The following is a 287829-nucleotide window of genomic DNA, read 5'->3' as shown; positions in this document are numbered from 1 at the left end:
AGTCTCAGCTACAACATACTTAAAAATCAACAAAAATCAAGCCGAAATAACGGCGATATTGCTCGCAAAAGACAAGAATGTAGAATCCAGATTTGAGAAAAAGTCATCTCCCATAAGGATTACACGCAAAAAGTAATGGATCTAGTGATAATAGGGTAATAATAAAGTAAATATGGTTGTTTATTACATTATTTGCGATTGTACGTGTTTTAATATTCAAAGGAGATGGTAGAGTGAATGGTTAAAAAGAAAAAAAAGTGAAGAAAAAAACGCCCGGAGACGCCCGGACTCGAACCAGGGACCTCGAGGTCGGAAGTCAAGTGCGTTATCGATATACCAAAACATTTCCCATAGAGATTACACGTAAACGGAAAATGGAATGCACAAATCCCACTTTGTAATTGAAATATGAGCATGATCCCGGCATCTGATTGAAAAATAAAGGGCACACTTGTGATAGCTTATTGTCTCAGCTACAACATACTCAAAGTTCAGCGTAAACAAAGCTAAAACGACGGAGATATTGCTCGCAAAAGACAGGATGTAGAATCCAGTTTTGAGAAAAAGTCATGTCCCATAGAGAATACACGCAAAATGTGAAAAATTGACATGCCTCCTTTAATCACAAAAATACGCCATGATGCCTTTGTCAAAATGAAATATCGTGTTGACTGCATTTGTAGAGAATTGTCTCAGCTAGATCATATCAAAATTTGAAAGAAAATTGATCAATATTGACAGAGATACAGTCTATTTTCCAGAAATCTGCTGACGTCATAATATGCAAATTGAAATTTTGAGTTGGGAGGCCATTATGATGACGTCATGAGTTAATTGAGGGTCAAATGAGACATGAAATCATATTTCCAATTCATACTCTATCAAAATATGGAGAAAAAAATTGGGTTCAACTTGCATCCTAAAGCGCTACAATGGATTTTGTATAGGCATGTTTTTGCCCATGTATGCTATGTATTACGAGAGCTCGCACGCACGGACATTATCTTAAACGGACGCTCATTCCGTTATTACTGGTCAGAAAAAGGTGAACAAGGTATCAAAATGCTTGGAAAAATGTGTCAAACATGATGACAGAAAAAATTCAGCGATTCTATGATGCAAAATATCAGAACGCGCGAAAACGCGCGCCCATCCGCGTGTGCGCGTTTTTTTGCAAAATGCCTGAAATGGCCTGAAACGTATGCAAAATTAATTTAAGACGATTTAGAGAATTTTTATTTTTTGCGCGCGCGCTGACGCGCGGACGTACGCATGCGCGCGCGTTTTTTGACCTGAAATTGACCGGACGGATATTGACCTTAATCATGATGAATATGAATGAGAAATGCCTTTCCGTTATGAAGATATGATCGTGAGTAAAAAGTACCCCAAAAAACACAAAATGGCGCCTGGATGACGTCATGAAAATTTGATGACCTTGAAAATGTTACTGTCACGTCTCATGACAATGGCCTATGACTGTGCCAAAATTGAAGGAAATTGATTGAACCGATCTTGAGTTATCCTGTGAACAAAAAAGTGTGAAGAAATAAATAAAAATAAAGAATAATAATAATAAATAAATAAATAAATAAATAAAGAAAGAAAATTCTGACGAAAACAATAGGTGATCTGTCGTTGACAGACCACCTAATTACCAATTATAAATAATTTTGTGTAGAGTTTTAAAGGGGAAGTCCGCTCTGATATTAATTTTCGAAGTTGCAATCAATCAAACACAAATTGGCAACTCTGTGGCGTATCTTGCACGCTCTCCTCCCATTTCCTCTATACAGACAATTTCATAAACTTTCACTTTTTTAATTATTGATGACGGAATAGATTTGTTTCATATAACAGGGGTTGTATAAAAACATATTTACAACAATTTTATTTAGGGTGCATGTATGACTGGAAATTTTCTTTAGGACAAAAAATTTAAAAAGTCTGATTTTTGAATACAGATCAATAAGGAAGGGAGCTTGCAAGACCCGTTACAGAGTTGCTAATTTATGTTTGATTGATCAGAACTTCAGAAATTCATCAATTTCATATCGTTATTCGATTTTGCTCAAAAATTCAGAACTATTCCTCTCTTTTGTTTGCATCTATTAAAATCATCTCAATTCAATATCAGGGTGGACTTCCCCTTTAAAGCAAAGATCCTATCAAATATTTATTATCATTCCCTTACATATTAAAAGCAATCTAAAGGCTTGTTAAACATTGACAAAGTACACTGCAACCGTTTATATAATGACAAAAGCGTAATTTTCTTTACATTCTTCATTCAGAAAGTCCTTTGTTGCCCACAGATACATTTTTTATCCCAACTAACCATTAATCTACACCTGAAAAAAGAACCACAAAGGTTTACCACTTACACTGTAAGAGCCTTACAAGTAGCAGTCATCAAAAAGGTTTCCTGCCATTTACACAGCAGTGGACTCTTTGATGTCGATTACAGATGTAAATAGCATTGTTGATTACATACAGATCAATACTACTTTGTAGCCAGGCATTTTCATTTCCAAGAACTACATAATCTACAATGTATGTTGGGTTGTTTTCCAAGTGTATCTATCATCAATGTAGCTCACCACATCACGATCGTATAAAGCATCTAAAGAAAGATTGATCCTCAAGGTTTAAGTCTGTGGTAAACTAATCAAAGTGAAAAACAATATTTTAATTCAAGGAAGATGATAATCTGTTTACAGTATTTATCAACAACATATTGTACATGTAGAATTATTTTGAAGAGAGCTGACAAAAAGAGGTGTTTTTAATCAGATGTGTAGGGCATGGTGCTTGTGACAGCAATGATAGTGGTGACAGCGATAGGATGAAAGTAATGATGAAGATGATGATGATGATGATGATGGGATGAGCAGGAAGTAGAACAGGAGGAAGAGGAAGATGGTAATGATGATGATAGTAATGTTGATGATGGTGATATGAGGGATGTGATGATGATGATAGTTATGATAATAATGAGGATGCATTGAGCAGGTGGATAAACATGAAGAAGAGGAAGAGGGGGAGGAGGAGGAGGAGGAGGAGGAGGAGGAGGAAGATGGTGATGATGGTGATAATGAAGAGAAGATGATGATGATGATAATAATCAGGAAAAGCAGGAAGAAACAATGGAGGAGGAGGAAGATGATGACGATGGTTAAATAAGGGATGGTATGATGATGATTATGATGTCTGTGATGCTGATGACAATAATGATGTTGATGATGATGATGATGAAGATGATAACTAGAAGATGATGACGATAACATGAGGATTAGCAGGAAGAAGAAGGAGAGGAGAAAGAGGAAAAGACGATAAAGAGAAGAATATGATGATGATGCTGAGGAGGATGATCGGTGATGATCAAGGTGCTTGTGGTGACAATAAGAAATGAAAGTATAATGATGAATAATGACTATGGTCATATGTTTTAAATTTAATAATTTACATGATTACATTTTTTTTTAAAGAAAAAGGTACACCTGAAAAAGCAATTGTGGCATTTCTTAGAATGGCTGTCAGCCAAGAACGAACAGTTGGTAGCTCATATATTTGCACCTGTTGTGGGGTGACATTAAACAGTGAACTTGGGATACAAGGGTTCAACCTTCAGCTGTTTGCTATGTTTCCTTAGAATGTCTTGATTTAAGATGCTCAAGAAGTTATTGCTTCCCTGTCTGGATATACACTCTGCCTACTACCCACGTTTGCAATCCATTAAATTAGCTTCTGCTTTTTAAGACATTTAACTTCTGTTGACTTTAACTTGGCATACAGTATTAGGTTCAGCCATCAGCTGTTTACAATGTTTTTCACACATTAATGTCATGATTTAGGGATTTTAAAGACATTATTGTATCCCTAATTCCCTATACGTTCATCTGCCAACTCCCGCAGCATAAGTTATGACTCTCTAAAGCCAAAATTAGGAACGCAGCGTATTGTGCATGTCTTTATACCAATGTTTTTTTCCAAAATCAAGAGAAACCTGGTGCTCACAACACTAGTTTGAAGACCCCAAAATAGGAATAATTATCTAAAATAAGAATGATTTGCAGTTATGTTCACCTACATGTACAGTAGTAGTGCTTATTTTCCTAGGTTAAGTTGATGTTTTTCTTGTTTTTGGACTTTGGACACAGCCCCAGTAAAGCAATTCCTTTAAACATGGGGGTTTCATAAAAGAAATTGCATCATTTCTATCCAAGGCTGACACCGCTCTCTCAGCCAAGTTTAGTAGGCACTTGTCTTACAATCTTTCCTGTTCAAAAGTTTATCTAACATCTCCAATGTACATTTCTGAGGGAAATAACAGGATTATGAATAAACTGTTGCTTTAGTTGGCATGGAAACAAATAGCAATGCAACGACAACACACACCAAAAGTGCAGTCACCCCGACATTGCTCATGCATGTACATTACACACACCTACACAAAACTTCATTAACTTTAACAAGGTTTGGTGGCTGGCAGGTTGAGGAGCCTGTTTTTATTCTTCAAGATTTACGTCCCTGGATTAAATTTGGAACTAAAATAGATTGACTCAATTTACTTGCTTCGGGATATATAGTCTGGGGTGAGTTGAGAATGACAAGCCTGAGAAAATGTTTTGAAACTTTGAAGAACTTCTGTCAGAAACTTTCAGGCTTTTTATGAGGTTGAAAGTACTACATCAATCAGCAGATATTTACAAACTAGATCAAAAATTGAAGGAGGAAAATAAAATGAAGTTTGATGGTTTTCCCTAACCAGACGATCCAGTGGGTAGAACAGAAATTAATCCGCAGAGTGCCAAAAGGTTGTTACTTGTTAGATTGGATCTTTGTTTTCTTTTTTTTTAATCTTTTAAATGATCGGATTATTTTACAAGAGCTGGTTGTATTGCACGTCACACTAATCACAGTTTTTACATCACACTGATTTAACTTGCTCAAACTTTGCAGGCGTATAAAATACATTTACATGACATTGTCAGAGGTTGTGATTTATAAACTACCTGGAGAAAAAAATTGTGGAAGAAAATTCAATCGAAACAAGTTTCCACCATGGTATATTTTTTCAATAAATATATAACTTGATACCTTTATTTTTTCAGTATAGAAACAAGGAAGGAACTTTAATGAATGTACATGTACCATATGCACACTGTACAAGTGGACATTTGAAAGAAAATCTCAATGCAACCCTTTCTATAGAAGCAGACGACCTGGCTTACTTACAAACCACACATAGACTTCTTACTCATATTTCCGCAACGTTACCCTAGCCTAGCGTTCATGGACAAACTTACTAATAGTGACCTTTATACTTCTATTTCCGAACTAGCAATGCTTGACCAATTTACTCAGTATTCCCAGTCCCAACTTCTGCTGGGTAGATTAAATCATACAGTACAAAATTGAAGTTAGTGAAGTATGAGGGCTAAAGTAGCTCATTTGTTTCGCATGCAGCTTATTAAACCTTGTACTTGTATATTAAAAATAACCTTGCATTCAAACCTTGGCCAATTTAGCTTGAATGTTTTATTACTGGCAAGGTCTAGTGGCAAAGGGGAAGACACCCCTATTGTGGATAATGGACTGATCCCAACAGGCTGCAGTTAACCTTGGTCTTGACCTTGGGCTAGTTCAAATTCCCCCAGGGGAAGGGGAGTCCAAGGCTCGCTGTCTCCATAGCTGATTAGACAATTCCCCTCAGGGAGAAGTCCTGCAAGACAAGCTGCTCCTGAGTCAGACTTCCAACTTCCACCGTATATGTTTCATAATCTGTCTCTCTGTCTTTATCTCTCTCTCTCTCTCCGCTTTCTTTCTTACTTCACTATCTTTTGTTTTTGTAAGCCCCATGTTCTTCATTTATCTAGTTTTCACTCTCTTCCCCCAATATCCTATTTTGTCTAGATCCATATTAGGAAATAATAATCTGTAGGCCTAAGCTATTTATGAATCTTACTCTTTTCCATTTTCTCTCTCATTTCCCTTCTCTCTCTGTATATCTCTCTTTCTATCTCTCTCTCTATCTTTCTCCCTCTCGATGTGGCTCCCCTTTTCTCTCTTTCTCACTCCCTTAACGCCCCCCTCTCTCTCTCTCTCTCTCTCTCCAACCCCCTCCTTCACCCTCTCTCCTCCCCCTCCTTCACCCTCTCTCCTCCCCCTCCTTATATCTCCCCTCTCACTTACCTCTTTATATCTTCTCAAAAGTTCCCTTTTCCATAAGAAAAACAATCAGTAAATTTCAATTTCAAATGTACAAAACCCTTCTTGCTGTTTTCCTTGAAACCTGTAAAATCTCAATTCTATCTTCCACTCACTTAAGCGAATGCTTCAATGACAGTTGAACCACTCATCCAGGTAGAAAGGTCTTGGTTCAAGCGTCCTTCACGAATTCCCTGGTAAGCAATTTCGGCGAAGGCCACTCTGTGTATCCCCCCATCGAAAACTGGTACCTTCAAGGGATAATTTCAAGAAGCCTGCAAATTCCCGAAAACCAAAACCAAACATCTTCTCAAAAGTTCCCTTTTCCATAAGAAAAACAATCAGTAGTTTTCAATTTCAAATGTACAAAACCCTTCCTGCAGTTTTCCTTGAAACCTGTAAAATCTCAATTCTATCTTCCACTCACTTTAGGGAACACTTCAATGACAGTCGAACCACTCAACAAGACAGAAAGATTTTGGTTCAAGCATCCTTCACAAATTCCCTGGTAAGCAATTTCCGCGAAGGCCATTCTTTGTATTCCCCCCTCCCCTTGACTAACCAGTACCTTTAAGGAATAATTCTAAGAAGCCTGCAATTTCCCGAAAACCAAAACCAAACATCTTCTCAAAAGTTCCCTTTTCCATAAGAAAAACAATCAGTAAATTTCAATTTCAAATGTACAAAACCCTTCCTGCAGTTTTCCTTGAAACCTGTAAAATCTCAATTCTATCTTCCACTCACTTTAGGGAACACTTCAATGACAGTCGAACCACTCAACAAGACAGAAAGATTTTGGTTCAAGCATCCTTCACAAATTCCCTGGTAAGCAATTTCCGCGAAGGCCATTCTTTGTATTCCCCCCTCCCCTTGACTAACCAGTACCTTTAAGGAATAATTCTAAGAAGCCTGCAACTTCCCGAAAACCAAAACCAAACATCTTCTCAAAAGTTCCCTTTTCCATAAGAAAAACAATCAGTAAATTTCACTTTGAAATGTATAAAAACCCTTCCTGCAGTTTCCTTGAAACCTGTAAAATCTCAATTCTATCTTCCACTCACTTTAGGGAATGCTTCAATGACAGTCGAACCACTCTTCCAGACAGAAGGGTCTCGGTTGAAGCATCCTTCACAAACCCCTGGTAAGCAATTTCCGCGAAGGCCTCTCTGTGTATACCCCCGATCGCTACCCGGTACAATTAGGGAATAATTTCAAGAAGCCTGCAACATCCCGAAAAACCGAAACCTAATATTTTCTCCAAAGTTTTCTTTTTCCATAACAAAACAAGAAAAAAGTAATGTTCACTTTCAAATGTACAAAACCATTCCTGCTGTTTTCCTTGAAACCTCTAAAATCTCAATTCTATCTTCCACTCACTTTAGCGAGTGCTTCAATGATCGTTGAACCACTCATTCTGCCAGAAGGGTCTTGGTTCAAACATTCTTCACAGATTCCCTGGTAAGCAATTTCCGTGAAGGCCACTTGGTAAAATTCCCTATCGCTATTACCAGTACCTTTAAGGAATAATTCTAAGAAGCCTGCGACTTCCTGAAAACCGAAACTGAATCTGCCCTGGGAATTAAGCACGAATAAAGGATGGATAAACTAGGCTAGACGCACATTAAAGTCATTAAAAACCCTACCCTCGAAATAATTGAACATGTGTAACTAATGAGGAGATACTTTAAGCTCAACATGTGTAGGAGGCATGACATAGATTAATAACTAAATATGTGATCACAGATGATTAATGACTTTGACACCTCCTACGATTGAGATCCTAATGATATAGGATTGAATGATAAATTTGTTAGAATGTTTTTAATCATTCAAATTTTGCAAGTTAACTACTTCTGCTGGAAAGTATAAGGAGTTTATGTTCAGAAGCACTGAACATGAGTTTCGGTGTAATGTACAATAAATTTGTTAGAATGTTTTTAATCATTCACATTTTGCAAGCTAATTACAACTTCTCCTGGGAAGTAAGGAGCTACTGTTCACAAGCACCGAACATGAGTTTCGGTGTAATGTACAATAAATTTGATAGAATGTACTTAATCATTCACATTTTGCAAGTTAATGACTTCTCCTGGAAAGTATTAGGAGCTACTGTTCAGAAGCACATGAAAATGAGTTTCAGTGTAATGTCTCGTTTATGTTTGCGACTCAGCTGCATGACGGCACACAGGCTGAGGATGATTACAATGACGAATTGATGATGATAATGATTATGAAGATGTTAATGATTATTAAAGATGATACTAATAATAATGATGACAACATGATGGGGTTGTTCGTTATGATAGTGGTGATGGTGGTGATGATGATGATGGTGATAATGACGATGATGATAATGCTGATTACACTGCTGATGACGATGATGATGATGATGATGATAATAATGATGACAACGATGATGAAGTGATAATATCTTTGTTTATCTTTCTGTTGGAAATGAAATAAATATGAATTGAATATGTGCTCAGTCATACAAGACATAATTCATGATTGTGAGGGCATCTCCGGACACCATAGCGTGTCCAGCTTAAGATTGATAACGATACATGTACCATCATTTCACCTTCGCCATCTGTTCACATATTAGATGGTACCTTTGACAAGCATATGAACATGTCAGATCAATAAAGATCATGTTTCATATGAATCCAAATCTGCTAACTTTCTCAGAAGAATAAGGAAGTTCAGTGATAAATCTCCTTCTCATCAATCTTAAGATCTCTTGTATTGTCTCGCCTAGATTATTGTAATTCACTACTCCGTGGTATATTGCGTAAAGATCGTAACTCCCTTTAACTCCTCCAAAATAAAGCAGCACTGCTCATATTCATTGTAAAATGACTCCCCTCTCATTAATGATCTTCGCTGGTTTCGTATTAATAATCATATCATACATCAGACCTGAACTTTCACTTACAAATGTGTCAATAATCAAGCACCAGCATACACTGTAGGGGATTGATTTCTCCATGCGAACACATCCATGTATAATCCATGCTTGGCCGCTGGCTATTCACTTACTTTCCCTCGATCCCAACCAGTAAAGAGGACAGGGATTTTTCCAGTTATTTCCCCCAAAAACCTGAAACTCCATGTTCCAAAGAATTGCCATACTCTCATTAGACTTCCAAGAAGTGTCTCAAGTGTCTGATTTCTAATTTGTTTTAATATTCCTATTTGTATGTAGTGAACGTAAGCTTTGGATGATAATGTTCTCTTTCTTTGTTTATTTGTAAGTATTTCTTGTTTAAATATACACTTTATAAAATAATATTATTATCATGATGATGATGATGATGAAATGGTAGCTGACCAGGCCTGAGGTATGGTAGAGAGAAAAATATAAATACAATTAAACCCAACACATCGGAGAACATCTAAACTAGAATCAGGCCTACATGTACATGTATATGATCAGAGAGGTAGAATATAGAGCAAGACTAAATTCATGAGACTAAGGTCATCAGGCTAGAAATATTGCCATAAGACTAAATTTATAAGCCCCTAAGACTAAATTTATAAGACTAAATTCATCAGGCTAAAAATATTGCCATAGACATTTTAATCTAGCACGGGACACTACATTGAAAGTGGGTCACGGATAGATGTCTGATTTAAGAGACTATATGACCTTGGCATTGCTCCCATGCCTTCTGCTCTACTGGACATGTTAGCAAACACAACCCCTAAGGCGTGTTTTCATCAGCTCGAGATTGCCAAAAAGTTGCTATTTTAACTATCCTGATCGCAAATTATCCACCAAATTTGCGTCATCATCAGCCCACAGTTGCAATTAGCAGGATATTTGGTCGAGATAATCATCCCAAGATATCTTGGGCTAGTTTGCAAAAAATCCTGCTATTCGTCCAGTGCGTCTTCACCAGTTTCAAGCTTGAATTTCGAGCTGATGAAGAGGCGATTTGTAACTTCGAGCTTATGTGCCAAATCAGATATACAGTGTAGCAGGTCTATTTGGCAATCTCGAGCTGATGAAGACATACCACTAGAGACTCTCCAGTGGGGTTCTTCTCAGATCTCAACTGCTACATTAGTCCATTGCCTAGAGGCTGGACTTTTTCTGTGTCGCGCGCCCAATCAGCTGAGAAAATAACACACCCTCAACGCTAAACCGAAGACAGTCTTTATCTTTCCAACGGTTGTTTTGGGGGATCGCACGATGAGTAGAGACACCGCACAGTGTGTGGGATGCGCGTAATTAGGGAGGACATAGATGACCGAAAAATGAAAAATATATAAAAACGGACAGAAGCTGGATTAGCCTATGGTTTAATTTCCTTATTTCTTCAGGCTTTCTACTCAGCTTTTGGACAGTTTCTACCAAAATCGTTTGGCAGATAACATTAATCTCTAGTCTTGATCTAGAACATCCAGTCTAAATTTGTTTCATTCTGTAAGAAAAAACGGAGAATGTATTTTCTGTCAATACAAGAATTTAAGACCGCCTTTAAAGATATCAAGCAACCCACATTGCCCTTATCAGTCCTGCACATCCGCGGCCAGACAGTGAAGATGGTTTAAACATCTTTAGAGGGAATCGAAAGCTGTCCCAATGCGATCAATCACAGTAGTCTAGACGCGCAGACTTAATTTGACACTTTACCACAATGTCCAAACGGCCAAAGCCTTGAGTCGAGCCATGAGCAGAGCCTAGCTCCATCGGTCTCTGGCCATGTCTGGAGCAACTGAAGTACAGAGCCTATGCAACATGCTGTCAGCCTAGTCTCACAATGCAGACAACGTTAGGCAAAGCGAGTGACAAGGGTTTGGGCTGGCAAACTACAATCACGGCACCCTGCCTGCCTGCCTACAGTCTCGACCCCATTCTTACTCAAGAAATAAAGGGTAGGCATGGTAGGAGGACACTTTGAAGGGGCATGGACCTGTCCCTCTCATACGTATATAGGTCCATGGCAGGTCTGATCCTAACCCTAACCCAAAGCCCTAACAAAACCTGACTCTGGCATCTCCAGTCAGCCTATATGACTATCGTGAACAGCTTATCAACAACTCTTTTAATACATACAAGTGAAAAGGCAAGCAAGTGTCCCACTGAAACGTTGATCACCTTTAGTACAAACGCTCCCCTTTGGAAGTGTGAACAAACTTGTCTGAGACCGTGACTCTGGGCGTCTACCAGCGACAGTTCAAGGAAATTACATTGTGACTTTTGGAAGAAGTTGCCTCTTTTATTTTCAAAGGGTTGTAGGAAGAAAATTGAGTTCATTGAATCAGGGTGCAAGAAGAAAATAACCAATTAGATAAAAAAATGTCTAGACAGCTTCAGTTTGGCATGCAACCACAAACTCTAACCTACATGTAAATGTATCTTGAAAGAAAAGATCAGTAGTACTAATGCTGAACACTTTCTAGTCCAGACTCTCTGCCCATTTTGTGTTTTTTTCCTTTGATGATTATTTTCCCCTCCCCGCACAGAGCACAAAGTCTCGATCTACTACCGGTAATCGCGCTTTCCCCAAAAATGCATCCGGCAAAAAAACTTGGAATTGCATCATGAATGTGATGAATGGTTGAAAAGACACTAACAGTTTGAGAAAGTGCTTCATACCATGGATCTATACACACGTACATGTACATGTACAGGTATCAGTTTAGGACCAAGATACAACAATTGTTATAAGCTACTGAAATTCTTTCATTTGATTGGCTATATAAAGCAGAGTTATCATAGATTTGTGGCAGTTGTTATTGATAACAAGTTTTATGCAACAGGGACCACATGCCTAATACGCTTTACGACCAACAAGAGTTTGTGCCAGCAAACCAATGCAATGCCCTACAGGAAATGCAAGTCTATGGACTTAAATGAAAGTCCAAATAGTCTTAAAGTTCAGACCTCTGTTTACACTTCACAAGTACCTGTCCTACTGTGTAAAGAACAGAGCTCACAGACAGACAGATGGCAATATGGGTCTGGAACTAAGACTTGGTCGGACGTGAGATCCTAAACCGACAGGACTGGAGCCATTTGTCGAAATAGTCTCAAGGTTCAGACCTCTGTTTACACTTCACAAGTATAACTGCCTCCAAAACTCCCGTCCTACTGTGTAAAGAACAGAGGTGATAGACAGATGGCAATCTGGGTCTGGGACCAAGACTTGGTCCGATGTCGGAGATCCTAAGCTGACAGGACTGGAGCCATATGTCTAGATTAGGCAACACATCAGGGGAGAAGAATCCAAATGAACAGCATCAAGTAAGATGGGGATAGAGAGGATGCGATCCGCCGTGTCTCATCGAGAAGGCTGGTATGAAAGACATGAGGGGATTTCGACAAATACTCCCATCTCGTCAAGCCCCCATAATGACATCGTCGTGTTGGTTAGTCGGGTGGAGGATTGAGAGCTAGCCCCACGTTCAGTCTGCCAGCATTCATCACATAGCTACAGATGTACAGTATATGAGAATCGTAAAGCTATACGATTTACCGGTAGTGTTTTTCTAGTCTGAACGCCATACATGCATAAAGATATGTTATGTAAAATAACAAAACACCACACAGTGAAACTCATAGATGTAGGGAAAAACTAGACAAGGGCACGGGCCCAATATGCCCTTGAAATGCCAGAAAAATCTCTGGAAAGTCATGAAAGAGCCCCCCCCCCCCCCCCCCCCCCCAAAAAAAAAAAAAAAAAAAAATTTGCATAGAGTTCAATGCAAAACTGTTTCCATGCAAGCAGGCTTACTGTGAGCTCATAGTGATGATTGGCTGGCTGTCATGTCAACTGAGTGCTGACCTCTTCAAAGTTAGTTTCTTCATACACGTACTACATCTCGCTCTATAGTGATTCTTTTTACATTTCTATAGTTTCATAACATTTCCATAAAGTCTGAACATCCAATAGGACTACAATTTTGTAATTATTTCTATTTGTAAACTCATCAATAGTATAAAAAAGCATAAAGTTCTAATAAATACAAACTCATACACTCACACTATACAATTCCACCATTTGTAAACTCATTACATATATTTATTAACTTATAAGTTACATGAATGTGCTACTTATAATGAAAACAAATATCCTAATGGACAATATGCACTTTAAAATGAAGACCAGCACTATTCAGATTTCTCTGATTAGAAAATAACAAACCTTGTGAAATGAACACACAAATGTACTGCATTGTACATGTATATTGCATAGTTTGGGATTGAAACTTGTCATGCTTAATTGGAAACCCAACTCTAGCGTACTGTCTGAAGATCCTTTGCCCATCTATCAAACCAATATCAAGGGAGCTATAGTCAAGCTTGCATCTTGAGACAAGCCAACAAACAAATGAATGAAAAGATGAACTGGAGAAAGAGATCAGAGTATAGAACTGATCTTTCTATCATACAAGCAGCCATCTTGAAAAAGAATCTACCCGTCTATAAATAAAGCCTCGGAGAACGATGGAGGAACAATAAGCCATTCATTCGAGTCTTGACTCATTTGTCGTCTAGCAATCTCAATGATGTCTTCTTCTTCTTCTTCGCTCACAGGATGTGCTTGTCTCGTCTCTTCTCGTTTGCGTAAGTCGGCGGAGTCAGCGACGATTGACAGGGGTCGAAGTCAAATTTCAAGCAAGATTTCAACTTTGGGAGCGACTGGTCTCGGCTTTTCGATCAGCAATACCTTGGTGCATCTCGGGGGGACTGGAGAACGATTTCAACATAGATTGAAGATGAGCATCTATGTTTCTTCCTTACATGCGCGTGATTGATTGAGCAGTGCTCGTCTTATTAAAAAAAGAGGATAGAAATTTACATTGTTTACAATGTCTCACGTTTTCTTCTCATACTGTACATATCCAGAGCTTCCTCACACATCAATCTAACCGAAGTTATTAAATTGCAAGAAAACAGGATGGAGAAAAGCACCTGATGTACATGTACATCTTGATTTAAGAAAAGTACAATATCAAGAACATAAAACTATTAATAATATTCTACCCTCACAATTTTGTGTTGATTTGTTAGACAAACTGTTGGGATGACAGCAAGAGAAGACATTATGAAAGATGGATGCAAAGGAGGATGCATAAAAGTTAATGAAGGCATACATATAAAAAGACTTAGAGGCATACATGTACTGCACATCATACTACTATCACTGTAAATGCAGTATAGTCTTGCAAAATTCAATGTTCATTTCCTTTTGTAAGCAAGTACATAAAGCTTGTTAACTTCAATATCGAAACCAACTTACTTTAAATTGCATTCAGAGAAGATACACAGATATAGGCCTATTGAAACACTGGAAGGAAAACATTTGATATGTGCATGTACAATGTACATGTATGCAGCACCCAAGTCAAATATACACAATGTACAAGCATGAATTGCAAAAACAAAATAGAATTTGTTAGGCCAATTCCTGCTTCCCAAGGCAAAATTCACAAACCACAACTCGTTATTATTTTCATAACGATTGGCACAGACACAAGAACAACTCATGTGTTGATATTGTCCATAGACTGTACGTATTTTACATCTTTGAGATAGGATATGAAATAGATCACTGCTTCCTGTCTCTTTCAAATAAATTCTCCAACCAAAACCAAAAGTTATAATTAAATCATAGATTTGTACAACATTCAAGTTTCCAGTAATATGAGAGACCACTCTTGGACCATGCATACATGTACATTGTAGGTCCCAAGTTTTTTGTTTAAAGGGAGGCTTTACTACTTCAGCCAGAAGGGATTAGACCACACAGCGAGCCAGCGAGGTCACTGTGACAGGTGGCTATCTCATTAACTCAGCTCTCACGTAACATAAGAAAAAGAGGATCATGGGGGACCAACAGGCACTGATGGGGGAAGTTTTGTATATAGAGGGAGCAAGTAGCTACAAGTAGGACAGTGTGCCTTTAAATATTAAAATACACCCTGTACATGTATGTAGATATTGAATAGAAGTAACAACAACAGCTTCTACTGCGATTGTAAATAGTTTAGTGTTGATTTTGTACCAAATGCTTTTCTTTTTTTATTAAAGAGAGCAAGGTAAAGGTCATTCTTTAGGAAACCCAACTTCCGATGTTCTGTACCAAATATATTGATAGACAATGAAACACAGATAGTGAAAGCATTTAAAGAAAAACAGTTGACTCACTGACTATACATGTTGATGATTTACTATTTGCTCTCCTATTTTCGAGAGAGACCAGGAAAAGGTCACTATTTAAAAAAAGCAATACAACATCAAACCTACATGTACAGGTGTATCAAATACATTGATCGATAGACATTAAAACCCAGATATTGAAGCAGCATTAAAATAAACTAAGACTGTACAAATGTAAGTGTTGGTGTTGTACCAAATGCTTTCTCATTTTTGAGAGACCTGCTGGCAAACTTCATCGTTTAGTAAACCCAACGTCCATCCTTATCGGAGGAAATGGCAGTCCCAGCATGCTCTATGGTCGCGCCACAATGGAATTACACATGGCCTGCACTTGACCTAGTTACGGCGCAAGAATTAGAGCAGGCAAGGACGACCAGCGACGAAACCAGCAATCTCTGCTGATGATAATCTATAGGAGCGAGGGGTAATGGGGGCACGGCTACAATTTGAAGCGAGGCCTGGCTTGTAATTGTATTTAGGTCGGATATTCAAAAAGAGTGATGAAAACTGGCCCAAGCGATAGAGGTGATTAATTGTCTGGATAAATATGGATATCATGTTGAATAGGCTACGGTATTGATTGGTCAAATACACCTTCTCTTGAGCCGTTGTCAGGGAGACGATAGCCTGCCTATATATTTAGTAGATTGTCGTAGTCGAGTGGTTTAAGCAATCAACTTGAAATGCAAAGGTCGTGGGTTCAATCCCCAACAAGGCACTAATGAATGAACATGCATGCGATAACCAACTTTGAAAATAAATGTTTAGTAAAAATGTATATAATTCTACTACTATAGAACAAGGAGCATGCTGAAACTATTTTCCAAACATGAACTTACAACATATTTAATAGTTAACATGGATGGAATAAACAGCATCAAATGATATCAGTATTTATTACCCACAATTATTGGATCTACCACCTGTATAGAAATTATCCATGAGCTTTTAATTGTCCGGGGAAGTAACTTTAAAATAAACCAACTTTGTGTACAATATCCTAGAATAACTGTAGCAGGCAGAGGAAATAAAACTATACGTGTACGATAACATAAATTCTACTCAACTAATCAGGTGGACGTTCCCTTAAAACTCGTCTGTACTAGTTTGGCCAGAAGGGATTAGACCACCCAGGGTGGTCACTGACAGGTGGCTATCTCATCAAATCAGCTCTCAATTGACTTAAGAAAAAGAGGATCATGGGGGACCAACAGGCACCAATTTGGGAAGTTTTCTATAGAGGGAGCAAGCTATAGTAGCTACAAGCAGTACTGTGGGGCTTTAAAGGATTACAAATGCATTCCTGGTAAGACGTCTTCCTGCATACGCCTACAATGCCACAAGTACTACTAACAAACCAAGTATGATTTTATTGTTTCGAACACGATGTGCGTTATCATCACTTCACAGTCTCAAGATCACCTACTGTACATGTCTGGCTAGGGAGGGAATTGAATCTTTCCCCTGGAATATCTTATTGTCTCCATATATATATATACATGTATATATCTCCATTGTTCACAGAAACATATTTCAGATCATTAATTAAGTATGGAACACAACGGAGAGTTGCTTTATACAAGCTAAATATGTAGTGATGCCGATTTTTGAAATATCCATTCACTACTCAAAACTTCATAAATTCACATTATCATTCGAATCTCAATACCCCTGTAATCTGTTTATCTCACCTTAAATTTAAAAAAAAAACTTTTATTACAACTAATTAACGCCAACATAGACTTTACATGTGTACATTGTCACAAGAAGATACCCAGCATTTTTGTAATTCCCTAATTCTTCCTTAATTTCACAATTTTTTTCTTCTCTCATTTTTGTGTACCACATGTAATACCAGCTACATTTAATCATCCCGGCATACGTGCATAAGTCGGACTTCCCTATGTGATATCGTGGTGTCAATAACGTGTCCTATTTTCTTTATCACCACTTCATTACAAAGTCAAGATCACCTTTAAGGGAAATGAATCTTCGCCCACAGATATCTCATTACATCTTCATCACGAAATATGGACCTTGAAGAATAAACTACCTGCAAGTGTCCTTGTTATACGTGCAGAAAGAATCATGCCAGTGTTGGGCTTGGTTACTTGAAAGTACAGATACCTGTCATTTGCTTGATGCTTAATATTATATTCCGCTTTTATATAGCGCTTTTATATAGCGCTTTTATATAGTGCTTAAAACATTGATGATGTCTCTTTAGCACTTAAAAGATATATTATTACCCCGGTCATTGGATTCAGGCGTGCCCACACACAATGTATGCACACTCTTCATTCCTTGGGGAGCATTCCAGCCAGGCGTCATTTAACAGACGCTCAAAATGCTGAGAAAACTACACTAACTTTTGCATATTACCTATTTTTACACCTGGGTGGAGAATGGCAAATGTACAGTACATGTAGATTAACATCTTGCCAAAGGACGTTAGTGCTGGGCTGGGATTCAGGGGGGAAAATACATGGGGGCGCTCAGGGCGAATTAGCCCCCAAAATGCCCAAAAGAGCCCCCCAACAGTTGCATAGAGTTCCATGCAAAACAAATTAAAGAGTGTTATTTTCATGCAAGCAAGCTTGAAAAGTAGCCCCCAAAATACAGGGTTGTAAGCATTTTTTTCCCTGCTGGGATTTGAACCCGTACCTTGTGAACTGCAGTTGGGTGACTTATCCACTAGACCACAACACCTCTACTGTTCTACACACGCTTAGTACATGTGTCTCATCTAAGGAGAGCCAGAATGGCATTATAACTTCTACATGTATGCTTTTACACAGGCTTAATGCCCTTCTCGCTATCAATGTTGGGCTGACTGAGTTTGGCATCGGGCCCATAATTAATTGATCATTGATCAGGTAGTGAGATACTTTTTCTCTGTCTTTTGTCAAATATATTGGGTTAGGAGCAGGGTTGCTATTGAGATAAGGTGAAGTTCAGGGTCGCATTTCAGCCTAAAGTTTACATTGTGGGTATGTATGTACATGTACAGGTGCTAGTATTACTGTTGGTTCTAGTGTTAAAGGTTATGAGATTGGCCATTTAAAGCCCCTCTTAAAGTGTTGGGAGCCCCTAAATTCATCAAAAATTTGATGGCAAAATTTCACTTAAATTGTATTATAATGCGAAAGTGGATGTCATTTAAGACACACTTCTGTAAAGAATTCCCCCCAAAAAAGTGTTTGAAGACAAATATTGCTAAAAGAATACATAATTTGGGTTTCCTGTTGAATGCAGAAAACCTAATTTTTGTATTCTTTCATCAATATTGGACTTCAAATGCATTTGTTTTTGAAATCCTTGCAGAAATATGTCTTAAATGACATAACCTTTTCACATTTTAAAACAATTTAAGCGAAATTTTGCCAGCAGATTATTGGGGCTCCCAACACTTTAGAGGGGCACACGTGTCAATAAAATAAAATTTACATTTCTTTTTATATTACAAGCTACACGTACATGTAAGTAGGAATATATTTACAATCTTAACTTGCTCTCCATTGCTTGAACTGCTATTAAAACATTTACAATTAGTTTCAAAGGCTGAATTGTGCCTTTAATTTGAAGTCAAGGAAGGGTCAAATCTTGAAAATGAGTATTCCTATTATTTAAATAATGTCAACAGTATTGTACGTTTGCTTGGCGTGCATTCGTTCGCCCCTTCTCCCAGGCAGACGAAAAAAATGTATGCTGAAAAATCTGATGACATTTCACTTACTTTACTTTTTCTATGCACTAACTCTCCCCCTCCCTCTTTCTCTCTCTCTCTTTCTCTCTCTCTCTCTTTATCCCTCTCTCTCTTTCTCTCGGCAGCTGCGGCAAAGATACAGAGTAAACTCGGGCCAGAAAGTGTACACAGCATCGAGTTTACTTTTTCGCCTGAAAGTATTGACACATATAATTTATGAGCTGCCCTTGGCCTGAACCCCTTACTATTTCCTTTCAACTGCAGTGCAAACTTGTACTAGGTACTGAATTCAGGTAAATTCTATTTGGTCCTCATGTTTCCCCCTTCCCTCATTAATACTATTTTATTTCATTTTCTCTTCGTTTGCATGAACAGCGTCCAAGGTACATGTATGCGATTCGTTCGTGTAAGTGAGAAACGAGATACAAGCACTTTAAATGTAGCTTATTTGCTCACATAAAACAAAAATTTGAAATACATATTACTTGTCTGTTTGGAGCCAGAAGGGTGTTAATTCATTTACTTTAACGCAGAATTAATGTCGCTTTGTCTTTCAACAGATTACTGTACATGTAGCTATGCTGTTTTCTTTCAATTTCAAACCATGGAAACAGAATTCTGACAAAAAGACAACATGCATGAATATTTCACTACTGCTTTAAATCTTGGCGTGGCAGAATGAATCAGGAGAATATGAGACAGCTACATGTATACATGTACATGTTGCAGATAACATGTGTATTCTCAGATAACATCATAGAAAGCAAAACAAATTTACATGTATAATGCTAATAGAGACTTTGGTGGAAAGCGATTTATAAGCACAGTTTTATTATTATTATAATTATTATTGTTATTATTATAGTATTAAAGTGAATAAAATTCACTTATCAAAAACAAAAATTAATCTGAGATGCATGACCCTTTGTGTTATCAGTGTCTGTGATATGGTTTAATATTGAAGCCCTAAAAGAATTGTGATTCAAAACAGTGAAAAAAATACACGAGGGCTCGGGGTGAATTAGCCCCCGAAATGCCTAAAAGAGCCCCTGTAAATTTGCGTAGAGTTCAATGCAAAACAAATTTTAGAATGTTATTTTCATGAAAAGTAGCCCCCCGATAAATAAATATTAATTTTTTCCCTGCTTCAAAATGATAATGAAGTGCCTCAAAAAAGTAAAATTCTTTGTGTGACCGGTTTTACCATACTCCTTTCCCCCAATAGACTGTAGTAATTTCACTTTTTGTTTTCCTAACGTTTTTTTTAACACTACAGTAGTGTTTAAAAAAACATTATGAAAAAAAAAATGAAATTTTGATTACCAATCATAAATATCTTGGTAATCAGCCTGGCGATCGGCTTGTAAAAGTCATGGGATTCCTGACTGACCTAAAGGTTTATAATTACGATTGCAGCATGAGCTAAATCCAGGATTTTGTTTCAGAATCTTAGGCAATGTTACGTAGTCACTTTAATACAAAAATTGAAATTTCTCGAGCAGGATTAACGTAAAAATGTACCTACCTTGGAAGTAGCTCTTGTTTCTCAGATAGCTCACACTGAGCCTGAGGATAGAGAGCTTGTCGAGCTTGGTGACGGTGTCCGAGTCGAAAGGCAACAGGCTAGCCAACCGATCGAGCTCTGTGTTGAGACGGTCACGATGCCGCTTACTAGGGTTGGTACGCACCGTTCCGTTGGCTGGGATCGTATTCCTGCGGGACAGATTTAATTAAGAAGGATAACAACTACATGAAAACTAATAAAATTAAAAATAGTAATGATAGTAATATAGTGACAATGATAACAATAGTAGAAATAATGATAGTAATGACAGTAGTAAATTAATAATAATAATAATAAAAATAGGAATAATAATAATATATTCATGATTATATTAATAATGATAGAAATACATGTGCATGTGTAGTAACAATTTTTAAAAATGATAATAGAAATAACAATAATAATAATAATAATTATTATTAGGGTATTTATGATAGTATAAATATTAATATTGATATCATTTTAATTTTATAAGTTTACCAAATGTACTTGAACATGTACATGTACATGTATGTACTGTATGGAGATTTCTTTTCAAATTGGTAATATCTTCCACTTTGTGATTTTATAACCCTTATCTGATTCATCAAAACAAGATGAGAGTAAAAGTTGTGTAGTTACACATGTTGCTGTGTAGCTCTAGTGAAAAAAAGAGCAGCTATAGAACAGAAGGGTGTTTTATGAATACATTTACGATCAGGTCGAGCACCCAACCAGAGGGACGGATAATCAGCCCCTGCTGCTTTGTCTCCAATTTCTCAGAATGTTTACTCAGGGAAGTACAAACTGTGTATTGAACCATGAAAACATATGATAGTCAGATCAACAAAAGAATTCAGGTGCGCTGTTTTTAACAGTTGAAAGTAATTGAATAACCACAAAGGTTTAAGTGTACGGTATGTTATATAATGTTTTGTCTCGTCAAAATCATTAGAAGTGCAACCTATGAAAGGTATATCATATGGAAAATAAGTCTTTTCCATCTGTATCATGCTGTTCTTGAGAGCATTTAGGTTTTGTTGAGTACTTTTTTATTTCTAATATTGTATTATTTCATACAGGTGTACATGTATGATTTTTTTTTTTTAAATAAAATTGTTGGTGATAATGGTCGAAATTAACTGAGTGCCATAAAAACACTAACCAACAACAATATAAAAATTCCAGTGCAATTTAATGGCACAGCACAATAAGCACATCTTCTTGGCACTTGGTTCGTAATCCTCTTAAATACTCTAAAAATGAAGTTGTAGCTGGAGGTGGTGGTGGGTGGATGATTAGTTAGAAGTGGAAACTTCTAAAAGGACAGCAGATTTGAAAGAGAGAGAGGACCGGTTTGGTTGATGGTAGACTGTTGAAGGCTGTTCCATTTTTTGGTGGTCCTTAGAAAGGACATATTTACTGAAGCCAAGTGAAGAAGTTCTACATGTACATGTATACAGTTCAAGTGTACTATTTCATTGAAGAAATATAGAGATTGTCATTGTTTTTTGTGCAAATATTCTGTACATCATGTTTAGAGACAATGAATTATACAAGTGACTATTAAATACATACATTTACACAATATATGTTATCAATGGTTTGTTGAGACTTTGCCTATACTTACAGATACATGTACATTGCATTAAGGCTAGACATTTCATTAGGAGAAATTCTTCACATAATAAACATTTGAGACAATTTCTATTCTTCTTTTAATATTGTACAAATCTTCCTTATAAAATAAAGCATTATTCTAGCACTTTTAAAGGAGGTCGTTATTGTCTTTAATTATTATATTGTTGATAACACATCACTAATTACATACATGTACATGTACAATACATTATTACATACAATACTTACATACAATACTAATTACATACAATACTAATTACATACAATACTAATTACATACAATACCAATTACATACAATACATTATTATTCTCACTATTATTAATGTTATTACTATTATTATTACTATTATTATCATTATCATTAATGATTATTGATTGATAACTAATATTAATATCATTATTATCATCTTTGTTGTGATTAACATAGCTGTATGTCTACTATTAATATTTATTATGATAATAATAATTATTATTATTATAAATATATTATCATCAATATTATTATCATTATTGTTATTAATATTATTATTATCATGATTATTATTATTATTATAAAAATGATGAATATTATTGGTAGACAATAATTACATATAATAATATCATCAATATTTTTTCTCAATGTTATTATCATTACTACATTACTTTTACATGTATATTCATGATCATTATTATCATTATTATCATTATCATTATCATTATCATTATCATTATGGATAACTTATTACTATTATTATTATTAGTATTATCTTTATTGTGACTATCATTACTACTGATACGTATACTGTACATGTACATGTACATACACATGTAGATACTAATAATTATTATTATTATTATATTATCAATATTATTATTATTATTGTAATTGATAGCCTATCGTTATCATTATTACATGTATTATTAATATACAAATTATCATTATTATTAGTAGTAGATAATAATAACATAATAATATCATTATTATTCTCAATATTATTATTATTGTTATAACTGTTATTATTACTATTATAAACACTATAATTATTATCATTACCATATTGGATATCATTATCATTCTTGATAACTTAATATTATTATCATCATTATCTTTATTGTGATTATCATTACGTCTAGATCTACTATTAATTATCATTATTATTGTAATAATAATAATTAAAATAATATTAATAATAATAATAATGATATAATATCAATAAATAATAATATTCATAATAATACAATTAAAGAGAAGGTTGAGTACTGGTAAAAAAAAGAAAATTATTTCTCACAGAATCAAACGAAACTTACACTGAATGTTCAAGATTACAAATAAATGACATGTGCCAAACAATTTTGGAAGAAAATGTATACTGGCTGAGTAATGAGCATAGAAAGACAAGGAATCAAGGTAGTACCAACCCCGACACCATGCGTGTTGTCCCATACATAGCTTTCTGTGTATGTGCTTGTTACTTTACCAAGACTCGGTCAAATTTATTATGATTTTGATGACTCCAGAACCTTGCAGTGCACACCAATACTTACATGCTACATGATCAACTGTTTCTGATCCTTTCCACACCTTTTCTTTCACAATGCAATCGCATTACCAGTACTAAAGTTTATCTTTAATGATAATTATTATTATTATTAACATAATAAAAACATACAATAATTAATCATAATCAACCAATAATTGCACATTAATAATAACAACAATGGTGTACCGTGTAGGGTCTAGATCTAGTCCATCATTATTCAAAATTTCAATCCAACTGATGGATCATGTGAAATCTCAGTTTTGTAAGATAGCGATTTCACACTTGATCATGATCAGTGCATGCATATACATGCACCTATCGAGTCTATATTCACAGACATTACAATACCCCCCTCGTGTCTTGGTGACTCCACGGAACTCCGAGCAAGCCACTCGCCTTCTGCGCTGGCGTGGCTAAGCTTCGATTTCCGGACTACCGCCCCAAAATAAATGTGCTAAATTCTCACGAAAACACACTTCTTACCGTTTGGCAGGACGACGACGCCTTTTGCCAGCATAAAGTTTAGATCCTATGGAATCCATGTCGCGGCTGAGCTAAATGTAACGTTCCTTCGAAATCCACAATTTTACCGATTTCACATGGTCATGTCAAAAAATCAGGTTCAAGTTCGAGTTATCGGCTTCTCTCTTCCTCATTCAATTCACGTCTGCTGTGGCTGTGCTTGCGCAAATTTTCCGATTGAGGCACATGCAGAGACCTATTCAGTGTCGGTGCACCAACATGGTAATAATCCTGATAGTTTTGATGGTCACATACACACTGACACAATTATGTGTTAAGTTCGCATGGATTTTGGAGTACAGATAAGTGCTCGAAATTGCGATTCCAACCTGAACACCACGACCAAGTTGCGAAAAATAGGCCTACGTCGCGGGCGCGCACGGGGCCATGGGCGATATGAAATGAAGAGTTCGGAAGTAAGTGTATGCAGATGGTGTATACATGTATGTACGTGTATTTTGTATATTGTTTACAATTGCAATGTGAACAGTCGTAGCAGTAGATGGCAGTATTGAACTTGTTACTCACAGCACATTATACTTTTATAATTCTACCTTTTTATAATTTTGTATCCGGAAGTCACCTTTTCTTTTTTATATTGAAAAATCTATTATTTTCTCTCAAATTGCAGAATTGTTTCCTAAAATTATCTATTGACTAATTATCTCTATTTTAGGGGCAAGATTTCACCAGGAGGCGGGGAGGAGAGGGAAGGAGGCGGGATGACATATTTTGCCCGAATATTTCAAATTTCTACATTTCGAAAGGGAAAAAGCAAGAAAGCACACCAGAAGAAAAAATAATCACTTCATGATCCTTTGGCCGTCGGTATCTGAATTTCAAAGGAAAATCAAATTTCTAAAAAGTTCATTATTTTTCTGCCCTCAATAAGTCTTTCGTCTTTTTTGTGCATGGCTGATTGTCAGTGAAACGGAGTTAAGTCTGTTTGACGATACGGCAGGCAGCCAGTAAAAACGAATTTGTTTAATCAAAGTATAGAAATGCAAGCATATACTTTAGACAAAGACAACTTTGTTATTCCTGGCTTATTTTTCCTGATTGAGGTGTCATAATTATGAAAGGGCAGAAAATGAATTTTCTACAAATGTGATTTTCAGATATAGCCCGCCAAATGACTTTTTGGTACCCTCTCTTCAAATTCATTTTAATCACCTATGCGTGAAATATGCATCATACGAGTTGCATCAAATGAAAGAAGAGGATCTAAGTTTTACAAATATGTGTCATTTATTAATTGTAATTGTGATTAAGTTTTGATAAAACATGGATAATTCTCAGTTTCTTTTTTTTCTGGAACGCACTGTATAATAGAGAATACCTTTCTTGCCGTGTGCGAGTTTTGATCTATGTGGTGTCTTGTCTCTGGATATACATCTTTGTACAAAAATTCAAATAAGAATAACATACATGTTGTAAAGTATTATAGGCGTGGTTAGTATGCAAGCACCGGTTCTCTTTCAATATATCAAAGGGCCACTCGTGCGAATTATCAACAGAATTACCCAACAACAACAAAACGACCCCGACGCCCCTGCCCCACCCCTCCCCCTAAAATCAAGGCCCCTGTCCTAGTTACCGATGGGTTAGGCCTATCCTGTTCAAGTTGACTTAAATTTTGATCTGTTATTCTCGTGTATTGTTGTATGTTGGAAGTTGGACGAATAAAAACCAATCAATCAATATCTGCATGTATTACAATTTTATACCCGACACTGCCAGGTCTAACCAGGAAGGTGATCACCTCCCTGGTCTAAGTTATCACTCTGACTCACCATGGTGGTGTACAACCAGATCTCTTCTTGCTTAAATTCCACTATACAGTAAAATGTATTCATCATGCAGGCCCCTGTGTTAAATGTGGCGAATTACAAGGGCTTTAAAAACAAAACGTAAGTGATGACATTGCTCGAGGACATACGAACTTGACCTTGGGAATTTAGTCTCCTCTGCCGGGGGCTCCTCTTTATTCAAAGCGTTGCAGTAAGACAAGTATTTCTATCCTGAAAATTTGATTAGTGGTCTGTTTCAAGGGCATTGGTTGCACATTATTGGGGTGCTGAGCGACAGCTGTTCGATGTGTATGTTCTGTAGCGCCCTTAGAGTATAGAGAGAGAAAGAGAGAGAGAGAGAGAGAGAGAGAGAGAGAGAGAGAGAGAGGGTGAAAAGACGGGAGGGAAAACAAGAACAAAGTGATAAACGACAGAAGAGAGAGAAAGAGAGAAGGAGAGAGAGAGAGGGAGAAAAAAAAGGAGAAGTAGAGAGACAGACATAGACAAAAAGAGAGACATGGATGAGAAAGAGAGAGACAGACAGAAAAACATGTAGACACGAAGACAAACTAACAGACGGGCGGACAGACAGACAGATAGATGCAGTGACAGAGACATAAGTACGAATTAATTGATATATTTCTGGCTCTTGATGATCCGCAAATCTCACACGTGGTATTACTCTTATATAGAATAGAACTATCAAAGTTCGTCTATAAAGCTTGCATGTTTGTTTATTTTATTTCAATACGGTCATCAAAAAATAGGTTGAGAGATAAAAGAGATAGATGGGAATATGTAAGAAGACAACAGGATTAATAAACAACAAGTTTTTAAAAAAAACTAATTAAATGTTGCCTACATTTTATAAAAGCCGGTAGTTTGGTTTGCGTTTGAGACTGGAATCAGATACGGAGCCAGAATATCAGAGCGGGATTCACAGGTTACAGATATCTGACGAGGGGATGGGGGGGGGGGGTATGTTTGAAAACATTTTGGGTGTTCCCCATGACTAGCTGATTACCTTTAGTGACAAACATCGAGAGACCGATACCAGTGTGTTTAACAACAACGTGCCAGGCAGGGACGGCGTATTGTATTTTCTTGGTGAGGAATTGTCAAAAGCCAAAGGGCACTTTTGGAAAATGGGCACCGTCCAAAAATGATGGGAACGGTTGAAACATTACAAATTGATCTACCATAACCACTTCTTATAATCAATTTCAAATGGATTGTCACCTTCCTTGACACGAAATGCAAACGTAAACAAGAAAGGAAAAGAGGAAGGGAGGAAAAGAGAGGAGAGAGAGGAAGAGAGAGTTCACAAAATGTCAATGTGGGAAATACGTAAATAGTCCAAGAGATCCCGCATGAAATTAATGTTCATGATGATGTCTACCTTTGACCTTTCAAAGTGAATCTAACATTTAAAAACATTTTTATGAAATGATAATAATGATCCCTTACTTTAAAATTATGTAGAATGTGACTTGATAGACATTTAAAGAATGTAAAGTGCATAATGAATGAAGGTTCAAAACGTTTAGGAGACCCAATACATCTCAGAATATGCATGCTGAATGCTTCAAAGATGCCATAACTAATATTAACAACGAGGATATCAATAGATTTATGATTACTATTCATAATTTACAGGTAATAACTAAATTGTTCATACCCTTACCACGTAAGTTCTGTGGAAAATGCTTTGTCCCGATTTATATTAGGCTACTTGAGAAAGTGACACATCAAAGCGTACAACAAATAATTCAACAAAAGCCCCAATCCTACCACTCCAGTCCACCTTTCATTATTGAGTTACAAAAAACACAAAAAACATCAAATTCACAAGGGATGTGAATATATCACTTTTTAATCGTATGTTGCCTGTTTAGTGAAGGTGATTGAGCCCTCTATCTTCTTCAAACTAAAGATTTCAGGACACTTGCATTTTAACATAATTGTGCACTAATTATTTAAAGGATGGGCAGGAATAAAAACGGGTCACGACATATCCTTTTATGGTATTTTAGCTGTACTGATAACATTATATTTGTAGCTAAATTGTGTTTTGTGATCAAAATTATAATACTTGTATGCTATGAGAGGCATCGCTGTTTATATAGGCTCAAGGGGGACGTTGCATCCTGATATGACCCCGAGGCGCGCCGGGGCGGGTGGCGACTCGAGGGGTCATGGCAGGATGCAACGTCCCCGAGAGCCAGTATAGAAACAGCTTTGCTTTAAATATTAAAGCAGTCGATATTATCTTTTATATACCGAATTAACACAAACATTCTACCAAGAATTCTTACCTTATCCTTTTATTGAGTAAAGATTGGTTAAAACATCACGGAAAAGCTGAGAAACTGTCTGTTTATCTTTGCTGGAAAAATGACTGAAGTTTTCGATCAGTTGGGAATCGCAGACAAAAAGCACTGTATGGTGTCCGCGCTCGCTCAAAGAACAGTTTAACACGTTAACCAATGGGTATCGCAGCAAAAATTAACTATTTGGATGGTAACCGGAATTTTGAGGGATCTCACTCTAGGAATATTAGGCCTAACCGGTTTTGCGATTTGTCGTTTCTTTACGGGAATGGCTAAATTCACGACTCCAATTTCGACCAATCAGATGGCTGGATTTCTTAATCGAAATATATATTATGTATTATAACAGTTTAATATTTATCAATTTGTTTTGTTTGTATTACATGTTATATATGCCTGATTGTGTTACGTATTACAAGGCTCTCGTGCAAAACACTTTCATTTACTGAAATATAACGTATAACGATGTATAACGAATTTAAGGAATATCACCGTTGGATTAATTCAAATCAGAGCTGAAAACACAATGTTCATGAATGGTTACTAATCATAAGTTTATGTGACATCAATACAGTGATGTTCTAACACGCATAGAGACCAGTCGGTATTATGCGTTTACTATGCAACGAACTATAATCATCATTATTGATTTTATAAAGAACACAAAATAAATATATAAATGAATGAATGAATAAATAAATAAATAAATAAACAAAATGGAAATAATAGTCATAAACATGTCTAACGTAGGTTGTGGGTGAAAAAACGGGAAGGGGAAACATTGTAGAATATGACGATTCAACCTCTTTCCACCCTTTATATACGGTGGCCTTGTGCCTTCGTGTTCAATGCACCTACGTATGATGTCACCGTCAGAAGTGGTTCTAGAGAGGGCCCCGATAATTGTCCTAATATGCATAACATTATGCGAGGAACATGACATAGTAGTAAATGAATGCGAAAACCCCTAAGCCCTTCCCCTCCCTCCCTCCTCCATCTTGCTCTTCTATATTAAATGTCCTTTGGCAAGGTATTAATCTAACGATTTGCCACTCCATACCCAGGAGGAGAAAAGGGGACCTGATAGGATGACAAAAGGCTTTGTGTTGATAATTGCCATATGCCCTCACGATGACCATAATTATGGTAATAATACTTCCCAGGGAGTGGAGAAGGAATATATTGTGCGTGAATGAATCCGATAACCGGGGTATTATGTACAGCGCTTAGAGACTGTATTTCGTATTAAAGATAATTATGACAGATTATCATATTGTCATATTATCCTTTCCTCCATTGTTATATAGCCCCCTCAATTATTAAACCCAAGCTACGCCTCTTGAATTTAAATTGCTTCCATAGTTCCTTCTGATCTGCACACTACGGTTAAGTTGGTATTGAGTAATAATAATACTAATACTAATACTAATAATAATAATATTCGGTTCTTGTATCGCGCATATCACATTTAAACGTCTCTGCATGCGCTTCCAAATGGTGATATTATTACCCCGGCTTTAGCCTATATAGCTGCCATTAAGGGCCCTAGCATTTCAAGGATTACTCTTTTAATCTCCATAAAGGTAACTCAAATAGAGAGTGGCAGATATCAGCTGCAGTAGTTTTAACAACTGGCTGATACTTTCATAGGAGCACTTTTATTTGTGTCATTTAAAATATTGTAATTGTATCCCTTGAATGTGTTTGCTATGCTCATCATTTACAAAATGTAGATTTCATTCATTAAAGCATAAACATATTGATTATACTTTAAAATCTGTGTTAATTTTATTTTGTATGTATTTTTTGTCTTTTAAGAAGATAAAAGGGGGGATGAATAGATGAGATTGTACGCTAGCGCATGGTGATAATAATTACATGATGATAAAGGGCAATGATGTGATTCAAGAATGGTGTGTTTGTATGCTGGTGAGTTATTGTTATAAGTTGGTGTTTATTTATTCATTTTTGTTCTTTATTTATTTTTTGTGTGGGGGAAGGGGGGGGGTGTTCATGAAGAAACAAAATTACGGCAAGCAAAGCGTTGTGATGGGAGTGTCGTTTTATGTTAATGAGAGAGAGAGAGAGTATGTGAACGAAATAAGGACACATAATTGTAAGCGCATATGGTAAAAAAAAAATATAGAAAAAGGGGCACATAACAAAATGGAAAAGGGTCACTTCTAAGAAGAAAACATAAAAAGTTATTAGAAATAACAAGAGGAACTTTAAAACAAAGTGAAACGGGACAAACTACATGAAGGAAAAGTGCACTTGTAATAAACAAAAAGAGATGTTAATCTGATGTAAAAGGGGCACTTAAACCCTATCTAACATGGGTTATTTTGAAACTTCATAGCCTGGGGGGTCCGGGCCCCCTCCCCTGGAGAAAAAAACGTTAAATGTACCTTTTTTTGGAGATGGGCCCCCTCTCCTGGCGCTCAAGGGGGGGGGGGGTGCGATTTTTCAAATTTTCGAGGGCCCCCCTCCCCCAATAATTTTTTTTGATTGTTCACTACCCCCCCCCCCCCCCTGAGCGAATTATCGGCCGGCTGTTTCGCTGCTAAATATAGTCTCACGAATTGGGCCCCCTCCCGTGCCGCCGGCTGGATAAGGCCCCCCCCCCCCCCCCAGGTTAGATAGGGTTAAGGGGAAAACGGGCCGCCCATGTATTTTTGAAGAAAAAATGGGCCATTGTGCTCCCCCCCCCCCTCCAGAGTGCCACAATTGGTATTGATAATGCCTGACTACGATGAGAATTAAAAAAAAAAATTGGTTATGAACAAAGATTTGTTCCCCCAAGAACAGAATTCTTCATTTTCAGATGTATGGTCAAATTGAAGCTAGCCAACACTTGCGCCTTTAAAACCAATGAATGCTGAACATAGCATATCAATAATGCAATGAATGAGGATAAAATTGATTTAAAATTGATATGGATCACACTCTAACTTAAAATCGATTTTAAGGCCAAAATCGATTTTATTTATTTAGTGAAACTGCTGCTAAAATTGAAGTCAATTTTAGGCCCTTAAAATCGATCAAATCGATTTTAGATCGATTTTAGGGCTTTAGTGAAACACCCCCCAGGTACCCATTTACCTCACCTGGGTCGAGTGTAGCAAATGTAGGTTAATGTCTTGCCAAAGGACATTAGAGCAACGCCGGGACTCAAACCGCGGACCTGGTGCAACAGTCCGGTGACATATCCACTCGACCACGACACCTCTACATCAAAATTAGAAAGATGGGAGGTGAAAAGCCGGAAAGCGCACTTTTCGTTGGAAGCGTCTCGAACGAAATGATAGAAACTAGTGGCTGAGATACCCTCATTTACAGGAATATTTTTTTATCATCAAATTACATGTATAAAAGAAATGTGGTGTTGAAAAGAAAATAGAGTAAATGGAAAAAATATAAGAAAGGTTATGAGTTGGAAGGTCATTTTAAAGTTTGAAGGTATAGACTAGTTTAGGTCATGCGATTGTATTGTGAAAGAAACGTTGTGGAAGTATTGGTGTGTACTGCAAGGTTCTGGAATCATCAAAATGATAAGAAATTTGGCCCAGTCTTGGTAAAGTTACAAGCACTGTACATAGAAAGATGTATTTGGGAGTACGCCATATGTATCCAGTCCGGATAGATATAATAATTTACCAAATATATCAATTAGTAGGCGGTTTCCTGGCAAAAATGTTATCATCACGTATTAGTCAAAACGTATTCTATCACATGATTTGTAATAAGAGCTTCCATTTCATTTTTTGAGAGGGGGCGTTTCCAAAACTGGTCTATACCTTTCAAAACGAGGAAATTAGATTTAAAGTTTGGTAAGACGATAGCAATCATGTAATAATGATAGAAAACAATATACCTATCTGTGCCATGAACAAAATAACGCCCAAAATAGATTATTCCACTTTGCCAACCTTGCAGAGCTAATAGAACCTATGATTTATGCATCTCAAAAGTATCGATTAATAATAATTGATTACACGCACTACAAGTTTTGAAGGCCACATTGTCAAATCGTAATTCAAAATAAATTCACTTACACACATGCCATTTATCATACAGCTATACAGTAATACCTTTATTTTATTAACAGCCCCTGATGTAAACAAGGTCATTACCTTACGATATTTTAACAAAGGGAATAATAAACAAGAATCAACAAAGCAGGAAATAAATGCCACAAAGTATTAACCTTTAGGATCAAGGCCTGAAGTTTCTGAAGTGGATTCACAAGTAAAACAGAAAGCCAAAAACAGATTTGTATTAGTTGCGGATTTAAGCATCCTGTTTATTTGCATCACAACAGCTAGGAAAATCATCAGTCATTATTCTCATTTAAACACTTTAGAAAGTAGATGTGAGCTTGGTTCTCTCCATGTAGGCCTCCAACATAATATTGCAAGGGATACAAAGGCAGCAGGGGGCTAGCGCAGCCGGACAAGAGTGACGGGAAGCTCATCATCGCTGTGCAGATGGGTACCTTTCATTATTTCGTTGACTGCGTTATTATATTGAACCGGCAAAAGTTGAGAATCTTCCATTTATGTTAATTGTTATTAACTCCCTTTCTCAGACTTCATAATTATAAAGTTGATGAGACAAGGAGGGGAGATATCAAGGAGGGGAGATATCTACACGACTATTGCTCATTGTGACCCTTCTCTATATTATGAAGACTTTTTCATGACTGTCGTCTTCTGCAGTTTGGACGTGGAATCCCCTTAGTACGTCGGACTTATTATCACCATTCTCGAACTAAAACAACTTTTCACTATTGTTCTGGTCGACATCATAGCCTACTCGTTGCAGAATATCGCCATGTACACGTGTGTACGCCTCCTGAAGGATAAGTACTCTAAACATGACTATGAGGAAGATTTCATGAACTCTTTATAAATCCTCAATAGTTCTGTTGAAATAATATAATAGGCCGTACATAATAAGTCAATTCTTAACCGAATGATTTAACATTTGCATGAGGCAGTTCGTTACTGGAAACTTCGTCTTCAATCGAGGCATCTAGGAAATCATCATGTTGGTGTCTCCTGTTATTCGTGGAACAGTCTCGAGGATGCCTGTCTTCCTGTGGATTGTGGGTGCCCTGTCTTTGCTTTCTGGATCACTACCTTTTGAGGATGTTCCAAGAAAATTGGAAGTTGTCTCACCAGGGCCCCATGGATGCCGCCTTAATACTTCAGGTCGTGGAACCAAAGTGTTCTGTACTTGCCTGGATCTCATATCTGTTCCTCAAGATCTTCCCAATAACACCATAATGCTTGATCTCGCATACAACAAGATTACAACGCTCTACAATGAATCTTTCGCCTATCTTCTAGACATAATCACCCTCGGGCTAAGAGAGAATGGTCTCCGACAGGTGGAAGGAGGAGCATTCCAGCCGTTGATTCATCTAAAAGAATTATCACTGCAAAGAAATCGGTTAGTTTCTCTTCCATCAGGCTTGTTTAGCTCAAACTATCGTCTCTCAAAACTCATCCTCTCTGGAAACCAACTTGGTTTAATTCCAAGTAGCTCGTTACCATTATTAAACAATATGACTTTACTTGATTTGAGTTCCAATAACATTTCCACCATCAATTCCCACGATTTTAGTCCTTTGGAGAATTGCTCGTTGACTAGACTCTATCTCAATTCGAATGCTTTACATGATCTGCCATCCAGAGTATTTTCATATTTGAGGAAAGTTGACAAATTGTTTCTTAAAATAAATGTCTTTTCTAAACTTCACATTTCCTCACTTTTAGGAAATACTAAAATTCAAAGGCTTTACTTGGAAGGCTGTAAAATAAATCGTATAGTTCCACTTAACCGCTCTTCTGTAACCTTAGATGACCTGCCTACAATCATTAATTTAAGCTTGGCATCAAACAGGATAAGTTCCATAGTAGACTTCACATTTTGGGGTTTAAATCATACAAATGTTATTAAACTTCAGGCTAACCGCATTTCTCTGATATCAAATAAACCTTTTTGTGGATTGGACCAGCTGATGGAGTTAGATCTATCCCATAATAAGTTAGCTTCCTTAACCTCTGGTATATTTTCCTGTAACAAAATGTTACAGAGAATAAAACTTGCCGGGAACAACATTGCTAGCTTTTCAACTGATATACTATCTGGTCTGCCTTCTCTCACCCACTTATACCTCGCACAAAATAGTCTCAGTGACGTTGTGAGCAATCATTCTCTGATAATTCCTTCTCTGGAATTTCTGGATATTTCTTTCAATAAAATCAAATTGATCAAAAAGTTTTTCCTTTGGGGTTTGATAAATCTCAAAATACTAATGGTGTCCCATAATGAAATTGAACACGTTTACTCTCCTCATACTTTCGCAAAGTTGGAATACCTGACACATCTTTATCTCAACAATGAAGTTTCCCAAGCCATAACAACGGTTTTTAGCTCCATGGGTCGTCTTTCTAAATTGGATTTATCGTTTTCAAAATTGCATTTTTTAAACCAAAGTCCATTCAAAAACACTTCGTCTCTTGTGACACTGGCTATGCGTGAAGACAAGTTAAAGAGTGCTGATTTGTTTAGTATGTATCAAAAATCACTTTTTGATGGACTGAAATCATTGCACACGCTAGAATTAACAGGAAATTTTCTAGAAAGCTTACAACCAGGTACTTTCAACCCACTTGTGAAACTCAGACAATTGTATTTGTCTAAGTGTTCTATCAAGGTATTAAATCCCAGAATCTTTAGCAGTCTCGCTTTCCTATCAAGCCTGTATCTTGACCAGAATGAAATCACGAAGATCCCCGAGGATCTGCTTCACAGGCAGCATCACCTGACTATCCTGTACATCAGCAACAACAAATTGGACTCGATTCCTATGACACTGTTCAACGAAACTCCTTTCCTGCACAGGCTTCATATGGATGGAAACCAGATTTCCACAATAACACCTTACACCATGTTTCCAAGAAATGGTACAATGACACTAGATGCGTCTCGAAACCCCTTTTCCTGCACATGTGACCTTAGTTGGTTTGTGCAATGGATCCGTTCTAGCAACGTTGATATCATTCATCCTAATGACACACTTTGTTCACTCGCTTCATTCGAAGAAGAAGTGCATTCACCTATCATGACATTCCATCCCGAGCAGTACTGTGGCATCAACATTTTGGCTGCCACATGTGTACCCTTGGCAGTTGTTCTGCTTGCAGTGATATGCTTCATGGCTTACCGATATAAATGGTGGCTCAACTACAAGATCTTCCTCTTAAAGCTAGCAATCCGTGGTTACGAGGAAATCAACCATGACTTTGATGCACAGGAATATGAGTACCAGCTAAACATTATGTACATTGAAGATGATGAGGGGTGGGTGAACGAGGTCATGAAGCCGGTCCTGCAGGAGAGGTTTCCACATCTGCAAAAAGTGGTTTGGGGTGACAACAACCTCAACATCTCGATGTTCTACATCAACGCTCTTCATTATGCAACTGACAACAGCTTCAAGACTGTCCTGTTGATTAGTTACAACTCGGTGGATGATGCCTGGTTCCTGACCAAGCTGCGCATAGCCCTAGAGCACCTCAATGACACCAGACTGGAAAAGGTCATACTTATTTTCCTTGAGGACATCGAGGATGATGACCTTCCGTACCTGGTACGGTTGTTCCTGAGTAAGAACAAACCTTACATGCTTTGGACCGAGGACAAAGATGGCCAGGAACTTTTCTGGGCCCAATTTGAAAAGAGCATGAGGACAAACAAGGCATTCAATAATGTTATTCCCATTTAACTTCAATTCAAATGGCAACAGCTCTTAAACAGATTTGTTCTTATATAAGAAAATAACAAAAAACTTTAGTTTGTTGCAACAGATTCATCATTAAAGCCCATCTTTATTAGCTTGGCTAAGAGGGATTAGACCACCCAGGAACGTCACTGACAGGTGGCTCTCTCATCAACTCAGCTCTCAATTAACATAAAACAAAGAGGATCATGGGAGACCAATGGTCACCAATTAGACATTGTTTTCTATATAGAGGGAGCAAGTAGCTACAAGTAGTACAGTTGGCCTTTAAAACATCGACCTGTAAAAAATAATATGATGTTTTTTGTAGTTTTAAAATAGAGTAAATTACGTGACCATTAATTATTATAATATTCTTCTATTTCACTAAACATGCTGAAAAGATTCTTTGCCTGTACAAGTTGGAAATACATGTCCAGTATTTCCAGAACAGAATTGTGAAAATCACTTAAACACGTAACATTGAGTGATGATTCTAGGACAATCACCCCTGAGGGCAATTACCCCCAGAAATTTACCCCCTAGGATAATTCCCCCACCCCCCCCCCCCCCGAGAAAAATTATCCCCTCCCCGAAAGGAAATTCTTCTAATTATTCAAACCAATTCGTTATAAGGGTGGACTTGCCCTTGATGAAAAGGGGGAGTTAATATTCGGGTGGGGATAGTTGTCCTTGGTTGTCCTGTGGTCATACCAAATAAAGGAAAACAATTAATATAGGCAAATATTTGTAATATTCTTTATAGTTCGTCGACCTTTCTTGAAATTTCTTGCTAATGTATAATTATTTTTACCCCAATTTATGGAATGATTTTGACAATGATTTATTCCTAATAGATCTAAATAATAATATATCTTCGGGCGGCCTATAAAACTCTAGTCCCCGCTGCGTACAGTAATGATTCAGTGGCTTGGGAATGGCCTCGTTACTGTGAGGCCCCAGAATCAAAACCGTATCGATCAGCTATATTAGTGCCATTTGTGAGGCTTTAATCCTCATTACTGTCAGTTATGACTTAAGGACGTAGGCCCCCTAGTTGTTTAATATAGTAGCACACACATGCTTTAGTAGTCATGCAAAACAAACACTCGCAAATTATTATACAATAAAATCTGCAAATTTATATTATTAGGAATAAATCATTGTCAAAATCATTCTATAAACTGGGGTAAAAATAATTGACCATTAGCCAGAAATTTGAAGAAAGGTCGACGAACTTCTTTGAACTAAGAATATTATAAATTTTTGCCTGTATTAATTGTTTTCCTTTATTTGGAATGACCACGGTTATTGTTTTAGCTATTGAGTGAATGAAAACAATAAATACTACAATCTATGATATTATGATCGGTAACGTATGGGAAAAGACTACATTGGACTTGGCATTTATGAGAACATTTAAAGCTCTGAGATATTATGTATTATAAGTATTCTAAGATCTTTGAGGCATGAAAATCATAACAAATTTACAAGTCTTGCAGAAGTATTAGGCACATTTAAATGCACTAAACCAATTATTCATTCAATGGCTGAGTTTACTTTAGTTTAGCTTAGTTTACTTTCCTTTACTCTACATTTCTTTTTATTATTTAGTTTAGTTTACTTTAGTTTACTTTAGTTTACTTTAGTTTACTTTAGTTTAGTTTAGTTTAGTTTAGTTTAGTTTAGTATAGTTTAGTTTAGTTTAGTTTAGTTTAGTTTAGTTTAGTTTAGTTTAGTTTAGTTTTGTTTAGATTAGTTTAGTTTAGTCTAGCAATTAAAATTCTCTCGCCGCTTCCATCAAATAATAAAAATGTCAAATAATCATGTATTGATATATAATCAAAGATGAGAATGACACGTTACAAATATATACATGTATACAAAATAAATAATTTAACATAATTATATTTTCTTTCAACCAAGTTATTGCGTCTGCATAAACCCAGGAGAGCGTAAAGGCATCGTCATGCGCTTAGTGATCATGATACTTTGCTGAATATAAATGTACAATCAATGTTCTTGTCTTTATCATGGGCGTATGATGATGAGATAAGTCATAAGTAATTATCACATAATTATGTATTTGTAACTTTGTATAATAACTTACAGCGTCAGTAGACAGACATAATATGTAGTGGAAAAATGAGTCATTAAAGGGATCCGGTAACTTTGTCTTGGATCCTTTAAAAAAATCCTTGATTTAGCTCATGCTGCAATGATAATTATAATTCTTTAGGTCAATGAGGAACCCCATGACTTTTACAAGCCGATCGCCTGTCTGATTATCAATAATAATATGATATTCTGTTGTTTATGTAGCGCTCAATACATCGATCCAACGATTTGCCTAAGCGCTTTACAGATATAGCTGAACAGATTCAAGCGCACACTTGCTCTGCCAACCACATGAACGTTCGCATCCTACCGGGTACCTTACACCAAGATATTTATGATTGAAAATCGAAATCAAACTTGGCGTTTGCCTAATACTACAGTCTATTGGGAAAAACGAGTATGGTGAAACCGGTCACTTAAAGGTTTTTACTTTTTGAGGCACTTTTTGATATTTTTGAAGCGCTTTTTTTTTGAGGGGGGGTGGGGGTTCATTATATAACACCATATCACCGACACTCAAGCGCGTACGCAGCGGAGGAAATTGTGCAAAAGGGTGACCAAAAAAAGTGACCTTACCCCCCCCCCCCCCCCCTTCACTGAACGAAATATCGATCGACGAAATTTTGAAATTTCCAGGCCCCCCCCCCTACCAAAAAAAATGTGCTCTTACCCCCCCCCCCCCCCCCCCCCCCCCACGACATCGTAATGAGAGTACGATTCGTTCCAACTAGGTCACGAAAGCGTCACGTGACCTCCCGATGGTATAAAACCTTCGAACGACGGAGGCCAACTGCTGATCGGAGATTAATGATGGTCAGAGCAGGGACGTCGGAGCGAATTCTAAAGTGGGGTACGGGACCAACAAAAAAGCGCACTTTCTTGAAAAAGGGTACCTACAAACGGAAATCTCAAAGACAATTTGTTAGACATTGGTGTATTCCCCTACATTGTGATTACATTAACTGGGATGCTTACAATATATGTTTCTCTTTAAACATCATACAAGATATTATTTAAGCAACATATAGTTTGCAGTTTGGTGTTTTAGTCTGAATATTTATATGTGGGCGAGGAAAATGTTAAAGATTTGTGAGGTTGCAGTGCGAAGAATTACATCTTATAATAAAAGAGAACAAATGCATGTTCGTGTCCTGTTAACTATTCAACAATAGAACTGCAGTCTACATACGTTTTAGGCAGAGGAGTCGTAAAGGCTTCCCAAGAAAAAAATAGGTTTAATCATTAATCATTAGTTTAATAATAATAATAATAGATTTATATAGCGCAGCTTTTATACAAAAAATATTCAGCTGCGCTGGTAAAGAGCTCCTTTTTACTAAATTCTACAAAATAAGATCACTCAGTTGAACAAATAAGTTTTTAAATTGGATTTAAAAACATTGAGAGATGGAGTGCTTCTTATTTCTATTGGCAAGCTATTCCATAAGTTGGGGGCGGCAATAGCAAAAGCACGGTCCCCAAGAGTTACTTTAGTTTTGCCATGGGGAATCTGAAACAGTAATTTATCTGTGGAACTGCGCAGGCTACGACTGTGTGATTGGACTTTGAGTTGAAGTAATTCTTTGATGTAATTAGGGGCTTGACCGCTCAATTATTTATAGACGATTAACAATATTTTGAATGAGATTCTTTGACGGACTGGCAACCAGTGGAGTTCTCTCAGAAGAGGTGCGGTTGAAGTGAATTCAGGGTTAGGTTAGGTTTAGGGTTAGGGTGTGGTGATATATCAGTTGTTATGATGTCCTGTTAATGTTTCATTTAGGGTTATATATATAGATGTCCTGTTAATACACCATGTAAATATTATACACACTGATGTTTTCACTTTAAAAAGTTGATGTTTGTAAAGGAAGTTTGAGTAGGTTTTGAGACAAAATCTTAACAAATATTGTCTAAGGAATGAAACCCGAGACATCTTGAAGGAGAGTTCAAAGTCTTAACAGTCAATAAACCTACATTAAAAAATGTTCATGTATTATGTAAAGGGGATTTCAAAAAATTGTATATATACAGGTTTAGAAATTATAAAAATTATTTGTTTTATTAATGATTGAATAAATTTTATACTCACTGATGTTTGCACATCAACAAAGTTGATCCTTGTAAGTTTGTATAGGAAGTTTGAGTAGGTTTTGAGACAAAATCTTAATATTACTCAAGTTTTTTAAGTTAAAAGTTCAAGCGATGAATTTTTGTTTAAAGTGGTGATATTTAGAGTATTCCAAAGAAGGTAACCCGAGAGATAGAGAGGCAGGCAGAGAGAGACACAGATAGAGAGAGAGAGGGGGAGAGATACAGAGAGAGAGAGAAGGAGAGAGGCGGAGACATACAGAGAGAGTGCATGTGGTGGATAAAGAAGGAAAGTCAATAAAAGACGATGTGACACACTCCCACATCTTCGCCCTCTCGAGGGCACTGTTTTCTCAGATTTTATCAAACTCGCCCCCCCCCCCCTCCTAATGAATCCAGTTCCCTATCAGTAGGTTCAACTTATAATACGCCATAACCAGAGGTAACCAGTGACACATGATTTGTATTGCTTCGAAATTCTTGAGCTTCCAGGGTCTCCACCCCTGGACCCCGCACTACGCTCTACTTGATCGTTAATACTTTAGCCCACCATATACATGATTAAAGTTTCAAAGATTCCTGGTGCCATAAGTAGTATTAACACAAGGATATCAATAAATTGATGATGACTATTCATAATTAACAGTTAATAATTCAATTATTTATACCCTTACCACGTCTTTCAATTTTTGAGTCATGTAAAAAAATTGGTTTGTCCCGATAAATATATTTCAAGAGAATGTGACATATCAAAGCTTACACCAAATAATTCAACAAAGGCCCTAATTTAACCAGTCCATCTTTCATTCTAATTGAGTTACAAAAATCAAATCAAATTCACAGGGGTGTAAATAATTCAGTTTTTAATTGTATGTTGCTTGCTTAGTGAAGGTGACTGAGCCCTCTATCTTCTTCAAACTAATGATTTTGACCTAATTAGAATGAATTTATAATCTTCAGGACACTTTACTTTTAGCGTAGCATAACTGTGCACTAATTATTTAAAAGAGAGGCAGGAATGAAACTGTTCACGAATTACAGACTACTTTGTGGTATTATATCTGTACTGATAAAAAGTATATTTTTAGCTAAATTGTGTATCGTGATCAAAAGTCTAATACTTGTTTTCAATATTGGTATCTATTTTTGGCTCTTGTTTTGTTTCATTATGTATTGTAACAGTTTACTATATATTAAATTGTTTATTGGTGAATGTTATTCTAATGATATTATGTAGTACAATGCTCTCTTGCAAAACTCTTTTGTGTACTGAGATGGCTACTCTGTGCAAAGAACTTAGGGAATATCACCGTTAGATTCATTAAAATCCGAGCTGTTAACAAAATGTTCTTGAATGGTGAATCACAAGTTTCTGTGAAATCAATACAGTGATGTTTTAACACGCATGAAGACCAAATTGGTATAATGCATTTAAAGGGATCCGGTAACTTTGTCTCAGATTCTGAAAACATATTCTGGATTAAGCTCATGATGTAATGATAATTATAAACCTTTAGGTCAGTCAGGAACCCCGTGACTTTTACAAGCCGATCGCCTGTCTGATTATCAAGATATTTATGATTGGAATTACAAATTTTGAAAACCGTTCGCCTGACGGTTTTCATAACACTACAGTCTATTGGGGAAAACGAGTATGGTAAAACCGGTCACTCAAAGATTTTTACTTTTTTGAGGCACTTCTTGATCATTTTGAAGCGCAATTTTTGTAGGGCTTCAATATTACATCATATCACAGACACTGATAACACGTAGGGCTGTGTATCTCAGATTTAACATTGTTAAACGATCCCTTTAATACTCAACGTACTATTATTACTTTTATTGTAAAGAACACAGAATAAACGAATAAACAAATAAATAAACAAAAACAAATGAAAATGATAGTTATGAACAAGCCTAAAGCTTGTTGTTTAAAAGACAAAAATGTAAGTTTGAACAATAAGTGTAATTAACACTGTAGTTTTCCTAGTCGCTTTAGTGTTACTTTTTATACATTTAAATTTAGAAAACTAATACTTTCGTTTACGTTTCCGTACCTCACTGCTTGAAATGTTTCTATGGAATGAGTGCACATTTTTTTCCGGTGACAGGATGGATTTGCTATAAATATTTCCAGAATACAATACTTCTCTACTTACACATTTTCTCAAGTTCAGCATCAAACCAGGATTTTTTTGTTTCTGTTTCATTTTTACTTCTCTAAAAGGAAAACAATCATTATACGTTTTCATAGAATATTCCATAAATGCATCAAATGCACTATTTACACAATCATGGTTAAAGATCTTATCCCAATCTGTCATTAGAAGTCTTTCACAGAACCTATAAATATTTGAGTAATTTATAGTACGCCTGTATATTGCACTAAAATCGTCATCAAAATGAATTTTTGGTTGACAAAAGATAAATAAATGGTCACTCCACAGTGAGGAGTATCCCAGCATTAACGATATTTTCAGGTCTGTGTGTTAAAATATTGTCTATAAGGCTGACAGATTGTGTAGTTATTCTAGTGGGTTATTTAATCATAGGTGCGTCAGATATGAATTTAAAAGATCAACAAATCTATCAACATTATTGCACATTGTAACCTTTGATGAATCTATATTAACATCTCCAACTAAAAAGCTTTCTTTCCCTTCTTTTGTTACCTGATGTAATGATAATTCTAGGGCATTTAGAAAATCAGGAATTGATTAAGCGGGTGGTTTATATTACATTGCAAGAAAATTGCAGAAAATAGTTTAAAGCAGTCCTCTTGACTTTCTCGAGTTGCAGGTCCTTTTGAGCCCTTTTTGAACAACTTCAGGGCCCATGTAGTCTTATGTTGGTCTGTATTGTGTATAGTTGGTTTTCTGGACTAAACGAACATTTTTAACCAAAATATTTGTTCTGAAATGTATAAAAACACCGGCGGTGGGGCCCCCATGAGACATAATAATTGGGCACTTTGGGCACCGATTTTCAAAAATCAGTCGGTGGTATCGTTTTAAAGGTAAAGACCAGTATTGGCAACGCCCCAATTTCAAAAAATGAAATGGAAGCTCTCATTACCAATCATGTGAAAGAATATGTTTTGACTAATACATGATGATAAAAAATTTGCCGGGAAACCGCCTACTAATTCATATATTTGGTAAACTTATTTCTCTCATGGTCTGGTGAGAGAGATAGGGTAGTCCCATATACATCTTTCTGTGTATAGTGCTTGTAACTTTACGAAGAATGGGCCAAATTTCTTATCATTTTGATGATTCCAGAACCTTGCAGATGCTAGATGCTAGATGATCAACCTTTTCTGATCGATTCCACAACGTTTCTTTCACAATGCAATCGCATGACCATTACTGGTCTTTACCTTTAAGCATTACATTTTACTACGGAATACGCAATAAAATTAAGGTGAACACCAATTCTCCGTTGGAGCCCTCTGTGTACTAAATTATAGTCCAGACATTCAATTTCCTATTCACGCTATTTCTTCACTTCGGCATGCTGTCACCTCATTCTTCAATAAAATTGATTAGATTACGAAAATGGCCAATAAAATACGTTATTTATCTCGATTTGGAGACATACATACACACACACACACACTCACACAAATAAATGTACATTTCTATGCATCTTCAAAGTGACACACATAAATAATGGTTCTCATCGATCTCCTTTTAAGAAATAAATGGTAATAAAATGTCTAGTTTGTTTGTTTATTTGTTTTTTGTTTTTTGTTTTTTTACCTGGCTGCTAAGAGAATGTATATCGAATCCTTTATCTAAATGAAATTGATTAATAATTCAGTTTTCTTAAGCGGATACACCAATGAAACAGGAAGCCAGAAAAATGGATTTATTAAAAAATAACAAAAACAGGAAGTAATACAGATTTGTTATGCGTACATGCAATATTAGTTGCGGATCTAAGCATCCTATGTTTGTATGTATTTATTTTCATTACAACAGTTAGGAAATTATCAGTCATTTTTCTCATAAACACTTTAGAAAGCAGATATGAGCTTGGTTCTCTCCGTATACAACATAATATTGTAATTGATACAAAGGCACTAGGGGACTAGCGCAGCCTGATAAGAGTTACAGTAAGCTCCTCATCGATGTGCATATGGACATCTTTCATTTGTTGATTGCGTTATTGTTTAATAGGCAAAGGTGGAGAATCTTCCATTTCTGTTAATCATTATTAACTCCCTTTCTCAGACTGCATAATTATATAGTTGGTAAGACCAAACAAAGAAGGGAGGTATCTACACAGCTTTTGCTCATTGTGAATCTTTTCTGTATTCTGAGAACTTTTTTATGATTGCTTCTACACTGTGGACAAGGAATCACCTCAGTACATCGGACGTGTCTTGAACTCTTTTCACATCCTCGACTCAAACAACTTTTTATATTGTTCTGGTCGACATCGTAGCCCAACTCGTTATAAAACATCGTCATGTACACGTATGTACATCTCCTGCAGTATTGGCTATAAGTACTATAACCATGAATTTTGAGAAAGATTTCGTGAACTCTTGATATATCCTTAATAGTACTGTTGACAAGAATAAAGTCAATTCTCAACCGACGGATTTAACCTTTGCATTAGGTAGCTCGTTACTGGAAGCTTCGTCTTCAATCTTACCAACTAGGAAATCACCATGTTGGTGTCTCCTGTTATTCGTGGAACAGTCTCGAGGATGCCTGTCTTCCTGTGGATTGTGGGTGCACTGTCTTTGGTTACTGGATCACTACCTTTTGAGGATGTTCCAAGACAATTGGGATTTGTCTCACCTGGGCCCCATGGATGCCGCCTTAAATTTTCTGACCTTGGAACCAACGCAACCTGTACTAGCCTGGATCTCAGATATGTTCCTCAAGATCTTCCAATGAACACCATAATGCTTGATCTCTCATACAACAAGATTACAACGCTCTACAATGAATCTTTCGTCTATCTCATAGACATAATCTCGCTCTGGGTAATAGAAAATCGTCTCCGACGGCTGGAGGAAGGAGTATTCCAGCCCTTGATTCATCTAAAAGAATTATCACTGCTAAGAAATCGGTTAGTTTCTCTTCCCTCGGGCTTGTTCAGCTCAAACCATCGTCTCTCAAAACTCATCCTCGCTGGAAACCAATTTGGTTTAATTCCAAGTAGCTCGTTACCATTATTAAACAATATGACTTTTCTTGATTTAGTTTCCAATAAAATTTCCACCATCAGTCCCCATGATTTTAGTCCTTTGGAGAATTGCTCGTTGACTAGACTCTCTCTGAGGGCGAATGCTTTACATGATCTGCCATCCAGAGTATTTTCATATTTGAGGAAAATTGACACATTGTCTCTTAACAAAAATGTCTTTTCTGAACTTCACATTTCTTCCCTTTTAGGAAATACTAATATTCAAAGGCTTTACTTGAAAAGCTGTAAAATAAATGGTATAGTTCCACTTAACCGCTCTTCTGTAACCTTGGATGGCCTGCCTACAATCATTAATTTAAGCTTGGTAGGAAACAGGATAAATTCCATAGTAGACTTCACATTTTGGGGTTTAAATCGTACAAATGTTCTTGAACTTCAGGCAAACCGCATTGCTCTGATATCAAATAAACCTTTTTGTGGATTGGACCAGCTGATAGAGTTAGATCTATCTCATAATAAGTTAGCTTCCTTAAGCTCCGGTATATTTTCCTGTAACAAAATGTTACAGAGAATAAAACTTGCTGGGAACAACATTGCTAGTTTTTCAACTGATATACTATCTGGTCTGCCTTTTTTAACCCACTTAAGCCTTTCACAAAATAGCATCGGTGACGTTGTGAGCAATCATTCTCTGATAATTCCTTCCCTGGAATATCTGGATCTTTCTTTCAATAAATTCAAATTGATCGAAAAGTTTTTCCTTTGGGGTATGACAAATCTCAAAATACTGAACGTGTCCCATAATGAAATTAAAAATGCTTACTCTTCCTATACCTTCGCAAAGTTGGAATATCTGAAAGAGCTTCATCTCACAAATGAACAGTACCAAGGCATAAGTACAGTATTTAGATCCATGGGTCGTCTTTCTAAATTGGATTTATCATTTTCAAAATTGCGGTTTATATCCCAAAGTCCATTCAAAAACACTTCGTCTCTTGTGACACTGGTTATGCGTGAAAACGAATTAAAGAGTACAGATTTGCTTAGTATGTCTAATAAATCACTTTTTGTTGGACTGAAATCATTGGACAAGCTAGACTTAAGAGGGAATCATCTAGATACCTTACAATCAGGTACTTTCAACCCTCTTGTGAAACTCCGAAGATTGTATTTGTCTATGTGTTCTATCAAGGCATTGAATCCGAGAATCTTTAGCAGTCTCGCTTACCTATCAAGCCTGTATCTTGACCAAAATGAAATCACGAAGATACCTGAGGATCTGCTTCAGAGGCAGCATCGCCTTACTGTCCTAGACATAAGCAACAATAATCTTGACTTGATTCCTAGGACACTGTTTAACAAAACTCCGTTTCTGCACAGCCTTTATATTGATGGAAACAAAATTTCCACAATTAAACCTAAGACCATGTTTCCAAGAAACAGTACACTGTTACTTGATGCGTCTCGAAACCCCTTTTCCTGCACATGTGACCTTAGTTGGTTTGTGCAGTGGATCCGTTCTAGCAAAGTTGATATCATTCATCCTGAAGACACACTTTGTTCACCCACTTCAATCGAAAAAGAAATACATTCACCTATCCTGTCATTCCATCCCGAGCAGTACTGTGGCATCAACATTCTGGCTGTCACATGTGCACCCTTTGCAGTTGTTCTGCTTGCAGTGATATGCTTCATGGCTTACTGGAATAGATGGTGGTTCAACTACAAGATCTTCCTCCTAAAGCTAGCAATCTGTGGTTACGAGGAAATCAATCATGACTTTGATGCTCAAGAATATGAGTACCAGCTTAATCTTATGTACATTGAAGATGACGAGGGGTGGGTGGACGAGATCATGAAGCCGGTCCTGCAGGAGAGGTTTCCACATCTGCAAAAAGTGGTTTGGGGCGACAACAACCTCAACATCTCGATGTTCTACATCAACGCTCTTCATTATGCAACAGACAACAGCTTCAAGACTGTCCTGTTGCTTAGTTACAACTCGGTGGATGATGCCTGGTTCCTGACAAAGCTGCGCATAGCCCTAGAGCATCTTAACGACACCAGGCTGGACAAGGTCATACTGATTTTCCTTGAGGACATCAAGGATGATGACCTTCCGTACCTGGTACGGTTGTTCCTGAGTAAGAACAAACCTTACATGCTTTGGACCGAGGATGAAGATGGCCAGAAACTTTTCTGGGCCCAATTTGAAAAAAGCATGAGGACAAACAGGGCATTCAATAATGTTATTCCTATTTAGTTTCAATTCAAAAGGCAACAGCTCTTAAACAGATTTGATCTTATATATATATATATATATATATATATATATATAAGAACATAACAAAAATAATTATATGATATTGTTGTAGTTTGAAAATAGAGTATAGTATGTGACCGATAAATATTGTAATATTCTTCTATATCACTAAACATGCTGAAATGATCATTTGCCTGTACAAGTTAGAAATACATGTCCAGTATTTCCAGAACACAATTGTGAAAATCACTTAAACACGTAACATTGAGTGAGGGTTCTAGGACAATCACAGACTGGGTACACAACTGACCAATTACCAGCGGGACAATTTACCCCCAAGAACAATTACCCCCGGAAAATTACCCCCTCCCCCCCCCCCCCCCCGAGGTCAACCTCCCCCCCCCCCCCCCTTCAGGAAAATTACCCCCTGTAAATTACCCACCGAAGACAGTTACCCCACCCCCTGATATCATCCCCTTAGACGATCACGTCCCTCCATCCCCGAGAACAATTACCCCCCGAAAAGGAATTCTTCTAATTATTAAAACTAACTCATTATAAGGGTGGACTTCCCCTTTAAAGAACAAAGGGGTAATATTCGGGCGGGATGATAATTGTCCTCGGATTAATTGTCCTTGGATGTTCTGGGAGAGGGGGGGTAATTGTTCAATGGGGTATTTTTCCGGAGGTTATTGTCCTGGGGTAGTTGTCCTTGGGGGTAATTTTCCGGGAGGTAATTTTCCGGGGGGTTATTGTCATTGGGTGGTAGTTTTCTGGGGGTAATTTATAGGGGTTGATTGTCCAAGGGGTAATTGTCCTGATACATTGAGTTATAATTATGTTGATCATAGGCAAATACAAATCTAACAGAATAATGTACTTGAAGACTTCATTTCTAACCATCAGCCAGAAATTTGAAGAAAGTTTGACAACTTATTTGTCATCATTTATAACGTATCGCTAGAAAAAGGACAATGAACTGTTTAATTTTGTGTACATAATATTGTATTTGATCTTTCTATGGCCTACCTGTTACCAAGTATTTTTGAACTAAGAATATTATAAACATTTGCAACTATGGTTTTCCTTCATTTTGAATGACCACGGTTGTTTTATTGGCTATTGAATGAATGCAAACAATTTATGAAAACATGTAAAGGTTTTAGATATATGGTATTATAAGTATTTAAAGGTTTTTGAGGCAGGAAAATCAAAACACATTTACAAAATCTTGCCGAAGTATTAAGCGCGTGTATATGCACTGAAAACAATTAGGCCTATTGATTCAATGACTGTGCGCGTGAACAGATAGTTTAGTTTAGCTGAGTTTACTTTACTTTAATCTACTTTTCTTTGTATTGGTTTACTTTAGTTTAGTTTACTTTACTTTAGATTACTTTACTATAGTTCAAGTTAGTTTACTTTGGATTACTTTAGGTTACTTTATTTTACTTTACTTTATTTTAGTTTAGCTTAGTTTAATTTAGTTTTATTTAGTTTAGCGATTAAAAAAAGTACAATTGCCATAACAATGATTCTCTCGCTGTTTCCATACAATAATAAGAATGTCAAATAATCATGTATTGATATAGAACCACAGATGAGAATGATAAATCACATGTATATACATATATAAAACCAATAAAAATTTAACATGATTATATTTTCTTCCAAGCAAGTAGTTGCATCTGCATGAAGCCAGAAGAGAGTTAACGCATCATCATTGCACTTAGTACTACTAATACCCTAATTATTACTCTCAGCCGGCTATAGAGTTAGACAGGACAAATGCCGATGATCATGATATTTTGCTGAATATGCATGTACAATCAATGTTCTTGTCTTTATCATGGGCGTATAATGATGAGATAAGTCATAAGTAATTTCCATATATATATATATTTGTACATTTGTATATATACCTTACAGCGTCATTAGACGGACATAATATGTGGTAAAAAAAATGAGTCATTAAGTAGACATGGTGATTGGCAGGAGATTTTCGTGTCCTGTGAACTAATTGCACAATAGAACTACTTCCCTCTAGCTCTATGTACGTTTTAGGCAGAGGAAACTTAAAGGCTTCCCGCAAAAAATACGTTTAATCATTAATCATTAGTTTAATTAGTTATATTGTTTTGAATTTAAGGTTAGGATTAGGGTCGGGGTGATATACCAGTTTTTATGATGTCCTGTTAATGTTTCATTTAGAGTTATATATAGATATCCTGATAATACACCATGTAGGGTTATATATATATGTGTATATATATATATATATATATATATATATATATGTATATATTATACACACTGATGATTTCACATTAAACAATTTGATGTTTGTAAAGGAAGTTCGAGTAGGTTTTGAGACAAAATCTGAACAAGCATTGTCTAAGGAATGAAACCCGAGACATCTTGAATGAGAGTCCAAACTCTTAACAGTCAATATACCTACATTTAAAACATTAACATGTATTATGTAAAGGGGACTTCAATTTGATAAAAATTGTATATATACAGATTTAGAAATTATAAAAATGATTTGTGTTATTAATGATTGATTAAATGTTATACTCACTGATGTTTGCACATCAAAAAAGTTGATTTTTGTAAGTTTATATAGGAAGTTTGCGTAGGTTTTGAGACAAAATCTTAATATTACACAAGTTTTTTAAGTTAAAAGTTCAAGCGATGAATTTTTGTTTAAAGTGGTGATATTTAGAGTATTCCAAAGAAGGTAACCCGAGAGAGAGAGAGGCAGGCAGAGAGAGACACAGATAGAGAGAGAGGGGAAGAGATACAGAGAGAGAGAGAGAGAAGGAGAGAGGCAGAGACATACAGAGAGAGTGCATGAGGTGGATAAAGAAGGAAAGTCAATAAAAGACGATGCAACCAACTCCCACATCTTCGCCCACTCGAGGGCACTGTTTTCTCAGATTTTATCAAACTCGCCCCCCCCCCTCCTAATGAATCCAGTTCCCTATCAGTAGGTTCAACTTTTAATACGCCATAACCAGAGGTAACCAGTGACACATGATTTGTATTGCTTCGAAATTCTTGAGCTTCCAGGGTCTCCACCCCTGGACCCCGCACTACGCTCTACTTGATTGTTAATACTTTAGCCCACCATATACATGATCAAAGTTTCAAAGATTCCTGGTGCCATAAGTAGTATTAACACAAGGATATCAATAAATTGATGATGACTGTTCATAATTAACAGTTAATAATTCAATTGTTTATACCCTTACCACGTCTTTCAATTTTTGAGTCATGTAAAAAAAATTGGTTTGTCCCGATAAATATATTTCAAGAGAATGTGACATATCAAAGCTTACACCAAATAATTCAAAAAAAGCCCAAATTCAACCAGTCTATATTTCATTCTAATTGAGTTACAAAAAACAACATCAATTTCACAGGGGTGTAAATAATCAGATTTTAATTGTATCTATCTCGCTTAGTGATGGTGACTGAGCCCTCTATCTTCTTCAAACTAAAGATTTCTGACCTAATTAGAATAAATTTATAATCTTCAGGACACTTTAATTTTAGCGTAGCATAACTGTGCACTAATTATTTAAAGGAGAGGCAGGAATGAAAACTGTTCACGAATTATTGACTACTTTGAGGTATTTTATCTATACTGATAAAAGTATATTTTTAGCTAAATTGTGTATCGTGATCAAAAGTCTAATACTTGTTTTTAATATTGGTATCTATTTTTGGCACTTGTTTTGTTTCATTATGTATTTTAACAGTTTACTATTTATTAAATTGTTTATTGGTGCATGTTATTCTAATGATATTATGTAGTACAATGCTCTCTTGCAAAACCCTTTGTGTACTGAGAAGACTACTGTGTGTAATGAACTTAGGGAATTTCACTGTTGGGTTCATTAATATCCGAGCTGTTAACAAAATGTTCTTGAATCGTTAATCACAAGTTTCTGTGACATCAATACAGTGATGTTTTAACACGCACGGAGACAAAATTGGTATCATGCATTTAATACGCAACGTACTATTATTACTTTTATCGTAAAGAACACAGAATAAACGAATAAACAAATAAATAAACAAAAACAAATAAAATTGATAGTTATGAACGAGCTTTAAGCTTTTTTTTTTTAAAAGACAAAACTGTAAGTTTTAATAATAAGTGTAATTAACACTGCAGTTTTCCAAGTCGCTTTAGTGTTACTTTTTATACATTTAAATTTAGAAAAATAATACTTTCGTTTACGTTTCCGTATCTCACTAGTTGATATGTTTCTATGGAATGAGTGCACATATTTTCCGGTGACAGGATGGATTTGCTATAAATATTTCCGAAATACAATACTGCTCCACTTACACATTTTCTTAAGTTCAGTATCGAACCAGGATTTTTTTGTTTCTGTTTCTTTTTTACTTCTCTAAAAGGAAAGCAATCATTATACGTTTTTATGAAATATTCCATAAGTGCATCGAATGCACTTTTTACACAATCATGGTTAAAGATCTTATCCCAATCTGTCATTAGAAGTCTTTCACAGAACCTGGAAATATTTGAATAATTTATAATACGCCTAATATTGCACTAGAATCGTCATCAAAATGAATTTATGGTTGATAAAAGATAAATAAATGGTCACTCATTTATCCCATGCAGCATCAACGATATTTTCAGGTCTGTTTGTGAAAATATTGTCTATAAAGCTGACATATTGTGTAGATATTCTAGTGGTTTTTACAATCATAGGTGCATAAGAATATGACTTTAGAAGATCAACAAATCTGTCAGCATTATTGCACATTGTATCTTTGATGAATCTCTATTAACATCTCCAACTAAAAGGCTTTCTTTCCCCTCTTTTGTTACATGATGTCATGACAATTCTAAGGCATTTAGAAAATCAGGAATTGATTTAGCGGGTGGTTTATATAAAATTGCAAGAAAATTGCAGAAAAAAGTGTAAAGCAGTCCTCTTGACTTTCTCGAGTTGCTGGTCCTTTTGAGCCCTTTTAGACCAACTACAGGGCCACTGTAGTCTGCTGTGGGTCTTAACTTGTACCATACTGTATTGTGTATAGTTGGTTTTCTGGACCAAACGAACATTTTTAACCAAAATATTTGTTCTGAAATGTATAAAAACACCGGCGGTGGGGCCCCCGTGAGACATAATAATTGGGCACTTTGGGCACCGATTTTCAGAAATCAGTCGGTGGATCGTTTTAAGCATTACATTTTACTACGGAATACGCAATAAAATTAAGGTGAACACCATTTCTCCGTTGGAGCCCTCTGTGTACTCAATTATAGTCCAGACATTCAATCTCCTATTCACGCTATTTCTTCACTTCGGCATGCTGTCACTTCATTCTTCAATAAAATTGATTAGATTACGAAAATGGCCAATAAAATACGTTATGTATCTCGATTTGGAGACATACACACACACACACACACACACACACCACCACCACACACACAAATAAATGTACATTTCTATGCATTTTCAAAGTGACACACATAAACAATGGTTCTCATCGATCTCCTTTTAAGAAATAAATGGTAATAAAATGTCTAGTTTGTTTGTTTATTTGTGTGTTGTTGTTTTTTTTATTTACCTGGCTGCTAAGAGAATGTATATCGAATCCTTTATCTAAATGAAATTGATTAATAATTCAGGTTTCTTAAGCGGATACGCCAATGAAACAGGAAGCCAGAAAAATGGATTTATTAAAAAATAACAAAAACAGGAAGTAATACAGATTTGTTATGCGTACATGCAGTATTAGTTGCGGATCTAAGCATCCTATGTTTGTATGTATTCATTTTCATTACAACAGTTAGGAAATTATCAGTCATTTTTCTCATAAACACTTTAGAAAGCAGACATGAGCTTGGTTCTCTCCGTGTACTACATAATATTGCAACTGATACAAAGGCACTAGGGGACTAGCGCAGCCTGATAAGAGTTACAGGAAGCTCCTCATCGATGTGCATATGGACATCTTTCATTTGTTGATTGCGTTATTGTTTAATAGGCAAAGGTGGAGAATCTTCCATTTCTGTTAATCATTATTAACTCCCTTTCTCAGACTGCATAATTATATAGTTGGTAAGACCAAAAAAGAAGGGAGGTATCTACACAGCTTTTGCTCATTGTGAATCTTTTCTGTATTCTGAAGACTTTTAATGATTGCTTCTGCACAGTGGACAAGGAATCACCTCAGTACATCGGACGTGTGTTGAACTCTTTTCACATCCTCGACTCAAACAACTGTTTAAATTGTTCTGGTCGACATCGTAGCCCAACTCGTTATAAAACATCGTCATGTACACGTATGTACACCTCCTGCAGTATTGGCTATAAGTACTATAAACATGAATTTTGAGAAAGATTTCGTGAACTCTTGATATATCCTTAATAGTACTGTTGACAAGAATAAAGTCAATTCTCAACCGACGGATTTAACCTTTGCATTAGGTAGCTCGTTACTGGAAGCTTCGTCTTCAATCTTACCAACTAGGAAATCACCATGTTGGTGTCTACAGTCTCCCGGATGCCTGTCTTCCTGTGGAGTGTGGGTGCCCTGTCTTTGCTTTCAGGATCACTACCTTTTGTGGATGTTCCAAGACAATTGGGATTTGTCTCACCTAGGCCCCATGGATGCTGCCTTAAATTTTCTGACCTTGGAACCAACGCGACCTGTACTAGCCTGGATCTCAGATATGTTCCTCAAGATCTTCCAATGAACACCATAATGCTTGATCTATCATACAACAAGATTACAACGCTCTACAATGAATCTTTCGTCTATCTCATAGACATAATCTCGCTCTGGGTAATAGAAAATCGTCTCCAACGGCTGGAGGAAGGAGTATTCCAGCCCTTGATTCATCTAAAAGAATTATCACTGCAAAGAAATCGGTTACTTTCTCTTCCCTCGGGCTTGTTAAGCTCAAACCGTCGTCTCTCAAAACTCTACCTCGCTGGAAACCAACTTAGTTTTATCCCAAGTAGCTCGTTACCGTTGTCAAACAGTATCACTTTGCTTGATTTAGATTCCAATAACATTTCCACCATCAGTCCCCATGATTTTAGTCCTTTGGAGAATTGCTCGTTGACTAGACTCTCTCTGATGTTGAATGCTTTACATGATCTGCCATCCAGAGTATTTTCATATTTGAAGAAAATTGACACATTGTCTCTTAAAGTAAATGTCCTTTCTGAACTTCACATTTCGTCACTTTTAGGAAACACCAACATTCAAAGACTGTCGTTGGGAGGCTGTAAAATAAATGGTATAGTTCCACTTAATCACTCTTCTGTAACCCTAGATGGCCTGCCTACAATCATTCATTTAAGTTTGGCACCAAACAAGATAAGTTCCATAGCCGACTTCACATTTTGGGGTTTAAATCGTACAAATGTTCTTGACCTTCGGTTTAACCGCATTTCTGTGATATCAAATAGATCTTTTTGTGGATTGGACCAGATGATGGAGTTAGATCTATCCCTTAATCGATTAGCTTCCTTAACCTCTGGTACGTTTTCCTGTAACAAAATGTTACAGAGAATAAAACTTGCCTTTAATAACATTGCTAGTTTTTCAACTGATATACTATCTGGTCTACCTTCTCTAAGCTACTTAGACCTCACACATAATAAGCTCGGTGATGTTGTGAGTAATGATTCTATGATAATTCCTTCTCTGGAATATCTGGATCTTTCTTACAATGAATTCAAATTGATCAACAAGTTTTTCCTTAGGGGTTTGACAAATCTCAAATTACTTAACGTGTCCCAAAATGAAATTCGTGATCAATACTCTGACTATACTTTTACAAAGTTGGAATACCTGACAGAGCTTTATCTCACAAATGAAGATTTTCAAGGCATAAATACAGTTTTTAGCTCCATGGTTCGTCTTTCTAAATTGGATTTATCATTTTCAAAATTGCATTTTTCACCCAAAAGTCCGTTCCAAAACACTACGTCTCTTGTGACACTGGTTATGCGTGAAAACCAATTAAAGAGTACACATTTGTTTAGTATGTCTAATAAATCAATTTTTATTGGACTGAAATCATTGAACAAGCTAGACTTAAGAGGGAATTATCTATCTTTCTTGCAAGCAGGTACTTTCAGCCCTCTTGTTAAACTCAGAATATTATGTTTGTCTGAATGTTCTATCAAGGTATTAAGTCCCAGAATATTTAGCAGTCTCGCTTTCCTATCAAGCCTGTATCTAGACCAGAATGAAATCACGATGATACCTGAGGATCTGCTTCAGAGGCAGCATCGCCTGACTGTCCTAGACATAAGCAACAATGAATTTGACTTGATTCCTAGGACATTGTTCAACGGAACTCCTTTTCTGCACAGCCTTTATATAGATGGAAACAAGATTTCCAAAATTGAACCTAAGACTATGTTTCCAAGTAACAGTACATTGTCACTAGATGCGTCTCGAAACCCCTTTTCCTGCACATGTGACCTTAGTTGGTTTGTGCAGTGGGTCCGTTCTAGCAACGTTGATATCATTCATCCTAATGACACACTTTGTTCACCCTCTTCATTCGAAGAAGAAGTGCATTCACCTATCATGACATTCCATCCCGAGCAGTACTGTGGCATCAACGTTCTGGCTGCCACATGTGCCCCCTTTGCAGTTGTCTTGCTTGCAGTGATATGCTTCATGGCCTACCGGAATAAATGGTGGCTCAACTACAAGATCTTTCTCTTAAAGCTAGCAATCTGTGGTTACGAAGAAATCAGCCATGACTTTGATTCACAGGAATATGAGTACCAGCTTAACATTATGTACATTGAAGATGACGAGGGATGGGTGAACGAGGTCATGAAGCCGGTCCTGCAGGAGAGGTTTCCACATCTGCAAAAAGTGGTTTGGGGTGACAACAACCTCATCATCTCGATGTTCTACATCAACGCTCTCCATTATGCAACTGACAACAGCTTCAAGACTGTCCTGTTGATTAGTTACAACTCGATCGATGATGCCTGGTTCTTGACAAAGCTGCGCATAGCCCTAGAGCATCTTAACGACACCAGGCTGGACAAGGTCATACTGATTTTCCTTGAGGACATCGAGGATGATGACCTTCCGTACCTGGTACGGTTGTTCCTGAGTAGGAACAAACCTTACATGCTTTGGACCAAGAACAAAGATGGCCAGGAACTCTTCTGGGCCCAATTTGAAAAAAGCATGAGCAAGAACAAGGCATTCAATAATGTTATTCCTGTTTAGCTTCGATTCAAATTGGCAACAGCTCTTTAACAGATTTTGCTTTACATTAAAGAAAATAACAACAAACTGTGGTTTGTTGCAAAAAATTTATCATGCAAAACTTGACCTGAAAATTAATTGTATGATAAATTTTTGTTTGAAAATAGATTGAAATACGTGATCAATGATTATTGTAATATTCTTTTATTTCACTAAACATTTTGAAATAATTTTGTGCCTACAGTATTTCAAGGACGGAAATGTGGAAATCACTTAAACACTTACCATTGAATAATTATTATGCTGATCACAGGCAAATAAAAATTAACAGGTGTAGAAATAATTTACTTGAATAATTTGTTTCTTACCATTAGCCAGAAATTTGAAGAAAGGTCGATGACTTCTTTTTCATCATTAATAACGTATCGCTAGAAAAATGATAATTAACCTTTGTACATAATATTGCGTAGAGTGGTGCAGTAGTTATGTTATATTTGTTTGTAAATGGTCCTTCTATGGCCCAATTACCAAGTATCGCTGAAAAAAAGAATATTAGAAAAATTTGAAACTATTGTTTTCCTTTATCTGGAATGACTACGGTTATTGTCTTGGCTATTGAGTGAATGTGAATGCAAACAATATATATACTACAATCTATGATATTACGATCGGTAAGGTATGTGACAAGACTACCCTGGACTTGACATTTATGAGAACATGTAAATCTTCTAGATTATGGGATTATAAGTATTATAAGGTCTTTGAGGCATGAAATTCATAACAAATTTACAAAATCCTGCTGAATTATTCATCCAATAACTGCACACGTGAAAAAGAAGAGTTTAGTTTAGTTTAATTTAGTTTAGGTTAGGTTAGGTTAGTTAAGTTTAATTTAGTTTAGTTTAGTTTAGTTTAGTTTATCTTAGTTTAATTAAGTTTAGCACATACAAAAGTACAATAGGCATAACAATTATTCTTTTGTGTTGTAAATGAAATAATATAAGTGTCAAATAAACATGTTTTAACGTAGAATCACAGATAAGAATGACAAATTACAAAATACATGTATAAAAAATATAAAAAAGTAGTAGGTTTCGAGACAAAATCTTAATATGACTCAAGGTTTTGAAAAGGGTATTCGATTTATTAACGATTTGATGGATAGTAATGGAAACTTATTGTATCACAAGAAATGTGAGGAGAAGTTTAATTTGAAGCTTAATCATTTGTCTTATTATTCAGTTTTTCAAGCAATAAAGTGCAGATATAGTGAATTTTATCAAACATGTCAAACACATTTGGAAGAACCTTCAATTAATTTCCATATTAAAACATGTATCCATGAAAACAAAAATAGGATGTAGATACATTCATAAGGTTCTTTTTGGAGAAACAAATTGTTTGTCTGGAATAAGTTTAAAGTGGGAAAGATATAGTGAATTACAATTTAGCAGCTTTATTAAAACAAACATATAACGTTATGATATTTCGTTTCACAACAGTTATTAGTATGAAATACTTTCAGTATAAGATTTTAAATAAAATTTTGTTTTTAAATAATCAACTATTTACGATGAAAATTGTAAACAATGAAGTATGTTCAGTTTGTAAAAAAGAAACAGAAAATATAGTACGTTTCTTTTAGGAATGTGAGATAGTAGAAAGATCTGGAATAAAACCTGAAACTGGATCTATGAAAGAACTCAAATAAGAATTTAGATCACTTAAAAACATATAATTTGGGGCTTTGAAGATAAGAGAAACGATGCTCTAAATTCCATTGTTATATTAATCAAACAAAAGCTGTTTATTTGTAAACTGAACAGTGTTGTTCCGCTTATTGATATGTCGAAAAAGAAAGTTTTACAATATTATAAAGATGAGAAATATATTGTACGTCTATCTGGATGACATTTTGTTGTTTGTATAGAAGGATTATTTTGAATGTGTGTAAAACATGCATATACATTTGATTTGTTTATTTGTGTGAAGATTGTTAATAAATAGCCTGTGGAGGGCTCGAAAATTGAAGAAGAAAAAAATGTTTGAAAGTTAAAGAATGTTAAAAATGGTGATATTAAGAGCATTTCAAAGAAAATAACCCGAGGGTTTCTAACCAGAGAAAGAAAGAGACAGAGACCAGAGACAGATGGAGACAGAGAGAGTCAGAGAGAGTGCATGGGGTGGATAAAAAAGGAAATTCAATAGAAGACGATGCGACCCGCTCCACAAAACTTCGCCCACTCGAGGGCACTGTTAGCTCAGTTTTCATCAAACTTGTGCCCCCCCCCCCTTTTGAATCCAGTTTCCTGTCAGTGGGCTCAACTTATAATACGCTATAGTCAGAGGTAACTAGTGACACATGATGTTTATCGGCTGAGAAATTAACGAAGATTTCTGATTTCATAAGCTTCATAAGGTTCACTGATTTATTGTCCATTTAGCGATGGAAATTTCTGGTATTTACATGGTACATGACATTAATGAACATATATATATATATATATTCGTTGAATGTATATCATATATGTATATAGTATATATATATATATATATATATTGTATAAATTCAATGAATGTCAATAGTACAAACTAATTCAATCAAACATATTTTGAGTTAACATATAAAATAACAAACAAACAAACAGACATAGGAATGTCATGCATCGAAAATAATAAACATGTTTACAAAAGTAAAGTGCAAAAACGATGAGTGTCATTCATGCATTGTATTGTATTATTATTTTTAATATTATTACTGTTATTTTTATAATTGTTATTTATATCTTTTAAAATTACCATTATCATTATCATCACCATCTTCTTCTTACTCTCCTCGGACCTTTTAGTGCATGATGACTTCGTTCGGAACTTAGATTTGGAGAGTGTGTTGCTTCAACATCGGGCTCCGATTTAGTCGCAACATATCTTGCAGTTTTCAACAAATCAGACATCTTCGTCTTTTCGTTAATTATATGATACAATGACCGTCTATATACAATAATTCAGATGTACTTATGATTTTGATGACAAAGTCATGAAACTGGCAGAATGAAAGTGATATTCATTGGAGTAAAATTTGTATAAATATAATATTCACATAATGGCCCCAGAAATGATTTTCAATACAGGAAACAAGCTGAATGAAAGTGAAATCGGAAAATACGACGCTGCTTTGATCGCAAGACTAATGATTAATCCCCCAGTCATGTAAAGAAGTCCACGTCACGGTCGAGAAGAAAAGCGGAGATGCTACATGACCTTAGTCTCAACGCATCGGATTGAATCATGCAAATTTAGCAGCTCGTGCGCAAAGGGGCGCAAAGCTTACAACTGACAGGCGTACGTAATACACCGCAGCATTGAGAGAGCTTGAGAGAGAGGGGAGGCGGAAGAGAGACAGGGAGTAAATGAGGGAGATGGAGAGAGAGAGAGAGAGAGAGAGAGAGAGAGAGAAAAAAAGAGAGAGAGAGAGCGGAAGAGATAGGGTGAGAGGCAATTAGGTAAGAAGGAAACATGAGATTGAACATGGAGGGAGAGAGAGAGAGGGGGAAAAAAGTGGGGAAAGGTGGGAAGCAATTTGGACGGCCGGAGATGAGTGAGTACTGAACAGAGCGAAACAAACAGAGACAGAGGGAAAAACAAAGAGAGATAAAAAGAGAGATCGAGGAGGGGGGGGGGAGGAAAATCTCAAGTAGAAAAATAAAACCTCATCAAAGAAACCAAATTGTGTTTATTTGCAAACCGCGGTCTCATTAAATATTCACGACAGCATGCACGAACAGATTCAAGTCGATAGAAATACGTTTTGGTCTTGCTAGACTAATCCTAGCCGACCACAAAACAAAGAAATAAAGATGGAAGGAAGAAGAAAGAAATAAAGAAGGACAAATAGGAGCAAGAAGAAGAAAAAAGAAGAAGGAGGAGGAAGAAGAACAAGAAGAAAAATTAGAAGAAGAGGGAGCTAGCCAGTAGAAGAAAAAAAAAAGTAGAAGAAGTAGAAGAAACAAAAAAGAAAGAAAGAAGAAATCTTCTACTACTGTAGTAGGCCCTATCATAATAGGCCCTACTTAATTTCTCGCCCTCGATTGTTTCAGATAATGATTCTCTATCGATATTGACGACCATAATGGAGTATTAATCTCGATCTCATTAAAGCAAAGTAATTCCAGATGATCATGCCCCCATATGTTTAGAGTGTGAGGAGGGAGAGGGGAGAGGAGCGGATCCTGACCTATATCCAGGGGCGGGTCCAGCCAGCGGCAAGCGAGGGGGAATATTCATGTTCGGCACAATCAGGCGCGTACACAGGGGGATGTTTGGGGGGTTAAACCCCCCTCTTTGGTAATTTTTTGTAAATTTATAAATGTTAAAACCCCCCCCCCTTGAAAAAATCCTGCGTACGCGCCTGGGCACAATAGATAAACACCTTTAAATATATACATGTAAAAAACTAGCAATATCAAAAATAAGACTTAGATTCTGTAACTAAAATCCATAAACACATTGCACAAGTTTCCAGAAATACAGCTGTAATTGTTTACAAATGTCCTATAAAAGTCAATACAAGCATGGTAAAATGATTTAAAAAGGTACTTTTTAAACAGCCTGCTGAGGGGAGGAGACAAGCACTTAGTATAGCTGCAATAACGATAAAAGTACAAAATAAAACAAGGTTTTTTTTTCTTTCTTTTCTTCAACTTTTATTGAGTATGTCAACTAGAAATGACAGTGGGCTATTTTTAAATATTTTTGTTTTGAATTGATATTATTGATAAATGGGAATACGGCGAAGAGTGATATTAGTGTTTTTTTTTCTTAGGTAACCAGGTCTGACAAATAGAGTGATTTGAAAGGGATTTTGCGAATTTTCTACAAAGTGCTAGTCTCCTCTCCTCAAGAGTTGGTAAATTTTATACTTGACATGCATTAGAATAGGTAATGTAACTAGGCCCTAAAATAATCTTAAATACTCTACGTTGTATTTTTTCAAGATTATTATTTTCATGGGTGTCGATCCCGGGGGGGATGGGGGGATATATCCCCCCCCCCCCAATATTTCAGGTGGGGGGATGGCCTGTACAATCATCCCCCCCCCCCCCCCAATAATTCACCATCAAAAAAAAAAAGAAATGAAGAGAAAAATTAAGGATGAGAGCCCGATGAGAGTAGTTAATGGTTATTACTCGCAAGATGACCATCAATATACACATTTTGCGATCTCATTTTCATAATACATACATATATACGAAGTAAATAAGACCGTATATGAGACAAGAATAGATTGAATTCTCGCTCATACGGCTTCATCAGGAGTTGATGAATTTATTCAATTTGTTCAATCAACAGCATCATAGAAATGCAGTGCGCCAAATGCAAAGACGCAGCGTCAAAAAGCAACGAGCTAAATGTTAAGCGCGAAGCGCAAAAATAGCAATCTGCAATGCACATCAGACAATCCTGGACAGTGTAAACATAGATGAACTCTGTGACGATTTCGTGATGAGATCGGAGACAAGGAGAAAGATTTTCGGACATAAGTATGACTTATAAAATAGTTCTCTAGTTGTTATGTTGTTTCCGTTCACCCTTTTTAAAATTCACGTCATTGTATCTTTATTTTTGTTTTTTTTAATCATTTTATTTCCTGATATTTCCTAAAAGATTTTTTATTTTTGGAGAAAGATTATTATGTCACAACTTATTGGTAACACAAATTATTTTCAGTGGGGAAACTGAATTCAGACAAGGATTAATATAGAGAACAGTACAACGAATCGTCTTCTTTCTCTAATAATTCAGTGAAAAGGGCAAAGCTGTTAGGGGGCAACTGAATTCAGACGTGGATTAAGCGTAATAATCAAATGAAACGTCAAAGTACACGATACAACGAAGTGTCTTCTTTTACGAATAATTTAATGAAACGTGAAAGCTTCCGCGCTAAGCGCGGAATGGGCGAAAATGAATACAGACAAGGATTAAGAGTAATAATTTATTGAAACGTTAAAGCTTCCGCGCTTCGCGCGGTAGGGGGGGGGAAACTGAGTTCATGAAGGACACGATACAACAAATCGTCTTCTTTCACTAATGTGAAAGCTTCCGCGCTTCGCGCAGGAATGGACGAAAATGAATTCAGACAAGGATTAAGAGTCAAGAATGGTACATAGGATCGTCTTCTTTCTTTAATCATCTAATGAAACATCAAAGCTTCCGCGCTACGCTACGCTCGGGGAAGGGGGAATTTGATTCATACATAAAGATTAAGAGTCGGGAATGGTACATCGAATCGTCTTCTTTCTTTAATAATCTGATGAAACGTCAGAGCTTCCGCGCAACGCGCGGAGGAAGGGGAACTTGATTCAAACAAGGATTAAGAGTCGAGAACGGTCCAACGAATCGTCTTCTTTCTCTTATAATTTAGTGAAACGTCAAAGCTTCCGCGCTTCGCGCGGTAGGGGAGAAACTGAATTCATGAAGGACACGATACAACAAATCGTCTTTTTTCTCTAATGTGAAAGCTTCCGCGCTTCGCGCAGGAATGGGCGAAAATGAATTCAGACAAGGATTGAGAGACGAGAATGGAACATAGGATCGTCTTCTTTCTTTAATAATCTAATGAAACGTCAGAAGGGGAAGGGGAACTTGATTCAAACATTAAGGATTAAGAGTCGAGAATGCTACATCGAATCGTCTTCTTTCTTTAATAGTCTGATGTAACGTCAGAGCTTCCGCGCTATGCGCGGAGGAAGGGGAACTTGATTCAAGCAAGGATTAAGAGTTGAGAATGGTACATCGAATCGTCTTCTGTCTTTAATAATCTAGTGAAACGTCAGAGCTTCCGCGCTACGCGTGGAGGAAGGGGAACTTGATTCAAACAAGGATTAAGAGTCGAGAACGGTCCAACGAATCGTCTTCTTTCTCTAATAATTTAGTGAAACGTCAAAGCTTCCGCGCTTCGCCGGGGGAGGGGGGAACTCCCCCTCCCTGCACGCAACCCTAGTGACCGCGCTTCGCGTGCTCACTACCGCCCCCTAAAATGAAATCCTGGCTACGCGCTTGGGAGGGGTGCAACTTGCCACACGCTTCTACCTCTTGATTGCTTGATCCATTGCCGAAAATATTTTGGCACCTATCATCCCCCCAACCACGGATACAAATCGACACCCTTGATTATTTTGTTCTACTGTAAGACTGCTATGGAACGCTGGAGCACAATATTCTAAAATTGGTCGTATATAACCTACGTATATTGTCACTAAATCCTTAAAAGGTAAATTGAATTTCTTAAGTTTCCTCAACATGTACAGTTTTCTATTGCACCTTTTGACTAAATCATTAACATGTAAATTCCATTTTAAATCAGATTGTATAATTACTCAAAGAATTTGAAGAGTTTGTACATTGCATAGAGTAGAGTCATTAATGGAAAGAACTTCAGGAGGAGCAGGATTTTTTATAAAAGTAACCTGCAGGGTAAAACACTTCAAAGGATTGAGTGACATATTGTTTGATTGAGACCAGTATTGCACAGAGTTAAGTATGGGTTGTAATTGTGAAACGTCTGTTGATTTACGACATTGTACTAAAGATAAATCATCACATATTTGAAGTAATGTTTAGGAATATTTTCAAATAAATCATTAACCATAATTGAGAACAGAATTGGGCCAAGGCGTGTCCCTGTACGCAGCGGGGGCTAGGGTACGTCGCCGCCCCCACAAATACAAAAAACATAGAAAATGCAATAAATTATCAATAATTCATTGCATTTTGCCCCGAACCCTAAGATTTAAATCCTCTATGTGGGCATGCCTTTACCTATAATGCATTGCCCTACAGAGGATTTTTTTTAATGTTGGAGACCGGGGGAAAATGTACTAAATTATTGATAATTTATTGCATTTTCTTTGTTTTTTGTACTTGTGGGGGCGGCGACGTACCGGCGTACTATATTTATACAGTCTGCACACAATTTATAGTCCCGCTTCTTGTGTTTACAGTCTTTTCCCCAGGACAACCTCCTATAAATCCAAGGCTTATCATAAATTTATTCTGGAAAAAGTCACAGATTTTAAATGATAGACTGGCAAAAGGTATAGGCTACACCAAATCTCACGAATTGAGTTTGTAAATTCGACTTTTCTTCAGCTTCAAAGGGGGGCATATCCCCCCTTAGACTCCCCCTATCCGCTAAGTTTCTCACGAATTGGGCCACCCTCCTCACTGCCAGCTGGATCTGCCCCTGTAAGGTGCATACGGTTGTCTCGACAGCACATACAAAATCAGAAGTTTTCTAACCTCTAAAATGTTGCCAGTAGACTTTCGTGGACAAAGATAGCATCCCAGTCCATTCTGAATGCCTCAATGACAAGGTATAATGCCTAGGTCACATATGAACCGGGCCCCGTACGATTTTCCCTACCCGGCGGCTCGCCGTGGATTTACAGACCGTACGGGAACCGTCCGATTTTCATTTCTACGGCATGTGTGGTCACATATTCTGCGGCACCCGGGAGGTGCCCGGAGAAAATTGGTCGAGTGAAATGCAAGGCGCCCGTAAGGGTGCCGGCCGAGTGCCGACCGGTATCCTTACGGGCTCCGTCCGATGAGTAGGTGTACCGATGGCTCCCGGAAGGTGCCCTGCCGGGGCCCGGCCGGGGTCCTCAGGGCGCCCGGCCGGGTGCCGTGCGGTGCACTGAACTAAAGAGTGAATCAGCAAAAATGTCCCACTTTTTAAGTATGAATATTTAATCATGGGTTTCATGATATATCTTGATAGAGTATCCTCCCAATACATTTAGGTACCATTTTCATTTGAATCTCTGCACGCATCACTGAATATCAAACAATCTTTACAAGACTGCCAGATCTCACTTGCGCCAAGTTACTGGGTGAGGAATAAAACAGTGCATTAAACAAAGACAGTCAGACACGCGCAAACTCACACACACGCACACGCCCACACACACACACACACACACACGCGCGCGCGCGCGCGCATTCCATTCCCGACAAGACCAACCCAAACTGTTACTTTTTGTCTGGAATTCTTCTTATCGTACGAAAAGTTGAGTGGCCACTGTCCTCTTGGTTCGTACATATGGAAAACTTTTAGCCCTAAACGCGCATAAAAGAATACAGCACTAAACAACCGCTTTAACGAAGAGAGCGCGCTCAAGTGCACTCTTGCGTGAAAGTACACTGATCGGACTAGTTCAATGCGACAAAGCAGGGGTGCGAGCGCTTGCTCTCGTTGACTACTTACTAACACTAACAAACTAGAATTAGAAATGAAACTCACCTATAGTTAAATAAATGCAAAATTACGGTAGACTACACCAGCAGAGGCTTGCCATTACACCGTAGACGAAATCGAACTCATTCCCTTTGCCAATGATTATACTGACTTCCCTCTAGTTGGAGTGCAATGACCCATTCGGGTGCCCATGTATAGACATGATGCGCGTAATGCGGTCTCCGATCCGAGATTTTGAGCGCAACGCACACACTCTGTACGCACTGCGTTAAATACACACACTGACCTCTACAGCGATTGCACGGAAGCTATAACTGTGCATTGTTTGTACGGTACGGGCGCACTCGTTGTGAGTAGCTATAGCGCTACACTATCCCAGTCACCTTGGTTTACTATGAAAAGCTACCTTTTATTTGTTGGAAAATTGCCACCGTTTCCCCTCCACAAATGAAAACAATCGTTATACCAACGTAAAGGTGGGATGTCAAGGTTTCTGAATCCGTCCGAAGATTTTTTATACGTCACTCGTGTAAGATTTGCCGACTGGTTGACTGAGCGAAACCCGACAAAAAAGGGGAAAAACAGTGCAATCTCCATAGGCAGGCTGAAAAAGTCAAAACTTTTAGGGGAAAAGTGCAACCGTTTCCCCTGAAAGAATAATCCCAAATTTAGTATCATTTTTAAGACGACATTTCAAATTATAAGAAACCGTCCGAAGATTTTTTTTTAAAAATTCCATTTTCCCGTAATACCAGCAATTATATCAAAACATGGCTTTTTTGGTGTACGTTCCCCGTGCTTAACAGGATAAGCGACGAGGCGCAGAGCAGATGCGCGTAAGTTTTCCATATGTGGCGTATTGTTGTGCTTCATGATAATGATGATGATGATGAAGATTAAGATGATGACAATGATGATGATGATGACAAGATGGTGGTAGTGAATGCGTACAAAAGGGAAAGATTTTTAAGGTTATGCCACTTAAACATTCAGCGATCTTGATAAAAATCAATGCTCAATGAGCTAGGGGTAATTATTTGTGTGTTGTGTGTGTTGTGTTGCGTGTGTGTGTATGTGTGCGTTTTTTGTGTTTTTGTGTGTCTTGCTAATTGGATAATTGAAAAAAAACTGGCTGTCTTTGTTCAAAACATTATTTTATTCCTCACCTAGCAACTTGGCGCAAGTGAGATCTGGGGGGTGTTTCATAAATAGTTCGTAAAGTTACGCATGACTTTACGAACGACTTGTATATGAAAAGCCAAATGGGATGCTCAATTATTATTGATTATTATTTATAAAGTTGAACTGTGCAGAGGTTATTGGAAATATCAGAAAAAACTTTGGGCATCCTATCTGGCACTTCATATACAAGTCGTTCGTAAAGTCATGCGTAACTTTACGAACAGCTTTATGAAACACCCCCCTGGCAGTCTTGTAAAGATTGTCTGATGTTCAGTCATGCATGCAGAGATTCAAATGAAAATGGTACCTAAATGTACTGGGAGGATAAGACAAATCATGATTAAATATTCATACTTCAAACAATACAACTTTTAAAAAGTGGGACATTTTTTCTGACTCACTCTGTATGTGTCCTTTGGTATCCGCACCTCCTGTATTTAAAACTGCGTTGTACATTTCAAGATGCCGCCGTGAGGGCCCCGCACGGGCAATGTTCATTTTAAATGGCCCCCAGATGGCAGACGCCTGTTGTTGTGCATATCACCCGGGGCTCTTGAGGGGCCATGAGGGCGCCGTAGGGTACACGTACGGAACCCTTGAGCACCGCAAATCGCCCGTAAAGATTTTTCATGAGAATTGACCCCCAAAATCGTGAGGGGCTGTCCGGGCACCGTCCGGAGCCCGCATGGGACCTGTAAGATGCCCTACGGGCCCTTTACGGGCTTTTATACGGCCTAACGGTCAGATAAAAACGCCGGGAGAATTAGGAGCAGCCAACTCAGCAGCACGGCACCCGTACGGCTCAAAAAACTGTCCCGGCGTCCGTAGGAACTTTACGGCAACCGTCCGGACACCGGCCGAAAATTCCCAAAATGTCTGTTTTTACTCGCCGTACGGGCCCCGGAGTGTATAAGCCCATTAACAAAGAATACGAAATAAGCCAAGATCGTGTCATCAGAACGACGAGAAAATCATAATTTCCTCTTGCAAATGAGTCTTTTTTTAGCCGAAATGGACATATTCACTTTTCCTACGCACTAATTGCACAAAATATTGGAAATAAGTTATCGGACTGAAATAACAGTTCGTAAAGGCCTTTCACCCACATTGAATGGTGCAGCCCGAACTTTTGGTACAAGGAGATGTTGACAATACTTTTTGAAAAGGCTGTTGCCCAATCATCCATAGCAGCAGCTTTATGAGGAATGCGAATCATAATTCAATGTCATACAGGTTCTCTCTTTTGATCAGGCTGGTGTGATTTAAGGCTACTCAAGTGCCTTCCACACACACACACACACTCGTATATACGTACACATATCGACATGCATGCACACCAATGTTATTTCAAACCCACAATCACGCTTCCCACACACATTTATTTTCTAATTCCATACATTTTCACCCTCTATATCTCTACCGGTTTCAAAATAGCATGTACAGTCCAGTTCATGCACAATGTACCAGCTATATTTCTCTCCCCTCTCTCCATTTCTCATTCACACCCAAACATAAGACCCCCCCCCCCCCCCCCCCCCCCCACACACACACACATTCTCTTTAAACCCAAATCCATATCATTAGGGACTTTTAGATTTGAGCGGACTGATACGTGTGACGTCCATTCAAGGCAGTGCATTAAAAGGACGTCGATCGTAGCATAGACCTATTGTCTTGGTGCGAATCTAAAATTCCCTATTCTCTCTCCCCTCATTCACTTTGAAACCAAACCCACATTATCTACACGCACAATACCCCTCCCCCTCCTCCTAGTTTAATCCCTAGCCCACACCTAGTCTGCAGGCACAGACCCTAATTTGACACTTAATCAAAACATCATTGTGCCTTGAGAGAAGTCTAGCCCAGCTACCTACTGGTTGTGTCAGGAGCAGCTACAGTACATGGCCTATGGTAGTCTTATAGTGCAGACTCACTTTTACGACTGACCAGGGTTTGTGCTTGCAGACTAGCCCACACCCACCATCAGATCAATTTAAGAGTCATAAGAGTGAATTTGTCAGGGGACGGGTTTCCCGTTTGCAATGGAAGCGTTATGCCAATTGTCTATGCGACGCGGGGGGTTCAAATTATCAATAGTAATATACCAGAATTCTTACATTCATATCGTGTTTGATGTGCACGCCTACACACGACCCAGGAAAGAGTCAAGTTCAGAAGGGCATGGCGCATTATATGCGGGATAGATCACGTTGACTTGAGAGTTACAATTTTGTATTTTACAGTAAATTGGCTGGTTTTCGGCATCAATATATCAGTTATACATGTACCATTGCCAATGATACATGCATACATTTGACATTGGCGTTGACGATGAGTGTTTCGTCTCTGTGTATTACAGCAAGTGGGAGAATGATAAGCAGAATTGGCTTCCCTTCTGAGTTTGATTTGGTATAACGGTTTACACCTACGTCAGAATATAAGGTAAGCGTATCAAATAGTATTCCTATTATACCAACAAGCTTTAATACCCTACGTCCTGGGGGATGTTTAAAAGTAAGGCTTCTCGATCTCATATATGTTTGATTTTTCAATTTTGGATTGTTCTAAAGATTTGATGTAAAAGGAAAGTTTCTTTTTCTTTTGCTTTATCGAGTTTTAATGCTTGGGCCACTTTGTTTACGTCAGTTGGTTTCTTTGTTGATTTTGTTCGGGAAGGGGAGGGATATTTGAATATGGATCCGTTCATTTCCGAGTTTTAAATTGAAACTCGTATAGATTTACTTTAAGGGCTAAAGTGCTGACTCGAGCTTGCTGGCCTACTATTTAAATAATATGTCTACCAGATACAATTATTAAGGTATTTAATTTTTATGTGCTATGTTTGTCATTTTAATATCATATATGTCTGTAATACTTACATTTTAATGTATATATATGTTAATTTACTTTCTGCCAAATGAATAAGGGTCGAAGAACAATGACCCCCCCCCCCCCCCCGCTTATTCAGCAGCTGGCTGAGTTGTTGCGATTTTTTTTGGGCCCCCCCCCCCCAAAAAAAAAGAAGTGTCCTCTTACCCCCCCCCCCCCGCTTATTCAGCGGCTGGCTGAATCGTTGCGATTTTGGGACCCACCCCCCCCCCCCCCCCATTAGAAAGTGTCCTTTTACCCCATCCCCAGCCCCCCCCCCCCCCCCCCACGCTTATTCAGCGCCTGGCTGAGTCGTTGCGAAATTTTCAGCCCGATTTAAAAATGTTAACCCTCCCCCCCCCCCCACCCTTGAAAAAATACTACTTCTACTACAACATCTACGTCAGCTACTACTACTACTGCTACTACTACTACAACTACTTTCCTATTACTACTACTTCTGCTGCTACTAATATTGCTACTTATACTACTGCTTCTACTAATAGTACTACAACTAATAACTAGCTACTATTACTACTACTGCTGTTGCTTTTACTACTACTATGACTACAACAACTACTACTACTACTACGACTACGTACTATTCAGACGCGTACGCAGGGGGGGGGTTGACCCCCCTCAATTTTTTTTTCGGGGCAAAACAAAAATGTGCTCTTACATCTCCGCCCCCCCCCCACCCTTATTCACCGGCTGAGTCGCTGCGGAATTTTTCCTAAAAAACGACCAAAAACTATATAACAAATATGTGCTCTTACATCTCCGTCCCCCCCCCCCCCCCACCATTCCCGCTTATTCACCGGCTGAGTCGCTGCAAGATTTTTCCTAAAAAAACGACCAAAAAATATATAAGAAATATGTGCTCTTACCCCAGCTACTACTAGTACAACTAAATATATTACTACTTCTACTCATACTACTTTTTCTACTTCTACTACTTATGTTGACTACTGCTACTACGATAAATATACTGCTAATAATAAGAATAAATTTACTTCTGCTACTTCTAACCAATATTTCTACATTTACTACTTCTAATATTACTGCTAATACTACTACTACTACTGCAACTGTTACACAAACTACTACATGTATTACGACTACGTACTTCTCATAAATGTGTTACTGTAAAAGTGTGGACATTACCAATGCTATGTTTCATTACTTAGCATTCTGACCTCTTATCTCATGATATCGGAGATCTCTCTGCTCACTTGTCCATTTCACCATTTTACATGCATGAGGTGGTCAAGGGGCATACGGTGTTTGAACTGTTTCGAAGGTACCGAGTGTGAGTAATTTTACTAATGCCCGAACAAAATGATGTGTATTATTTGTTTAATAAGATTTTGATTTATTTGTTTTTAAAAATGATGTTTTAAAAATGACCGGTGATTCGTAAAATTAGGTATTAGGCAAAATAAATGCCCGGATCTGCTTCATCATCTTATAAATCTTTATCACCCTTCTCTCTTCCTTCCCCTATCACCCTTCTCCCCCCCCCCCCATCCCCCTCTCCCCCTCCCCCCGCCCTCCCTTAATCTCTCTCAATCTCTTTTCTCCCCTCTCTCTCTCTCTCTCTCCTCCCTCCCTCTCTTTCTCTCTCTCTCTCTCTCCCCTCCCTCCCTCTCTCTTTACCTTTTTTTAAATTTTATTCTATACTTGCTGAGTGAAGGGGACTTGCTACTCCACCCTTTCCTCTTTAGATGCGCCCTTTGAACGTTTTCTTCATGTCTTGTTTACGTCAATGATAAGCTTTTTTAAGTATACGTCTTTTAACGGGATACGCGTTTGCTGACTGAAATTCATGCTCCACCCTATTACACAGTAAATGACAACCTATCACAGGAGAAAAATGAAATGGTGTAAAAGCTAACATCAATCTTCAAAGTATTCGACCAGCAAGAAATATGATAATCCCTTCGTAAAGGTCCGGCTAACAGGCTTGTTGGACATTGAGTGGCCATGACACTGTTTCATCGTAGGAAATTCAGTATGCATCAATACTTATTTTTCGTTATCTCACTGTTTATATTTCGCGTAGCAATAATAACTTGTACCATGTTTATACGAGTGGATAAGAAGAATAAGGGAAGCATGCATCATTTTGGACATGGATTTTCGGTAATGGTCATTGTTTGGATGTTTACAAGAACAACCTTCTGCCAAGAAACAAGTATGTCACAATAAATCTTTCTGTTTTTCTTTCATTTGTATCAATTTTATTTTAAAACATTATCGACACTGTTTGCTCATCATAGATCACTTATTGAACAGCGATGCCAAGTTTTTATTATTTTGTTAATACCCTCACATTCGAAATATGGGTCATAACATTCGACCTACAGCCCAAAAGACCTTGGAAACAAAGGCATACATCAAGGAAGATATTTTGAAAACATCTGACTCGTTTGCTGTCGGTCTTGGGGGCCGTCCGTCTACTGAAGCCTAAAAGTGTTAAGTGTAGTTATTATATCGTTTATCGCAGAACGTTATTATTTCTCTTTCTTTATCCCAGAGATGTTATGCAAGTGAAGGTACTAATTTTTAAAAAAAAGACAGGATTGAGGTTCTAAGTGATATAAGCAGTGGGAGAGTCTTTGACAAGAACTGTGATTGCTATCCACCTTTGCCATTTCACGTCGATAATGCTCTTTAGTCTTTGGTCAGTGAATTATTAATCTATCTATCTATCGTGATATTTTTTTTCGCAAAGATGTCAGGCTCGTGAATGGACTAAGTCTAAAAGAAGGCAGAGTTGAGGTTCAAAGTGATGGAACTTGGGGGACAGTCTGTGATGAGAACTGGGACTACAACGATGCCCTCGTGGTCTGCCGAAGCTTGGGCTTCACCGGCGCTCTTGGTACCACCTCCCTCTCAGAATTTGGACCTAGTGACGGAACGATGCACTCGTATGATTTCCGGTGCAATGGGACAGAATCTAACATCATGGAGTGTTTGAGGAACATTTCAGAATCCAACACACAGTGTGGCTCCAGCTTTCGTGAGGCTGGCGTAAGATGCTCAGGTATGATGATAATAATAGTAATAATAAGCATAATAATTATAATTAGGATTACGATTAATAATAATAATAATAATGAACATTTGTATAGCGCCTTTTCTACAAGTAGATACAAAGCGCTTAAATTACGATAATAATAAAAGAGTAATGATGATGATGATGATGATAATGATGAAAAAGATTTTGTTTACCAGGGAAGCTCCATCAGCATCAGTTCTGTTCCTCCTGTCATTAAAGCCTCGATTTATTTTTACCCCAGCAATTGCCAATTATTGATCTATCTCTGTGTCTCTCGAGATAGATAAGTACAGTTCTGAGAAAATATAAACTTTATCTATCAAGAAAGAATCATATTTTCAAAATCATTTCATGAAAAGAGTTGAAGAGAAATTATTCCAACCTCAAGGGCAACATTGCACTAATAAAAGGAGGAGGAGTAGTAGCAGTAGCAGTATGAATAGTAGTAGCAGTAGTAGCAGTAGTAGTAGTAGTAGTAGTAGTAGTAGTAGTATTAACAGTTTTAACAGTAGTTGTCGTAGTAGTAGTGGGAGTAGTAAGCCTATAATACTATAGTTATTATTATTATTATTATTATTATTATTATTATTATTATTATTATTATTATTATTATTATTATATTCTTTGAAATTACAGTTTTTTCATTCTATAGACGTTTCTTAAAATCTTTTAAATCGCTCTTCTTTTCCCAGATTGTAAGAATTTCTATCCATACTGTACATGGCGGGCTGGTGCTGGAGCCTGTGGATCATCCTCTGGAGAAGTAATTCCTGTTTGCCAGGCCAGCTGCCACCAGTGTAAAATAATCTCCATGAATGGTAGGTGGATTATAGCTGAAATTATATTGGGACGACTGAATAGTGGTAAAATAAACGATGTAACTCTGATAGTAGGGACTTTTAGATTCGCACGAAGACAATAAGTCTATGCTACGATCGACGTCCGTGTAATGCACTACCTTGAATGGACGTCACACGTATCAGTCCACGTAAATCTAAAAGTACCTAGTAGTAATGTGTTGTGGCCGAGTAGATACGTAAGCGGACTGTAGACCACATTTGAGTCCCGGCGCGGCACTAATGTCCATTGGGAAGACATAACATAATTGCCTCACTCCACCCAGGCGATGTAAACGGGCATTTGGCAGGATTCCTTAAAATGCTCGAGCGCTGTAATGGCAGCCGTACTATAAGGCCGGGGTAATTTATTTATTTATTTATTTATTGTGGTATAAAAAACATTGTACATGGCAGCCTTTCGGCTGAATTGAGTGCAATTTACATAAGTAATAACACAAGGATACTGCACAAAATACAATAGTATTACAAAGTCATTAAAAATAGTACATTCATAACAAACAATTATAGGTACACCTTAGATCAAAGAATATTGATGGTGGGATAACGGAAGTGGGTAATGGATGTGGAAAAATAAGTGTTTTATGATATGACTTGAGAAAATTCATAGAAAGAATATAATAGTTGAATAAATTATGATCAGTACAAAGAAAATTATCTGTTTTGCATGCTTCAAAGTAGGCCTATAATGTCATGTGAGCAAGGTACATGTATATGGAGAACAAAATGGACATATAATTCACCTAAGACGAATGGAGAAATTATAGTTTCACTTCCTATTATTGGCTAATAGAGAATATGGTTGGTAATGCAATATTGAAATTAATATAATCCGTATAAACAAAATTCAAGCACATCTATAAGATAACAATTTGATTTACGTAAATGCTTAGCATTAAGAAAAAGAGATCTGTCTTTACATTATTCCAGTTTTGAATTGAGTAACCTCACAATGAAGGGGAGTGCGCTCTTTCTGTAGCGCTCATTTTTGCATTTTATTTCCGAATAGTCTTTAGCGTTGCGCAGGTTGCGGGAAGTGCGGGAAGCCCGCGTAGGGGGGAGCCAGTGATAGAAGGGGGACGTTTCCTTTGTGAGGTTACTTGCAAATTTCTTTGTTAACCTTTCCCTCCTCTCCTCCAGTGTGGGAAGGTCAAGAACATTGAGGGCATCATCATAACTCGTGTATCTTTGGCCAAGCATGAGGCGACACGCTCGTTTCTGAATTCTCTCTATCAGTTTCTTGTCTGCCCGAGTCAGACCTGAATGCCCAACAGGTGCGCAGTATTCGACTTTCGGGCGCACGTACGAACAATACACAACTTTCAGATCTTCAACAGGTAGCCGAAAACCTTTCAAGATACGCATCATGTGTAGCCTCATGCTTGTGCCGCCTTGACCATTTCTGTGACATGATATGACCATTTTAAGCCCTTCTGTACAAACACACCCAAAAGTTTTACTAGTTGTACTTCACTTATTTCCAGGTCACCAATTTTTACCTTTGGGACGATTGCCTGGTTTCTCATGAACTGAATGTTTATGGCGACACATTTGTTAGGGTTCAGTTTCATGCTATTGTCTTTGGTCCATTTCTTAAGTTCATTTACCACTTCTTGGATTTTGGGTTCATCCGCTGCCTTCCTACATTCAAGCAGGGAGAGGTCGTCGACGTATTTCAAACACTGAACATCACTGTCCTTGAACACGTCGTAGATGATGCAGAGAAAGATAAGCGGCCCAAGTCGAGTGCCCTGTGGGGCACCTGCTGAGATCTCCATCCAGTCAGAGAGCTGTGACATGTAGCGCACACATTGTTCTCGATTGGAAAGGAAGCTGGAAATCCATGCCACCAAAGACGGGGATGCCCTCATTTCGAGTAGTTTCCTAACCGCTAGTCCATGATCTATCCTGTCGAAAGCTTTGCTGAAATCTGTAGCCACCAGTGTTGTGACCGTTTTCGGATTTTCGGCATTCCGATGGATGGTATTTAGTATATCTTTCAGATAATGTGCAGTCGAGTAGCCTTTCCTATTGCCGTACTGTGACTTGTCAATCGCAGATCCAATGTCACCCACCAGCCACTTTGAGATGAATTTCTCCAGGATCTTTGCGAAATGATATGTGAGCGATATCGGTCTCAAGTCTCCTATGGTGGGTTTGGAGGTCTTGGGGATAGGTACCACAACTGCACGTTTCCAGCGGTGTGGCACCACCGATTCTCTGATAGATTCATTGAAAATGGGCGTAAGAGGGCTACTCAGTTCTAAAGCAAATTCGGAAATGATCCGAGCTGGAATGCTATCTGGACCGGGAGCTTTTCGTCTGCTAAGATGTTGCAATTCCCAGTAGACATCCCAAGGTTTAATAACAGGCAGCGGCAGAGCAGGGAGATAGGTTGGGAGATCATTCAGATCGAGTCTACCGATGTCTTCAGCTATGCTGACGAAGAACCTGTTGATCGTGTTAGCAATACCAGCGAGGTCTGACTCGTCGATCCCTTCGACCTCAATGGCAGGTGGTCTGGGCTTATTTCCTGCCATTGATTTGATGTTCTTGTGCCACTGAGATGGATTACTCTCCTTCATCTTACGCACGCGTCCGACATAGAACTCAGATTTTGCTCCTTTGATTAGTTTGTTTACTTTGTTCCTCAGTCCTTTCCATTTGTTCGAACCTTCAGTGAAAGCCTGCTGACGTGCACCAATAAGGGCTTTGATCTAAAGGGGAAATCCATGGTTTGTCATTGTCGTGGCATTTGACAACAACTAAGGGGAAATACTCGTCAATCAATGTCAGAAGTGTGAAATAGAACTTATCGCACTTGTCGTTCGTGTTCTCGGCTTGATAAACTGGAGACCAATCATAGTTCTGGAGAATCTGTCCAAATTCCCGAATAGCACTGTCTTTGATTGGTCTTGCAATCCGAGTTCTTGTGCGATTGGGCTTCGGTGAGTATTGGGTAGGGATCCAGGAAACCGCAAGGTGGTCGCTGGAGCCCAATGGGGGTAGAGTGGTTGGGGAATTATAGTAGACTGACATATTGGTGACTATCTTGTCCAGAATCTGGTCACCTCTTGTTGGTACACTGACAACTTGTCGGAACCCCCTGTTTGCGGTTAGCGTCGAGATGTCTAACTCATTGTAGTCCCCCAACAAGATGAAACCCGTCTCTGGATGTGTAGATGCAATGGCGTCCATCGATTGTAGCAAATGGTCGATCAGGGTGTCAGCAGTCGCGGCATTAGGAGGATGATATATTGCCGCAACCACCACCATTTAAACAGAGCGGGGAAGTCTTTGTGGCTGGAGCTTGATCCACACCACCTCAAGGTCATCAGGGACGGCGACACTTGACATTGGCTCAGGTTTCAGGAACTGTCGTGCATATATAGCTACTCCGCCTCCTCTGCGATGAGACCTCGACTTCGCAAACGAGTCATAATCATTTATGGAGACATTGTCTTTTGATAAATTACCCGCAAACCAAGTTTCGGTTACTACGGCAACATCTTTATAGACGATACATAGGCCTCAAACTCATCAAATTTATTGTTCAAAGATCTTGCATTGCTCATGATAAACGTTGGGAATGATACTTTCGAACGATCTCTGTTCTGATGATGTTTGAAGGTTTGCATGGTGGTATGAATAATCACGGTAGAGGTTTACGGTACACCATGTGTTCTGTTTGGTTCTTCTTATTTCCACCAAATTTGTAATAATAATAAAGCACCAGGAATGACAATGTGCCAGATATTATACTATTACTACTACCACCACTACTACTCATGTTGCTGCTGCTTCTACTACCACCAGGGGCGTACGCAGGATCTTTTCAAGGGGGGGGGGGGTTTAGACAAAACAAAGGGGGGTTTTAGGGGGGTTTCTTAAAAATACACACATAAAAAATGCCAAAGGGGGGTTTAACCCCCAAAACACCCCCCCCCCCCTGCGTACGCGCCTGACTACCACTGTTACTACTACGTTTACTACCACTAACACTGTTACTACTGCAACCGCTATTACTTCTTCTACTTCTACTATTTCTATTTTTTCAATATATAATAATAAGAAGAAGACAATTAAAGTGGAAGAAGGTGGAGTAGATTTTTCGTAATACATGTAGGCAAGTTTCGCTAAAATCGTTAGACTGTAAATCGCAGATGTCAAATTTTACAATGAATTGTACTTTCTCATCGGACATATTAATAACTCGGTGTGATCAAGAAATTCCCTTATTTAATATCTATATTTGTACAGATTCAGCCTTATTTCTGCCGCAGAATGAAACGTGTGTAGCTGGACATTGCTATCTCGATTCAGACAATGGTAAGAAGTATATTGATTAATGGGCCTACTAAACACAACAAGTTAAAAATTAAATCTTAGATCGAGGCTCTATTCAAATTCATCTTTTATGTTCAATTTTAGAGACATATATTACCAATCACGTTTGTAAATAAGATATCTTCTTTTTTGTATATGACGGGCGTTAACTCTGTGGAAAATGGAACGCCCTTCTGGTTACAAACAGTCTATATTTACTTCGCTCTTGTACGAAATCTAATCATATGAAATTATTCATTTTAAATTTGATCTCGCTTTCTAATTGACTTGTTAGCGTAATTCATATAAGATGTAGAAAAGGGGAAAAAGTGACTTGTTAGCGTAATTCATATAAGATCTAGATGTATAAGATGTAGAAAAGGGAAAAAAGAAAAGTGAGAGTTGGGTGTGCCATTGCCTACCTCATTTTAAGATTTATGTTTATGGGTCTGTTCAGACTAAAAGATATTCATACGAATCTCTTCTAAAGAAACGTCGTATAAGAAAAGCCAAAGGAGGTACATACTACACTGTCGCTCATAAAGGTTGAATATTTTAGTTTTACCCCAATTTATGGAATTATTTTAAAAATTATTTAAAAATAATAGATATAGATAATAGTATACATTCTCAGATTTTATTGAATAATAACTTTCCAATGTGTGTTTTGCGGAACTGTTTATTATAAGCATGTGTATGCTACTATGCTTATTAACTAGGGGACCTACGCTCTCAAGTCATAAATGACAGTAGTGAGGATTAATGCCCCACAAAAGGGCACTAATATAGCACATCGACACGGTTTTGATCCTGGGGCCTCCCAGTTACGAGGCAATTGTTTTGTCACTGAACCAAGACTTTACGCAGCGGGGGCTAGGGTAGGGGGCAGTTTCCATAAATAAAAAAAACACACAGAAAATGCAATAAATTTTCAATAATTTGTTCCATTTTACCCCGGTCCCCAACATAAAAAAATCCTCTGGACGGCCATGCATTATGGCTCAAGGCATGGGCACACAGCAGAAGAAAACAATCCCCGCACCGAATTTACTTAATCAGGAATCACGTTGCACAGAATATGAAGTTATTTGTGCACCTCACTGCCTGAAATCATCATGTCACTAAATGTGAGAAAAAAAGACACTTTATTATCTTTAAAGTGTGTTTGTATGATTGTGCGCTAGTTACTTAGGCGGCTCAGCTGTAACTGAGGGAATGATGTCAGAGCACCATGACGGTCATTTCCTGATGAATACAAGCGCTATAAAAATGATATAAGTGGCCATTATTTCTAAAATTAGTAAGTTTCATGAATACCGACCTTTTACAAAATTGAATTCCATACAGTAAGCCGATGCATACCAGTTGTGGATATTTGTCTGGCGGTCGGATGGTACCATGGTGAGAATTTTTTCTTCTTCTCATACATATAATTTTTTCGAATAATTTCGATGGCTTTTTCTCATGAATATGTTTTATATTATACATGTGTTTATGACATTTTATCAACTTAATATTGTTTACATATTAAAAAAGAATTCAGCAAAGGCACTAATTCAACTAGTCCAACTTACATTATTGAGTTAAGAAGAAAAATTCAAAACAAATTCACAAGGAGAATGAACAGGTCAGCTGCTAACTGTGTATATATGTGTGTGAGTGTGCGTGTGCGTGTGTCTGTGTGTGTCTGTAAATGCATATGCATGTATATAACTTTAACTGAATATTTTTCCATTTTATCTAAAGGTATAATATGTATAACTACACCGATTCGACCCATCCCTTCATCAATACGATGCATGTAAGTTCATCTCACTTGTAAACATTTGTGACTATATACGACAACGATCATCTCGATCTACTAAAGCAGTACCGCACATCACGCCCGAATCATCACTGTATTTTGCAAAACAAATTGGATACCTTACCAAAGGGTACTAACACATTAATGAGCATCTTTCGAACCCAGGACCTTCCAGGCACGAGACCTCTGCCCTGTTGCTGTCCCATTATGTCCAAGTCCCGTCACGTTCTATCACGTAAAATCACATCCCATCACGTTCCATCACGTCCAATACAGTCCAATGACATCCCATCATTTCACATCCTGTGTTGTCACGCCCCATCACGTTCCATCACTTTCCATCACTTCCCATCATTTTTCTTCTCGTTCCATCACGTCACACCATGTCTGATAAAATCTTACCACGTCCTGTCACGTCCCATCACGTATGTTATTACGTCCCGTTATGTCATATCACTTCACAACAGACCACTTAAATAAAAATTTGTGGCATGAAACAAGAAATTAAAAAACATTAAAAAAAGAAATAGCCGAATAAAAATGGGGCTAAAAGACGAGCCTTGGAATGCAACGAGATCTATGAACTTACAGGAAACCGATGTCGCAGCAAAGCTATTTCTAGTGGTACTCGGTTTATACGCCAATTTTATTTAGTCCTTTATAATTAAAAATGATCTAAAGATCATGATTTCCTGGATATTTCCCCTCTAATTTAACATCTGCTTCAAAACTTTTTAGGGGCATAAGTTGCCTACCGTAGTATGGGTCCAATTCCTAAGAAGAACTTAAATTTAAATGATTTTCTTTTTCTTCAAAAATGATGTCGCAGCAAAACAATTTTCAGCAGTATTTACTTTAATTTTCCTTAAAGGCATCGTTAAACAATGTTAAATCTGAGATGCATGGCACTAAGTGTTATCAGTGTCTGTGATATGGTGTAATATTGAAGCCCTACAGAAATGCGCTTCAAAATAATCATCAAGTGCCTCAAAAAAGTAGAAATCTTTAAGTGACCAGTTTTACCTTACTCATTTTTCCCAATAGACTGTAGTGTTATGAAAACCGTTAGGAAAACGAAAAATGGAATTTAGATTTCCAATCATAAACATCTTGATAATCAGGCAGGCGATCGGCTTGTAAAAGTCATGGGATTCCTGACTGACCTAAAGGTTTATAATTATGATTGCATCATTAGCTAAATCCAGGATTTTGTTTCAGAAGCTGAGACAATGTTGCCGAATTAATAAGTGCCGCTGTAAATTTGTCGACATCTTTAGGTCATGATTTACAATTTATTAACTAATTTTCCTTTCTGTTGTTGGTTACTTTTTTCAATTTTCCCTTGCTTCGGATGAAGGACTTTTAATGAGAGGGCCCACACTAAAGTACCTATACCCGAAGTGATATCCGCTCTGAATGATACGATAAGTGGACTGCTGTTTACTACAGCTGCAGTAGACTTTGCTGTAGAGAAGCTCTACGGTCCTAGAGACCTACAGCTCCTGCCGCAGCATATCTACGATCGTCAAAGACAAGCTACAGCACTGTGAGTTGGTATTTCCCTCTCTGATTCGTGACTCTACATTTGCTTCCGCCACAATCGAACACTCTAATGGTGTCAAAATCCCCATGAGAACCCATTACTATGAGCCTTTGAAGAAAAAAAAGCGAAAAGAGTTTTCTGTCGTTTCGGCTTGATGACAGTGGTTAGACACGATTGCTATTCAGTCTTATCACCACGGGATTTATAACCTTTTTTTAAGTGTTTGTTCAAAATCGGGCTTAACAAAGATATTTAGTCCGAGGTTTAACGTTTCCTTTTGTAATTTTAGACCAAGAGTTTGGTTTAGCCGAATTAGTTGAATAGGGACCATTGTGTCAATGGTACTGGCAAAGCAAAATTAGGCTTATAATTATGTTTCCTTTCGTATTTCTCTACAGAGTTCTTTTAGGTAATGAATTACAACACATTGAAGATAATGCGTTCACCTTATTTACAAGCCTCCGTACACTGTAAGTACCTTATCCTATTTTCCGCAAATGATTTCAAATGATTTCCGCAAATGAGTGCCTACTTAAAAACAAGTACCCCACTCTCAAGATTTAACTTACTCTGTCTTAGATACTTTTTTCCAAACAACTTAAAAGCCACTCTAAAGTGTTGGGAGCCCCACAAATTTTATGGCGAAATTTCACTTAAGTTGTATCGTAATATGAAAGAGGATCTCATATAAGACACATTTTTGCAAGGTTTTTCAAAACAATTGTTGATGAATTTTGGGCTCCCAACACTTTGGAGGGGCTTTAAACTTTAAAAGATTTGTCTTTTAATTCTTCAATTTATTTCATCTTAAATGGTATCTAGCATGAATGTGTATGTGTTAGGTGGCGTGTTATGTGTAGGCATTGTACATACGTTTCTTCTTGATTGATGTTTTGTAGTCTTAAGGTTACACAACTGACAACCTGTGCTTTATGGGTCACTTTGTCTATTTTAACTCGGTAGAATCGTTAATTTTAAATCAATGAGAAACAAATAAAGCTTTGACCGTATCTGTAACTCTCGTTTTTTGTTTGACTAGAATACCAGAGATTAGAAGTTAAATAAAACATGGATTATGATTTTCAATATGTGCAATTATCCAAGGCTTTCCTATTGGGGTGCAAAAGATACAAAGAGCATATTCTTCAAAAGATAATCTGCGGATGAAAATAATGAATGGGTAAGTTTCCTATATTCTGACACGAGCGGGTTTAACTCCGATTCAAAATGCAATTAGACGCCAAACTAATCAACCTAGAACGCTTTACAGAGAAAGGATATAACGGTAGATTAACTTTTCGGTTGCTTTCTTCGCATTTTTGCACTGTCGCTCATTTGACACTCCTTTTATTTTGCACGATAGGCACCAATTGACCAAAGGATTGCTTTGTGCAAAACAATGGCTTAGCAGACAACCTTTTTAACACCAGCATCTTACACAGGAAACAGCTAAATTATCTTGAAATCTTTGGTATACACATTGCATGATAAATGTAATGTAGCACGAAGAGAACTTTTGTGTTGCATATAAAGAGTTAATAAAAAATTCTTCCACCAATATCATAAACATTGTTAAATCGGTACCATTGTGCTCTTGATGTAATTAATAGTTTTCTGTCAATATAATATCTCCTTAATTCAGAAAATTGAAGACAATTGGAAGATTTTATTTCCAAAATTTGATTTACATTAGGCGATGTCAGACAGAGGCCAACTATCTAGATCATAGCTTTCTAGATAAGTCGCTGTCTGTCATCAATTATCCCGCGAAAAATCCCACGAAAAATCGAACAATGAACCAAGATAATTCTCCATTATCATGAAATTTCACGGGATTTTTCGCAGGTAATTCATGTCTGTCACCTATCTGCCACGTACGTAGGCCTACGTGATTTATTTTGATAGCTGTCATCTAGGTAATTCAAGATGGATCGGTACAATAGTGTCTGACACCTCCAAATGATTCCTTTCGTTGCCAAAATGCTTACGCTTCTGATTTTTTAATCTGCTTCATTTTACAACAACAGGTGGTCATTAATTGATATATATGCCATTGGACTTCTTTAGAATGAAACACTCCTCGGGGGGGGGTGTAATTGTGCACCACTATGTGCGGATGAGCAATTAAATCCAATGACTGGGTTAGTAATAGTTATCATGTAGTGGGCTTAGAAAACTAGAAATGTGACTTTTCTTATCATTAATCTGCATGTTTTTCACCCATTTTCTCCATTTTTTTTTTGGGGGGGGGGATAGCATCAGGAAACTCAATGAAAATTCCTTTGTCCATCTACAGCGTGGTGTCTTTTCAGGTTTGATAAGTCAATAAGATTTCAGATTTAGAAAACGTGTACTAGATGCACTACAGCAAAATCCCCTCATACGCCATCTCAGGTCAGCTGTAGCAATATATATAATCCCTTATCTTGCTACTACCTTAGCTGAGCCGTTAGTTCTCGCATCGATTCCCCAGTCTGTGAAGTGGGAATTAGGTAATGTTTGCAAGTTGACAATGAGCAGGCGCCATGCAAGAAACAGTACGGCAGAAAGCTCATTAGTTCAGTATCGCTCTGAGTCCAGTCTTGAACGCCCCCCCCCCTCAAAAAAAACTTCACTACACACGTGTAAAATGTACGATGACCGTGTGTATATGCTACAGTCCCCACACAAACTATATCTAAGTTATCTGGGGTAAAATTCGAAATGATCTCTTACATATTTGTTTTGATACGAGGAAAAAAACTTGTCACAAGTAATCATCTCTCTCAAAATGCTATGGTCAATACAGGTAACGGCTAAAAAAGTTTTATGTGCTAAACAGATACAAGTTTTTTCTGAAGCTGAAGCGAGTTACAAATGTTTCACATTTCTTCCTTTTTTATCCGCATTACGCTTTAACAACGCATATTCTTGTGTGTTTTTTCCAGATATTTGTCATCGAATTCCATTCAGCATTTACAGCGTGGGGTATTTTCTGGACTCCGGTCTCTTCATAGTCTGTAAGTGCAAGACAATTTGGGGGCAAGTCTAAGCTATTGCCCCCGCCCCCACCCTTACGTCACAAACCACATCTAAGACTTGAGTATAAACTAATGATTGTGTTAAATTATTAGCAATACTTGAACTTTTATCTGGCCAAATATGAAATGAAAAGACACATTTGATGTCAAAATAATGTTGAGGACTCTAAAATACTGTGTAACGTACGGGACACCAAAGTACAAATTAACAAATTGATCAGTATTTCTTATTGGCCCTAAGCCTTCCTCAAGTAATACAGTTTGAAAAAGACAATTGTGTAGTTTATCGTTTGGCTGAAATCAGGGGGGTGGTTTGGGGGGTCGAACACCCCCCCCCCCTCAAACTGTGTGTGTGTTTGAGGAACCCCCCCCCCCCCATTTTTTCGTTAAGAAACAAAAAAGGTGTCTCATTAGGCTATTGAAAGTGATTGAATTTTGAAAATCTTAATGATTGTGTTTTATCTGATATCATTATCCCGATCAGGTTTCTTTCAGACAACAAGATTCGAGGCATTGAGGTTGGAGTTTTTGATGGTCTGCAGAATTTAATGTCTTTGTGAGTAAAATTTCCTTTTTGCTACTCTACATGCTAACCAAATGCTATGAATTACATGGTTCCTTTGATCACTTGACCACGCAAGAGACCTGTATATCAATTGAATGCATACTTCTTAAAACAAAAGTTTCTCTTGACTACAAAAAGACTTGCCATAGACCTATCCGACACAGCAACCACTAATATATGCAAAGATTATTCCATCTTTGAAACACATTTTGCAGGTTTATTTGCCAAGTTCTGGGTTTCAAAATTGCTCCGCTCTATTATAATTATGTTAATATTTAAAGAATCTAAGTGACTCTAGATTATGATAATATAAGCAATTTAACTTCCCCCCCCCCCACACACACACACTTACGTCACAAACCACATCTAAGATTTTAGTATAGACTAATGATTGTATTAAATTAATAGCAATACTTGAAATTGTATCTGTTCTGTCAAGTGCTGGGTTTCAAAATTGCTTCGCTCTATTATAATTATGTTAATATTTAAAGAATCATGACTTTATTCTAAGTTGAAGTGACTCTAGATTGTGATAATATAAGCAATTCAACTTGCCCCCCCCCCAAAAAAAAAAAAAAAAAAAACACACACACACACGCACCCTTACGTCACAAACCACATCTAAGATTTTAGTATAAACTAATGATTGTATTAAATTAATAGCAATACTGGAACTTTTATCTGACCAAATATGAAATGGAAAAACACATTTGATGTCAAAATAATGTTGATGACTCTAAAATACTGTGTAACGTACGGGACACCAAAGTACCAAATAAATAAATCTGGCTTACCATTTAACGATATAATCACCCACTAAACAGGAAACTAGTGGAAGTAGTAACTATATGCAGCGTGGATCAGCAACGTAGGACCTTGACAAGAAATCTGTGTCCTATTTTATACATCTAGTTCGGTTATCAATAAAAAGTAACAATAATTGTTATAAGTTGTAATACAATTGTGGCATTTGATTGGCTTAGAGTGATTTTGCATATAAATTGATCAGTATTTGTTATCGGCCCCGAGCCTTCCTCAGTTTATCGTTTGGCTGAAATGGCCAAAAACATCATGACAAATAACCACAGGTCGTTTGAAAAAGGAGAGACTGATATGAAGGCCATTGCACGCTATGCCTATGCGATCCTATCATGATCCGATTTTCAAAGAAATCTCAATAACATTAGATTCCAAAATTTAAACTGATATCATCTTACCTAATCAAATTCTGAATAATAATCTGTGTTTTTACGTAATCGTAGAAGAAAATCAGTGAAGAAATGCTCCAGAAAAGGATTTGAAATGTCAGGAGAAATTTCAATTTCAATTTCAATTTCATATTTATTGCCCAATGGAAATTTGTTTTTACTCACATTTTACATAGCTTTATAGAAATATATGCAGAAATCATAGAAAATGTGGATAACTGTAACTAATTCTTTCAATAATTTTCATAACAGGCTTTACAGACCTATAGATTATTCATGGATTTAGACAATGTGATATGCTTATCTCCGTCTATTATGATCAACTGCAGTGCAAGTAACTAATAACACGGTCGCCAAGACGTTCAGGAAATCAACTATGGACTTCCTAATTTGATATGCATTGCCTTTAGAAATCATGTTTCCATTATGTAATAGTAATTGTAATGTTTAAACAGGTGTCTCATTAGGCTATTGAAAGTGATTGAATTTTGAACGTCTTCGCGATTGTGTTATATCTGATACCATTATCCCGATCAGGTTTCTTTCAGACAACAAGATTCAAGGCATTGAGGTTGGAGCTTTTGAAGGTCTGCAGAATTTATTTACTTTGTGAGTAAAATTCCTTGTTGCGACTTTACATGTTAACCAAATGCTATGAATTACATGGCTCCTTTGATCATGTGACCGTGCAAGAGACTGGTATATCAGTTTAATGCATACTTTTTAAAACAAAAGTTTCTCTTGACAACTACAAAAAGACTTGCCAGAGGCCTACCCGACATAGCAATCAAATAAAATATATAGCATGTTTTTACAAAAGAAACAAAACAATACATCAAATACACATAAATAAATAACAATACATTGCACATACGAATCCAATGAAATGTAACATTAAACCAAATGGACAATAAGTAAGTTAGCTGAATCAATCTCTAGACCTAAGTAAGTAATAACTTGTACAAGGCCATCTGTCTTCTCGCTGGAAATTGGGGCACCAAATCGCTCACACATCGCCTTAAAACACCGCATGAGGTGAGTACACTCGCCAGCAGACTTACCCGCACAAAAAGAAATCATCGATAAATAAGATCTGGCTATTTGTGTCAGTAGACTTCAACAATGATCACGGTCTGTAAACAAATAAGATAAAAGAAAATACCCTTAATTAAGATCAAACTATAACATAATCCTCTATCTCCCCCAAGTCTTTGGTGCATAAAGAAACGAAAGGCTAACAGTGCGACAAAGACTTAAAGATAAACTTTAGTACTGGTAATGCGATTGCATTGTGAAAGAAAAGGTGTGGAAAGGATCAGAAACAGTTGATCATGTAGCATGTAAGTATTGGTATGCACTGCAAGGTTCTGGAGTCATCAAAATCATAATAAATTTGACCGAGTCTTGGTAAAGTAACAAGCACTCACATAGAAAGCTATATATGGGACAACACACATGATGTCGGGGCTAGTACTACCTTGATTTCCTTGTCTTTCTATGCTCATTACTCAGCTAGTATACATTTTCTTCCAAAATTGTTTGGCACGTGTCATTTATTTGTAATCTTGAACATTCAGTGTAAGTTTCGTTTGATTCTGCGAGAATTTTTTTTTTTTTACCAGTACTGGAGTTTATCTTTAAAATGAGACCCAATGATCAACGACAAATAAAATGTAAGAACAAAAAAAAATGAACGCGGACCAGGCTAAAACGAAACCTAACACATGGCGGAATGTCATCAAAAACTAGCAAAACGAGAACTGCAATAGCCAAATATCGAAAGAATTAAAGACATAAGGCAAACTGTTCGAGTGTCAATGTCACATGTCATAGTCTGAGTGCCAGACAGGTTTGGCTGGGCGAGGGGTAGATCGCCTAGGAGGAGGACTGGCGCGCCCGACGGATGTGAGCGACGGCAACTGCGTGTCGACAGACGAAGGGACAGGAACAATCACAGATGGGCGAAGAGGACGACGGGGCGGGCCATGGGACGTTCCAGAAGAAGCGGCATGGGTCGTTGGAGCTGGCCGGGCAGGAGGCATGACAGGTCCCGGCTAGCTGGTGGCAGGGGTGTCAGGGCATTTCAATGGTGGCACCTGGGGGTAGTGCTGTTTCAGGGCCTGAAGCGGGATCCCCAGTCTGTTCAGTAGGACGCGGTAGGGCCCCGAGGTCTGGCCGCAGGACGGGTTGACGAGTACTCGGCCGAGTTGTGTCAAAGTCACCGCCCATCACCAAAGGAGGGGGGCGTGGGTACACTGGAACATACTGTCTCGGGAACTTCCTGTTCCTTAGTGTAAGTGTAACTCTCCCGGAGCCGTCGGCGCGGATCACGTATTGGTCGAACTGGCGAACCTCGACCACGACCCCAGTCTTGTCCCATTTAAGGGGGTGGGGTCCCATCTGGTTCTGTACGCGGACATGGTCACCAACTATAAGGGACGGAAGTCGCTTGGTGTGCTCTGACCATCGTTCAGCACTTCTCATGTGGCGATTGCGCAGTGCATCTTCCCGAGCCGCGAAGGTCTCACGCCAAGTGCGGTGAGGCTCGTATTTGCCGGGCGCCACCGGAATGAAGTCCCGAATAGGATGGCCGAATACGCACATGGCAGGCGAGAGCTTGGTGTCCCTGCCAGGCGTGTTCCTGTACTGAGTGCCAAGGACATCGGTAGGGCTGGTGTTGTCCAGAAGGCGCTTGATGGTCTTTACACCCACTTCAGCGCGACAGTTGCTATGATGGTATGCCACGGAGGAAAGGCGATGATGGATACCCCAGTCCTGGAGGAATCGACGTGTGGCTGCTGCTGTAAATTCGGGGCCACCATCTGAGGCCAGCTCGTCAGGGATGCCGAATGTGACAAAGATGCATCGCAGGCAAGCGGTGAGGCCATCTGCGCCGTGGGTAAATCTCTCAACTATTGGCCATTTGGAGTATCGGTCGACGACAACCAAGTAATTGCAGCCTTTGTAATGAAAGAAGACAGCACAAATACATTGGAATTGGTAGACCGGGGAAGTCAGCGGAGTTGGCGGCGAACTAGGTTTGGACGGCGCAATCCGATTGCAATTCCGATCTAGCACGGAGGGTAGATGTGGCCTGGGTGATGCCGGGCCGGAAGACAGATGCCTCTGCCCTGGCGGTCACCAAGAGGTGACCCCTTGGTGGGCAGCATGGAGGTGGGTCAGCACTTCCTCCCTGAGAGAAGGAGAGATAACGATGCGGTCCTTGTAATGCACAACTCCATCAACTGTATAAAGATCGTCCCGAAACTGGAAGTAGTCACGGAGGGGACCCGGGAGTTCATGGCGGAAGGCTGGTAGGCCAGACTCAACTAAGCCAACGAGGGAATGCATGTCCTCGTCGCTGGTTTAGGCAGTACAAACCCTGTCCCACGTGACAGATTTGAGGTGAAGGGAGTCCAGGGAGGACACAAAAGACGAGAGGATTCCTGCTTCGATGGCGTCAGCATCTGTGTCAGCGCGAAAGCCAGCCATGAGTGTCAGGGGTTCTGTCAAGTTTATGGGGGGGGGAGGATTAATGATCGCGACATCGTCAGGCAGGTGTAACCTCAGAGGTGCACCAGTCGGGTGACGTGAGAGGCAGTCCATTTTTACTGTGTCGGACACCTGGGACATGGATGATCCGGAACCTGTATCCCAGGGTTTTCTCTTTCAAGTTCCTCAGACGAGGGTTGGGGATGTCTGCTAGGGAGCGGTCAGTGATGAAGATCTTCAGAAGGGGCTTGTGGTCGACAGCAAGGATGGGGTCCTCACATCCAAGTACGAATGAACTGGTCTTGTCTAGGACATCAGCCACGGCGAAGGCCTCACTTTCGATCGGAGCATAGCGTGATTCAGCGGCGTGCGCGAACCTGCTGCCTACAAGCGTGATATGCCATCCAGTGGGACAACAAAATGGTTCCGAGGAATTGCAGGTGCAGTGTTTCAGGAGAAGCCAGAAGCCAATGCCATGCTTTGACCAATCTGTAGCCAGGCAAGTGGGTTTGCTCGGGTCAAAGATCCTCACACCTTCCTCGATTTCATTGGCGATAATGACTTTGGATTCATCAAAGGCACGTCCCACGTGAAGGCTGTGGTAGGCTTCAGGAGCTGGCGGAACGGCAGCATCTTTGCAGTCATGCTGAAGGCATATAGGACACTTTATTGACAAGCCCAAAACAAGAGCGCACGTCGGTGATGTTCTTAGGTGTAGGGAAGTCCAGGATGGCCTGTAAGTTTTTCTTGCATGGACGGAAACTGTCGGGGGTGATCTCAAATCCAGCAAACTCGACAACATCTGTGCCCAGCACAAACTTGTCAGGGTTGAGGGTAACGCCATTCCGACCGCAGACATCCAGCCACTCGACAGCTTGGAAGTAGCTATCCGCCAATGTGTCCGCCCACAGCAGAGCGTCATCCACACATTTGGTTTTGTTGTGAATGTCCGACGCGATCTCATCACAATGAGGCGATGTATCCATGAGGGGCCGTCTTGTAGCGGTATCTGCCCCAGGGGGTAATGAAGGTGGTCAGTTGATAGTCCTCTCTGCGGAGTGACACGCTATGGTAACCATTCCATGCATCAAAGACAGTTGTCTTCTTCTTGTGTGGGACCGAAGGAGCCTGGTGGAATGGTGATGGTGTGTGGCGTGTCTCGCGTGTAGCGTGGGCGTTGAGCGCCTGGAAATCGACAGTTCGTCTCGGTGTGCCATTCTTCTTTGCGCAAACTATCATCCGATGACACCAGGTAACAGGCTCGCAATGGGGACCGGTTCCAGCACACTTAATTGCACGTCATGATCCAATCCTGGTTCACAGCATCCCGCCAGTGGAGTGGAACGGGTACTGGTGTGTGATGCGCAACTGGCTCAGCATCGGGGTCGACCATCAGTTTCAGGGGAGGGCTGGCCATGAGGGTCAAGCTTTGATGTTCACAAGTGTTGAATGTGCTCGATTGGTTGTACTTGAGGAGGTGCTGTTGTAGCTTCATACGGTTGTCATCAGTGGCAGCTTTGTCGGAGGTGGGGGAGGCCATTGACGCCTGGGGCAGTCACAAATTCCTCCAGAGCCATCTTGGAGGGCTGCTTGTGTTTCTATCTAGTGTGCCGGTTGAGTCGTACCCAACGTAGGGAAAGTATTAGGGATGATCCCTAGGGCGATGCATGCTTCTTTGCTGAGGAAGAGTTCGTCAGAGCAGTCAGTGACGTAGATCATCTGCCGAGTTTCAATAACCTGTCCTCGCTCGCAGCATCGCATCTGTCCTCGCTCGCCTCTGTCAGAGAAACGGATGATGGCGGCCCCAATGAGAAACGGATGATGGCGGCCCCAATGATCCGGATTCCGCCTTTCGTAGCGGTGCACATCTTCATGTCGACATCAGAGAAACGGATGATGGCGGCCCCAATGATCCGGATTCCGCCTTTCGTAGCGGTGCACATCTTCATGTCGACCGGTAGGAGATCCGATTGACGTAACCCAAGGCGGCAGATGACCTTGATACCAGCAAGGCAGCTCTGGCAACCTGTGTCTGCCATAGCAGAAACCGAGCAAGACACTGTAGGGGTAGATAGGTTGAAACCAAAGGCAGTGCAGTCATCGGGCGCGATCCTGATGGTCACGTCAATGAATTGCTGGGCCGATGACCGTTTCTTGAGCCACGTATTGGTGAAGTTGTCATATACGTGATGGTCCAGGGGGACGGCTGATCCACGATGAGGCGTTTCCGTAGTGTGGCAGGAGCAAAGGGCATCAAAGATAGCACCTTCATTATCATTTGGGACACCGGGTTACGAACGTTTAGGTTTGTCCTTGCTGCGGCATACGCTCTCCACGTGATTCGGCCTATCACAATGTGTGCACCTGTGGCCATGATGCTGGGCACCGAGTTTGTCGGACGCTTGCCGGGGCATTCTTCCCGTGTCCTCTCCTGCCACAGTAACCACAAAGGTCCTGTTTCTCCTTAATAGTTGTCACCTTGGCTTTCCTGTAGGTGCTGCTAGCCGCGTCGATCCACTGAGGAGTGGGAGTCCAGGAGCGAGGAGGCGGATCATTTGCCGGCTTCTTTGGCTTCGACGAACTGGAAGACCTCTTCCAGCATCATGTCCTGATTCTTGTTGACAAGGAGGTCAAGCTGGATTTCGGGGTTGCTGTTGCCCCGAGTGAGGACGTCCCGCATGATGGCGTCAGTGTAGTTGACGTTGGCGTCACAGCCGGGGCACTTAAAGATGTCTGCCTGGCCACGTAGGCACGCCCCGTAACTGCGTACTGTTTCATCTTGGTCCTAGCGCAAGTTATAAAGCACTACACGGGCCACCACAGAGTTCTCTTCACAGAATGCCAGCTTTTTGATGGCTGCCAGAACATCGTCCACGGGTTTGCCGGTCAGACTCCCACCAGCTGACCTTGTGAGCTCTCTACGTAGGGGTTCGTCGCAGCATTCGAGCAGCTGGATAACCTTGTCCCTGCCGGTGACCTTTGTGGCCGCGACATAATCAGTCCATCGAGACAAGAAGTACGCCCATTCTTCACTTGAGCCAACCGCAGCAACTGCAGGACGTTTAACCTTCTCCACCTTGGCAGCAGGTCCAGCGGTGTGGAAAGCGCTATGGGCAGTGGGCAGTCTGTAAACAAATAAGATAAAAGAGGATACCCTTTATTAAGACCAAACTATAATATAATCCTCTAATCGAGATAATGGAGGATGCACTGTGAGGACGCAATGCGCCTACAGCAATATAAGAAGGGACTGAATCTCTCAAATACTGCACAGGACACCAAACAACCCATCGGAATACAATAAATAGAATTGTCCTTCAATGCACATACCAAGAAGATCAAAATCGGCTGGATTCACAGGCAACAGTCGAAAAGTCGATTTAATATTAGATTTCCCATGAAGGCGTGCCGTCCGAGGGTCAAACTACACGACCGCACATTCTTCGCGATGGTGATGTAGGTCTTGGCCTTCTCGATGAACCCAAATATATGCTAAGCATCATCACATATTATTAATCCTAGATAATTGATAACATTTCAATAGATTATTTATTGTTGTGTTATCATTATAATCAGGCATCTTAAGTAAAGCAACATAAGCTGGATTCAAGTTAGAGCATTTTCACCTCTGGAGAACCTTTGTATATTGTAAATTGCAATTAATTTAAACATTTTAAACAATTTTACATCCTACTGTTTATCGTATGCATGCATGTTAAAACGGATAGGTCATGACATTCACAAAGTTCCATTAATACGTACATTATTCGATATTCCACTAAGGTAACTCGATGTGATTGATCCCAATAGCAGATTTATATGATTTTTCTAAGTATACTGAGACGAATGAATTCCTTGCCACTTCCTATAACTTAATTTAAATCCTGTCTGCACTACTTGTAGCTACTTGAGCCCTCTATATAGCCAACAATGCCTAATTGGTGGACGTTGATCCCAATATTGTCCCCTTTCTCTTATGCTAATTGAGAGCTGATTTGATGAGTTAACCACCTGCCAGTGACCAGCAGTGGAGTCATGGCCTTTGCTTTTGCATGGTGGGTAGGAGGTATGAAGCGAGCGGGGTTGGGTTGAACAGTGCCTTGACCTCCCCTCAATTAATGCTCCTCCCACATACAGGCTTTAAAGGACATGGGAGGTTTTCGGTAAACCCGTTTGAAGAAAAAACAAATCTTTGATGTTAGATGACGATTAATATGATACTAGCAATGCTAAGCTGCTGTGCAATTTTTCCAATCTCAAGTAAATTCTTAAACAAATGAGAGGTAGAAAACCATTAAGATACCATCCTGGGACGTAAATTAAACAAATTTAACAAAGGTAACCTTCACTACACATGTGTAAAACGTATGATGACTGTGTGTATATACATACTACTGTAGTCCACACACAAGCTGTATCTAGGTTAAAGGGATAGTTGAGAACTGTTGCAGAGGGCGCTACACAAAATATTTGTTTGTGAGATAATGAAAAACTGAGTGTCAAATTTGGAAAAACATACAATTTAAATGAGAAAATCATCTTTGTTTGATCAAAATCAGTTCATGGACGGCTGAAATATCCATAAATATAATCACAATCATTGGTATGTTGGCTCAGTAGAGCGTCCGCCTCACAACCGGAAGGTCGTGGGTTCGAACCCCGGCCGCGTCATTCCAAAAGACGTTAAAAGACGGGAGTAGCTGCTACCTTGTTTGGCGTTCAACAATAGGGGATAGAGCAACGTCGATCTGGCGCTGCTCATTGGCTGACGGGGTCACGATCAATTGGGCAATAAGAATTTCCATTTTCGGTTTAATAAAATTTGGAATGGACTTTAAAAGATTATTATTATCATTATTATTATTATTTATAATATTTGTGTACCACCAAGAGTATTAGATAGGCCTAATTTAAATCAGCCGTTGAAAAAAACGAAATAGCGCCTTATACGATGTTGGCATTTTCGTGTTGGTTATAATACGCACAGCCAGCCAGGCCCATGTATTGTTATGATTTGTCACCATATTTTTTTTGAAAGTAGAGATGAATTGGTATTATTGTATTGGCTAAATTTCACGCATTTAGGGGTCCAAAATTACCTTCATAGCAAATTCAGGTTCTAAAAGGGCACAAGAAATGTCATAACTAAGAATAAGATCAATAGCAATGTGATTTGAAGGCATTTGCGGTCTGAAACAAGAACTCAACTATCCATTTAAGTGATCAGTATTTGGGGTGGAAGGGTCCTAGCATAGGGTAGCGTATAGCAGCTTTCTAGCAATCCTTGCAGATATTTACACTTTAATTCACCGGGTAAAATACGAAATGATCTTTTACATATTCGTTTTGATACGAGGAAAAAAATATGTCATAAAAAAAAAATCATCTCTCTCACTATGCTATGGTCAATACGGCTAAAGGCAAGAAAAATTTCATGTGCTAAATAGATACAAGTTTTCTTGATATTAAAGCGAGTTACGAATGTTTCACATTTTTCGTTTTCAAACCGCATTACGCTTTAACAACGCATATTCTTTCTTTTTTCCCAGAAATTTGTCATCGAATTCCATTCAGCATTTAGAGCGTGGGGTATTTTCTGGACTCCAGTCTCTTTTCCATCTGTAAGTGCAAGATAATTTGGGGGCAAGTCTAAGCTTTTGCCCTCCCCCCCCCCCCTTACGTCACAAACCACATCTAAGATTTTAGTATATAACTAATGGTTGTATTAAAAGGGATAGGGTATTTTTGCCTCAGATTCTAAACAAAATCATGCTGCAATCATAATTAAAAACCCTTAGGTCAGTCAGGAATCCCATGACTTTTATAAGCTGATCGCCTTTCTGATTTTTAAGATATTTATGATGGGAATTTTAAATTGCAAAAATTGTTTTCCCAACGGTTTTTATTACACTACAGTCTATAGGGGAAAATGTGTATGGTCGAACCGGTCACTCAAAGATTTTTTAAGGCACTTAATGATCATTTTTTTAATGTTTATGGCTTCAATATTATATATCACAGACACTGATAACACGTAGGGCTATGCATCTCATATTTAACAGTGTTTAACGATGCCTTTAATAGCAATAATAGAACTTTTATATGACCAAATATGAAGACAAAAAGACATATTTGCTGTCAAAATAATGTTCAGAACTCTAAAATACTGTGTAACGTTCGGGCAACCAAAGTAAAAAAAAAAAAAAAAAAAAAAAAATCATTCGGACTTACTATTGAACTATGTATCACCCACAAAACAGGGGACTTGTGAACGTAGTAACTATATACAGTGTGGATCAGAAACGTATTAAGATCTAGACAAGAAAATCTGGGTCCTGTTTTGTAAAACTTGTGTTCAATAAAAAGCTACAATAATTTTTATAAGTAGTATTACAATAATTGTGGCATTTGATTGGGTAAGAGCGAATTTGTCATAGAAATTTATCATTATCTGTTATTGGCCCTGAGCCTTCCCCAAGTAATACAGTTTAAAAAAGACCATTTCTTTGTTTATCGTCTGGCTTAAATGGCCCAAAACATGAAAAATAACCACAGGTCGTTTGAAAATGGAGAGACTGATATGAAGGCCATTGCACGCTGTGCCTATGCGATCCTATCGTGATCCGATTTTCAAATATATCTTATCTCCGTCTATTGTGATTAATTGCAATGCCAGTAACTAATAAAATGGGCGCCAAGATGTTCAGGAAATCAACTAAGGTCCTTTCCGATTTAAATTGCATTGTCTTTACAAACCATGTTCACATTATGTAATATGTCATGGACCTTTACAAATCATGTTCACATTATGTAATACGTCATTGTAATGTTTGAACAGGTGTCTCATTAGGCTATTGAAAGTGATTGAATCGTGAAAGTCTTCATGATCGTGTTTTATCTGATACCATTATCCCGATCAGGATCCTTTATGACAACAAGATTCGAGGCATTGAGGTTGGAGCTTTTGATGGTCTGCACAATTTAATTAATTTGTGAGTAAAATTTCCTTTTTGCTACTCTACATGCTAACCAAATGCTATGAATTACATGGTTCCTTTGATGATCACGTGACCATGCAAGAGACCGGTATATCAGTTTAATGCATACTTTTTAAAATAAAAGGTTTCTCTTGAAATCTACAAATAGACTTGCCAGAGTCCTACCCGACACAGCAACAACTAATATATGCAAAGATTATTCCATCTTTGAAATACATTTTACAGGTTCACTTGTTAAGTTCTGGGTTTCAAAATTGCTCCGCTCTGTTATAATTATGTTAATATTTCAAGAATCATGACTTCGTTGAGTTGAAGTGACTCTAGATTGTGATATTATAAGCAATTCAACTTGACTTACAGTCCGTTTATTGTACTCTTACTGCGGTTTATCCTGCTTTACAGTTTTACGACCAATTAGATTTAAATCATATATTATACCTTAGTCACACCATCAAGAGCGACACCAGACTGACTAAGACCGAACCATATTATTACATTACCGCCAATGGCAAAATATTCGGTCGGTTTGGCTTTGGGTTGGAGTCGGTTTGGCGGTGTGACTTAGGTCTTAGATTTCTCGATCAACCAAAATATAGTTTACGCATCATCACATATTATTAATGCTAGTTAATTGATGGCCTTTCAATAAATCATTCATTGTTGTGTTATCATTATAATCAGGGTTCTTCAATCAAACAACATCAGCTGGATTCAAGTGGGAGCATTTTCACATCTGGAGAGTCTTCTAATATTGTAAATTGCAAATCATTTAAACATTTTAAACAATTTTACACCCTATTGTTTATCGTATACATGTATGTTAAAACTGATTAAGAGAGAAAGGTTATGATATTCACAAAGTTCCATTATTACGTACATTTCGATATTCCAATAAGGTAACGCTATTTGATTGATACCAATAGCGGATGTGTATGATTTTTTAAGTACACTAAGACGAATAAATTCCTTGCCACTTCCTATAACTTAATTTAAAGGGCATGTGAAGTTTGTTGTAAGCCCTTCAAAATAAGAAATATCTTTGATGTTAGATGATGAATAAAACGATACTAGCAATGCTAAACTGCTGTGCAATTTTTCCAATCTCAAGTTGAATATTAAACAATTAATGAGGAGTAGTAAACCATTGAGATGTTCACATTATGTAATATGTCATTGACCTTTACAAATCATGTTCACATTATGTTATACATCATTGTAATTTCTGAACAGGTGTCTCATTGTAGAAAGTAATTGATTTTTCGAAGGTTTTCGCGATTGTGATTTTATCCCGATCAGGACTCTTATAGACAACAAGATTCGAGACATTGAGGTTGGAGTTTTTGATGGCCTGCACAATTTACAAGTGTTGTGAGTAAAATTTATTTTTGCTACTATACGTAATTACCGAATGCAATTTATTACATGGTTCTTTTTGACCACTTAACTATGCAAGAGACCTGTATATCGATTTAATAAAGACTTTTTAAAACAAAAGTTTCTCTTGAAAACTGAAAAGGGGCTTTCCAGAGGCCTAATGTTATGATATTAACAATGTTTTATTAATACGTACATTTCGATATTCAAATAAGAAAACGCAAAGTTATCAATACCGGTGTGTTGGCTCAGTCAGTAGAGCGTCCGCCTCACAATCGGGAGGTCGTAGGTTCGTACCCCGGCGTCATACCAAAAGACGTTAAAAGACGGGAGTAAATTCCTGCTACCTTGTTTGGCGTTCAACAATACGGGATAGAGCTCAGCGGCTGCCGGGCTCACGATCAAAAGAGAATTTGGGCAAAAAGAATTTCCATTTTCGGTTTAACTTCATATAATTTGGAATGGACTTTTAAAGATTATTATTGTATTATTATTATATTATTATTATTATTAGCGGATTTATATGATATTTCTAACTCCACTAAGACGAATAAATTCCTTGCTACTATAAGTTAATTTAAATGACATGTGATTTCTTTTTAGTAAGCCCTTCCAACAACGAAACAAAACAACAACAAAATCATATTTCTTCGATGCTAGATGATGAATAATACGATACTAGCAATGCTAATCTGCTGTACAATTTTTCCAATCTCTAGTGAAATATTAAACAAATTAGAGGTAGAAAACTATTAAGGTACCATCTTTGGACGTAAATTTAACAAAGGTAACCTTCTCTACACACATGTAAAATGTACAATGACTGCTTGTATATGCTACAGTCCACACACAAGCTGTATCTAGGTTACTAAAGTAAGAGATGAGCATCTGGAATGGAAGGGTCCTAGCGTAGGAGGCGTATAGCAGCTTTCTACTGTGTATGATCGAATCTCTTTGTTTCTAGCAATCCTTGCAGATACTTACACTTTAATACACCAGTTTACAGTTGTATCAGTGCGCATGCGCAGACAGTTGACCTCGGGTCATTGGCCCCGGAACGGGGCCAATAACCTCTGACCTCTGGTATTTATGCGTAAATTAAGATTGCGCCCATGCAAATGATGATGTGCGCGCACAACGCAGCGCGTAGGGCAGTGATATCATCAAAATTTGCATGGGCGTAATCCTAATTTACGCATAAATACATGACCTCTAGGACATTGGCTTTGTTTAAAATGGCGCACACAACTGTAAACTGGTGTATTCACCGGATAGAATACGAAATGATCTCGTACATATTATTTTTGATACAATGAAAAAAACTTGTCACAATATTTATCTCAATATGCTATGGTCAATATGGCTAAATTCTAGGAAGTTTTAAATGCTAAATAGATACAAGTATTCCTGATACTGAAGCGAGTTACGAATGTTTCACATGTTCCGACTTTTAACCGCATTACGCCTTAACATCGCATATTCTTGTGTTTCCCAGAAATTTGTCATCGAATTCCATCCAACATTTAGAGCGTGGGGTATTTTCTGACCTCCGGTCTCTTCAGTATCTGTAAGTGCAACTCAATTTGGGGGGGGGGGGCAAGTCTAAGTTTTTTCCTCTATTTCACAACCCACATGTAATGTTTTAGTATATAACTAATTCAATTCAATTCAATTCAATTCAAGCTAAATCATATTGATTAAAATCCAATCAAATAGGGTCACTTTCAATTTTGTGTGTATAACATTGGATAACAATTTCAAAATTATAGTGTAAGATAGATAATTTGTTTGTTTTGCGATATTTCCATTTTTTCATATCAATACAAAGAAACATCATACAAATAAATATAATGAATAGCATGAAAGTTTGACAAAATATGTTTCTAGTTGAAATACAAGTTTCTTATATACAAAGGAAAAAAGCAGGAGACCACAGTCATGTCGTAAGCGTACATACCCGATTGGCCCCGAGTCAGGCCACGGGAAAGATACGTAGTCTCGTCAGGCTACACCCCTTTAAAGTAATTTTCTCAGACCTACTAAGCTCCACCCTAAAAAATGCTCCATATTTCATTCATCTTGTGACATCATCTGTCAATTAGTAGTGAGTTAACAAGAGACAGCGGTATGTAGCTTCACTAGAGCTGACCACTTGTTTACAATATACCATACAATACCAACATTATAGGAGTTGCTATGTCAGACGTGCTGTAGCATCACCAGGAAAAGAAAGGAAATGTGGAGGGATTGTATGAAAGAATAAAATTCTTTTGTTAGCATGTGCTGAGCTTGGGGAAGTTACATACCACTGTCTCTTGTTAGCTCGCTAATGATTTACAGATGATTTTACAAGACGAATGAGATATGGAGCATTTTTTTAGGGTGAAGCATAGCAGGTCTGAGAAAATTACTTTTAAGATTTTTTTTTTAATCCGTGAAAGATATTCAGATGTTTGAATTACAAAGTAAGAGTTGTATGCAGCCCTGCACATCAACAGGAATCAACTTATATTTGGGTGTCACGCGACTTTTAAGATATCCACTCCCTAAGGTGTTCGTTGTTCCTTCATTTTCTATAGGGATTTGATGAACAACAATATCCAGCGTATGGAAGGATTTACGTTTGAATCTCTGAAGTCTCTCCAGTATCTGTAAGTAATTTCAATATCATTTACTTTGCTTGATATTTACATCCGTGGACAAGGGATTTTTAGCGATGTTTGCCCCGTGATCTGTACCCAGGTGTATGAAACGGGCAACTTACTGACAGCATTGGGATAGTATTAAATTACGACACATCAAGATGAGCAGTATTAACTCATAGCCTGCCATAAGGATGCATGCACGCTATTTTTATAGTGCCATGTACACGTCAGCAAGCTACTGCTCCTCTGCTTTTTGCATGTCGGCACGCATGCCCATTGGACTGTGCCTAGTGTTTTGCACGCGCAAAAGTATAGTACCATCGCGTTAATCCGATTATCTCGTTATAAACTTGGCACTGCGGGGATTTGGGGCTTGGCACAATAGAATAACCCAGTGTAATACCGATGGCAACTATTAATAGGATCTACAACCACATAACAGTTGGATTTGTGGTGGTATAGTTACTCATTCACCTGACTCTCAATCCAGTGATTGAGGGTGCGAATCTCAGCCCACCACTAGCATCCATTGGCGAGACTTTAATCCACATTTGCCACACTCCATCCTGGTATAAATGGGTACCCTGCAATCGCTGGGGTTATAATGATTACAGCAGGCGCGGATCCAGGATTTCTTAGGGGGGGGCCAAATTTGAAATTATGCGAGCCAAATATTGGTTCGTAATGGTGACACCGGCAGTGGCGAAATGAGCAAAAAACGTTTGTTGACGGGGGGGGGTAGACAAAAAATTCTGCACCTACCCAATCTTACATGCAGGCCCCCCTGAACGTTTACCAAAGTAGGTGGGGGAGGGGTAGAGCGTTACGTAAATTGGCGTGGGGTCTAGAAGCGAAGCCCCTGCGGCGGTCAAGGTGTGGAGCCTCCAGAAGCTCAGGGGTATAGGCATTTAATTACGGTCAGATGAGCATATTTGAAACGTTATTTGTGATACTGGCAGGACACAAATTGGTGTTGGGTCCAGGGGGCAGAGCCCCCGGAAGCTCAGGGGTTTTGGGCAATAATTAAGGTCAGATGAACATATTGTTATACCTTATTTTGTGACACTGGCACGTCACGAATTGGCGTGGGGTCCAGGGGGCGGAACCCCCGAAAGCTCAAGGATTTTAAGCATTACATTATCGTGAGATTAGCATCCAGGGGTCCGCCTTAGGGCCCTAGGTGGAGTCCAGGGGGCAGAGCCATCGGAAGTCAAGGGGTTTTAGGCATTTAATTACGGTCAGATGAGCATACTTTGATACCTTATTTGTGACACTGTTAGGTCACTAATTGGTGTGGGGTCCAGGGAGCGGTGCCCCCAGGAGCTCAGGAGTTTTAGGCATTAAATTACCGTCAGATGAGCATCCAGGTGCCCGCCTTAGGGCCCTAGGTGGAATCCAGGGCCCACTGGAAGCTGAGGGGTTTTAGGCATTTAATCATGGTCAGATGAGCAAATTATAACACCTTATTATTTTGTGACAAAGGCAGGTCACTATTCTTTCTTTCTTTCTCTATGAATTTGCCATTTTCCAACAAACCAATAAAAAAAAGTATAATTTACTAAATATTGAGGAAATATCTAGGAAAATTATGTCATTTCAGCAACATTTGTTAATCACCGGTATCGAATTAAAAATAATCCACCTTTAAAAAAAAATGGGGGCATCTGTCACCCCCCCCCCCCCCCCCTCCCCCGATCTACACCTTGTTTGAGGGGAAAATCGTAACTGATCTTCCCTACCTTTCTTCTTTCTTTTTTTTCTTTCCCTTTCTCTCCTCTTTCCTTTCTTTCCCCTTCCTGCTCTCTGTTTTAGGTTTGCTGGGGGGAGGCAAGGGCCTTTCGCCCCCCCTCCCGATCCACACGTTGTTGGCGAGATTAATCGCAACTGTTCTCCCCTTCTTTTCACCCTTTTCTTTTCTTCTTCCTCTGTTTTGTTCCCTTTAAGCTCTCCTCTTTCCCTTTTCCTTCCTTCCCCCTTTTTGGGGTCGGGGTGGGGGGAGAGGCAAGGGCCTTTTGGCCCCCTCAACTACAACTTGTTGGCGGGAAAATTGCAACTGCTACCCCCCCCCCCCCTTCTTTTCTTTTCTTCTTCCTTTTTTCCTTCTCTTTATCTCCTCTTTTCCTTTTTTTCTCTCCCTTCTCTCTTACTTTTGATGCGGGGGGGGGGGGTAACAGGAGGGAGGTAAGGCCCTTTCGGCCCCCCCCCCCCCCAATCTTCTTCTTTTTCCCCCTTTTTTTTTCTTCTTCCTCTTCTTTCTCTCCTCTTTCTCTTCTTTTCCTTCTCTCTCTCTCTATCTCTCTCTCTCTCTCTCTCTTTTGCGGGGGGGGGGGGTAAGTCCCGCTCGCCCCCCCCCCCCCCCTGGATCTGCGCCTGGATTACAGGGCCTTTAGGGTGGACACTATTGTGCCTGATGATTCTCCCTTGGGCAAACACAATTATTCTTAGTAGAAGTAGTAGTATTAGTAGTACACTGTAGACAAAGTAGCTCTTGTTTACCAACATGTTTTTGTCCCAAAAATCCAAACAGATGCACTTACACATATATGTTTACGTGTTAGTATTCAAACACTTAAAACGCAGGTAAATTAACACTTATTGTTAAACAATCAGTTTATCCGCTTGTTATCGATCAGTTCTGTCTCTTACTGTTAGATAGTGAATGGTTTATCCGTGGTTGAAATTAGTTGAAACTCTAAAATGTAAAGTGTAGACACGTATAAATTATGCCCCATTACCAGTTCTTGTCATACTCTCTTTGGAAACAGGTTCTTCCATGATTCTAAATTAGGAGCAATCGATCGTAATGCACTTGCTGGACTCACATCAGTAAAGAAAATGTAAGAAAACTTCTTCATTTCAGTTCTTAGTTTTGTTATTTTCTTTCATTGTCCTTCTTTTCTAGAGCTGATGACTACAACCCGATGGCATTTGCATCGGGTTAAACGAAATGCACTAAGTCTAAATGTACAGATTAAAAGAAATGGTTTTCCTCACAATTCTAACTATCGTTGCTATCTTTCATGTGAATTTAAATGGTCTTTGTAGCGAGGGATCATCATTGATGTGAATTATGCATCAATTATATCTCTGAAACGCTAAGCATAGGCGACGTAGGACTTAAATCATTAGATTTCATTTCCAATCACAGAAAGGAATGAGGGACTTTTCGTTAGAAGTGTGCAACATTTAATAAAGACTAACCCAGGCGCGGTCTTAGCATATGAATGGGGGTGGGGGGTTAGTTGCGGTTCATGCATTCAAGTGCTTCGCTTAAATCCATTTATATTCTTCTGGGGAGGGGCTTGATCATTGGCCCCCAGACCCCTTATAGAATCGCTAATTCATTACCATTTTCTCTTATCATCCAGGTCTACATCTGATAATCGCCTGTGTTGTCTTCTACACGACAACGTGAACTTTACCTGCGCTAGGACAGCACAGACGAGTCAATTGGACACATGTAGCAGGCTCTATCCGAACTGGGCCTTGAGGATTGCAGGATGGGTCATGGGGTTGTTGGCTTTGGGTGGTAACGGGGTCGTTCTCTTTGTTCGGCTACGGGATAGAACGAAGCAAACATCTAAGGTTCAGAACACCATGATTGGTAGCTTAGCAATGGCTGATATTATGATGGGACTGTACATGATCATCATCACTTCTGCTGATGTTTACTACGGTGATGAGTTCTATCTCAGTGCTCCTCAATGGCGGGATTCCCACATGTGTCGATTTGCTGGATTCCTCGGGTTTCTCTCGAGTGAGGCATCGGTCCTTACCTTGACCTTGATCACTGTTGATAGGTTCATTAGCATCATGTTCCCCTTCGGGAAGCTTAAGATTCAACACAAGGGGTCCTTGATTCTCGTCGGGGCAGTCTGGTCATTTACCATAGTGTTAAGTCTGGGTCTTGTGATTGCTACATCTGACAGATCAGATGTACTATACGGACTTTCCGACGTGTGCCTTGGTCTCCCGCTCCATGTCGAGGCACAGAGCACAGGAATGCTGGTTGTTAGCGGAAGTGCATGGTTATCTGAGTTAAAAGTGAACTACGTGACCACCAACATAAGTTCTAAAGCCCCATGGTTATTCTCAATTATAATCTTCATTGGATTAAATTTGGTTTCCTTCGCTTTCATCTTGGTCTGTTACATCCTGATCTTCATCAAGGCCAGTCGGTCTTCGGCTAAAGTCCGTAACAACCAATCCAATAAGCAAGAGACCAAATTGGCCTTTCGTATGGCACTGCTCGTTGCTACCGATCTCGCCTGTTGGATGCCAGTTATCATAATGGGCATCCTTTCTCAAACTGGCGCCGTCAAACTCGATCCTTCTCTCTACGCCTGGACAGTGATCCTCATCGTCCCCATCAACTCATCCATTAATCCCTTCCTCTATACATTCATCATGTACATCGATGGCAGGAAAGAGAGAACAAGCAAAGACAGCCAAGTCAACTTACCACACTGTAAAAAAGAATTTGTTCATTGGTAATTTTTACGTATTTTTTCCATGTAGAATTTACTTGAAAACATTAGTTTTGCCACTTACGCACTAAATTTAAGTCTTGCTAACTCAAACTTTCAATTTAGTAGAACATACGTGGAATATTTAAGTAAAATCAAATACATAAGAACTCTACGTAATTTCAGCTTGTATTAATTTAGTAATTTTAACTCAAAATCAGAAATTATACGTATTACTCAAACAATTTATGTTGATTATTCTTATCTTTTTAAAGTAAGGACCGATGCAGTGCGTAATAGAAATATTTACATAATTTATGAATATTCATTAAGACCAAATTAAACTCTTTTTTAAATAAAACAATTCTTTTTTGTGGTTGAATGAAAATTTAAGGACTTTAAAACATTTACTTATTAATTTTACATGGCTAAGCAAAGACAAGACAATTTTTAATTGTTACCCAGTTCAAAACAAATCAAAACTTGATATTTCAGGAAATTGTCAACCAATTTTCCTTTTAAGATGCTACGATCAAGTATATATAAAATTTGGAGCCTTTCAATATGTGTCGAATTGAAGCGTATGTAATAGTTTGTGATGGTGGTAGATATATATATATATATACGGTTAAATCTTAAATAGAAGGTAGTTTTAGTGATTAGTGATTAATCTTAAATAGAAGTAGTGAATGATTAGTGGATGTTACTTGTTAGATTAGATGAGTACCAAATCGTGCAATATGTAATCCTATCATAGCTTTTTTTTTATTATCTAAAATGATTACAATACTTAAATTATTTACGTTAATGTAACTCGATTTAACTGAGTAAAAATTTATTCAGCAAAATAAGTAAATTCTACTTAAGATGCCGTAGGTAATATTTACTTAATAAGAATAAGGCAATTCTTTTCCTCAATTTCATTGAGTTATTTCGACTATTATTCTTTTACAGTGCAGGAGATCAAACTAACGCAGTGGAAACCAACCTCCTGTCAACAGTTACCGACAATAAGACCAAAGATCCAATCTCTCGCTTGCAAGGTAGAGGAGTTTAGCCATCGCTTGACAATTGTTATCATTATTATCTTCTCTTTCAAAATATTGTTATTAACATGATGCCCAATTATAGTATATTGATAAGTATTATGTTTCCTACAAGATGCTATATACATATATATTGTTTGTTTTCATTTTTATCAGCGCTCTGATCAGTAGTCTGTAAAAGCGCTTAATAAGAATCAATAATTGTTGTTAATAAAAATCATATATTGTTGACAGAACACGCTCTTCATACTAAAAAAAAACCTCTGCAGAAATATTTAGGATCTGTTGATGGAATCTACAGCCGACGGAGCTGGTCGTCTAATGGACCGTCAATATCACACTCGTGGGCCTCCTAACAAATCATTTTTTAGGGTTCACTCCCGCCCCAACCCCTCCCCCCCCCCCCCCCCCCAACCCCCCTCCCCCCACCCCACCCCCACTCCGGGATCGGAGGGACCGCATTCATGTTCCCCAAATCTCCGGTAAAGGGGTGCTTTTCACGCAACAAAGTCCAGCTCGTAATACACAAAACACCGGCCCGTAATAAAATTTGCACACCGGACATGGGGGGGGGGGGTTCAAAGGGAGGAAACATGCATACGTGTACTCTAAATACCACTGAGTTGGGGAGGGGGGTGTTCACTAGACCGACGCCTCACGAGACCGAAAGCAATAATAGCCGACATGTTTTTAAATATTTTCTTTGTACTTTTTTGTTGGGGGGGGGTGTCTCTCTCGTTGATGTCGGTCCCATGGATCTTCATGGATCTTTTAGCGTCCTTTTTCTCTTGCTTTATGTTTTCGCAATGTATTTTCTTGATTTGTCGGTCTCATTGGCTGTCATTCTGATGGGCTATGGGCCTCGTGAATCTTATGTCAATGTTGGTCTCGTGGGCTGTCGGTCTAATGGGCTATGGGTCTCGTGAATCTTGTGTCAGTCGATCTCGTTGGCTGTCGTTCTAATGTGCTATGGGTCTTGTGAATCTTGTGTCAGTCGATCTCGTTGGCTGTCGGTCTAATGGGATATGGGTATCGTGAATCTTTTGTCAGTGTTGGTCTCGTGGGCTGTCGGTCTAATGGGCTATGGGTCTCGTGAATCTTGTGTCAGTCGATCTCGTTGGCTGTCGGTCTAATGGGCTATGGGTCTCGTGAATCTTGTGTCAGTCGATCTCGTTGGCTGTCGTTCTAATGTGCTATGGGTCTAGTAAATCTTGTGTCAGTCGATCTCGTTGGCTGTCGGTCTAATGGGCTATGGGTCTCGTGAATCTTGTGTCAGTCGATCTCGTTGGCTGTCGGTCTAATAGGCTATGGGTCTCGGGAATCTTGTGTCAGTCGATCTCGTTGGCTGTCGGTCTAATGGGCTATGGGTCTCGTGAATCTTGTGTCAATGTTGGACTCGTAGGCTGTCGGTATATCTTCAGGTAAATAGTAACTGAAATGTGGGGTGAAGATTTTTATTCAAAGTCACAGATGTAAAAAAAAAAAAAAAATAACAGTACCATCACCCCATCCTGACTCCCTGAGTCTGCCAGGGAAAGTTACTATGCTACAATAAAAAAAAATGCAATTCCTGTTCACTCATGTATACAACGTTGGTTTAATAAACCATAAATTCCCTCAGCAAATCATGAATGTATCATATCACCCTCAATTTTGTAAGCTCCAAAGGATTTACCTCTCACAAATTGGAAGGCTAATTCCTGCGCAACCTAATTGTCATACCCTTTAGAAAAGTGAGCAGTGCTCACCCGAACATGAATTATTTTTGGACTTTTTGGTGTCATATGACAGTTGAGTTTATGGGTTTTCCATACAGTCATATAAAAAAAATTCCCCCGGAATCATATATTTTTTATTCGGCAGCCATTTCAAAAGTGTATAGTTTTTTGTGGGACGCACTGTATAGAGTAATTTTTTTTCCAGTTGAATAATGACAAATGTGAATTTTTATAAATTATTTATATAATAATCAATAATTATGAATATACAATATTCAGAAAATAGAATCAATTCTTCAAAGTTCATAAAAGATTTTGTGAAATGTCGTGCACGCAATATGATACAAATCATATAACCTGGGCAAAGGCATGGGGAAATCAAGTTTTGGGGGATAAAAAGGGAAATTAATGGGATTAAACTATATAAAGCAATTGATTAATAGTGACTACATGACGTCACAAACTGATAACCGTAATGAAAATTTGTGTTGTGACTCTCACTGTTCCATAGTTTTACATACTTTTTCAAAAATTCATAACTTTCTTATTAGTTATCCGATTTTGCTCAAACTTTTTTTGATTGGCTTGTCTGATTTTTCCGCTTCTATTGAAAGTAAGTTATTTTTGGAGTGGACTTGCTCTTTAAACACAATGTATCTCAATGTCCATAGCTTGTTTCATTAAATATGTATCTTATATGGAGGGAGATATATATATATATATATATATATCGTGTTCTGTTGTAAATACATTTACATCGTGATATATAATAAGTAATGATTATAAATGTTTCTAGATTTTGCTTGTCATGATGAAAAGGTCAAGACAAGCAAATTCTTCAGAAAAGCATTTATATTTTATAGATTGTTTTTTATACATATTATATGCATCATATTGTGTGGATAATATGACAATATGTCATCCAATTTTTATGAGCAGACTCGTGCAAATTATGTTAGTCCGAAATAAAATAAAAGAAAAAATCAAACCTCTGCTCTATCTTGCAAGAATCTAATTTAAGGGTATTTACGCTATTACTATCATTATGTTACTGTTGTTCTCAATTTTTTTTCGGTATTCTTAAACGAATGCTCTGTGGTGTATTATGGTGAACATGCTATGAAAATCAATATAAGATTTCGTTTTGATATTTTCTTATTTTCTCTCTCGATTCGCAATTATGTAGCATCCGTATTTATAAGATTGTGTAACATTTAACTATTGCAGAGGGGTACATCGCATACATCTTTTAAAATGGTGTTCTAAATATCTTAATATTATGTTTTTTATGAAACCACATTATATACATGTACATCGATAGATATAGATATAGAACGATATTCAATTGATTCAACTGTTAAGGCATGTGTATACGCAATTTGGAAATGTATTGTTTTTACTAGAGGAGTAGTTATATTATAATTCTAATCAAGAGTATAATCTTCTATTTGTTTCATTACAGACCGTGTTCATTGTTAAAGTCGACGTATAGCGGCTGACTGCACAAATAGACAGCAATCTTATTTATGAACACGGTCTGCTTTATGTTTGGCTTCGTGGCTGTACCGTAAATTGTAATGGTAATATTAATCATGAAGGGATTTTTTTATTTATTTTTATTAAGCGAATAAATAGAACTTAGATTCTTTAGTAATTACTTTATGTGTCAGGTTTATCTTTTGTTTAAGTTATCAACTTCGTCATGCAAAACAGTCACCAGTAACATGATGAAGGGTTGCGTCAATTTAGGCCAATTATTTGTAAGGTTCATAGTAGCATGGACCTACTAGCTATATGGGTTCTTATGGGGGTTTTGACACCGTTCCAGTGTTTATTGTCAATCACCAAGGGCGGCCATCACTTTACAACCTGCAGATCTTATGCAATGCACTGTGCCCTATATCTAGCTGAACCTGAAATATCAACGGAACTGCATTTCCCCTCACCCTCAAGGCAAATTCAACTATACAACTTTCAAAAGTAAAATTGCTTATATACCTTGACCATGAACATTCAAAATGGTTGCCGTTTCGGTGACAAACATTTAACAATTTCTTATCCATGGGTTGGGGGGGAAATTTCAAGGTTATGGCAACCACTTTTGATTTGAAAAGTTGCTTAGTTGAATTTGTTATGTCAGAAAACATATTATTAAACACTAAAATCATTAGAATCGGACGATGTTAACTGTGTTGGTGAAATTGACCACCAGTCTAAAGTGCATTGACCCTTTTTTACCATAGCTTCCTCATTTAAAGGTAAAGACCAGTTATGGTCATGCGATTGCATTGTGAAAGAAACGTTGTGGAATCGATCAGAAAAGGTTGATCATCTAGCATCTAGCATCTGCAAGGTTCTGGAATCATCAAAATGATAAGAAATTTGGCCCATTCTTCGTAAAGTTACAAGCACTATACACAGAATGATGTATATGGGACTACCCTATATCTCTCACAGACCATGAGAGAAACAAATTTACCAAATATATGAATTAGTAGGCGGTTTCCCGGCAAATTTTTTATCATCATGTATTAGTCAAAACATATTCTTTCACATGATTGGTAATGGGAGCTTCCATTTCATTTTTTGAAATTGGGGCGTTTCCAATACTGGTCTTTACCTTTAAAGTCGGAGGTATAACAAACTATACACTTTTAGAATCCTCATGACCAGGCGAGTAATTTGATATGCAATTTGATAAGGTTAACTATGTTGGTGAATTTGACCCCCAGTCAAAAAGTGCGTTGACCTTTCAACGTTTTTTTTTTTTACCATAGCGCCCTCATTTAAGGTCGGAGGTATAGCAAACTATACATTTTTGGAATGCTCATGACTAGATGAGTAATTTGATATGCATATCGACACGATTGGAATATATTAGAATTTCGACCCCTCTTTGACCTTTGTTGGCCCCTCACGAAAATGCCCGGGATTTTCAAGGGGGCAGTCCAAGTCAAAATTGTTCGGTATTCATCAGGGAACACAAAAACACTTTCTAACCTTTATTCCCAGAGATTGGTCACGGGACCTACAAGGCTGGTCTCCTACTAATAAACCAGTTGTGTGTAATTCGGTAATTTTGGTGCCGAGTTCGAGCATGAATGTTACCATACAAGTTGCAAATTTTAATGTTAATGAGGCTTAATTATACAAATTCATACAAATTTAACATATTGTTATTTTACATATAACAGTCGATTCACCCTCTCATTCCAACGTTAATTTAAACACAATGTGATGTCACATTACTAGTTGATAAACAGCATTAATCAATATTATTTTGGTTATATTATGCAAATCTATGCAAATTGCTGTGAAAATGAATGTCCTGAAGAATGGATGGTCCTGGATGGTCCTGGGCGGTCCGGGAGTCGACCCCGGATGTTTTTGACGGTCAAAAACTGCCGGGGTGGTCCGGGACGGTCCGGGACAATAGTTTGATCCGGGGTGATCCGTGTAGCCACCGTGCTGGGTCCGGGGTCATCCGTAGTGGCGCCGGGGCGGTCCGTGTTGATCCGTGGCAGTCCGGGAGTGAGTTATTGACCGCCCAGGACCATCCAGGACCATCCAGGACCATCCAGGACCACCCCGGTGCCAACACGGTGTCAACACGGACCGAATCCCGGATCACCCCGGATGGGGTCCGGGATGGTCCGGGACGATCCGGGACGTATATGGGACTGTAGCTTAAAAGCATCACACTTTTTTGAACAAAACATCCCGGACCATCCCGGATCACCCCAGACCATGGTCCGGGATGGTCCGGAGTGGTCCGTGCTCGTCCGTGCTGGTCCGGCTTTATATGGGACTGGGGCTTAAGAAGAAGAATGTTCAGCCAATGCATTCTAACGACTATGACATATAGATCAGAAACATGGTCATTGACAAAGGATCTAGAACAGAAGCTTGTGACTACTCAAAGAGCTATGGAGAGAAAGATGTCGCATTTATATATCTCTGCGAGACAAAATCAACCACAAAGTCATACGCCAGAAAACAAAGGTTAAAGACATCATGGAGAAAGTAAGAGAATCAAAGTGGAGATGGGCTGGGCATGTAGCAAGAATTCAGGACAATAGATGGACAAATCGTTTAACAGAATGGCAACCAAGGGTGGGAAAGAGAAGAAGAGGAAGGCAGAAGAGAAGATAGAGATGACATATGTGTTCGTTACTGTTTAAAACATTTCATGAGCTAGCACCTAAATATAATGACTGATAAATTTGTATTTAACGAAAAGTGTTACGGGCTAAGATATAATGACAATTTAATGCTTCCGAAACCAAGAACCAATCAGTGTAAACGTACATTCTTATATCGGGGATCCGTGTTATACAATGAACTACCTATTAAGCTCCGTCAGTTAGGTACACTAAATTTGTTTAATAAACATGTTCAAAAATACTTCAATTATTTTGATATTTAAATTTCGCAATCCCATTGGCTTTTGCCATAAACATAACCAATTTAATAACAGACTAAATTAGATAATGTGTAGAATATTCTAAAACTAATTAAGTTAATTGTTAGCAGGGTGGGTGATAAGGGTGGGGTCGTATTTTGTTACATTAGGGATGGTAGGGGATATTTGAATAGATTTTAATGCTTTTTGTTAGTGTTTTTTGTTTAATTTAATTTAATTGACTTAGTTAAGTTAAGTACAAGTACAATGTTGTTGTTTTTTTTAAATATTTTTTAATTACGACTTACTATTTTGTTATATCATTGCTTATTATAGTATCATTATATATATATATATTGGACTCCATGGAAGAACAGAGCCATTAGGTTAATGGCTCTGAAATGGACTATCCAACCGTTTTATCATTCTATCAATGTTATATAAGTCTTTGATTTTGTTATATTGTGTTATTGTTTTTTATGATGATTTTCGGAAATAAAACAAACAAACAAACAAATACATGGGAACAGCCGCTTGGACTAGGACAGCTAGAGACAGAAGAGAATGGAAATTTCATGAGGAGCGCTTTGTCCAACGTCTGGATGAACTATAGCCTGATAGATAGATAGATAGATAAAAATTAAAAAAAAGCATTTAGAAAGAGAGAGGAGGAGGAGAGAGAGAAAAGGGAGACGAAAGAGAGAGAAAGAGAGAGAGAGAGAGAAGGGGCGAAAGAGAGAGAGAGACATACACCCTTCATTTCTCTTAGCGCCATTTCCTTGTCTTTCCCCCTTTCTCACCCGACTTTTCTCCCTCCCTCCCTCCCTCCCTCTCATTGTATCTAGGGTACGCTCACGGTTCCCTCTCTTTGAAAGCACCCCTCTATCTCCGGTGTGTAAAGTCAGTACGGGCCGGATTTTTGTGTATTACGGGCCGGACTTTGTTGCGTGAAAAGTAACTCTTTATCGGAAATTTTGGGAACAAATTCGGTCCCTCCGACCCCGGAGTGGAAGGGAGGGGAGGGGGGGGGGGGGGCTTTCTTCTTTATCTTTTCTCTTCTCTTTTCTTCTTTTTTCCTTTCTCTTCTCCTCTCCTTTTCTCTTCTCCTTTCTTTTTTTCTCTTCTTTTCTTCCTCTTTTTTTTTCTTCATTTTTTTTTTAAAATTAAAAAAAAGCATTTAGAAAGAGAGAGGAGGAGGAGAGAGAGAAAAGGGAGACGAAAGAGAGAGAAAGAGAGAGAGAGAGAGAGAAGGGGGCGAAAGAGAGAGAGAGACATACACCCTTCATTTCTCTTAGCGCCATTTCCTTGTCTTTCCCCCTTTCTCACCCGACTTTTCTCCCTCCCTCCCTCCCTCCCTCTCATTGTATCTAGGGTACGCTCACGGTTCCCTCTCTTTGAAAGCACCCCTCTATCTCCGGTGTGTAAAGTCAGTACGGGCCGGATTTTTGTGTATTACGGGCCGGACTTTGTTGCGTGAAAAGTAACTCTTTATCGGAAATTTTGGGAACAAATTCGGTCCCTCCGACCCCGGAGTGGAAGGGAGGGGAGGGGGGGGGGGGGGCTTTCTTCTTTATCTTTTCTCTTCTCTTTTCTTCTTTTTTCCTTTCTCTTCTCCTCTCCTTTTCTCTTCTCCTTTCTTTTTTTCTCTTCTTTTCTTCCTCTTTTTTTTTCTTCATTTTTTTTAAAAATTAAAAAAAAGCATTTAGAAAGAGAGAGGAGGAGGAGAGAGAGAAAAGGGAGACGAAAGAGAGAGAAAGAGAGAGAGAGAGAGAAGGGGGCGAAAGAGAGAGAGAGACATACACCCTTCATTTCTCTTAGCGCCATTTCCTTGTCTTTCCCCCTTTCTCACCCGACTTTTCTCTTCTTTTCTTCCTCTTTTTTTTTCTTCATTTTTTTTGCGCCGCCAATAGGGAGGGCTCCCCCCTGGATCCGCCACTGCTATATACAATAATTCAGATGTACTTATGATTTTGATTACAAAGTCATGAAACTGGATGAACGGAAAGTGATATTCATTGGAGTAAAATTATTTGTATGAATATAATATTCACATAATGGCCCCAGAAATGATTTTCAATACAGGAAACAAGCTGAATGAAAGTGAAATCGGAAGATACGATGCTGCTTTGATCGCACGAGGCTAAGGATTAATCCACCAGTCATGTAAAGAAGTGTATGTTACGGTCGAGGAGAAAAAAGCGAAGATGCTGCGTGGCCTTGGTATATTATATGCATCGGTTTGAATCATGCAAATTTAGCAGCTCGTGCGCAAAGGGGCGCAAAGCTGACAAACTGACAGGCGTAGCTAGTGTCAACCGCAACATTGGGAGAGAAAGAGAGAGAGAGGGGGCGGACGCGAGACAGGAAGACAGAGAGGGGGAGAGAGAGTGGTAGAGAGAGGTGGAACGATTGATAAAAGGAAAAGGATGAAAGAGACATAAAAACTGAGGATTGGTGGATCTCGAAAGGAATAGGCTATAGGAAGACAGTTGAGAGAGAGGAAGAGAGAGGTACGGGAGAGGGTGAGAGGGAATTAGGTGTGAAATAAACATGAGATTGAACATGGAAGGAGATAGAAAGAGAGAGAGAGAGAGAGAGGGGGGGGAGAGAGAGAGAGGGGGAGAGAGAGAGAGGGGGGGGGGACACAGAGGAAAATTTCAAGTAGAAAAATAAAACCTCATCAAAGAAACCAAATTCTGTTCATTAGCAAACTGCGGTCTCATTATAAATATTCACGACAGCATGCACGAACAGATTCAAGTCGATGGAAATACGATTTGGTCTTGCTGGACCAGTCTTAGCCGACCACAAAACAAAGAAAGACGGATGCGGAAGGAAGATGATAATAAAGAAGGACAAAAAAGGAGGAAGAAGAAGAAGAAAAAGAAAAAAAAGGAGGAGGAGAAGGAGGAAGAACAAGAAGAAGAAGAAGCTAGCCAGTAGAAGGATAAGAAGTAGAAGGATATAAGAAGTAGAAACAATAAGGAAGAAGAAAGAAACTGAAGAAATCTTCCACTAGTATATAGGATAATTTCTTGCCCTCAATTCTCTCAGATCATCTTTATATCGACACGGATTACATTAATCTCATGAAAAGCATTCTTAATTTTAGATGATCATGCCCCCATATGTTTTCAAAAAAGACAATTTTAGAGCGCGAGGAGGAGGGGGGCGGGGGGGGGGCGGATCCTGACCTTCTAAAACACCTCCCTGCTTAGTGTGTGTATCTGTGGGGGAGGGGGGATTCGGGGCAACCCACTAGGCGCTACCTATGATGTGTTCCTCATTTTATTCAGGTGACAAATACAGTTGCAACAAATTCTACCCTTCCTTCTTTTTATGACTAACTCTAGACCTTCTAAATCATTTTCCAGCAAGAGGTGAATGACCAGAAAACATCGATCGCATATAAAACTGTTCATTGGTTAATTTTCTAACACGCTAAATATAAATGAATTTGAAGGCAAATATTACAGGAAAATTGCTTGAACAAAAGATTTATTCCTCAGATTATTGCTCAACTTCAATGTTCTTACGATTAAAACATAGGCGAACAAGCTCAATGAACAGTTGGGTTAAAATCGATAAGATCAATACAATTGTATTGCGAATTACGCACATTGCGCATTCAAAATAACGGTTGTAAATTGTCGTTCAAACTCAAAGATCGAAAGAATTCCTGTGCGAGAAAAGGGTGAGACTTGCAATTACGGTACAACCGTTGTTTTACTTTACTACTTTATTCATATGAATATTTTTATAGTCAATACGATATCATATAGATTCATGTAATTAACATTCTTGATTATAATTCTCATCTGAAAATGAAGCGGGTTAAACTATGTGTGGGGCGTTGTGCGGAGTAGGAAATTGAATGTGAGATCTGTCCCATATGTTCAAATTTGTGTAGGCTATCTCATATTCATGGATTAACTGTAGCTGCGCATGTGCTGCATGTTATTCTATTCTAACTGACAATCCAGAGCTGATGCTGTTGTTGCGCCTGACTGTTTGGTGTTTTGTTGTGCTTAAGATGTTTTGCTTTATGGATGTTGCATAAAATAAACCACAACTCATTGCATCGTCATTGATTGCATAATCAGTACAGTACTAGGGGTGCTGGTCTAGCTAGACCTAGAAGGATCGTCCTCATGAACAAGGATATCCTCATAAACGCGGAAAAAATGTGTCCTGAAAAATAAGGGTTGTCTGCATTTTCGAGGACATTTTTTTTCATCGGCGTTCTGGGGGTTTCATGTTACAGAACGGCCTGCTGGCGATGCCAAAAATGGATTCCCCGGGGGAAAATAACCCTTCACCGTCTACTTTTATGGGTTGTCCGTCTTCCCAAGGATTTACTGCTCGTAATGTGAAGGTCTCTGTACAAAGTCAATGTAAAATGCATCAAGAAAATCATTGCAGAGTCCGTTTTTTGCATCGCCAATGCACCGATCAAAAATATGAAACGTCTGCGAAAATGCAGACGGTCCTTATTTTTGAGGACGCATCAGTCCGTGTTTATGAAGACAATCCTCGTTTATGAAGACTATCCTTATTCTCAGACCAGCGCCCCTACTGATAATGAGATATTTTGTGTGAAGATCTGTTGCACTTTTTTCAGATCTGAATCAGTGAATGATCAATTATGCGTTCAATGACAACGAAGTAGCCTAAGTTTTTTGACTAGATTGATTGAAAGAGAAAGGTGAGAATAGATTTCAGCTGTTACTGTAAAAACACTTTGACACAGCAGTCACTTCTTCCTGGAATGAAAGAGTGGTGATTTATTTTCTGGACAATGTCAATGCTGATGTGGAAATGTTTATCTAGAAATTCAATTTCAAACTTGAACTGGTATGTTTTCTAATATCGATCTTGATCACTTTTTATTAAAAATATCAAATTATTAAAGTTCCAAGTACCATCTCCTTTTTTTTTTTTTACCAACTCTGTCGGGAACAAGCCAGGTCTGTGTGAAAAAGCGGGAAGGACTTTCATTTAACTGCGAGGTGCATTTGAAGGCGCCGACTTGTGCTTGTGACCTTGTTACAAATAATAGTAACACTGTCATTTTTAGAAGAATGTGTAAGATCATTAATGTAAATTAAAAACAGTAGAGGACCTAGGATAGAACTTTGTGGTACGCGGTGTGTAAAAGTTTGAATTATTATTATAAACTACATATTGAGATCTATTACAAAGATCACTTTCAAACCAAGATGACAGACAAATTGGAGTGGTGAGTCAACACACAGATTACTGAGCTGGGAGACATTGCCAGGCATAGTGCCAGATGGAGGGGTATAAATCGAAAGTTTAAAAAACTTTTAAAAAAATAAAACGGGAAAACAAAACTGTCCAATTCAAAATGGAATCCACCATGGGCGGTCGGATACCGGACGGTTAAACGTTTGACTACAGCACTAGACAGAATAGGATTTTTCCATAATTGGGTTGTGAAAAAACAAATTTGCAATAACTTTTTTTTTTTTTAAACATCACTTTATTGTTCAACTTGCACAACAAAGGAGAAGATACAATAGCCCAGGACAATTCCATTTTACTGGAAAATGCAGGGCATTAAAAGTACATACAGTGTATAATGTTATCATCGTCTTCATGGACAAAACAAAAATTAACTAATTTTACAACATAGTGAAGACTGAGGAGTTATGGATATTCCTTAGCTATAGATGAAATAAGAGGAGCTAAATATTGAAAATTCATTTGATATATCAACTTAATTATTACGAAGCATACATAATGAGTATTACAAGAGTTTCAGTTGAGTTAATGTTTAATACAAAGTGGATTCTGTCAGTGCTAGGGAATGAAAAGAGGTGAGCAATAGAAAGAAATATAAGACTGGTTACAAGATATATTAACCAATTTGTGTGTGTGTCTGTGTGAGTAATTAAATCCCTTACATACTTCAAATGCAAAGGGGAATTTTAGTTTCCCATTTATTGGCATTCTTTGAGTAGTAGATGACAAACAAAGAAACAATAGAGAGTTTGGATAGATTCTGTCGAACTTGTTTCAAGTTGACAGGTTTTCCAATTTCTTTCAACAGCTGCTTTAGTCTCGTCGCATTTTCTGGCGAAATATGACCTCTAGAGTCGATTTCCAAAGGAAGATACACCACAGAATATCCATTAGGCCATTCAAAAAAAGATACATGTTTAGCCGCGTCCCCGCCCGCTTTCTTTTTTTTTCTTCTTTAGGGGCCGCCTTCTATTTTTTATTTATTTATTTTTTATTTTTTTTTTTTTTTTTAAGAAGAAAAATAACATGAAAAACACTGCTAAAATGGATCTATTTCTGATTTAATAACAAAACAACAAAAATGTTGGCAGCCATCTTGAAAAATAGCCCGACTGTCAGGGAAAATGTACCGAGCGGCCATTTTGAAAGGAAAAAAAAAGGGCCTCCTCCTTCCGATTTTTAAAAAAAAAAGAGGACGCTAAACATGTTTTTTTCCTTTTATTTGGCCTTAGCCTGTATCTGTAACTAACGGGGCATATTTGTTCGATTTATATTCATGTGCCTTAACTACATTCATTTCAAAGGGAACTGAAAATTCAAGTATGAGGATTTTCTTTAAGTTCTTCAAAAAAACACAAATGTCTGAGATGAGGTTGGTTTGGGTACACCCTAGTGGAATTGTGGAGATGCCTTCTTTTGTCCATCGCTCTACTTTCAGGTCTGTGTACATAATAGTGTCGCTAAGAGAAGCGATGCCTTCTTGAATAATTTCAGCAAGGTACAAAAGTATGTTGTCATGGCGCCAAGTATAGCATCCCTCATCAAGTGACACAGGGCATGCGTTTAATACATTGTGTACTGTTGCTAGATAGTCTAGGTTGCATCTCTATGATTGAAAATTTTCTTGAGGAAAAATTAAATTTCAGATTTTTGATTTTTTTTTAGAAAAGAGCAAGTTGGAGTGTAGTCTGCAAGATATGTTACGGAGTTGCCAATTTGGTTTAATTGATCGCGACTTCAAAAATTCATAAATCTCTAAATTTTAATTGATTTGCTCGAGCTTTCACTGACATGTTCCATTCATTTTTCTGCTTTAAAAAATATTAATATCAGGGTGTATTTCCCCTTTAATTATAAGAATGTTAATATCTTACATGTAGCAAGTGTACCAAAGAAAGGTGTTACAAATAATTGCTGCTTGTGCTGTTTTCAGGCAACGACTGATCCAGAGTCTAACATCTCTGACAACAGTTTAACGATCGTTTTGATTCAACACCAGCTTCATTATGAGTGTCGATGAAATCTGCGAGAACACCAAGATGGGGAGGGAGTACGCTCTCCTGGGAAACTACGAGACATCGCTGGTCTACTACCAAGGGGTGCTCCAACAGATCCAGAAGCTCCTGACATCTGTCCATGAACCCCAACGCAAGCACCAATGGCAAACTGTAAGAACGCAATCAAGTTTTTCTCCTTGTGTAATGCTGTTTTAGGCTTTTGGCATCCAAAATTTACAGAAGGGAAGTAATAGTTCACATAAAATTGTTCATCAACATTTTTTTTAATTTTTTTTTAAAATTATTTTTATTATAATTTTTTTTTTTTTTTAATGAAACTTCTTCAATTTCATATTGTAAAAATGCTAGATTTCAAGGCAGAATTTTTTTTCTCCCTTTCTTTGTTTTCACTTGAGCTCTTTCAGAGCCTCGATTGTTAATTATTCACCACCGCTCTAAAGTTTACTTTTATTATTAATTAATTATTAATTATCAATTAATGCCTGTTTTATCGTAATGGCTGTTTACCATGTTTGCATCACTGTGATCAGTAATTGAAACAAATTATTAATCTTTTTAATTAATCACGTATTGCAATTCATATTGTTTTCTATAAAGAGTCAACTTTAAATTTACTCTTCTCGCTCTGCCTCTCTCTCTCTCTCTCTCTCTTTCTCTCTCTCTTTCTCTCTTTTTCTTTCTCTCTCTCTCTCTCTCTTTATTTCTCCTCACAGATAAGACAGGAACTGTCCCAAGAATACGAGCATGTGAAGAACATCACCAAGACCCTGAACGGTTTCAAGTCCGAGCCTGCTGCTCCGGAGCCAGCACCCAACCACAGGGCTGCCCCCTTCAGTCACCATCAGCATGCAGCCAAGCCAGCTGCTGCCGAGCCGGCAAGGGACCCAGATGTCTGGCCTCCACCAACCCCAGTGGACCACAGGTCAGTATTCAATTCAATAACTAACTAATAATAATAATAATAATACTCAGTTTTTATTTAGTGCTTATTACAATCACTATTAAAGCGCTTCCAAACTTGGAGATTTTTACCCTGGCTTTAGCTGTGCTGCCATTACAGTGCTCTAGCATTTCAAAGAATTAATTCCTGCCAGGTACATGTACCCAGATCAATGTCTTGCCAAATGACATTCGTGCCGCAGCGGGTCTCGAACCGTGGACCTTGTGATCGACAGTCCTGCAACTTAACCACTCGACCACGGCACCTCTATACCTCTATATTAATGCAACATTTCAAGCAGCATATAACTCTGCTATAAAGTACAATAGCTTATGTCACTTTTTTGATCACATCTAAATTTTGTACTCAACCAAGTTAATAAAAGACAAAATAGCAATGTGCTGTCACAACTCACATACATGTTTATGTAAATTTGTCACCATGTTTTCTCCGTTTCAGCTGCTTCCAAAATCATGTTATATTTTACATGTGAGTTTCACAGCTTTAATACTGTATTATGGGACCTGCACTGCAACATTTTAACTTGACATATAATTGATGTATGCCTGCAAGCTATATAGCTTTCTTTAACTTGGAGGGTGAAAATACTAGGCCCGAACTTTTTTTCTGCCATAAAGAAAAGGCTTTTCTTTGTGAAATCGAACACCAGAAATATTACTGTGAACTTGTATTGATATTAATGGTATTGATATTTACTATATTCATGATTTTTTTTAATAAGTTCAAATTAATTATTTATTTTACTTCCCACAGGCCATCCCCACCATACCAGAGGGCTGCACGCAAGGACCCGCCCCGTCGCAGTGAGCCTAGCAAACCAGCCAATCGTGCGCCTGGAAATGACCGTGGAGGGCGTGGCCCCTCAGATCGTCGTGGTGATGCTCGTTCCGGTGGTGGTGGACGAGGCGGAGCCAGGGGAAGTGATAAAGACAAGAATAGAGGTGGAAAATCAGATAAGGTACTAAAGCTTCTTTTCTTTTTTTTAAATTGTTATATTTAAGTGTTTCCTCAGATAAAAAGGAACCAAATTTTGTTCAATTTAAGCTGCAATATCAAAAGTGGTTAAAAAGTGAGTGGAATACACAAGGATACAGCTACACAAAATCTGTACGGCTATCTGTTGTAATCATGTTTCAACATTTTCTTGTCATTAATAAATGGACTTTCTAGGAGTAATTAAAATTGCATTTTTCTCAATTTTTCTTTTAAATCAAATTCTTTGGTCTACATTGTTCTGATCTGCTTTTTCACGTCCCTATCCTTCTCTCTTTATGTATATTTTCCATCTTCCTTTCTCTCTTTCTCTTTCTTCCTTTCTCTCTTTCTCTCTTCCTTTCTCTCTCTCTTCCTCTCTCTCTCTCTTTCTCTCTTCCTTTTTCTCTTTCTCTCTCTTGTTTTCTCTTTCTCTCTTCCTTTGTCCTTCTCTCTTTTCCTTTCTCTCTCTCTCTCTCTTCCTCTCTCTCTCTCTCTCCCTCTCTTTCCTTCCTCTAACTCTCTCTCTTCTTTTCTCTCCCATGTAGGACAAGAAGGCCCCATCAGGCGAAGAGGGTGACGAGAAGAAGTTTGACCCAGCTGGTTATGACAAAGATCTGGTGGAAAATCTAGAAAGAGACATTGTACAGAGGAACCCAAATGTTCACTGGTATGTGATTTTTGTTTTGAAACGCATTTACTACATGTATGTAATTTCTTGCAACAACAATAATAGCGAAACCTGTATATAAAGACCACCAGACGGAGACAAGAAACATGTCCTTTAGAAGCAGATGGTCTTCATGGACAGGTTCCTTAAATAAATGTTTCAATGTAATTCACAAATTAAGGAGATGAAAAATACGATCTTTATAGATTATAGATAGGTTGTCTTTCATTACAGGTGGTCACTAAAGCAGGTTCGACTTTACTGATTTCTGTTCGTTTAATGATGATTATTTGTCACAGGGCATATTATTGCCTAAAATATACAAATTAAATTAAAATATCAAGGTAGTTCCCAGACTAAATGAAATTTCATGAAATATTCATTTATCATGCTTTATTATAATGGAAAAAATAAAGGAAAGTTACAAATAACTCCAATGATTGAAAAATACTTAAACATAAAAAAAATACACTGCAATACAATACAGAAAAAATGCACATTCAAGTAACTATTGCACTATATCAACATTTACAAGACATCTTTCAAACTTTATTTTAAATGTTGACATTGTCCGGCAGAATTGTGTTTATGTGTGTATTCATGTTTATGATGATGTTTTTGTCTGTGTTTACTCCAGGGCTGATATCGCTGGCCTGACCGAAGTCAAACGTCTGCTAGAAGAAGCCGTGGTTCTTTAAATGTTGACACTGTCTGGGCAGAATTGTTTCTGTGTGTATTCATGTTCATGATAATGTTTGTGTCTGTGTTTACTCCAGGGCTGATATCGCTGGCCTGACCGAAGTCAAACGTCTGCTAGAAGAAGCCGTGGTTCTTTAAATGTTGACACTGTCGGGGCTGAATTGTTTCTGTGTGTATTCATGTTCATGATAATGTTTGTGTCTGTGTTTACTCCAGGGCTGATATCGCTGGCCTGACCGAAGTCAAACGTCTGCTAGAAGAAGCCGTGGTTCTTTAAATGTTGACACTGTCGGGGCAGAATTTTTTCTGTGTGTATTCATGTTTATGATGATGTTTATGTCTGTGTTTACTCCAGGGCTGACATTGCTGGCCTGACCGAAGTCAAACGTCTGCTAGAAGAAGCCATGGTTCTCTAAATGTTGACATTGTTGGGCAGAATTTTGAATGTGTGCAGTCATGTTTATGATCATGTTTTTGTCTGTGTTTACTCCAGGGCTGATATTGCTGGTCTGACTGAAGCCAAGCGTCTGCTAGAAGAAGCAGTGGTTCTCCCTCTGTGGATGCCTGATTACTTTAAAGGAATCAGAAGACCTTGGAAGGTACGGTTTGGGAGAAAGATTTGTATGTGACTGGTTATAAAATGTAGGCTTTATTACTTGTGAAAAGGGACAGAATTAAGTTCTTGAGAAACAGAAAACCCTTGTTTTACATTCTTCCAATTTATTGGCCATTGCCTGAAAACCTATACTATTTTTTCCTGGTTTTCTTATTTAATAGTCACACTTTTAAAAAATGTGTATGGAAGGTGGGTTTTTTTAAAAACCTGATGGGGGCAGATTCCACCCCTCCCTCCTTTTATTAATTGTGGTGGGGGGAGGAAGTGAATGATGGAAAATGTGCATGAAATGTTGCTATTATATGCATTCTGTGATTGCAAAAGAATGTTAGAATCGCTCACAATATTTCTTACAGTTCAATCATGGCATAATGTAATTACATGAAACATATTTTTCAAGGGCAAGACTATCAAATCAATAAAACAGCATATTATGTTTGTTTTATATACCAAGGAAAAAGGAAAGAGCCATATTCTAAGAGTTTTGAATAGTATGTGCCTGGCGTTAAGTGTGCTTGAAAGTAGCTCCTCACTCTTTGTGTGTTTTTGTCAATACAGGGTGTATTAATGGTTGGCCCGCCAGGCACAGGGAAAACTATGTTAGCCAAAGCCGTCGCCACAGAATGCGGTACCACCTTTTTCAACATCTCCTCCTCCACATTAAATTCCAAGTGGCGCGGCGAGTCGGAGAAACTAGTTCGCCTCCTCTTTGAAATGGTATGTCCCTACTTTAACCATGTGTAGTAATGTAAAGCTGGTTGTACCATTTTCCGTTATAGGGGGTTCTGATGGTGGGGCCGCCGGGGACAGGTAAAACCATGCTGGCCAAGGCAGTAGCCACCGAATGCGGGACGACGTTCTTTAACGTGAGCTCTGCTTCGCTGACTTCGAAATATCATGGAGAGTCGGAAAAGCTTGTGCGGCTCTTGTTCGAGATGGTAAGGATTTGCTGTGGCAGTGTTGGTTCTTAATCCAAGCTTTTAATATCTTCTTCCTAATCTACGATATGATTTTTTAGTACAGCTGCCTCTGTGAAGACAAACTCAAGAAATGTTTGTTATCCTAGAAGTTACCTGTAATTGTATTATTGTTCTTAAAGAGAAGGTTGAGTTCAGGGAAGAGGTTATAAATAATTGTGAGCGTTATCATTGTTATTATGCACTTGTGGAAGAACATCAGATTAAAAATGTTCCCTGAAAAGCATGACTCTTTAAATGTCTTATTATTCTAAATATGGCATGTACAGCATAAAAATCGGGACAGATTTTTATGCTACATGTTCATGTTGTCCCATATACATCTTTCTGTGTACAGTGCTTGTAACTTTACCAAGACTTGGCCAAATTTCTTATCATTTTGATGATTCCAGAACCTTGCAGTACACACCAATACTTATATGCTAGATGATCAACCTTTTCTGATTGACTACACACCGTTTCTTTCACAATGCAATCGCATGACCAGAAGTCAACTCTATCGTTAATACCTGTATTTGTATTATTGTTCCTATTCCTTTATGTTTACCACTAGGCACGATTCTACGCCCCTAGCACCATCTTTATCGATGAGATCGATTCCATATGCAGCAAGCGTGGAACAGGGTCTGAACACGAGGCTAGCAGGAGGGTCAAATCTGAACTCCTCATTCAAATGGATGGTGAGACAAATGCTTAATTTATCAAAATAAATGTAGCAAATTTAACTGGTTGCTTTGCTTACGGGAACCGCACGGGCCCTGTTCAAAATCTATGGTGGTTTACAGAATCTTGTAGCGAACGGGTTATGATAATGTAGTGGTGTAGGAATGATCATCTGTCTGCTCGAAAGGATGGCGAAACAAATACAAGTACAAGACAAGTTTTAAGAAACGGAGTCCTGGGCCCCGTCTTACAAAGAGTTGATATTGATCCGAATCAATATCAAGTCCCTAAATCAATCACAAGTCTGCAGTCTCCCATCTCTTATGTACATAGCTGTGATTGATATCAATCACAAATAAGTTGCGATTGATATCAACTCTTTGTAATACAGGGCCCAGGTTTAACTTAGTTGACTGATTTTTATTCTGCCAAATTTAAAGTAATGTTGAAACAAAATGAATAAATTGAAGTATCAAGTCATTAGAAGTGTCGTGATCTAGTACACAGGTCACCGGACTGTAAATTACATGGTTCACGGTTCGAGTCTCGCCGTGGTACTAATGACTTTTGGCAGTACATTAATCTACATTAGCCACAGTGAGGTAAAAGGGTACCCGGTAGGAAGAAATTACTTGATCGCTTGGCTAAAGCCGGACTAATAATATGATTGCAAGGCCCTCGGGGAGAACAATATTAATACTGATGAGGCCTCCCTGGGTAAACTAAACATTAGTATTATTATTAAATGAAAGACATGACTGGCTCTTGGCATATCCTACAATGGCAAGCAATTGCAGTTTGGAATTGTTGCAGAGGACACGTCAAAACAGAAATAGTGTCCGTTTGGTGCCACAAAGGTATGAACTGTGCGTTAAGGTACATGATTGGTTGCCTTTGTTGCTACAGAGGGGTGATATTCTTTTCCTATGCCACCTTGGTTCAAAAATAGACTGTAACCTCGACCTCTGACCTTCAACCTTTAGGTGTGTCTGGACCTAGCGCTGGTGAGGAGAGTAGCAAGATGGTCATGGTGCTCGCTGCCACCAACTTCCCCTGGGACATCGACGAAGCTCTCAGGAGACGTCTGGAGAAGCGAATCTACATTCCACTGCCAGAAAGTGAGTCAAAGATTTCTGTATCTGTACATGTTGTGGTAAAGCTTAGGCCAACCAAATGTTTATAGAATCGCAGAATATTGTCAAATTGGATAATTACACATGGGACAATGTTGGGACTAGATGAACCTACATGGACGTGGTCCCAACATTTGATAAAATTCCTTGTGTAGGTTCCCAAGGATAAATAATATGAATATTATTTTCATAACTCATTTTAAAGTATTTTGATAATCAGAAGAACAGAATGACAAGAGGGGACACAAAGGACAGGAAACTGATATAATAAGATAAGACAGGATATGACAAAACAAGACGTGGCAGGACATGACAAGACAAAACAAAACAAAGCTGCACACTACACAGGGTTCGTACGGGTCATGGAAAACCTGGAAAGTCATGGAATTTTACTTTATTGCTTTTAAGGCCTTGAAAGTCATGGAAAATTATTTTTTCCATTGGAAAGTCATGGAAAGTCATGGAATATCAAAATTATGGACAACTATAGTATTTTCTCACTATACAAGTGAATAAATGGAGATATTTCAACCATTTTCTTCTCGTATTTTCTTTCATTCGTAACATACCGACTGATTGTACTTGTGAATGTGTTCACTATGATCGATGGATAAGCGCTGTGTACGTGGGTGTGTACGTGTACGATACGAACTACGTGTGTATGGTCAGTGTATGGCGGTACGGTCCACATCGTGCGCACATGGCTAGCTTGCGAGCGAGCTCGCTAGCGCTAGCTCAGTTCAGCAAGCTAGCGCACGTGTACGTGTGCAGTGTGTGTGTGCATATGATGATGGTGCCAACGCGACATGTGACACTCCAAGAACGAATGTAATGCCTCGATTGCACTTTGGCTTTGCATTAAATTGCGACCACTTAGACTACTACAATTTTTACACTTCTCCAATAAATGAGGAAAAAGTAAATTAGTAATATTTGTTTTTTAATTTTCATTATTTAAATAAAAAAGGAACAATACTGACGTGTCAACAAGGCAAATTGGCAGCGCTAGCTCGTTGACGATCTATATATCGACGCGACGGCATGTGTTTTGAAACTTTTGTGCATGTGTTGATTCTTCATGAAACGGAGTTGTTTATTTTCACAGACCTTGGAACTCGTCACGTGGATATTTTCACCATTACAAATTTTGTGGAAGTGATATTCAAAATGCCTGGAAATTGTCATTTTAAGGATGCTTGGTTAGAACACCCGGATTACCGTGGCTGGATTTTGAAAGAAAGTTCCGATCTGGGGACTGCTAGATGTGCTGTTTGTATGTGTAAATTCAGTGTCCGTAATATGGGCGAAGCAGCCGTCAAGAGCCACAAGAAGAGTGAAAAACACACAGCAAACCTCCAACAGCAACAACGTCGTAAGTGAGCATTTTTAATGTGAATTTTACCGATCCTTTATTGAGCATGAATCCAAATAATGACTGATAATAATTATATAAAAATGAAAGATTTGAGATTATTTAGCGATGCGATGTCACCTCGCAGGCATTGGTTACTGCTTACTGCGACCAGCCCGTTCGGGAGCGTCCCCGGCCCCGGGCCGGGCCGGCTAGGTTACTGCATGCAACAGCCCGAACGCTAACCCAGGGGGCTCCGCACTCACACGCCAGTGTTGTACCGGGCACTGTATGTGGACTGCAGAAAAAAAAAATAATAATAATTTACCTTAAAATTGACCCCAAAAATCATAAAACTAAATTTTGTACTTACAATTGGGTCCAACAGTTTGCTTGCCTTGAGAAGTATTTCCTCCTTTCTATTTCTTTAAAATATGTTTTTAAGGAATGAGTCAAAAATTAGTCCACTTGTCTTAGTGACTTACATCAATTGGCCAAAAGTTGCCGTGAATTTTTTTTTTTTTTCCTTCCCCATACTGTCAAACGGTTGTCAAAATAGGAAAACGTTTATGCTTTTAATGGTCGTTTGAACGGCAGTTAAACGTTTTGACTCGGCCCTAAATCTTACCAAATGATGATATTTATATTTTATTTATTTTAATAGACATTTTTTTCTTTTCTCCTAGATTCTACTCTCTCACTCAAGAGCTTCTTCAAGGCAAAAGGTGCAGAAAGTTCATCAGTATCTATCACGTCTACAGATGCAACAACCAGTACTTGTGCGCCATCAACCTCTAAAGTGACAACTCCCATTCCTGTTGCTGCAAGAGAGGAAACTTTAAAAGCTGAAATACTCTGGTGTCTGAAAGTGGTGGAGGATCATTTATCATTTCATTCTTGCCAGCACAACAGTGAGCTCTTTCAAAGAATGTTTCCGGACTCAGCTATTGCTAAGGGTTTCACGTTGTCAGAAACAAAATGTCGGTATATGACGGTGTTTGGTTTGGGCCCATATGTGCAAGACCTCCTTTATGACAACATAAAACAATCAAACCACTATGTGATACTGTTTGATGAAAGCCTCAACAAGAAGCTCCAGAAAAAGCAGATGGACTTCCTCATAAGAACATGGCAACACAATGAAGTTTGCACTCGCTACTTGACGTCTGTGTTCATCGGACATGGTTCAGCTGTTCACCTCAAGGAAGAACTGAATAAAGTTCTGCACACAGTTGGCTTGGAAAAATTACTGCAAATATCAATGGATGGTCCCAACGTTAATTGGAAGATGTATGATGACTTTACGCGAGAGTACACTGCTGACCTGACCAAATCCATACTGAATATAGGCTCATGCGGGCTCCATATAGTTAATGGTGCTTTTCTGACAGGTGCCAAGGCTGCTGACTGGGAGGTGGAAAGCTTTCTATCATCCTTGTATTACCTGTTTTCTGATTCCCCTGCCAGAAGAGAGGATTATCAGAAGATAACTGGAGATCATACCATGCCACTTAAGTTTTGCAAGACCCGATGGCTGGAAAACCTTCCTGTTGCAGAGAGAGCAATCAGCATCTGGGAGAGTGTATGTGCGTATGTTAAAGCAGTAGAAGAGAAGAAAATCCCTCACCCAAAGAACAAGTCCTTTGAAACTGTTTCAAAATGTACTCATATAACTGATTTCTTAGCAAGACTGTACTTCTTCATATCTGTTGCAAAGCTGGTCAATCCTTTCCTAACAGACTATCAGACTGATGCACCAATGCTGCCCTTTTTAGCTGAAGACCTTACTAGAATGCTTGCATCCCTTATGCAGCGATTTTTAAAGCTGGACAGGAGTACCATTACTTCTCCTTACAAGATAATGCAGGTAGATGTTAGCAGTGAGGCCATTCAGCTGCCCTTGGCCAAGTTGGACATTGGATTCTACACTGAGAAGAAGCTGAAAGATCTGAAGGCGAAAAATATCATCAGTGAGCTGAAAGTTCTGGAATTTCGCACTCAAGCAAAGAAGTTTCTTGCTGCAATGACCCGGAAGCTCATTGAGCGATGTCCGCTTAAGTATGCACTTGTGAGAAATATAGGATGCTTGAGTCCAAAGAACATGGCAAAAGACAAAGAAAACTCCACTGCAAAGCTGAAGAGGGTGCTTAACACCCTTAGTGATGCCCACAGACTTAAGGATTCATGTGACGATATCCTAAGAGAATACTCAGAAGCATGTGATGAGGCATCAAGAAGTGCAGAGATGAGAGACTTTGATCCAAAGAAAGAGAGATTGGACTCTGTAATGTGCAAATTTCTGTCCGAGTCTCGCTATTCGACCCTCTTAAAGTTGGTCCGCATGTTGCTTGTCTTGTCCCATGGACAAGCCTCCATTGAGAGAGGTTTCTCAATCAACAACGAAGTTGAAGAGGACAATCTCCTGGGACACTCACTGATATCATTGAGGGCCATTTATGACCATATCAAGTATGTTGGAGGAATCAAGAATGTGACTATTGACAAATCAATCATGTTGGCTGCGTCTGCAGGCAGGCAGAAATACCACATCTATCTCGATGAACAGAGGCGTAAAAAGGAAAAGGAAAAGAAAGAAGGAAAGAGAAAAGGACTGATGGATGGTTTGGAAGAACTAAAGGCCAAACAAATGAGACTGCAAGCAGATGTGAAAAGTCTTCACACCTCAGCAGACAAGTATGCTGAGGAAGCAGAGTCACAAGGAAGATTGACTTGTATTTCCAAATCAAACAGCCTCCGACGTACAGCAAAGGAGAAGGCATCCCAGTTACAAGTAATTCAGAAACAGATTGATGAACAGCTGAATGCCATTAAGAATTATTAAAGAACTTGGACAGTTTGTTACCAATGCCACCAAATATTCAGACAGGTGCAATGTGTAGAGGGATTTCTTTCAAACAGCTACATGAAGATGTCTCAAGAAAAAACTCATTCAGAAATTATTGACCAGCTTAATGCTAGCGAAACAAGAATTCATCAGCTGATGTGAGTAGGCCTACTGTGTTTTGTTGGTGAAATCAAAATTGGTGATGGTATGTGTGTGAGTTTGTGTGTTGGTGTTGTTTTGTTTTCTTTTTTTTTGGGGGGGGGGTAGTTACCTTGTACATGCAAAGGAGAGCTATTGAAGGAATCATGGTGGTCCATGAAACCAGGAACAGGCAATTTGTATTCTTTAGAAGTGAAAATTGCCATTAAAAAATGGACAATTGTTGATATGAATACATGTATGTGTAATTGTAAGAATATTATATAGCAGTGCATATCGAATATGATGAAAAAATAACATGTAATTGTAACAGATGAAATAACTAGATAACAAAAGCTGCCTTTCTATTAGTAGACTTGAAACATGCACTTTGCTTCGCTTTGATTTGAGATCAAATTTTCAGTCTACCGTGTAAAAAAAATGTGTAAAAGTCATGGAAAGGTCATGGAATTCTGGCTAGAAAAGTCATGGAAAGTCATGGAATTAAATTTATGAGAAAGAGTATGAACCCTGCTACAGAAATTAGTAGAGAGAGAGGGCGAAACAGGGGGGATGTAGGAGGTCTTCCCATATCCTAGAAGTTTAACCCATACGCTACCCTGCGTGAAAAAGGCATATTATTATTATTACATTATTATTATTATTTTTGTGTTTATTTGTAGTCGACGGACGTGAGCAGCTCCTTAGAATCAACCTGAAGGAAGTGCCTCTGGCTGATGACATTGACCTCAAGAGCATCGCTGAGAAGATGGACGGCTACTCAGGAGCTGACATCACCAATGTTTGCAGGTACAGCACTTTGACCACAAACTAGTGGGGCATTGCAAGAAAGTTGCGATTGATTACAAGTTGCAAAATTTGCAACTGATATTTGCAATCGATCGCAAGTCAACTTTCTTGCAACGCTCCACTAGTCTCCTAGATTTCCTAGGATTTTGTTAGGTTTAAAGTTTTAACAATTAAATTAAGTTAACTAGATCTAGCTTTTATTCTCTCTCTCTTACTAATGGGGTGTTGCAAGAAAGTTGAGTTGCGATCAATTGATGATGATGATGATGAACAGCATTTGTATAGCGCCATTTATCTGCAAAAGCATTCAAAGGCGCCTGGCTCCCTCAATATGTCACATATTATTCGCAATGTTGCCGGAAAAGATAGGTTTTGAGTTCAGATTTAAAGGTATCAATGTTGTTACAATTTCGAAGTTGGACAGGTAGAGAGTTCCAAAGATGCGGAGCAGATGAAGAGAAGGCTCTATCCCCGTATGTTTTTAGACGGGTACTGGGCACTTGAAGAACGAGTCCCGCACAGCGTAGTCCTGGTCGTAGCTGACGTACACTGATGAGAGCAGATACATAGCCAGGGGACAAGTTATGTAGAGCCTTAAATGCAAGCAGCAAGATCTTATACTGCACTCTGCAGTGCACTGGCAGCCAATGAAGCTCATGGAGTGTAGGCGAGATGTGGTCAAACTTCCTGATTCCCAGCAGCAGCATTCTGGACCGCCTGGAGACGTTTGATGGCTGATGATGGTAAGCCGACAAGGAGAGAGTTGCAGAAATCCAGCCTTGAGGTTATTAGAGCATGAATGAGGTTTTCCGCGGCACTTCTGGTGAGACAGTGTCTGATCTCTGCAATCCTGCGGAGATGGTAGAATGCAGACTGACAGACACGCGAAATGTGATCCTTCATGCTCATAGTCCTGTCGAAGACTACTCCAAGATTTCTAGCCTTGTTGTTGGGAGATACAGCTTCCTCACCGACTAGAATAGGAGTACCAGTGATCTTATTTCCCATGTGTGGTGAAGACAAAAGGAGATACTCGGTTTGCAAGACTTACGCTTGATTTGGGGGATTTGCAATTGATTGCAACTTTCTTGCACCTCATAGGACTATTATAAAGAGGAAAAATATTTATTATCAAATTCCTTTGGATCATGCAATTTGCTTTGCTGCATCGAAACCTTGTTATATCGGCGCTAAACAGCAATATATATTACAATGACCATTACTGTTATAATAATAACAGTGTTCTTTGTCAAAATTTCCAATCACACATGTAAACATACTCTAAATATATATATTGCAAATATTTGTTTTTATAAACCCTGTATGGAAGAAGAAAAAAAATATATTCTGGCATCAATAACAAAGAAAATTAAATTTCATATACAGAGCAAAAAAGAGAGGAGCTCTCAAGATATCTCACAATTTTGCCAATTTGTCATCAGAATTTACTTAAACTTTCACTGACCTATTCCTCTCATTTTTCTGCTGCTATTAAACCAACTTAATATCAGGGTGCAATCCCCTTTAAAGCCCCTCTGCACTAGTTTGGCATGGAGGGATTAGACCTCCGAGCAAGGTCACTGGCAGCTGGTTATCTCATCAAATCAGCTCTCAATTAACATAAGAAAAAGGGCATCATGGGGGATCAATTGGTACCGCTTAGGCATTGTTGGCTGTATAGAGGGCGCAAGTAGATATAAGAAGTGCAGTAGGGCTTTAAGGAGGATTTATGAAAACTGTCATTTATTGTACCTTCTTCCTGCTATTAACTCCCATCACAGAGATGCATCTATGATGGCGATGCGCCGTCGCATCCAGGGGCTGCGGCCGGAGGAGATCCGCCACATCCCCAAGGAGGAGCTCAACCAGCCCAGCACGCCCGCAGACTTCCTGCTGGCGCTCCAGAAGGTCTCCAAGTCCGTCGGCAAGGAGGACCTGGTCAAATACATGGCGTGGATGGAGGAGTTTGGCTCCGTTTAGAGAGGGAGCCACCTGTGGGGGGGGGGGTACCGTTGATTTTACTGCCTTTACCTTACCTTCCTTAGCTTTTGATGTTAGTCAAGATAAGAAAGTGTTAATATAGTAAGGAAATGTTATTTCTTGGTGAATTTAGATTTCCCTTACCTTTTAATATTCTCTTTCTCTATCTCTCCTGTGATATACATCTATAGAAAATTGTGTATTTGGTACAGATTTATTGTTATCAATTGTAATGGTATATATTCCAGTTTTCTTTTGCATAAATGATGAACGAATAATTGATAAAAAATAACAGGCCATGGTTATAATTTGCCCAAATTTTGCAATAAGCAGAGGTGATTTTATTGAAAGGGGGATCAAAATGTTGATTGTGTGAAGATTATTATGTTTTGGAATTTAACGGCAATGATATGACGAGCATTTTATTATCGAATTGATTTCTTATTCCGTCCAAGTGTGGTGATATAGTTTGCAGTTAATAGAAAAGGACAAAAGTGTATATGTGTGGTTGCTGACATAATCTGAGTTGATGATGAATTCGTGAAAGCAGCAATAGACTGGTAGAGATATTTAGTTAAAGTGTGTGATATTATTATAGATGCTAGCCATTAGATACAAACAATATTTATACTCGGAGCATATTAACTGGGTCGGGTGAGGGGTAAAGGTTATTGTTGTTTTCTGTTTGTTTTTTTTTTGTTTTTTGGGGGGGAGGGTGCCATCGATTTGTTCCCAACTCCTGCGCCCCGTCCTATAAAGAGTCAATATTAATTGCAACTTATTTACAATTGATATCAATCGCAACTATGTGCATAAGATCTAGGGGATTGAAAACTTGCGATTGCTTAGAGGACTTACAATTGATTTGGATCATTCACAACTTTTTATAAGACGGCCCCTGACCCATGGAAAAATACTCTCAAAGTTACTCTGACTTGTGCAAGTACATGTACATGTATGCACATCTCTGTTTATGCTAGTTTATATAAAGGTAAAGAGTATGAATTTTTCTTCAACACTGTTTGCTTTCATTTCTGAGGTAATTCTTTCACCATTTGGTCTATTCAATCATGTTGAGTATGTTCCATGCAATGCAGGTGTAGGGAAAAAATACACGGGGCTCGGGGCGAATTTGCCCCGAAATGCAAAACAAATTAAAGAGTGTTATTTTCATGCAAGCAAGTTTGAAAAGTAGCCCCCAGAATTTTTTAATATTTTTTGCCCTGTGTGGGTGCATGTAAGGCATGTCAATGATAGTTGTGTGAAAGTCGGGAAATTGTGGAATGGTTGATTGTTTTGAAGGTAGAGAGTTTGCTCATCAGATAATTCTTGCCTTTTTTGTGCAAATAACCTTGAGTACATGAGTTCAGAAGGTTTTGATGCATAACTATCATTAAGATGGTTATCAAAGTTGGCTTGTAAGAGGATCCCCCGACACAACAGCGATGATGTGCATAAGCAACCTGACCTTCTGACTATCACAAAATCCTAACTTTTAATCAGTGTTTGTGTCAGAAATATTGTTTTGGGTGACTAACAATCCTTACATGTAGACCATCAACATATATTGATTAGTGCATTTGTGAACTTTATATTTGTATATTAGCAAATCAACTCTATCCTACATTGTACAAACACAGAGATACCTGTGCACCATTCTCAATTGTGTACTTAAGCAGAAAAAAACAAGGAAAATTCAAAGTTATAGGAAATTGACAACTCAAATTGCATATTCCATTATTTCACACTCATATCATTTTTAGGGTCCACATGTACATGGTATAGATTGTTTCAACTGTGGGCTAGAATTTATGATACCTTCTATATGCATTGCATTGGTAATGCAATACACCTACAGAGTTAGTGTATAAGATCTTATAACTGTAGGATGGATAGATAAAACCTGATTGATTTCAAGTGTCATTTCATGTTGTTTCTCAACCAAATGAACCAAACCCTTTCTGCTTTCTTTCTCCATATAAAGTACATGTTTAAGTTCAGTTTTGACATCTTTGATGTCATAGTTCATGTATTTGTAGCTGAATCAATAATCATATCATATACATTATACATGTTGGTGAAGTAATGTCAGTGAGAATACTACGCTATTTTCATTCTTTGTCAGTTCTGTAGACATACATCTTATGGAGCAGAACTTGTAAATACTCTTGAAAAATAATTAAAAAATATACTAGCCATGATAAGAACGAAAGCGTGTTTGCATTTGTATGAATGAATCCTAATGGTTAATGTATTGGAGTGTTGCTGTACTGTGATTTTGTGAGTTAAAATCTGCTAGCATCTTGTTTACATTTTAACAGGGTGTTTCACAAACCAGTTGAGGGACTATGTATACTAGCTGAATACAATGTGAGCACAACATTGAATTCAATACCGGGTATATACGTCTTTCAAGAAAAGGTTGAGTTCTGGGAATTAAGAGGTGAAAAATAATTTGTGAGTGTTGTATAATCATTGTATTATGCAAGCGTGGAAGAACATCAGATTAAAAAATGTTCCCTGAAAAACATGGCTCTTCAAATGCCTTGATATTCTAAATATGGCACATGTTTGTATAGTCCCATATCATCTTTCTGTGTACAGTGCTTGTCACTTTACCAAGACTGGGCAAAATTTCTTATCATTATGATAATTCCAGAACCTTGCAGCTGTACACTTAATGCTAGATGATCAGCCTTTGTGATTAATTCCACAACCTTTATTTCACAATGCAATCACATGACCAGAACTCAACTTTATCTTTAAATAAATATCACACAACATTTTTTTTTAAAGAGAAGTGGACAAAAAGTTGACCTCTGAAAAACATTTACATTATTAAACAAAATAGTTTGCTTTCACAGAAATAAGTCGACATGAAACTATCAAAAGTGCTTTTTATTGTACATTTTGCACTCAAGGTATCCAATTTTATTACATTCTTTGGTAATACATGTACATGTGTTTACATTTTCTTCATAATTTTCACATTATGTACATGAATATATACAATTCTTTGATGGCTTAAAAAAAAAAAAATACATGTATAATATTTCCGAGATGGGAATTCAATAAAAAAAAAAATCAAATAAAAATCATGATGTATTCTTTACAAAGGGTTCATAGAGTTTGAATTGCAAGATAAGGCTGGAATGATTTCCCAGTAAGTAGTTGAAAGAAAAAGAAAATAGGTACAGTTTATATGAAAATACATGTATACCAGTATATAATTTTTTTGTTCATAGTTTATCACTTCTAGTAATGTATACATGAGGTATTCCAGAAATCATATTCAAAATAAGCCCTCATGCATACTGTTATGGAAATTAATATGATATAAGATTTTACATAAACATACATATATTTTGCTAAACTATAATGCATAATAGACCCTTGTGTCATGTTCACTAGCTTAACAATTATTTTCTGTAACTATTCTTTGGCATGCAGTACACAGCAAAATACACTTACTGACAAATAAAACTCTAGTACTACATTATGTACATGTAATTCTATTACAATAAAAACTTTTCAAAGAAATGCACTAAAATTGTTCATTCTTGCATTGTATCATAACTATATATTCAGGTAGTTTCACACACTGACCATAAAAACATACATATAACCATTACATATTTACATCAGCACAACACAGATTGCCACTAGCGTTTATTTTGAACAACTAAATCACTCATACCCATACCAATTTTTGTTGTAGATAAAAAACGATTTGTCCTGATTAATATTCAACCAGTCCACCTTCCATTCTTGAGTTACAAAAAAACATCATATTTATGAGGGGATATGAAAAATTCAGTTGTTCACTGTATGTTGTTCAAATGTACTCCATATTAGTACAAAATCAAATAAATACATAAATATATCACTTTTTGGATGACTTTTATGATGAATATACACTGTCAAGTCCATTTTACATAATGCCTTTGCTAGTTTGGAGAGGTAGCCTAAACATTGCTAATAAATTATAGTAGAATTACTGTACAGTATAACTCATTACTATATATATAGTACAATCACAATCACATGATCAAGATATGAAATAAATCTGTTGCATCGTTATGCAAAAAGAATAAAAATACAAAATATTACTATCACACACGCCAGTTGTATATGATACATTTGTAAAATCCATGTTACCCAATGCCTTTGCTAGTTTAGAGAGGTAGCCTAAACATTGCTAATAAGTTATAGAAGAATTACTGTAGAGTATAATCCATTACTGTATCGTATAATCACAATGACACGATTAAGGTACAAAATAAATCTGTTGCCTCTTTTTACAAATAAGATAAAAATCACATTATTACTATCACGCCGACAGTTGTATATGATAAATGTTTATCAAATCCACATTACCTAATGCATTTGCTAGTTCAAAGAGGTAGCCTAACCATTGCTAATAAATTACTGTAGAATTATTGTATAGTTCAATCCATAAATACTTCACAATTACATGAATAAGATACAAAATAAATCTGTTGCATCTTTTTACAAATAAGATAAAAATCACATTATTACTATCACGCCGACAGTTGTATATGATAAATGTTTATCAAATCCACATTACCTAATGCCTTTGCTAGTTCAGAGGTAGTCTAAATGTTTCTAATAAATAACTGTAGAATTACTGTATAGTTCAATCCATAAATACTTCACGATCACATGGTTAAGATACAAAATACATCTGTTGCATCTTTATACAAATGGAATTAAGAGCACAATATTACTTTCACACACATCAATTGTATACCAGTCTGTGGTAACATGTTTGATTACATACATTTTGTAATGTAATCAAATTTAACGCACAAATCTTTGTTAACTTTCTTGTTCAAAATTCTGTCATTCACCTGTTTCAAATAAATGTATTTCAATAGTCAGAATCGAAATTGCATTCATTACGTGTTGTATGGTAGGACAAGCCATAATGTTTGTCCTACCTAGCAACAATTAATGTATGCAATTACCTTTCTGACTATTGAAAACATGTAAAATTATTCGTAACAGGTGAATAAAAATATGTGTAGGTATAGCCGCTTAGTGTGCGGTGGGCTAAAGAATATATATTTGTAAATGCACCAATACTCTTAGTGAACAATCAGGTTTCAATTTCATGTATCTTAAATTGAAAGACCACTTAGGGCACCATGATATGAAAGACCGCTTAACACACTATAATATGAAAGACATGATGGAAAATCTGATTTAGATGGAAAGAAAAGGCACCACATTCTTTATCATCTGCTGAAAGCAATAGGGGCATTAAATAAAATTACTTTCATGTCAAATTTATGTCATTTTTCTTAAAAGCAAGACAATACATCCATCCAAGAAAGACATATGTTCAGCATCAGCATATTTTCTTCACAGAAATGACATTTCAGGTAATATTCAGCCAATAAATAAAGTTTATCTCTGCATCTGAATACTCTATCTTAATATAAATTTGCATAATTGTTCAAGATCGATGCATATGAAAACATATCAGAATATTTTCTTCACAGAAATGACATTACAGCTAATATTCAGCCAATTAATATAGTTTATCTCTGTATCGGAATACTGTATATTAACATATATTTGCATAATTTTTCATGATCGATGCATATGAACACTGGAGTTTGAAATACATTTTACATATAAAATTACAGTTGAATTTCATAATACTTTTTGCTCAGTTTAAAGAAAACACAATTATACACATGACTCCATGACAATAATGTTGGACATTCCAAATACACGACTTAATAAGAATTCTTGTGACTTAATTGCATAAATCTGAATACACCATGCAAAAAGTAGTACTTATATATTGGACGACTGGTAATTTGTTACATAAAAGTAGTACTCAATATTGGATGACTGGTAATTTGTATCATAAAAGTAGTATAATATTTGTCCACTGGTCATTTGTTGCATAACATTTTGATAACTGACTTTACTGCTGAGAGAGAATTAGGGAAAATTTGACTTACGCAACTTTGAGTTATGCAGAGTTGACTGTATTCAATTTTGCGGAATTCAACATTATAAAATATTTGATCGCACAAATTCTGAATAAAAAGGTGAATATGCTACATAAAACCTCAACATGCATGAAATATTTGTGACAGAAAGGGAAGGGATTTGTAATTACATTCCTTGCTTCTACTTAACTCCCTATTCTCTGTTATACTACTTAGCCTCCAGTATCTAAAGTGAACAACTACAAGTAAGATAATTTGAAACAATGGGTCTGTGCTCTACACCATGAAAAAAATAAAGGTATAGTGCATGCTCATGATGTTGATAACGAGGATTGAAACAAATCCTTGAACATCACATATCACGTTTCAGTCCATATGTGTTTACAACTCCCTGACTTTATATCAATGGTTAGACACTTATCAGAAGACCAATTACTGTGGATATAAAATCCACTGCATTCTTCAATGGCACTCTCTCACCTTGAATCTCCTACGATGCGCAGGAGATGAACAGTCCCGTCATCGACACCCACCAACGTCCGACTGTTATCCGCCGAGAAGGCATAGGCGGTCACGTCATCGTCCTTCTGCCTGAACTTCCCCACGGGCTGGTTATCGCCGACACGCCTCGTGATCAGAATCCCATCCTTCACGCAGCTCAGGAATGTCCTCTGCGCGTTCTCCTTGGCGTTTCCTTTGGCGTTCATGAACTGTGCCCTTGGGACGCTCAGCTTGGTGTACGTGCCTGGGCGTTTGTCGGTGTAGAGGGGGTTACCGGAAGAGGTGTCTATGACGGTGACCATGATCTCACCTTGCTTGTGCTCCTGTTCCACAATACGTTTCGATCGGGCACTTCTTGATTGGGGTCTTCCTGTTAACAGAAATCATTTTACAAAATAAATATACTATCAAAACAAGTTATTCTAAACAATTTGAGTTCAATTTAAAGTAACTAAACTAACTATTTCTTCTCTTTTTTTATCAACTTTCCTCTTTGGTCTCTTCTTGATTTCAACCAAAAACCCCTTCCAACAAAGCCGTTCCCATTTTTACTGTACCTTCATGCTTTTTCCTTGCTGGCATACATCATGTCATCTATATTCGAAAATCTACATGATTTTACAGTGGTTTCTGTGCATTCCTTTTTTCTTGCATTTGAAGAACCCTTTGTGTCGTTTTTATCACAATCCTGTAACTATTACCAGATATTTTAAATAATGATTAACTAATTCTCAATGATTCTGGTGATTTCTTTTTCAAAAGTGGCCATCCATAATTTGATTTGATTTAAAAGAGCAACAACACAGACAAAACCTCACCGTTTCCATTCAACGCATCCCTCCACTTCATGTGCAAGAAGACGATGAGCTGGTCGCCTAGGTAACGGATCTTATGAAATCGGGTCATGGTGACCTTGAGGTCGACCTCCATCAGCGGAGTGCCTTTAGAGATGTGCCAGATTCGGACGATGGGTGGGTTGCTCAGGTAGTCTTCCTTCTCGGTGTCCTTGGCCATCGGCTTCAGAGAGGTGTCCGAGGTCCTCACCGCCACCGTGGCCAGAGACTTTTGGTCCTCGCTCAGAGCTGCTGCTGCAATCTGAAATAATTCAAAAACATCATCCAGTTTAACTATGGTAGGGGTATCAGAAACATGTCAGCAATTTCCAAGGATGACTGGTTTGTTCATGTACAGTGAAACCTGTCTATAAAGACCACCCAAGGGAGACAAGAAAAGTGGTCTTTATAGGCAGGTGGTCTTTACGTTCAGGTTCCTTTAGCACATGTTTCAATGAGTAACCGTTTTCAAGGGAATAAAAAATATGGTCTATGTAGACAGGTGGTCTTTCTATATAGGTGGTCACTAAAGCAGGTTTGACTGTATATATTGGATGGGAAGAAATGGGTTGACTTGACACAGAGAGAAGGTTGAGTATTTGAAATGGTATTACCAAAATTGTAACCTTGTGGTACCTCTTTACAGTCCAATGTGGAAAACCATTTTTGTACAACTAAAAATAACATTCTTGCATATTTATATTTTGAAACATAAAATTTAACCTATGCATTGGTCCAAGAAATTATGGCAACATTTATTTGCGCTTTGCTCTTCTCTCTTTTTGCTGTTTGGCAAAAAGATGTAATTTTTTTTATTTTTATCATTTTGAAATCATTAAACACACTTTTTCTTATTTTCTACTTGATCAGAATAACTTTCAAAAACAACAACAAATGACCCCAAAAAATTAACACAAGCTATAAAGTCATGATAGAAATAACACTGAAGTGTCCATACATGATTAACATGACTTGACTTTTATTGAATTCACTATACTAATTGCTTTATTAAACTGAAGAAATATTAAAAAGAGGCCGTGTTCACTACTTACATGAAAGTCAGGTCCATGGTGGAATTGTTTAACACAGAGAGTGTAGTTATCAAAGAGAGGTATCTCATCAGGGTACGCCATCCAGTCGCCGATGCACGCAGCCGACAAAAGGTCGTAGATGAAGATGTCGCCGGGTTTGTTTGGTGTCGTGAAGCAAGCGATGGCGTGGTTCTTACATTTTACAAAGAGGTAGCGCGGGCTGACGTAAGGGAGGAGTCTAAAAGAAAGAAGCAACAATTCCAATAAGCCATTGATGAATCAATATACAACTGTCAATTGATCAACACATCATACATGTCTCTCATTCATCCACCAAACAATTTATTCAGCAATAAATCAATCCATCAATCAATCACTTCACCTATTACAAACAATTCGTTAACCAATTATTTTGTCCATCTTCCAATCAATTGATGAATATATTAAGTGCACATTTAAATGCATTATTCAATCTATCCATGCATGCATTGACTAATCTATCTACTAATACATCCATCCATCTATTGATCCAATCAATAAATTAGCCCACCTACCCATTCATCCATCTATCAATTTAACCACCCTACCACCCACCCACTCACCTTCCCACCCATCCATCTATCCATCCACACACCCACCTACCAATCCATCCACCAACCCACCCGCCCACCCCCATCATCAATTAACCCATCCATCCATCCCTCCACCCACCCACCCACACACCCACCCATCTATTCACCCATTTATCCATCCATCCACCCACCCACCCACCCATCCACCCACACACCCACCCATCTATTCACCCATTTATCCATCCATCCACCCACCCACCCACCCATCCACCCACACACCCACCCATCTATTCACCCATTAATCCATCCATCCACCCACCCACCCACCCATCCACCCACACACCCACCCATCTATTCACCCATTTATCCATCCATCCACCCACCCACCCACCCATCCACCCACACACCCACCCATCTATTCACCCATTTATCCATCCATCCACCCACCCACCCACCCACCCACCCACCAACCCATATATTCACCCTTTAATCCATCCATCCATCCACTCACCCACCCATCCACCTCAACCCTCCATCCACCCATGCTTACCTGTGGCGTGCGATAATCGCTATCCTATCAGCTTTTCTTGGGGTAGACTTCAGGTTCCAGATATCAAAGTCTGATCCGTTGCATGTAGCAAACACAAAACACCCGTCCTCGGATACGCACCGAACCTTATCCATTACTGCATAAAAGTAAAACAAATTAAAATTAATTTCATATTTATGTTCATAGGCTTACTTTTCTTATACCATCTCAGCACCACCAAACTTTAGAATAACTTGCATTTTGGATATAAATGAATAGTTATAATATAAATAGGAATAGATAAACAAAACATAAAGTCTCTTTGAGGTTCTGAATACCGGTAGTCATCATAATATACAAATCAAAATTGCTGGTTACTACAATCTTTCGGGTCCATCTATTGACAAACTCAATTCAATCTGATATAATAGAAATACAAAATAGTAGTCCAGGGACTAATTGCACAATGTTTACAATGTAAAAATAGCCATAAAACAGAATATTTAATTGGAACAAAAAAGATAATTATAAAGAAGTAAATTATTGATACAAATCAAAATCACACTTTTATACGGGTAAAGAGTTTTGGAAACAAAGTTAATCATTAAAACAAAATATAAGTGAAGGATCACTTGAATAATTGGCTGAAAATTAGTTGAGGTATCATCATTATAATGAAATATAAAGTACAAATTATTTTAAATCAATTATTCCAAGATATGTAATCGTGTGTCAAAGAAATATATATTTTGTTACACTAACGAAGAGGTGACTTGTGATGTTTAAGTTAATGACCAATTGGTATTAAAACATATAAATGAAACATATTGAAATCAGGGAAAATACAAGGATTTCCAAAGTCCCTTTTGTGAAGTTCAAAAAAGCCATTTTACAGTGACATAGTGACATGAGCATATAAAGGCAAATTAGTCACAGAAATTCAGCATTGGTTATCGATAACAAGTTTGATGAAACAGAGCCCTGATCTTACCACAAACGGCCTCGGTCCCGAGGACCGCGTAGGCTTGGGGTACGCTCTGGTTCAGATCCCACAAGATGCAGTCCTCCCCCTTGCAAGACGTCACTGCCTTGGAGCCGTCAGGAAAGAAGATACAGGCACTCACTGGGCCACTGTGAACCTGCTTTACCTGAAGAAAAAAAGAAATAAAAGGCGGACATAATATTTGTCCGGGTTTTGTATATTTCAGCATAATTAATATTAAATTTTGTTTGGTATCCTATATTGATCGAGCAAAATGCTAAAGATGCTCCAACATGACCCCAGGGAGGTGTTCCACAAAGATTCTAAGTTGGACTTAACAACTATAGAAAGCTGTTAGCATCTATGAAAATATTTTGTAAAAGTTATTTTAAAAGGTATAAAATGTTGATTCAAATCCTTCATATTTTCTATTATCTAGGAGATTATATGTTCTTGATGTGGAATTTATAAAAAGTCTAAAATACTTGAATTTTCGCCTTTGTATATATTTTATTTTAAGGCTACAAATGGCTCTCCATAATGTTTAAGTCCAACTTAGAGTTAAGTTCAACTTTGGATCTTTGTGAAACACCCCCTGGTGCTATATGAGATATATGGAAGAAGCAAAAATGACATGAATGACAAGACAAACCAGTACCCTAGCCTAAAATAAGGCTTACAATTAAGAATACCGCTCTATATAACAGGGCTGTTAGCAAATCATTTACACAAAATCCCAAAATTTTCCCTGATGGAGTGTCAAATGCTAGGATAATTACTTTTAACCTATTTCCCATTTAAAAAATCTTTACTGAACAGTGCCTGCATGTACGTGTATTTAGACATGCATCCTACCGGTAATCATCAACTGTATATGCTGTTTGGACATAATAAAAATATAAGGGGGGCAATGAATTCCTCTGACTTGCCCTCATTTTAGTGAAATTTTTAGACAAATCCTTAAGTTTTTCCTGACTGGAAAAAGGGAATTCTTTTTCCAGGTTTCTCTTATTTCCAGAACAGCTGAGGGGTGTTTCACAAAGATCCTAAGTTGAACTTAACTCTAAGTTGGACTTAAAAATTATGGAGAGCCATTTGTAGCCTTAAAATAAAATGAATTCAAAAGTGACAAAGAATCAAGTATTTTAGACTTTTCATAAATTCCACATCAAGAACATGAAATCTACCTGATCATAGAAAATATGAATGATTTTTATCAACATTTTTTGCCTTTAAAAATAATGTTTACAAAATATTTTCATAGGTGCCAATGGCTTCCATAGTTGTTAAGTTCAAATTAGGATCTTTGTGAAACACGCCCCAGGGGGGTGTTTCACAAAGATCCCAAGTCCAACTTAACTCTAAGTTGGACTTAAATATTATGGAGAGCCATTTGTAGCCTTAAAATAAAATATATTCAAAAGAAAAAATTTAAGTATTTTAGACTTTTCAGAAATTTCACATCAAGAACATGTCATCTCCTTGATAATAGAACATATTAATGATTTGAATCAGCATTTTATGACTTTTAAAATAACTTTTACAAAATATTTACAAAGATGCTAATGGCTTTCCATAATTTTTAAGTCCAACTTAGAGATAAGTTCAACTTAGGATCTTTGTGAAACACCCCCCTGGTGTATTATAGAAGAGAATCTTACCTTTGGAGCACTCTGGGTGAACTTAGTGATGTGGTTGGTGTCCCATATCCTCACCGTGTGGTCATCACTGCCCGTTGCTAGGAGACCATACTGGGAGGTCGGCTGGCAGAAGTTGGCACACTTGACGGGAGCCTTGTGGCCGCTCAGTTTGCACCACTCTTTGGCTTTCATCTTTAGGATCTGCAACCAAAGAAAAGCGTTTTTGAATTATTTTATTATTTCATCATTTAATTAGGTCGTGGGTTCAAACCTCGACATGGCACTAATGTCCTTTGGCAAGGCATTCATCTTTTATTTATAGGGTTGGGGATTTAGGAGGCATTTGGGTCTATGGTTAATATCTAAGTTTAAGTGGTGTATATGTCGCCACAGCTATGGTCGCCAGAGCAAATGGCACACCAACAAATTTCTTTTGAGCAAAAATATCATAGGAGGGCATTTCACTAGAGCAAACTTTCACTGGGGCAAATTCTCTTGAGTTAAGGAGGCATTATGGCAAAGTGGTAAGGCAGTGGTCTAGTAACCGGGAGGTCTAGGGTTCGAAACCAAGTCCACTCACTAGTGCCTTTTGTTAAGGCATTGATCCTCTGGTCCCCTGGTTGCTCTCTTTAATAGCAGTCAGCTAAAACAAACAAAAACCAACCAAATGTCATCTGAGCAAAAGTCACCAGAGTGTATGATTGCGAAAGCAATATCACGTTGGATCACACGACAATTAATTACCTCCACGGTGTCCTTTTCGTCGAGAGACAGCCCAAAGTCCAGGTTCGGGGACACCACACCCCTCCCACCCAGGCAGTTCAGGTTGAGGACCCCCGTCGCAGTGGTCCCGGCCCCCTTCACGTTCCAGCAGTAGGTGCCGTTGTTCAGGACACCGCAGAGGATCTTGTTATCCTTGGAGAAGCTCAAAGAGCTCTCAGCACCCAACACGCCATCAGAAAATGTCTTCAGCACCTATTGTGAAGAAAAAGAATATTAAATGAATATAAAGCCCAGTAGTCATGTAGCACACTTTTTCATGGATATTTCAGGCAGTAATTTTTAAATAAAAGTTAATTAGGGATTCTCTCATCGAAATGTTTCACTCTCTCCGTAAAAAAAGAAGAAATGTTAATTGAAGCAGCATTTGATTCAGATAAAAAAAATTCACTACATTTACTCAAGATCAATGTATGTATGTTTCAATCAGACATTATGGCCCGACAAAGGAGGTGTCGCAGTTGTGTGGTTTAAGCACTCGACTCGAAATATGCAAAGGCCGTGGGTTCGATCCCCGACATTGCACTAATGTCCTTTGGCAAGACATTAATATACACTTGCCACTCCATACCCAGGACAGAAATGGGGACCTGATAGGATGATGATAGCCTTTGTGTTGTGGTGCCAATTTGAGGAGGCAGTGATTTACCTTCTGAGCGAATATATCCCAGATGAACACAGCCTTGCAGCCAACTCCCATAAGCTTCCCGTCAGGAGAGAATGCCACACACCTCGGCCGCGTCTAAACAAAAACAAATAAATCAAAAAATCAGTTTGATTATTACATTTCAAACAGCTTTGCTATTGATCAAAGCCCCACCACACTAGTTTGGCCAGGAGGGATTAGCCATCCCTGCATGGTCACTGACAGGTGGTTATCTCATCAAATGAGCTCTCAATTAACATAAGAAAAAGAGGAAGGGCGCAGGTTGCTATAAGTAGTGCAGTGGGGCTTTGAAGGGAAAATGAAATATTTGTACGGGGACAAAAGTTTTGTGGACCACAGTGCTGTGATAACAATTTCATTAATTCATCTTCATTGTAAAAACATTTTTTCAACTTACATGCCATGTTTTATAAGCATACCAAAAATATTGTTAGGATCCCAGCAGTAATGTGAAGTAATAGAAATATATGTATCATTGTAATTCATTAATTTTATCTAAAAAAATACAATTATGTACAGCCCACAGGCATTGAAAAATGTACTCTAATGGGAGGAATTCATTCCTTGAAATGCTAGTGCGCTGTAAATAATCAGGAGCGTCTTGAGTGTCAAGTCTGACAGATACGAGTTCTATATTCAAGAACCCAATATTATTAATGCCCATGATGGTTCACCTTAACGTCACTTTTCTGGATCTCTTTCCCGCTAACAGCATTGTAGATGGTGAGTTGGCCGTAGGAGTAGAAGTACAGGTGCTTGGAATTGGCAGGGACAAAGATGGTGCCGTTGACGGGCTCCATTTTGGACACGTTAATGCGCTTCAGAAGCTTCCCTGTGAAGATAACAAATACAGTAAAAGATGAATATGAAGGCAACTCAAAGGAAAAAGCTTCAGTAGATTCCCTGAGAAATTGAATGATACAAATAATCAATTAAGACTAATGCCATCATACACATCTGCCTGGCAAAAAGGTGTATACACATTTGTTGTAAGATTTTAGTTATAATAAGGAGATAGAGAAACTGACATACAAATGATGCATGTGAATGACTTTTAATTATTATTCGATCTGAGCTGAGGCTGTATGCAGCTATTGCACAAAGCCATCGGGCTGAGTACAAAGATAATATATTGCCTATTACTTTTCACACCTTCGAGGATGTAAAACTCATATCGTGTAGATGTAGTCCAACAAAATGTCCTTGTTGGAAGTGAACTGATCAATGACTTGCCTTTAGAGAGACTTGATTGTCCAATCCCATAGGTACAGATTGACTTGTTCCCCAAGATGGCTACCCAGCTGGCCGAGGGAGGAAAGGCAGCCTTCAATGCTGCTGTCTCTATGGTAGCCTCAAGGGCACCGCTTGCAACCTGACAAAGAAAAAAAAAAGAATAACAGTTACTGATCTCATTCAATCTGGTAAATGTAAGGCTTATAAACAGTTTAAAAAGTACCAGAAACCCTTTTTGTCAACATTTTCTGATTTCAGTTGGTAAATAGCAAGATACAAGCTATACAAGTTTGATAGGGCAAGGGTTGCACTTGCGAGATACTAGCAATACAAAGCTGATGTTAATATTTCTCCTAATCAAGTGAAGTGGTAAACAAATGAAAAGTAATAAAATACATATATCATTTCCCATATACTTCACAAATAGCTCTCTACAGGAAGGCCTCATTTTACATTCCTTTTAGATGTTACCGTAAATCTCCGTGTATAAGGCGCACCTGTGTATAAGGCGCACCCCTATTTTTGGAAGAAAAAAATAAATAAATAAAAAAAATTAAAAAAAAAAAAAAAAAAAAAAAAAAAAAATCGTTTTTTGTTCTGTTGTTGTTGTTGTTTTGTTGCCGAAAACCCACGCGGGGAAGGACCTTCATTTTACATCGAGGTGCAGTTGAAGTTGTGGACTTGTCACAATTAATAGTAACAACAGTCTAAGGCTTCATGGTACCAAGTGTCCCACACCAGCCTCCTCACATCACCTAGCAGAAGCAGTGTGTTCTATGCCAAACATCAATAGTCATGCATGATCTATTAGAAAGATTACTTTCAAACCAAGATGACAGACAAATTTGAGTGTTGTTGTAGTTTCCGAGTGGTGAGTCAACACACTGATTACTGATCTAGGAGACATTGCCAGGCATAGCGCAATAAATCGAAACTAAAAAAAAAAAAAAAAAAAAAGAAAAATTCTGTACCTGTGTATAAGACGCACCCCCAACTTTCAAATTTTTTCGGCGGCAAAAAAGTGCGCCTTATACACGGAGATTTACGGTAGATTCATTGTATATCCTGGGGGAAAAACATTAAAATATCTGGAAAATGTATATTCTGATGCAAGTAGAACATTATATTCAATATATTCTACTCTAATTTCCTTTCTGCTACCACTTAGTTATCTATTGGCATATGCTACTCAGCTATTACCAAAGGGGGTGTTTCACAAAATCTAAGATTGACTTTAAGTTGGACTTAACTATGGCAGGCAATTCATGCCACTGGTTGCTCTTGCTATTGGTTTCTCAATTATGATCTTTAGATAATATTTTTTTCTTCAATAATGAACTATCAAAAAATGTAAATTCTGTAGATTTGTGACCACGATTTAAATGTCCATTAAGAAACCAATGCCTGGAATAGTTAGGGGAACCAGTGGCATGAATGGCCTGCCATAGTTAAGTCAATCTTAAAGTCGATCTTAGTCTTTGTGAAACACCTCCCTTGTCACATACTAGGAAGAAGTTAAATCTGCACTCACTATCCATATTCTGACTGTGTTGTCCGTGCAGGCTGTCGCTAGGAGGTTGCCCTTAGGGGAGAACTGTACCAGTGATACAGGTGCAGTGTGGGTAAGGGTCATGACCTCTGCACTTTGGACTTGGCTCTTGGACAAGGCTTGCCAGCACAACTCTGTAAGGACAAAGAAAGAACAGGTTTGAAAGAATTGTAAGGGTCAAATGAAACTGTCATTGACCAAAAAAATCTAGTGCAAACTCTAGAATAGTTGTGGACCATTTATCAACAAAACTCAAGAAAAAAATGTTCTTTTAATATACATAGAATGAAATTTGGACTGTTTTAAGACCAAATAAAGATGTTTTTCATGTTTCAGTATTAAAGAACTTCATTCTTCAAAACGAACAAAGATAGCACAGTAGATGTAATAGTATGTTCCAGGACTCTGTAATGTTCACATTTTAAACGGCACATCATCGGCATACACATAAGGTTACAACAGGTTTACGAACAAAACTGTCCTACAGCCTAAAAATATGGTTTGCTGATAATCATATACCCGTAATGACTTACAAACATGGAGCACTCTCAACAAACAAACAAAAAACAAGAAGAAAACAATTTGATGCACTACTAATCCTCATTACCAAGTCCTCAGAGAGGTATAAAGCTTGTAGTCTCCTGTTTATTAACTAAATTGCCTTCCTAGCAGTCAGGTGAAAGAACGATCATCAAACAAACAAATATACAGTCAAACCTGCTTAAGTGACCACCTGTCTATAAAGACCACATTTTGTGTTTCCCTTGAAAAATGGTTTCTCATTCAAACATGTACTAAAGGAACCTGTCTACAAAGACCATTTTTTTGTGTTTCCCTTGGGCGGTCACTGTAGACAGGTTTGACTGTATATGTATCATCAGACTTCGGCTGTCAAGGGCATATAGTATAGTGGAATTTAGCAAGCTAGTGTACTCACTCTTGGTGCGGTTAGTCTTGAGGTACTCGGTGGCGACCTGGCAGCATGCTGAGGAGTCAGGTTCATTGAGGGCCTGCTGGGTAATGAGTTCAGGGTTCTCCTGGATGATCTGGGCGTTGGCTCGTACCATGTAGTAGAAGTCGGTCACCTTCTGGGACTTGTGGTCCGATTGGTCTGCAGCCTGTCAGGATTGGATTGGGATTATCACTCTAATAGTGCATCTGTGTCATCATCACAATCATCATTGCCATCATCGTCATCATCATCATCATCATCGTCATCACAATCATCATCATCATCATCATCACCATCATCATCCTGACTGTAATCATCCTCACTGTAATCATCGTCATCATCTTCATCATCATCATCATCATTGTCATCATCATCGTCATCATCATTATCAATATAAATTCATCATAATCATCATCATCACCATCACCATAATCATCGTCATCATCACCATCATCATCATCATCATTATCAATATACATTCATCATAATCATCATCATCACCATCACCATAATCATCGTCATCATCACCATCATCATCATCATCGTCACCATCATCATCCCCGGCAATCTGAATTTCATTAACAAGACTGCACCTGATAACCATCAGATATGGACTACCGTAATTAACGGTGTATAAACCGCACCTTTTTGCCGCCGAAAAAAATTCAAAGTCGGGGGTGCGGTTTATACACGGTACACCAAAAAAAAAAGTTTCGATTTATGACGGTATGCCTGGCAATGTCTCCCAGCTCAGTAATCTGTGTGTTGACTCACCACTCAGAAACTAAAACAACACTCAAATTTGTCTGTCATCTTGGTTTGAAATTAATCTTTCTGATAGATCTCAATATGTAGTTTATAATAATAATTCCTCCAATTTTTCTTCTATTACATGGTGTACGACAAGGTCCTATCCTAGGTCCTCTACTGTTTTTTTAATTTGCATTAATGATCTTACATATTCAGCTGCACCTCGCAGAAAAAGAGGGGTGCGGTTAATATACGAGGGAGGTTTATACAACGTTAATTACGGTAGACAAAAAGGTACTTGTATAATACATTCAACAATCTTCACTCAAATATACTGTAAAAGAAAATGATGAGAGTTCACTGACCTGAGCAAGTTCTAGAATCAGTTGATAGATCCTTCCAGTCAGGCACTTGGCTTCTATCCATGGTATGGAGCACATAACCTTCAGACAAACAGATCAAGTTTATTGTAGTTAGATATTCAAATATATTTATAAATGAATACATACATGGACATTGCGTAAAATGAGTTATTTATAAGACCAGAGAAATAAGTGTAAATTTATTCTGTACTTTTCATGATATCTTTAGTTTTGATGTACTATTTTTAAATCATCGTCGTGAAATGCAGTATGTGGTGACGTCACAGTTGGTGTTAAGCTATCAATTTTGATATCGGTATCGGGCTCTTAATTTCATCAGCAAATCTTTCACTCGATTTAAGAGCTCTTGACTGCTCTAAATACTAACACTAACACTAACGCCCAACTTGAAATCACTCAGTGTACTGTCAAACGTATTCAATTTTGCTACCTACGACAAAGAAACGGTTAGTATTAGGATTAAAAGATAAAATTTTGCTGAAGGTTTTCTGTCGCACCTTCTCCACTTCGTCCCACATCTTTGCTTGGATGAGATGATACGGAAGCTCCGTAAGCTTCCTCATGTTGTAACGAGGGCCGGCCGTTTTTTTTAACTCGCTCTGGAGCGACTTGGCACTGGCTGACCTCTCGTCCTGGTTGACACGGTCCAGGACCAAGGGTTGGGTCTGGACCTGCCGGAAGGCTACGTCCACTTTCTTGGTCTTCTTGCTCACGAAAGGCTTAGGCGTGTACGCCCATCTGTGAAAGGAGCAACATGCAAATGTTTGTTTGTTTGTTTGTTTGCTTTATTTATTCACCATGTAAAATAATTGTTTACAGAAAATAAAATTCAGTGGGTTACATTGAGATATAATACATAGTAGGAACAGTGCATAAACAAAAAATGTTTGAAGCGCAACGTCCCTAAGATAACATAGTTGATACTTATTAGTTACAGATATAACATGGCTTAAAACAAGACATTCTGTTGTTACAAAAAGAAAACAAAAAACAAAAATCATGCCCCTTAACGTATTTGAATAACAAGCAAAAACAAGGAAATACACATTACCTCTTCTTGACATAACTAGCATACCGTATTTGCCGGCGATAAGGCCGCACCGCCGCTTAGGCCGCACCCCAACTTTGACATTTCAAAGAGGGGGAAAAAAAAAACACTATTTTTTTTTTTACAAACTGATACCAAATTCATCAATATTCTTATAATTTACCGGAAGATTAGCTAAAAAAGCGATCGCAGGCAGATTTGGTGTCCGATTTACCCCTACCACAATGTACGGTGTGATGCGAAAATGCATGAAATGGAAAAACAAAATGGCGACTTCGGATCGATGCTTCGCGGCAGGTCCGTTTTACGGTCCCTTCCTTTACTTTTGCAATGCATTGGCACGAACTTAGATCAAGATATATCAGCAAAAGTTGTTTTAGGAAGTTATTGCAATGACGACCTTCGTCATTGCCTTGTTTTCGTTCACATTCTGCCCCATTAATATTCTCCTGGTTTTCCTTTTCCTTATCCTCATCCTTATCGTCAGGAAATCGCACGTATGACTTGACCTTCAAAATGCCATCTTCGTACTCAAAATTGAAATCTGAAACCGACTCCGTCAAAAGTCTCTCAAATTCTTGAAAAATGGAACCCTAAATAATCTAAAACTGCCATAACTTTCTCATATAAATTCTGTTTTGTATATAAATCTCACGGTATCTTTATCTCATAATTGCACATAGCCATGCCAAATGTCACGCTCCAATGGCTTTGCAAAACATAAATAGCGCCCTCTAAAGTTCTGGGAATTGGCTTTCTTTCTGTGGCCGTATCTCCATTATGGCTTGGCAGACCCGTACCCTTTTTTGGATTTAGATACTTGAGGATATGCCCTTTCCAGCCATATACAAAATTATATACCCTATCACTGACCAAATTTGAGAAAATTGCCCTCCAAATTCGCCATTTTCAAGAAAATTCCGAAATAACTTCAACTTGCTCTAAAATGGCGATCTTTATACCTACATCAATGAAACTTGGCAGATATACATGTATGTATCCATATACATGACAACTGTCAGCCAAGTTTGGTAAAATTCGCTTATGTCAGTGCAAAGTTATCGCCAAAAATGATGTTTTTACTATGCAATACGTGATAGCGCGTTTAATGCGTGCAATACTTTAGGCGCAGATGACAATGATGTCAACCTGACCGCAATGAAGTGCCCTTTCGAATGATACCAAGTATGGTATATGTTCACATAGAAAATTTTGAGTAAATCGCATTCGAACAAGGGTCACTATACAAATTTCGCCGAATTTCCGCCCGATTATAACACGTATCGGCCATGACGTAATTTTTTCAGAATGTTATTTGGTTGTGTTAGTATGGGCGGCCGTTCGTGCCAAAGCACGCGTTGCAACATGTTTATCATGCACCAAAACCTATTGGTTTTGCACGCAGTGCTTGCGAGCCCTTTCTAGATCCCTTCCTCTACTCCAATTCCCTTCAAAATTCGTAGGCGTAGTCTCTAGCATTACTTCAAGGTCACTGAATTCTTCGTTCTCCGGAAACCCTCATGCGTGACCGTCCAGGCACCATTTTTTTTCCGTTTCGGACCGTTTTGGTGACCTTTCTTTTGCCCTAACTATCTTCACTACCACAGAAGCTACAGACTTCTTACATACTGCTCTGGATAGTCCTAGAGTAGCTCCTTCGTTTGACACGTAGAAACATGGCGTCATTGCACGCACATCGTTGTGACACGATGGCATTTCTAGTTTCCGTCTTCATGTCAACATTGCAAGATAAAATTGTCGATAAGATGTTTGAAAATGTCCTGTATCATAGTGGTATAGTTTTTTTACCGTATCTAGTCCCATATGTGCAAATTCGTGTTGGTTTTGACTTAGGTTTTTTAAATTTTTTTTTACTCTTTCGTCGTAAAGGCCGCACCCCGACTTTTTGATATTTTCTCTTCCAAAAATACTGCGGCCTTTACGCCGGCAAATACGGTAACTGTTTTGTTTGTTTTACCTGACAGCTAAGAAAGCATGTGACGTACTACAACTTTTCAACTCCTGTAACACCAGAAACTTTTGTGGCATAAAACTTTCACAAATTTTAAGGACCAAACGTTTTCCCCAACATGAAACTTTCATGAATTCTTATCCACTTGAGAGATTTGCAAACATTTTTTGCACATGAAAATTATCTGGTCTAAGCTTACAATACAAATAATATAAATCAATTTGTTTTCCCCCTAAAGGTTGACATAAAATAGTAAAAGTAAAATAGATAGATGGCGCAATATAAGTTCATTATATTATCATTATTACTATCATGTTTGGGGTCCAGACTTACCTTTCTGAGAAGTATTCAGCGATGTTCTGATGGAGTTGTTGCTTGTTGGGTTGCACGTAGCGGGAGTAAGCCACCTCAAAGAATATCCTGTGGTACCACCTATAGACAACCATGTTGTCTGCTCCACTTTCAACGAGATTACTCCCTATAAACAACCATACAAAAAGAAATGGTAATAACATTAATATTTCCTAATTTAAACCAAAACAATCACATCATACAGATACTTTGGCAGTAAAACAAGAAACATATTAACAGAATCTGGTACTAAAATATATAAGCATTAAATAATTTTTTTAATAAAATGCAACTTATCTACTTTAGAGGTATTATATGATGTTAATGTCAGCCTGCTGAGTTTGCTAGCTTTTTATTTCTTAAAATCAGTGTCATTATATATGCATCCAGCCTTTTTATCTGATTTGACGGCTTAAAATACCATGTAATGTCAATTTAAATATTAATATAACCAATCAAGACTTCAATACGATACATTTTACATTGTGTGAAATCCATATCCAGTCAAAAATCCCATACATCTATGGATAGATTACATTCTCTATCATTTTGTTCCCTTTCTTAAAGTCTCAGTTAAAGTATTGATTGTTCTTTTTTACTTGCTCTAATTCTTGAATATTATCATTTTCATTATTAAATGGAATTATGTATTAATCTATTGATTGACTAAAGCATCAGTGCTTAAAGGTAACTTACTTATTTCTGTTTCTGTATGATTGTTTTTTGTATAATTCACATATTGAAGTGGAATATAATTTATGTTGAATGGAATAAAAAAAAGATCACAGGAAAACAAAATCTAAACCAGTTTCACCTGTTTCACAAAGCCCTTTTTCAATGACAAATGCCCAAATTCAGTGACAAATCTGCTGATAACCAATCACACGCAAGGATTTCACTAGCTTATAACAAACACTGTCATTTGTCACTGATGACAAGTTTTGTGAAATGGGGCCCAGTTGTAGTTGGGTGGTAATAAGTCTCAACTGGCCTTTACGTTGTTTACAACTGAGTTGGCAGAACCTTGAAAGGAAAAGAAGAAAACCAATTCCATACCTAGATCAAGTCGTAACCTTGTCCACAGTAATGGTGGTAGCTTTCGTATTGGGGGAGTGGAATGTTCGAAGACGTCTTCCAGGACCGGGTCATCACATGACAATATATCGAGCAGCTCATTGGACGTTAGACCGGAGCGGGAACAAGTCAAGTAGCCGAGGGCGTGGGCCACGAAGAGTAAACCATGTTTCTCTTCCAGCCTAAAATAAATCAGAAATAAATTATTATTTATGGAGTCATAGTTAAATAGAAGAAGCGATTAAAGGGGAGTTCCCTGATATAAGTTGTTTTCAATAGAAGCAGAGAAGAGGAAAAGGTCAGTGAAAGTTTCCGCAACTTCTGATTGAAAAAAGGAAAGTTATGAATTTGTAAAGTTGCGATTGATCAAACACAAATTGGCAACTCTGTGACGTACCTTGCTAGGTGCCCTCCCATTTTGCTCTGTACTAAAAACAATCTTTCTTTTTTCCTTCAAGAAAATGTTCAATCATACATGCACCCTAGATATAAATATTGCAAATAAGTATGGAAAAAATCTATTACATCATTCAATAACGAAGAAATTGAAAGTTAATGAAATTTTAAACTGTAATTTAATTTATAAACGGTGCTTCTTACTAAGATATTGTGGGAGATGTGAGTTAGTCTAGCGGCACGTTCACTTGGTTAGCTCACTGTCTTCATCTACAAACTGACTCAGGCGAACCTGGTTCGAAACTGAGTCACGTCTTTCGAACCGGGACGTTAAAGGTCAGTCCCCAGACGTAAATGATCATATCTGATTGATACACGTCTGTACAAAAACCCGATTAGTTGTAGTAGTGGTGGTTATTTTTACCTGACGTGAGCAACCAGAGGACCAACGGCTTTAGGTCCTCTCGAAAAAAGACCTGGCAATGAGGATTAATGCCTTACCAAAGGGCACTAGTGCATCGCCTTGATTTCGAACCCGGGTCGCCAGATTACGAGACCACTGCTCTACCAACTGAGCTATCACGCTATCACACACATACACAAGGTAATAAGATTCTTACTGTTCAAATAGCTGCGTGATGATGCCCGTGATGTTGCCAGCTATCTTGCAGGTGGAGAGGGGTGTATAAGAGTACCAGTTGCTTGCCATGTCACATGCTATCTTCATGTAGAGAGCTGTTGGCTTGTTGTCCTGGTGTGCCTTCAGGACTATCCTCTTCTGGTCTGGCGTCAGCGTTCTAAAGAATACAATTTAATAATAATAGTTATAATACACAACATTTATTAGGCACTTAAAGGGATAGTTGAGTTCTGTTTTCAGACCGCAAATGCCTTCAAAGTGCATGGTTATTGCTCTTATTCTTATCTATGACATTTTTAGTGCCCTTTTAGAACCTAAAATTGCTATGAAGGTAATTTTAGACCCCAAAATGTGTGAAATTTAGCCAATATACGATCATACCAATTCAGCTCCACTTTAAAAAAGAACATGGTGCACGTAAATTAATTATTTAATTAAAAATGACAATACATGAGCTGGCTAATTGTGGGTAATAAAAGCCAACATCGGTATTGGCTAAAATACGACGTTAAAGGCGTTATTTCGTTTTTTTCAACATTTTTTTTCAAATTTTTCAAAATATCTAATATTTGTGGTGGTATACAAGTATTAGAAATCGTTATATTTCAGCCGTCTCTGAACCGATTTTGATCAAACAAAGATGATTTTGTCATTCAAATATTATGTTCTTTCAAATTTGACACTCAGTTTTTAATTATCTCACAAAAAAATTATTTTGTGTAGCACCCTCTGCAACAGAACTCAACTATCCCTTTAATATGATTGTTTTCTAAGCGTACCATTGTCTGTCTACAAGATTTAATTACCAACCAAAACTTAATAAACACACAATTTATAAAACTCTTCTTCTTTCAATAAATAATGCATGTATAATAATAAAAATGAGATCAAACATAAGATCGAACAAACAAGGAATAAGATTGTTTGCACGGCCTCCTTTGACTGACTCACAAGTGAGCCTGTGTAGAATATCATTCATGAATTCAAAAGGTGTGTTTAGTGTGGTCTTAAACTGGTCAAGGGAATTGAGTATTATGAATATGCACTGGTAATTTGTTCCATTGAAAAAGTTTCATTATGATCAACCTGTCTTGCCACTTTTAAAAGATCACACAAGACAATCTACTTTCCTCAGTAATAAAGAATGATGTATACCTATTTTATGATATTTAAGTTTCTCTCATTCTTATCTGTGATTTTATAAGTGCTGTGGTGCCTTTAGTTTTTAGCGCTTCTAAATAATCTATATTATTATTGTTATTATTATTATTATAAAAGTTGGCATCGCTGATTCTCATCACCTTTACGTCTACTAATCAGTGATTCCCTCCGAGCATTAGTCATCGATCAGCCTTAGGTCGGCGAGGCTTATTTCATATGTGAACTTGGCGCTGCTAACCTGCCAATCATATATATAATTGGGCGCTGTCGATTCCATTAACACAATAACCCAACAGCGCTTTGTTACCTGCTGGCTGACCCCCACATTGAAAACATTTAAAAACAGAGTAGTTCGTTTTGACCAACATTCCCCCACCCCTTAACCCTAATAAGGCCGGAGGGGGACGTACATTGTACAGATGGCGCCCGGCCACTCACTGACTTTTTTCTTTCAAGTCTTTTAAAACAAAGAGGAAGCCTCATCGGACAAAATATCAGAAAGTTATGAATATGAACAGGAATGGGCTCTTCAAATTGGTTATATTGCTGTGATGTAGTGGGAGACAACTTTCTCAAAATGACAAAAATTTCAATTTTTCAATAATGCATGACTCAGGATGGTTTATTCTCTTTAGAGGACCTAGAATAATATGCTATCCACAATATATTTTGATCAGTGCCCCCCAAGGGAGAATATAAATTAATTATATTTTTGTACGCGACAAACAGGAGAGTTATCTGAGACTCCGTCACAATCCACTGTTCAAACTGCCAATTTGAGATTTGCATTGACTTAGAAATCTCATATTTCAAACATTCATAACTTTCTTATTATTGGACCGATTCATTTCGAACTTTTACGATTCTGTTTCTCTTATTTTCCTGCTTTCATACAAATGGGTTGGATTGCCCTTTAAAGATAAATTTGAGTTAGAGGGGTGGAATGTCACCGGGGAGTTTAGCCCCTTCTCATTCTTACATAACACCGCATAAACAAAAATAGGGCCCTTTTCTTCTGTTTCAGGCAAGTTGGGACCCTTCGCACTCTTTTCAAAGACATGCAAAGCACTAATTAAGGCCGTTTAATTTTCAATCAATATCTTGTTAATTATAATAAGGATAATCAGTAATCGCAAATTAATTTCATCATGCAGAAGTGACCAACACTATAACTATAACTATAACTATACTAGGTGATATGCATAACTAAATATCGCTGAAAATTGAGGAAATAATAATAATAATAATATTAATTATGATTATTACCCTGGCCTTAGCATGGCTGCACTTACGGCGCTCTAGCAATTCAAGGGATTCATTCCTGCCAGGTACCCATTTACATCACCTGGGTTGAGTGTGGCAAATGTAGATCAATGTCTTGCCAAAGGACATTAGTGCCGCGGCGGGACTCGAACCGCGGACCTTGTGATCGACAGTCGAGGCCTTTTTTATTCTCAACCAACAATATCAAATTTGGTATATACCATTATTTGATCAGTTTAAGAACTCATAAGGGTGTAATAAAGACACAGTCAGCTTACCTTCCATTGTTGGCAAGTAAGCATTCTAGCATGGGCGACTTGGAGGTGTCATTCAGAGGCTTGATCTAAAAATGGAAATGATGTAAGAAAACCATTCATCTTTATGTTCAGTAACTTCAGTGGGAACATAAAAGAAACTTAGAAAATATGTTTAACATTTAATAGCAACTTCTCACAGAAAATAAATAATTGTAAGAAATGGATATGAGTTCAAGGTACTTATTCCCCTCAGAACATGCTGACAAATGAAGCCTTGAAAGTTTGGTAAACAAGTTTAATAAGATAGTCACAGTGCTACAGAATAATGTGGAAATTGTTATCCTTGTTAAAATGATATCTGTGATTTCAAACTTATGAGCACTACCAAACAAATAAAATTTCATCCCCCATTCTTTTGATGCTTTATCTAGCATTGCCAGACTAATACAAATAAATTAAATTTCTTTCAAAATCAACCCAAGATGCTAGCTATATATAGATCAACTTAGAGTTCCCATTGCTTCATTGCTTTAGAAACAGAACTTGTTATAGGCATGCCCTACAACAATCCCTTACACAAAACATAGCTGCCTTCAACATAAAGGCCCGAATTCGCAAAGTAGGTTGAAACTTAACCCATGGTTTAAATCTTCATTTACATAACCCATGGTTTAAAATTAGCGCAAATTAAACGCGCCACAGTTAGGGTTCTCATATTAGACGTGCGCAAGGCAATTACGCTTAATTTGCGCTAATTTTAAACCATGGGTTATGCAAATGAGGGTTTAAACCATGGGTTAGATTTAAACCTCCTTTGTGAATTTGGGTCAAAGAATCAATCATAAATATTTCCCCGAGGTTGGGTCTGCTTTTTATGCTAAAATCAATTTGAGATAAACATTGTTACATGTACATTACAAAAATTGTGACAACCCCATGGAAGGACCCATTTACAAATTATTCACAAATTGCTACAAATAATGCGCACAAAAGAATGTTAATTCTGAGCATCAGATGAGCTCACCTCTAGAAAGTAGTCTGACTTGTCGATGAGGTTCTTAATGGCTGTGAGGCAGAACCCGGCATCCGGTCGAACTGTCACCACCATGTGGACGTAATTAGACAGTTGCCTTGGTAACCAGAGGAGGTCACGACCTTGGTATTCATCCGACAGCTGGTCCAAGGAGTCCAGGAAGATCACTGGAGATGGGAGAGATGTATATATGCAAAATTATTGATTGCTTAAAGTGACTAATTGGTAACATTGTCCCAGATTCTGAAACAAAATCCTGGATTGAGCTCACGCTGCAATCATAATTATTTACCTTTAGGTTAGTCAGAAACCCCATGACTTTTACAAGCCAAGCACCTCTCTGATTATCGAGATATTTATGATTGGAAATCGAAATTTTTAATTTTTTTTTTCTAACAGGTTTTGCGACACTACAGTCTATCGGGAAAAATGAGTATGGTAAAACTGGTCACTCAAAGATTTTTACTTTTTCAAGGCACTTCATGATTATTTTGAAGCGCAATTTTCTTTTTTTTTAAAGGCTTTTACACCATATCACAGACACTGATATCACAAAAGGGAAATATGACTGGGACCACCCTCTATGTTTAGGTGTTGCATCCAGTGGATAAGTCTCCGGATTGAGAACCGCAAGGTAAGGGGTTCAAATCCCTGCCACATCGCTAATGTCCTTTGACATGACATTAATATACATTTGCCACATGCAAATCCAAGAGGGGTAAAGGAGTACCTGGCAGAATTAATTTCTTGAAATGCTAGAGCACCGTATGAGCAAACACTTGAAATCCGGGGTTATAATCCTGGAGTGTCAGAAGTGTCAAATCTGACAGGCATGAGCGCTACTTACGAACCCACTATTATAAGCAGTAGTACATTGAAACCTGTCTATAAAGACCACCCAAGCCAGACTAGAAAAGTGGTCTTTATAGGCAGGTGGTCTTTATGTACAGGTACATGTTTCGATGAGATACCATTTTCAAGGGAACAAAAAATGTGGTGTTTGTAGAAAGGTGGTCACTAAAGCAGGTTTGACTGTAGTACTCACTAATTGGATTATTCCTTGAAGCCTTTTGTAGGAGGAGTAAGAACATGCTCTGTAGCTTCTTGTATTCTTTGGGAATGAAGTGGTCATCAAGGCCAAGACAGTGGCAGATCTACGGAGAAAGAATGTGTGTTAAAACATTGGTTAAACTACGCAGATGTGACTCAATCTCTATGTACAATAAAGACCACACATGTATATGTTTTGGCTAGAGCCATATTAAAGGGAGTGTAGCATGGCAAATACTGGTTAACGCCATCTACGACTTCTTTCGGACATCTGCATGTAAACGAATGGACTAGATTAACCGTAGTCAGCGACTTAATCTCTACATGGTCTGCGAGAAACAGACAGAAGTTCTCCTCATGCTTCGGTTTCGCGTATGTTGCACGCACGTGATTGCTGCGGTCGCGTCGTCCGTATAGTTGTATTATACCCGATTGGCCCAGACTCCGGCCACAGGAAAGACACGTAGTCTCTGTGACACCACACCCCCTTTAAAGTAACCTTGTTGGACAAATTCTGAAACTTGAAATGTCTGCAAATATGTGGCTCACATTCACAAAGTTTCATGCCACGAAATACTTGAACCACATGACATACTAGCGAATCTATATAATACATGAAAGGTTCATGTCGTGAAAATCCCTAGTTTTACGGTATGTCAATAAACCTGTATGATACACGGTACATCTTCTAATTTCAAAGTCAATTATATAAACTGTACATGTAGGATGTACGTCATACCCTTGCAAAACGGAAATGAGAAATGCTACAAACCTGTTCACAGATGCTATAGAGAAGGTTCCTAATGTCGTAGGACTGTGGTGTGATACCAATAAACCTCACAATATGAATTGGCCTAGAAAAGCAGGAGTACAAACGACAAAAGTGAAATAATATGATTTTTAAATCGTATATACCGGGTGTCTGATATGTACAATTACATATAAACACATAGAAATATATACATATATAAATATAAACACATAGAGTCAACGGTGTATCAGTAATTGTGGTTCACAGTCCAGAGATTTATCCACTAGACACAAGGTGAATGAGCTTTGAGATAACTACTGTATGATTAACTTTATCAAAAGCCTTAGAAAAGTCTGTTGTGACTAGAATGGATATGGTACCTAATAAGTTGGCATGCTTCGTTAGAAAGTTTACAATATCTACAAGAGGGTGTGTTGTTGATCTACTCGGTCTACTCCCAAACAGTTTGGCATCTGTATAGTTTGGATGAGATATCAGACATCAACCATACATAGACCACAACACCTCTAAACTAACAACTCTGGTGTACAATTATCAGTTTTTTTTTCGTTTTTTTTTTGTGGGGGGGGGGGAGAGATTGCAGGTAATTTCATTACCTATTGGCGACCTGTCCCTTGTACTTCTCAACGGACATGCTGAAGAGCTTGGCAAGGAGGGCGGTCTTTCCCGTGCCTCCCAGACCGTGGATGACGAAGGGTTTGTCCTTGTTTGTCGCACTCGACAGGTATCCCATCAGTCTCTCCAGGTTCTCTTCCTGTCCGATGACCGTCGCCGCCCGGTCTCGGCAGAAGCTGCTGTGGTGCATGACCTCGACGAAGAGGTAGTTGTCCATGTCGTGTAGAGCCGTGATGGCATCTAAATAACAATACCGGTAATAATAATGCATGTATAGAGCGCAGAAACTATCCATGACGAAAACAGTCCATTTAAACTTCACCCCACTTTGGACCCGAAAGTGGGGTGCATTTTGGTAGTAAGCTCACCACAGAGCAAGAGAGAGTTAGAGTCCCTAATCTGCAGTATAAACAAACTTTGCCAGGACATCGCCAGCCCAACCTTGATAAGTACTGCTTGTAACTCCTCCATGATGTTCTAGTCTTATTCGCAGTCTCATAGGTTCGGATTATGTCCATTCTCATAGCTACCGGTATACATGGGAGATGCCAGTTTCATCTTCCTTGCTTCACTTTATAAGCATAGTTATATCAGGAACTTCCTGGTTATGATTATGTTCCTTTCAAGTTTCATCATAATTGTCTAGTTCGATATAGTACATGGACACAATTAAATATGATATTGTCTAAAATTGTCAAAAATATCTTAACATCAAAATGATTTCTGGTCATGTTTAACTATTTTAATTGAAGCCTTTTTACTTGATCTAATACTTTTATGAGGATGACATAGTCCGCAATAAACTTAACAAACATTATCATCCATACTATATGTCGTAGTTTATAACAATAATTACTCATGAACCTCACACTACAAGGACAACATTCATCCAGATTCTGAGATTGCTCATTCTCTCGAAGCTTGGTGTACGCGAAGATATCGGGAAAGAAAGCGGTCTGTAATACCAGACACGCAAGTGGGGTATTTCGGTCCCCGTTCACCGAAAAGTGAGATTCTCCATTTGAAAGTCGGGTAAGGTCGACAAATATAGCCTCTGTTAAAGGCGTTACTCCGCCACCAAATTTATTCGCATAGACGAAATAAACTCGAACGCGTTTAGAAAAATGGTGTAGGCCTAGGCCTATAAGGAAAGGCCGGGAAAACAAACATTTTGTTGGTTTGACCGTTATATATTTTTGAGGTATTAAAGCAAGAATAGAATGTTGTAAATATTGTTTTCGTTACATTTATTCCGTGCGTAATCTCAAGGTCTACTCAACTTTCTTTGCCTATTTCTTGCCCCCCCCCCCAAACGGCAGATCAAGGATTTGAAAATAGGGAGTGGCCGTGGCTCAGACGTCAAATTTGAAATAGGGGGGGGGGGGGGAGGGGGGGGGTGGTTGTTTAGGCAGACGGCATATTTCTTGGAATTCGTAATAAAGACGGTATTTAAAAAAATGATGATTCTGGCAAGATAAGAATTGAATTTCATAAAACTTTTATTCGATTTAATATGATCTGTATACGTATAGGATACAATATTTATTTCCCCACAACACATCAAGCCGTGATGATTGAATGTCCATTGCATGTAACTCGAAAGAAACGGAAACTCTCACATCTACAATCCTTTAGAAAGATAATAATTAGCCGAGTAATTAGGGCATTACAAGACATCGAAGGACTTAATCTATTTTACAATAGTTGATGCAACCATAATGGAACATTATGCTTCTCGATACTGAGGATATGAAATTTCAGCACAAGTGTATTTGGTTTCAAAATTTTATAGCAGTTCGTTAAAGAAACATTTCGATGCTCACTTGTATAATAAATCTCTATGACAAGCTCATTTTTATCACGACAGTTAAACCTTTTCACTTTTTGATACTAAAGATTGTTGAAGAATTGCCTAATTGACTGCTCGGATGATTTTTTACCTTTCTCCGAAACCTCTTGGTTTTTTGCTCATGATTATAGCGCATTATTCTTTTTGTCACTGTATGTATTAATAAGCAAATACATATCTGCACAATGAACGTCTTTATGATTATGATGTCCTCGTTTCGTTGTATGTTATAAATTCAATATCATGACGAGAAGTGCGTCAAAAATATCTTAACATCGAAATGATTTCTGGTCATGTTTAACTATTTTAATTGAAGCCTTTTTACTTGATCTAATACTTTTATGAGAATGACATAGTCCGAAATAAACTTAACAAACATTATCATCCATACTATATGTCGTAGTTTATAACAATAATTACTCATGAACCTCACACTACAAGGACAACATTCATCCAGATTCTGAGATTGCTCATTCTCACGAAGCTTGGTGTACGCAAAGATATCGGGAAAGAAAGCGGTCTGTAATACCAGACACGCAAGTGGGGTATTTCGGTCCCCGTTCACCGAAAAGTGAGATTCTCCATTTGAAAGTCGGGTAAGGTCGACAAATATAGCCTCTGTTAAAGGCGTTACTCCACCACCCAATTCGGAACAGCTTGCCACATGCAGTATCGTGAATGCGCCCGGCACTCTGAGCGGCCGTTTTTCAGTGTATTTTCTTTTAGTGTTCTTAAAAATTCGCCGTGTCGTTTGATCAAAGAGGTACTGGGCAAGCCTGCCTATTAATGATTTGGTTCAATACATCAGCCATCTAACCTTTATGTTTTAAGGTAATGATTATATTTATGCAGAAAAACTAAAATACTTGTGACAGTGCGATTATTTCAAGCCGCCCTTTTTAGGTTATTATGCAGCAACATGACCAATCAAAGTTTGGTCCAGTTAACGCTTGTTGGTTGGTGGTTTTTTTAAAGTTTATTTGTCCAATTAACTTTTTTATCTTCTCAATGTTTCCTTTCCATGTTTTCTTTCCATCTTTCCTCATGTTTTTCACTATTATCACCTTTGTTCTATATACCTTTCGGCTAATATTATTCTTTATTTTTCTCCTTCTTTCAACATCTCTTTTCTAATTTTCATTATATATTTCTTTATTTTCTCCTAATTTTATCTTCTTTAGCCATCTTTCCTTATGCCCTTCTTTATTTTCTCCGTCTTTCTAATTTTCATCTTTCCTTATGTATTCCTCTATTTTCACCTTGTTTTATTCTCTCTATCTTTTCTCATGTATTTCTTTATGTCTAACCTTCATTATCTTCTGTTTCCATCTTTCCCTGTGTATTTCTTTTTAAACCTTCTTTTATCTTCCTTTTCCATCTTTCCTTATGTTATTTTTTATTTTCTCCTAATTTTATCTTTTTCATCTTTCCTTATGTATTCCTCTATTTTCACCTTGTTTTATTCTCTCTATCTTTTCTCATGTATTTCTTTTTTTTCTAACCTTCTTTATCTTCTGTTTCCATCTTTCCTTATGTATTTCTTTTTAAACTTTTTATCTTCCTTTTCCATCTTTCCTTATGCTATTCTTTATTTTCTCTTCCTTCTTTCCCTCCATTTCCATCTTTCCTTATTATCACCCGTCTTTCCCTATTTTATCCTCCCTTTATATTTTCCTTCTGCATTTTTCCATTGCCAAGCACGTCAATGTTCTCTTCTATACGTAAAAGAAACTTAAATAGCTAGTACTTGCTAAAAAAAAAAACCAATATGAAGTGAGACTTTAGACACACTGAATCCAGGCCTATTATAAATATAGGTGTAGGGTCTGCGATGAGAAGACTATGAATCTGGACTGGATATCAGATACCAGCTGGTAATCCCTTTATCAGTAACTAGGCTATGATTGACCACTGTCTCTCTCCCCATGGACCCTACTGGTAATCCCTTTATCAGTGGTCAGTGCTCCTATCAGATTATGGTAGCTCCAGGAAAAGTGGTGAACTGGTGAGCAGAGCTCAAATGAGATGTTTTCCTAATGCCAACATCAAGTATATACTCTACTGCGCTACAATAGCTCCTGGTATGCTTAGGTTCACAGTTAATTGAACAGATGTGCTTTTAGTTTTGATTTGAAGATGGACACATAGAAAACATGTCAGCTGAAAACGAGAAGGGCTATAATACAATTTAGAATTGATATACATGTATATTTATTAGTACAGTGAAACCTGTCTATAAAGACCACCCAAGGGAGACAAGAGTAGTCTTTAAAGGCAGGTTGTCTTTATGTACAGGTTCCTTTAGTTCAAGTTTCAATAAGAAACCATTTTCTAAGGGAAACAAAAAATGTGGTCTTTGTAGACAGGTGGTCTTTCTATACAGGTGGTCACTAAAGTAGGTTTGACTGTATATACAAGGAGAATTGTAACAGACTTTTATAATTTGTGTAAATACAGTCAAACCCATCTATTGAGACCACCTAAGAGAACAAGAGAAAGTGGCCACTGTAGACAGGTGACCTTTCTAGACAGGTTCTACAACACACATTTCTTTCTTGAGGGAGACAAAATACACGGCCACTATAGACAGATGAACTTTATAGAGAGGGGTCACTAAGACACGTTTGAATGTAGATAGTAGGGTAAAAGCTTTTCGTTTTCTTTATGGATTAGCGTGGGAAAGTCGAGACTCTCTTGTGACAAATAGTATGTTTCATTATTTTGGAGGGAGGAGGGTCTCTCTTCGTAGTTTTCTTAAATCTGCGCATATGGCACCATCTTGCAAACAGTTGTGATTGATTCAAATCCATCACAAAGATTTTAAAAGACAAACGTGTAGGATTTTGTATAAGTTTTCAACTGTTTGAGAACTTGAGATTAAGCTGAATCGATCGCAACTCACTATAGGACAGCTAGGCCAAAAGCTAAATTGCTTTCCGTTCTTGTGTATCATTTTGCTGCTTGACAGATTTTACCACAAAATGTCTGTTCCATAGGATTAAACTCCATGTTGCTAGTATTTTGCATTTTTACCCCATTTTTTTCTTTCCCCCCCCCCCCATATCTCAAATTAAACTCCATTTTGCTAGTATTTTGCAATACAGAGGGGCCTGAGTAATAATCATGCCAATTTTTTGCCATTTTCACCCCATTTTTTTCTTCACCCCACAACCCCCTCCCCCGATTCTACCCAGGGAACACGTGACCTATCAAACCTTACATGTATGTCAGCCCATAATGGAGGTACTTACATGATTTGATAGAATTGACCATGAACTGGCAGAACATGTCAATGAAATCCCTGAGTGTTTCCTTGTTCTTCTCATCCTTCATCATCTCATCTTGGCTTGGTAGAAATCGTAGAGAGTAACTGGGAAAAAAATATGTATTTGTCAATTATTTAGTATTACTTTGTCATATATGCACACTTGACAATGATTATAATGATCATAGCATTAATATGGTGCAATACTATTAAAAAAAATCAAAGGTACAGGCTCCTCTAATAGGTATTGACATATTTGCTGAAAAGGGTAAAATTTGAGGAATGATGTGAATTATTTGAATTTCCTAAAGGAGCGTGTTCCTCAATATGACAGTTGTTCATACACTGAATGGCAAAGATGGTTAAATCCATAGACAAAACACCAGAATTACTACTTAAGGATTATGCACAAAAGATTTTGATGTCAGCAATACTAAATCCATTAACATTGTTAAATGCCAATATGTCACTGTTCAGTCAACAATGAATTGACTTTCATGATGTGAGAAACATAAGAATTAAAGCTTGTCTGCACTAGTTTGGCCAGGGGGATTAAACCTCCCTGCAAGGTCGCTGACAGGTGGTTATCTCATCAAATCAGCTCTCAATTAACATAAGAAAAGGGGGATCATGGGGCACCAACAGGCATCAATTAGCTATAAGTAGTGCAGTAGGACTTTAAACGATTGAAGATTATATAGCACTCTCTCTCTTACATAACCCAACTCCTGAGATCAGCCCTATGTATGCTATGCCACTGACTATACTTACTTGTACAGAGCATCCGAGGACATCGCCTTTAAGAGTTTCTCCTTCAGCTCTCCTAGCTTCCTCTGTTTCTCGGCCTGCTCCGCTGGGGAGCCGCTATCCAGGAAGCTACGGCTGAACTTCTCCGTGGGATCCAGACCGTGAACGCAGCGAGTGAAAGTGAAGCAGCGAGGAGGGCCACTGGAGCTCCGGCTGTCTATTCCTTCAAGACCGACTTCTATCTCACCTGCAAATGAAAAAACGTTATGAAATAACATCTCTATGCGCTTCTAAAGAGCTTTGAAAATTATTACCCTAGCTTAAGCTCCGGCAGCCATTATCAGCGCACAGTGCATTTCAAGGAATAATCCTACCAGGTACCCATTTACCTCACCTGGGTTGAGTGTGGCAAATGTAGATCAATGTCTTGCCAAAGGACATTAGTGCTGCGGCGGGACTCGAACCGCAGACCATGTGATCAACAGTACGGTGACATATCCACTCGACCACAACACCTCTACATTTACATTTACATTTCCCGACTGCCATTTTGAAATTCATCGATTTTTGAGGAATACCATTTACAGTACAGGAAAAAACAGTTGGTGGTTGATCATTCTAATTTTTGGATGAGCAGCGCATGGAAGCGAGGATCAAGGAGAGTCAGGTGACACAAAACAAGAAACGTACCAAAGTTTCAAGAGCGGGCATTTACACTGCAAAAATCTGTGAAATTTCGGCAGGCATTTAAAAAAACCACTCTAGAGTAGAGGTATGATTTTTTTTTCACTTTTAGTTTTCTGTCTTGTTTGCCGGTACCAAAGAAACACCGGAATGTGAGTTAAATTGATGATTTTCGCTTGCAGTGTAAATGTAGTTATTTTTATTTGTTTATAATTTGTATTTTTCCCCCACAGTAGGGTGTTTTATTAAATAATAATGCAGTATACATTTTTCTTCATAACAACAGCTAATGGGTAAATGTAGTTATTGATGCACTTTACAGTATGGGAAGACTGAAGTACAATGTCGGAATACTGTACGTGGTATGTAGACCCATTTATGAGAAGTTCTGGTTAGAACAGCATTCTTGAACAACATGTTTTACCTGCACGGCTTCCTGGGAATTCTGTGGTGACAATAAAGGCAAGGCCCTCATGAGGAACTAACTTTATCATATGACGAACTGTGAGATTTCTTTGAATTCAGTTACCAATCTGATAACATAATGCTGAATTTTCTTGAATTTAGTTTAACAATAATGATATTCAGCTTTTATATAGCGCTCAATACATCTCGGACGTCTCTTTAGCGCTTTACAGATATTACCCCGGTCATTGAATTCAATACTTGCCGGCACACACTGTGTGCACAATCTCACTCCCTGGGGAGCATTCCAGCCATGCGTAACTTGACGCTCACAAACTGTTTGACAAACAATGACGGTCGCATCCTACCAGGTACCCATTTTAACACCTGGGTGGAGAGTAGCAATTGTAGGTTAATATCTTGCCAAAGGATATAAGTGCTGTGTCGGGATTCGAACCCTCGACCTTCGCATCTCCAGTCAAGCGCCTTAAACAACTCAACCATGACACTCCCGTTAGCAAATCAAGTCACTTTGGTTGCTCTAGGGAGAGGGGAAAGTGTGTTTCTATCGTCCTTACCTTCTGTAACTGACTGAGTAACGTCTTTGACGTATTCCGGATCCATGTCAGGGGCGTACTTGACGGCCCTGTAGATACAGGTCTGGAGGACTGAGAACACCTTGTTCCACTCCTCTCTGTCGGTCCCAGCAAGGTCCTCATCAAGGCTGTAGTAGTTCTGGAGCCTGGAGTCGATCGGCTGGAGGAGGTACTCGGGCTCTACATGCCAAGAATAACAGAATTTGTATATATAAATATTCAGTTGCTATCATGTGAAAGATGGGTGTGTTGTAATGCTTTATTTGGTATGTTGTCGATCTGGGGGGTGTTTCACAAAGACTAAGATTGACTTTAAGTTGGAGTTAACTACGGCAGGCCGTTCATGCCATTATTTGCTCTCACCATTTACTGTCATTTGACACTTGGGACTGACCAACATCCATGTACAAAGTGAAACTTCATCTTTTAACAAAGCATTTATAACAATTTGAACATTTCATTCAATGTCATTTCATTCAGAAACATCATGTATTCTGTTTTCTAACATCTTGGGGGTGTTTCACAAAGATCTTAAGTTGAACTTATCTGTAAGTTGGACTTAACAATTATTGAAAGCCTTTAGCATCTTTGAAAATATTTTGTAAAAGTTATTTTAAAGGGCATAAAATGTTGATTCAAATCGTTTATATTTTTATAATCAAGGAGATTTCATGTTCTTGATGTGGAATTTATGAAAAGTCTTAAAATACTTTAATTTTCACTTTTGAGTATATTTTATTTTGAGGCAACCAATGGCTCTCCATAATATTTAAGTCCAATTTAGGATCTTTGTGAAACACCCCCTTTGTATCTTAACTTTCTTGACAAATAAACCATACGCTACCTCCAAGAGCATTGGTATCCTTAATGTACCACTCCTTTATGAGGGCCACAGCTTCTAACGACTCGCTAGTCTCTTCCTTCTCTAGGTAGGATATGACCTTCAAAAAGTGGGTCATTGTAAATTTGGAGGGTATGGGTCGATACCCGTACTTGTCCCCTAGGATGGCCACAAAGTAAGGGCCGATAGAACCATCTCTGTAAAATAAAAAGTGAAGAAAGGAAAAAGAGAAAATAGTTAAATCAATAGATTTGATTTCGCATATATATTTATTTCACATATTGTCATTTTTTTACAATATTCTTGTGTTTACAAACCATATTCCAAACCAAAATTTCAAGAGAATACTGAGGAGGTAAAGGCGAAAATGTTAACACTACGATTCTACTGCCAGTCTTTTGTTTTTAACATAACTATTGATTAAAAAGATTGAAGCTACAGACTACTAACTTCCTTGCCCATAAGGGAGGGGAGAGGGGACTCAACAGATATGCTTCCAGTGTCAAAAATAAAACCTCCCTGGATGTTCTACCATTACATCAACTTTTTCACTTTTTTTCAGGATATTTATAATACCTCTATTTAACATGTTATTCAAAGGATGACCATATTTAGCCCCTGGGGCTACGCAAACTGGCCCTGTAACCCCTTTGCAATCTTGATCTCGTATCTGAATGTTGTTTTCTTCAAAATTTCAAAAGATCCCCTTCTCCCAAACCCATACGCCAAGAACAAAGTGGATTCGACCTTACCTACACCTAGCGACCTCATCGTAACAGATATCAGCAGCCATGTGTCTGTTGGATGCCCCTTGTCGGATGCCCCAGCGGAAATCCACCACGTTGAAGTCGATGCCGATCTGGCGGCAATAGTCCCTGATGTACGGGTAGGCATCCATAAGTAGCAAGTCTCTCTCTATCCTGGTGTCCGTGAAGGTGGAACTGATGAAGACCCAGACGGACCTTCCGCTGGTGTCCATCCCCGGCGGGGGCACGGTCCCACGGATCATGTCGCGGAACATCTGCGTGCTCTCCAGGTCACTGCAGGCGGTGTCCTGCGCCTTCTCCTGCTCCTGCTCGAGGTCGGATGCCGCGTTGTGGAGGATGCTTCGCCAGGGTTCGCGCTCGCTCCGCATGCTGCTCCAGAGCCCGTTGTTGAGCAGCTTGAAGCGGATGGTGGCCTTGAGGCCCATCCAAGCCTTGGAGTTCCTGTGGTGGTGGCCACCTGCTTGCCTGTTCTGCAGGGCTGGAATGGAGCCTGCCGAACCCATTCTGGAACGTTCACCAGGGGCCCGTTTCACAAAGACTTTTTACAATGACAAATGACAAACATCAGTGACAAATCTGCTGATAACCAATCAGAAGCGAGGATTTTAGTAGCTTATAACAAAAAGACTGTCATTTGTCACTGATGACAAGTTTTGTGAAATGCTGCCCAGGTTCAGGCAGCGCTCCTTTGGGCTGGTCGGAAGCAAGTCGGCCTTAGCAAAGGTTTTATTTTTCTTTAAGATTCCATGGTGGTTGTGATGAAAGAACTCTCTGTACTGTGAAAGATAAAACGTAAAGAAGTGTTAATAAATACAAACATTAAAAGACTATAATTGATTGCAAAGTAGTTCTATTAAACTTTAATTCATTAATATACTTTGTCTCAAAATATATTCTTGCGTTTTAACCTACCCGGGTATACATCTACCTTTCACTAGTTTCTGGAAGAATTTTCAAGCAGATGAACTCTCTAATTCTCCCCTCCCTTACATGTATCTCTCTCCCTCTCTCTATCTCTCTCTCTATTTCTTGATCACCACCTCGTACACCCTCTCTCTATCCCTCCCCAACTCTCACTCTCTCTCTCTCTCTCTCTTTTTCTTTTATTCTCTCTATTTTCTTTCTCTCTTTACATATCGTCACCGTTTTCACGAAGTGGTCTCGTGGCTCGCGCAGCAACAAAAGTGAATTTCGAGATAAACGCATTTTAACATTTCATGTTATTAAAACGGGGGTTAACGTACATCTTCAAAGATTTCCTTTGACAACCACATAGTACAGATTCTAACGATTCTGCTCATTTATATTTTGTTTACAAAAAATATATAATCAAGTGGGGATATTGTAACAAACTGTGGGATCGGTTCGTGAAAACGAAAATATGCGCATTCAACATACGCGTCGTTTTCACGAAGCGGTCTAGAGGAGTGCGCGACCGGTTCTTGTGTGAGAGGTCTCGCCTTTTCCGTTTTCACGAAGTGCGCTATTCGACAGCAGGCTATATGAGTTTCATGAAATATCTCGTAAATACCATCTAGGAGTTTTGTTTCCTTTCATAAGATGAAGTAGTATGACCCTTTAAACAACATATATTTTTTCACAAGCTAAATTCTTACACATTAATGAGTTATTATAAGTTTAAGTTGTTTAATTATGTTTGTCGCCCTCTTGAGTCCCAAAATGGACAAATGGACGAAAGGTGTGTCTTTCAACTCCTCTTTTTGTTATATGAGGGAGAACATGATGTAAACCCATGTTGAAAAACTAACTTCTAATAAAGTATGTGAACTTAGCTTTACATCCTATTCGAGGAACACTCAAAACGTCTTTCCCCCTTGCTTTACTGCAAATGTTTCTACTTTTACAAGGTCACATAATTACTTTTCACATTATTTCTCAAATTCTACTTTACTAACAAATGATGAAGGAAATGACATAATAATGATAATATTAAGAATAACTTATAATGATCTTAGGATTATTATAATTATTGCAATCATTCCTATTGATATTATTATTATTATCAACAAATTGTGTTCACAGACATTACTTATTTGGGACCGGGATCCAGAAAATACCATCCATACTGTCAAATATGAACCCCCCCTCCCCTCCCACCCCTATACAACTGCATTCGTCATACCTAGTTGATTCTGTCTCTTCACAATCACATCACTCTGGAATCATGTTCTGCTTCAGATGTAACTAAGTTTGATTGAATATTTTTGTCAATGATCAAAAGTATATTTGTATACTTTTTGTTAGCACTCAATTGCTTCTCAGTTCTTTCTCTCTCTCTAGCTCTCTCATGCAAACTTGAACATTCCCTCTACCTCTCTCTCTTTTTTTGGCTCTCAATTTCTTTCTTCATTTAACACATCTCATAATCGTTTGTAACGCTTCTGCTGCCGTATCTTCTTGCCACATAAGTCATCATTCTATAGTACATTACTCTCTCAGACACATTTCTTCCATAAACAAATCAAACTCAACAAGGATTAACGTTGAATAGCACAAAGCAATCAAATCTTAAGATGAACACTTTCATCATGGTAATGACTGAATTTATTTCTTTGCAATATAACTGGAATCGTTTTTTTTTACAGTTCATTTCACAATTACATGTACAATCATTACAAATTGATAAATCATAATAATAATAATAATAATTATAATAATAGCCTAATAGTTCACTCCAAATTTTATTAAACCGAAACGGAAATTCTTTTTGCCCAATTGATCGTGAGCCCGGCAGCCGCTGAGCGCCAGATCGACGTTGCTCTATCCCTTATTGTTGAACGCCAAACAAGGTAGCAACAACACCCATCTTAACGTCTTTTGGTATGACGCGGCCGGGATTCGAACCCACGACCTCCCGGTTGTGAGGCGGACGCTCTACTGACTGAGCCAACACTCCGGTGTAATGAATCATGTTTGAATATCAAAATTGCAACTTATTTAACTGTAGCCCACACTCATGGCAAAAAATACAACATGGTAGCTCTATAAAGAAGGGGGTACCGGTGTTCTTGGAAAATTCTGAAATGCAAATTCACAAGGCCACTGATTAGGGGGAGGGTTACAATATAGTTTGAGTACTGCCACAATGGAAGAGGAGCTTAAAAGAAAATCATTAATTATTTATATTTTTTGTGTATGACATACAAAGTTGTCAGCTGCATACGTCCCTGTTGCCTCATAAAATTGCAGATCTGAGATTTACATAGATGTTGTAATCTAACTTTTCAAACATTATTTCTTATTCTATGTCTGATTTCTTTCAAACTTTCACCAGTCTATTACATTCATTTTTTTCTGCTTTAACATAAATCAACTTGTTACAAAGGTTGGATTGCCCTTTGAAATATAAACTATTAGCAATTAATATTAGTCCTACATGCCAAATCCTTCTAAAAAACATACAACACTGAAAGTTTATGGGATTAAAACTTCTTACATGCAACTTTCATATGATGGATGACCTTAGTCTGTGCTGTTCTTAGTGAGGAAGGAGGGAGGTTGTCACTGTCAAAATAATACTAACAATATGCTCAAGGCGCTCCAACTATTACCCTGGCTCTGCTATGCAGCCGCTTTCGGTGCTCACAGCAGAGTGCCAAATGTAGATTAATATCTTGCCAAAAGACATTACTGCTGTGGCGGGACTTGAACCATGGATCCTGTGATCCACAGTCCAACTACTTATCCACTAGAACACAAAACCTCTAAATGGAGGCACATTCGGAGTCAGAGTCTCCTGTCAGCGTTGCAGTCCCCGTCCAGTCCACATCTATCTAGCTCATAGTAACTCTTGAACCCACCCTAAGCCTTCCGTTATATCGAAGATCTCGTTTCTTGCCACAATTGATCTCTCCATCACGATCCCACCTAACAATAACTTCTGTATTTTTGTCCATCCTAAGAGGTAATTGACAAAAGATTGTTACAATCAAGTTATCAATAACTCGGTTCAATGATAAGTAGAGAAGACAGTAATTTTATTTCATAAAACAGGAATGAAACCTAGAAACAGGTATTAAATAAAAAGTGGTTTTACTCTGTCCTAAATTGATATTTTGAAATATACAGTAACTATAAATGAAAATCAGAATATGAATTTAAGGTCTACTTTTAACAGAAAAAAAGCAAAGCATGCACCGAGTAGAAAAGCAGATTTGCAATTGTTTTATAAATACTGTTGCACCATTTATTAACTTAGAATGCAATTTGTGACATTGTGGCACTAAATTCCTGGTAGGAAATCAGAGTGGTATAACTCCTATTTTACAAATATGAATGGCTTACCTGTGTTCAACACTTTTAGGTTGGGAGGATTGGTATATTGTTTAAAAAAATTGTGACAGCATACTCCATGGTCTGTATGGTACTATTGTATTCCATTTCAATAAAAAATGTAGAGGACATCTATACAGTATTTATCAACCACTGAAGATGATATGATAGGGTTCCATATGTATTACTGGGTTTGTTGTCAATCATTGAATTGATATGTTCATATCTAAAGAAGATATAAAATCTGCAGGTTATCAGCAAATGTGTGATGAATGTTATAAACCCAGTAAGTAATAATGAATGCACTTGCATGTACTTGTCTGCCAGATTGAAAGAAACTTTATTATATCAACTTTCAGAAAGACCACTCAATAAGGATCAATATTCAAAGTTAGTCAAGCGTATAATATCATTCATTATTATTTAATTATCTCACATAGACACGCGTGATGTAGCAGCGGGTAATATAAGAGCATATTACCATACGTTTCACATCTGGGTACTTGTACATGATAAATGTATAAGTGATACTTGAAATATAAGAAGAGGATAATTGATAATAATAACATTGACTGGCTCACATTTTGGTTGATATGAGACAATATTGCCCTCAACATAACCATATTGCCCTCGTCTTCGACCCGGCTAATATGATTATATTTGGGCAATATAGTTTCATATTCCCATTAAAGCCAGTCAAAATTATAAAAATATTTCATATATAAACAATATCAAATGTAACAAATTCGGTTAAAACTTACCTTTGATGACTGAGGGGACTTAGCTATTCAGTCGGTCGGTCTGTCAGTCGTTTGGTCTGACCTCCAAACCGTGGTATTGGAAACGTAATCAGTTCAAGGGCAGAGGGTGAAGATGCTGGGTTAAAAGGAGAATATATTTGATAACTCATGATGGATGCAGAAAACCCCCAACACAGCTCGTACAGGAAGCTATACTGGGATGATATGATTTTAAAATCGCATCTCTTCAAAAAATTACAGGCATCAGGTTAATGCATATTATTTTATTTTTTCTGTGATGAAACAACACAAATTAGTGTTAACTCTCCTTCTTCACCCCCTTCCCCCTATGAAAAAAAGACAATAAGAAAAATACAAAATATAAGATGAAGCCTGTCATCTTGTAAGTTGATACACAATAAGTAGCTCAAACATGACATGTTGGCAAAATGAATGTCTGTCACGCACATTAAAGAGCGAGGAACTTGTGTTTGATGCCTTACAATACCATCAACTGCCTAAAACCTTTCAAAGCAAGATCAGTCATGCGTTTATGAAAAAAATTGAGTGTTTGGGAACCCGTCATCTTTGGAGGGCCCTCCTAGCACCACCACCACTTTGCGCACATTAGAAAATTATTTCCCAGCATAGTTTTGTCCATGGATCATTGTTATGTAAATGAAAATAGTTCATTTGTTTGCTAAAGATTGACCCCCTCCCCCTCGCCAGCCCAACTCCCAATCAATAACTTTTCTTTTGGAGCTAATTTCCTTACCACACATACCTCGTCAATTTGCTAAAAGCTCTCCACATCAGCTGCACAAACTCCTACATGGACATCAACCACTGGGGGTGCTAGTGGTCCCTCATCTCTTGCGTATCCCAGCTGTCTATTCTACTGGTAAACTATGAAAAAATATGAAAAATATTTGTTTAATTTTCTGCATTTGTTCAAACAAGCCACTTCATCTCACGGTTGGATATCCCTTTAACTTATTAGTAAGCACATCATTATCTAAAGCAATTAAGAAGACCTTGAATAATTAAGTCTCAGTCTTGCAAACATGGGATGAAACAACCCAAATTAGTGCTAACTCCCCCCCCCCCCCTCTCACAACGTGACGGACATGTGCGCTATACCAGAAGCCACTAGTACTATTATTATAAGCAACCCCCCCCCCCCCAACAAAACAAAAAGCCCGTCATCCTCTAAGTCCAAGGCAAAAGGTACACCTTAAGTAGCTCAACCACAACTTTGGTGGCAAAATGAAATTATCATGCACAATAAAGAGGGAGGAATTTGTAGTGGACGTCTTCCCATACCATCAGCTTTATCTTTGTCTTTAAAGCAAATTAATTAAGAGCAGGCATGCGTTTATGAGCATAAAGCCGAGTGTATAAGAAGCCGCTCCAGCTTATGCTAGGTTGACCCCCCCCCCCCCCCCTCCCATCCATTAGTACCTCAACAACATGCTAAAAGCTCTCCACGTCAAACTCCTACTTAGACATCAGCCACTGGGAGTGCTAGTGATGGTCCTCTCAGCCGGCTATTCTACTGGTAAAACCGGGAAGAAACATGAAATGTATTTGCTTCATTTTTCTGCATTTGCTGAAATTAAGCCACTTCATCTCAATTCTCATGGTTGGATTTCCCTTTAAATAATTAGCAAGCACAAAATTGTTTATTCATTCAAGCATACCTGGCTTTACTATTCAAGTCTCAGTCTCGTATTTATAACATGAACATGGAAAGAGCTTACGAGGGGGTCATTTAATATTTAAATCTAGTACTAGAAGTACTTAAGTACTAACGTAGTTCTAGATCTAGACTCTACGCTCGCGCTCGAGCCTAGACTCAACTCCTACGTCGCAATTGCCATTTTATGATTTGGCATTGTCATATCAACATTGACATTGAATTTTAACCAAAATGTGCCCTTGGCTAATTGGGCCTTGCCTTGGAGGCTTGGGCTGGTACTGCTTAATCAGTTAACATAGTTAATGTAAAATTATTATTAATGATATCTCCCCTGCCCTGGCCTGGGCTTCACTCTTCAGCGAATTCGCCTTGTGACTCGTGACATTGTTGTTACTGCATGTAACTGCTCCTGCACTTATACATGTTCAAGCTTATCTAAGATACTGTGTTAATTAATACTTATAGTAGCACTCTGTTGATAGTACTAATAGTACTAGTAGTAGTAGGCGAGTACTACGTACTACTAGTACTAGATCTGCATACTAGTAGACCGACAATACAACTCACGCAGAAAACAGTGCGTGGGACCGTAATGACCTATCTCGCCATTTCGTAACTTGATATCCGTTCAGAATATGAGTTTGTTTATACTGCTACAGACGATATTATTGAACGATGCATAACATTGTTTTAAAATAAGTGAAAATAATTACCTAGGGCGGTCAGATTCCTCTAACAATTCCGCCAGAAGCACCGGCATCTGTGACAAAGGCTTCGCGGAGCCGGTTCGTGTACGATTATCAATAGCAGACTACATTTGCGCGTAAGAGACCACTAGCGCACTTCGTGAAAACGGTGTTTGCCAGTTGTACCGCTTGTGATACGTTTCGTGACGTCACGTATGACGTAATTAAGTAAGATTAGACTTTGAAAATTACTGAAGTTGTAGACATTTATATACATTGCTCAAAAACGGTCAAAACTCGAAATTGAAAATTTCAACGATTTTGGCCACGAGACCACTTCGTGAAAACGGTGACGATATATATATATATATATATTCTTTATCTTTCCCTTTCTCTCCTTCTCTCTTTATCTTTCCTCTTTCTTTCTTTCTTTCTTTCTCTTGCTCTCTCTCTCTCTCTCTCTCTCTCTCTCTCTCTCTTGATATGTCTGGCTCTCTGTCTCTCCCCCCCTCTTATCCATACAGCTACATGTACATGTACACATATATGTGTCAGGACTTTTCTCTACCGGTACTCATCTTGTAGCCAGCAAGCCTATTGTTACCAGCTATGAGATTATACCAAGAACCTTCACTCTCCAATGCCTTTGTCTTGAATATTGATCCACTTTGCAGAATAGAAAGAGGGGTATGTCACTCCAATGAATGAGCTGATCATTATGTAATACATGTAGATAGACACACAGGATATATTTTTGGACCTTGCTATATTAAAACTAAAGACCAGTTATGGTCATATGTGATGGCATTGTGAAAGAAACATTGTGAAATCGATCAGAAAAGGTTGATTATCTAGCATAGATGTACTGCAAGGTTCTGGAATCATCAAAATGAAATTCTTCATAAAGTTAGAATCACTGTACACAGAAAGACGTTTATGGGACTACACACACGTGCGAGACACGTGCATTTGTATCTCTCAACAGGCGAGAGATACACTAATTTACCAAATACTGTATATCAATTAGTAGGCGGTTTCCCATCAACATTTTTATCATCATGTATTATTCAAAACATATTCTTTCACATGATTGGTAATGAGAGCTTCCATTTCATTTTTTGAAATTGGGGCGTATTCCAATACTGGTCTTTACCTTTAAACTGAAAATCAATGGATGTTATGTACATTACATGTATTGGTCTGTTGGCAGTGACTTGGAGCTGATGTGGAAAAATGATCTGAATGAAAGATCCACTATTACAGAAATATTACATTGATACACAAACGACACACATAGATATCCTGTTTTATACTGTTTTTTATACTGTTTTATACTGTTTATACTGTTTTTATACTGCAGCTCCACTGAAAAGGTCAATATACTGGTGTAATTTTTTTGGTTGTATTTATTAGTTAGTTTAATCAGATGAATCTCTTTTCGTTTATTATATTCCCATCATTTTTTAACTCTAGCATGCACCCTCTTTACAAAAAGATGGGAAAATATGTACATGTATATTCAATGACAATGGTTCTCTAAAGGTACGTACAAACAAACAATTTTATATCATGTGCAATCTGTCCACTGGATCCATTAATAATAGTTAGATCTACCAATCAAGACTTTTTCTGACATCAATAAATCAGCCAGAATATAATGATTCTTTGAGTTTGATACACAAATCCAAAAACTTAATAGACTAAATGTCAGTCTTGCACACTGTGCTATATGAAAATAGGTCTAGACCAGACACAAATTATCTGCCATTAATTAACAAAAAATATGGAAAAAACACCTAAAGACAGAAGAATTTGGGAATGTAAGACTAAGAGTATATTTTTATATATAGCACCACCTGTGCGCTTAGAAACACCTGTATAAATTTAGCGCCCTATAAATGAAATTATTATTATTATTACCACCAGGACTCTCAGCTACGGCGCGCGGAAGCCACCAGCATGTGCAGAGCAGAGCACGCCGAAACAAAGGGGGCGATGCAATTTGCGATGCCGATGGCTAGATTCCTTAGAGCTTGGTATGGCAGTTACATAACAAAATCACAGAGACTGTCTCCAAGGGCGTCATTAGCAATTTAAAGCCAACTGATTGAGTTAATGATCATAATTTCAACTTACCAGGTTTAACACACGTTTCCTTTACATACGTATCATCCTCCGGTATAGTGGAAAACTTGTTACATCGATAAAATGAATAAGGTTTCTCTCTGGGATAATTATTATTGGAGCGTGTAAACATTTACCAGGCAACGCTAGTCTTATATTTACAGACGTTAAAATACATTTGTATATACTCTCTTCATTATTTGATCTATTTATCGTCATATTTTGCACGTGATGCTGATATTTTACAGTTTTGTAAGCAATATCAATATCAGTAAAAATCATCTTCTGTTATTTGGACCTCTGCGTATCTATCTCAATACGATAAATGCGAATACTTTTATAATATAAGACTAAGCAAAATATCGATTGGGGTAATCCCTTGAGCACACTTGGTATATTACAAATTCAAGCCATGGTAATGCTGTTTTATATAGCATTCAATTCTTCATAAATTAGATTTGGATTTTGAATATCTCTTTTGATTAGATTTAAACAATATTCAAATAATGATAATTTCTGACTATATTCTTAGGGGATCTTGAAGAAAAAGTCTAATTTCAATCAAAACTCTTCCTATATATTATAGGCCTACTATATCAGCCAACATCAAATTCTGTAGAACCTTCGCTGGGGATCGAAATAAATTATGATTGTGTTGCACGCGTATGTCATATCTGTGAAATTAATGTAAACGTTGTCAGTGTCATAGCCAATTGTGCAAGGAAACCGTTTATCTACTTTCTAGACTTGTTTTTTCTTTGGTATAATAACATACTTAAAATGAGTTGTAAAGGGTACATGAGCATAACATTTAATTGTCTAAACATCAATAACCCACTTCTTATAGGGGGCCAAAATTAAACTGATTGAATCTGCGCGCAGCACAAAACGTACGACCACTCGGTACATTAAGGGTCTAAAAATCAGACTATTTCTTTAGTGATTGTAATCACTAAAGTCGATTCGACAACTAGTATTTCTTATTTTACCACGTAAAGACATTTCAAACCCTTTTGTTTTGAGGGAAGTTCTAAATTAGTATTAATTCAAATGCCGTTGGAATTTTAACCTTTTCATAAAAAATATTTAAAAAAATCATATATGCCTACGGAGCCTATCCACGGAGGGGCATGGCTGATCATGACTCCTATCTCCATATCAACTTTCAGGTTATAGTGAAAATTCCAGCCCCCCCCCCCCCCCCCCCATTTAATAAAAAAGAAAAGAAAAAAAATCTAAGACCGCGGCCTTTCCTCCCGAATATCCAAACTAAATTCAAATTCAAATTTAAGACTTTCTTGATTATAATCCAAACAAAATAGAATCATTCTCATTTTTTTTTATCGACAAGGGATAACACAAATCAAAATTATAGTGAAAGTAACAAAGGCAACTGATTGTAATTTCAAAATTACAATATGCAGAAATCGCAAAAAAGATAACATACTACCAGATGCCTCATCTGGAATTTAATACTGAGAGGAAATGTTCAACAATCTTCTTTTTTCAGCGAGGAAACGAAGAAATACAATTTTGTTGATACGACGGTAATTTGGAAGTACTAAAGCATGATTGCTCCTCTTCTCTCAGCCTTATTTTCAGCCACTGATGGTGGACGGACTAGCAACGTTCCCGCAACGTTCCCGCCACGTTCCAATAATATTGGGTCAAATTCAGTGACACCAGCAGAAGGTGAATCTTTTCACATGAGAATTGCACAAAGATTGACATAATTATTTGGTGGAAGGAGGTTTGATTTTTGTTTTAGGGGGTATTTTAAAATTGGTATAGGCCAAATTTCTCCAGACGTAGTTTAATGTTCATGTCTGCGCTGATTGATCAGGCGTAGTGATCTATACAACCATTTCTGAAACTATACGATTGTCATTTTCTGTAAAGAAAGGAGCCCCTGGGGGTGGGGGTGGGGTATTTGCCTAATACGGTATACGGGGATGTGCCGCTCTAATGGGTTACTTTTTTGCAAAACAAATCCCAAACATGGGGGTGATTTTGTGCAGCAAAAATCCCTAAAATCCCTAAGAAGACACTTTTTTTGTTGTTGAAAATTTGACATTTTTTCCGTTGGGGGGGGGGGGGGGTCAGGTCACCTCTTTTAGTTCAGCCATTGGCATAATTTTTTAATTTTTTTTTAAATTTAAAAAGAAAGAAAAAAAAAGGTCCGGGCTATTTAAGGTCTTAATACGGACGGGGAGGGGAGCATTGTGCGCCTCAAATAGTGCGCATTGTGGGGGAGGGGGTGGAGAAGCATGAACAAAAATTCAACCTGAAAATGTGGAAAGTCATTTATGTTTATCGATTTTAACTTGTTCCACATTCTTTCTTTTCATGACCAGCATCTGCCTTTTTCTATCAAGAAAGTATAACAATGTATAAAGTTAAATGAGTTAAAAAGTTTATTTTTCATTTTTTAAAGAGAAATCTCATCTCCTTGGCAATGTATACAAAATCTTTGTTTTTGGTAGTCCCCCTTCTTTTCTGACAAAACATGGGGGACATTTGATATGAGTGTCCTCCGGAGGAAAAATCGGTCCCCCGGATTGACCGTCCCATGGTTGGCAGCCCCGCAAATTTGATGGCAAAATTGTATCATATAATGTAAAAAACGGTTAAACCACATTTCTGCCATGATTTTCAAAACCAATGCGTTTGTAGACAGATCCGATTGATGAAAGAATACAAATGTAGGTTTTCTGTTGTACGCAGAAAACCTAAATTTTCTTTTATTATTATATATCTGTCTTTAAACTCACTTTTTTTTTTTGGGGGGGGGGCTATCTTTGCAGAATGACAACCTCTTTCATAATCATTATGATACAATTTTATCAGCAATTCAATAACGTTTTCATTTTTTCAAAATTTGCCCTTGGTTTTGAATTAGTTTCAATACATTATTAGTAAAGACAATTACTTGCAGTTTATCAATGATGAATCACTAAGATTTTCTTCGTCTTTTCACTAAAATTTGTTTGCACTCGACTAGTTTCTTCACATTGCATTTTTTCCCATACAGTCGAGTCCAAAACGAATCGCACTTCTCATATTGTGTGCAATTTCCAAACATGGCTGGTGATGGTGACAAAACTCTGGCGAAAGCCGCTGGTATTCCTGAGGCTGTATTCGTGGTAAGTGTAATTTAAGAAGGAAATTTATCAATTATGATGTCTGTTTATGAATATTCAGCTGTTTTGGTGAGATTTAATTGCACGATGACTGTGAAAGAGACGGTAAAATAACTGCTGTTGGCGACATTCCTCGCTCGCTGCCGTCCACATGAATCGCCCTAAACCGTTGCTCGGCGCAGCTACGGCTCTTGGGCGGGCCCACCCGGGCGCAGTGGAGCGCGCGCCTCGGTATAGCTTGGGTCTGGTGCGGCAAAATATCCACCCGTTTTCCTTTAGCTTTTAAATTTGCCGGCTGTTTGTTGGCATCAGTTTTGGACTATCATCAACAGCTTCATATTGTTCTCCATGTCATGACAACAAGTTTTTTAAAATTCGAATTTCAATATTTTATTGCTGTGATATGAATGATGTGTCCTTGAATTGAACTTGAGTGTTGAAATTAGTAGGTGGTCCAAGAATAAGGATCGTCCGCATAAACGAGGATAGACTTTGTAAACACGGACAGGTGCGTCTGCGAAAATAAGGATCGTCCGCATTTATGCTGACGATTCTGATTTCCGATCCGCGCTTTGATGATGCGAAAAACGGATTCCGCAATGATTTTCTTAATGCATTTTACATTGACTTTGTACAGAGACGTTCACGTTATGAGCGATAAATCCTCGGGAAGACAGACAACCCATAAAAGTAGACGGTGAACTGAAGGTATTCTTTTTTCGCATCGCCAGCCCGCGGATCGGGAACCCGAAACCCACAGAGCATCAAAGAAAAGATCCTTTTTATTGAGGAGACAATTTGTCCGTGTATACAAGGATATCCTTGTTTATGCGGACAATCCTCATTCTCGGACCAGCGCCCCTACTGTTGAAACTGAAACAATGAAAGTGGAAGTTTGACTTTGAAACTAAGACCAAGAGTAAGACTGTTGTCTTTGACTTTGTGAATTTGTGAAAAAAGAACAAATTAAAATAGCCAAAAGTAAATCCTTGATTGTTTCCCTTCTCGTTTCACTCTGATTTACAGGAAGATGTAGATAGTTTTATGCAGAAACCTCAGAATGAATCGGCTGAGGTCGTTTTGAAGCGGTTAGAAGAACAGCACCAGAAGTATAAATTCATGGAGATGAATTTATTGCAGAAGAAAAGAAGGTACCGTATGTTTTTCTATGGTTAAGTCTTTAGAATGTTTCAATAGATCTGTGTCTATGTTAAAGATCTAGTTGGCAAATTTATCTGCTAATATATGCCCAAAATAGAGACTTTTGGTGAAGACTGGTTGCCTTTATCAAAATAAAGTTCTTTAGAAGAATATTGTTAAATATCTGCAAAGTGAAGAGGTTCATTCATGTTATTTTCCTTGTAGGGGACCCATCATCAAAAACTATTTTGTAGGTTTCAGGGCTGTCGTTTAAAGCCGGTAACCGGTAAAACTTGCCGCCTATTCACTCGTTTCTTACCGGCTATAATTCCTATAATAAACCTTGCAAAAATCACAGAAAGTAGATCTAAATCAATGCTAATCCAAAATTTCCTTAATTTCGTCCAAGATATAATTAGTGCCGCACATACAAGGCCGCAGTCGACGAAATCCCTTACGATCACGAACGCGACGTCGTCCGTACTTACCTAGACCTATCTATCTAACGTTACATCGCAGTTCTCCCCCCACAGCGCGGCGACCAAGCCCGCCCGTCCCTACCCCATTGCGATCCCGATGTGCACGCGAGAATACACACTGATCATAACAAAACTGAAGCTAGCGCGCTGTAACCAAACTATCCGTTGCCGATTTGATATTTGAAGATCACGGAAACCGGGGCCTATACACGTGCGTGCAATGTCTAGAGACAACGTACTTTAGATTCTGAGATGCGCAAATCGGCAACAGAGTTTTGAACTGGGCTGAGTTTAGGCCGGCCACGGCTGTCCCCGGCGGACCCCCGCAGCTAGCTCGCATGATATATGCAGGCTCGCGCTCCGCGAATATTCAAAACTAACTTCCGATCGCAGTTGAATAAACAAATATACAGTGTCTTCACTTTGTCAGGAAAAACAGTGATATAACATTATAAAATGAACAGGAACTGAAGTAAATTCTTAAATGTATTCAATAATTTCATGTCAAAAAAAAATAATTAAATGAGAATTCATATGGGGAGCCAAATAAAAGTCACAAGTAAAAAAAAAAAATCAAAATCTAGCCTCTGCTGCCCATTATTTAAATACTGTACATGTATTCAACAAATCATGATGTAGAAAGATTGAGTATGGTGCATCATCTCAGTTTAATTAAAAATTACAAAGTAATGGTACAAAGTGATAAATAATTATCAACTATAACTTTTCTTATGAGTTATGATTGTTCATGTAATATTAAACATGAACAATATGTGTGTTTATTACAATATATGTGTAATACAAGGTAGGAAAGATAACTACAAATTTTCTTCTTAGGTATGCACCAGATTGCACGATTTCAAGTGGAAAATCCCAAAAGGTCCCTACCGAGGGAGGGGGGATACCCCCCTCCCACACCCTCCCCCCCTCGGTCGCTTCGCTCCTTCGGGCTTGGTCGCTTCGCTCCCTCGCAGTGATGGTACCTCCTATAAAATTCAAATTACCTCCTTCAAAAATAATTAACAAGACCCCTGAGGTTTAGAGGAAGAATTTTTTATGTATCTAATAACCTGTTCGTTTATCATTAACTTGTATTTTTCATAATTTTTCAGCCTAATTAGTTACTTTGGAAGGAAGAGTTTTTGTATACTCAGGTACTTTGGTATGGATGTGAAACTTTAGAGAGAACAGAAGTAATATTTCATAGCTGATATGCAATTTAAACGTTCATACTTCACAAAATTATAGTGATCAGAATTCAATCATGACATACATGTAAATGAGGCATGCATTGTGATCTTGTAAACATGGTAAAGGAAAGATTTGTATGATGGATGTGTACACCAGTTTATTTGGATTATGGTAAATCTCTTATGGTATAGAATGAACATATACATGCCAACTGTTCAGATTAAAGAGGAACATTCCTCTTTTTGGGAGAAGATAATTATCATTTTAATTCAGGTGTTCCTCTTCCTGTACAAATTTGTCTGTAGTATTGAATAGGAGAGTTAGGATTGTTCCTCTTTTTTTTGAAAATAGCATAATTTGTACAGATTTCTGATTTTCAAATGTTGGCATGTATGTGAACAGCTTAACAACTTTTTAATCCTTGCTTTCTTGTTATACGCTTTGAGTTGAAAAAAATCTAATCAAACACTATCTCTTGTCACAGGTTAAGGGGCCAGATTCCTGATATAAGAACAACTTTAGACATTGTTAAGCATCTACAAAGTAAACAGGTAAATACTTCCTCAGCTCATTTTCTTTCTTTCCTTTTAATAGAACAGGATTCTTGACAAAGTGAAAATCACGTAGCTCCCCTATATGGAAAAATATGTCATAAAGTGTTTTGTTGAAGTGTCTGGGTAGTATCCTGATGGATTTAGATCCAGGGTTTTCTTCAGTGTATAACATACAGTACATAAAGCTCCTACCACGTGTGGACAAGTTTAAAAGTAAAAATAACCGTAAGTAAATTCTTCCCAACAAAGGTATTAGATGGACAATAATAAATATGTTGATCTATACTTTCAACTGGCAAAAACGTTTTTTGTCCTCTTAAAAAGACCCCCCCCCCCCCCCCCCCCCCGGATGCGGTAAGGATTGTTCACTCAATTTGTACTCATACAAATTTATTGTCAAGAAGGCAAAAGCGATGTACATGTATGAATAAGAATATCAAGTAAATTGGTGCCTTCTTGTTATTAAATTTGGTTTAAATGAATGTACTTTTTAGTACGACTGGTTTAAATGTAATGATGAACTCTTACACGCTCTATCTAAGTACGTTGTAAACTTTGAAAACAGATGAATTCTGCTTGTACGATAGTGGTCGATATAAAGTAATTTCATTATTTTTAGTCATCCTGTCATGATTTCTTTTTCCCTTTTGTTTCTAAGGGTTCCGAGGATGAGTTGAAAACACAGTTTCTTCTGTCAGACCAAGTGTACGCCAAGGCTTCAATTCTACCAACGAAGAAAGTTTGTCTGTGGCTTGGGGTAAGTCTACACCAACAGTATCAGTTTATAGTTTGATGGTTTAATGGTTTGGTTTCAAAAAATGTTTTTAAGAAAGCATGTTATGCAACAAGTGGACCAACCGTTTTAAGTCCTCTCCAAGGAACTTGATACCAAAGGGCACTAGTGCCTCAACTTGGTTTCGAACCTTGTAATTCCTAGTTACCATACCACTTGTTAAAGATGATACTAGTTTTTTTGTTATACAGTAGGCTTGCGGGTGCACCATGTGAGAGAGAGAGGGAGGATTGAGGAGTCCTGAAAAGGACTCTCGGTAATCTTTCTTGAGGTTGTGTAGTCCTGAAAAGGACTGTTGGTGTAGTCTTTTTTTTTTATGAACATGCTCCAAATATGTTTCCTCCAGTACCCTACTATTCTAGATTGCCATATAATGTCCAATTTCTTGTCATGCATTTCTCTATATCATATCATATCTATATTCTCTATAAGTGAATTAAAGTTGATCTTTAGTTCTGGTCAGGGTACTGCACTGCTAAATCTTTTCTAAAGTATTTCAGAATTGTTATGTTGCTATATTGTTATATTGCTTTTATACACACATTTAAGTAGTGATTCGTGCAATAGCATTCTCTATTTCTCCCTATCCTTTAGGCTAACGTGATGCTGGAGTATGAACTGTCCGATGCAGAGGCTCTCCTCTCTAAGAACCTGAAAGCAGCTACAGAGAGCCAGACCCAGGTAGACCTGGATCTAGACTTCCTCAGGGATCAGTACACTACCACCGAAGTCAGTATCCTTTTCAGATAATAACATGCATCAAACTGGTAAGAAAAAATAAAAAAGTTTACTGCTGGTAAGGCACAACCAGGGGGGCATTTCACAAAACTTGTCATCAGTTACAAATGACAGTTTTTGTTATAAGCTACTGAAATCCTTGCTTTTGATTGGTTATCAGCAGATTTGTCACTGAATTTTTTCATTTGTCATTGAAAATAGGCTTTGTGAAACGTCACCCCAGAATTCTTCAAAATTTTGATTACATGTAAATTAACTTTTCACTGGAAACATGTTTTATTTTTTTGTGGACCTTAAAAACACTTGGCTTTTACTTATTATTTCAATGGAATCTTAGATTTCTGACTTTTTTTTTACTTGTGAGATGTTGATTTTCTAAGAATTGGTTGCACGGTGTTCGCTTTTCGTCTCCCTAGGCACAGGAGGTAGTTGGCTTAGTCAGTAAAGAGTCTGCCTGTCGAAACTAAGATTGTAGGTTTTGAATCCAACCCAGGCGAATGACTGAAGCCTGCGTGGTGCATTATCGTGCCCCTCATAGAAGCAGGTTATAATTTTAGATGGAAAACATGCTAAATGGAGGCCCTGTTTGGAGGAGAGTCACCACCTTTGCACATTAAAAACACACTGCACTTTTTTTGTAAGAGTAAGGCGAGACCATGGTGTATTGGTCCACCTGCACACCCCCAATCAGTTATACAGGGAGGAGAGACCCCAAGGGTTACAGAGATTCTGTTCGCTTTTTTGCCTCCCAGGTGCAGGTGATGCCAAATACTTAATAATAATACTTAATAAAATAATAGTATGGCAAGTTAGTGCCCCAGAAGGAAATGATTATGTTTTTAGCCATTTTATTATGCCTCCGCCCAATGAAGGTTTATATTAATCGGGTACGAAAGGATATTTTTATTACAAAGTAATGAAGCTGCATCTTTGTTCAGAGATAATTATTCCTTAACTCCAGAATCTCAGATATGGCACGTGTCTATAACTTCGACGTGAAACGGCGGCAGGCAGCAGGAAAATTGTCATCATAGCGACAGGACAGCATCTGCATCAGCAATATTGTTCTTTCGTTGTATCGAAGCAGCCATCTTTTTTTTTTTTTTTTAACTAGAAGTGGATGTATCATATAAAGTCGCTGAGTTTGGAAAAATATGGAGAATTGAAAGAACTTGCTCTCATGCATATTTCATGCATCCTTTGTATTTAACAGTAGATAGATTATATAATTTGACCCTTTAATTCTCAATTCAAAATAGCAAGTAGTGTCGCAGCAATCAGAAGTTGATTGATGGTTCGAGCAAAACATTTTCAAAGAATGGCACTTGTGTTTTTTCGAGATATACTAGGCAGCTTTACTTTACAGCAGTGAGCTACATAATAAGCCTGGGGCAACTGACAGTTTGTCACTTTAATTCTAAACTTGATGCCCGGGTCATTCAAAGGTTACAGACAAGTTCTTTTGAAAGTCCTGGGCCCCCATCTCATAAACAGTTGCGATTGATCCAAATCGATCGCAAGTTTGATGTCTCCTATCTCTCACGTACATAGTTGCGATTGACGTCAATCGCAAATGGGTTGTAATTAATCGCAACTGTTTATAAGACAGGGGCCCTGGTATGTATAATTTGAGTTCAGATTGATACAGCTTAGTTTCTCATTTGGAAAATGATGGCATAGTTTGATTTTTTTTGATAGCACCCTGCACATGTAGCTGTGATCTTTTTCTGTTGTCCTAGTGCTATGAAAAGGCCAAAATTTATTGTACAGAATGCTTTCACCCTTATGTATCAAGAACAGTACTGAAGCAATAGGGATGCAAAGCTTATGGAAGATCATTCCTTTTGGCAACTGTCTGTAGCCTGTTGCTCATTTTTTTACCAAGCATGATGATCAAGTAACTAGTGTAAAATAATCCATTTGTATCTGCACTTCTGCGTAACAATTGTACATCAACATTATTTTATATGTAAATCCCCCAATGAGGTTACTGCTAAGCAGTATAACATTCAAATGTTGATGCTTCTCCCTTGTTTGGTTGCGTTTTTTCAATTTCTTCCAGCCAGTTGAAAATTCTGGACCATTCCCCCCCCCCCCTCCCCCTCTCCCCTCTCAATTTCTCATCTACCTTTAACCGGTACTTGTTTCGTTAGTCAATACTTGGTGTAAGTGATATGGTCAAAGATTTTGAATGCATTACGGAGATCTGTCATCCATGCATCCAGTTGTGCTATTCTGAAGGCATTAAATATGAATACATTGTATATTGGCTTGCAGGTTAAGAAGTATGAATGATAATTCACCTTGTGCAGTTTAAGAGCAGTTGGGAGCTTTGGTAATTCATTGTATTAGTTCCTACATGAAGCGAAACTAGCAGGATAACTTGCGAATTGCAGCTGGCATCACTGAACTTGGCCATGTCATATCGAGGGGTCGGTGACACAAAGACGAACTACATTTTGGCCATTTGAGAAAAAGTGGTTCATGTGTCTCTGAGCATTTGGGCCTGAAGGAGTTAAGTCTCTGTTTCACTAGCCATTGACTTCAATGGGGTGTTGGGTGGAGTTAAGTCTTTGTGTATCCTGGAAAGCCCACATTTTTCTGAACATTTTTATATCAAATACTCATTTTGGCAAAATATGGAGATCCGTCTTTGTGTCGCTGAACCCTCGATATCATATAAAAAGTTCAAGTACAGTTAAACCTGGGCATCGTTTTACTAAATTGTCAGAAGTACAACTTCATGGACATCTCATTAAAGTGTGTGTTAAATGACTTGAATTTAATATACACGTTTTAAAAGGTTGTTGGCGAACTTGTACTTACAAATGTATGACAGTTTCATGAAACCCTGCCCAGATGGGAATTAGGATGTGAATTTAATTACATGATATCACTCTCTTTCTCCTTTACTTCATTTTGCATTCTTGCTCCCTCCATTTCGTGTCGTATCTATTTCTCTACGTTCTCTTGTGGGACCATGATGACCCTGAAGTCTTTGGAACACGGCAGTACAATTTTTTTGATAAGACCAACAGTATGTTTCTACATTGTCACTTTGTACAAATCATAATTTCAAATTAAGGGCTCGTCCCGTTTGACCGGTACTTCTAACTACAGCTATAAAATCATTCCTGTAGGTAATGTGTAAACGTATTGGATATGCCACCAATCTGAGAAAATTCTTACTCAAGGATCACCATCACAAAAGCAAGTGTGGAAGTGAGATGCATGCAATGCCTTTTTTGGATGGAATTTCAAGTACGACTGATTACCGTTATCGTTTGAATGGGACCGGACCCATGTCCTTGCTGTATTAGCTACTTATTTGACCTACAGTGTTATTTTACATGGTGAAGCAGTACCGTACATACAACACCGTGTATGTATGTAATGCATTGTAAATTTGTGTTTTTTCTTATGTTTGAAATAAATATGCAGTGTGTATTAATAATTGAAATTATCTGGTGTCAAACTTTGTTTGTAGACTTGTGTGTTGAAAGTATAAATTTGTGTTCAATCCTTTAAACAAAATGCGGGCAATTTGTTCAGTGAAATCTGCATGTCCATACAAAACACTGTTATAAAGTCCAAGTAGTCCAACAATGGAATTAAACAGGCTGTATTTGGTTTTATGTACGATATCAATTTACTTATAAGCCGATTGCTGTTACAGGTGTAACAAGCCAGTATTCATCAAAATGCAACCACATACACACACACACATACACAAATTAAAAACACACTAGCACCACCATTATAGTACTCTTCACATAAATGGACCATTAACTTGACATTCCAATTTAAAATCAAGGCCCCTGTTTCTTAAAACTTGTTATCATTAACAAATGCTAAAGATGACAAATTTGCTCTCGGCTAATCAAATACCATGGTTTCAGAAGCTTACCACATTTATTGGAACTTGTTATTGATAACTAGTTTTATGAAAACAGGGCCCGAAAGTGTGTTGTTCATATTTCAAACCCTTTTCTTTTAGTTGAAATCATAATTTACCCATACTAAAGCCTAAAGCCTAAATTGTGTTGTAAATATGAAATTGCATCCAAAAGATTAAGATGACAACATTTTTGTTCAGTTTTATTTCAAGCTTGGACAAGAGAGAGAGAGATAGAGAAATGGAGGGAGGGAGGGGGAGACACAGTGAGAAAGAGAGAGGGGAGGGAGGGAGGGGGAGAGCAAGAGAGAGAGTGAGAGAGAGAGAGAGAGAGAAAAAAAAACCCTCTTTAATGTTGATTTGATTTTCTAGTCCCTTTTGAAATAATGAACATGCCCCCAAACTGAGAAAGTGTGTCACCACAGAGCACATAGACCTTATCAAACATGGATGTCTACTTTTTGTGCAGTCCACTGTTGAGAGGATACTCTCCAATTCTAGGTTCACGGTTTAAACACATTTGATAAATGCATGAATGAGTTACACAATGATTAACTTTTTGTAGCATATAGAATAGACATTTCTTTATTTCAATAAAACATGATTATATCCTTTAAAGGTAGTGTATCCCATTTGCAGCTAACATCAAATTCTGTAGAACTTTGCAGGAATCGTGAGTATGTCATGTATGTCCTATCTGTGAAATGTAAACGTTCAGCGGTGAGCAGTGACCTGGTTATGCAATAGAAACCGTTAACTTTTTAGACTTCACTGCTGGACACTGTTTCTGACTTTTTAATAACATAGATAAAATTAGCTGTAAAGGGTACATTATCATGTGTACACATCAATGACTCTCTTCTTATAATGAACAAAATTAAACTTATCAAGTCTTTACTTGGCACAAAACGTACGACTATGCGGTAGAAGGGTCTGAAAATCAGACTACCTTCTAGGTGTATTTTTCGCAACATATTTTGATTCCACAGAGGCAATTAACAGTTCTAATTTTTAGAGAGAAGGATTAGTTGGTATTACATGTATCTCTTGTTTACTATAGGACTTGCATAATTTTATATTAGCATGCAAAAAGGATATGAATTGAGAAATATCATAAACTCAATTTTCCATCTCTTTCTATTACTTACTCGAAAATACATAACCATAACCATGTCAAGTTTCTGCAGCAATATAATGAATCTAATTCTGAATTTGGATTGTTAGAAGATGGTAAGAGAGAAATTTGAGATCCGTAAAGTCTGATTTCAAGTTCCCAGTTTGTCTAATGCCCATTTCGTCTACCATCCACAAGGTCTAATAATCATTTGATGACTATATTTCTATGATTTCACGACTATTAGACCATATGGGAACAGACTAATTGGGAAGTAGACGAACTGGTTGCAGACCAAATGGCAAATCACTGTCTCGGGGGACGGGGTTGATAATTTGTAACTGATTAAACGATTGAAAGTCTCTTTCTCCCCTTTAATCTCAGAACCTGTTGACTGAGAGCATGTGAAGGGCTAGCTGTTCATCATCCTCTAATGACAATCCTGTATCCATGGCAACATCATCCTCCTCTTCATCCATCATCTTCCGCTTCTTTTTCTTCTTCTTCTCGCTTTTCTCTTTGATCGTTTTCCTCTTGGTGGGGCTCGATGCAGTCTTTGATTTTCTGTTTCAATAAAAGAAAGGGTAAAGAAAATAAATGAATTTGAAAACTACATGTCGAGGGGGCGGTGACACAAAGACGTAACTCCATTTTGGCCATTTTGAGAAAAAGTGGTTGATGTGTCACTGAGCATTTGGGCCTTAATGAGTTAAGTCAGTGTTTCACTAGCCATTGACTTCAATGTGGTGTCGGGTGGAGTTAAGTCTTCGTGTTTCCTGGAAAGCCCCCATTTTCTGAACATTTTTATATCAAATACTTATTTTGGCAAAATATGGAGTTACGTCTATGTGTCACTGAACCCTCGATGTATTCCTTCAGATGCAGTGCAGGTGCCGTAACAAATTAAAAGGCTCATAGGTCTCCTGGTTTCTCATGGGGAATTTGACACCATTCGGGTGTGTTTGGCCAATAACAGGTGCTGTCAATCACCAAGAGTGGACTTTACTTTTAAGACCAACATGTCTTGTGTAACACAAGTTTGCAGTCTGCTATCTCATATGTACATACATGTAGTTGCAGGGCCCAGATTTGTACCATTTTTTTCCTTCATTTTCCATGACTTTCCAGGACTTCCAGAAGAATGTATTTTTCCAAGACTTTTCCATTTACTTTTGTGTCATTCATCCACCTTTTAAAAACTTTCCAGACCCATTCCTCTTCTTTGTCTCTCATTTTATTCTGCTTTTAATCAAATCAACTTATTATCAAGTCCCCCTTGACTCACTTTTGTTCTTGTTTCTGAGCATTCTACATTTCTCCTTCTTCATCATCTTCATCACCATCTTACTTTTGTGTCATTCATCCACTTCCCAGACCCATTTCTCTTCTTCTTCTCTCATTTTTTTTCTCTTCCTGCTCTTAATTAAAGCAACTTATTATCAAGTCCCCCTTAACCCACCTTTGCGATTGTTTCTGAGCATTCTTCACTTCTCCTTCTTCTTCTTCATCGTCACCCTCTTCATCACCATCTTCGTCATCTTGAGAGACGAAAGCAGAGCAGACGTCGGGATCCGGAAGGCTCATCGGATCAAACTCCTGATCACCATCATCCAGGCTGATACCAAGACTAACACCTTCATCCTATTGTAAATCAAGAAACAGGTTTGGCAGTTTTTTAATTTATCAAAAGAATAGAAATAGTAAATTTTATGAACAACAAACAAATATATTATGCTGAAGTCTACAATTATATATTTAAAGATGATTTAAAGTGATCTCGTCCATTTTAGTCTATGTAGTTTGTTTTCTTTGTTTTCAATTTATCAAAAGAATAGAAATAGTAGTTTTATGACCAACAAACAAATATATTGTGCTGAAGTCTACAACATTAAAGATTATGTACCGTATTTTCCGGCGTAAAGGCCGCAGTATTTTCGGGTGAGAAAAAATCAAAAAGTCGGGGTGCGGCGTATACGCAACAACAACAAAATTCAGCGGTCAAAACATCACGTCCATTTGCACGTATGGGACTATAGGAACGGTAGCATGACTAGACAACGGTACAGGACAATTCTAGAATAACTCCACACAACTTACCGACAAGTTTATGTTGCATAGTTGACATGAAGACGAAAAAACTTATTTTTCTAATAAAATCTGCCGATAGATCTAGATCTAAGTCCATACCATTGCATCGCCAAAAAGTAAACAAAGGGATAGGCCGTTACTTACGGAGCTAGCTGCCGCACAACGCAACTGCGCAGGTCGAAAAATGCTATTTCCGATTACACCGCACATCGAGGAAGGGGTATTGTAGGATACCAAATCTGCGTACGATACAGTACTAGCTTAAAAGTCGATGAAGATCTGCTAAATTATGATCATTTTTTAGGTTAACTTCTTGTTGATTTATAAGAATATTGATGAATTCGGTATAGTTTGTAAAAAAAAAAGAGTGTTCTACAAGAAAATTACGATCATTTTGTTTGGTCCGTTTTTTTTTTGTTTTTTTTGTTTGTTTTTTTTTTTTTTTGCTGTAGTTTTTTTTTTTTCTCTACGAAATGTCAAAGTTGGGGGTGCGGCCTATACGGCGGTGCGGCCTTTACGCCGGCAAATACGGTAAAGTGATCTCGTCCATTTCAGCGTTTCTAGTTTGTTTTCTTTCCAAATCGTTGATTATCTAAGTGAAATGCTACTTATTTGTTCATAGTGCCTCTTAAAACTGACATAAAGGTTAATTTTAACAAAACATATTTAATTGATTTTAAAAAATTGAAAATCACACTTATCTACTCCAGTTTACGAGGTTCTACATGTAAAAACATCTTAAGGAAACCATAAATATATTCTACTACTTGATGTTAGTGGATAAGTACCTCATCATCGCTATCTTTCTTCTCTTTCTTTGATTTCTTTGACCGCTTTTCCTTTAGTTTCCTTTCCTGAAAATAGATAAAGAAATCAGAATGAACTTGACATAATGAATATTCATGAGAGTATGGAATCCTAAAAACTTACACATACGATTAAATACATAATAAACCAGGTTTAATAATGATTCTAATGTCATACACTTTCGATGACAAAAACATTCGGCTGTTGACTCAACATTTCAGTTCATTTAGAGAATGTGATGAAGAGAAACAATTGCCTAGAACATGGATTCCCTTAAAACAGGAAAAGATGCGCACATTGTGAATGAACAAGAATATGACTATGATCTTGGCCCCGTCTTATGAAGAGTTGCGTTTGATCCAAATCAATCACAAGTCCTCTTATCAATCGCAAGTTTACAGTCTTCTATATCTTATGTAGTAGTAGCTGTCTGTCGCGAAGCAACAGAGACCGCCTTCATTTTCACTTTACAGCTGTTCTCCATACAGCTCGCTGACCTGCAGCATAATGAATATTCATAATATATCTTATGTACATAGTGAATATCAATCGCAATTACGTTTTGATTAATATTAGCTGTTTTTAAGCCTGGGCCCAGGGTAATAATATCACTTAAACACTGAGAAATGATGGTAAGATAGTGTACAAATCTAGATCAATACTATCATTATCAGGACCACTATCATCACAATATTTACATTCTTTGTAGAGAACTTAGAATATTGAGTAAATGCTATTTGTATCTCACCAAGTGTTTTTGTTTGATGCGCTCTTTGTAGACCTGTTTGTCATGTTTATCCTCCTCCTCCATGAACTTCTTGGCCTTCTCAATGTCAATGCCTCCTCCTTCCCCCTCCTCATCACCCTCCTGGAGACGAGACGCTACGTTGGATTGAGCTGGTGGCCACTGAGCTTCAATCTGATAAAAAGGAAATATCAAAATAACAAAAATATCACTATCACTGTTCCCTATTTACGTTTGAATTGTAAGGTGCCTGGATGTGGGACGTGGCGGATGTCGCTAGTATTGTTGAATTGAACGCCATTGATGTTATGTTGATGTTATGTTGATGTTATGTTTTATAATTTGTACATTGTTTGTGATACACCTGAACCAGTGAGCAACAAATTTCCATTTTTAGTGGACAATAAATCAATTCAATTCAATTCAATTAAGTGTCAAAATTAGTACAAATATACAACAAATTAGACTGGTTATGTACCTCCTCCTCCTCCTGTAGATCAATGTCTTGCCAAAGCACATAACAACCTCAACAAATCAAATTGATTGTTAGGAAATTAAAAAGAAAAAGAACATTCTTACCTCTCCTTCTTCATCAAAGACCTTCTTGGTGTTGATCTGAAGGTTCTTCTTCCTGATCTTCTTTGCGAGAGCGTACTTTGTGAGAGGTTTATCCGGTTTCTTAGAATGTCTGCCAGGGGCTATCAACTCATCATCATCATCGCTGGCATCCTCGGTGGAAACCTATGCGGGAAATAAAACAAGAAATAAATTGTTAACTTTACAATCTTAGAAAAACATGAATTTCCATGAACGTAGTATGGCAAGAGCACCTGGGCCTGTGCAACGCCCTTGTCTGCAAACAGCTGCAGGTGCACAATTCACATGGAACAAAACAAGCGACAAAACATGAACTTTTAAAATGCAATAATTGCTATACAAAAATCACATGTAACACAACTATTGAGAAAGGGTATTTTCACTGATTTCACTGATTTATTAATAGTAAGCCTTGTAACGTCCACTTTCATGTCAAATATCTTTCAAGAAATGTTACAGAAATGCATCACATTGGGGATACAGGATAGCCTGAAAGTTTTAATGGAAGTCCCTCTTAGCAACTAATGATAATGTATTTGAGAATATTTGACAACTGGAATTACTTCAATATTATGATGATATAGTACCCTGTGGATGATCAGTGTACGTCACCTTCTTAATATTGAATAATGTATGTATAATACCATCAGCTAATGAGGAAAGCCTTATATATAAACTTTTCTGTAAGTGATCTGCAGACATTAGTTAATGGTTCCTTTATTCTGTCATTGTATTTGTTATTCTACTTTGTTTTCTTCATTCTGTGTAATGTTACAATCCTTTGTATTCCAGAAATGAAATACGATTAAAACTTAAAACAAAAATATACATATGTGACCTTAAACATTATCAAATCTTCTCCTACCTCTTTAGCATCTCCATCTTTCAGTTTCTTCACCAGCAAGTCCTCTTCTTCCTCATCAGCATCGTCATGGAAACCATATGCTCCTTCTCCATCTCCACCGGCTCCTGGAGAATCCTCTTCACCCTCCTCCTCTTCCGATTCTTCACTCTCCTCTTCACTCCTTCCTTTCCTCCTCTCATCTCTTTGTGAGTCTTCGTGTAAAGTCCTTTCATTTGGGATTTTCTCTGTGATGGGTTGGGATGATGATGGGGTTCCTGATAACCTCTGTTGGTTTTTGTTTGATTTCTGGATCTGCTCCTGTTTTCTCTTCTCTGCATTCTGGATGAACCTCACCCTCGGTGCAACTGCTAAACCAAGAGCTCTGTCAGAGATAAATAATAAAATAATAATAATAATAGAAAATGGTGCTTATAAAGCGCTTACCAACAAAGTCTCTAAGCGCTATAACAAACAAGCTATAAGCACCGTTTTTATTATTATTATTCATTCAATAAAGACAAAAGTGAATCTATAAGCCTGAAGATTCACTGGAAATCAGGAAGTTTGTGGTAAAAAGGGGGATACATTTTTCAAGAGATTTAATAATCATGACTGCAACTATGGGATAACACTTCCATTTCAACAACAAAAAAAATTGTAATTTTTTCTAAAAACACTATTTTCACATCAACTCTCAAGATCAACAAGCTTGGACTTTTCAGAATTCTACGTTTACTTTTGTTATGGAAGGTGAAATTCACTGATGATCTATGCATTGAGAAACAGGCTTTTAGTTTACCTCGGCAAAGTAAAATCAATGCAGAACGTAAAAGCTACTTAATCGGTGGAGGCGCGATAGCTCATTTGGTAGAGCAGTGGTCTCGTATTCCGGCGACTTGGGTTCTAAACCAAGTCGATGCACTAGTGCCCTTCGGTAAGGAATTAATCCTCATTACCAGGTCTTCCAGACAGGACCTTAAGCCGTCGGTCCTCTGGTTGCTTACTAACAAGCATTTATTCCTTTTTAGCAGTCAGGTATAAAATAACCACCACTACTACTTCTACTTACTTTGCAAAGTTGTCGAGAGACAGCACATGAACATTGAAGATATCCTTGTTCTTCATAAGGTAGACCGATTTGAGATATGCAATGAAGGCTCTTTGGGCTGACTGCTTGAGTTCTAAGTTCTGAGCACAGAAGGATTGTAATTTCTTCTCTATAGCAAACCTCTTGTTTGGATTTACCCTAAAGAGAAAGAGACAAGAGCATTATAACATTGGTAATATCAAAGATTCTTTTCTAAAATGTTTATCGTATTGTGTCTGTTTTTTGAGAGATGTGATTGTGGGTTCGTTAACATGTACTTCTGAGTATATAGAAAGAACAGTAACTTCTTGTCTGCAGCAAAATATGGTTAACCCTAAACAATGGTTAACCCTAAACAATGGTTAACCCTAAACAAAAAAAAAGATGTTGTATTGCCCCAAAATCTTGAAAGCTATGGTCTGCTTTTTTTTAAAGATTATTTTTTTGAACCATTTTCTAGGATTTATTTTTTTAATGAATAACAAAATTTGTATTAAAGTATTCAAAACTAAGAAATATCAGCCCAAAGAGGGAGAAAAAGAAAAGAAAAAAAAAACTTAACAAAAAAAGATTTCCGACCGACTCATGTTTTGGTACCTAAAGGGCATTAAAACATCTTTCTTTTGTTTTCTAGGCCTAAGCTTTCTACTGTCACACAAACTACATGTAGGGTTACAGTCAAATGCGGCCCAAGAAAAGAGCTTCCTCCGATCATACTCACTCAATCTTCTCGATGGGGATCCTCCTCGTCTCCATCTCGGCCACCATCGCCTCCTCTTCCGACGGCAGGAGCACGAGGAGGGCCTCACCGTCCTTCTCGTACCTGGCCGTCCGCCCCACTCGGTGGATGTAGGTGCTGGAGTCCTCAGGGCAGTCCAACTGCACCACCCAGTTGACTGCGGGAAAATCTGTCAAGAATAACAACATCATGGAATAATGTTTCTTTAAAGCCCATCTGTACTAGTTTACAGGAGGGATTAGACCACCCTGCAAGGTCACTGACAGGTGGTTAACTCATTTAATCAGCTCTCCCTGGATGATGGGGGACCAATGGTCACTGATTAGGCATTGTTTGCTATATAGAGGGCGCAAGTAGCTGTAAGTAGCGCAGTGGGGCTTTAAATCACATACTTTATTTATTGAAGAAAAAACACAAGAGAAGTATGTAAGAAGGAACATTCAAGCCTAGGCTACTGCCTAATTATACAAGACAGTACAAAACGGAAAGATATTACACACAATTATACATGTACGAAATAATAAAAATATAAAAAACATGATTTGTATGAAGTAATCATAGATTGATCAGTACATTCATACCTGCCAACATTTGAAAATGAGAATTAAGAATTTTTAGCACGGTATGTCTTCGAAAATAAGAAATCTGTACCTTTAACAGGCGTTCGCACATGCAGCAACAGTGTAACTGGCAATACGCGGTAAATCTGTGCAAAAAAGCGAATACAAATTCGCTGCTCAATCATGCAGCCCTTCAACGCATGCAATACGTGAACTCTCACATCGCGGCATATGACAAAACAAGCTTAATTTGGTTTAAGCAACACATACACACACATAAAAAAAAAAATTTAAAAGAAAAAAAAAAATCCTGAAAAAACAGAATATTCCGAATTATTTGGAAGGGTTGGCAGGTATGTACATTTGGTGCACACTAACACAGGTATATACTAATCATAGTAAAAGAAAAATTATTATTCAATAATAATGCGCATGCTGTACCTTACTTATGGAATTGGTTGCTACAAGACATTTGTTGTATAATTTCAAGTGTAGATTGCTTTAGAGATGCCCTCAAAACTCATCTTTTCAAAATTACTTTTTCCATCTACTGTAAACTCTGTTATTTTCGCGTGATCAATTTTTTGCACTGAGCGACCCGAAAACATATTCGCTGGTTCTTAACTTCGCGTTGCACACATTTCAGCCCGTTCAAAACATGCACAAGAAGTCATGCTTATATTTTCGCGAGTTCTAAAATACGTGCTTGTTGATTTTAGCGCAAAATTCGCAAAAATTGATGTCCGCGAATATTTCTACTTCTACTTCTACAGTATTTACCTAATCCTCTAGCGGCGATGTCCGTGGCCAGGAGAACGGCCGATTCTCTGACGCAGAACTCCTCGTACACCGCCATCCTTCTCAGCTGATGCATCGAGCCGTACAGCGCCATCACGGACACACCAGGGTTCAACTTGCAGAGCACCTCAAACGTGTATTTGACCTGAAGCAGCAAAGAATTTAAATCAAAAATTAGAAAATACTTCATCTGTTTTTAAATCAATAATAATATTTGCATGTTTATACGTCTACTATGTTTTGTACACTGTTTTGTTATTGTTATATCTTTTATAGGCGATTGTATGTATCTTTTAATAACAGGGACTGCCTTAACAGAACCTTACGGTTTTATTTGCAGTTTCCCCAATTCACTATTGCTGATTAACTTTGTATAATTCCGGTATATTTGTAGACACGTTTACATTTTGTGTGTGTTCTCTGTTTTCTATTTTGTATGTAATCTGTAATTTATGTCTATTTTATGTCTATTTTATGGATTTGAATTGAAATACAATTCGAAACTTGAAACTTGAATTTATCTCAATGTGTATAAAATGATCATTTACTAGTATTTCCTTTACTTCTTATGACTGATGGTTAGAATAATTAAAGTCAGAACTATATAGAAGTGTCGTAGTCGAGTGGTTTCAGCAATTGACTTGAAATCCAAAGGTCGTGGTTCGATCCCTGACATGGCACTAATTTCCTTTGGCAAGGCATTAATCTTCATTTGCCACACTCAACCCAGGTGAGGTAAATGGGTACCTGGCAGGAATGAATTCCTTGAAATGCTAGAGCGCTGTAAATAATGGCAGCTAGGCTAAAGTTAGGGTAATAATTAGTACACCTCGGAATAGATTTTCTAGATAGACGGCGCTATAGAAACGCCATTATTATTCTTGTTATAAAGATGGAAGAGAGTATATACCTGCTTACAACTGGACATGAAAACCAGTGTCTTCTGTTTCATGTGGGCCTTGATGAAAGAGTACAAGACATCTAGCTTCTGCTCCAACTCACATACAATGTAGCTCTAAAAATATGCATTAGAACTTTCAGCAAACTTTGACCAGGACGGTGTTTCATAAAGGCTGTTCGTAAAGTTACGCATGATTTTACGAACAACATGTATATGAAGTGCCAGATAGGATGCCCAAAGTTTTTTCTGCTATTTCCAATAACCTCAATTAAATTATGGCAAAAAATATACTTTGCATTAAAAATGTTTGTTATAATAAGAATGTTAATCTACATCTGCGCAGTTCAACTTTAGTTGATGCAGTTAATAATAATTGAGCATCCCATTTGGCTTTTCATATACAAGTCGTTCGCAAAGTCATGCGTAACTTTACGAACAGCTTTATGAAACACGCTCTAGACCACATTATAATCCAACACTTATGATGAAATAATTCTACATGTGTTTATAAATGTAAATAAATTACATTTTACCAGCTTCTATCAAATATGTCGAACAAACTATTGCATAATTATTTATTTTGCAATGAGCAGGGATTTGAATAATAAATATCTTTATAGTATCTGCTCACAAATGATTATGAGAACAGATTTCTTATTTAAATGTCAACTGGGAACCCGGATATATACAACATGTCACTATATATATTGACCTGTCACAAAATAGTGACCGGTAGAGGTGTTGTAGTCTGGCGGATATGTCACTGGACCGTGGATCACATGGTTCGCAATTCTGAGTCCCACCGTGGCACTAATGTCCTTTTGCAAGACATAAATCTACGTTTGCCACTCTCCACCCAGGTGTTAAATGGGTACCCTAGCCCTAATATCAACCCATTGTCTTTGACAAAATAAGACCTGGATCACCACCACAGGACACAAAATAGTAGACCCTGTTTGCACATGAAACTTAAGCCATACCTGTTCCAGCTGAACTGGCGTACTGTGGGTGTGATGTTCATGAACCGCAACGTACTTGGGTTCCAGCAAACTGAGTCGGGCCAAGTCTCGCACGGACCTGAAAAAAACAATACCGGACACAATTATTTAAAAGGAAGAACAAATATAAATCATTAGGAAAGGATTGCATAGCGATATATCAGCTGGTCTGGATGACTTACTATACTAATTTAAAAAATGTGTTTACATCATGATACACCCAACGTCAAAACCCATTTTATGCTGCATGAAGAAGAACAAAATCTATCTCATCTTTATCCCATATAAAAAATGATTAAACGATCTGATAATTCTGAGCCGATTTAGCTTTAGCTCCTCCAAGGAAGCGTGAAATTCCTTAAAATTCAGATCTTATTAATCAAATGACTATTCTGATCCTTTGTCATTAAAGTTTTAAACGTTTGAGTGTCGATATCGAAAACTGTTACAAATACTTCCAAAATTGGATTGTACCGGTGGTGCGTTGGACTTTGGAACCGTCTAGATTCCACTGACTTACTTAGTTTGTGTAGCAGAGAAGAGGAGGGTCTGTCTTTCAGCTGGTAGGTGATCCAAGATGGCGTCTATCGTCCTCTGGAATCCCAGGTCAAGGATGCGGTCTGCTTCATCGAGGACTTCAAGCAAGGAAAAGGAGGAAAGACATTAATTTTGATGAGAGATCTAAGCCATTTCTTGCTTTTAATCATTTTCCCGTCAAAGTCGATGTAAATCATGTAAAATGTACTCTAAGCACAATAATATCAACACTACCCAAATTGTGGACATTTTGCCATCCAATTTCATTTTATCATCAATCAAAATCCTGTAGAGGTGCAATCTTAAATGCATTACAAGAGAAGGGCAAAGAGATTTCACGAAATTGCACGGTCTGATTTCCTGCTTTTTGAAATTGTTTAATGTTGAAAAGCATGTTTCTTAAACAAATTTTGGAATCTATTTCACATCCTCCTCCTCCTCCTCCTCCTCCTCCTCCTCCTCCTCCTCCTCCTCCTCCTCCTCCTCCTCCTCCTCCTCCTCATTATCACTATCATTATTATTTTCATATTCATGTACGGTCAAATTATTTTCCTCACCTAAGATCTTCAGATTGAGACTCTCAAAGCAGGCTGTTTCATCCATGTGTTGCAGGAGTCTACCCGGAGTACACACCACCACGTTTGTCTTTGGAATCCTCTCCATCTCTGTCTTCAAATCCTACAACAAAACACACATATCACTGAACACAGGTTTCTTAAGGCTTGTTCAGATATGGTGCTGCAAACTGCCACAAAATAGCTGCCACATTTTTTTTAACGTACAAATGAATGGCAACTGTGAAACAAAGAACTTACACAGTCAGTCACTGAATAGTGTCTTACAGTGAAGTCTAGAAGGTAAACAGGTTTTCTTGCATAATTTGAATACTAGGACACTGCTGATGTTTAAATTTCACAGATAGGACACACATGACATATAATCATAATTCCTGCAAAGTTCTACAGAAAACATTGCCAATTTTAAATATAGGTGAAAATATGTAAATGTACATATTATGTGAAATATAAAACAATAAACTGAAGAATACCTTTCCCCCAATGATGAGCCCTGCAGAGAAGTCATGGTTTGCTCCTACTTTACAGAGTACTTCAAACGTCTGATAAGCTAGCTCCCTCGTGGGTGAAATGACAAGAGCGCCAAGACCATCGGGCACCGACCAGGAGTTCCGATACAGACACTCCAAAATCTATGATTCATAGAACAACAAAGTATGTGAAACAGGGAAACCTGTATGATATAAAGACCGCTCAAGGGAAACATGAAAAGTGGTGATACAGACAACTGTAATCAGTTTGGGATAAGGATAACATGTACATGTAGTTTTTAAGCTTCTACCAACCTCAAATTTGTTATGCAAGCTTTCATCCGCTCCTGTGGACGTTCTCAAACTAAGTGAAAGCTTGCATAACAAATTTAAGGTTGGTAGAAGCTTAAAAACTACATGTTATGAAAAGTGGTCTTTATAGACAGGAGGTCTTTAAGTACAGATTCCTTTAATACAGGTTTCAATGAGAAACCCTATTCAAGGGAAACAAAAGTTGTGGTCTTTCTATACAGGTGGTCTTTCTACACAGGTGGTTGCTAAAGCAGGTTTGCCTGTATAATGTAACTTTATTTTGTTACAGTTATCAATCTTTTGCAACATAATAGTATCATGAATTGTACTGAACTGTGGACTTCATGGCAATCTTGAATCTTTTGTGAAATTCAAATTTCATGACATTGAATTATTTTGCTTTTTTACTTTATCTCCATGACATCACCACCAATCTCAATCACTCAGAAAAATAGGCAAAAGCTCCATGCTTGAGAAGTCTCTAGTTCTTTTAGGTTTGTCTTGAATTACTCAAATATATTTCAAGGCTCAAACCCTAACATGTTCCTCAAAATTGCTCCTAAATGTGATTCAACTATGAATTCGCTGCAACACTTTATAACATTTTTAAGAATCTCCATCACTTAAAAAATTTGTAAAAGTTCTATGAACATGAATTTTCTCAATGAATTCTAGTTCTACAGTGATCTCAGAATTGTCATTAGTCTAAAATTATTAGGGCTGCGACGAGTAGTCGAATGCTCGAGTACCCGCTCTGTTGACAAATCGTACTCGAATATTCGGCCGAAAAAAAAAGAAAAAAAAAATCCCGGTCACCTGGCACTGTCCAGGCCGACGCTTACCCATGCCAGGGAGAGCGCCTGCCGCTGGCATGGTACTGTCAGTAAAAATGTTTCCCAGCTCACTCACTGTCAAACTCACCACTCAGAACCTGGGACCAAATGTCCGGATTTCCGTTTGGACTCGGAGGAAAATGGATTATTCTGCCATTTTTGGTTTTTAAAACAGCATTGTTTACTGTATTATTATTAAATCGGCGCCTTCGACTGCAACTCGAAGTAAAATTGCATGAGTTTTCGGAGACGGACCTGGGATACTGCTCCCGTGGTATGATGGTGGCAACAACAAAAAAATCAATCAAAAATATTTTAATTAAAAAAAACAAAAACATGGCATGAATTGGCGTCCGAATATTCAAGTATTCGCTTGTAAGCCTGGGAGTGTACATTACACGGTTGTGCACAGCCTTAGAAATTATAATGAATATTTTGATTCTACTTGAACAACTACACTAAAAACAACCATATTAGAGGACGTATCCAAATATTTAGACTGAGCTGACTATACTCACTGGGATAAGGAATGCTAGAGTCTTGCCCGAGCCCGTCTTCGCTGCTCCAAGGACGTCATGGCCCTGTAGTGACAGACCTATAGCTCCTCTCTGGATCTCGGTCGGGACCTTGTAGCCAGCTTCCTCGAGAGCGGACAGCGTTCTTTTACTCAGCGGAAAGTCAGAGAACGACTCTATTTTCTGGGTATCAATCTGAAACGAGACAAGATCAAAGGTACCTAATATTTGTCAGGATCTTCGTTGATGGTCGTTGGTTTTTTAAAACAAATATGCCTTAGGTCTACTAGACTATTTAGTCGATGGTCGTTTTCTTCTTTTATTCAATAGTATTTGGTCGGTGGTCGTTATTTTAATATTTGTCGATGGTCGTCGCGTTGGACTCTTTCTTTCAATAGTATTTGGTCGATGGTCGTTGGTTTCTAAATTCTATTTCTAATATTTGTCAGACTGTTGGTTTTGTGCCCCTGTAAAACCGTGGTAGGGTATTCTGCAATTTGTCCATATTTTATAGGCCCTAGGTCTAGATCTACACAATTTGCAATTTTGTTTCCCAAACAAGTCAAAGGCAAAGGTAGACATTCTCAAGAATATTGATTTTGGTGTGTTCAAGAATGGTGCTACTAATATATTGTTACGACTATCACTCCTGCAAAGCAATATCTAGATCTGAAATGAAAGAAAGATTAAAGTAAACAAACATAAAGTTAACAATGACATGTCTGAGACTTGAGAGAATTCATATCAAAAACTTACACTAAAATGAACGCATGGGACTACACCAAAATTGACACTGTGACATGTCGACAAATACTCACCTGACTGTATTGTTCCATAAGCTCATTAATCTCTTTTCTTTCCAGTTGCATTTTCTTGAGAGCCAACTTGTCCTCATTTTTACCCTTTTTATTGTGTTTCAATTTTGATGAACGACCCTTTCCAGGCTTTTGACCACGTTTCTTGAACTTGTTCTCCATGACCATGCTGCGCCTAATTCTTCACGTGTTGAATTCATTTGTTTACAAAAGCGTATGAAGGGGAGGTGTCGTGTAAATTATCCGGAATCCAGACGATTATTTCTGGCTTAAATAATCTTAAAATACGGTAAGCAGTCAGCATTTATGTGTATTTAAGAGACCGATGCGGTGTATTGAAATCAAGTGATATGAATTATATGTACTCAGATCTATGTCGTGTTTTGGGTAGGTTTTTGGGGGGTAATAAGGTAATATTTGATGCTTGAGCTATGATTTGAGTTTGGCCATGGGGCTGCACTGCACTGTACTACGCCAGAGGATCGGGCTACCCAGCCGCTAGTGCCCGGTATACGTTACGGTGGACTGCGTTCGACTTTAGTTTGAGTGGTGGTTGAATGCATGGCAGTCTGCTCAAGCACAGCAAAGGCAGTAGTGAAGCAGTCATGTGTGCAATATTGTGCATTGTGTGGATCTAAGAAGATAAAATAGATTAGACTAAGGTCTGTAAGGAGAGAAAGAACAATATATATATAAGCAGATACATGTATAAAGGAAGATACATTTTTTAAAGGGGTCAAGATTGACAAGAGATATATTTTATGAGATGTGATTTTGTGAAGGGGAATATGATAATCACTGATAAAAAGTGATGTGACATGATATAGACCCTAGATCTATTCTAGGTCTCTAGTGATATACCACCACTCCATGAAGTCTTACCGTAAACAGGATTGGCATGATACTTGATATTATAATATCAATAAATTGATATTATTGTCATGATTTGTTGTTGTCCCTTTGTCAATATATAGGCCTATAATCTATATATTTTCGTAATTTTTTTGTATCTTTTCGGTTTAGAATTCATCTTTGCATTAAACACAAACAATACAAAACATATCTGGTTCTACTTGATGCAGAGAAGAAGAGAGTTGGACTTGAACTTTGGAGTAATATTTGTGTAAAAAAAGTGTATGTATATATATAGAGAGAGAGAGAGAGAGAGAGAGAGAGAGAATGAAACAGAAGAAAAGGAAAATGGAGAGGAGCAGAAATTGTACTATAAATGTGAAGTGAATAGATAGTGACAACAGTGGTTCTCGATCAGATTCTAACAAAATTCTGCCTTTCAGGAGATGTCTGATTTTAATTTTGTGAGCATCATTTTGCAGTGTCATTGTCACAAATGTATGACTCAGCACTTTTACAAATCTTGCAAGAGGAATGTATGTTCTTCAAATTGTTTTCCTCTCATCTAGCTGTTCTTGTCATTTTTCATTTCCATTTTCTTTTTATCACCTTCACACAGACTATGTTTCTTTTGTTCATGATTCATTATCATTCAGGACATTACCCCTGACTCATCCTCATTGGTTCACATAACCCTCAAGTGGTTCTTCTATACTTTCTGGATTCTTCCATTTTCTGTTCCTCTAATGGTTGGGTGATGTCTTTCTGTCTTATTTCAACATATTTTGTAGAAGTTTGGGAAGTGAGGTCTGCTGTGTAGACCAATAAATCAAAGCACTTCTTCTTGTAAACGTCTTTTTTCTTCTTCATCACTTCTGTTCAGCTAATATACAGGTACTGTACCGGTATATACTTTATTACTTTTAGGTTCTTCATTTAATTAACTTGGTGCTTGCTTTTAAAAGCTGTTTCTTTGTCTGCATGAGTTTGTTTCTGGCATGATTTATTGTGGGGGTGATTCAGCATTTATTTTGTGTGGTACAGTTAGAAAACTTAAATGCTTGGTGCCCACTGCCCAGGGTGTAATATTTTGTATGTTCCTTCAGATGATACATTTAACCATTTGTCATTTTGGTTTTCAAATAGCGCGCATAATCTCATAATTGTGTTTGAGACAAGCTTTTGTAAGCATGCATGAACCCTTGCCCTTCTCTTGCAGTTTCATCATTGATTATATCATTGATTATATCATCGAATAAATTATTGCAGTAGACATTACATATTTACATTTTTATAGAGGACATTGGCCTTTGTTCTGTCCTATTTGCATACATTGTATATCGTTTCCAGTCACCGCTCTTTACACATCTGATATATTTACATAAAAAATATTCTGTTTGTTTTATCAACCATGGGTGGGTTCGCACTCCCAAACAGTGTAAACTGGTAGAGTTCATCTCATTGGCTCTCATGCTTTAATGTATTTTGTTGTACCTGGTACTATAGGTCGAGCTTGCTAACTCTAATAGACAATATTTTTCTCCATTCAGTTCTATTCTTCATGATCTTTTGGAGTACCAAAAAAAAGTCAAAATTTATTGTGATATATCTGGTATTATAAATGAATGCATAATATTACAATACATTAAGCAATTCTTATTGGATGAACTGCATGCTTGATGTAATACCCTTAGCAATGGTGCAGCTACAGAGGGGCACATGCATGCATGCCTATTCTCTAAAATGACAAAATAAAGAGAGAGAGAGAGAGGGAGGGAGGGAGGGAGGGAGGGGGAGAAGGCAACAATACTTTTAAAAGGGGCTACGACTCCCAACCAAGCCGTCCCACAACTTTAATGGCCCTGTTGTCTTGTCTGTAATGTACCAGAGTGCAGTGGTGCCCCTCCCTCATGCCAGTCCCCCCCCCCCTCCCACCAATATCTGGACCAGTGCTACACCACTGACTCTGAAACAACTTCTCAACAGGAAATACAGCGTATAGTTATGTCAACAAATAATTATCAGATCATTTTATGATGTCTTTGTTTTCCTTCCTGCATGACTGCAATTTTACAGACCTACTTTCAGTTTCCACCGAGACAATGGGAACAGGTCGGTCCCGCCCACACTCTCGATCCCAGCTTGCTGGGAATGAAACCAGCAACATTGATAATTGCGGATCATACCGAGGCCGAGGTACAGACCTGAACAGATCAGAGTCCGGCAGCATGGATGAGCAACTAGAATACAAGGAGAAAGGCAGCATGGAGTCAGAGAGGAAGGGTGAGACTGAGAGAGAGAAAAGGGAGAGTACGTACAGCGGAACTGCACTGGAAAGTGGAAAGGCTGTGGTAGGAGAGGACAATATGTCGGAGGAGAGCAGAGTTGTAGGGGAGGGCGATAAGTCGGAGGAATACAGAGTTCCAGGGACGGGACACAGTTCCTTGGACGCAGAAAGGACCCTTGAAGATGCCTCAAAGGCACATGAACCCAAGGATGATGCAGTAGGACCAAGGGGAGATGCAGGAGAGACCAGACATGAGAATGATGATATCGGAATAGAAGAAGAAAAGAATGATGATGAAATGGATTCGAAGGTGGAGGCTAGTGAGAAAGAGGCAAGTACTCCGGAAGAGAAGGAAAAGGACGAAGATTTATTCTCTAGAGAGAAAGAGGATTCTGAAATTAAGGAGAGGGATAATAATGCCCCTGCCAAGCAGACTGGTGGAATGAGTCATGGCGCAAAGGGTAAGTTTGATTAGTCTTTTATTACGCAAAATATTTGTCTGTAGAACTCCATATACCATGTATATTAAAAAGTAAACTACAGTAAATATCATTTATACACATGAAAGTACAGTGTTTGTTTTTTTAAGTTTTGATAATTGGTGTTTAATCAATGTGGGGTGGGGTGGTGGAGTGATAATTATACATGACGTTTCAGCAATCATTGAAAAAGTCAGGATTAAGACGATGAATTGAACAAGAAGAAAAAAACAAGAACAATGTAAGCATTGCGTTATTATGTACATGTACATTGTATACATTTTGAAGAAAAATTTGCAATTTAAGTCGCTCAGCGTAAAAGGTAAAATGGAGATAGTAATTTCAAAATTTATCCTATTTTAAGGAACAGAAATAAAATGTATACCTTTTTCTAAATTTTGATCCACAGTATTCTTCAAAATTCATTTTCATATACGAACATATTTCATAACCCGGTACAGTATTGCATCATTTCCTCCTTTTTGAATGACTCGTCATTATTTCTTTGAATATTTTGTTATGCATGACTTGTGACTGAGGATTAAATCAATATTGATACAATATCATACATGGGCAACAGGGCAAGAAACTTTTTAAAGAATTAAAGGGAAATAGACAACTCCATTACTCTTTAATAAAGAAAGCAGAAAATCAGAGAAGCAGACTGATAGAAGCTTAAAATTAAATAGGAAGGTTGTGAATTGTTTAAAATTGTAATTGGCTGAATTGGTAATGTACATACTGTGACAAAGTGTTGGCCTACTATCCCATATTTTCTAACACAAATGACTAAAATTTCAATTATGGCTCAGGAAGGTCTTTAGAGGACCTAAAATTTATTGCATAAATGTGCACCTTATTTGAGTGCTGATTATATTTTGGCAGCTCTGCTATTAATACCAGGGTTATTTATGTCTAAGCACCACGCGGGGTATCGATATCATTCGCCGTGATGGATAATGCATGGATATGGGCAATATATTTAATGACCTTTATTGTTATTATTATTATTTGGGGGGCGCTACATTCTCTGACACTCTTTTCATTTAATTTAATAGTCTCTCATGGTGCAAGCACTCAGCCTCCAACAAAAGCTATCTGTGACCCTGCCAAATTTCCATGGCCCACCAATGCGACCACCATCAGCGAGGTGGTCGATGATGTCTGGAGCGAGATCGACGACCAGTGCCAGCTGTACCCGTTGTCTCACATCAATCTGACCCAGTCTCTGACCGGGTGGAAGGTCGTTCGGCTTTTCGTGTCGTCCACCTTTCACGACTTTCAGAACGAGAGAGAAATTCTGGTGAAGAAGGTAAGGAGAACCATTTTATTGTGTTTCTATTTAAATTTTGGTAGTTGGTGAACAGCCGTGCAGCTTTTTGCTTCTTTGACTTTTCTTGACCTTCGAAACAAGAGATACTATAATTGTATTTAGTTGAAGTAGAGGATTACTGATGATTTTTACCCCTAACTCATCCCCTGACAACTACCCTGAAAAAACTACTAAACAAGACAACTATGAATTTTCTACCTAGGATCTGGGAAAAATAAAGAATAATTAAACTATAAACTTATGACAAAGAAGTACATTAGTGAATCAACTGGCAATAGGAGGTAATTGTACATGCATTAGATGCATAAAATAATAGGAGAATGCAGCTGATTTAATAGAAGAAGAAAAAAAAAAGCTAGACCAAAAAGATAAGTGCCATATCATTACTACTGCAATGGCGCCGAAACTATTTGTTGTCTCTGATTTTGATAAAATTAATTGGTTAAATCAATAAACATCAAGATATGTGGCTTCCTGTGTTTGTTTAAAAGGGCAAGGCTAGTGCATCTGCATAAAGTATAGTTTACTTTTAGATAAAATGTCTCTGTGAAATACAAACAAAGAGGAAAAAATAAATGCAACTTGTATGTTTACATGAAGCAGGATCGAGGATCGACCTCCTCCCTTCATGAAGGTTGCCTTGTATTTGTACATAAGAAATTATTGAAAGCCATTAAAGGGAACAGGAGTTACAATTCTATGACTACCATTATATGACTATTTTAGTGGATCTGCGTGATTAATGTTTACTTTTAGATAAAGTTTCTGTGAATATAGGGGAATAAATAAATTTGATCTGAGTACTTGTACAGTATATGTACATGAACAAGTTTATCAAGTTAATGAAGTTAATGAACATACCGGTACACAAAATATTAAACTCATTCAAGGGAACAGGAGTTACATTGTATGACTAGTCACTACCATGACCTTTTTTTGGGTGGATCTTCAAGATTATATGTTTACTTTGAGATAGAAATCTGTTTTAATACAAACAGAGGGGAATCAATAAAAGGACCTTGTATCAATACCGGTAATCTGTTTATATGAAGACTGATTTGTATTTGTACCAGTTCATACCAAAACTTATTGAAGCCATTACATTAAACAGGAGCTACAATTCTCTGACTACTATGACTGCATTATTGGTCTTTAGATCATGAACATGTTCATCTAAACTTCTAAAGTTTATATAAAAAACTACGTATTATCATTTCAATTGTATAGATGCAAGCTTATGTACATGTAAAATTGCAAAAGGTTACAAAGAGTTTTGTTGTTTCATAATTTACATTTGTAATTGCAAATTGACATAGAGCAATGTAACCGTTTCTCCAATATGTCAATGTTCATATTAACTATTTGTAGGCAACACTGCATGGTACACAACCTGAGGCATACAGGATGTACAGTATACTTTGTACATGTAGAATTATAAATGCATCAAAATTGCATGTATTATACATGTAATTTTGATGTTTGAACTGCAGTATCACTGTTTGTGAATAGTGTAGGTTCAAGGACACACATTGTGTTGTGGCTCTTAATAGTCTTCCCACTGTTTCATTCAAACTGTAACTTGTCAAAATTGCAAACAACAGTATAATATCCTTTTACTATTTTTAAAACACTTGTATTGTTGTTAAAACTTATTTTCCAAAGATAATTGCTGAATGCGTTCATTTAATATACAGTGTATGACGTACACCTTTCAAGGCCTGTCGAAGGCTTATTTGTTTTTATATGATTAAACTTTGCTCAGGTATGCTATTGATTCCCAGTGTACATGTATTTTAATTGAAATCATGGCATTAATAGCATTTGGACCAAATTATTGTGCTAGCTGTTATGTGGATTGTTTTATAGAAAAACAGAAGTATAGGATTGTATGAATCAGACTTTGCTCCTGGAATAGCCAACATCTGTTTTTGTTAGCCCTTCCATTCTTAAATTCTTGCCATTAACCCTGTATAAATATCACATTCAAATATAAATACATTTGCAAATAGTACCGGTACTGTAAATAACATGCAAAATCTTTCACTAGAATAAGTACATTAAAATATTTATATAATATGGACTGGCCTTGAGGGAGATACCACATAATATTTCCCAAACTAGACTCATATTGCCCGAGTCAAAGACGAGGGCAATACGGTTCTTGTGAGGGAAATATACTGTATGTGGTATCTCCCGAAAGTTAAGCCAGTCAATATTGTTATTATTATCTAAATCAGACATCTAGAGCAAATACATACATGACAATCTCATAGAACTGAACAAACTTTGTCAAACCAGCACTGTGCATCCAGCTGCTTGACAAAATTGTCGATACACTGCAAACAGTGTACCCAATTTGGTGTGATTATTACGTCACAATAGAGTATGCGCAAAGTGCGCAGGTTCTCGTACGCATAATAGATGCGCATATGAAAATGACAAAATACGGCGCGGTGAATATGGTCTTATATTTCATGCTTTTTTAACACGTAAAGTCCATAGGCTTTTTCATGAAAGGTAAATATGGTCTCATATTCCCCGATTAGCTCTTTTAGGATTACAAACAAGTGTAATATGATTTTGAAAAACCACCCAGCTCAGATGTCTGATACGGGTAATAATAAACAATAATGGAAAAAGGGAAGTTATAAAAAGAAAACAATAATTGAGTTGATATATCTCCCCCAAAAGTTGTAATTAAACAAAATGTGATGAACATGATAAAGATTTTAAATTACATAAAGTTTATTTTGCCCCAAAGAAAACTGGTATAAACACAGAAACAAACAGAAAAAAAAAACATACAAGCCCTACAAATACACACGTATGTCCATGTATACACACATTATATAAAGTGGAAAATATAGTGGTGGTGTTGTAGGTACATTACATACTATTAATATAAAAATCATCATTATCAGTGTTATGATCATTATCATATTTTAAGATTGTCATATTATATAATTTTATTATTCGGAACTCTAGGTGTTTCCCGAGCTCAAAGAGTGGTGCGAGAAGCGACATATCCACTTTATCGAGTGCGACTTGAGATGGGGTGTGCCCCGGGACTCCACAACCAGGACGGTTCTCTGCACTTGTATGGAGGAAATCGACAGATGCCACGAGGATACGGAGGGAGAACCGTTCTTTCTTAACATGCTCGGCGACAGGTCAGGAAATGCTAAATAATTGAACAGTGACTAAACCTTTAACAGGGATGCCAGTTTTCAGGCAATAGACTGAATTTAGGCCCTGGCGCGATATTTTCATACCATAGTTTAGGATTTTTGTGTGTAGTACAAAATAGCTCATTCTAGGTGATTTTCAGGCCCTCTGAACAATTCTAACTGGCATCCCTGCTTGAAGCTTTTACCAATGAAATACAATCGATAATGTTACTGATGATAATGAAAGAGATGAAATCATTTTTCTGAATTTGGTGGGGTGAAGTGGATGCTTTATACATGTAGCATGCTGGGTAAAATGTTAGTGATGGCTAACTGTAAATATTGGGAAATTTAAACTTTTACCACCGAATTGAAAAAGAAAAAATTATTGTGATGATGAAATAAAAGAGAGAAAAGCTCTAAAGGTGAAGCACCTTTCCCTAATCCTGTAATAAAAGATAAGATATACCATTTATCCTGTATGGTGTTGATAGGGTTTCTAAGATCCGTAAATGGTAGGTCGGATTTCCACTGAATTTGCTATGAACGTCATCTTAATAGGCCAAAGGCAGGAACTATGTGGTTTCTGTATATCCTGTGGGAAGTAGAGAATACAGTAGTAAAAATGTCAAATGAAACAGCTTCCTGAGAATAGTGGGTGAAAGGTGAGAGAATGCTCAGGAAATGATCCTCTTAATCTCCTCCATCTTTTCATAAAAATACAAAAAATGCAGATAAATGAAAAAAACATGTCTAATGGTCAGTACGTTTACTGTTTCATTCATTATTTAAAGGACAATCATACATTTTAAAGATATATCCGGCTAAGTGAAAAGTCAGGGAAAGAAAGAAAGTTTGCATTTTGATTCAGTTAATTTAAAACTCGAAATTATAAATGTTTCTATCTTTTAATGATCATCTTGATGTATGAAAATATGTTTTTTTAAAATGATGGAAATGGGTGATTCTGTTCAATCCTGTATGAAAAATGCTTTTGATTTTGTCCCCATATTACATCTAGTAATGATATCTTGAATAATGGTGCGTTCTGCTACCATCACCATTTAATAGTCGTTGTCCTGTCAAGAGATTTTTCAGTCATGGATGATAGACATTAAATGTACAGTGAAACCTGTATATAAAGACCGCTCAAGGGATACATCAAATGTGGTCTATCTATAAAGGTGGTCCTAAAGCAGGTTTGACTGTATGCATAAGCATCGTATGTCAAATTTGACACCTTGCAGAGAATTGCCCAAATAATGAAAATGAAGAGAGAACAAGCTGTTGTGAATAAGAAAATATTTTTGGTACTTGAGCTTTGTGATAAGTGAACTTCTGAACCTGAATGCAGATATGTTTTCATATTTAACAAAAAGCAATTAAGTGGCCAGACTTTAATGTTTGCCACTTCATTATCCTTTTCCCTTTCCTGTTTATATCCCGAATTCAGATACGGCTGGGTTCCTACCAAAGATGACGTCCCCGAGGACATTGCCAAGAAGTACGAGTGGGTCGGCAACAGCTCTATCACCCACATGGAGATCCTGCACGGGGCCTACCGATTCTGCAACCGCAATGCCGCGTTTTTCCTGCGAGAGGTGGAGGATATGCCGGATGACGTGAGGGCAAAGTTCGCCGACCCCACAGATCTCGGCCTTCGACAGATTGATGTAAGTCTTTATGTCAATGTACATTTTATATTAAACCTTCTTTCATGTTTTCTTGTATTTTACTGTAATATGACAATAGTAATCTTCAGATTTTTGCCATGTTTTTTATACAATAAAACTAAAATTGAATTGAATTTAATTGAATTTAATTCAATAAAAGCTTAATATCAAATTGTTTTGGTTGCTCTTCTTAATTATTTTAAATTTTCCATATTCAATCTTACCACTATGTTTGTTGAATTAAGCTTATGAATATTCCAAGATGATCAGTCTCATTTTTTTAGAACTTATTATTAAACATCAGTTCATGTTGACCGACATAATAGAAGCATTATAATTAGTTTGAAGCTTGTTGAGCTTTCATTATATTCAGTACTTGTCTTCTTTAGTGAAGAATCGACTGCCAATGTTGAACGTGCAGTTCATATTCCCTCATTAAATTTTCACTGACGACAAACTAATTTTTTTCTCCCTCGATTCACAGAGATTGAGGAAGAAGTTGGCCTCAAGGTTTCCGGATCAAGCACAAACTTACACCTGTCAATATGACCCAACAGAGACAAGCTCTGTAAGTATATACTTCCTGTTCAGTTTAATTGATACTATCGAACACGGAGATGCTGGTATGAAAGATTGGCATCAGCAACAATAATAATACTGAGGGTAGCCTTATAAGAATGTATACTGTTCTCCCAGATGTGCTACATATTTAAAATAGCCTTTGTTTCCCCTTTTTCAAAGAATACTTCCACCTGTGTATCATGGAGTGCACTTCTTGTGCATGAATGAATACCGTATTTGCCAGCGTAAAGGCCGCACCGCCGCATAGGCCGCACCCCCAATTTTGACATTTCGTAGAGAGAAAAAAAAAAAAAAGGAAAAAAAAAAAACGGACCAAAGAAAATAATCATAATTTTCTCGTAGAACTCTATTTTTCCTACAAACTAATACCAAAATTATCAATCATTTTATAAATTTACAGGAAATTTACCTAAAAAATGATCGTAATTTAGCGAATCTTCGATTTTTAGGCAGATTAGCACATTCATTGGACACTAGAGGGCGCTTCGCATGCATACAGAAACATGAATGGCCTGCCATAACCAAGCTGTGGCCATAATGTTATCCGGTCTTACCCCTATCGTACCGCCAAATGGAGAAAATAAACAAGCTTTTGTATTCTTATTAGAGATCTACCGAGGTTAGTTTGTCGCTTTAATTAATTAGATAGTCTCAATTATAATTCAGAATTATCTTACTGAAAAGTTACTGAAAAGTTAAGAACACCGACGATTGCGCGAATCTCCGAAGCTGCGTTGGATTTGTTGCAACTCCCAGCCCGGTAGCTCCCCACCACAGAGTGTGTGAGCAAGGTATGATTTTGGTTACCGGGCCGCGCGTTTCCGTTTTACACCCTGCCCTAGGCTTTTCGGCAAGAAATTACACGAAACATGCTGTATCCGAAGTCTAAGTTTGTTTATATCGACGTCAAGAATAGCGAAGCCAAAGCTTATGTACAATTTCAATTGGGGATGCGAGGGTCTTCTTGTTCAAGACGGTTTTCCCGATATATTATTGTTTTGTTATCGCTGGGCTAAATTTTGCGAGCTGATCACGCATCCTCACGCTCTTAGAGTATTGCGTATTAATGGATAAAAATAAATGATACGACTAGGAAGATCAACTAGTATAGAGAGTTAGCTAGCGCTACGTGACGTTTTCAGAGTTCTGGTGGTGTGCAGAGCGCCGAGGCAAGATGTGGACGACTAGACTCCGAATACCAGTCGGTTTGTAAAATTTTATTGGAGAAAAGCCTAGGGCAGGGTGTAAAACGGAAACGCGCTGGCCATGCGCTGTCTAAGCCAAGGACATTTTTACAAGTACGATTTTTAGTACAAGTTTCTGGTCAGTTTTCTTCTTATTTCTTTGGTTGCACAACGATTAAAAAGATAACTTCTTCAAATTTGCTGCTGACTTGGTTCAGATTAGATCTTGTCCGATGTGTTTTCAAGTCAATTTCGTTAATATATTTTTTTGTATGAAGTTGCCTAGATCTACAAATAATGGACGTGCTGTTTTGACTTGCGATTTTTACTGTTTCGGCGTTACGCCGCACCCCGACTTTTTGATATTTTCTCTTCCAAAAATACTGCGGCCTTTACGCCGGCAAATACGGTAATGATTACATAACTTTCATGAGCACGTATCCAGTATTTTGTGTCCGTGTATTTCACAATTTGTTCTGCAATGACCTTTATCTGCTCATGCTCAGACTGCAACCGTAAACTGGTTTATCGATACTATTGAACACCTAGATGCTGGTATGAAAGATTGGCAGGGTATAATAATAATGACAACAACAACAACAATATTAATCAGGAGAGCCACAAAAATAATGCGCTCAAGCATTCAAGGACTTTTTTCTTACCGGGTACCCGTTTACATGTACCTCACATGGATGGAGTGTGAAAAATGTAGATTAATATCTTGCCAAAAGAGATTAGTGCCACGGCAGGACCGGAACCACAAACCATGCGATCCATGGTCCTGATCCATTAGACCACAACACCTCTACTTAGGTTGTATTTTTGGGAGAAATCATATCAATATGAACATTTGTTATTTAACTCCTTGAGGTTTATTTGTAATTTTGTACCAAAATTTGTGAAAAGAAATAAATACGGTATGTAAATGTACAGCTTATAGAAGATTTTTCATACACATACATGTATTGTTAGTAGTATTGGAATGTTAACCTACCTGTAAATGGGCTCTTAAAGGCCCACTGCACTACTTACATGTACAGTATAGCTACTTGAGCCCTCTATATAACAAACAATGCACAATCGGTAACCATTGGTCCCCCATGATCCTCTTTTTCTTATGTTAATTGAGAGCTGATTTGATGAGATAACCACATGTTCAGTGACCTTGCAGGGTGGTCTAATTCCTCCTGTACACTAGTACAGATGGGCTTTAATGCAATCTTTTCTTGCATGCATGCCTGCCTTCATTTTACCCTTCATATTACATGATTATTATTTTTTCTTTAATTCAGATTAAGCTTGTAGGATTGGAGAAATTTGGGCAGGGCGTCTTGGATTACTTCAAGATGGCCATCGACCGGAAATATCCTAAAGATGCTGCGGAGCTCACAGCAGAACAACAAGGTACTTATAGACCTTGGATCAGTTTCCTGCAAAAGAACCCACTACTTTTGATCCTTTAATTCGTTTTTCATATACCACTTTATTAAAGATAAACTTGAGTTCTGGTAAAAAGAGAAAATTAATTCTCACATAATCAAACAAATTTTACACTGAATGTTCAAGATTACAAATAAATGTCATTTGCCAAACAATATATTGGTAGAAAGTGTATAATGGCTGAGTAATGAGCGTAGAAAGATAAGGAAATCAAGGTACCGGTAAGTACTGTAGGCCCGACACCATTTGTGTAGTTTTGTTTTCTTCATCTAATACACTGTACATTTAATGCAGAGTCTAAAGATTCTGTGACAACCTAACTACATGTAGCTTCAAGACATGTTCATTGATACTCGTCATCCTGATTTCGACATTCTTTTTTTGTTTTCCCCTTTTTTTTCTAAACAGAGAATGATCGACAGACTCTGTTCCTAGGTCACAAGGGTCAGTTGATCTACGGCAGGGAAAGGGAGGTCAAGTACTTACAGGACTATGTGACTGGTGCAGGAGACTACTCCTCCCAAAGCTTGGCTGAGCAATGGCAGGAAAGATTCTATCCCGAGAAAAGTGAGTTAACATAATGATTTTCCTTGTTTTTGTTTGCTTTCGATATGGACATGTTAATTCATACCTGCATGTAATACTCTCTGTACCGGTAATTGGTACCTGTTTATTTACATTATTATACAATGATACATTATGTTATGCCAAAACAATAATTTGATGAAATACATTTTATCCATAGATGTGGATTTTTAAATGATGATGACTTGGTATTTTCTTTAAAGGTCATGTTCAGGAATTTCACATGTCACAATTAAAATGAGTATACCTGTAGTAGAACCTGTCACTCAAAGACTTTTTTGAGGCACTTCATGATCATTTTGAAGCGCAATTTTTTCAGAGCTTCAATATTGCACCATATCGCAGACACTGGTACTTGGTAATGGTAATGGTTTGGTAATGGTTTTATTAAAAATTCATTTGCAGCCAGATGGTTGAATTGCAGAACTTTGTACATTGTAAAAACATAAATATTTATACAAACATAAAACGTATTGAGACATATCACGCAGTGATTGAATTTTAAATAAATCAGTGTACACATATATATATACAAATTAATACAATTCATAAAATTCGCTTAACATTCTATTCCACAATCATCATAGGGCTGGAGGGAAATATAGAAGAGAGGTAGGGAGGATAATAGTGCAGACAGCACAGGAGATCCAGGAAAAGTGTGATATAGAGACAGACAGAGAGGGAGAGAAAGAGACAAAGGGAGAGAGGGAGAGAGAAAGAGAGACAAGGCGAGAGATAGAGATATATATATATATATAATAAATGATGCTGAGGATGAGAGTGTATATCAGACATATCGAAAATAAGGTAAAAAGTACAATTTCGACAGAGAGAATACTGGTTGTAAAAATTAATAAATTACATTTTACATTTTCATTGGTGAGTTATGGATAACATATATTGTAAACTGATAACACGTAGAGTCATGCATCACTGATTTAACATTGTTAAACAATGCCTTTAAGTCTTGAAAATTGGAGGAGGGAGTTTGATTATTCCTCCCTTCCTGTTAATATCATGTAATTGTTTTAAATTCCAAGGTGAAGAAGCAGGAGAGAAGAAGGATGAAGAAGGAAGTGGTGAGAAGAAGAAGGATCACGATGAAAGTGAAACGAAGGAGAAGAATTCCCATTCTCCCGTTGCCGTGGTAGCCCAGTCCGGCCAGGGGAAGTCGTCTTTGATGGCAAGATTCATCGTAGAAGCTAAACAGGTGCAGTTTTAAAATCATATTGCTTGATTCCAAAATTATTATAATTCAATTTATAATCTCTTTTTTCGTCTAGACCATCACAATTCTGCCTCTATATCGCCCTTTATTTTTCTCTCCTTTCTGTCTTGTCTCTCCCTTTCTGTCTTTCTCTCTCTCCCTCCCTCTATTTCTCTCTCTCTCCCTCCCTCTATTTTTATGCCTCCGCCACCGAAGGTGGTGCCGGAGGCATCATGTTTTCGGGTTGTCCGTCCGTACGTCCGTACCGTCCGTCCGTCCGTACATCCGTCCGTCCGTCCCGTTTGACCGTTATCACAATATCTCAAGAACCATTTAAGATTTAAACTTAAGACTCGGGAATAGTATTTATCACCATAGGAAGACGATCTGATTAGATTTTGGAGTACGTAGGTCAAAGGTCACAGGTCACAGAGGTCAACTTATGAAATTCCTTGTATTGAGTTTGTTAGCGCGATATCTCAAGAACCATTTGAGATTTAAACTTAAAACTTAAGGATAGTATGTATCACCATAGGAAGACGATCTGATCAGATTTTGGAGCACGTATGTCAAAGGTCAAGGGTCACAGAGGTAAACTTATGAAATTCCATACATTGAGATTGTTATCATGATATCTCAAGAACCACTGGAGATTTAAACTTCAAACTTAGTGATAGTGTGTATCACTATAGGAAAACAATCTGATTACATTTTGGAGCACGTAGGTCAAAGGTCAAAGGTCACTGGGCTCATTATGTATGCAAAAACAGCTTGTGATCGCGTTATCTGAACAACCGATTGATGGATTCCTGCCAAACTTTGGTCATGTATGTATCTTGCAGAGCTGATGAACTGATTAGATTTTGGGGTCACGAGGTCAAAGGTCACAGGGCTCATTATGTATGCAAAAACAGCTTGTGATCGCGTTATCTGAACAACCGATTGATGGATTCCTGCCAAACTTTGGTCATGTATGTATCTTGCAGAGCTGATGAACTGATTAGATTTTGGGGTCACGAGGTCAAAGGTCACAGGGCTCATTATGTATGCAAAAACAGCTTGTGATCGCGTTATCTGAACAACCGATTGATGGATTCCTGCCAAACTTTGGTCATGTATGTTACTTGCAGAGCTGATGAACTGATTAGATTTTGGGGTCACGAGGTCAAAGGTCAAAGGTCACAGGGCTCATTATGTATGCAAAAACAGCTTGTGATCGCGTTATCTGAACAACCGATTGATGGATTCCTGCCAAACTTTGGTCATGTATGTATCTTGCAAAGCCAATGAACTGATTAGATTTTGGGGTCACGAGGTCAAAGGTCACAGCGCACATTATGTATGCAAAAACAGCTCGTGATCGCGTTATCTGAACAACCGATTGATGGATTCCTGCCAAACTTTGGTCATGTATGTTACTTGCAGAGCTGATGAACTGATTAGATTTTGGGGTCATGAGGTAAAGGTCAAGGTCATGCGGCTCATTATGTATGCAAAAATAGCTTGTGATCGTATTATCATTAGAACAGATTGATGGATTCCTGCCAAACTTAGATCATTTATGTATCTTGCAGAGCCAATGAATGGTTCATAAGATCAAAGGTCATGGGCTCATTATGTATGCAAAAATAGCTTGTGGACGCATTCTCATTAGAACTGACAGATGGATTACTATTTAACTCAGGAAATCTTGCAGAGCCAATGAACTGAGTAGATTTTAGGGTCATGAGGTCAAAGATCAAAGGGTCATATATGTTTATGAGAAATTGCTTGTAATCACGATATTCTGAGAACATGTTAATGGATTACAATTGAACTTGAATTTGAAAAATTTCTTCCGTTTCGGTTTGTAAAATTGCTCTATGACGGAGGCATCATTTTCGACTGCGCGCAGTCGAATTCCATCTAGTTCTTCTTAATATTATTGTACGATTATGTTGTATGTATAGATTTGTAAAACTTTTAATTTGGAAACTCCATGTAATTCGCCCCAGGGCTACCTTTAACAAAATAAGTACCAATACCAAAGTTTATCAGCCAGAATAAAAAAAGACAGTACCATTTTGTTAGGGGTAGCCTAGGGGGGGGGGGGGGAGTAGGGGAATGTATCCAAATTCTCATTTATGATCACTTCTTGATTTGGTAAATATAACGACATATAAAAACTTTCTTTACCTGTATCTCTCACTCTTTGTTGCAAGTTGCTCTCATTCATTGGGACGTGAAATTTTGTGGATTGCAAAAAATAATGTTCATGAAGCTTCGAGGTATTTACTGTAGCACACTAATAAAATTAACTGGATTTACTGGCTTTTAAGTTAGTATACAATGTAGAGTGAAACTATGGTGCCCTCTTCTAACTCTCTCTCTTTCTTTTTGTTTAAATTTTGTATCCTTCTCTATTAAAGCCCCACTGTCCTACTTGTAGCTACTTGCTCCCTCTATATAGAAAACAATGCCTTATCGGTGATCATTGGTCCCCCATGATCCTCTTTTTCTGATGTTAATGGAGAGCTGAGTTGATGAGATAGCCACCTGTCATTGACCACGCTGTGTGGTCTAATCCCTCATGGCTAAACTAGTACAGCCGGCCTTTAAAAGAATGCATGCTGAAGTTGAATGATATCCTTGATAATTAAAGCTGTTCTCACTTCCCCAAATTTTGAAATCACAGGCTGGACTGAATGTGTTCTTCCACCTTGTCGGGTGCAGTGGGGAAAGCCTCAGTCTGACTAAGATGCTGGCTAGGTTGTGTCGCTATTTGGCACCCTGTGAAGGTAAGGGGTGTCCTATTCAGTTCTGTGATTAGTTAGTAACTCTTGAAATACTCAGGTTTTCCTTAGAGCATTATTCTTGTCCATTTAACTTGATTCAAACAAATTCATAGTAATGCAGCCATATTCAGTCCATTTCAATTCTATTGGCTAAATTCAGCTTCATCTATTTAGTTACTTTTGTTTAGAATTTCAGTTAAATTAATGTGGTGATCGATCATCTTCCCCTATATAACTCTCCATTAGTTATCTCTTTCACTCTCATGTTGGACGTGAAGTGTAGTGTAGTTCAGTCAAATTCTTCCAAGAAAAATTCAGTTCAATGCAAGTCAATTACTTCCCCCTTCTCATCCGTCTCATCACCCCCCTCTCACCCCTTCAGATGAGAGAATGTCTAACTTGAGGGAAATGTCAACGGAGGATGTTGTCAAGCTAAGTAGAACTCTTCTCAAGGAGTACACAGAGGAAGGCAAGCAGCTTCTCATCGCCATCGATGACCTAACTCAGGTAAAATAAACTTAAAGGCATCATCTAACAATGTCAAATCTCAGATTCATGGCCCTACGTGTTATCAGTGTCTGTGATATGGTAAATGTTACAGTAAATGTTTACCGGCAATACCTGTACTGTAATCTTTGTGAAGAGATACATTGAATGTGAAAGAATATTAAACTTTGTTTTTCTTTGAGCAACCTTGAAATCGATCTTCAATTTTATACCTTCTAGCTAGAACTCGATGATGCTAACTGGTCGGACTGGATTCCCGATGCCCTAGAGGGCAAGGTCTATATGGTCTTCAGTCTCGTCTTGGAGGAGTACAAAATGAAGGACATTCAAGCCAAGGTACCCTCCATTCAGTTCCTGGAGCTCGGTCATCTTGACCATTGTGCTCGGGTGACCATTGTGGAGAACTACTTTGCCCAGTATAATAAGGTGAGTTATAGTTTGCTGACTGGAGTATGTGTATGTACCGTAAATCTCTGTGTATAAGAAGCACTCTTTTGCTGCCAATTTTTTTTTTTTGAAGTTTCGATTTATGCCCCTCCACCTGGCACTATGCCTGGCAATGTTTCCCACCTCTGAGTCAGTAATCGGTGTGTTGACTCACCACTCGGAAACTAGCACAACACTCCAATTTGTCTTTCATCTTGGTTTGAAAGTAATCTTTCTAATAGATCTCAATATGAAGTTTATAATAATAATTCTATTACACACGGCGTACCACAAGGTTCTATCCTAGGTCCTCTACTGTTTTTAATTTACATTAATGATCCTACACATTCTTCTAAAGACGACATTGTTACTATTATTTGTGACAAGTTTACAAGCATCGGCGCCTTCAACTGCACCTCGTAGTTAAATGAAGTCCTGCCCCACATGGATTTCTTTTTTTTCTTTCTTGATGTTAAGTTTTGTGAAACTCCCCCCAGGTGTACATGTCCTTCTGCTCAATATGTAGTTGGGAAAGCCGGCTTGTAATGGTTTTCTTATTTTCTCTGCTCATCAACGGCCATTATATCTTGTAGAAACTTGACGCAGAGCAGTTGGACATCTTGACACGGTCTCCAGGAGCCGAAAACGCCCTCTGGCTGGCACTAGCCTGTGAGGAACTGAGGGTCTTTGGAGCATTTGAAGCATTGACAGCACTGGTCAGGGATCTACCTGACAACCTGGAGGGATTGGTGTGTGACATCCTGCATAGATTGACCACGGAAGATGAGACAGGGCTAGTGGAGAAGGTATAGTTCAACAGGAGTTTGATTGAGGTGAAAAATAATTAGCTAAAAATGCCTTGTAGTTGGCTTTAGCCGGCAAACAATTGAGGGTCTTTGGAACCTTTGAAGCATTGACAACACTGATCAGGGATCTACCTGACAACCTGGAGGGGTTGGTGTGTGACATCCTGCATAGATTGACCATGGAAGATGAGATGGGGCTATTTTAGAAGACAAAGTTAGGAGAAGGTTGAGCTCTGGAAAAAATAATCAGAGCTGAGGGTCTTTGAGCCTTTGGAGCGTTGACAACGTTGATCAGGGATCTACCTGATAATTTTGAGGGATTGGTGCGTGATATGCTTGAGGATCTTAGTATCACAGCACACTGTAACTGTGCTTTAAACAGCCTAATGATAAAATATGTATGTTGTGCTTTGTAATCCGAGGAAAAAACAGTTCATTCATTTGTTTGTACTACTCACATCCAGACTCTTTGCTACCTGGAGTGCTGCATGAAAGGGTTGACAGAACAGGAGCTAGAGTGTCTCCTAGGGGACATGGACACCAAGACGCCCATCCCTAAGCTTCACCTGGCAATGGTTCGGAGGACACTCAAGCCATTCCTCAGGAAGATCAGCGGTATGTGCAAGGTGGAATGCATCACATTCTTCCATCATGCCATTGGATTGGTAAGATATTTCCTTGAAAATTTAGTCATATTTTGTTCTATTGTCAGATTTCATGAATTTCTTAATTTTATTGAGTACTTCATCATGGAAAAAGTATTGTCGTACTCAAACAGTTTAACCACTTGGCTGGATAGGAATACATTGGTTGTGGGATTAAGCCTCATCTCTGCACTCCTTTCATCATGCATGCATTTGTTGTACTTTGCTTCTGTTCATTGGAAGTCAATAGGATGCAAAAGTCTTTTAGGTTCGATTGACATTTTTCCACCTGTTAAATAGATGGTCGCAAGGCAAGAATGTGTCACTAATTTGACATTTCCAACATTCTCTGTGCCTTTTTTTTATAGATGAAATGCTTCATTGTTTTGTCCGTCTTTCTGATTTTTGTGATCAGGTTGTGAGGCAGAAGTGGCTGGCTGATGCCGATGAGCTGTCAAAGTACCACCTCTTCATGGCAGACTACTACCTGAATTGGTATGAGCACAGCGAGGGCGTGGCAGCCAGGAATGGTGCCTTCCATCTTAGCAAGTCCAACGACAAGGGCCGCTTAGTGACCTTCCTCACCAAGGACAGACGCAGTCGATTCCTAGGACCGGCCCTGAAATCATCTCACCTCAAGGTAAGGAGGTTGTCTAAGAATTTTAGTAGAAGTAGTATTTGTTGCCTTCTATCTCAGTACGTCCAACGACATGGGCCGCTTAGTGACCTTCCTCACCAAGGGCAGGCGCAGTCGATTCCTAGGACCAGCCCTCAAATCATATCACCTCAAGGTAAGGAGAGTGTCTAAGAAGTTTAGTAGTAGTAGTTGTTGCCTTCTAATTCAGCTCATCCAAAGACAAGGGCCGCTTATTGACCTTCCTCACCAAGGACAGGCGCAGTCGATTCCTAGGACCAGCCCTGAAATCATCTCACCTTTAGGTAAGGAGAGTGTCTAAGAAGTTTAGTTGTAGTAGTAGTAGTAGTTGTTGCCTTCTATCTCAGCACATCTAACGACAAGGGCCGTTTGGTGACCTTCCTCACCAAGGATAGGCGCAGTCGATTACTAGGACCGGCCCTGAAATCATCTCACCTCAAGGTAAGGAGAGCGTCTAAGAAGTTTAGTAGAAGTAGTAGTTGTTGCCTTCTATCTCAGTTTGTCCAATGACAGGGCCGCTTGGTGACCTTCCTCACCAAGGACAGGCGCAGTCGATTCCTTGGACCAGTTTCAGCCCTCAAATCATATCACCTCAAGGTAAGGAGAGTGTCTAAGAAGTTTAGTTGTAGTAGTAGTAGTAGTAGTAGTAGTTGCCTTCCATCTCAGCAAGTCCAATGACAAGGGCCGCTTGGTGACTTTCCTCCCCAAGGACAGGCGCAGTTGGCTCCTCAAATCAACCTACACAATTAAACTTGTGGCCTATTAAAGAAATTGCTTTTTAAAATTACTATAAACTTGCTGTGAGAGATCAGAAAGCATGAGGTCATGGTTCAGGTGAGGAACTTGTATCGGTGTTTCGTCCGTAAGGGGCTTTTCTGATGAAGTTGATGGAGGGTGTGTCCTAGCTTGACATGGAGTCCATTCTCTGTGATTAATAACATCTATTACACAATAAATGACTCAATGATGTCAAATTTCCCATGGGAACCATAATAATGTAACCTTAAATACTTGGTATTTTGGACGTTGTTTTTATTAGGTGTCTTTGCCACTTGCTAATTTCTGACCATCAATTGGAACAGTCCCTCCCCATGCCATCTCTCATCAGTACAAAATGGCCCTAATTTGTTAAAAAAATTGGGCACAACTAGGACAGGATGACGTCTATTGCCTACATCATCTTCCCTTTGAACTTTGACATCAAGCAACGAGTCTCCATTCTTTAACTCATATCTTGCCATAAGGCCGCATGCACGCTACCGTTATAGTGCTTTGTATACGCGAGCACGCTTTCGATTGGCTGCTTAATTTACCTCAGAGCCACAGCTTAGCTGCTTTATGCATGCATGCTCGCATTTGTAATAGCAGTTATTGTTCATGCTCATTGTACTGTTCTGAGTGCTTTGCACGCACTATTGATCGCACCATCAGATTATCTCAAAATAAACTTGGCGCTGGGGGATTTGTGGCTTGGCACAATGGGAATTAGCCCTGTGGCACTGGGCTGTATTTATTACGGCAGGATAAGAGTTAAACAATAATTTGTTCAAGTACATACAAATGTAGGGAATGTTTGTCTTCACTTCCAGGCTTGCCGCTGTCGCACGATGATCAACGCGAAAGGACCCTTCCACACCCAACTCTTTCTCTGCGATTTCTGTGGTCCGCAGCGTAATGCCTATGGCAACGAAGCCTGGTCCAACGCAGAGAGCTGTATGCTGTGCGGCCAATTTGTGCCACTGATGTTCAGGAAAGAGAGCAATAAAGGTAAGCGTTAACCTGCAAATAGTTGTGGATTTATCTGGCGGACATTACTGTAAACTATGCAGCAATGATTTGCCAAGATTTGTCAAATGACTAGAAGATTTTAGTGCTCTACTATTAAATGAAAAATTCCTAAGAGTTTTAGTCTTTAGGTAATTACTCTGTTGAGGGCGTTATTCAGTTGTTCGCAATATGAATATCTTTGTGAAAGAGGTGAAAGAGGACATTCAAACTTTATACTAGAAGGCATCACTGTAGGAAGATGGTATTTGTAAACACATTGTCATATAATTATCGGAATCGTGGTTGCAGTTTTTTTTAATGCATACCTTTACTATCTCTTTTCTTCAATCTTCCAGCTTACAGATGTCAGCGGCATCCGATGAAACGTCCTCACCTACCAAACGCCAAGACATGCATGCTGTGCAGTCGCAGCATCATGAAGGAAAAGGAGAAGCCAGTCTTCCTCTGCCAGTTCTGTCAAATGGGTGGCTTTCCCACATGCTGCAACCTGAATACAGACAGGATATAATGACATCAATGTCTTGGACCGTATCTGGACACCAACCGCCTAGACATCAACCCTAGAGGGTGGTTGCCCTAGGGGGTAGTTGTCCTAGGGGTCGTTATCAGGGGGACGGATGTCCAGGATGTAGGTGTCTTAGTACTGTCTTGGACACCTATCATGAAGAGCCAGGAAAAGCCTGCCTTTCTCTCCCGGTTCTGTCAACTGGGAGGGTTCCCCACATGCTGCAACCTGAATACAGACAGGAGATAATGACACCAATGTCTTGGACACCTATCATAAAGTGATGGGAGAGGAAAAGCCTGCCTTTCTCTGCCGATTCTGCTTAACTCATATCCTGCCATAAGGCTGCGTGCACGCTACCGTTATAGTGCTTTGTACACGCGAGCACGCTATCGATTGGCTGCTTAAATCACGCGAGCAAGCCACAGCTTAGCTGCTTTATGTATGCATGCTCGCATTTGTAATAGCAGTTATTTTTCATGCTCATTGTACTGTGCTGAGTGCTTTGCACACACTATTGATCACATCATCAGATTATCTCAAAATAAACTTGGCACAGGGGGAATTTGTGGCTTGGCATAATGGGGATTAGCCCTATGGCACTGGGCTGTATTCATTATGGCAGGATAAGCGTTAATGGGAGGGTTCCCCACATGCAGCAACCTGAATACATACAGGAGATAATGACACCAATGTCTTGGACACCTACCGTAAAGTGACGGGAGAAACAGCCTACGCCTGCCAGTTCTTTCAAATGGGTGGCTTTCCTACATGCAGCAACCCGTTTATAGACAGGATATAATGACACCAATGTCCTCTCAAATCGTCAACATCCTATTGTACTATCGTTAAGGGACAAGAGAAACAGCCTACCTCTACCAGTTCTGCCATTTGTGTTGGTTCTCTACGTTCTGCAACCTCAATACAGACAGGAGATTATAATGACACAAATGTCTTTAAATAGGGAACATCGTCATCCTTTTGAACCATCATAAAGGGACAAGGTAGACCAGCCTACCTTTGCCAGTGTTGCTGAATGTTAGACCTCTCAAGGTGGGATAATGACACCATCATCCTGTAGATGCTCTTGCACTTTTCATCCCTTGGTTAAGGTGATGGACCCCAACAGTTCTGCACTAGTTTGGCCAGGGGGGATAAGACCTCCTTGCAAGGTCACTGACAGGTGGTTATCTCATCAAATCAGCTCTCAATTAACATAAGAAAAAGAGGATCATGGGCGACCAACAGGCACTGATTAGGCATTGTTTGCTATATAGAGGGCGCAAGCAGCTCTAAGTAGTGCAGTTGGGCTTTAAGTGGATATGTGTGGATGGGTGAAGTGAAGCATTTGAACTGCAGTGTGACCAACGACAAAGTTCCAACAGTGACATAAGCTTCGTTCCCAGTCAAGTTTGTATTCCAACAGCTTCATGAGGAAGTTGTCACAATACCAGAGCAACTTCTGCACCACTTTTCATCTTGTGGATATGGTGATGGACCCGAACAGTTTAATAGCTTTTCTGAGTGTTGCATCTCTTAAGTGGACATTTGTGGATGGGTGAAGTGAAGCATTTGAACTGCAGTGTGACAAACGTCAAATTTCTGACAGTGACATAAGCTTGTTTCCCAGTCAAGTTTTTATTGCAACAGCTTCATGAGGAAGTTGTCACAATACCAGAGCAACTGCAGTGTGACCTACTACAAAGTTCTGATAGTGACATTAGCTTCGTTCCCAGTAAAGTTTGTATTGCAACAGCTTCATGAGGAAGTTGTCAGAATTCCAGAGCAACTAACAAAGACATAACACAGACAGTGACTAGGCTTGTTTCCCAATCAAGTTTGTATTGCAACAGTTTCATGAAGAAGTTGTCAGAATTACCAGAGCGCCTAACACAGACAAAGCTACCACATTACATTCCCTTTTTTGTAAGTAAACCAAATTAAGATGCAAGTATTCACAGTTCTCTCCTTGATATGCCTTAAGTCACTCTTGAACCAGTTGAGACCAATTTACATAAATTCTGCCAACTATTCCTGTATTGCATGGAGTTATTCATTCTTCTCCTACCTCTTCAACAATAATAACAACAATGATTACTACTACTACTACTACTACTACTACTACTACTACTACCACTACAGTCAAACCTGCTTTAGTGACCACTCGTCTACAAAGACCACATTTCTTGTTTCCCTTGAAAACGGTTTCTCTTGAAACTTGTACTAAAGGAACCTGTCTACAAAGACCACCTGTCTACTAAGGCCACTTTTTGTGTTCCCCTTGGGCGGTCACTATAGACAGGTTTGACTGTACTACTACTACGACTACCACTACTATTATGAGCTCTACGATGTATATTGTGCAGGTTGTACCTATTGATAATTTTTCATGCCAGTTTAGACAATGTGACACCAAATTAACCTCCTGCATTGGACTTTCAACGTTTCATTTATGAAGATTGATTCATAGTGAAAATTGTACATTAACCTTGTGAAACAGAATAGATGGAATTAAAATTATAGTCCAGAAAGGAAAACAAAAATTCCTTATGCACAAACATTATTTATGGGAATATTTGATGCTCAATAAAATGCATTTTCATTGGAGTTATTTTATTGAGTAGAAAAGGCAATAAATCACTTCTGTGATTCAGGAGGGCATTGAATTCAAAATTTCTCCTCTGTTTTATGTGACCAAAAAAAGAAGAAATAAAACAAACAGTACTTTGTATGAAAGATGTGTAACAGACATTCTTTCCTTCAAAACAAAATGTGCCAAACTTTTTGTACCATCAGATATTGTAACTCAACTGCAAAATATTCTTAAGATATTTTTAATATATATATATATTTATGTAACCTTTTGATGTTATACTGTATTTTTACAAATTCATAAGGCAATCATGTAATCCAATGTCAGATATTGCCATGTTTGTATAAATGTTTTCCACTTTATAATGTACAATTTGAAGTACAGAGAAAACAAATGCTATTGACATGATTTAGTTTTTGTTAGTGTCAAGCAGATTTTGGTACCTGCCATTTCAAGATGTGATATCTATTAGTAATAACATACTTGTGAATAGTTCTTTCAATTCAGTTCTTTCAATAGTTTATGCAATAAACAAATATCATTGTATGCATAATGTTGATATGGTTCATTATATGATGATGGTAACAATCCAGTGATTAATGTTGTTTTATTCATGTATACTTGTATACAGCTTTTGTGAAATACTTTTTAGACAACTTGACTTTTCAAGGACATTTTTTTTAAATGTCAAATTATCTTTGTAATGTCATCATTCTGTGAAGAATTTTTAATAAACATGTGTAATAAAAGGACAAGATTATGAGCTAAAAAGCTGAAAAGGGGGGTATATGAGTTCTTTAAATTCATTCTTTGCTAATGCTCTAATACATAACATTATCTACATGTGTCTGTCATATATGCTAGGAGGGAAGTTTATACAGATTCAAGAGACATGCTTGTCAGAATATTACACATATGTATGTGTACAAACATTATTTATTACGCACATGTATTTTTGTAATATTTGATAAAACAGTTTGAGTAATTTTCAGCTCAAGCTAAATCATGGTGATTGGTAAACTCTGCCCAGTACAGATATTGCAGGTCAGGGCATTGAAATTGTGCAAGTCCAGTATTTGACAAGTACTGTAGGTTTGAAATATAGTAATAACATAAATAATAATGTGAATGCTTTATGTAAAAAATTGTGAATACAAATAATTTATGAATCAATAGTTTCTGTGTTGTAACTTGTAAGCTACATTTGGCTACATTTCGATAATTTTAAATATGTTTTGTTTTAATGCTAGTACAATCATTTTCCAGCAAATATTTGTGTCAATTATTTGTTTTTACCATTCATTAGGGATGTCAAGCTATGTGTGAATGATTGATATTTAATTGTGAGCATTCTGAATATTTAATAACACATTTTAGGTTATATTTACCCATATACATGTATTATTTATTATATTTATTCTTTTTGTGTATGTTGATTACTTTTTGAAATATGTTATGCATATTATACTTTTGCTTTATAAGAAAGAAAAAAAAGGTTTTAACACCTCCTTGACTGTGGCTAAATGATACAACTCCGCAAAATAATGTGTGAATATTTCAGTTGCACTGAAAAGAATCTGTTCAGGTAACATGAATGATTATGTTTAACAGAAATAACAAACAGTGTTGAGCAAAATCATTATAAATAGACCATTTTGATGTCTTTGATAAAATTATTTGCTCTCTCCTTTTCTCTATTACATATATTATAGTATATTAGTTATATATATATATATATACACAATATTTAATCGTTTAATGTTTGTTAATTGCATGGTGTAGATTTTCCTTGTTCTTTCATGTTTATATATCTTTATTTCATTTGCTTCATGTGTCAAATCTGTACAATGTATTTTCCTACCTTGTATATTTTTCTGGTTTTTAATGTGAAAATAAATGAAATGAGAAAAAATTGAAGAATGCAACTCCAAACTTAAGTTGTTCTTTACAAATGGGTCATTCCATGGTGTTGCAGGGGCTATTTACTTGACATACCAGAAGTGATAAACTATGTCTCCTATCAGCTATAGCAATGTTTGCTGTATTGAGTTTAGCATTGAAAAAACATAGCCAACTATTTTTTGAAGTACCCTAGATTCATGGTGAATCAATATTTATAGGCCCAAAGTTTATATAATGTTATAACTGTGATGTCCATGTAAGCATAGATTTTTAACAGGAGCAACTGAAAAAGGAGTGATTTTGGCAGGGCATTACGTTATATTCATTGCATACATATCTACTACAGACAATTTCATCTTCCATGTGCAGAGTAGATCTCTTACCAACATTACATGGACATCATTATATTTTTTGCCCCAACCTCATGGAATGTCAGTCTGATTAGTCAGAAATGAAAGCAATTCTATCACTTAATACAATGTGTATTTTTTAACTTGAATGTACAGTATATACAACTCAATAAGAAGATGTGAGAAATGAATATTATCCTTGAAATGTGTACACGTATAATTGAATGTAATGACATTTATTATTCTTCTTTTCACTTTGTAGATACAACATAACAGCAATATTACTGTGAAATATGTGATATGCGTTTTTATTTGATAGTTGTAGATGGGGATTAGTATATTAATGAAGGTGATCATAGTGATCATGATGTGCTGGTGAATGTAAGTGGAAATGATACAGATATTTTGGGGATGAGAATGGTGGTGATAAAGATGATGGTGATGATGATGATGATGATGATGATGATGATGGGGATAATGATAATGGTGCACTGGCAAGTGAGGATGATGATGATGGTGACTAATGGTGATGGTGATGTTGATGGTGATGATGAGGAAGAGGAGGAGGAGGAGGAGGAGGAGGAGGATAATGACAACGATATTTTCAAATACTGGATGCAAATCGAAAAATATGTTCAGGAAGAAACATTATGTGTGATGATGATGAGATAGAAAATAATGATTAGCTTAAAAAAGTATTTTTTATACACTCAAAATTTGTAAAGCACAAATACATTATATTAAAAAACACTCGCCAATCATATCCTTATTTCTACAGGTAGGCAATTCTCCTTTCATTTCCTGTCCTATACAGGGCGTATCATAATAAAGGATATTGAAGTTTAATGACGATTTATATGATCACTACTGATTTCATAATCAAGCATTTTATGTCTGTTGTAAAGGACAGAATGTCCTCTTTTTAATGACACCCCGATCATACTTCTACTGTCACAGTTGACTGAATAACAAAGCATTGCTGTCCACCATGTGAAAGGTGCACTGTGCCAAGTTTGATAACATTTCCTTCTTAGACACATAATCCACTCATTGTTCATCATTTTGATATGTCGGGGCTGACACAAGCACTAATCTTTAGAATTTATCTGTGAATGCTAACTTGTCACAGTGCACCTTTCACATGGTGGACAGCAATGCTTTGTTATTCAGTCAACTGTGACAGTAGTAGTATGATCGGGGTGTCATTAAAAAGAGGACATTCTGTCCTTTACAACAGACATAAAATGCTTGATTATAAAATCAGTAGTGATCATATAAATCGTCATTAAACTTCAATATCCTTTATTATGATACGCCCTGTATATCTCGTTCATATGATCTCCCGGCCCTAAGATTTAGTCTAGCTGTCTCTCTAACCCCCCCCCCCCCCCTGCTTGATGCCCTTCTTCGTCTCTTGATCTGTCTCTCTTTCTCTCGATCACATTTCTCAAAGAAACTTCCAAGATTTAATTAACATCATTAATACTGAATAAGGAATATGTTCTGCTTTATAGTGCATTCCCGAAGTGTAAAGTTATGTATACAAAATAGGAAATGCTGCATATAACCAGGCACATAGCCAGAGTTTCATGTTTGGGGGGGGGGGGGGCACATACATGTAATCGATCAAGGTAAAAAAAAAAGGGGTCTAAAAAAGTTCAACTACCGATCTTGGAATTTTTTGTTGGGGAGGGGGGGGGAAGTGCCCCCCCCCCTATTGTGGCTATGTGCCTGCATATAACCCACCTCTGGCCTAAACTTCAAGTAATTCGCAGAGCTCTCCTAACTCCATGGACGTCCATATACACACATTTTCTTCCCTAAAATTTGAAAAGAAATGTTTCTAATATATACCAACTCCTTCAAGTTGTGCCAATTCGTTTGAGGAAACTAAAAAGAATGAATCAGAATAAAAGAGAAAGCCGATTTGTCGCGGGACAATGAAACTGATGACGAATAGATGAAAACATCCGTATTTTGGGGGAACTCCAAGAAACACATCACAGCGATATTAACATAACAAAACAAGAAGAAAGGGCGTGGATCTTGGACCAGTACCGTACCAACACGTTACGCACCACCAGTTTTTGCAGCTGTACGGTGGCGCCGCGCCGCATGCAGCGTGATAGGCGTGAAATTCTGGCGACAACGGAAGCAGTCGAATGCAGGCGAAGACTTTTTAAGTTTCTGCAGACAAAATTAACTGGAAATCCTGTGTAATTTCTTCGATTATTATCAACATCAAGAATCTATAGTAAGTAGTCTTTACTTTTTAGTTATTTCATTCGATTGGCTTTCTTGAATCGTCAATTTAAATGCCTGTGTGTGATTGCGAACGATGGGTTGATTGTTATGTTTCGCTGAGTGCTTTGTCCCCGTGACTTCGGGGGAGAGCTCGAGCTCCGGCGGGCCTTGGGGGTTAATGGCTTGTAGTATTGTATCGGGTGTGAATGAGGAGCTTGAACTCTGTCGTGTCTATGGGATCATAAAGATTTTACTTGGAACTGTTTAAGAAATGTTTATTTGTATAGTAGTCTACTATGTTTGGGTTATTCTTATGTTGTTCATGATAAAAAGAGTAGATCTAGCATAGATGATAGATCTACATGTAGTCTAGACTAGTAGACCCTCTAGGCTAAGCTAGACCGACAGCTTCAGTCTCTGATTTTTTTTTTGACGGTTGCTCTGCTGAGATTACTGTTACATCTGGCTCTCTGATCACCTCTATATGTATAGATCTATGTATGGGGAATGTTGAAAAATTTCAGTTTTATTAAGGAACGATCCATACCTTTGTGAATTCAGGCCAAAGAGTGATGCCATTTTCAATAAAAAATGATGCCAGCGCCAGGAAAAGGTCAAAAAGATTTCATCAGTTTTTGTGTGTAAATGTCAGCACATTTCACTTTAGTCTTCACATTAATTCTAGTAATATAGACTCGAGAAAGATAACAACCAACTCGGAAAGAGTTCCATATAGGTCTATACCCCAGCTAAAAGTGATCTAAACAAAATGATCTCTCATTGTCTCTTTCACACACTCTCTCTCTCTCTTTCTCTCTCTCTCTAATCTTCCATTGTAGACCCAACAACAGTTGTAATCCTGTGATATAAACATAAGAATAGAAATTTCACTTTTTATTGGAAGTGTCCAGGATGTACCTGTAATGATAGTTGACGGTGATGGGGTTTGTAACAGATTTATAGGTAGATTAGACTATTTTTCCTAGGTCACTAGGATGCGCTGTTTAGAGCCTTATTTCGGAGTCGATATTTTTAGCCTAACCCTCACCCTAGTTTCCCATGTTTTATATTATATAATTATTAGACCTGTATATCACTCTCGAGTCATATCTGTACTTTGTTTTTCCATTTTAGTGGGGGGGGGGGGTACATACATGTAAGTACATGTATGGAACTCTTGCCTTTAACTAGGCATTTGTGAAGCTTCTTAAATCAGACTTTTAAATTTGTTATTAAAACATTTACTAGTATTTACATAAAACTAAATACTAAAAATAAATTGTTTGTCGCATGCATGTACATTGTACATCTTCAGATGAGAACACTACAATCTACATGTATGTATGTATTTAAAAAACACTATCCAAATCCATTTGATTCAGTATTTGGGGCAAACTTCTTTTGCTCGGTAATCTACATACATGTATAATCACCGGTCTTCTCAGCAGGGTGCCTCAGTAAGACGATGTCTATTTGTCCACCCAAAGCTCATCAAAACACCACTGAAAAGGTTTCATTCCTGCATAGAATAAGTCCATAGCTGGATATGTGGCAGTTAAGACTCGACAGGATTTAGAGCTGCTGGGCCTTTAACTAAACTTGTTGAGCTGTGTCAAAAGATAGTACATGTACATGTACATATTCTGGGGAGTGTTTCACAAAGACTATGATAGACTTTAAAGATGAAGTTGAGTTCTTGTCATGCGATTGCATTGTGAAAGAAACGGTGTGGAATCGATCAGAAAAGGTTGATCATCTACATGTAGCATATAAGAATTCATGTGTATTGCAAGGTTCTGGAATCATCAAAATGATAAGAAATTTGGCCAAGTCTTGGTAAAGTTACAAACACTGTACAAAGAAAGATGTATATGGGACTACACGAACACGTGGCGTAAAAAGCCAGCCCCCCCCCCCCCCCCCCGATTTTTACGATGTTACATGCATATTTAGAATATGAAGGCATTTGAAGAGCCATGCTTTTCAGGGAACATGTCTTATCTGATGTTCTTCCACACTTGCATAATAAGAATGAGTAACGCTCACAAATTATTTTTCACCTCTTCCCAGAACTCAACCTTCTCTTTGAGTTGGGCTTAACTACAATGTATGGCAGGCCGTTCATGCCACTGTTTGCTCTCACCATTATGATCTTTATAGTCTTTACTTCAATAATGAATGATCAGAAAATGTAGATTTAATTGTGACCATGATTTGAGAGACCAATGCCAGTAAATGGTGAGAGCAAACAGTGGCATGAAAGGCCTTCCATAGTTACATGTAAGTCCAACTTAAAGTTGATCTTAGTCTTTGTGAAACATGCTATAGAAAAGTTGGAATTTCTCCTTAAATATCCAGCTGCACTTTAATAGCTTGAAAAAAAACATCTTCCTGGAAAAAAAGGCCAAAACAAAAACAAAAACAAACAAACAAACTAAAACATGTTTATTATTCCATTATGTTTAAGTTAATAAATACTTCCTCGATATTCCAGATCTATTACAATGTAGCGACTAGTAGAAAAAGACAGTTAATCCCTGGCACTTAGTATTACTACCCAGTACTGAAATCTGCAAAAACAATATTTACAGTCTTCTTTCACAATTGGCAAAGAATTAATGCAAACTTCCTTAAGTTTACAGAGCTCAATTGGTCACTATTCACAAACTCTATAGAGTTGAGTACATTGTTCATGTATGCTATCCTGGGGTAGTTCCTGTACAGACTGCACTGTTTAGGCTTGTACTACAGAGTATGTACAAACTAAAATTCAAACGTGTATAATTGGAATGTGAAAGGATCGAGTGTGAACTGATGTATGGGAAGCACGAAATTCCCTGTGGCCTGACTCCAGGCATTGCTTAATATCTTACCAAAGGATATATAGTGCCACAGCGGGATTCAAACTGCAAACCATGTGATTCACAGTCCAGCAACATATCCACTGGACCACGATAGAACTTTTATATCAAATTTACAGCAACAAAAATAAGTAAAAACAAGTCTGAAGTTATTTTGGAACTGAGTGTATATCATTGCAAAAAGTTCAAAGAGTTAAAAGTTCATTTTCATTCTATTTAATAAACTAATTTCTTTTAATTTCTATTTTCTATCAGATATTTTGTTTCTTTCAAATTACCACTGGCCCATTTCTCTGATCTTCCTGCATTTTTTGAAACCAAATAAAAATTATTATTTTAAGAGTTACATCATCATGTACATGTAAGAGCCAATCATTTTACCCTTGTGATAAATTTATCTCTTATAAAAATAATTTCTTAGATTTCTCTTTCTGCATTTATAGAAATTAAATAAAATGAAATAACTGTTAAAAGTTTGGGACAATTATTCTGAGCCCCTTTATACAAATTTGTTTTCTTTTTCATTGGCCTACTCATTGAATTTCACTTGTAGAGAATTTTGAAGGAATTGTTACAGTTTTAAATTGTTGCACCCCTTTCATGCCAGCCGACAGATGAACCTTTGCGTAGTGTGAAAACACATGTCTTGTAGATCTAGATAATTTGGAGTTCTTACAATGCCCCAAAATGCCCTAATATGGCATAGGCATCCCTCAGTGAAAACAACCCCTTTTCCGTCAGGTGGGTCGAAAAAATATTGATTTGTGGCAAGCCTTGTGTTGATAAAGCATGTGATCTGATGACAGACTTGTAACCCACACAATAATTTTGCTTTATACAGTAAAACCTTAAAGGGGAACAGTTATTTGGACAAATGTTTGAAGCAGATTTATATTTTTGTATGTACTTACAGATAAATACTTTGTGGACAGACTTTGAAAAAGAAGCATATTTCGTGTTTCGAAACAACATAAAAGTCTTTTCCCGTGATATTGGCCTAAATCTTTTCTTAAAGGTGAAATAAACAGGCATATCTTATCTTTTTTCACATCAATTATTTCGGGTTAAACGCAAATCTTCTAAGAGCTCTAGTGTGCTGTACATACGTTTAGGTACATGTACATCATATTCATATGCTTTGTGGATTAAAATGGAATGTGATGGTAATCTTTGCTAATGGCAACCTGGTAATTTTTTGAAAAAGATATAGAATAAAGATGTTTTAAAATGTACATGTACACCTGTATATATCTTCTTTTGATAACATTGATGAAAGCTATCACGCGTCATTGTGTGCTGTTCAAATCAATTGGTGGTCCTTTAAGATCGAGAATGAAGAAGTTATCAGTCAAATGATTTGATTTTGTTTGGTTGGCTGGGCAACAATAGATGCATTGCACCTCTCTGTTGTTACAAAGTACATGTAGATCTCAGATTTTCCTTCAGTTTGCAGTTCCTCATTTTCTGTAACGATCATTCTGTGTTTATTCTTTTCAGAGGTGGATGCAACTCACAAAGATGAAGGCCATCATAACAGAACAAAGGTAATTTTCATGAAATTGTTTGAACTTGCAAACTATTGCAAATTTCTTCTTGTTTTGTTCTTGTTTATACTTTACATTGTTCAGTAGAATTGGAATTCCCATTTAGATTTTAATTGAGTGAATCTGAAATGGCTTTTATTTCCACAATAATTGTGCAAACCAAATTGCCCTTTGCACACTCCATTGAATTTGACCTCATGTAGTATTCCTTAGGCCCGTCCTCATCAGCTCGAGGTTGCCAAATAGCCTGCTATTTTTGATTTGGGAAGTAATCCTGAAGTTACAAATCACGTCTGCATCAGCTTAAAGACTCGACCTCAAAACTTGAAACTCGAGCTCGAGATATTTTGCTCAGCGTTCGCACATACAGTAGTGTGAGTCCTCAGGCTGGTGAAGACGCACCAGACAAATAGCGGGATATTTTGCAAACAAGCCCAAAATATCTTGGGATGATTATCTCGACCAAATATCCTGCTAATTGCAACTTCGGGCTCATGAAGAGGCAAATTAACTGGATAATTTGCGATCGGGATAGTTGAAATAGCAGGATATTTGACAATCCCGAGCCGATGAAGACAGGCCTCTTGTGGTAATGTAGTTTTCCTTACTTCACTGATTCTTCTCCATCATAACAATGAAAATTACTTCCTGAGGCTTCTCTGTAGCCCTTTGTCCCAATATGGCTTCTCTCCTATTCAAGTGTAGACTGTAGTTATATTGGAAGGTTAGGGTCAGCGTTAAGGTTAACATAATTTGGTGTTATGAAAACAAGACAGGGTGTGCGCATGCATTGGGGATCGACTTACATTGATGCATACTGTAGTACTGTAGGAGTTGAGTTGATGTATTGGAGAGTCAGTCACTATATTTTCTTCCTTTTTCATGGAAGGGGGAGGGGAGGCACGTGCATGTCCCTTTCAAACATTCCACATTTTGAGGTTTAGCTCGAGAACTTTTTTTATGCCCGTAGAGCCCTAAATATATAACAGACACATGAGTAGAGAGGGCAAACATTTCTGCACACAATGTGTCCATTTTTCTTGCGTGACTACATGTATATTGTGTCTGATGCCAGGAATATTAAAAAGGAACCCCCCAAAAAGAAGCAATCTGAAAATCTTTACATTGAGAGGTTCAGTATCATTTTTTAGATCGAATCAGTAATTTTTGTTAACTTTTCAATAAAGTCCTTACCTGTGTAAATTATGCTTTTATTAGAGCAATGAAAATGTAGCATTAAAAGATGAATATTTTTGTAGCCAATTTGAGGAGCAAAATGTGATCAATTTAGCCTTACAAAGAAAAGAACTGTCTTGAGAGCGTACCCACTGCACTATCTGTGAAAAAGTAGATCGAGCAGGGCATGTGAGTTAAAGTCTCACCTCCCTGGATCGAGGGATATCCTGGTTCAGTGGTGCACCTGTACACCCCAAACAGTTAAAGCAGTAGAGACCTGAGAGTTAACGAGATGAGGTCTGCCACGCCCCCTCATTGACAACTTGGCTTAATTTTCAATTCAAAGGGCTAGCTTTAATATACATGTCTTGCATGTGGTCTAGTGGATAAGCCACCCGACTGCAGATCGCAAGGTACAGGGTTCGAGTCCGGCCTCAGCACTAATGGCCTTTGGCACAACGTTAATTAACATTTGCCACTCTCCACCCAGGTGTTACATGGGTACCCGGTAGTAGGATGCGAAAGTTGGATGGTTGGATGAGCAAGTGTGCGCTTGAAAAATGGTGACGGGTCGGAATGCTCCCCAGGGATTGGAGAATGTGCGTACAGGTACATTGTGTGCAGGTAAAGCCTGAATCCGATGACCGGGTATATAATATATACTGCGCCTAGAAACAAAGTATTAGGCGCGTTATAAATGTGATGTATTATTATTACATCTTATCTCATTACAGCTTAAAAAGAGTGAATCACCTTCTATCTTGAGGACACGTACATAACACACGCCTGAACCACTGTCTAGCCGCCTCAACAAGCTCCTCTCCAGAGAGACCCCAGGCCATGGGAGGAGGCACCAGCAAGACCAAGCCCCAAGAGGGAGCGACGGGGCTGAACCTGACCAAGGACGAGAGACGATTCCTTCAGAGATGTCTCTACAGTCTCCCCTTCCCTCCCGGTACCATCAACGCGGAGATGGTGGCCGCTGCCTCCAAGATGATAGAGAGGCTGGAATACCACGATCCTGTTAAAATCTTGACAAAAGGTATCATTTCATAACTTGTACCCTTTTAGGACATTTTTGATATTTAAGGCTACATTCACTTCAATTCAATGTATTTTATTTTTCAAAATAAACATTATAAATAAATTATAAACATTTACAATAATTTAGGAATACATACATGTATGGGAAACAAAGGGGGCCACTTAAAAAGCAATGCTTGTACATGTAAGTGTGGATCCCTCAGATGATACTTTAATAGAATAATCAGTACAAAAGGAAAGTTCTACAAAATAGAGGGGAAAAGGGGGATGCCAACAGAGAGGAGGACGGGACAAGACAGTACTTTACATGACAAAGATAGGAGAACACAGTCACAATACAAAGAGTAGACAATGCTGAAAAAGAAGTGAGAGATCGGGGGTACAGAATGTACTGTAATACAAAAGGATGAGCTGCAGGTGGGGTTAATCGCACATTGTTCTTCAAATTGGCAACAATTATATTTTTCTGTTATTGCTCAATTCTTGAATGTGCTAATGCTGTCAATAAATTGAAAAACAATGACTTTGAACCTCTCAATATGTTGCCAATTTAAAGATTGTAAAGCTGATCTTCATTGTTTTAAATTCCCAGCATCAACTGTGGTAATGTCATGAAACAAACATGGATGCTGTGTGTGAAGACATTTTTGCCATTTCTACTCATGCATGTGGCATATTTTGGGGGCTCTTGAAAGAGTTGACTCTTAATACCAGGTTACGAGGGGTCAGTGACCCAAAGACGTAACTCCATTTTGGCCATTTTGAGAAACGGTGGTTTATGTGTCATCGAGCACACGGGCCTTAAGGAGTTTAAGTCTATGTTTCACTAGCCATTGACTTCAATGGGGTGTTGGATGGAGTTAAGTCTTTATGTTTCCTGGAAAGCCCACATTTTTCTGAACATTTTGATATCAAATACTCATTTTGGTAAAATATGGAGTTACGTCTTTGTGTCACTGAACCCTCCGATATGATGTACATGTAAATGTAATACACATAAGTATTTGATATGCTCAAATGAATTTTAAATATTTGCAGGTGGTCGAGCCAAGGGTATCTATATCCTAGTCAAAGGTCAGGTAAAGGTCATATCGGCAAGCGACGAACCTGTCGCCATCCTGTCTCCTGGAGATTTCTTTGGAGAAATCTCAACCCTGTTCTACGTCCCTGTAACAGCTACCGCCCAGTCCTCGGCTAAGTAAGTAAACTTGGATGACTTGCCTTTTATCTCCCTTCTTGAATTTTGTTGCAGTGTGCGCATTTATCTGCCTGTATAAGATACATGTAAGTATGTATAACAAATAATAATTAATATAAATGGTAATATAAAAATGATGATTATAAGAATTGAACTAAAAATCCTTGAGATTTCACTTCTTCACTATGACCTGTTTCAATTTTAGTTCTTCAGATAGTGAATTAAAAATTACAAACAAGTGCAACAAAATATTTGCATACAATGTATACAACCCCATTGCGCTAAAATGGCACCTTGCTTAGCAACAGAGTTATCATAGTACCGGTATGCATTGTCACATCATAGATTATATAATACAATTTAAACATACAAATTACAAACAATGCATAGAAGTGCATTGTGCTAAAATGGAGCGTTGCTTGGCAACAGAATTATCATATTATGTATTGTATATGAATCTGCTTGCATAATTATGATATAAATAATTTTGCTGTTATGAAAAAAAACACATTACCGTACATGCGTAATGAAGTACAAAAGGAGATTGACATGACATGAGTTTGACTATGATGTAACAATACATAATATGATCGTTTATCATGAGGGGAAACTAAAATAGAATATAGATTTAGGTATGACTTGTCATATTAAAGTCATTGTATCAACCAACCAAATCAGATACCAATTCATCAATCATTGTATCTACTACATTTCTCCCCCTCTGCCCTGGTCTAATCAGAGCACAGTTCCTGTTACTGAAAGACGAGAATCTGAGGAAGGCGATTGGGGAGGTGGTGTCGACGGATCTGATGGACTACTACGTGAGACAACGCTACTTTGATACCAGCGGCAAGCTGGACCAGGCGGAGCTCATGAGTAGGATATGCCTAAATACACTGGAAAAGGTGAGATACATACATTGTACATGAATATGGGTATTACATGAAGGACTTAACTAGGGCTAAATGAGCTATATAATCTTCATCTAAGTTTGAGAACATCACTTTAAAATGCACATTTAAAAAATGAAAAAAAGAATGACAACACCTCACAATTTGTTAGGTGCCGGTCTTACTGATCCCAGACAGAAGCTTGTAAAATTCTCCACACTGTATTTGTTTCTCTGTTATTCATTCATATATTCTGTTATTCATTTGTTCATTCAATCATTCAGATTCCACTCTTTAGCAAGTGGAAGGGGGATGCCTGTTCGTCTCTAGTGAAGCAATGCAAGGAAGATATTGGCATCCAGTACCCAGTCTTACTGATTCCAGACAGGACGATGCTGGTCATGGAAGAGGACAAGTCAGAGGAGGTTGTCATTGTCACAAGGGGCAAGTAAGTCAGCGGCCCCATTGTGCCGTATGGTAGAGGTTTCGTAGTGGAGTGATTCAAAGATAAACTTGAGTTTTGGTAAAAAAAAGAAAATGAATTCTCACAGAATCAAACAAAACTTACGCTGAATGTTCAAGATAACAAATAAATGTCATTTGCCAAACAATTTTGGTAGAAAATGTATACTGGCTGAGTAATGAGCATAGAAAGATAAGGAAATCAAGGTAAGTAGGCCAGACACCATTTGTGTAGTCCCATATCCATCTTTCTGTGTACAGTGCTTGTTACTTTACCAAGACTGGGCCAAATATATTATGATTTTGATGACTCCAGAACCTTGCAGTACACACCGATACTTATATGTTTAATAGATGATCAACTTTTTCTGGTCGATTCCACAATGTTTCTTTCACAATGCAATCGCATGACCAGAACTGTTCTATACCTTTAAGCATTTGACGTTAAATGCAAAGGCTGTTAGTTTGATCCCCGACATGTTACTAATGTCCTATGGCAAACCATTTATTTATATTTGCCACTCCCTACCCGGGAAGGTATTGGGGACCTGGTAGGATGACAACAGCCTTTGTGTTAGTCATTGCCATATGCCTTCATGGTTATGGTAAAAGACTAACCCCCAGGGAGTGTAGATGGTGCACATTGTGCGTGAATGAATATGATGACTATGGTTATTTATTCTGTAAAGTCTTCAGAGGCTGTATTTTGTTTGTTTGTTTGTTTCATTTATTTAACCACGGTTAAAACACCTGCTATCAGCCACAAGGCTGTTTTCAGCAAGTCTATTAAAAAACATTCATACAATATACATGTACATAATCAAAACAAATAAAATTCATAATACAAATTAAAATAACAAGAATACAAATGTGCAAATACCTTTTAATAACAATCACACTTAGTATTTTAAATATCAGAAATTTGAGGGGAAAATACAATTTAGTCAAATCACAAGCTCCTTATCATAAAACAAATCATCAGAGGTAGATTGAGTGAGAGAGCAAGAGAGCGATGGAGAGAGGGAAAGAGAGAGAGATGAGGAGATGGAAAGAGAGAGAGAGAGAGAGAGAGCGTTATATAAATCCAGATTATTATTTTTTTTTTTTGTATAATTGTTTTTATTATAATTATTATTGTTATTATTATTATTAGTGTCATTATTAGGTTACGATTATTATTATTATTATTATTATTATTATTGTTATTATTATTATTATTATTATATTTGTAATAAGGGACTGAGTTAAATCTGTAATGATTTGTTACATAGATTACCAAGAGTTAATCTACTTACAGTGTATTCCCTTCAATTTACTGCAAATTATATTACTAAAGGAAGAACAACATTGTTGAAATGAACATGAGAAATGAATTTTAGAACTGCACAATTTTTGTTGCTCTCTTTATATAAAATAATATGGTAATTTACTGATGAAGAGTGTTTTTCATGAATAAAGTTGATATGCTTTAATACTGGCCATAATGTCTTTGTATTTGTGGAAATATTGCAATGAAGATGTCTAATGGTTATTCAATTGAATAGTATTATGATCCTTATTATAACCCTTTTGTAGTGAATATTTTCTGATTTTAAGTTCTTACTTACATTTTTTTTTTTACATTTGCAATTTTGTGTTCACCTTTTTTTCTGTCTTGAAATGTTGACAGAGTGGAGATCACAAGAGAGAAAGAATCCATTGCAGTCATTGATGTTGACAGGTGGCCATTCTGGATTGGTGAAGAAGGTAAAAAAGAGCATTTTCTTATATTAAGTTGGTTTTGAAAGAAGCAGAAAAATGAGAGGAACAGGTCAGTGAAAGTTTGGGCAAAATCTGATTAAAAAAAAGAAAGTTATGAACTTTTGAATTTGCGATCAGTCAACCCCTAATTGGCAACACTGTAACGTATCTTACAGGGTTCTCCCATTTTGCTCTCCCTCCCCCTCCCAATCAAGTCAGAAATTACCATTGGAATGTTCAGTCATACGTCACAGTTGCTTACAAACAAGCATTTATGCTTTCTTAGCAGTAAGGTAAAATAACCACAACTAAACCAAAACCACTAAACCACAGTATTGTTGATTTTTGTTTCATGGATGAAAACTTTAAAAATTCTTAAATTTCCTATTTGTAATTGAATATTGATCAAATTTTCACTAATTTGTTTCCCACATTGTTATGCTTTTATTCATATACTTAAAGATGGTTGAATTTCTTTACCCACAAAATTCTTGCAGCTTGTGCTTATTGCTGTACATTTAACTCACTAGTCATAATAGAGTTTTAGTATTCAGTATACTACACATATTCACTTATAATCTATTTTTGTTGTTCATCCTTCATTATTTAGGTCTCTTCACTAGCATCGATAACACATGTGCAGCCCGTGCTATAGGCCCTTGCCAAGCCATTAGGATCAAGAAATCTACCATTCAAAACATCACTAACAAAGTGAGTCTTAAGTATGGTATTTATAATTTGTATAACATTGTTACTCATTTGACCTGCTTATGACAGGTCTGTTGAAAAAATTGAAACATAAATCTTATAAATTATAAAATATCACATATTAATTGCTTGAATGCCTAAGGCGTTTTGTTAATAGTTTGTACAGGTGTATACTGTTTGCTGTTGAAATGATGATTCAATTTTGGAAAATCTGGGAAAAAGTCAGAATTTTGTTCTCATGAAACGCTTGGGAGCCCTGCTGAGTGCTCTATGAAATAGAACTTCATGTTGCTTGTACCATTGTGTGTTATGATGATAATAATAATAATAATAATCTGTCTTGTGTACCAAGGGTAGCCTCATAAGTATTAATACTGTTCTCCCTGAGGGCCTTGCAATCATCTTTTTCTTCATACTTTCTGTAATAATATCAGTAATGCTTTTGTTTATCTTTCTGTTGGTAATGAAATAAATACAAATTGAATTGAATTGAATATTATTACCCCGGCTTTGTTTCAGGAGTTCATGCCATGTAATATACAATCTACATGTAGATATTGACTTGTTGCCCATAGCACTGAAATAATACTTATACTTATCCTTTCTCTTTGTATAAAGTTCAAAGTTGAGGCAGGGTATGATTTTGAGAAGCGAGCAAAAGTCTGGGAGTCAAGACTAGGCTATCAGAGGCAGCTGTCTGATAGAATGAAAGCCGAAGTACTCCTCCCTGTAAGTTCATGCTTTGCATTCATATCAATATTCATGTTTATAACTTTCTTGTTATTTATATTTCTCTATGATTATTATTTTAATTATTTTTAAGGACCTATAATTGAATGTATTTTGTTAATTATTTGCTGATTATTTTGTACATTATATTGTGCATTTTCCCACTTTTCTCAATAAACATCAAGTCCATATTTGCAATTGTGATTATCTCTTGAAATTCTACACTTCTATGTATAAAGTGCATAGAGAATCTTTTAGTATAATGCGCTATTTAAGAATCTACTTGTTAATATGTATCCTCTTTTTCTGCTTCTGAGCTTACAAACAAGTATCACAATTTAAATTTAAATTTAAATTTAAATTCAAATTTTCATTTAATTGTTATTTCCATTTTTCTTTATTAATATTTGTTTTCACTGGTCAAAGTTAGCTGTATCTGCATCCAAGTCAACTTCAAGAAGAAAAAAAAAGTTCTTGAACTATCACCCCCCCCCCCCCCCCCTCCCCATCTATTGAATATTTTGTGTGTTTTATATTGTTTTTCCTTATCTCTACTCTCTCTCTCTAGGTTCTCGTCGATACGTTGTCAAGATTGGAGATGTTCTCCAGGGCTTCTTTGGTCTTCGTCTACAACGTTGCCATGTTTTTCAGAGCTAAAGCGTATGAAGACAAAGCTGTCATTATGGGTAAGTCTGCCTCTCTCTACCCAGGGGTACATGAGTACATTACAATAAAACCTGTCTATAAAGACCACCCAAGGGAGACAATAAAAAGTGGTCTTTATAGTCAGGTGGTCTTTATGTACAGGTGCCTGTAGTACATGTTTCAATGAGAAACCTATTTTTCGAGGGAAACAAGAAATGTGGGCTTTGTAGACTGGTGGTCATTAAAGCAGGTTTGACTGTATAATAATAATAATAGTTGGTTCTTGTATAGCGCTCATGTCTGTCAAACTTGACACTACGGGCACTCCATAATTATTACTGCAAACCTTAGCATGGCTGCCATCATGGTGCTTTAGCATTTTAAGAAATTAATTCTTGCCAGGTACCCAATTATCTCACCTGGGTTGAGTGTGGCAAATGTAGATTAATGTCTTACCAAAAGACATTAGTTCTGCAGCGGGACTCAAACCGATACCCATATAGTGCGTCCCAGAAAAAACAAAACTGAGAATTATCGATGTTTTATCATAACTTAATCATAATTATAATTAATAAATAACACATATTTGTAAAGCTTAGATCTTCTTCCTCTTTCATTTGATGCAACTCATATGTGGCATATTTCACGCATTAGTGATTAAAAACAATTTGAATAGAGGATACCAAAAAGTCATTTGGCCGTAGGTATCTGAATTTCAAAGATAAAATCACATTTCTAGAAAGTTCATTTTCTGCCCTTTCATATGACATCTCAATCAGGAAAAAAAAAGCAAGGAATGACAAAGTTCTGTTTGTTTATAAAAGTAATGCTTGAATTGCCATAATTTGATTAAACAAATCGTTTGCACTGGCTGCCTGCCGTAGCAACAAACAGTTGACACACGACTTTACTCAGTTTAGTTGACAATCAGCCATGCATCAAGTCTTTCATCTTCTTTTCACGAAGGATAGAGGCAGCTCTTGCTACAGTGTACATGTGTTGTTCTAAACGAGTTCCATTTTTTCACCATTTTTCAGATGGGCCAGAGAACCCTACCAAGCTCAAGAAGGCCCTCCAAGCCAGGAAAGCAGACCAAGCAAACAAAGGATCTCAGAAGAATGCTGTTCAGGGCTCCTCGGCCTCCAAGGCCATACAGGGAGCCACTGCTTCCAATTTCATATCAGGTAAAGAAAGAAAGCTTCCTCAGAATGATTTTGAGGGGTCAGTTGACACAAAGATGTAACTCCATATTTTGCCAAAATGAGTATTTGATATAAAAATGTTCAGTAAAATGTGGGCTTTCCAGGAAACACAAAGACTTAACTCCACCCAACACGCCATTGAAGTCAATGGCTCGTGAAACATAGACTTAACCCCTGAAGGCCCAAGTGGACCTACATGTATAATGTATATCTTTAAGCCCTGTTTTCTCAAAATGGCCAAAATGGAATTGCATCTTTTGTCACTGACCCCTTGATTTGTATTTCTTTGTTTTGTGTTAAGGTACAAAAAAGATATGAGTAAGTCGTAGTTATTACATTTGTAATATTCAGAGTACATGTAGTCGTACATCCTTTTTGGATGGTGTTCGAAAAATGTTTGTTTTTATTTCGTTTGAATAAAACTTAGCCTTTGCCTATCTACTACACAAATTTAAGCCCCACTGCACTACTTATAGCTACTTGCGACCTCTATATACAACTGTATAGAAAACGATGCCTAATTGGTGCCATTGGTCCCCCATGATCCTCTTTTTCTTATGTCAATCGAGAGCTGAGTTGATGAGATAGCCACCTGTCAATGACCACGCTGTCTGGTCTAATCCCTCCTTACGAAACTAGTGCAGACAGGCTTTAAAGTACAAAAAGATATAAATTAATTGTAATAATAGCAGTTGTAATGTTTAGAGTACATGTAGTTTTACAACCCTACAACCCTTGTATGAAACCAATCTTTTCTGTCATCAATAACCAAGAGTAAATACATTTTCTGTACAGAGTAAATAGGAGGGGATCTTGCAAGATATGTCACAGTGTTGCCAATTTGTGTTTCACCGATGACAACTTCCAAAATTCATAACTTTCCTACTTTTTTTATCAGATATGGCTAAAGCTTTCTCTAATTTGTTTCCCTCATTTTTCTGCCTTCATCAATACCAGTTGACTATCAGGGTGGACTTCCCCTTTAAAATAAGATTTTAAATAAGCAAAAATTGATATTTATGATCTATGATTGGGACGATTTTTCATTCACAGAGAATGATGTCTTCCTGATGCCATTGAAAGGAGAAATGGCAGTGGTTGGCATCGACAACTTTACCTTTGCGGAAAAGAGCATTATTTGTAAGTATGGCTAGAGTGTCCATGTCGGTGCATACACGTAACTGCACGGTTGTTTTTATTTTGTACATTTGACCTACAGTTTATATATTTTCTCTTTTTTTTAAACAATCCTGCATGAAATTCTCTTTACTGCAAAAAGGCCATTCTACAAGTATGTAAAGGCATCGTTTAACAATGTTTTCATTTGAGACGTTTCCATCTGAGATGCATGACCCTATGTGTGTCTGTGATATGGTGTAATATTGAAGCCCTAAAAAAACATTGCGCTTCAAAACAATCAAGAAGTGCCTCAAAAAAGTAAAAACCTTTGAGTGACGGGTTTTACCATACTCGTTTTCCCCAAAAGACTGTAGTGTTATGAAAACGCAAAATTTGATTTTAATTTCCAATCATAGATATCTTGATAATCCGACAGGCGATCGGCTTGTAAAAGTCAAGCATTACATAAGGCCTTTTGGTCCTAAAAGTGAAGGCGATTAGAAAAAAAAAGTATTTTGGTTAAACACTCAAATGGTGTCGAATTCCCCATGAGATAACATATCCGAGTTGAGTTTTTGTAGCAAACAGCTACTTTTTCACCCCACTTCCCATTTAGGTACACCCAGAATTGTTTTTATTGTGTACATTTGACCTACAGTTTATATATTTACTTCTTTTTCTTAACAATCTTGCATGAAATTTTCTTTGCTGCAAAGAGGCCATTCTACATGTATTTAAAATACAACAAATATAAATGTTTGTTGTTGTTGTTATTGTATAGATCTGGGACCCGTCTCACAAAGCCTTTTTTCAATGACAAATGACAAAAATCAGTGACAAATCTGTTGATAACCAATCAGAAGCAAGGATTTCAGTAGCTTATAACAAAAACTGTCATTTGTCACTGATGACAAGTTTTGTGAAACACCCCTTGCTCATTAGCATGATTTTCATGCATTCTTTTCATGTTTTGCTTTGATAGATCTTCCCGAAGCAGAAAAGATCAAGCTCACAGCAAAAGGAGACACGCTAGTCCTCACCATAGAGGGCAGCAGACTGCTCAGCTTATGCAACTCGTATCCCGACATACAAATCAACGTGCCTCGGCCGGTTTTATGATTATAAAATTCTCTAAGTTATTTAATTCAGCAGAATATATTTATATACTTATATATTATACAATGATGTTGTAAATTGTACAAAGTAGCTTCTAAACTCCATGTATAACTGGGACAAACAATCTGTATAGTTTTTTATTACTTTTATCTCATATTTAAAATTCCTGTATTATTATTCCTGCAGAATGCTTTCAATTTTGTATTTTTTTTAATGAAATATATATGTAAGAAACTGGAAAATGAAATGGAAGTGTGCTAGTACAATTTGCATAAAAAAACATAGAGAAGAATCCCAGTTTGAAAAGCAGTATACAAAATTTTACCAATTTTAACAATTGAGTTCATCATACGAGCTATCCGCATTTGAGTTGAGGCTGTATGCATCCATTGTATATAGCCTTCAACCTCCACACGATAGGTGCATAAACAGCCTCAACCAGAGCGGATAGATCCTTAATTATGGCGCCAGGCACATTGATCTCAGCGCTTTGCTTGGAGCCAGCAAATCAAGCCAGTGCGTTATCCATTTGTAGCCTATTTTATTGTTTGTAACCATTGCCCTGCATATTTAGTCCTGGTTTTTAGCTACATGCACATATTTTGTGCAATGAAACAGTCTGCTTTTCATAGAACGCTCTTTGTTTTTGCTCAAAATTTTATGTGTACATACAGTTACTTGTGTCATATTCACCAGGGGCCGTTTCATGAAACGATTACCGTAATTAACGGTGCATTAACCGCACCCCTCTTAAGTTTTCGCCCTAAAAAAAAAAAAAAAAGGAGGCGGAGGCATTATGTATTCAAAAATAGCTCGCTTCTGTTTTGGTTTGTAAAATTACTCCATGGCGGAGGCATCATTTTTCGACTGCGCGTGGTTGAAGGTCCATCTAGTTAAAAATGTATTTCTACTATTGTTCAGAAATATGATTGAAGTGCCAGAAGGGCATTAATGGCTTAACAAAATGTAGTTGCACGAAGTCCGGAACGTGAGATGCATAATTGTCGAAAATCATAACTTTACCACTAAGAGGTAGAACCACATCGTTAGGTTATGGAGCTGGTAATCTCGATGAGACTTAATGTTAGCTAAACTTTCTTTCAGATATGTGAAGAACAAAAATTTGTTTAACAAACATCACTTAACATTTTGCGTTCCGGACGCGTCTTTTCATGCCACTTAATTTTGCTAAGCTACCCAAGACCCTTCTAGTTCCAAACAGAGCGTTCAATTTTGGTTTATGTTTTAAAATGTATTCAAATTCTTATGCTAATCTTTTTCTTCTAAACATATCGTCGCTGTTTTCACGAAGTGACGGTAGTGAAAAAAATTGCATTCACTTTGCGTTACGATTTTCCTCACTACCGTCACTTCGTGAAAACAAGGACATTATACTTTATCAAATATCACAAGTACTATCTGGAAGTAAATGTGGTATAAAGACTGCAAAAGATCAACTCATTGATATCCCTTCTTGAAATCTACATACATGTATTCGTTATTTGCTTTCTCTTTCAAATTATTTTCCAAACATTACACTTTCCTACATATTTTTTTTGTGAGCCTAACCTTATTTATTATTAAAGGTTATGAACTGGTACTGTTCTTATGAGGTACTGTAGTACCCCTAAATGTTGTTATCTAATGGTGCCTTCACGGAGGGAGAAATGTCCTTTTTACACGTGTGAATAAATGGCAACTGCGCACAACAAAAGACATGTGTGTATTCACCAAGCTTAGTGTTATAAGATACAGAAATTTGGAAAAGGGTGTCTTTTAAAATCAAATGTTATTACAGTACAGGGAGTTTGGTATTATGTGTGGTATATAATGGCCTACAATATGTGTGTAACCTTAAAGTTCTGCAGAGCAACTCAGTGGAAATTGTGGACTGAATTAAAGTGTTTAATTTCCCCTTATTTCACTTGTTTCATTACGGTAATGACAAAGACAAAAGGATCCGGATCATTTTATTGGAAAAGTTATCTTTAATATCATTTATTTCATTTATTCGTCATCTCAATGAAACATATGCAGTCATCTTCATTCTATAATCTATCATGTGGAAAAATATATATGTACATTATATCATGGAGCTGCACACATCTGACATATCTACGCAACTCAGTGTATTCAGTTCAATTTCTTTTCTGTGTTAGATGTATTTTATTAATCATTTCAAATGCATCTCAGTCACCTTGTTATCCAGGTGTATTCTATAGAAAAGGCCAGTCTTTAAAACAAATGACATGTATATACTGAAGATTGTGTGACTTCCAGAGATGAACCTCAAAGTACATAAAAATGACCCATGAAACGTATTCATACATATTACATATATGTTTAAATGTGAACAAGAAAAGTACAATCAAATGCAAGCACATGTAAGAAGGCATTAGTAACTTCCATAAAAGTCATCTTTATTTCTGTATTCTTTGTACACAGTACAAAACATTTAGAAGTGTTCAGTCAAATACATGACATAGAATAAATATATTTATACATGTATGGCAAATTAATACACTTTCTTCTTACGAGTGGATAATTAATTACCTGCATTTGTATCTGAAATAGAGTACTTAATCTGTTTTTCCACTGTTTTTTTTTTTTTTACTGCTTGCCTTTCCTGTCCAATTTTATACACAATAAAATCTATGCAGTACACATTGCTTCTTTATACAGAAAAAATATGTCTCGGTCTTTCATTTGCATTCTGCTTTTCAATTTATTGTCCAATATTGGAAATTTGTTTTGCTCACATTTTTACGTACAAATACCGGTAATCAAAATAAGTTTACACACATAATATATTTTGACATAGAAATTCTTCAGAATATTGATGTACAGAAGTTTCCTTATACCTGTATGTTATTAATTATTATAAAACAAATTTAAATGTTCAAGTGAAAGGGATGGCTTGGAAAGCATCTGGTCATTTCACTATTTAAATATGAAGAAAATAATTACAGTACCAGTAATCCATTCAGGTCACCAAGCTTCATCTGATCGGTGATGTAAATTAAAAATTAGTTCTTTCCTCATAGTCGGTAGAAAAATTGCCTGTTCGATTAAGCGTAAGTTTAATAAATCAAGCGTAACTTTGACAAATCAAGCGTAAGTCTGTTAACCCATATTATAAAGAAACTGAAAGTTAGGCTTGATATTAAGCTTGAAATCAAGCGTATCTTTTGTAATTGATCATAACTTTACGCTTAATTTTTATCAAGCGTAAAGTTACAATCAAAGAGGGCAGCCATACTGCTACTCCTGCAGGAAGAGGTTCGTAGGCGACCACGGAGGAAAAGAATCTTCTGAGACAGAGTAGACCCATTGGATAGGCCTGACAATGAAATCTGGAGAAAATACAGATTCACAAGGGCTTGTAGTGACTTGTCTTTATTTTGTGGCTTGTAGTCTGGCCTTTTATTCAATTGTCACCCATTTCCATGGTGACACCTGTATTTATTAGAGTGCCACACATTCTCTGGCAAGCACATTATAAACCTTATTGTATTGGGATGTGCAATTATTTAGAGAGTGTAAAGTCTACACCAAAGCTAATTCAGCTTCATCTAAATTCATGTCCTACTTCTTTTGCTTGTTTCTCTACTCGGTTCTAAGGCCTTATTAGTTTATAGAGATTATGAGTTTCTTCTTCCTTACTTAATCTGTAAAGAAGCAACATTACTTTGTACATATATAGTCTATATTTTTTTTCTATGGGTGCTGTGCAATATTTGAACTACTACTTATTATTAGCCTTGTGAGATAATATATGTCCCAGGTGTCGGTATTCAACAGGTGCATCTAAGAGACAAGGTAGGACATCTATTTCTTTTATTTTAGGTGATCAAATCCCTAAAGAGCTAACTAATACAAAAAAGCTAAGCTTTTGAACTTGGAGAAGACGCACAGACAGCTACTTGTGTCTTGCAGGATATCAAAAACTGTCCCTGTAAAGCGCTACAGAAAAGTCAAGCAAGGGCTCAAGGAAAAGGAAGAGGATGTGAAGCGACTCAAATTTGACAATCTATTTCTAAAAGAATCGCTTGAATATATGGAGGCCAATGCTGATGTCAGTTCTAAGATGGATTGAAAAACTAATTCTCTTTTCTCTTTCTCCAAGCTCTCTATCCTCCTCTCCTCTTTGCCTATCCCTTTCTTCCTTTCTTCCCCACCATTTATAATGTATAATTGTATTTATGTATTCGGGGGTGCCCATTACAAGCTATGCTTATCGGGTTTCGCGCCTTCTTACCTGTAATACAAGTTCTTTAATTATATTTATGTTCCTACTTATAAATTGTATTGTTTGAACAGATGTCAAATATGTTGTCAAATTGAATGGAAGAAAATAAATGTTCATTTGAATTTGAATTGAATTGAATTGAATGGAATTCTTCCACAACCAGGACGAAGGTGTCCGATTGTGTCATGAACAAAACACCAACAGCAAACATTCCTGTCCGCCTTAGTCACCTTCACAAGCGCAGTGGTCAGGTAACTGTTGGGTTCGATGCCACAACGCAGGAAGAGATGCACATCAACGTTCTGAGAACGCACTCCATTACTGGCAAAGGGAGTAACCGGTACAAAGGAAAACCTGTCTGTGAGCCACTGGAGCCAGAAAAAATACAGGCATTGCGTGGTAATGAACCTTCCAATTTTTCTATCACAATAAATTTGACCATTATAATTGTTCTTTTGGTCAGGTACAAAAAAGCCTCTCTTTTTGTTATAATCACACAAACTTTTAAAGGGGAATTCCATCCTGAAATAAGTTGGTTTTACTAAAATCTATTGAAGAAAATAAAATAGAGGAATTCATAGAAAGTTTGCAATTTTTTAAAGATGTTAATAGGTTTATTAAAGTTTGTGTGCAGAACAATGTTTTTTTTAAAGATAGAAAAGGCTTGGACTTAACTTTTAATGAGATGAGATTCATCTCATGTTGGTGGAGCAGGAAATAACATGATGGCCATTCTTGGCCTACTTTCACACCAAAACAAAAACAAATGTTTTGTGAGTAGTTAAAATAGCAACAGTAGAAGCTTTAGACATCCATTTATAATTCTGATTGTCTACATTTGAAAATGAAGGTAATATATTCATTTTACTAGGTATTTATAAGTGTATTATTAAGCACCTTTTTCTCTCTATTTTCTATTTGTGATACAGAGTGTTTCCTTCACCGGCTGCGCAAACAGTCTCTCTCCGAGGGTGAGAGAACAAAGGAAGCGGGCAAGGTTTACTCCTACCTCAGTCAAAAGATAATGGACCTTAGACGTACCTAAAGAAACCTAATGTAAAACCCGTCGCCCAATTGTTCTCTCTTGCATTGACAACATAGCCGAAACATACACATACAGTACATGTACTTCCACAACACCAATAAACTACCAGGACACAAGGCAAACAATCATCTCAAACATCTCAAACACACTCACAGACAGATGCCCTGCAAACCATGCTGCAGTTAAGATCGTCAACAGCGAGTGGGGCAAGACCCTGAATGAACTAAACTGCCACTTACATCCTCTTGACTCCATTGCCACAGCTGTGCGTGTTTCGCATTCAAGAGCCATGAAGAATCCAGAGGAAAGGTTTTTGGAAAGGATTGTGTGGCAGGAAACATCAAACAGCCTTACCTTATTCTACATATATTCTTTTGTCATGTGTAAATTTGCAATATTTGTTTGTTATATATTTGTAAAAATGCAAAAGAAAAAGAAAATCAAACAGAAATAAATAAATCAAATCAAAAAAAAAAACTGCAGATGAACAAATAAGCGGTAAATAATGGGAAGGTGGACCCTAAGGGTTTTGTTGCATTCCTCGATGAAAAATGGCATCCCAAGAGGCGTCTTGCCACGCTACCGAGGAAACAAACCCAACATTCTTTTCCACATCGGTGGCAAGCTCGTTGAGCATTATGACGAGTTTGTTCAACTGCTCAGCCCAGGAACTTCATGTGGAGGACTGACAGCTGCTATACTGTACTGGAAGATTACTTGAAGGACACTGCTAAGGTGGAACTTCTAGTTTTGGGCCTTGTAGGAAAGTACCTCTCAGGACCATGAATGAAACGATTCTATACTTCTGCAGATCACCAGATCAACCACACATACATGTAGCTGGTCCATCAGAGACGGCTACAAGTAAACTGACAGCTGAAATCGGATTCTGTGAAGAGAGCTCGCTGCTGAAAGGCACAATAATGAGTCAACAGAAGAACTCATTATTCGTGAAAAATTTGGCTGTGGCTATTTGGGGATCAGACGTTCTGAGAACGCGCTCAATCACTGGCAAAGGGAGTAACCGGTACAAAGGAAATTCCGTCTGTGCATGAGCCACTGGAGCCGGAAAAAATACAGGCATTGCGTGGTAATGAACCTTCCAATTTTTCTATTGCAATAAATTTGTCCATTAAAATTGTTCTTTTGGTCAGGTACAAAAAAGCCTCTCTTTTTGTTATAATCACACAAACTTTTAAAGGGGAAGTCCATCCTGAAATAAGTTTGGTTTAACTGAAATCAATGAAGAATAAAATACAATAGAGGAATTCATAGAAAGTTCGCAATTTTTTAAAGATGTTAATAGGTTTATTAAAGTTTGTGTGCAGAACAATGTTTTTTTTAAAGATAGAAAAGGCTTGGACTTAACTTTTAATGAGATTCATCTCATGTGGTTGGTGCAGAAAATAACATGATGGCCATTCTTGGCCTACTTTCACACCAAAACAAAAACAAATGTTTTGTGAGTAGTTAAAATAGTAACAGTAGAAGCTTTAAACATCACATCCATTTATAAGGAAATATATCAATTTTACTAGGTATTTATAAGTGTATTATTAAGCACCTTTTTCTCTCTATTCTCTATTTGTGATACAGAGTGTTTCCTTCACCGGCTGCGCAAACAGTCTCTCTCCGAGGGTGAGAGAACAAAGGAAGCGGGGAAGGTTAACTCCTACCTCAGTCAAAAAATAATGGACCTTAGACGTACCTAAAGAAACCTACATGTAAATCTTGTCGCCTAATTGTTCTCTCTTGCATTGACAACATAGCCGAAACATATACATACATGTACATGTACTTCCACAACACTATTAAACTACCAGGACACAAGACAAACAATCATCTCGAACATCTCAAACACACTCACAGACAGATGCGCTGCAAACCATGCTGCAGTTAAGATGTCAAGCATGGGGCAAGACCCTGAACGAAATTAAACTGCCACTTACAATGTACATCCTCTTGACTCCATTGCCACAGCTGTGCGTTCCGCATTAAAGAGCCACGAAGAATCCAGAGGAAAGGTTTTTGGAAAGGATTGTGTGGCAGGAAACATCATACTGCAGATGAACGAATTGCAGTATAAGAAGGGAAAGAGGGACCTTAACGGTTTTGTCCGAGGCACTGAACATTGCCCTCCGAGTCCAAAGAGCAAGGGAACAGCTCTCTCCCACAACAAACACCTTTGTACTTGTAACATCAACAGAGAGTAAGCAAGACATGGTTTACCTCCAACTTCTCAAATGATTGGATTGAGCCTGAAGGATGTCATCCTATTAAAGATGGGGGCAATAACTATGCATATGCATATGTCAAATTTTGTAATGACAATGAGACGTGCATAGTAAAAACTGCCGACATTAAGAAGTTTGAATCGAAGTACCACAAACGGGGGAAGGTGTATATGGTAAAATAGACAGCTGGTAAGGCTAAGCCTATGGCGCAGGCAAAGGACGCCGAGGGGGATGACAGCGGCGGCGGAGCTCCCTAGTACTAGTGATAGAGCAAATGCAGGGTACTACAAGGCCCAGATTCTGATACTAGCTGGTGAGTATGCGTACCCATGTCAGGACCCTTTCTTGATCTGTCCCAGTGTTGAGCCCTGTCTGCAAAGAAGTGACTAGTAACCATGTGTACCATAATTTCAATAATCCATTGCTTAATTCACTTTGGTCAAGATTGTCTGTCTCCTCAGAATCTAGAAAAGTATGCAAGAGCCATTTTCAACAAGTGGGCAGCGATCGCCAACTGTTGGGATTTTGTTGACGGTACGGAGAGAGCGATCTGTAGGCCCAAAGAACCACAGAGAGTAATGTACAATGGCCATAACTGTGTCCACGCCATGAAATTCCAGTCAGTGAGTGTGGCCATACACAAATGGAATGTGACATGGTACATTCTTGTATTGAGTCCATGAAGAAGGGCACTACCATTCCCCACCCTGACGAATGGATTGGACTGATCAAGGGCGCCAGGCACAGGCGGCCTTTTACTGTTGTGCATCTTGGTCACAAGGATTTTTTTGATATAGCTAAGTTGTCAAGTCAGTGGTTTAAGGCTAACATGAAGGATGATACAGGTTCCCCTGTAAAGAGGATAAAAAACTGTCAGTTCCGATATGAGAACTCTTCCACAAACAGTGTGAAGTTCAGGTATGATTTCCAAGAAGAGCTGAGAGATGCGTTTATTTTTTTGATATGGCTGAGCTGTCAAGTCTGTGGTTTAAGGCTAACATAAAGGATAATACAGGTTCCCCTATAAAGTGGATGAAAATCTGTCAGTTCCACTATGAGAACTCTTCCACAAACAGTGTGAAGTTCAGATATGATTTCCAAGAAGAGTTCAGAGAGATGCGTTTGTCAGGATCTCGCCGTCGGGCAAAAGAAATGCAACTTCAGAAGTTGTATCACTTGCGGCAGTGTTTCTCTTCTGCGAAGAAGGCCGATCTTGTTGAACTTTTTCTACAGAACTCGGAAGCAGAGATCAAAAGCCGTCTGGAGCATGGAAAAAGGCTCCAGGTGCCTAAGATACTGGATTCTTATGTGGAGACGTACAAAGAGATCGGAAGCAGAGATCCAAAGCTGTCTGGAGCATGGAGAAAGGCTCCAGGTGCATAAGATTCTGGATTCTTCGGTGGAGACGGACAAAGAGATCGGAAGCAGAGATTAAAAGCCGTCTGGAGCATGGAGAAAGGCTCCAGGTGCCTAAGATACTGGATTCTTCGGTGGAGACTGACGAAGAGGGAGGAAATCGCACAAACATTGCCAATGTGCCGGCGGCAGCAGCTCTGCAGAAGAAGATCAGAGTAAGTTTGGCTAGTATTTTTTTACCCTTTTTATAGGCTGAGTTATTAGAATTTGTATCTAATGCAATACTCCCTGTGTCCTCATGACATCAATAGATAGTTTGGATAATACTTTAAATTTATGATATGTTATGAAAATATTATGTTTCGTTATTATATGTACATATATTTAAAAAAAAAAACTTTTTGACATGAAGTAATGATTGTTTGTATATGTTTTGTTACATTTATATGTTCTTTGTTATTCAGTTTTATTATATTTGGAAAAATGCAGAAATAAAATCAAATATAAAAATAAGCATGTGAGGAGTTTTGAATGGTCGTCGTTGGATTTTTGTAAGGATTAAGGACGGACGGACGGAATTTGGCAATAGTTTTAAATAGTCTATTCCACCAAGAAGTTCAGGAAAATTATATCATTGAAAAAATCTCTTCACCATACCCACGGGTGTTCATGAGTCTACAGAAGCAGACATACATTCTGAGATGTATATTGTTTATTTGATTTTGCAGGATCCAGCAAAGAGCTTGAAGATCATGGCAAGAATTGAACAGATGATAGACCATATTGCTACTCCATCCCATCTATCAAAACAAGTGAGCCTAGCACAGACAATACGAAAGGTAATCTCTCATTTTGATGACAGAGGGATAGTTGAGTTTTGGTACAGAGAGAGCTGATTTTTTTCCAAGAATAACGTGGTGAAGTGGGTTTCTATCCTTTGGTATTGATACAGATTGCACAAACTACGGTTAAATGGACAGCAGTTCATGCCATCCTTAAGGAAAAGACGGAGGCCAGAGAGCAGAAAATGTCGACTGCAACATGCCCATGCCCACCACCACAAGATGCTGAATTAGAAAGCAACCTGATACAAGTGGTAGCAAGTCTGAGGGCCGAAAAGGCCATCTTAAAAAAGAAGCTAAAAGAATCAGAAGCGTTCAACCGGAGGCTTCAGAGGAGCTCCTTGATAAAATTCCAATGCGTAAGTCTATTTGAATTGAGTTGGTTGTTAACAATGGTTCTCGAAAGAAGATTCAACCGATTGCCAGTCGGTTTCAGAGGGTCTGTGCTAACAGCAGTACCATTGAGAAAGAAATACTTGTTCCTTCCAAAGCCTTTATTGGTGAGTTATGCATTGAAACATGTACTTTTTAGTACTTAATCGTTTCTTTAGTAAATTGGTGGGACACTGTGATATATATCTACTCTAGGAATACCGCAAAGTAAAAGACAAGCTTAACAAGTCGGGGGAAGGGAGTATTTCAACACCAGAGTGGTTTGATTCCATTAATGCTGTGTTGGGGACATGGCCAGCCACCAAGCCATCTCTGATTTTCAACAGTGGGTCACACTCAAAATCAAATGCAGAGCCAGAGGTACAGCAGAAGCAGAGTGTTCAATTTTTATTGGAAGAAGGGCGAAGAGTCAGCACCAGCCACGTTGCTCGCATACGGTAAGGTTTAATTTTTCGGCAAAATAAGGCTACTATTATTAGGCTACCATAAGGTACACCTGTATAAGAAGTAATTGACTAGGCCTAGGCCTAGTTTTTTCTTCAAGTGCATGCTGATTCCGTTTAAGCAGAGTTGGAGGAGGCAGCATGGGATGAGGACGAGGAGGAGGAGTGGGGCCTTCATTGGACAGCGGATGAGGCGACGGAAGAGATGGACATGAGATCTCAGAAGCCATTATCATCAAACTTATCCTCAGGCATAAACTCTATTGTGATAACTTTGGAAAACATGCTCTGGCAAATATATATTGTTTTTAAGTCCAACTGATTAAAAACACTGTGGTTTACCTTTAAAATGGGGGTAGCTACTGGCTATCTTGATCTTCAGTTAGATATTCAGGAGCACAAAGTGTGGTAACCCAATGTTTAAAAATCTTCCCCTACAGGACTGCAACAAGTCACTCTCTCTGCAGTTGTCTTTCGAGATTTGAGATTACACCCAGGGTGAGATAGAAGCCTGGGGTAACGTTGTCGCAGAGGAACCTCCACGATGGGAGGCGATTAGGAGGCGGGAGAGGAGTGTTGAAATATTTAGCACAATTATACCTTCCATGTGAATGTTATTATGATCTTGAAGGATTTCCTATAAGGATTTGTGGGAAGGGGCAAGGTAAAACTATCTTTGTTGATTCAAAACTGATGTTCATTTTGCACTGGGGGCAGGCTGTTGATTCCCTTTGTCAAATGCATTGCCCGAATGTACTATTGTGATTTCTTTTTTTATGCTATTTTTTCTTCTTTTTTTTTCTTTCTATTTTGAATATTTTGTCATAAGATTTCTTCTCCTCGAGTCTTTGAAAACTATATTGTTTTGCTAATTTTGTATTAATAAAATTATTAACAACAAAAATAATGGTAATAAATCACACTGGAAATGAAAATAATGATGATATGGAAGCATCTCCTTGCTAATAGTAGTTCTTGATTATTTGTATGTGTATTGCAGGTGGATACAAGTGACCCTTTTGCTAGAGTGCCATCGGGCACATGGGTCAGTGCTACAGCAGCACTCAAAAGAGGAGACAAGACAGCTGCTATTCAGTAAGTGGCAAAGATGAAGTCGACTAGGGATGCGTTTTATTAGTGAGGTTCGGCAGGAAGCAGCAAACCTGTGCAAACCGGCCAACAAGTCTGCGTTTAGGAATTCATCTGTGGCAGCCATGGAAATAATTAATAAATAGGTTAGGTTATTCTGTTATATGTTAGTGCATTTTGGGGAAAAGTTTGTTGGAGGGTTTGGGGCAAAATAGCTTAGCGTATTTGATGGAGAAAATTTTAACCGTGTTGGGGGAAAATGAAATTATATACCCCATTAATAGATTTTCTTTTTTAAATGTCAAAATCGTTTAAAGGGATAGTTGAGTTCTGTTGCCTTCAAAGTGCATGGTTATTGCTCTTATTCAGTACTTAGCCAATACGATCATACCAATTCAGCTCCACTTTCAAAATAACACGGTGACCGTTAATTAATTATTTAATTAAAAATAACAATACATGAGCTGGGTATTTGTGGGTAATATAAGCAACACAAAAATGCCAACAAAAAAGACAACATCGGCATTGACTGAAATACGACGTATAAGGCGTTATTTCGTTTTTTCCAACATTTTTTCAAATTTTCCAAAATATCTAATATTTGTGGTGATACACATATATTAGAAATATTAGTTATATTTCAGCCGTTTCTGAACCGATTTTGATCAAACAAAGATGATTTTGTCATTTAAATATTATGACATTTGACACTCAGTTTTTCATTATCTCACAAAAAAATTATTTTGTGTAGCCCCCTCTGCAACAAAACTCAACTATCCCTTTAATGCTTTAGGGTATCTGGATGTCCCAAGCACTTTGATGGCATGGTGCTGGATTCACCATCATCAAGGATTAGCCATGTCTTGGGGCCTCGCCAGATGGAAAAGTACATCCTGCACTTACTGTAGAGAGGGCATTTTGGAGATGAAATGCCCGTACCGCCATCGCATGAAGACAGTGCAGGAAGCTGTAGCAGACAAAGATTTCTGCCTAGATGCCGAGCTTACTCTAAAGAAATCCCATTCGTACTATAGCCAAATTTGGCTCCAAATTGCAGCCTGCAATGTGCAGTACTGCGATTTTGTGGTGTGGACACCACAGTCAATCTATGTGGAACGGGTAGAGAAAGATGGGGATTTTATCAACGCCATGATTGAGAGGCTTTCATCACTATGGAAGTCAGCCATCTTTCCAGAACTCCTGATACGTCGGTTAGAGAATGACACTATCCCCCCCCCCCCCCCCACCGGGGCCTTCATCTGACGAAACACCCCAGAGGTCCCAGGTTCGAGCAAGATGTGCAGATACTCCTGTGAAAGCCTGGGGGTGCTTCTACTCTGATGACAATGCTTGCTGTTGTTTTGACCAACACAAACAGAAAGATCAACAAGACCCTTGCCAATTTGACCCCAGAAATACGCAACTTGGACAAGGCTGCGTACCTTCATGAAGCATCAGCAACAGAAATAAGAGCACTGCTGGGCTTGCTCTACTACAGAGGAATGCTCGGTCAGAATCTGCGAGACGTTCAATGGCTCTTTGGCGATCGAGTTGGTCATCCGGTTTTCTTCATCCAGGTGTAGATTGACATTATTGTCTTGCTACAATGGGCAAGAACTGATTCAAGTTTCTGCTTTAATACCAAATTGTCATTCGATGATGAGGACACAAGACCAGAACGATGGAAATATGATCGTTTTGACAGCAGAGGGAAACATGGTGGCGGTCTATCTGGATCAATACCATCCAGAATGGCACCAGATTGGCAGAGTAGTTGAAACCAGACAAGGAGAGCTCCATGTACATTGGTACAGTAATACTGCCACATCACAGTGGGACCCACTTACAATATCAACATCAGGAGAGTGACAAGCATGGTTAGAGTGGGTCCAGGAGTCTGCTGTCATCACTGCCCCTTTAAACTCACAAGAACGTCTAGACTATCAGGTGAAATGCAAGCGGAGCTCAAAGAATTACAGGATAAATACATGGTTTGATTCTAAGGTAATGGACAGTTTTTGTCAAGGGCACGGATTTAGTGAAGATCCAGCACAGCCATCTTGATACTAGATGGCCACTACATCTAGCACTATTGTGACCACACCTTCAGGAGATGCTAAAGTGGTATATTTAAGCTACAATGATCCATGGGCCCTGTGGAAACCTCAACCCTTCATCTGTGTGCAATGGAAAATGGAGTATGCTCCACAAAACATACCCAAAAACATTCCAACAAGGGACAGTGATTACAGAGAATGGCTATCCACAATACAAACGTCCGGCTAATGGAAGAACCATGTTTGAAAGTAGACAAATTTGTGAGGCCTAGTGGAGGCGCAATTTTTGACACGGTCTATCACTAGACAGGAGACAAAGTTTGCCCACGTCATTAGTTCCTTACAACCGGAGGTTACACAAGAGGTCAGGGATTTTATTATTGCACCACCAACTAAGGACCGTTGTGGCAAACTCAAGACAGAACTGGTCAAGAGAACCAGTGCAGCCGATGAGGGAGCAGCCTGAAGCTCCCACAACAATATGAAACTGGAGAGGGAGGAGAGGGACAGGAGGGAGAGAGAACATCGATTAGAGAGGGACCGGCAGTTCCACATGATGATGGCCATCTTTAATACAGAGAGCACAAGATACATTCAACCAACAGTCACAACACATCCCTCAATTCCAACAACAGCTGCGCCCACAACAACAATATGAATCTGGAGAGGGAGGAGAGGGACAGGAGGGAGAGAGAACATCGATTAGAGAGGGACCGGCAGTTCCACATGATGATGGCCATCTTTAATACAGAGAGCACAAGATACATTCAACCAACAGTCGCAACACATCCCTCAATTCCAACAACAGCTGCGCCCACAACAACAATATGAATCTGGAGAGGGAGGAGAGGGACAGGAGGGAGAGAGAACATCGATTAGAGAGGGACCGGCAGTTCCAAATGATGATGGCAGTTCTACAGAGCAGACAACCATTACGAGGAAGGGGCGTCAGTGCAGTTGCGATGCGAGATTTGAAGAGGTCACGCAAAAATGTTCACAGCACCATATTATCATGCTCAACCTCGCTGAGGAGGAAGCAGAGTTGGCGGCACTTATGGCAATGGAGGTCAGAGGAGAAGAGGTGGGAAGAGCAGTTATGGTCGGGGAGGGGGAGGGGGAGGAGGGAGGGGGAGGAGAGGAGTTTAAATTTCTTTGTCGTGTCAGGGTTTGATAGATCAACTTCGTGAATCAATCTCTTTGATCCAGGGATTTTCTGATGAGTATGAGTGCTCTGATCTTCTACTGAGACGAACCACAGAACGATTACGGGTCGGTAAAAAAAAAAAATCAATTGTTTTTTGTTTGTTTTTTACCTGATGGAGTGGAGGAAGGAGAGCGGGCGGGCATATCTATATGTAACGATGTAGAAATAATGTTAGCATATTTGGCGAGGAGAAAAAATCGAAGAGCAGATGGATGGGACAGTACGGAATAAAACAGTGTTTTGTTAGAGCAGTCAATTAATGAAAGAAAGTGGCTTTCAAAGGGCAGAGGACCAAATAATTAAGAGAAAAATGAAACAACTGAAAGTCAGAGTGGCCTGCCACAGTTGCCATAATATCTGGGAGTGGTATAGTTAGCCGAAGATTGGGAACTTAAATGCTGGAAATTTGCTACTGTCTATGTCTATACTGTATGAAGGGGCCAGCCCAACCAAGGTGCTCAGGGTTCTGAACGATGTAAACCTGAAGGACATCTCTAATAGAACATTTCTGGAGCACCAAACAAGACTATCTGCAGCCAGCCACGATTCGAATATTGGAACGCGAGCAGAGGCTCGTCAACCATATAATAGTCAACCATCTTCCAGAAGATGAGAAGCTTTGTCATCGGAGGTGATGGTCGTGCAGACTCTCTAGGCCATAGCGCCAAATACGGCAGTTACCACTTCATGGACATGAAGAGAAAGAAATTTCTTGATATACAGCTCGTCCAGGTGAGAATATGATCATGTGCATATATACTCCTGCTATACTCCTGATCCTGTTTATTTGTAAACAGGTTTCAGAGGCTACGGATCTGAGTTTGTCTACCAGTAATGAGAATGTTCCAGGCCCAAGTAATCGTCAGCCTAAGCCTCCTCAGCCACAGCCTCCTCAGCCACAGCCTCATCAGCCTCAGCCTCATCGGCCTCAGTTCCATGACATGTTAACACAGAGACCTGTACAGATCAGGCAATTAGAAATTCAGGAGGAGCTGCTGAGAATACAACAGGCCAAATTAAAAGTTAAACAGCAACAATTACATATTAGCCAATTAATTTTGTTCTTGTTTCCCAATTCTTCTTTTTTCATATTTAAAATACTTTATTGTAATACTTTTTGTTCATAATTTTTCATAGCTTTATGGAAAGACAAGTCCTACTATACTAGTGGCACCGGTGACGGGCATCATGCTAGACCTGCAGATACAGTGCCAGCAACTCTGCCGGGATGGGATACAGATCGCAAGTCTGGTGGTGAAGAGGAACCAGAACACATGAATGCTGAAGACATAGAAAGTAAAAATAAGACTTTTCAAGAACCACGGTAAGTATAAAAGGCCCACAGCTTGGAATGGGTTGCCAGATGTACTTAAAGAAATATCAACTGCTCTCGCATTCAAGAAAAAAAAATTATCTTGTTAATAGTGAGTAGTTTTATTTGATCTAATTGCTTTATATGTGATATATGTAAATAGTATCTTGTTAATAGTGAGTAGTTTTATTTGATCTAATTGCTTTATATGTGATATATGTAAATAGTTATGTTGTGTTTTATGTGATTATGTTATATTATCTTTTTGTTTGATTGTTATTCTTTTAAATTTTTTATGATGCATTTCTCTTGAAGGGTGGTAATGTAGGGGATCAGCCTTGACAGGCCAATGGCCTTTGTTGATTCCTCGCATCCACAACCCTTTATCCTTCTTTCATAGTACCATGTCAATGAATGTTTTTATATTCATATTGTTTAATTTATACTAATTTGTTTGTATGTCTTCTGAAATGTTTTTAAAAAGATGTGAAATAAAATTGAATTTGAATGGAATGACAAGTCCCACCATACTGGTGGCATCGGTTACAGGCATCATGTTGGACTTACAGATGCAGTGCCAGCAACTCCGCCGGGATAGGATACAGATTTCAAGTCTGGCGGTGGAGAGGAATCCACAACACATGAATGCTGAATACATAGAAAGTGGGAACAACTCCACCAGGATGGGATACAGATTTCAAGTCTGGCGGTGGAGAGGAATCCACAACACATGAATGCTGGTTACATAGAAAGTGGGAACAACTCCGCCGGGATAGGATACAGATTTCAAGTCTGGCGGTGGAGAGGAATCCACAACACATGAATGCTGAATACATAGAAAGTGGGATCAACTCCGCCGGGATGGCATCCAGATTCTAAGTCTGGCTGTGGAGAGGAATCCACAACACATGAATGCTGGTTACATAGAAAGTGGGATCAACTCCGCCGGGATGGCATCCAGATTTCAAGTCTGGCGGTGGAGAGGAATCCACAACACATGAATGCTGAATACATAGAAAGTAAAAATAAGAGCCCAAGTAGACTTTCAAATTATTGGATTATTCAGATTGGAAAATATGATACAATACATTGGGTACACAGATCCCTCCCCCAATTCAACCCCAAATCTAAAGATTGCCTTCCTAAGGTGTACCTGACCTGACATGTCAGAGCACCAAATTTGAAATTCATAGCCCCAAAAAACTCTTGAGATAATATGATAAGAGAATGGGAAGGATGGACAGAAACAATTAAATAACATAATATACACATGATTCTTAATTCATCCATCTCAATTTCCTCAGATTTCAAGGCAGCAGATTATGATGTGATCTTCATTTCTCCAGAGGCCATCGAGCCATGGCGACAAGTATGGCGGTCAAAGGTCTACAAAGACGCCAAGTGCCTCCTGGCCATTGATGAGGCACATTGTCTGACAACTTGGTAAAACCAAAAAAAAAGTGTATTTCATATCATTAGCTGCTATGTGGATTTTGGTTATGTGGATACGATTAAAGATTGCCAACATTGAATAATGAAAAAGTATTAAGATTTTGTATGTGTGTGAGGGGGGAGGCGAAGGTGTGGGGCAGGGCTGGAGATGAGGAATGAGATATGAGGTCTCTATTCTATTAGCTTTATAGACCATGTCAAATTTATTTCCTCCTAATGCAGATATGCTTGAAAATATTAACTGAAAGAAAAGCATGTACAGTGTAGCAATTCAGCTTCGATCCCAAAGTTAGATGTTTTCTTCTTTTTCAACTTCTTGTCTAAGTTTAGGAGCTCCGAAGATTTCAGGCCAGCTTTCAAAAAGGTCAAGGATCTTGCGGCTCTGCTGCAGGGTGTTACATTAATTTGCACTGATACATGTACCAACGAAATGCAGAGGGAGATCATTGAAATAACAGGACTAAATGAAGAAACATTGTCCACTGTAGCAGAGCTGCCTGACCTGACCATCAATGATGTCAATATTTCGCAGAAGCCATTGAGATAAGGAGGGACACACGGCGGTCCACGATCTACAAAGATGCAAGGTGCCTCCTGGCCATCAATGAAGCACATTGTCTAACGTCATGGTAAAAAAATTAAAAAAATGCATGCCAATGTCAGGGTCTTATTAACAAAAGTGAATCTGGATATGTAATAATTGGTTAATGCTGTTGATTCAAATGCTAAATTTTAATTGAAAAATCCTATTTCTTTTTCTCTCTTTAATTCACAGGTCAACCCAATCCAAGAGATTTTGTGATAATCCTTCCCCTGAACCATCACAGACTATTGTCCAAGATGCCATAAGAGAGTGGGGCAAAAAAAAGCATGAGACCAAGCTGCAAAACATGGAGGAGGAGCGACAGCAGAAAGAGGAGGAGCACAAGGCCAGGATGGAACTTCACCAACTGGAGAAGAAGTACCTCTTGCAGAAGCTCAAGATGGTGCGTAGCAATCCGCCATAAATCACTCGCAACCTACAAGCTCCTGAACGAAAGTGGACTGTTAGTTCTTCCAGCTTCAAGCACTCTTCACAGCTACACCCACTTTGCTGAGGCAAAAAGTGGTATCCACATGGAAATAATTGAAGAAATGGTCAAGGAGATGGACCTCAGTCAAGATTTCAAACGCAATGTCCATGTTCTCTTTGATAAGATGAAATTGAAGTCCGGGTTGATGTTCTCATCAACTGGGAGATTGATGGGATTCGTTGATGTTGGTGACATCAATAGTGAATTGAGGGTTGTTGAGGAGGGTGTAGATGGAGCAGTGGAACCACCTCTTGCTTCACATGCCTTCATGATTATGGCAAGAGGAATTTATTCTTCTACCCAGCAGGCAATGGCCTTTTCCCCATCAAGTATGCTTCGCAGTAGTGACATATATGACTGTGTAATGGAGAGCGTAATCGCTCTGGAAGCTGCTGGACTGAGAGTGAAAGCACTTGTATCCGATGGAGCATCTGTAAATAGGTAGTTCTAAAAGATGTGCTCTCCATCATCAGATGTTTTCCATTGGACTATTCATCCCTTGGACTCCAAAAGAAGAATATCTTTCTTTTGTGATGTTCCCCATCTCCTGAAAACCACACGGAACAACTTAAAGAATTCTGGCATTGCTTGTAAGAGTCGCAATCTAAAAGTAAGAAGATAAATATATACTATAAGTTCTAAAACAACATGAGTAATCAGAATTCTAATTATCTAATGTAAATATCATGGTTTGTTATAATAAACAAGCAACATACAAGCTGTTGTCCACGATACCTTAATAGTGTGCGACGGTAAAAAACTACGACTGTATCGTCGGACGTGCGAAGTGTCCGTCCAGCAAATTACTCGTTTCGTTTTTCACGACTGCAACAAACTAGCCAATTCGATCACGCGATCACCAACTTGATCACCTGACATACCTGACATACCTCATAATTTCTCGCGTTTTCGAAATGGCGAATCTACACCGAGTGAGAGAATGTTTAGTTCTCAGTTATTGTTTGGACATCATTGACGAGGTTGAATTTACTCTTCTTTATGACATCAACAAGCCTACAAATTACGACTTTAAGTACTACGAGTATGAGACTTTTGATCTGGATGATTGTAATGACGACGAGTGTAATTCGTATTTCAGGTAAGCCGAGTGAGTAGCACTAGCAGTACAGCACTGGGCCGTGGCCGTGGGGTAGCTTAGCGTTACGTTGGCGTTGGGTAGAGTAAGTTCTAACACAAAAATTATTTTTTATTCCCCCAAACATGTGGGGGGGGGAACATGATCAAGACTAAGCTACAAAACATTGAGGAGTAGCAACAGCACAAAGAGCAGGAGCACAAGGCCAGGATGGAAGTTCAACAACTGGAGAAGAAGTACCTCCTGAAGAAGCTTGAGATCATTGAATATATTCTGTACTGCCAAGAGCAGATGAATGGGACAGTACGGAATAAAACAATGTTTCGTAAGATATTTCTATAAATGAAAGAAAGGGGCTTTGAAATGGCAGAGGACCAAATTAAGAGAAAAATAAAACAACGAGAGCTTCATTCTGAAAGACAGAAGATAACAACAATCGGTCAGGCAGGGGAAGAATCACATGCACATTCTATAGTGAAGTGTAGGAGATCTTTGGGGGCAGACCAGAGACTGACCAAGTTGCCAATCTAGCGTCACAACCAAAGCCAGAGGATCATTCTGAGTCGGTGGACTCGGTTTCACTGCCAAGAGACGACGACGGCGGAGCAGAAGCACATATGCTTGTGTAAATGTTGGAGGTAATATAAGGTCTGTGTATAAAATGATCTGTGATATTTGTCTTTATTGTTGTTTGTAGAGGAAGATTGTGAAGCCACCTTTGAGGATATTTTGATGTTTGCCACTGGTGTGCCAAACCTTCCTCCTCTCGGTTATGAAGATATGAGCATCGAATTTCAGCATGAACGGTTCATCTTCAACAGGGAAATGAGTCCCTTCCCCCTGGCCAACACGTGTAATCTGACATTGACCTTGCCAAATATTCATAATTCATGAATGTCATTCGAAACAAAAAATGACATACCGTACGCACTAACGAATGCTCGCCAAGCATCCAGCATGAAAACTTTGAGAAAATACTAGAGTATCTGTTAGATCAAGTACCACAGTCATCGCTATGTATACTGTATGGAGACTTCAACAACGATATCTTAAGACTTTAAGATGGTGCGTAGCAATCCACCATAAATCACCTGCAACCTACAAGCTCCTGAAGGAAAGTGGACTGTTAGTTCTTCCAGCTTCCAGTACTCTGCACAGCTACACCCACTTTGCCGAGGCAAAAAGTGGTATCCACACGGAAATCATTGTAGAAATGATCGAGGAGATGGACCTCAGTGAAGATTTCAAATGCAATGTCCATGTTTTCTTTGATGAGATGAAATTGAAGTCTGGTTTGATGTTCTCATCAACTGGGAGATTGCTGGGATTTGTGGATGTTGAAGACATCAATAATGAATTGAGGGTTTTTGAGGAGGGTGCGGATGGAGCAGTGGAACCACCTCTTGGTACACATGCCTTCATGATTATGGCAGGAGAAATGTTTTCTTCTATCTAGCAGGTAATGGCCTTTTTCCCATCAAGTATGCTTCGCAGTAGTGACATATACAGTACACGCCGAAAATCTCCGCAACACGATTACACGATTTATTTTTAGGATTACACGGTTTACACGATTCACCTGAATCGTGTAACTGTGTAATCGTGTAAATTTACACGATTGAAGAATGTCGCTCTGAATCGTGTAATCGTGTAAATAGTAATGTGCATTGGTCGGATGATTCGACCAGATGTAACAATCGTGTAACTGTGTAATCGTGTAAATTTACACGATTGAAGAATGTCGCTCTGAATCGTGTAATCGTGTAAATAGTTATTAGGGTTATAAGGGCATTGGTAGAACGATGCGACAAGCTGCAACAATCGTTAAATCTTATCCTGCTTACACCAATTGCTTTATACACAACTTACCTTCAGTGTACATCAGTTAATTACTGTACTTTATATTCGTGTATAAACCTCAGCACTTTCCACTAACATGTATCGTATACTAATCCGTGAGACAAGGTAGGAAAACGTCAGAAACAGGAAGACATGATAGATGAAATAGTAAAGGAAAAAAGATAGCTACGAGGAGAAGGGAACATATAAAAGGAAAATGAGGGTTGAAAGGCACGATAAAGATAAACAGAAAAAAAGAGAGAAAAAAGGGAAAACTAAAAAGTTGACCGGAAGAAAAGAAAGAGTGAAATAGAGTGATAAAAAAAGAAGGGCGAAACCTAGTCAAATTAACATAAATGAGAAGGCTATGAAACGGAGAGGAAAAGAGACAAATTAATAAGGTAAGAGAGGAACATAACGAGGGAAAGAGAGGCGAGAAAGATATGGGGGAATGGAAAGATATTGAAAGAAAGAGAGAGAGTGAGAGAGAGAGAGAGATAAAAAAAAGCTTTAGTTGAAAGAAAAGGGGCACCGATCAGATTTTAATAGGGGCATTTATCGGAGTTGATGGGGGCATTTATCAAAAGTGAAGAGGGGCACTTCTCGTACTTAAAGAGGGATACTTACTAGAGATTAAAAGGACACTAATGAGAATGGAAAATGGACACTTATTGTAAAGGAAAATAGGAACTCGTCGAAGGAAAAGGGGTGTGTGTCAAAAGAAAAGGAGCACTTATCAGAGTTGAAAACGGGAAGGGGCACTTTTACAAATTAATAGGGACACTTGTCAAAGTAAAATAGGTACTTTTCCTACATACAAAGGGGCACTTTGGGGGAACTTGAAAAAGTGGGGGGACACTGTGCCGCTAGCTAAACGTAACTCAAAGACAGTTGGCCATTCACTTATTCTATTCATTCTCGGCTTGCAACTGTTCCCTACACTTTGTAGCCAGTGGCTTACATACTTACGTACATGTAATACCTATTGTTCAGGGGGATCCTATGTTCAAGGGGAACCCCCTGAACAATAGGTATTATGTAAGGATCTCTGCCTGTAGCTAGGGCAACGGCCTTTGTCCCCGGCGAGGGTCAATGGCAGGCCACATTCAGAGTAAGCTTCTTTTGTATGTGACAGGAAGTGTGCCCTTAAGCCTTGACCGTAGCTCTTTATACATATAGCTGAATAATGCAATGTTGTAAAAGGTAATTTACAAAAATGAAGAACGCTAAAAAAGCAATAAGTGATCAAAGTCTAAGGCCCGAATTCACAAAGGAGGTTTGTCGACAAACCTTGGTTTTCGTGCGTCATATGACGCGTTTTTACAAACCAGGTTTGTAAAATGAATAATGATTGAATAAAAAAAGTATAACGATATTCATAGTAACGAATGAGCTGGTGAACCGTAATTCTAATTGGTACAGCCTTGTAATGTAAGAGTATCACAACATACTTAATTATGTTAGCCCTCCTTTACATTTTGTAATCATTTTTACTTATTTACAACTTAGGAATAACAAAATTCCCCCCTTCCTTCGTCGTTCATCGCTTTTTTCTTTTTTCTCACCGAGGATTAAATCCGAGAGTGCTTTTCGGGAAGTGGACTGATTGTTTTAACTTTCAAACATTCTATAATAAAACTAGAGACAAGACACTGCAATTAAAAATATATACAAGAGAAAGAAAGCGTAATCTTCGCTATCCCCTCGTATCGTCCACGTTGTCCTCGTTCAACCAAGAAGTAACTTCTTGCTTTTACTGAACTAGACGACCTTAACCTGCTCACCATCACCACTGAAAATAAATTGTAACACAATTCCAGCGAGCAATCGAATCGTGTAAATTTTGAATCGTGTAATCGTGTTGCGGAGATTTTCGGCGGGCAGATTACACGATTACACGATTGACCTGAATTGAGGAATCGTGTAATTTTACACGATTACACGTTTACACGATTCAAATTTCGCTTCATTGGCAAAAAACGAATCGTGTAAAAATAAATGGTTACACGATTCCCGCGAGCAGTCGAATCGTGTAAATTTTGAATCGTGTAAATCGTGTTGCGGAGATTTTCGGCGTGTACTGTATGACTGTGTAATGGAGAGCGTAATCGCTCTGGAAGCTGCTGGACTGAGAGTGAGAGCACTAGTCTCCGATGGAGAATCTGTAAATAGGAAGTTCTACAAGATGTGCTCTCCATCACCAGATGTTTTCCACTGGACTGTTCATCCCTCGGACTCCAAAAGAAGAATCTCTTTCTTTTGTGATGTTCCCCATCTCCTGAAAACCACACAGAACAACTTAAAGAATTCTGGCTTTGCTAAGCAAGAATTAGCCTTTCACCCATCAAGTATGCTTCGCAGTAGTGATGGAGCACAGGAGACGGAGTCTGTGGGAGGATGTGGAGACGCTGTGCCTCCTGAGGATTTGGCGAGAGAAAAACATCCAAGAGCAGATGGATGGGACAGTAAGGAAAAAAACAGTGTTCCGGAAGATATGTGTACTAATGAAAGAAAGAGGCTTTGAAAGGGCAGAGGACCAAACTCAAGGTAAAAAGACATAACAGAGACATCAAGAAGCAGTGTAATAAGCAGGGCCCCTATCATATCATACAGTTGTGCACAATCATAGGTTTGAAAACAAATGTATATTATGAATGGAAATGCAATTTGATACAAAATTGACACTTATAATAATTCAATTTTTGTATAACCTCCCAGATGAAGGAACAATTAGTTGCATTTTGAAAAAGAAAAAGACAAAGAAAAGAAAAAAAAATCAAATATATAAATATACATAATCATTCATCTAAAAACCATACATGCCCACCATCACACACACACACACAGACACAATAATATATAGGCGTGATATATATTTATTCTTGTAACATTATGTTTTGATACCAAGAATATGCTTTTGAAATATGTGCATTGTAACACTAGCGATATCAATTAATTAATGCATTATTAATGGCACTTTTCTTTGCAGACTTCAAAGATGGAAATTTTACTCTCCTATTCGTGACACCCGAGGCAGTTGCCACCAATGAGACCCTCCAAAACAGGGTAAAACAATTGGTGGAAAACAAGCAGCTGAGCCTCGTCTGTATAGACGAAGTACATTGTTTGTCAACATTGTAAGATATTACAAAATACTCATCACCCAGGCCGTGGGAATGCTTTTCATTGCTTCTAACGTGAAGGAGACTAAGACCCCTGTTACACACAACTTTGAAAGTGGACTGAGGCCGCCTCCAAAGCCGGACAGAAGGTTTAAAGAAAGGCAAATTGGGATGCTGCAGAGAAATCCCATCTGCTAAGTCTCTCGGCTGACGATGGAATCATCGAGGTAATTGAACTGAAAAACAACAACTATTCAGCTACGTCAGCGAAGAAAGTGGCCTGGAATAAAATCTTAACGGATCTCTCTACAAAGTATGAACTACAATAATGTTACTAACCCATGTTGCACAAGGCAACATGACCTGAAGGTGTGCAAGATCTTCAAGGAGAAGTCCTTTGATGAAAGGAAGACGATCGTCAGAAAGGGTGGGTTGTGTGACAACTGTCTCATGCCTTACCACAATAGCCATGGGATGTATGGAAAGATCAAATTGTGAGAAGGGATGCAGCAGGAAGCATCACACCCTTTTACAACATCCAAGGGGGGAGAAAATGACCCAGCCACAACGTCACAGCATTCAGACAAACCAGCAGAGCGCTGTAAATCTTGAGACAATGAGAGGTTGTGATGATGTTATTGAAGGATTAGATTTTTTTGACTCTCCTGCTTTCCCCTATGATGTAGATAAGGTGGAAAAGGTTTTGGGCAAATACTCCCATGCCTTTAGCACATCTGATCATGATATAGGGCGAAGTAGTATCATCAAACACACTATCCCACTCAATGATGCACATGTTTCAGGAGAGATACGGCGGATTCTTGCCTCAATGTACGAAGAAGTGCGTGAACACAATAGGTCTATGCATGAAGCAGGCGTCATTAGGGAATCATTCTCCCCGTATGCAAGCCCTGTCGTTCTTGTTCGCAAGAAAGGTGGAACTTTAAGATTCTGCATTGATTTCCGCAAGCTTAATCAGCGCACAATCCGCGATTCATATGCTTTGCCAATAACAAGAATACATGTAGATGAGACGCTCCAAATGCTCCATGGTGCAAAGTGGTTTAAGTGAACGCATTAGGTCTATGCATGAAGCAGGCGTCATTAGGGAATCATTCTCCCCGTATGCAAGCCTTGTCGTTCTTGTTCGCAAGAAAGGTGAAACTTTAAGATTCTGCATTGATTTCCACAAGCTTAATCAGCGCACAATCCACGATTCATATGCTTTGCCAAGAATAGATGAGACGCTCCAAATGCTCCATGGTGCAAAGTGGTTTAGCTCCTTAGACCTTAAATCTGGCTATTGGCAGCTTGAAGTTGATGAGAAGGACAAGCACAAGACTGCCTTTGTACTTCCCTCACAGCTCGGATTGTGGGAGTGCAATCACATGCCTTTCAGACTTTGTAATGCTCCCAGTACTTTTCAAAGGGCGATGGAGAAATGCCTAGGAGAATTGAATCACACTTGTTGTGTCGTTTATTTAGACGATATAATAGTGTATGGTAAGACTATCGATGGACATCTTGTAAGGCTTGAAGCAGTAATTACTTGCTTGGCGAAATATGGCTTTAAGCTTAGCGTCAAAATTGAATTAGTTGGGCTACCCTCACTTGTGTTTTTGACGCTCTTTCTTTTCTTGGATTTGCTAACTATTACAGGAAATTCATCCTCAGTCGGTTCATTTAAGAGAAATCTCAAAACTTATTTGTTTCTATGTAATTGTTTTTTTGAAAAATTTACAGTGTATGCACTTGGAGAGCAAAATAATTATTCTGTTTTATTTACTATGAAAAGCGCTTTGAGCATGTTCATGTAAAGGTGCTATATAAATATCATCATGTATGTACATGTATGTATGTAATGTAAGGTCTCTGTATAAAAGGAACTGTGATATTTGTCTTAATTGTTGTTTGCAGATGAAGATTGTGAAGCCACCTTCAAAGATATTTTGATGTTAGGTACAGCAACAAAATCTTGAGAGATCCCACAAAGGAAGACCACGCGCCAAGTTCAAGTCATACCGTAAGCGTGACGAGGTCATCAAGCACAGACATAAACTAGCTGGAACCAAAAAGGCTATCCTTGAGGACAGTGGTCTCCTTCTCGACCTACTGAACGCCCCACCTGTTGAGGCTCTCAGACCGGCTGGTGTGTCTGCCTGAACTGTAGGCCTATGCTGAGAGATGTGGAGATGCTGTGCTGTGGACTGACTCCACAAAATTGCATTTCAGAAACTGAGCACTTCCGATTAATGTTAGATCCTTTCTTTGTAAACATGCAGAGACGTATGTTTAACAACATACAAAACAGGGAAGATCAGAACCAAGCTCCAGGGGCAGAACATAACAGGATGCGGTGGGGCATCTACGGCTCCTTTGTCTTGTGGCAGCATGGACGGCTTGGCATTGGCAACAGGGTAGTTGGGCCTAGCTGCATGGTTTGCAGGAGTCGGGACGAATATCCAGACCCGAATGGACACTATACAGTGGATTTATATTGTTATTCTGTCATGATTGTATTCTGTTTTGTTTTGTATTGTATTCTGTTTTGTATATTTTTATTGGAATTGAATAAACTGAATTGAATTGAAAAAAAATTGAATTAAAAAGGGATGAGAAAGAACTCAAAGACCAGTGGCGGCGAATAAAGCTGCAGGCGAAGTTCCGGACCCAAACAGGTAAGACGGAGGGAGGTCCGTCGCCAGCCGAGCTGTCCATGGTGGCAAAAGAATTTTATGCATGAAAAAAATGTCTGAAAGTGTCATGAAAAGTGTTCGATGATGTAATGGCATGTAGCAAAACAGCCCATGACAGAGGGAAATGGCTACATAAACGGTCTAAACATTCAAAGGACTCAAGGTTTCATATTGAAAATGGAACAAAAGTGTGTCAGGTTGCATTTTACACATTCCTGGGCATTCATAGAGCAATATTCTTTCAGAGGAAGAGAGCTCCCTTTAATAATGGGGAGCTTAATCTCATCTTCCAAATTCACAAACAGAAAAAATGTCTCAAGCAAGTATTCTCTGTATTATCTGCAGCAGCATGAAAGATCAAGTTACTGTGAGGAATGTAGCGCACAAAGGCCCGTCAAGGGATGTAAATAATATTAAGACATGTATTAAACCGCTATTGGAGTGCGGTGACAAGATCCCCACTTTTGTTGCCAAGGATCTGGACAGGCTACCTCTTGTTGGGTTCGACAACCTAGATGTTTCGACTAGGGCGGCTGCTAAAGCTGGAATGTGAAGTGGTCAACATCCATTAAATCCACAAAAGTGGGTCAAGTTGCATTTTACACATTCCTGGGCATTCATAGAGCAAAACATTCTTTCAGAGGAAGAGAGCTGCCTTTAATGGGGAGCCTAATCTCATCTTCCAAATCCACAAACGGAAAAATGTCTCAAGCATGTATTCTCTGTATTATCTGGCTGGAAGGATACATTTCAAGCAGAGTTGACCACATGCCACATAAAGATGAAATTCGTTTGGCCCATGGCCACACCAAGAAAGATATTTACAATGAATATCTCCAGAACAAGGCAGAGCTATTTGATCCAAATTGGGCACTTGCAAGAGTTAGTAGAAGCAATGGCAGCTAAGAGTTTGAAAGAAATTAGGCAGGAGTGGCGCAAAGAGGAGGGAATAACGGCAGATAATGCCCTCCTACTTGTAACACCAACAAAGGCAATGGCCGATGAGGTATTTGCCCTGGCGATTTCAGATCGGTTTTCCATGTTAAGTGGTATACTCAGAAAGAATGAGCCAACTGAAAATGAAACATTGATACTCTGTATGTTCGAGGGAGCCACTCCCATGGTAGGTGTAGGGAAGGAGATCCATATATCCGTAGATGGAGACACTGTGTGCCAGGTAGTTAGGTTTAGAGAGCAACCCCTCGAAAGGAGGTAGGATAAACATTAAGGACCTAAAAGATAGTGGGTTGGTAGATGAGTGGATGAAAGCTAAAGAAGCTGCATTGCTTAACGAAGAGGTTTCTAAGAAAGAAAATGTTTCCCCTAGCCCTAGCCCAGCCACAAATAACCTAGACCGGGAAGTCCCTTCACTGCCTGCGTCATTATCAAGATGCGCGCTTACAACAAATTACAGGAAATTGTGCCATTTCTTAGGTGCAAGGAACATGTAGTTGGAGGACTTGACCTGAGTGTAGAGTCAGACCAGGGGGAAGCGGTTGTCTGCCCGGGACTTGGCTCTTTCGAAGACCCTTATGAAGAACTAACCTCAATAGAGGCACTGAACGCGACCCTTGGTCTGGCAATACACGAAGGACACAGAATAGAACATATTAAGGAAACTATGAACTTGAATGTCAAACAGATGGCAACGAAGTATTAGCCCACGGAGCAAAAAAGGGAAACCCCAACTGGAAAAAGGAGGCGGTCACCGCCAGGCGGAATCCTGGTAAGAGAACATCCAATGCCCAGAGGGTCAACCGAGCAACGGCCAAGGGGAAAAAGAGGGCTTCCTCTGAGACACAAACCCTGTACAAGATGAATCCTCATAGACTCGTTGAAAAACTTCTCGATGGGAAGGACGGAGAGTGGTGCTCTGTCAGCCTGGAATTAAATTCAAAGAACCTATACGAACAGGTTCTTAAGAGAGAGTAAAGAGGTTGACATAGGAGCCTATGGCGGACAACGAAGGGATAGTGGACCCCATCAGCAAGGTTGAAATAGAAAGGGCCATCTCTACCACAAAGAAGGGATCCGCACGCGGACCGGTCGGGGTCGCCTATGATGCCCTAAAGGCCTATGGAAACTGCCAGCTGTATCTGTTAATTATGTATAACACATGGTGAGTTATGGGGAAGGTCCCTGCAGAGGCAAAGACATATAGATCGATTCTAATTCCCAAGGGAAAAGGGGATCCCACGGACATCAACAGTTTTCGTCCGTTAACACTCACCAATGTAATCAGCAGGTTATATTCCAAGATCTTGACGAGGCGGCTGGACGAGGCGGCTGGACTAGGCGGCTGGACCGGGCGGTAAGTGTCTGTCCGAGGCAGAGAGGCTTCACTCAAAGAGCAAGTATTGAAGATAATACGCTTATCCTACGGGAACTTATCATGAATAGCAAGAAAAACAAAGAATGCCTTGCAGAGGTACTTTTTGACTTAGCCAAGGCTTTTGACATCGTTTCCCATGATCTCATCATCAAGGCCCTGAGGAGGCATCGAGTACACGAACACCTCATTAGCATCATAATGGACCTCTGATGTACAATCTAATAGCAACCAAAGACTTAGCCCTGCACTGATCTTTTAGGAAATAAGACCAGGGGGGTGTTTCACAAAGATCCTAAGTTGAACTTATTTCTAAGTTGGACTTAACAATTATGGAAAGCCGTTAGCATCTATGGAAATATTTTGTAAAAGTTATTTCAAAAGGCATAAGATATTGATTCAAATCATTCATATTTTCTATTATTAAGGAATTTTCATGTTCGTGATGTGGAATTTATGAAAAGTCTAAAATACTGAAATTTTTTATTTTTAAAATGTTTTATTTTAAGCTACAGATGGCTCTCCATACTTTTTAAGTTCAACTTAGGATCTTCGTGAAACACCCCCCAGGTGTTTCGGCTCGACATGATGACACGTGGCCACCATACCAACAATACTGCAGAAACAGCAATGCGTGTTCTCAAAGATTAAATTCTGCGTAGATCAAAGGCATTTAACATAAAATGGAATTAACCCATTGCCTACGGGAACCGGGTGGTTCCTGTATTAAGCCTGTGGGAACTACATAATTCAGTAGTCAACAGGTTAAGAATGACATGTAGATAAGATATTGGATCCCGGGAAATTGGTTATGAAGCCTCAATAGCATGAGCTGTTCAGCACCAAACCCTGTCTACATAGACCAATTCTATTGTTACTGTTATCGTTGATATTTGACCAGCCCTTTATTGACTCATACCAGATACATGTAGTATATGAATTATTATTTTTATTTTTATTTATTGATTGTTTTGTGACTTCAGGTGGAATAGCTCAGCAAGACAACCCAACAAGGCCAAATGCTGAGGTGCCTGTGGATGACGTACAGCAAAATGAAGTTCGAAGTCTGTGTTCTTGGTGTCAACAGCCAGCGTCACAAGATTGAAGAATGAAGCGGTGCTCAAATGATAGCTGCGCAATCAGACTTTTCCATTATGAATGCTTGAGTCTTCACTATGACCCCCAGATTTACAGTAGTATTGCAAAGATTGCCAAGGTTAGTGAATATATGGAGAAACTTGTTACTAACTTATTGTTTGAATTGAAGTATGCACATTATTATGAGTTAGGGTGATACTTAAATGTTTAACCGCCGGTTTAACTGCCGGTTTAACCGCCGGTTTAACCGCATATCAATAAAACCATCTCTGAGCCTTAGACAACACAAAAACTGTTACTGCGGACCCTGGTCATCCCTTAGCTTGTTTCTGACATGGAAAGTATATGATATCATGAACCAAGCTTACGGATAAAAAGATGTTGAAACTTAAAAAAAAATCTATAAGTTACAAAGATGTAACTGCAACTACCTGAAAATAGCCAAGTGATACTATTGATAACTAAAAATT

The 287829-nt window shown here is 38.1% G+C and overlaps 13 protein-coding genes and 1 long non-coding RNA gene across 19 annotated transcripts; 10 read left to right on the top strand and 4 right to left on the bottom strand.

Annotated features, from left to right (window-relative positions):
* Positions 1–20493: 20493 nt before the first annotated feature.
* Positions 20494–24726, bottom strand: LOC115928006 (aryl hydrocarbon receptor repressor-like). The gene is made up of 2 exons (XM_030994504.1): positions 24277–24726; positions 20494–20801 (listed from the first exon to the last, which is right to left on the bottom strand). The coding sequence occupies exons 1-2, from the start codon at positions 24333–24335 to the stop codon at positions 20561–20563; spliced, it is 300 nt and encodes a 99-aa protein (XP_030850364.1). The 5' UTR covers positions 24336–24726; the 3' UTR covers positions 20494–20560.
* A 10250-nt stretch (positions 24727–34976) lies between these two features.
* Positions 34977–36230, top strand: LOC115927946 (toll-like receptor 4). The gene has a single exon (XM_030994322.1). It carries the CDS (start codon positions 34977–34979, stop codon positions 36228–36230), a length of 1254 nt encoding a protein of 417 aa, XP_030850182.1.
* An 8881-nt stretch (positions 36231–45111) lies between these two features.
* LOC115927945 (insulin-like growth factor-binding protein complex acid labile subunit) lies at positions 45112–47859 on the top strand. The gene is made up of 2 exons (XM_030994321.1): positions 45112–46272; positions 47218–47859. The coding sequence occupies exons 1-2, from the start codon at positions 45112–45114 to the stop codon at positions 47857–47859; spliced, it is 1803 nt and encodes a 600-aa protein (XP_030850181.1).
* Positions 47860–54174: 6315 nt separating this feature from the next.
* LOC587095 (insulin-like growth factor-binding protein complex acid labile subunit) lies at positions 54175–57491 on the top strand. Its single transcript, XM_030994503.1, has one exon. The coding sequence runs from the start codon at positions 54391–54393 to the stop codon at positions 57121–57123; it is 2733 nt and encodes a 910-aa protein (XP_030850363.1). The 5' UTR covers positions 54175–54390; the 3' UTR covers positions 57124–57491.
* Positions 57492–69652: 12161 nt separating this feature from the next.
* LOC763096 (relaxin receptor 1-like) lies at positions 69653–107186 on the top strand. The gene is made up of 21 exons (XM_030994500.1): positions 69653–69982; positions 72471–72602; positions 73143–73454; positions 74162–74287; positions 78587–78655; positions 80000–80053; positions 80399–80453; positions 81814–82002; positions 82398–82469; positions 84927–84998; positions 85504–85575; positions 87330–87401; positions 95834–95905; positions 97205–97276; positions 97964–98035; positions 98579–98650; positions 100152–100223; positions 101236–101307; positions 104067–104138; positions 104670–105791; positions 106722–107186. The coding sequence occupies exons 2-21, from the start codon at positions 72488–72490 to the stop codon at positions 106822–106824; spliced, it is 2937 nt and encodes a 978-aa protein (XP_030850360.1). The 5' UTR covers positions 69653–69982; positions 72471–72487; the 3' UTR covers positions 106825–107186.
* Positions 107187–116572: 9386 nt separating this feature from the next.
* Positions 116573–134649, top strand: KATNA1 (katanin p60). Of its 4 annotated transcripts, none has more exons than XM_011685796.2 (11): positions 116573–116627; positions 120132–120366; positions 120930–121138; positions 121931–122135; positions 122698–122819; positions 124012–124117; positions 124914–125072; positions 125665–125791; positions 126758–126892; positions 131925–132051; positions 133833–134649. In XM_011685796.2, exons 2-11 carry the CDS (start codon positions 120205–120207, stop codon positions 134029–134031), a joined length of 1551 nt encoding a protein of 516 aa, XP_011684098.1. In that variant the 5' UTR covers positions 116573–116627; positions 120132–120204; the 3' UTR covers positions 134032–134649.
* On the top strand, positions 127247–131766 carry LOC115928005. The gene is made up of 2 exons (XM_030994499.1): positions 127247–128279; positions 128945–131766. Exons 1-2 carry the CDS (start codon positions 127949–127951, stop codon positions 131098–131100), a joined length of 2487 nt encoding a protein of 828 aa, XP_030850359.1. The 5' UTR covers positions 127247–127948; the 3' UTR covers positions 131101–131766.
* A 2404-nt stretch (positions 134650–137053) lies between the features above and the next one.
* On the bottom strand, positions 137054–173972 carry LOC100888341 (NACHT and WD repeat domain-containing protein 2). The gene is made up of 27 exons (XM_003728031.3): positions 173192–173972; positions 172443–172636; positions 171581–171778; positions 169938–170160; positions 169153–169271; positions 164034–164292; positions 163438–163519; positions 162661–162769; positions 161607–161782; positions 160604–160668; positions 157882–158058; positions 156848–157047; positions 155774–155918; positions 152918–153158; positions 152403–152480; positions 151273–151453; positions 150318–150469; positions 148787–148925; positions 148228–148385; positions 147536–147628; positions 146851–147081; positions 146128–146307; positions 144476–144632; positions 143506–143641; positions 142405–142621; positions 141338–141614; positions 137054–140889 (listed from the first exon to the last, which is right to left on the bottom strand). The coding sequence occupies exons 1-27, from the start codon at positions 173707–173709 to the stop codon at positions 140495–140497; spliced, it is 5100 nt and encodes a 1699-aa protein (XP_003728079.1). The 5' UTR covers positions 173710–173972; the 3' UTR covers positions 137054–140494.
* Positions 173973–176149: 2177 nt separating this feature from the next.
* LOC115928004 lies at positions 176150–180969 on the bottom strand. Of its 2 annotated transcripts, XR_004065813.1 has the most exons (5): positions 180652–180969; positions 179701–179794; positions 179024–179145; positions 178261–178375; positions 176150–177124 (listed from the first exon to the last, which is right to left on the bottom strand). It is a non-coding gene; the product is annotated as an uncharacterized LOC115928004 (long non-coding RNA). The 2 variants fall into 2 exon arrangements; XR_004065812.1 differs by lacking the exon at positions 180652–180969 and having other exon boundaries at positions 179701–180380.
* A 4823-nt stretch (positions 180970–185792) lies between these two features.
* LOC593366 (prefoldin subunit 3) lies at positions 185793–192956 on the top strand. Its single transcript, XM_792844.5, has 6 exons — positions 185793–185891; positions 186915–187039; positions 189183–189249; positions 189911–190009; positions 190640–190778; positions 191753–192956. Exons 1-6 carry the CDS (start codon positions 185829–185831, stop codon positions 191815–191817), a joined length of 558 nt encoding a protein of 185 aa, XP_797937.1. The 5' UTR covers positions 185793–185828; the 3' UTR covers positions 191818–192956.
* Positions 192957–195298: 2342 nt separating this feature from the next.
* On the bottom strand, positions 195299–210208 carry LOC574613 (probable ATP-dependent RNA helicase DDX10). The gene is made up of 16 exons (XM_030994497.1): positions 210017–210208; positions 209202–209393; positions 207542–207700; positions 207051–207171; positions 206477–206591; positions 205939–206035; positions 204968–205072; positions 204040–204202; positions 202682–202868; positions 201943–202119; positions 200895–201255; positions 200012–200173; positions 199436–199606; positions 198669–198734; positions 197252–197433; positions 195299–196356 (listed from the first exon to the last, which is right to left on the bottom strand). Exons 1-16 carry the CDS (start codon positions 210179–210181, stop codon positions 196173–196175), a joined length of 2607 nt encoding a protein of 868 aa, XP_030850357.1. The 5' UTR covers positions 210182–210208; the 3' UTR covers positions 195299–196172.
* A 4-nt stretch (positions 210209–210212) lies between these two features.
* Positions 210213–234867, top strand: LOC100888119 (TPR repeat-containing protein DDB_G0287407). Its single transcript, XM_011685801.2, has 17 exons — positions 210213–210302; positions 212942–213613; positions 214690–214943; positions 217950–218134; positions 219585–219804; positions 220289–220372; positions 222863–222974; positions 223419–223577; positions 224636–224805; positions 227477–227579; positions 227959–228083; positions 228303–228509; positions 229103–229315; positions 229780–229980; positions 230375–230599; positions 232204–232381; positions 232738–234867. The coding sequence occupies exons 2-17, from the start codon at positions 212968–212970 to the stop codon at positions 232908–232910; spliced, it is 3255 nt and encodes a 1084-aa protein (XP_011684103.2). The 5' UTR covers positions 210213–210302; positions 212942–212967; the 3' UTR covers positions 232911–234867.
* Positions 234868–246331: 11464 nt separating this feature from the next.
* LOC100888053 lies at positions 246332–252594 on the top strand. Its single transcript, XM_030994320.1, has 8 exons — positions 246332–246619; positions 247660–247819; positions 248559–248724; positions 248994–249157; positions 250841–250917; positions 251522–251622; positions 252238–252383; positions 252588–252594. Exons 1-8 carry the CDS (start codon positions 246418–246420, stop codon positions 252592–252594), a joined length of 1023 nt encoding a protein of 340 aa, XP_030850180.1. The 5' UTR covers positions 246332–246417.
* Positions 252595–252922: 328 nt separating this feature from the next.
* On the top strand, positions 252923–256752 carry LOC105447575. Of its 2 annotated transcripts, XM_011685802.2 has the most exons (4): positions 252923–253034; positions 254031–254177; positions 255249–255335; positions 256297–256752. In XM_011685802.2, the coding sequence occupies exons 1-4, from the start codon at positions 252947–252949 to the stop codon at positions 256431–256433; spliced, it is 459 nt and encodes a 152-aa protein (XP_011684104.1). In that variant the 5' UTR covers positions 252923–252946; the 3' UTR covers positions 256434–256752. The 2 variants fall into 2 exon arrangements, with proteins under 2 accessions (XP_011684104.1, XP_030850355.1); XM_030994495.1 differs by lacking the exon at positions 255249–255335.
* Positions 256753–287829: the final 31077 nt, after the last annotated feature.

This window comes from Strongylocentrotus purpuratus, unplaced genomic scaffold, assembly GCF_000002235.5.
Source record: "Strongylocentrotus purpuratus isolate Spur 01 unplaced genomic scaffold, Spur_5.0 spur5_scaffold_21, whole genome shotgun sequence".
In the NCBI taxonomy this organism is placed as follows: Eukaryota; Metazoa; Echinodermata; class Echinoidea; order Camarodonta; family Strongylocentrotidae; genus Strongylocentrotus; species Strongylocentrotus purpuratus.
This window is presented reverse-complemented; position numbering and strand designations above follow the sequence as displayed.

Coding starts and splice junctions, on each gene's coding strand:
- LOC115928006 (XM_030994504.1), bottom strand. CDS start 24,335: ATGGATTCCATAGGATCTAAACTTTATGCTGGCAAAAGGCGTCGTCGT. Junction 20,802..24,276: donor CGTCGTCGTCCTGCCAAACG/GTAAGAAGTGTG, acceptor TCTGTCCCGCAG/GAATACGATCCCAGCCAACG.
- LOC115927946 (XM_030994322.1), top strand. CDS start 34,977: ATGCGTGAAGACAAGTTAAAGAGTGCTGATTTGTTTAGTATGTATCAA.
- LOC115927945 (XM_030994321.1), top strand. CDS start 45,112: ATGTTGGTGTCTCCTGTTATTCGTGGAACAGTCTCGAGGATGCCTGTC. Junction 46,273..47,217: donor AAAATAGCATCGGTGACGTT/GTGAGCAATCAT, acceptor CATCCCGAGCAG/TACTGTGGCATCAACATTCT.
- LOC587095 (XM_030994503.1), top strand. CDS start 54,391: ATGTTGGTGTCTACAGTCTCCCGGATGCCTGTCTTCCTGTGGAGTGTG.
- LOC763096 (XM_030994500.1), top strand. CDS start 72,488: ATGTTTATACGAGTGGATAAGAAGAATAAGGGAAGCATGCATCATTTT. Junction 80,454..81,813: donor CCTTCATCAATACGATGCAT/GTAAGTTCATCT, acceptor CTTCGGATGAAG/GACTTTTAATGAGAGGGCCC. Junction 98,036..98,578: donor CTGGAGAGTCTTCTAATATT/GTAAATTGCAAA, acceptor TATCCCGATCAG/GACTCTTATAGACAACAAGA.
- KATNA1 (XM_011685796.2), top strand. CDS start 120,205: ATGAGTGTCGATGAAATCTGCGAGAACACCAAGATGGGGAGGGAGTAC. Junction 121,139..121,930: donor CCAACCCCAGTGGACCACAG/GTCAGTATTCAA, acceptor TACTTCCCACAG/GCCATCCCCACCATACCAGA. Junction 122,136..122,697: donor GAGGTGGAAAATCAGATAAG/GTACTAAAGCTT, acceptor TCTCCCATGTAG/GACAAGAAGGCCCCATCAGG.
- LOC115928005 (XM_030994499.1), top strand. CDS start 127,949: ATGTGTTTTGAAACTTTTGTGCATGTGTTGATTCTTCATGAAACGGAG. Junction 128,280..128,944: donor CCTCCAACAGCAACAACGTC/GTAAGTGAGCAT, acceptor CTTTTCTCCTAG/ATTCTACTCTCTCACTCAAG.
- LOC100888341 (XM_003728031.3), bottom strand. CDS start 173,709: ATGGGTTCGGCAGGCTCCATTCCAGCCCTGCAGAACAGGCAAGCAGGT. Junction 170,161..171,580: donor TACTCAGTCAGTTACAGAAG/GTAAGGACGATA, acceptor TTTCATTTGCAG/GTGAGATAGAAGTCGGTCTT. Junction 148,386..148,786: donor ACAATCAAGTCTCTCTAAAG/GCAAGTCATTGA, acceptor TTATCTTCACAG/GGAAGCTTCTGAAGCGCATT.
- LOC593366 (XM_792844.5), top strand. CDS start 185,829: ATGGCTGGTGATGGTGACAAAACTCTGGCGAAAGCCGCTGGTATTCCT. Junction 190,010..190,639: donor AAGTTTGTCTGTGGCTTGGG/GTAAGTCTACAC, acceptor CCTATCCTTTAG/GCTAACGTGATGCTGGAGTA. Junction 190,779..191,752: donor GTACACTACCACCGAAGTCA/GTATCCTTTTCA, acceptor CCAGAATCTCAG/ATATGGCACGTGTCTATAAC.
- LOC574613 (XM_030994497.1), bottom strand. CDS start 210,181: ATGGTCATGGAGAACAAGTTCAAGAAACGTGGTCAAAAGCCTGGAAAG. Junction 200,174..200,894: donor AAGATGGAGATGCTAAAGAG/GTAGGAGAAGAT, acceptor TTTCCCGCATAG/GTTTCCACCGAGGATGCCAG. Junction 198,735..199,435: donor GCATCAAACAAAAACACTTG/GTGAGATACAAA, acceptor ATCTATTTTCAG/GAAAGGAAACTAAAGGAAAA.
- LOC100888119 (XM_011685801.2), top strand. CDS start 212,968: ATGGGAACAGGTCGGTCCCGCCCACACTCTCGATCCCAGCTTGCTGGG. Junction 219,805..220,288: donor TCGGCCTTCGACAGATTGAT/GTAAGTCTTTAT, acceptor CTCGATTCACAG/AGATTGAGGAAGAAGTTGGC. Junction 227,580..227,958: donor CTATTTGGCACCCTGTGAAG/GTAAGGGGTGTC, acceptor TCACCCCTTCAG/ATGAGAGAATGTCTAACTTG.
- LOC100888053 (XM_030994320.1), top strand. CDS start 246,418: ATGGGAGGAGGCACCAGCAAGACCAAGCCCCAAGAGGGAGCGACGGGG. Junction 248,725..248,993: donor GCCTAAATACACTGGAAAAG/GTGAGATACATA, acceptor TCAATCATTCAG/ATTCCACTCTTTAGCAAGTG. Junction 249,158..250,840: donor GTCATTGTCACAAGGGGCAA/GTAAGTCAGCGG, acceptor AAATGTTGACAG/AGTGGAGATCACAAGAGAGA.
- LOC105447575 (XM_011685802.2), top strand. CDS start 252,947: ATGTTCTCCAGGGCTTCTTTGGTCTTCGTCTACAACGTTGCCATGTTT. Junction 254,178..255,248: donor TGCTTCCAATTTCATATCAG/GTAAAGAAAGAA, acceptor TTTCATTCACAG/AGAATGATGTCTTCCTGATG. Junction 255,336..256,296: donor TGCGGAAAAGAGCATTATTT/GTAAGTATGGCT, acceptor TTGCTTTGATAG/ATCTTCCCGAAGCAGAAAAG.